The sequence below is a fragment of the Plectropomus leopardus genome, chromosome 21 (assembly GCF_026936395.1).
Source record: "Plectropomus leopardus strain MGB_pleo_1.0 chromosome 21, ASM2693639v1, whole genome shotgun sequence".
NCBI lineage: Eukaryota > Metazoa > Chordata > Actinopteri > Perciformes > Serranidae > Plectropomus > Plectropomus leopardus.
This window is the reverse complement of record NC_142196.1, coordinates 11701500-11945292: the sequence shown is the minus strand read 5'-3', so window position 1 is coordinate 11945292 and position 243793 is coordinate 11701500. Positions and strand designations below refer to the sequence as shown.

General features: G+C 40.7%; 3 protein-coding genes and 1 non-coding gene across 11 annotated transcripts in view; 1 reads left to right on the top strand and 3 right to left on the bottom strand.

Moving 5' to 3' along the window:
- Nucleotides 1-708: 708 nt before the first annotated feature.
- Nucleotides 709-164704, bottom strand: LOC121960984 (uncharacterized). Of its 3 annotated transcripts, none has more exons than XM_088072334.1 (30): nt 164087-164704; nt 158747-158896; nt 146349-146419; nt 140073-140196; nt 138351-138530; nt 137355-137645; nt 128756-128839; nt 116660-116779; nt 110202-110369; nt 107136-107315; nt 99181-99264; nt 98659-98826; nt 98408-98491; nt 97473-97640; nt 95312-95542; nt 94924-95154; nt 91302-91403; nt 90963-91039; nt 90484-90628; nt 89197-89434; nt 81722-81806; nt 78450-78561; nt 66458-66567; nt 65908-65982; nt 64803-64896; nt 64659-64699; nt 58179-58281; nt 54100-54379; nt 7350-7453; nt 709-1099 (listed from the first exon to the last, which is right to left on the bottom strand). In XM_088072334.1, exons 1-29 carry the CDS (start codon nt 164318-164320, stop codon nt 7389-7391), a joined length of 4095 nt encoding a protein of 1364 aa, XP_087928460.1. In that variant the 5' UTR covers nt 164321-164704; the 3' UTR covers nt 709-1099; nt 7350-7388. The 3 variants fall into 3 exon arrangements, with proteins under 3 accessions (XP_087928460.1, XP_087928462.1, XP_087928461.1); XM_088072336.1 differs by lacking the exon at nt 7350-7453 and adding an exon at nt 7522-7571 and having other exon boundaries at nt 164087-164703; XM_088072335.1 differs by lacking the exons at nt 709-1099; nt 7350-7453 and having other exon boundaries at nt 53063-54379; nt 164087-164702.
- On the bottom strand, nt 163960-164041 carry trnal-uag (transfer RNA leucine (anticodon UAG)). Its single transcript has one exon. It is a non-coding gene; the product is annotated as a tRNA-Leu (tRNA).
- A 75-nt stretch (nt 164705-164779) lies between the features above and the next one.
- Nucleotides 164780-173674, top strand: pex2 (peroxisomal biogenesis factor 2). Of its 3 annotated transcripts, none has more exons than XM_042510523.2 (2): nt 164780-164874; nt 172010-173674. In XM_042510523.2, exons 1-2 carry the CDS (start codon nt 164871-164873, stop codon nt 172984-172986), a joined length of 981 nt encoding a protein of 326 aa, XP_042366457.1. In that variant the 5' UTR covers nt 164780-164870; the 3' UTR covers nt 172987-173674. The 3 variants fall into 3 exon arrangements, with proteins under 3 accessions (XP_042366457.1, XP_042366458.1, XP_042366455.1); XM_042510524.2 differs by having other exon boundaries at nt 164799-164874; nt 172013-173674; XM_042510521.2 differs by lacking the exon at nt 164780-164874 and adding an exon at nt 166623-168721.
- Nucleotides 173675-194257: 20583 nt separating this feature from the next.
- zfhx4 (zinc finger homeobox 4) overlaps nt 194258-243793 on the bottom strand; it is a 95949-nt gene continuing 46413 nt past the window's right edge. For all 4 annotated transcript variants that reach the window (XM_088072327.1, XM_088072325.1, XM_042510918.2 and 1 more), the window contains exons 6-12: nt 232764-232998; nt 213183-213281; nt 206810-206943; nt 205376-205576; nt 204732-204852; nt 199141-204543; nt 194258-198629 (exon numbers count right to left, since the gene is read on the bottom strand). In XM_088072327.1, the coding sequence (XP_087928453.1) occupies nt 197059-198629; nt 199141-204543; nt 204732-204852; nt 205376-205576; nt 206810-206943; nt 213183-213281; nt 232764-232998 (7764 nt within the window). In that variant the 3' untranslated portion in view covers nt 194258-197058. The remainder of the gene's footprint in view (nt 198630-199140; nt 204544-204731; nt 204853-205375; nt 205577-206809; nt 206944-213182; nt 213282-232763; nt 232999-243793) is intronic.

Sequence of the window (243793 nt, the reverse complement as noted above, 5' to 3'; positions counted from 1 at the left end):
CAGCAGTTAGGCGCTGCACAGCCGGCCACTAGGCCTAAAGCTGCCGCTGCCCCTAGGTGGCTATGATAGGCAATGTCCAGGTAAAACAGTTCAGAGACTCTAGTAAGATGGCCAAGTGACCTATACTGTATATCAACGAGTCTCCATGGCAACGTTACCTTACCTTGTCATTGCTGGTGTTGACAGGGAGTTTGCCTGTCAACAGTTTTCATATCTTCAACAACATACTCTTCTTCCACTGGGGTTCAAGCAGCGTGGCAGGTCGATAGAAACTAAATTCCTGTTGTCTTGCCGGCGCTCTCGTCCTCCGTATTCCTTCTCCTCTCCACGCCTGCAACTCTCTCGGTTAGCTTAGCATTAGCGCGGCACCTGTCCAGGTGTTACTTCAAGTTACTGGTGCTATTTATCGACGTAGAGAGTTCTCTCGATTTCATTTTACTATTGTATTCTTGTCATTTTCTCTGACAAGCGGAAAATAATGAGAGTATGTCCATCTGGCAAGTGCGTAATCCGTATCTGCAGTCGTTTCAACCATCGAATTCCAGCAACAGGAAACACTCTTACTCGCGGGATTGTTTCCGGTGCTGGAACGTCTCGCGATCACGGATCTATTAGCTCGCGATGTTGAAAACAAAAAACAAAACAAAATTTAAAAAAAAAAAACACTTAATTTGGGGTTTAAATGCGTTGTAACGCGCGTTACTGAGATTGTAACGTGCATAATATTAAATACATTTTATTAGTAATGCGTTATATTACTGCGTTACAGCAAAAAGTAATGCATCACCTAAACGCGTTACTTTTGCAATGCGTACTCCCAACACTGTTCAGCAATCAGGGAGAAATCCATCACAGAAGCGGCAGAGATGGCAATTTCCCCAGTGACAGTTGCATCAGTAGTCCATAATAAGATAATGCAGTCACATGACATGCTGTGTCTTGAGAAATTGGTGACCTTCACTTTTTCTCAACTAAAAAAGCTTGCTTCTTTGCTCTTTGCATCTTGATCACTTCATCGCTCCCTCCATCCAACTCAACAGCTGGACGCAGGCCGTTCAAGAACATTGTCCATTGGTGTTTCTTAGAGGCATTTTGGTAACTGAAAGACATCAGAATGAGAAACAATGAAAAAAATGTTTCTTTATTAAAAGTTTCAATTTTCCCTACTAGACACTATTGTAAAAATATTGTCTAAAAAATATGAATACATTAAAATGCACTGGGTTACATTTAGGTGGACTTGCAATTTGCTTCAGTGGAGGTGGCAATTGGTTAACATTGGCATGCTAAGGGAAATTTGTGTAACTATCAGTGTGTGAATCAGGGCATTGCTGAGTAAATGGAGTTTAATCATGAAGCAGAAAATAAAGATCTAAATGCACCTGAGGAAGATCAGTAGAATTAGACAATAGCCACTTTTATCTCCAGTTCACAAGACTGTTGGGTCCCCATTTTGAATTTTATCATCAGAAACAAACCAAGTGTAAATAATTTGCCTTTCATAGCTGAGGCAAGGCCTTTCATTTCCAAAACAGCTCCGGATATAATTATTTTACCCCGAAATTAGAACTGAGCTCACTTTAAAAGGTACAAAGGAATTCACTGTTAGCGTGTAATTAATTTTATATTACTATTTACCTTTACGTCAGTTAATTATGATCTCTATAGAAGTGTGCGCTACACACACACACACACACTACCTTCGCTATGTACGGAGAGACAGTGGTGGCAAAAAGTGTGAATTTTACACACATGACTTCCTGTCCTAATCAAGGGCTTTCTCAACTCCTATCTGAAAGACACACATGACTGACTCCTTCAGCAGGATACCTACACACCGTGGATGTGTGTGATGAGACAGTGAGTGGATGTGTGTATGCGTGCTTGCAGAAGCTCACCAGCCCAGCAGTGGAGTGGTAAAGGATATTAGGCCGCAATTGCGAAAAGATTGCAAAATGTGACATCCTTAATAGAGAAAGATTACTGTGTGCAACATCACTTTGATTTGAGCTGCATACATTTTCCTCACACAGACGGGCGCTTCTGGACAGCTCTGCACTCTGAGCTCTCCAGAGTGGATGCTTTAGCCTTTGTGTTTGTGTGTGCAAATGCAAATGTGTGTTAACATGAATGCATATGTATTTGAAAGCAAGAGAGTGAGACACAAATGTCCTATTAAGTGATCATTTCTGCCAGGTGCATTTGTTATACCTGTCAGATTTTTTTTAAAGAGACTTTACTTAAACTACAATTTTTTCCCCACTGGTCAGAAAAGCAAATGTAAAAGTACTGAGTGTTTGTTAATTCACACTGACACAACATGTAAATGCATTTTAAAGCCCCATTTGCGTGTTGGTCAAACAGAATGGACTCCATGGAATGGATGACTTCAACCACAGTTGCTTCAGCAACACATATGTTGCACCCATACAGCATGAAATGACACATAAGAAGTGGTTTTGACAGGTAAATGGATTTCAACCTTGATGCTGCATGTTGAAAATATCTTACATGCTATATATCCAGTATCAGACAAGGTTAGATGTAAATATTTGGATAGAACTGATCATTTCAAAGGAGCAGTGTCTGAGATTTAGGGGGGTTAGTGGCATCTAGGGGTGAGGATTGCAGATTGCAACCAGCTGAAACTTTGCCTAGTTACAATTCCTTCAATGTTCATTATCCAGGAGGTTTTTACTGGGAGCTGAATTACCTGCAAAGATCTCTTTCTCTCCAAAGGAAAAAGACCAGGTGATGTAAAGGTTCGATATTGTGAAAATGTGTTTTTATTGTGTGTCTGTTATTAGTTTGGGGTCGTAAATCAAAGCTGCGAAAATGTTAAATCCCTTACTGCTGCTATTCCTCTTGGTTTGTCTGTTCTGGGCTACTGTGGCTACTTATTTTCAGGTGATTATACACTTAAGAAAACATACTCATCATCTCACGTTCTATTTCTGCCAATGTATCCCCATAAAATCTGACACTGGACCTTTTCACGATTTTCTTCATGATTCTTCTTGATTCTCCATTGATTTACATTGAATAAAACTATGATGGAATTATATTCTCGGTAAGGATCAGCCAAAGTTTTGCTGCAATTAAAAAAAAGTCCAATAGCTTTTGATTTCTTTTGATGCCTTAAAATAAACACTGCTATCAATCTAACAATGTACAATTTGTCAGGAGCCAACCTAGAGGCCAAATCATTTGGTTAATTAGACAACACTTCCAGGAAGGTTTACCTCTCATTTCCACCTCATTGAAATTACAATCTCTGTCACAACAGCCTTCAATATGGCTGGTGTCAAGTACGGTATCAAATCTGGAATTGTGCCAGGGGAGGAGATGTCAAAATAAAAGTCTCCCGCCTCAGGTCAAAATATTCTCAAATCCCTGCGGTGGACTATCAGTATCAATCAGAAATAAAGTTTGTTAGTGTAGAGCCAGGAATGTGAGCAGGACAAAAGCACCAGGGAGGTCCTTTATTTAGCTAATTCTCCTCTATTTGAGATGTACATATTTCTACAGTGCTTTGATAAGGCCTTGGGGACATGCATGTTTTAATTAGACCTGAGCAGCCTGAGCAGCCTGGATGAACAGTTCACAGAAAACTTTGAACATTTTTGCTGAAAGCCTTTCTCTCTTTGTGACAGGCAATGTGTAATTAGCGGCATATGTGCATTTGCATATATGCACCCTGTGACATGTTGCATCTTATTTGAATAAGTAGACATGTCTCAATGTGATATCCCTGAAGTGAATACATGAATATGAGCCGCTAATTATACCAATCTTGCAAATGATCTATTTAAATATTAATATCTTTTCACTTTGCATTGTTTGCTGGGAGCTTTTTTAGTCAGCGAGCTGTGCGTGTTTGTTTGTGTCAGTTCCACCTAGGCTGCCGTGGGTATTGTCCTCTGTGCGTAAAGAGTGTACGCGTGTCGTCTGCATGTTGTTTCATCTGTGCACGCATGTACTGTTTGGATGGTGTACATGGTCTCCAGCGGAGACAGACAAACTTGTGATTCTCATTGTTACACAAACAACAAAAGCCAATCGGTGAGGCCACTGTGTATGACAAGCTATGGAACAGGAAAAAGAATCAGTTTGTGATTCAAGCTCAAACCTCATAGAAGTATTCAGCATCCACCTGGCAAACAAGTTGCCATGTTTCTTGTGGAATGAGATCATTGTTGTAATTATGAGATGTTGTCTTGTTACCCGATCTTTTCTCATTATTTTACATTCCTTATTATTCCACACACCTCAAATCAAAATGTACATACCTGGCACGTTGTAATAATGAATCAAGCATTCCTCTTGAAGATGTTCAGCATATTATTAGGGATGCTGCTATTCAGAAATGTTGATCAGCATTGTCTGTTCAATACAACATAATCTGACTACAGTATCTCAGGAAACAATATATTCACCTTTAAAATTCCTCATGATTGTAACATTTTTTACTGCACACCACCAAACAACACAGCAAATAACTATGGATAAAAGGCAATACTGTACAAACACCTTTTTGTAGTGGTATGAGATGCACTGGTCGGTGTCATGCTGTAGTTTAAAGAGCAAGAAAGTCTGCATAGGGAGGGTGGGTCAAATAAACGTCGGACTTTAACTCCAGTGACCACTTTATGTGTCTTGTGTGAAACTAATACATGACGTAATGTTACTTTTTATTCGTAAAAAACATACATATTTCAGGCCAAACCATGATGTTTTTTTTCTAAATCTAACTACGTGCTTTTGTTGCCTAAACTTAAGGAAGTAAACCCCCCCAAAAAATGTTTATGTTTTACCGACATTTTAAGTTTATTCTGATAAGAGGCTATATGCATTTAACTGTTCTTCCTGTAAAAAAAAGGAAGTTTATCTTGGAAAGACACTATGCATGTAACAAGCATAAAGTGTGCGTGACGACGTACATGTCCAGCAAAATATCAGTGAAAGTGAAAGTGAGAGATGTATAAAATTTAACTAGTGAAACCAACCAATTGGCCAATTGGTTGGGGCAGCTGAGAGAGTGGGTGAAATTAGAAAGTTTGAGACTAATTTTTTTAAAATCTTTAAATAAATTCCTTGGTCAGATGCTGTGCATCACTGTTACTTTGAATGGTTCGGATGTAATGATGTTCGCCATTTGTGACACAACGCAGTTACCATTTAAATACACTATTATATTATACGCTACATAAAGAGTGTAACAATAAGACTACCTTGACACATTTACAATACATAACGATTTAATTACATTAAGCCATATTAACATATAAACAGTTTTATTATACCATACAGCATGCTTAGTATATTTTTCATGTTTTACACTGATATTATTTCCTATGTTTTAAGTCTTTTGGGTCAAGCCAGCCACATGACAAGAATGTATGGTTAAATCACATTTTTCTTTTTTTCCCAGAGAAGTTAAGGGTTAAGGTTTTTTCTCCCACAGATTGGCAATATGTAATTGCACTCATCTTTTGATTCTCTACAATGATGTTTGCTGCTAAGTGTGCTGGACAATGAAAAGCCTCTGGACAAAGCGAAGCTAGGCTGATGAACACTACTCAGCCTTAATTGCATGCTAGTTTTGATGTAAGGCAATCATGAGGTCATCTGTTTGAAGTGGATAGGTTTTGTTTGATCCAGCTTTGTGTGAGTGTGCACACGGGTGTTTGAATGTCTTATCATCAGCTACCTGGTGTGATTAAGTCAGGCATAAGGAAGCAAGGAAAGTAAAATGTGTTTTTGTGCATGCATGTGTAAGCAGACATAACTGTGTATGCCTACAAACACATAGTGAGGTTTAATAGAGGTCTGTCTAAGCTTGCGCTGTATGGCTGCAACAGTCAATCAATCAGCAGCACAAACTACAGGACACTACTGCCTTCAAACTCATTAAAATGAGCGTGGCATAACAGAGAAACATACCCTTCGCAAATTAAGTTGTGTGCCCTAATTGTTTTCGTGTTTGTGGGCCTTTCGACAACTTCAGAAGGCATTTGTTGTTGCTTGATGTATGCTTGCTGCGCCTCAGGCAATGTTTTTTATGACCATTATTATTCAAATGAGCTAGAAATGTGTTTTGAAAGTCCTAAATCATTGAGCATGAATGGCTACCCTTGGCGTTTATAAATGACTTTCCACACAAGCAAACCTCCATCTGCATGGCTTACTCCACTGAGCTCATTTGGGTATTTGAGTTCTGTCAACAGAATTTGTGTCAGTTGTCCATTGGCATGACAAGTTGCATTAGAAAGTTTGACAAGATTTTTCGCTACTGTTTTCGACTTTAGGAGTGATAAACAGCGTAGTATTAGTAAATAGAAATGTGGATTTAAAAAAAAAAAAAGAGCTCCGGTTGATGAACAGTAGGCAAAAAACTGAATGGAGTCCTTCTTTTCAGATAATATGTTGTGGCTTTATTGTTGTGCACTGGTTTCTACTATAAACACTATGGAAATACACTGATGAATTAAAGCCATTTAGTAAAGCTTGTCCCTAATCTGCCTGCGGAAATAACAAGGGCTGCAAGAAATGTTTTCATCATCAATTATTATCTTGATAATACAAAAACGGCCATTACAGTATGCCAAAGCCAGAAGTTACGCATTTAAGTAGCTTGTTTTGTTTAACCAATGGTCCAGAACCCAAAGATGATCAGTTTACTATTCTACAAGACCACAATAACAATTAATCTTCACATGCGAGAAGCTGCAACCAGTAAATTGTTGACATTTTTTCTTAATGGTCTAGTGTGTAGGATTTAGTGGCATCTTGGAGAAGCATGAAGGAGAACTATGGTAACGTAACGGTAATTATGTGATAATGCCAATGGTTTAATCTAGTGTTTGATTTGGCCATTGTGGGCTACTGTAGAAACAACATGGCCGACTCTGCGGACGAGGACCTGCTCCCTATGTAGATACAAAGAACTGGTGACAACAAAGCCTGTTGCGTTGCCTCACATCACCTGTGTTTTTGCCAAAAAGTTGCTCATGAACACACCGCAAAGACTACAGCCAACGACCAACCAGCACATATGTTCTGTGCCTGTGTGAAAGGAAATAACTCTCCATACCAGCAGATGGCAGTAGTTTGCAATTTTCATTCAAAAAGGGAAACCAGAAGACAATCTTGATGCTAGCTAGCCAGTTAGCACATTAACAGCACAATAAAATGTTGAAAGAACAAAGCACATTTACTGTTTGCCAATGAACAATAACACAAGCCATCAGTAACTGTTTCTGCAAAAGAGCTCAATGGCTAAAGAAAAATAATCTTACTTTATGTAATACATCTCAATCCCTCTTGACTTTAGTTCTTTGTTTACTCACCTCATATCTGTTTCTCTTATCGTGCACTGAGCTGAAGTGTCAGTCAGAGTGATTTAATACACTAACGGGCACTGTCATGTCTGATGCCAATTCAACATATGAATCTGTGGAAAAAAAAGCAAACAAGGTCCAACGGTGACACACAGCAAATACTAGGGTGACAGATGCTCACCAGAGGCCCAGCAGCACCGGCACTGATCATGGGCTTGTTGTTTCAGGGTCCTACGGTTAAGAAAACACAATGATTCTTAGTTTAAGGTGATAATGTACAAATGAAAACATAATAAATATAGCATTCCATTTCTGCCGGTATCTCCCTAAATCTTACATACTGGACCTTTAAAGAGTTTCATTTATTGTCAATTAACCATCAGTTAACTGACAAATCATTTCCAGCTAGTTATACCACTGTGTCACTGTGTACATTCAAGTGTGTGTTTACACTTTTATTTCATTATACATCATTACATTAGATGATCAAATCTATTGTAATTTCTTCTCATATTGTCCTATCATTTGTTTATGGTTATGTTTTGTCTAGTCTGATAAAACCTATACTGACCTCGCACTAATTTACATCCTGACTTTACCACTGTACAAATACAACCACTTCAGTTAGATTGTACATTAGACAGACTACAGCAACTTCTGCAAGATGATAACCCTCCTCCACCATACTGGCTGAAACAGAACTAGCTTCTATCTCTGCCGATAAGATCTGGTTTGTAGATATTTTTATATCTGCGTAACTGCCCCAAAATCAGCGTAAAACATTCTGCTTACACTAACACAGAAGCTACACACACACACAAATGTATGCGTACAAGCTCGCACTCCATGTCTCATCTGTCCAGACACAGTCACACACACACTCACACACACGCACACAGACCACATCTTGATTAGGTTTTCATAAAGTCTGGGACTATGCTGAGTCTGTAATTGACTTTGACAGCAGAAGCCTCCATGTCCTATGGCTATGTTAAACGAACAATTTACATCTTCATTTCAAATTCTACATGGATAAAAAGCTATTAATTACATTAGTCTGCGAAGAGTCATTCCAGCTGTGTAGAATATGTGTGTGTGTATCTCCGTCTGTGTGTATCTCATTGTTACACTAGGCTATACACTTTTGCTCATTTGTATATTAAGTCTTGCGGCCAAACAATGCCCAGTAAGTGCTTCTCTGGAGATGAGTTTATGAGTGTGGAAAGGACTTTTACTCACGTGTATTGCTTTGCAAAGCAAACACACCGGCCACTCCTATATAAGCATTTTATGGACAGGGGGACATTTATTAAATCTATTGACTTGGCACTGGTTGCAGAGGCGTTGACCCTTACACTTTTCTGCATTCATTGCTTGTAATGATGTTAGTTAGGAGAATATTTTACTGTGGCTTGTAAAACACGATGGCTGTATAAAGTCATTTCACCTGGTCTCAAGATTCCACTTTAGAGGCTGTTGCTTAAAGAAACAGCAGGAGTGAATAGATAGATAGATGGCCACATAGATAGAAAAGAGACAGAAAGACAGAGATCAGCCCAATCAAAGCGGAAAAAAAATAACCAAAAAGGGAGGGGTGGGGGGTATTTTTGCATGACGATCAAGCAACTTTTCTCTCTTAGAGTGCTTCCTGTCAGCTTCAAAGAGCGCTTTAAGAGGCCGGGAAAGTGGCTCTCTGAACAGCAGCGAGAACAGAAGCATCTCAGCCATCATATCCGAGCCATCTGCGTGATGGGGGGAACAACACAGACCCCTGTGTTTGCTTTGGAGATAGAACGATCAAAGAACAACACTAACCATGTAATGAAGGGACAGATGGACCTTATACGAAGTGGGGAAAGAGAGATACAGTGAAATAGAGAGAGAGAAAGAGAGAGAGAGGTGTAGACAAAATCAAACTGCAAATGCAACAATCTTTTTAGGAGAGAGAGAGGGAGAGAGAGGGAGAGAGAGAGGTGTGTGTAGGGGGGATATGATGTGGTGAAAAAGTGTGAGCCATCTCGTCGCATGCAGACTGCCTGCGCTGAATGAGAAAGCTAAAAGGTAATTTCACGGATAAAGAGGAGGCCTAATGCATAGAGGTAATGTAGCAGGGGATGGAACAAAGGCAAACTTTCATCTCTTTAAGCTTGGATGGAGAGAGAGTGAGAGAAAGCGAGAGAGAAAGCTTTGATGCTTTGAAAATGATAATAACAATCTCAAAGTCAGCCTCAGAAGAGAATGTGCCCCCCTCACTGTGCCCCGTCCCCTCCTCTTCTGCCCCCTACCACTTAATACAACCGCACAATGACTGTCTAGGACAAGGTGGGCTGTGGGTGTGTGCGTGAAAAGGGTGGGGGGGCAAATTGTGACACTTAGGGCCCCCCCAAATTACTCATGGAACAAACACAAAGATGATGAGAATAAAGAGAGTCATTATATCGGAGATTAGATGACTTTTGTGGACACACTAAGGATGAATTTATGCACTGTAAAGATGATATTTCACGTAGGTAGTATGTAAAGCTATATTGAAATATGAATGTCGATAAAAGATTCATGGATTGTGGCTTTCTCGCTGTCGCTGCTCTATATTAAAATGAAGAACTGTTTTAGTCACAAAGCTTTTTCTTCTTGTCCCCCCCCTTTTTTTAGCGCTGTTGTCTCTACAGAAAAAGCTCATTTTGTTTTCAGAGCTTCCTTAATGCACATCGCCACTGGAAAAGATGGGCATTACATCCCATCTGCCTTTAAAATGATATAGGTGCATGAAAAGCACTGCTATCACTGGAGTGGGAGCAGCTATTGTCTTTTTAGTTGAAGAAACAGAGTATAATGGTGCTTAGACATTTGAAACTGCATGTTCAAGTGCATATTTCATCATTGGTTAATTAAATAAAACAAAATAAAATGAAAAGTTGCAGGTGTATTTTTTTTACAACACATGAACAATAATTCAGAGGGATAAAAGCAATAGTTTGGTAGTGTAAGTGAAAGAATAGGAAGTAAACCTACATCTTTGGGGTATTTTCTGGAAGTTTTTTTTTTTTTGCAAACCAGTAATGACTTCTAAAATCCAGCTGTATATTCTGTTAAAGAGCTGTGCAGCAGTTTCAAAAGGAGGCCGTTTCTCAAAAGGTAGAATCTTAAAATCATCTGCATCATTATGGCCCAAATTTCCCAATTATGCAGCGAGGTATAGTCCATTTTGATCGCCTTTTATTGTCTTCAAATTGAACAGATGATGCATTTAACTGCGTCAAACCATCCTGAGTGCTTGAGCTCATGATCTTTGACCCTCCTGTGCTGGTGGGGGACAAACCATTAGCTGACTATGTCCAGACACTTTGTGTGTGTGTGTCCATCAAGTGGATCACCTCCCCCACTTTTCTTTCATGGAAAACACAATTTAACACCCAATTTTCAATTATTCAAACCATTGCTTCAAATACAATCTGACCCAAAAACGTTATCACACATCTCTAGAGTGTGGATCTTGGATGGGTTTAACTTGCTGCATGTACAATATTTTACTGAATCAGTGCATGATGTATGTATGTATATATATATATATATATATATATATATACATAGCATTAATCACACTTAAATTGTCCATATTATTTCTGCTTTGTTCCAAGGTGTGGCCTCCTCCTGTTGATGGAGAGAATTTGAGCTGTGATCACAGATTGAATTCCAGCATGAAATGTCCTTGTGTCTTACCTCATTGGTTATTCTGTCCTGGTTAGCGCCAATTGCACACAGAGAAAAGACCTTTTTTATCCTTCCTCTCTCATTTCGTTTTTCTCTCCTGACCCCTCAGAGTATCACCAGACCTCAAAATTGCATTGAATATATAAATGCTAATGCTAATAACTGCTAGCAGGAGCAGATAATGTCCTTGACTGGTACAAGAAAAGATCCTTTTCTCTTACATGACTCACTGCCTCTGAATAACATTAGAAGAGTTCACATCCCAAGCTCTTATTTCTCTCCTATTCTTTCTCATTCTCTTTTCTTTTTTCTTAATTTACTTGACTCCCCCCTCAACTCTAGCCTTCTTGTAGCTGGAAAAAAAATCCAGCTGAAGTGTAAAATATTAATTCATTTATCTGCGCGATAAGATCTTGCTGCCTCGCTCGAAATTCCAATGACATCCATTTGCCATTAAGTCAACGCAACACACAAGCAATGAGGCCTCTGGAGCTTGTCTGTCTTTGCACCCCCCACTCCATATCGTGGCTCCGTTTTTATGCCTCTGGAAGCTTTTCATGGTAGGAATTAAACTATAATACTTGTTTCAGTGGCATGCATGTTAATGGCTGCAGCAAAGCTGTCATTTAAGAGACATGAGGAAACAGCTGCAGCGAACAAAATGGCCTCTCGTGGAAACACCCAGGATGTCTTTGGGACTTTTTATTGTCTCTCTAAAGATGGAGATCATCCCGATACCGAAATCCCCGCAGTTCTGGAATGAATGTTCAACTTGTTATTGTGCATTCTGATTGGTCTATGTTTAAGAGTGTCCAGTGGGGTCCAAAAAGCCTCTTAGGCCTTCCCAGTAGGGCCTGTCAGTAACAATAGAGGAATTAAAGGACCCTGCACTGGCAAAAAGCCCCATGACATGAATAAGAAGCCAAATATTCCATTGTTTCATATAGGAACTTGGTTCTCTTTGAAGATGGATGTGAAGAGAGCTGCGCGGCAGAATTTGCCCTTGCCTCAGTTTCTTAAAAATGAATTATTTCTCGTCTGGCAGGCAGCTCTCCGGAGGTGAGAGGCTGCCTCTTAACATGAGCAGGTATCAGTCTTAAAACCGCTCAAAGTAATTGTAGCTTTGAAGTCACACACATCACAGATGGCACAGTCAATATTGCACCAACTTGTCTGGGTACTTTCCTCCCAAACTCCTGCTGTACTTCAACTCCTTTTCCTTTTTGACGAAAAAATACATTATTTGTCACCAACTTTTTATTAAAAGAGGCCAAGCATCAATCAACCCTGCAATCACTCATGCAATCACATTAACCATTCTCCTACGCCTTATTTGCATCATTTGGTATAGGAATGTTGAGACCCCCAAGTGAAATGTACTTCACAGCTAAATCTGTTTCTGCATATTCTTTTGACAGCATACTGCTCAAATCACGTCAGCAATATTCAGCAGGAGCAATACTCAGTGATAACTGCCATTAGATTTCTCAAAGTTTCTAACAAAGCAACTTTTCAAGGCTATTTTTCTCTTCATTCCACAGACTTTACTGAAGATATCCATTGAGTTTCTTTGTGAATAAAAGGAGTTAGAACATTTGAGGACCTAGCACTCTGCAGAGGTAAAACTTAAGCTCAAAGGTTTCACGATTAGCACTGTACTTTAATTTCAATAATAATTCATAATTACTGTAATTTCAAGAACTTCCGCTGTAGGGCATAAAATGAGACTGGTACTGAAAGTAATTACATCTATTTTTGGTACTCTTTTGTCTGTGTGCAACTAGCTTGTAAAAAAAAAAAAAACAACCTGGAAACGTCCTCTGAACATGATCAATGCTGGTCCTGACGATCTGATCACTTACCAGATCATCAAATAGCAATGCACAGGAAACCCTTTTATGTCTCGATGTGCATCACATCTTAAACACATTGTAACAAGCAACTGATGTTGTGACATGGTTGCAGTTAGATTTAAGGCTCATTTAAAGACCCATTATGTATGAAAAAAAATGTCAGTATCATATGTTGTAAACATCACTGGCCACATACTACTTCAAGCCAGCATAGAATATACAAACAATAGATGGCACTAGAGGGTAGAGTCTAAAGTTTCACACAACAAATTAGGCAACATATTGTTAAATGAGGCCCCCAGGAACACCACTCAAACCTTGCAGCATTTTTCCCAGTGGCCATGCACTGTATTGCAGAAAAAAAAAATCCCCCACAGCCCAAAAAGCATTTTTTTTCTCAATAGGCTACCATTATAAGAGAAACATCTTTAAAACTGTTGACAGGATACCTCCAATTAGGTCAATTATGATTTTTTTTTCTGTTCTGAATTTTTGAGCCAGGGTGGTTTGATATTTGTAAAACTTTCGTCAAGCTGAGAAAAGAGATGATAAAATCCATGAAGTCACTACAATGTAAAGTTTACGAGTCGAGAAGGAACTCACAAGTGGGGCCAGCAGGAGGAACACTACTGTGCTATTTAGTGGGCCACATACCGCAGAAGTAAACCAGGAAGCTAGAAAACGTTTTTGGTGTATGCACCATACGAGCACCTCCATTGGAATGACTAGGCATCGCCTTTGGTCCGTTATCTAGGTATTATCAAAATCTATGGTTGAAAAGGAGGCAGTGTTGTAGACGACAGTGGTCTGTGAGGTCATTAATACGTTGTGACATGTGGACGGAGAATTATTTTCACTATATTACTAATTCGCACCATTCCTTAATTTTTTCCTTCAGTTCTCACTTGAACTATGCAACACTGCCCCTGCATTTCCTCATGGTGCTGCTCTGTTTGATCAGTACGCTTTCAGAAAACATGCACATATTGTTGGAATAAACACTGAATGTAGACAGAAGGCTCCATCCGTGTCAGTATTTCTATCTAATGTTGAACTTAAATGAAACCTTAGGCAACAAATCTAGGCCTACTTGGTTTAGATAAAAGATGTGTTTTGGGTTAAAATGAGTAAGTTTGTTATGCAACAATAACTTAATGTTAAATGACGTCAGTTAAGAAATGTGACGTTAAAACAACACTGAGTTTTGGTTTCACACAGTTCATGAATTGCTGTCTCCTGGATGAAAGCCTTTTTTGTTTGACCCATTCAACCCCGACCCTCCCATCCTACATGCACTTTGTTGCGATTTATCCTAAGTCAGCTTCTCTCAGTGTCAAGTATGGATGCATTTACAATGGAAGTAGTTGAAAGCCCGTTGCATCTCATAAAGACAGTAATGGGTGCCTTTGACATCAAATCACAAACAAAAGAGCGCAACAAAGTGTCAGTATTTGACAACCTAGGGTTGAGAACAGGTTGGTAGTGACCTTATCCTCTTATAAAAAATAAATACAAACAGACAGAAAGCAATGCAAGGATAAGGAAGTTGTTAAAGTATTGTGTGACAGGAAGTAAGGATTTATAGGGAACATGGCCTTTACCACATACAGCCGTCATTACACAAACAACCACAACCGATTGTAAAATACCACAAAGAAAGCCAGATAAGCACCAAATAGTAAAATAGCCACGGGAAGCCACAAACACTTAATCACAACCAACCACAAAAAACTGCAAATGAGCACAACTTAGCTCAAAAACAACAAGGTTTTAGGGGTAGCGGTACCCGGCATCAATCCATCTGTGGCCATGTAATGAGAAGATGAAACAGATGAATCATGGAGACGCAGGAGTTCTTGGGTCTCCGCAGGTATAATGCTGTAAATCATTACCACCTTTCAGAGTCCCTGCTTGAAGAGGTATTGTTTTGAAATCCCTACGCTGCTATCTGATCTTCTCAGAGACAAAATTTATCAGCAGTACATACTAGAGACAGGGAGACTGTAAGGTAGGCATTGCCAACAAAGAGAGAGAAACGAGGTGAAAAAAAAGGCCAACAACACAAACAGAGGAGCATGGAGACGGAGAAGCAGACATCACAGGAAGACAGCGAGCAAAGTCTTTAGGCCAAGCTTGAGAGGTTGCACACGTTTCCTTGCCTTGATTAATAAAGTCTGGCTGGGGCTCAGGTCACTTCGCTGCTCATCTAGCACCGCTCCAGCCTCACACACTCACACACATTCGGTGCCGTCTGCCTTCCTGTGTTGACTGACATGGCCTAACCCTTTTTAATTGTCCTTGAGCAGGAGCTTTGCCAAAGGCTGAATCTGTTAAAAATAAAGAATCAGTAGTTACACATCTCTGTCTGCATGCAGTGCCAAAATTTTATACATTAAATATTCTTGCTTTCTGCATTTCTCTGTGGAAGTCTGCAGGTGGAAGTGTGTGTGTTCGTGCTTGTGTGTGTCTGCTAACCATGCGTCCAACCAATGATAATGCAATAATGAGGTCATATCAGTATTCATCTCAAAGGCCGGAACAGGGTGCAGTGTTGATCGAAATGATATTAGGCCATCCAAGATTAAGCATATTTACTCAAATACATACTCAGGTACTTTGAGCCTAACCCTTCATAATGGGTCCATTCGCCCACTGCGTAATGGGGCTCCTATTACAAACTGCATTTAAAACAATCAAATAAAACATGTAATTTTGATCAAAAAGTAAGAAACACTCACCAAAATGCATCATTAGGGCAGCCCTTGCCCACAGTTTAAGACATTAAGGGCGTTTAGCCGTAAGGAGTGGTGAGCATAATGGGCTGGGTGTGGGTTCATCGGGTTGTCTGCTAACATTTTTATTGCCTTTTTGCTCCATACTTTACCCATTAAAGAGTTGGAAATGTACAAAAATTGTGTGCCAATTTGTCAGTTATTTGCCCGCTAAATGTCGAAGCACTTTGCTGTCATTTGGGGTGATCAATGCTTAATGAATTAGTCTGTTTTTCACCTCCGTTAAAGGCAGACGTGCTTAGCACCTTCCCAATCCCTTTGAGACCCTGTCTGATGGAAGCCTTCCACCCCTAATTTATGAAAAGTGAGGAGCTAAGCAGTTCATGCGTCTAGAAGTGCTAGCTTTTTGGTAAATTGCTTTTTGTGAATTCACTTGAGTCCAAAACGGAACTCAACCTCAACTTTCATTAAACGGGGGATGAAAGAATGTCTTGAGAAGTGGTGGAAATAAAGGGGAAACAGAGACAGAGAGACCAGAAGATAAATGGCAAAAGCTCAAAGCAATGTTTACATGATGGGAATGAGTGTTCTAATGCAGTGATGATTGCAGAGTGTTTCCAGTGATTCCATTTAGCCTATTGAATTAGCAGTAGCTGGAGTCAGCACGCTGGCCCCAGCGCTCCAGAAACAGACACCCAGGCATCAAAATCCAATTAAATACATTTGTTAAATAATGTAATGATTGCCTAAGCATACTTTTCAGTCGGACTCCATTCATTTTAACCCATAAAAATGCCATTGTTTTCTGAGCTTTGGGAAAGGTTATGCAGATTGATAGAATTAATTGTCTGGCAGGCAAAGAATGTCATTAGAACACTTAGATGGCCATGATGGCCCATTTATATCCCCAGTCTGTTTGCGGCCAGGCATTTTAATTTGTAACTTGACATGATAATGTGGCTGGTCCCCAGCTCACAGACACAAATATTACTCACATTGATTAAAAGGGACCATTCCTTCCTCCTTCGCAATAGCTGGACACGCAGAATCCATACACTGTTAACTTTATCTGGTTAACATTTAGCTTGCCATGACGTTTATTGCTTCGATTTTAATATAGAACATAATATGAATCTGTAATATGCAGATTTAAAGTCATGCAGCCATGTACAAGAAGACATTAGCATTAATGATTCTAATAAAACTGGCTGTATTCACAAATATTTAATCTAGATTGGAACAACTGTGTGTAAAACATGACTATGGGCCACAATACGGACCAACAAATGTTGCACACAAACACAGACTTTTAAGCTAAGATACCTTTTGCTAATAATTTACTTAAAAAGCTCACAAAGAATTGCTCCTTTGCATACAATGTCAGACATAAGTGTACTGTCCTGCTGGAGGGCAGGTAACAGGAGGCAAAGACTACTCCAAAGACTCCCAACCCATTCATTCCTATGAAAGTTGCTCAGGGGCGCATGTGTCACGGAGCCTGAAGAGCATACACACTCGACACTTGCGACCGCTGAGTGCAGCCGAGTGGCTTATTTCTGCTAGCTGAGCCACTAACTTCTTGTTCAGTGCTCTGCTAACTTGAATACGGATAACATTTAATCTTGAGGCTCTTCTAGACTTTTGACATGTTAATAGACCAAATCCCAGTAGTAAAATAAGTCATATTGCATGTCCTTTGATGCTCAAAAAATGTACCCGTGTATTTACAGACATCTCTTGTACAAAGTATGTCTACAGGAACAAGTATTGTTGGGACCCATGGCATCATGTGTCGATGTAATTCCACTTTTGTCCACTAGAAAAATTGGCTTCAAAGCCTGGTGCTGTTAGTTCGAGGGGGCTCAACTGCAGTCCACAAAACTGTAGTGTGCTTTCACTGGCTTGACATATATCATAAATGTTAGGATGTTTAGAGAATGAGGTCATTTGTATTGACGATCATGTCCACACTGAGCAAGTAGGTAAAATTGTCGGGAAAATCACTTTTCTTCATTTTGTATAGACTACATCCAATATGAGTTTCAGCTTTCTGATGATCCCTGCACGTCCATCTAATCCTTTTATAAGTCAATGTGTCTATTTAGAATTCAGGCAGTATATGGATTTAAGGCCTCCTGCCCTCCATCTGAATTTTGCCCCAAAATAGTCACATGATTGCAAACTTGGATATGCCTTTTCTAATTTAACTTTAATTATATGCTACTGTTTAAAAAGGTAACCTTTTATAGAGTAAACTAATTGCTTATTATCCATTTAATAGAGTCAAAAGATTTATTTTTCTGCTCATTAGTTTTTAAAAAAATCATTCAATGCATATGTTTTATGGGGAACACTGTTTTGCATGGGGTCTCTTTGCAGAGGTCACCACCAATTATATTAACTGTAGTATTTAACCTGTAGAAATCCTAACATCAGCTTCGGGGAGACAAACAGTGCATCCGTGGATATAGTGATCAGACTGCAAACATCTCTTCAGAGGTCACTGACTTGGCTTGAGACTGAATTAGACACGGATGGAGAACTCTCCTGCATTATGAGTGGGGGGAAAAAGACTATGTTTCCATGGTAACATATTCCAGGGTGTGAGAGGATTGGATCATTAAACCTGACTGGAGATTTCAAGGTCAAAGGTCAGAGGCGCCACGGTCCGACGGGAGCAGCTTGTGAATCTATCATTATGCCACGCTCATAAACATACAGCACACAACACCCGTGTGGTGGAGTATATATATATATATATGAGCAGATGCTCATACACACTCTCACACACCTCTTGATTCCTGACAATTAAAGAAAAGATTGACATCACCATTTTTCTCCTCTTGAGGTTCTCTGCCTGGTGTCTCTCTGAACATGATTTCCTCTCCTCATTTCCAACTCTCACAAATCCACCTGTAATGAACACATTACAGTTAAGCACATTATGGAACATTTGCCCAGCCAATGGCTGCGCATCACTTTAAGTAATGGTCATAATGTGAAATGATGAGGACTTGGGTTGTAGTGGTCCATTTTTCTCTCTCTATAATGTAACTGCTCACCAATCTGACCATTCTTCAGGAGCCATTTGGTGTCCCTCCTACAAATTGTATGTTTAAATCCAATAATAAATGAAAATAGCCCATCCATTCATTTGCCACAAAGCGGAAGTATGCTGTTAATATTAATGTGCATCATAAAATAACACTAATATAGTCAGCGTGTCATATCCTGCAATATTTCTTGTGCCACACTTAAAGAATTTATTAAAACACTCATTAATTTATTGTTTTGTGGTGTGAATTCACATAGCTGCAACTCAAAGATATTTTCTGTCTTTACTTAGTAAAAGCACACAAAAACTTAGCTGACAGAAGTCAACATTTACAAATTGCATTCACCTATTTAAAGCAGTGGACCAGCTGGAAGAAGGCATCAGCAAAGCGCAGAATGAGAACACAAACAGACATGTTTGGTGCTTAACAACTATGAATACCTTCATCGACGCTCTATCTTTTCTCTCCCAAGTGTCACAATTGCCTAGCTGCTGTGACACGTTTTTTTTTTCTTCTCAATATTGTCTTTGAAACTGATAAAGCAGAATGATCAAAATGCTTGGAGACAAATGGAGAGCCTCTGGTTTGGAGTTTTGATTTGTGAGACTGGAAGGTGCTACAATAAAGAACAAATGATGACAGTTTCTACTGTAGTTCTCTATATCATTATCAACCCTTATCAACTTTTTTTTTTCAAAGCAGCCAGATGTGTTACATGTCCCCACTTTGTACTGGGAATCTTACACCAAAATGAAACAGCAGCTTGTGTCTTATAATATGATGCGTGTGTGAAGACAGTTCAAATTAGGACCTCAGCTTCACTAATAAACACTGAGTTTACAAAATATTAGGAATGGCATTTTCATAATGACTTCCATTCGGTTTTTCACAATCCATCTGTCAATTTGCAAATCCTTTTTTAACCTGTGTCTTTTTTCGTAATCTGAATCTCACCCTCAGGAGAGGCGCAGTTTAAAAAGGTGAAATCAATAAAGGATCGAAGCTTTCATGTGGAATCCCTTGATCAGCTCGGCGCTGGGAAAAAGCACACATTCCCAATATTTTGCGCACTTGGTTTCGACTGAATTTTGACAAGGCAGGGCAAAAAAAGCATGTTTTAAAGACTTGTCTTGAAAGTTGACTATCAATGACACAAAAATCAGTACATCTGATACATTATTAAATATGCTCAGGCCTAGATATACTGTATGTGATATTCATGTATCATAAACAACTATGTATCAACTACTTCTGGATTCTTTTTGACCTCTAAGCAAAAACAAAATGTGCAAAAAATATGTTATTTGGAGGTGCAAAACAGGATTTCAATGAGCACAAAATTATTTCATTGCTACTGTGGAGGCCAGATAAGGTCAAAAAACAAAGAGCATGCTCAGTAAATTTTGCTCTATTAACTGAAATTTGTTCACATGGTTATTAATACCTTTTTACTGGTTCATGATTTAGTAAAATCCTGTTATCTATCAAACTATTCTATCACTTCTTTCAGTTCAATACTCTCATCCTCATCATTGAGGGTCTCATTCACAGTTTCCTGCTTGTTTATTGTGGTGCTATCACATACTGACATGTGTGAAATAAATATATACAATTCATTGAAGCTTTGAGAACTGATCAATGTTGTAATGAATCATGCTGTGATTGTATTTGTTCCCATAACTAACAGGTACAATATTTTGGTTGTAATGTTTGGTCCCCAAGTGGGGAAGAGTGAGATATGTGAGACAAGGAAGTGTGAAATTGTGACTGTAACAGGATATGAGAACTTTTCGTGGTTTGAGTCAGATAATTTTGCTTCCACGTTCATTTCTTGAGCTCATTACATTAGATAATATTTAGGCTTGTATGACATGATGACAATTATTAATCTAGAGTAACTACTAGGGATTGCATTACATATAATTGTATACATATTTTAATATCATTTCATCTGTCTTTTGTAAAAACATAATTAATGTGCTAAAGTTTTTTTGGGGGGGACTATAGTTGGCAGAAGTATCTTGCAATGATTAGTCTGTTGGTTTGAAATGTTTGTGGCTGAAGCAAGAAAGCAGCTAATGTCTGCATTTAATTTTGGGGAAAAATATGTAAATTATTATGAATTAAGCTTTTTTTTTCTAACTTAATTAAAAAAATAGAATATCAATACTACTACAACTAATATATTATTAATGTTATTATTATTATTTTCAGGCTCATAAATGTGCACATTTGTAACAATGTGTGAACAGCCAAACCAAAAAAAAAAAAAAAAAAATCAAAACTCAACATTTTCTTTTTGCAGAGGTTGTTGATTTTATTTGCCTGTCTCAACAGTGGAATAAAAGGCTGCCACAAACACTTTGGCAGGAGACTGTGTTATCTCTAAGCAGCTGAGACAAGGACGCTCCAGGAGGTTTGTGTCAAAAATTAAAAAATGTGAAAATATAGAAAAAAATATTGTTTCTCATGTTATCAATCTTTACACCGGCTTTGGAGGGTGATGATGCCATTTATTCAAGTTGTACAAATGCAAATATATATATTTAAAATTACTATATATATATATTTCCTGAATATGCAGATTTATGTAAATACCAAGCTACAGTAAAGACTAATAAATGCAGATGAGTTGAAAGTGAATCCCAATGATCATATTTGATTGTATAATGTACCTCTACGACGCCCTGTTGTGATTAAGACATAAAAAGTCCTAACAAATGTAACTGAAAGAGAGACAGTCTAGGATTAACATTTCACTGTAAGTGCTGCTGTCACTGTTGTTAAGCAGTCTAACACGGTTTCACAAGGATCATTGATTCATTGTATTGTGCACCTATGTAGCCTTGTGGTCATGGAAAACCGTCCCAAAATTCTCAAGTGCTGAAATTCACATTCAAACTAATGCAAATATGGACATTGCAGCGTTCTACCTTTGCTTTGTATGAGAACTCCATGTTAAAAATGAAGCTAGTTGCGCAAAAAGTAATTCCAGCTTACTGTTCCTTCTTTACATTTCTGGAGGCACCTGCATATGTTGGCTGTGCTGAACCCTCAGACACAGAAGGGGTGTAGAATGAACCCCCATCACAGTCGAGGGTGACTGGATAACAAGTGTGAGGTAGTGAGGGAGAGGTGGAGAAAATAACCTCAATTTACACTCATTTTCACTTTTCTTTGGCAAATGTTGCAACATATTGGGTTTTGCTGCGGCAGAGCCTGCTTTCTGTCCAGCATGTGTGCATGTGTGTTTGTGCATGGCATGTGTGGACAATGGGCAGACTCTCCTGGTCTCCTAGTTGTCCTAACCCCCTGTGGCGAAGCTGAATAACACACCTCATCCTGAGCTTCTTTTCTCTCGCTCGCTCATTTTCACACTCCCCTTTTCTCCACTTCCAAAAGGCTGAGACAAAAGCAGGCCTGTGTTATTGCCATTTTGTTTGTGTGAATGTGCGTGTATGTGTGTGTGTATCTTCAGAGGTCCTGTCTTGCTCCTTCAGGAAATGGTGCATCAATGGGCATTATGTAGATGTCTGAATAGCTGCCACCCAGGGTCTGTCTGTAAATCTGGGTCTCCATAATTCTGTCCATGTCTGTCTGTCTCTCAGTCTGTCATAACAACTAAGGATTTAACAAACACACTGGCAAAGATCATAACTGAAATTTATATTGTTGTTGTTGTTGTTGCATGGTTTAAAGGAGCATTATGTGATTTCCAAAAGAAAACTTTCTTTCGTTCTGCGACCAATATGAGAATGCTGTTGGACTGTCCCGACCGCTATCAGAGTAATGATTATATAATAAAATGATTAATAGACTAGTTAAAGATTGATTTCATCATCAGGGGTAAACAAGCGAGTTCAGTGTCACTCAAAAGTCCTTTGTCCATCAACAGAGCTTCTAAAAAAACCTACATACCATACAACCGGTTCATTCTGATTTTCTGTCTTTGCTGTCTTTTCCCTGTGTTTTGGCCTTACTGTTTCTCCTGTTGTGTTTGTCTGTAAAGTAGAATGATGATGGTTCACATCTGACTCCATAACTGTCCAGCACTGCACTGAATACACTCAGGACTATTTTAAACATCAATGTTGGCCTCAGAGGACAGCCTATTTTCATTTCAAGGGTGTCAAATACGCAGCTTGGCTAGTGGCCATTGGTATCTGATTCCAATAGACAAGGTACCACTTCTAGCATCTGTATGAGATGCACAGCCTTTCAACTAACCTGAATGCTAACCCATCCACAGCAATGACATATTTAATGAGGTGCAAGAAATCTGAGAAGGGTGGCAGGGTTTAATGGTAGATGGGTCAAACAAACACAGGACTTTTGCCCTGGAGGCTGGTGTTTGTGTCCTGTTGGAAAAGTTACCTAATTAACATTACATGACATACGTGTCACATACATGAAATACGTGTCACATGACATACATTGCATCGTTTATTTCCCTAAATTATGTAACAAACATACATATTTCAATCAAAAGTATAATATCATTTCCAAACCTGTCCAAGTACCTCTGGTGCCTATACTTATGGCAGTTTCTTTTGTTTTTGTTTTTGAGGGGCAGCGGGGTAAAACATATGTTTTCTCTGAACACTGAAGTAAATTTTAAAAAGACACTATGGTATGCATGTAATAAGTGTACATTTGGACATGCAAGAGGGGTACCTCGACTGTTTCAGAGAGAGTTATCGCCTAAGTGGACATTATTATTGGTTATCAGTGGCAAATATATGGGTTAAAAGGGTCCTGCTACACCAACTAGTATGTTCAAAATGATGTTGTCAGTGTATTAAATGGCAGTGTTCATTGTCATGTGACAATGTGGGAAGTCAGCTGATGTTATGTCAGTATCAAGAGCAAAAGGCATGTAGGGAGGCTAGTCAGGTTGCTGGATGAGTGGGTCAAACACAGGACTTTCAACCAGGAGTCCAAGGTTAGTTCCCTGTGTAAAAAAACATTGAGCTACTTTAAGTATGTCATGTGACATATGTGAGTTATGTCAGGTGAAATAGACCACATAATGTACTTATTTTAAGTCAAACCATGATTGTTGTTCAACAACTTACCATGTAGTTTTTGTGCCTTAACTTTATGAAAGTGAACTTGAAACCTAACGACACTGCCTCTGATGCACATTTAATATCCGAACTAATCTCAAAATTCACCCTTAAGAAGTAATTAAAGGGACAAATTGTCCCCAAGTCAGAAATGCATATTTTCCCTCTTACTTGTAGTGCTTTTATCAGTTAGGGTTGTTTTGATGTGAGTTTTTGAGTGTTGGAGATGTCATAGAGATGTCTAACTTTTCCTGATGCCAACAGGCATTTAATGCACTGATAAAAGCATTCTAAGCATGCTATTGTATGTAGCAGGACCCTTCCAACCCACATCTATGACTATCTATAACCACAAAAACACCCACTTGATTTAATGATAATATTCAAAATGGGTATCTTGTTGAGAACACAGAGCCTTTATCGCAAGAGGAACTGTGTTGATTAATAGATTATTATAAACCTACTAAAAAAAGAAAAAAGGTCTACTTTGAATGCTCTTGCAAAAATAAGATTTTTTTTTTATCAAGCTATCCTTTGCCGGCACTTTAAAAAGGATGCCTGTGATCAAAGCCAACTTGTGATCTACACATCTGTACGCCTGTCTGTCTTCCTATTACCTCATATCTATATGCAGTCATGACATGTGATTACTTGCCAATAAAAGGCAAATCATCAGGAAATTTCTTTAATCTAAATTTGCCTCTGCGTGCTACTATTAATCCTTCACTTCCACCAATCTTACCAATCTTGACGCCTGTCTCCCAGTGCCATTTTATGTCCATTTCAATTTTTTACAGGACTGTGATGAACTACAATATGAAACCAGGTAGAATGCTCATTTTCGACTCATCAACAGGCTCAGCATGTGAGTGTGAGTTTCCCGCAGAGTAGTAGAAGGAAACGGATCACTGAGCCTCCCTAAGGTCCTGCAGAGTGATTAGGCTTTAGATAGGAGATCATCAATTCATACTGGGATCCATACCCACCGTAATGATGGGGGAGTGTGTGTGTACGCAAAGTACATGTGTGGGTGGAGCGCGTGGGCGATAGTCAATTAAAATGTGAGGCAGGCTAAAGAGAGTGCTGACCTTTCCAGCAGTTTTAGACACCCTGACCGTGAAAGGGTTATAAGGCAGTCTAAATGGAAGCGGACACACACAGTAATGCAGGCTTTCCATATACTGCATGCCCTATGGATTGAAATTAATTAAACTTCTAGGTGATATAGCACAGGCTGATTGGAATGTCCTTCTGACTGTTTACCTGCCCAGAGCTGAAACAACATGTACCATATCTAATGGCCTGAGGAGGAGGAGGGAGAGAGTGCAGCCGCACACACACACACACACACACACACACACACAAAGGCAATCTCCCACACACTATTGGGCAATTAAAGGCCTATTTCCTTAGCTGATATTGTAGATCTTGCTAATTCCAGAGCTTGCTAATTTTGTGTGAATGACAGAGTGGGTGGTGGAAAAAGCCTGCAAGTGTGTTTGTGTGTGCAGATGTTTGATGTAAGCGCCAGGAGGTCTAACCATTTGAAACTGTAATGACCAACTGTTATCCACCACTACATAAGTCCACATTTCGGAAAATACGGGTGATCATAGTGATGATTTTGTGTAAGAGTACTGCCAAGGGTATTTAATGATGTTAACAAGGCAAAGATTTAGTTACATGTTTGCAATAAAAAAATTTTTTTTTTAAATTTAAAAATCAAATCATACATATTAGGGTGAAACTTACATGATTCCTGTGATAAAAAGGGGCATTTCATCAACAATAAAATATGCTGTAGTTAGTTAAATTGTATCAAAAATATTGTTTTAAAGATGAGTAAATGGACCTTCAGTGGAAACAGTTTTGTTAAAGGAACAGTTCATCCCAAATTAAAAAATACATATTTTTCCTTTTACCTTTAGTGCTATTTATCTGTCTAAATTGTTTTGGTTTGAGTTGCAGTGCGCTGGAGATATCTGCCATAGAGATGTCTGCCTTTTCACCAATAAAATGGAACTAAATTGCACTTAGCTTGTGGTGCTCGAAGTGCTAAAAAAATACAACAGCAATGTTTTTTTTTCCAGAAATCACGACACGGTCACTCAAGATAATCCACAGACCTTGTTGCAAGCAGTTTCATGTAGGAACTATTTGCTCTCTACCAAACTACACCCAACAACCATATGACAACGCAGAGGGAAGAGTGCATCTGCTGCTGGCTCACCTGGCACCACTGAGCTGACGAACATACAGCTCAGTCAAATAGGACACCATTAATGTTTACATCTTGTGCTATCACAAGCATCTGGTCCATGAGTAAAACTGTCCCTTTTGCTGTTTTCAAGGTCAGAGCAAACTGTCAACCTCAACATGCTAATGTGTAAAATAAATAATTAAAATAACTTCAAACATCGTAGCAAACATACTGATGCACTATACTCTAATCCTGATCTGTTTCTGGAGGCCAAGCCCTTGCATTTCTAATTTTCTGCAGTGGGTCATGTGTTCAATACTAATGAGGAGGAAAAAATGAATCAAAGAAGACAAACATACCATCATAAACTGGACCATAAACAAATATTACCTACAGCTATGCAATGATTGCAGCCAATTCTCTGATTCACCAAACAAATCTGGGAACAGAAGCACCACAAAGCAAAGACATTATAGAATTTACTGAAGTATTGCCCAACAATTTTGATCATCAATTGATCTTAAAAGACATCTATCATGCAAAAATATCCATCATTTGATGTTTCCATTGATTCAAAAACTTTTCACTTTTCATGTCCGACATTTGTGTATATTGAATGCTGTGTTTTTTTTAATTATAATTGAAGACCGACAGGCTGATTTCACACACTTATACACAGTAATGAACCACAATTCGTGTATAACCCATGACATCAGGAGGGCCGTGATAACATGGTCATTGCGGAAACAGGATTTAAGAAGGAAGTGGTATAAATACCGAAAGTCTGTGTAGAGACACAGGGTGGGGTGGTGAATAGGTCAGACAACACAGGACTTTCCTTCAGGACACTGCTGTCTGGGACTATATGGAACCAAGACTTTGATTTCTTTTAAGGTATGTCGTCACCATGTTTCTTTTCCTAATCTATTGCCTTAACCTTATGTTTGTATCTTTACGTTTAGTTTATAACTTTATGTTAAGTACCTAACATCGCTTGTTAGATATCATAAAAACCACTGTATGTAAATTTTTAAGAAGCTATCGCAGAAATCATTGTATAAGGACACACTGACATTGAACATCATGAATTATTATCTAATAGTTGAACAGTATCTAAGGTTAGATTTTCTTTTAACAACCTGTGCTGCATGCCATGATGGCAATGGCGTGTCAGCTCTTCCTGATCTCTGGCACCACACCAACGTTCATTTCCCCAAATGACATTATCACAAGTCCGACAGCGGCCATCTTAAGTGTGCCAGCCATTCACAGCCATTCAAGAAAGTTGATTTGAAAGCACTCCCCGGTCTCTCTAATTCTGCCAGGGAACATTACATCGGGCATAGACAAAGACACAAGATAGCGACAAATAGAGGAACAGAGAGACGGGGGAGAGCGATAAAGGGAAGAATAGCAGCACACAGTGAGGGTGGATGTCCTGTACGGGAGACAATCAGTGCGCAGGTTGGCTGTCCTTTACGACTCTCAGGGCTCATAATAACCCGGCTAAACGTTTATATTAACACAGCATATCAGCCTTGCCATCAGAGCAGTCAATGATAGAGAAAAAAAAAGCACACATAATTATACCCAGGCCTCGAAATGAACTGTCGTTAGTTTCATACACATACAGAGGAGGGAGGGATGGGAAACGTGAGAGGAAGAGAGAGAGAAGTGAAATCTAATTTACCCCTTCAAATCACATTCATAGGCTGGGACTGTCAGGTACCTCCTGAGAGTAAAAGATGACACAGAGAGAGAGAGAGAGAGGGAGAGAGAGAGAGAGAGAGAGGGAGAGAGAGAGACTTAGGAGGCTGAAAAGGTCAAGGGACCTCAGCTTAGAGGAGATAGCCAAATATTATGTTAATATGGACTCCATTTTACATACAGAGCTAATCAGCATGGCCCAGAATTAAAGGGGCAGATAATTAATTCTAGAGTAAGGGGTTATCCTGCCCGCCTATTGTCTTGGCAGGAAAGAGGAGGGAAAAGAGACAGCGAGGACAGGGAAAGGGAGCGAAGTCCCTCAGCCTGTGTTGAACATGAAGTGATAAGGGACGAGCCTGGACATGGCGGGAAGCGACATAAGTGACAGAAAAGAAAAACGGAGGAGGGATTCAAAGTGCAAAAGTATGTTGGACGGAAGACACACACAAAGGCAAATCATAAAAAAAGGTCTCCGTGCAGAAATGATGCCTGCAAGGTTGATTTTTTTTTCTTTTTTACACCTTCTTCTCATCCACTCTTTCATTTTCAGTGAAAGTGAAAGAGTAGATGTGGCAAAATCAGTGGCAAAAGAAACATATGGTGTGATGATGTGATGAGGGATGGGCTGACTGGTTTGGGAAGGTTGGATGACCATCAATGCATCCAAAGGTGTGATAATGGTGTTTGATAAGTGCACTTGAAATATATCCTGTCAGCAGCACTGGGCAGTATGGGGTAAAGGTGTTGGACTTGGAGGTTATCTGTCTTTACAGATGATTTAAGTCAGTGAATCATATTGAGCCTTTAAATCTAATTTTCTGTTAAGAAAAGTGAAAATGAATGACAGAGAGACGGGATCATTTGATTTGTCTGCAATACAGTTTCACTTGATTACTTCTCGTTTCAGGATCGTGTTTCTTCTTTTACTTGATTTGTGCAAATTGTTCAAAGAAATGGGCACTACATTGGACAGATGACTTTATCTCATCATATTTGAAGACTTATGTCTCCTAAAATGGTGTCTATTTCCAAGAAAAATTCAAGTACATTTTTTAAGAAACATACTGCCACCTGGGATATTTATTTTATTTTGGGGTTTTTTATAAAGGTAATCACAAATGTGTCTCTGAAAGATGTTGATACTGAAAGGATCTGCCAAACAATCACTGGTTACATATTTTAATTTGTTTTTCTAAAATATCCACTCAACTAAAGCATGATTAACCTTGAACCGTTTTAAATCTAGAGCAACAGCAGTTTTGTTGTGCTACTTTCAGATGCCTTTCATAAGTATTTAAACCTTTGAACCCTGAGAAGATTGGTGTTTTTTTCTTCCAAAAACATGGGCAAAAGGCAATGAGCTACTTGACCTTACTTAAAAAATGTTCACAAATTGCAAGAAATTAGATTTAGAAAATGATTTTTTAAAAAAAGCTACAGAAAAACCACACTAAAACCTCCACCTAACTATCATAATTATATATTCAAATTAATAATACAGAATTATTATACATTTTAAAGCACCTTCTTCATGTTATTTCCTTTTTTTTTTTTTAATGTTTTTATTTATTTGTTTGTTTGTTTTTGAAAGAAAGCAGAATATTCAGACAATTCCTGCATAGTATGCCTTTAAGGATCATGCTTGGGCATCTGAAAGCTCCTTTTGTATGTTTAAGGATGGTTAAATATTGAAAAAGAAAAAAAAAACACTCAGACCTAAAGAATGGCACTGGATCCACTGATTTTTTTCAGTGTTTATCCCTTTGAAACCTGAGCTAATTTGCTTGATTTCTTTCAAAAACATGAGAAGAAGGCAATGAACAACAAAAGAAGAAATAGTCCCCCAAAAATTAGCAATAGAAATTAGCAATACCAAAATTACCGGCAATTTAGTAAAAAGACAAAACAAATCAACCACGAGCAGAAAAATAAAGTAAAAGAAAAACAAAAAAAAAGACCTTGAAAAATTTTTATAATACTGTAACATTATTTTGAATATGTAATGATGATAATTAGAAATATAGTGTACTATCCACTGGACATTTTCCCTAGATTTAAATGTTTTTTTCAAAATCTACTAATTTCTTGCCAAAGGTTTAAATAGTTCTCTAAATACTCTGAAAGGCCTCTGGAAGCAACAGAAGAAAATGGATGTCATTTTAAAGGGTTTTGCAAAACTAAAATGTTTCACTGGGCTAAACACATGTTGCAAACTACTGACAAAACTATCAAATCAAAACTACTATTTACTACTACTACTATTACTATCAAAATCATATGTTTTGTCCACCAAACCATCTACATCAGCCTCTGCTGTATGACTTCTCTGCAGTATAATAAAGCCACACTTCCTGGATTTAAAACAAAAATGCTGTCAGTGATCGTAGTCCAGGCAGCAATCAAATGGCCTCCAAACTGTATCAAAGAAAATTAGTAAGATATAAAGTGGATTTTGGAGATATGGTTTAAGACAGAAAGCGGGATACAATGACAAAAGTGCAAAGTGGTGTTGTCATCCAGGTGACACATGGCCTGTCTGGCCTTCAAATGGTCTCAAATCTTGACAAAAAGCCCCAAATCCTAAAAGCACTGTTGCAATAGGCAGTTTGAAATGATATTTTTATGATGTTTTTTATGCCTTATGCACTCCAACACAAGCAATATAAAAGTCTGTAAAATGAATCCATGCAAAGATGTAAAAATACATCTTTTTTTTTTACCACAGGGTTTTCCTTGCAGTGGCAAACTGTTACGTAGCTGAAGGCTCGGTCCCTCTTCATTTTCCTGCCTCAAGAAGCTAAACTGATTCCCTCTCTTCTGTCTCCATCTTTCCACGCTCATGTTTAAACCATAAGGGAGACAGCCTCATTACATTTGACTCTCTCACCTGCCACCGCAGAGGTAATATGACATGCAAACAGACCACACGTGCTCACACACACTACTACATACAATCAAAACACACACTTCTGCATGCATGCCGAATTGTCCGGCACGGCGTGACTTAATAATACAACTGCACACGCAGACATTAGACTACACCACACTAGTGTGTAATTACCTTAATATGCCATTGCACCTGCATATGCACGTGCAAGATATATGTGCACACACATGCAAACACACACATACTACTACACACCCAGCTTAGGTAGAGTATGCCCTGTTTACATGGACTAATGTCTGTTAGCAGGTACTTACTTTGAAGTATCATCCCACCATGCCTGTAGAGCAAGCCCAGATTATGTTGAGGCTGTCACTAAAGGGTATAAACATAGGCCTACACACACATACACACACACTCACTCATGCACAGTAAAAACCACACACTCACACGCGAACACAGCAAGAGCTTACATTGTATCAGTCTCTCTAAGCAGTCTAAACACATCGTCTAGCCGGCCTCAGAAGGTGTGCATCACTGCTCTGATTTACATACATGAAGTGCGGCAAATGCAGCCTGATGTTTTCACCTTTGCAAAAAAAGATTACACCAGCTGGCGCTTTGTAACATGAAACGTTCCAGCTAAAATGTAATTTTCACCCCCATTGTTGGGGGCTGAAACCAGGCAAACGACAAAAGATGGGATGTGACAGGAAAGATACGGCGGAGGGGGGAGAGAGAAATAAAAGGCTGGAAGGAGAGAGGGAAGGAAGGATGAAAGAGGGAAGATCCAAGTCTTTGATACACCAGAAACAGAATCTCGACAGGGGGAAAAAAAGCACACTAGTTGGTAAAATACGATTATGCAAACCTGACCTGAGCTAGATGCGAAAAAACAAAGAAGATTGCTGCCAAGTTTCATGTGAACCCCTCTCTCTTCTCATCCCCTCTGTGTTCCCTTTATTCAAACTTCAACGTCTAAGACTGTATTTAACACTGTTAATCAATTGACCTCCATTGTGGGCTAATCCCTAAGTGTGCCTAATTCATTGAGCTGAAAGTGTCATTCGACTTAGCTCTGTTCACTATCTTTTCAATGACACTTACCCAAATGGGACTAATATGGCCTCAATAGATTCACTTAATTTCCATCTGCTCAATTTGGCGGAGGACGAGTATTAATATGGGGCAAAATAGACTTGATTCAACCTTGTTTCTCTTGTCTTTGAACCTGTCAACTGGAGATTTGTGTCATAAAAATGCATATTACAGCACTTTGCAGTAGGGAAGTTGGAGACTGAAAAAAATTTGCATAAATGTAGGTGTCTTATTTAAATTTACTGAGGAGGTTTTCAGTTTGTAGGATCTTGGAGTGTAAGAAAAGTTAAGTCCGGCAGTCCTAAAGTACTTCAAACCAGAGAAAATATTTTCAAAAATATTGATTTCCTTTGCTCAGGTCTGGAGCGTTAGTGTCTTTATGAATTTCAGCCAGCGTATTTCATGGAAGCAGCGTTTCGCTGGTTGAATGTGAGCCTCGTTCAATGGTAATGCAATCATCCAAGTTTTACTACATTTTCTGTCTCTTCCAGCTGAAAGACCCAAGCGTACGGCTCAGACAGGAGCGCATGCATGCGAGACACACACATATACACACACACATGTATTCATACACTGCAGTAAAGCCTTCCTTTGTCTCACTATCAATCCTTCCTTTCCTGGACTGTCTTATTGAAACATGTTTCTTATCCTGTCAACCCCTGCTCCGGAGGGAGGGGAGGTGTTTGTGAAGGAGAGGTAGAAAGAGGGAGAAAGGAAGAGGAAAAGAGAAAGAGAAGAAAAGAAAAAGAGGTGAGGAAGAGGAAAACCTGCAGGCACGTGGGGTGGAAAAAGGAGAGAAAGAGGACAGAGACGACAGAGAGATAAAGGAGTAGAAAGAGTGATAGGCGGTCATGTAGCTGATATCTCTGTGTCATTAACATCAGTGCCAGCAAGAATACACCACCTATATGAATCCCGAGACATCATCTGATTTTATGGTTGCTCTGGAATCTAATGCATATAATACACATCTACCATGGCACCGAACACAATGCGATGCCTTTACTCGCTCTCACCCTTTCTGGGAATCACATTGACATAATTAAGTCTCAATAAGTGCAAATGACAGACAGACAGAGCAACATTTTGCCTGCCTTGGAATTATCATCATTAGTGTGTTATTAGGATGGCATGTTAGCAGTGTAAACAATACACTATAGTGTATAGTGTTGTTTGTCAGGGGAATATTATCTGCAATTTGCCTTCGTATTGCATATCTCTTCATCTCAACGAGGCACTGGAGGTTCATCGGTTGTGATGAATCAGGACTGGAGAAACATTTACTCGGAAACATAGCTTTGGTTGTTGGCAATAACAAAGTTCTGGCCCAAATGAACTCCAGCTATGTAATTGTAAGGGATTTTTTGTTGTTATTGAGAAGCGTTTTTGTACAATTATTCCCATTTCCACTGTCAGATATATAAGCCATTGGAAGGGGCAGACCGTGCGATGGTTATCATAACTCAGAAAATGCATTAAAAAATAACTACACTGCGGCTGTCAAAGACAATTGCGCTCACACGCACACATGAGCGAGCACTTAAGTGCACATACGCACAGATGCAAACAGGGAAAAAACGTGCGCACACATTTTAAGTGCACACACACGTGGAGGGAAGGTGTTCCCACAGATAGTGGAGTCGATGTTCTTAATCCGAAGCAGACCCCATCTGTCTCCCATTATAAAGACTCTGCCTTAGCCCCAAGAATGTCTACATTTCATAAATATTATCTGGGCCTGGCAAAGCCGGCCGGACAAAAGCCAGAGCGCAGAGCATTTCTCAGGGCTGCATCAGAGCATAATTAGCAATCATAACATCATCCCTACATGCCATACTGCCTTATTTTCTGGAAGCCACTTAATTGCCTTGAGGTACAAAAGAAGAAGAAAAAAGATGCTTCCTTAGACTAGAAAACATAATTAGATAGAAGTAATAACAGCTTGAAAGTGGGTCAAGTAATCCTCAATAAACAAAAAAAAAAGTTTAATGAAGTTACTGCGCTGGACATGAGGTCTTTTTCCTCTTGTTGATCTCTGTTGTTGCACAGATTGTACCGAAGGCAGCAAAAGCCCCTCAGGGAAATAAGGTCTTGGGTCAAATATGTTCCACTGTATATAAATGTTGACCTTAAAAACCAGAGACAATATTAGGAAACAAATAAACCGTTCACACTTTTTTTTCTTCCCCTCCACAGCTTGAGACATTCCATAATACCTGCAGGAGAAAGGAAACAGCAGATGACATACTGTATATGATGGGGAGCAGCCAAAAAAAAAAAAAAAAGATGTAAGCTCATTACTGAGACAAGTTTAAAAACCAGAGAGTGAGAAAGAAGAAAAGTAAAAGTTAAGCACTTTCTGAAACTTCGGCTTCCTTTCTATCTATCTTTCTTGAAGAGTTTACCCCCTCCCTGCCACCACCACCACTACCACCTGCAACCCCCCCCCCCACCTCCTCTCTCTCTTACTCATTCTCTCTCTTCACTCTCTTTGAGTTAAGGAGGGTAAGGTAATCGTAATGAAATGACCCCGCGAGGCACGATGGCAGCCCTCGCCTGATAAGTTATTCCTGACTGGCTTTTAAGCTGCTGTCAAGCAATTTCCCTTGAAACCTCGCTTTGTTTTTTAGGGATGGTGTGTGTGTAGTTGTGGTGGTGGTGTTGGTGGTGTGTGTGTCGTGGTGGTGGTGATGGTGGTGGTGGGGGGAGTTGCTTTGACACCCTTGCTTCTCTCCCATGAGGGGTACAGATGACAACCTCAAGGTATAGGTATGTGCGGTATGCGTGTGTGTACGTGCACACGCGAGGGTGTGTCTATGAGCGAGTGCAGCGGGAGACATCTCATAGATGACAATCCCGCTAATTGAAATGACAGATTATTCTAATGTGCAGAAAGTCATTAAAAACCCAGCCGCCGTTTTTCTTCCTTTTTTTTTTCCTGTTTCCCCTCGCTCAGAATATTTCTGCCTCTAAGTCTGAGCTGCAGAATCTGCACTTAAAGGAGATGTTAGCTTTCCTTCCTTCAAGCTCATGATTATTATCAGGATCACCTGCCACATAGTTAACATCCAGGAGATACTTTTCGAACTTTCGCTCAGATGAATACTGCTGCTAAGTGACAAAGTTCGTAGGGTCGGGCAGTGGATTTGAGGATTGTTGCTAAATACTCAGCTGATCCATGGTAACTTCTGTATGTACAGCAGGATTATTTCAGTTTACCATTGGATCTGAAAGCTAAAACACATACCCAGCACTCCCTGTGTTATCTCACTGCATGTAACACACATGCTGTATATTGCATTTTTATCAGTTGTCTACATGTGACAGCACTGAAGCAAGCCAGAGTCAAACTAAAACAAGCCATAAACCAGGACCAATCTGAGATTGGTGAAATCCAACATGCTTGCCAGAACCTTGGAAGTTGAGGTCAAGTGTCACATGTCTATTTTGGTTCCTAAAAATACTGAAAATTTGCTTCCCAAACTATCCTCAGCTGCTGCATAGACGCAGAACCCCACAGCTCTGCATATGCGGGACAATAAAAACGAAAAGTCTGCTAGAAGAAGCATGGTTGGCGGGGAAATCATGCAATGCATGGCTTAATCCCAACCCACAGTCGTCTTTCTTGGTTAGCGTTGATAAATTTTGCCCAGACGCTCTGCAGGGGACCCACTGTTCATTTCAGAGTCAAAGCCTTGTCAGTACACTGAGGTCTGACACAGTGCATGAGGTTTGAAGATCATGAACACAAGGCAGACAGAAATTTCTGCGCATCAGAATACTTCCTCTTTTCTGTCTGAGTCACAAATACCCAACTATTTTTCAATTTCCAATTCTCGCCATCTTTTTTTTTTTTTCCACTCAAGCAAGCACAGCTACATTGATATGGCGTCACGATATCCTAAAACATTCCGCTGGCTGATATGGAATTTCTCCCAGACTGCCTTGGAACAGATCCAGACAGCTAAAACACCAACCGGGGACACATTTTTCCATTTCTCTCCTCTGTCTCCTCTCCTCCTCTCCACCTACTCCTCCTCCATTGACATTCAGCGGAGGTAAATATTTAACAGCATGCTATTGAGTGCCGTGTGCAGTGTGGCGCAGGCCGGGGCTGCGGTAGAGATATGTATATAGACAAGACTGTTTTATTAAGAGTCGCTGCAGACATATTAAGGTAAAGTATGCCTGACACCTAGGGAGGAAATTGCCAGTATATGACACTATTCCTCAATACTGTGGCAGCTCGCCTCAGTGCAATTTTGCACAAGGCGAGTGACAGAGAATGACATGCCGAGAGGGAGGGAGAGAGAGAGATGAAATAGTGAGAAAGTGTGCAGGGTGGTTCGAGACTGAGGGGTGTGTCTCAGAGTGTGTGTGTGTAATGTAGGTGGCATGGTGGGGTGACATGCAGAGTTTGTAATTGCCTTACCCCATGTGAAGGATTGGCCTAGAGATAGTGCTGTTTACCTGTGGCCTGCTATGTTTGCTGTTTGTGAGTGTGATGGAGGGAGAGGGACTGCACTGAATGATTAAGTTGGAGGATTGGTGTGTATAAGTTGTAGGCAAACATACACAGGTATATAGACAGGAAGACAAGTACAGAAAAATGTCCACACATGGATAGACACAAAACCTGTGAGGATTTACCGCTGACGACATGTATTACTCACCAGAATTTTAGAAATATATAAGACTGTTTCAAGTGTTCCATAGCACAGCCCCAACCTAATTATAGATTTTAAACTTGCCAACAAAGACTCTTTTGAGTGTTCGAGCTATTTCAAATTTTACATTTTATCTATTCATTTATAATTATATTTCCATTTATTGCAATAATGTGTGTTAGTTTATTTTTGATGCTTTGGCATGCCTGACACAGACTCCCTTGGCAGAGCCTGAAACACGCATTTGATGAACTCATTTTAAGAAACATATAGAATTCATGCACAACTAATACATGAGTAGTCCGAGGAGGTTTGTATCTTTGAGAGAAGGCAACCTTGTTGTATGAAGGCTGAATGAGCGCCAAATGTTCATATGGACCACCTATTGGGAGAGATAAAAGTTGTGGATACGCATGATCATGCAAGGAACGTGTGACTGTAAAATAACTTCTGTTTCTGCCTGAACTGCCACAAGGCTCCATTTTTGTAAATGCAAGAGGTGTGGACTTGTGTCTCGAGGCAGCCTCGACTTAAAATCAACTTGACTGAATCAAAGAAGACTTCACAACAATGACTTGAAAATGCTGAAAATGTGCCATGAATCAATTCATTTCCCCTCATTGTTTTAATCATCTAATATTAACCTTTTAATTTTATTTACATGTAACAACATACAAAATCACTTTAAAGGAGAAGATTTTTTTTGGAATAAGTCATATAAATTTGGGAAGAGAAAGTTCGGTGTTTTTTCAGTATAAGATGAGATAAAAACAAGACGGGACAGAAAAATACAAAAATTATTCTACTTGCTAATAGTTTTACTGTTTTTGTGATTGTGAACCTTTTGTTAGAATGGCATTTTATTTGATGAAGAGCACATCATGACTGGTTAAGGACTCAAAACTCAAAGTTTAGGATTTAGGACTTGCCTGTCTTGACTTGGGACTTGACTGCAAAGAATTGGTCCCACATTATGGTCTAAATATTGTTTCAAACCTTCTCTATACTGCCACATATCTGTGATGGAACAGAAAAAATATTTTTTATCAGAGATATTTACTCTAAAAAACAGCCTTAAAAAAAAGTCAATATGAGAAAAATATCAGAGAATGTGAGATTTCAAACTCTTCCTCATGTCATTTAACAAAACAAATTTTCAGAACCATTACTGATGAAATATACTTAATGTTCTCAACAGTCCTGTCTAAACTAAACTAAACCTTAATTAAACTTAAAACAAGTTTCAGAGGTGGGACCAAGTCATCGTTTTGCAAGTCACAAATAAGTTTCAATATTTTGTGCTCAAGTCCAGAGTTAAGTCCCAAGTCAAGACCGACAACCTTAAGTCCTAATTTTTGAGTCCTGAGACAGTCATAATTTATTCAAGTCAAGCACTCAAGTCAAAGTTAAGTCACAAGTTATTTGTAAAGTCCAAGTGAAGCTGCAAGTCATTTTTGATTTTGCTAAGTTGAGTCTGAAGTCACACGACTCGAGTCCACACTCCTGCCATGTTCGGATGCTAAACTAAGCATTATACTTTACAAAATCTGATACGAACCATAACCGGAGCCTAAGCATGAATTCTCCCTTTGCACATGAGTGGACAGGCTGATTGTCATCCTAAAACATCATGCATTTATTTTAGCAGGTTACCACACATCAAAAATATTTCCAAGTAAACCCTTCAAAAAAATATCACTGTTAGTATAAACTTCAGAGTGACTCACTGATGAATCATTCTTTAATAGAGCATTTTTAAAATGGATTTTTTCCCACACAGGCCTAAAACAAAATGCTATTAAAATCTACACTTGCATGAACACAGAGATACACACATATAGTGTGTACTCACACACAAACATCCCACTAAAAAGACTAAAAAAGGCCAGTCTCAGCACACAGAAACAATAAGGCAGTTATGTGTTTCACATCTAGAGGGCACTGTTGCCTACAGTCTCAGCCACATTGAAACTCAGCACTGCATGTGCTGTCTGATGGCCTGCGCTTCCCCTTGAAAAGACACCAATTCACACAATTACATTCTAATTAAAAAGAACAACCTAATTAACCTAGGGAATGTATTCCATAATTCGGTAATATTAACACGATCATCCTTGTGCTTGTAAATGATTGGCGATAAAAGCAACAGCAGAAATTAATGCCACTTACTAATTAAAATGGGGAGATAAACATGGGCTTATGAAAATGGGGGAATTGGGAGAGACTTTATAGTTTTAAGTAGTTTTATTATTACCGTGTCAAATATGAATTTGAGTCATCATATTTTCTTTGAAGACTCAAAGCTGTGATTGGGATGAGTGGAGCATCACACAGCATGCTTTGCTCCCTGCCAACTCCCCAAAGAGACAGATACTCAAGTGCTGCACTATATCTTAAACATGCAGAACAAGAGCTGAGCTGAAAGTGATACACCAGATCAAATTGCAGTCATAAATTCTTCATAATTTAATAAAAAACACAGCACAGACTTTGTGTAACTAATACATTCGCACTGTCTTCTTTTAGTATTCTGAGACACACCGTTGTGCGGCGGAATGGCAGCACTTGACTGCTCCTGACTTGTGATTCGAAAATTGAACCAAAGGACAAAGAGGTGAAGCGACGATGAGGTGGAGAGACACAAGGAGAGAATGAAAGCACCGAATAGTAGCACACTTCTGTGGCTCATCATCACCACCTATTCCCGCCTGGCAATATATCTGTCAAAGCCCTCATCACCATCGCAAGGTAGAGTCTTCCACTGATAATGACCCATTTAAAGTAAATAGCTCTGATCATCAGCATAGTAACCATTATCATAGATATATAGCCAAGCATGTGACTACTGAGGTGTCACCAGCATACTGAATGTTTGTAATATGTGTGTGTATGGGAAGAGCGTGTGGACCCTTGAACATCCATTTAGGCAGCACTTAATAGCATATAGCTAAAGCCTCTGACTTAGTATTGCGAAACTGATACTGCATCTTTAAGGAAATAGTTGGTGCTGCTATAGATTTCTGTTATTAAAACAAGCAAACACAAACACATGATTGATCCAAACGCATTGAGTATTTAAATTAGCTTGTAGTTCATTGCCAAAAAGTTTGCCACAGGTGACTGAGACCATAACATATAATGAACAATACTATAGACAAAATTGCATATTAAAATACTTAATAGTTTTCACTCCAAAAAAAATTAAATAAATAAAAAATAAGGCAGAAATATTCAAAATCTTCCTGTGAAGTTCGAGTTTTAGGGGTTCCCTATCATGCAGCAGCAAATAAAATACATAATTTTGGAGTATGTTTTTGCATCGCTGCATATTTGAATGATGTTTCCCTTTTAAACCCCCCGAGTCGTGGACATTTCAGCAAATTTGAACTGATGAAGTTCTAATGTATATGTGCTTCTTTATACTAGTCTTTCATTTTAATATGTCATTAGTCTTGCCAATATCGGATTTAAGCAATAAAATTACACATATGTCCATATGTAGACATAAATGAATGCAAGTGTTGTGCATTAACATAATTTCATGCATATTGCATGCCTAAGTATTGCATCTTTTAGTGCTAGTCACATTCAATTGAGGGACAACATAAAATGGAGCATTTGTTTTGATAAATTATTCTGTTGCAACACCACCAGAGAGCTGTTTCAACTGTGTATTAGCCAAACGTAATGTCCAGGAATTAGCTGGAACATGATGTGTGGAGTGTGCATATTTCTCTGTCCTTCATTAGAAATGTAATAAATTATGCCAATGTAGCATTTCAATGATTACTTTTTAATAAAGCAGCATAATTAAAACCCCAAGCTTTAAGGATGTACTTTGTATTGATGCTTGCATGTGATGTACATCTCGCAGAATCGCACACAGTCACGCACACACACACACACACACACACGGACACACATTCGCTAACAGAGACAGTGCAGGCGATGTGTGGCACAGCCTGAGGCTATCTGTCTACCGCACTGACTCTTGACGCCCTCCTACTTCCGTCAGACCGCCAGTCACAATAAAGCCGTTTTTAAAATATGTCTCAGGACAAAAAATGTCAGGGACTTGTTTCATGTGGGCCCCCTACTGAGAAGACTTCTAGTTTGTTTTAATGACCCTGGGTCAGGGCGAGAATAAATGTCCTCTTGTCCACGGCCTGAAAAGTTACAAAAAGCCCTGCTCCATAAAGCCCATATGATAACAGCGGCTTTAGAAATATCTGCAATCAGAGGGGATGTCAGAACTGTCAGTGCTGCAGTTCTGACCGCATACAGCATACTCACTAATATGTGGTAAATAATAAATGGATGTTTATGTTTGGCTCTATCCAACACTCATGTACTATCATGACTCCAGAGTGTTTTAAAACCAGATTACTAACGTTCATCTGTCTTTAATTACAGTTACTGTATGTGAAATTGCAAGTACTACTTAAAGGGCTGCAGGCAGCTAAAAAAGCCTCTCCCGCTCTCTCTCTCTCACACACACACATAATATACTATACACCAGTGTATACACATGTAAAACTACATGAATCACACACCAACGTGAGCGATATCCTTTCTTTATACATCTTATGCTTCCTTCAGTCCTGCATGTCCACCAGGACCAAGTTTCTCATAAAACTCACATCATTTTATAGCTCCAAGATGCAAGTCCCACGTAACTTTATTATTAATGTAGAAAATTATCGGACTATAACTTTGCATTGCTGTGCATATTCTCTTCATTACGCTTGTTCCTTCAACCATTCAGTCTGTACAGTCTTTCTGAGGTTTGGATAATGAAGATTTACTGTATATTATGCAGATAGGGACCCACTTTCCTTCAAAACAGCCAATATAAACTTGCTTTAACTCATTCCGTGTCAGGGTGCACTCAGAAAATTAATGTAATAAAAACACACATACGTCCTTATAAAGGTTAATGAATATAAATATAAACAGTGGGACATCGGCATAATTTCATGTATATTGTGAACGGTGCTCAGGTAGTTTGTCTGGCCTGCGCCTGGCAGCAGCGAGCACTGGAGAGGAGGTAGTTAGGGCCTGGTGCTCTGCCAAGCCAAACTCCCGAAGCATGCAGAGGGCTAATGCTCTGCCTCTGATGTGTGGCACTGAAAAACCACAGGACCGCTCGCAGGGTCCACTAAAACTCCATCACTCACTCACACCCCGGCTGAGACGGCGAGATGGAGCGAGAGCAAGGCGTGCCGAGGGAGGAGGTGGGGGGAGAGAGAGAGAGAGAGATAGAGGTGAAGAGAGAGAAAGAGGAAGAAGGTGGTGGTGGTGGTGGGAGGGAAGGGGGGGCTACAGTCACAGTGTTACAACCGCATGATTGAGGAATGGCTGCATATGAGGAAAAAAATGGGAAAAGTATGGCGGAAAAATAGAGTGACTGTATAGTCAAGGTGTCTTAATGCATATTCCATTCATCTTTTCCCCTCTAAAACTTCTCATTCCTCAGTGGCGTGGGTAAATCAGATATCCTGTATCAGATGGAAACCAATGGGAGATTCTGGAGTAGATCAAAGGTGTGGCTGCGGTTTAGATAAGTCTACCCGCCATCCAGACACAGTTCATCTGTCTTAAATGGCTGCTCATTTCTCTTGTCAGATAGTGGGAAAGGCTATATATAGCTGTGATTAAGATGTCTGGAGCAACTCTCTTAGTCTTTAGTCAATAGGAGACTTCCAAGGCCTCTGCAGACATTGTAACACTGCCTAATAAGGGTATTTGTTTTAAATTAGTTTTTTTTTTCTTTTTTCAGAACTCTACACTCTTATAAGAGTGCATGTTTTTGACACAGTGATATGGCAGTGCTGTAACAACTTCATTATTTGGCACATGTTCACTTAGTTGATCTCATTAAAGTACAAATATTGGCAGGCTGAGGTACCCATAGTGATTTCACTGTTTGCTTTCTAACAAAAATGAAGCCAAGAAAAGTAAAACTTCTGACACTTTTGCATAGTGCTGCAAATCCGCTCAGATATGTTTTAATGTGTTCTCTGTTGAAAAAGTTGGTAAAGGGGTGCTTGCACTTACAGAAAACAAAAGTCATAAATGATCCTGAATAAATGTCGATGGTGACTACAATGTTTAAATACTGAAATTCATGTGCAGTTTCACGAAAAAAAAACTGTACATTCCTAAAATGATTATCAAGAAACTTTCTCTTCTGCTGTTCGGCACATTACAGACAGGCCACTAGCCTAGCACCTGCTAATGTGTCCCCACCTGCTTTCTCTGATAACTTAATGTGTGCTCCATCCAGCTCATCCAGACATTCAGGAGGTTTTTATGAGCCAGATTATCTGTGGAGGTCTCCTCCTCTCCAAAACAAATAGACGAGGTGATTTAAACCAGTAAAACACTGAATAAAGCAGTTTCACATTACAAATTGTTGTCTCTCCTATGCTGTTTGGCATGTCAAAGACGGGCTGCTAGCCCAGCATCTGCTAATGTATGCTCATTGATTTTTTTCTTATAACTTGAGATCCAGACATTCAGGAGATTTTACCGTGAACTGAATTATCTGCAAAGGTGTCTTCCTTTCAAAAAGAAACAGACCGGGTAATTTAAACTGGTGAAAAATACTGAATAAAGCAGCTTCATCTTTTTAAAAAATCAATTTTTCTAATGCTCTTGTCATGGAACAGCTGCTAACTATGGTGGTCAACACGAAAAAAGCAAATAGCCCTATCCATGGTTTGTCCATTCTGGGCCACTGTAGAACATGTTGGTACAACATGGCAATCTTTATGGTCAAGGACCTTCTACCTGTGTAAATAAAAACTGCTCAATTTAAGGAAATGAAAACACAATGATTCTTATTTAAAAATGCTAAAGACAACATACTTATGATATTAAATTCTATTGATACAAATATAATCCCACACACTGAACCTTTAATGGATCCGAGTACTTTATATCTTTGGTTTTAACATAGTGGAAACCAAAATCAGCTTAGACAGATTTAGGAGCATCCAAAAGACCCAAAAGATACCCGTTTTCAGTTGGCCTCGAGGGGCCTTGTGGATCAGAGGGCGCAAAACATAGTGGCCAAGGAACCTTGCTTTTCCCTGTTTGGCATTAGTTTGTGAAGTCCACAGAGTGTTCTTGCAATCTCTGAGGTCGCTTCACCAGTTTAAAAGGCCACAAATAGAACTCACACATACACACCACAGACATGGAGTCTCTTGCTACTGCTTCATGATGTCACTGGCAAACACTCAATGTGGGGAACACACGGCCAAACAGCGAAACAATTTGTTTAATCATAAAGTGCATTTACATAAGGCAACGGCTGCATAAATGAATGCATAATTGAACAGGTTAATGCATAATGTAGTGCTCCCCCGGGACAATAAATAAAGTGCCTTTTGAAAACGTGTGAGACAGAAAAAGATAGAGAGTGAGAGAGAGAGACAACACTACCCGCCAAGCATCAGACAAAACATGAAACACGTTCAGCGAGACAATGCCAAGGCCACCGAGGTAGAGAGAGGAAGAGAGAGAAAGAAAGGAATATGGCAGGAAATAAATAAATAAAATGGTGAAGTCTTGCTAAGAGGATTTCAGGACATGCTTCGTTTCTTTCCATAATCTGTCTATTAGCACCAAAGTATTTCTAGCTCTCATAACCATGGCAGGGACACTATTAGTGACAAGCTCACACACCAATACAACTTAACACTGCCTCCTGGGAATTCATCCTTCACTCTCTGTTTGTCCTCTCCGTTTCTTTCCCCCCTCGCATTTCCCATTTCTCTCTCTTTCCTTGGTTACCACTCCTTATAACCGTTTCCCCCCCTTTTTGCTCTTCCCTCCCCTCTCTTCCATCCTCTTTATACATCAACACTCTCTCCCTCATTCTCTAAGCCCAACGCGATTTACTTTGTTGAGACACAGTTGGCTTGTCAAGCAAGCGCAGATATTAATAAGTGTGCAATTTCTAATCAAGAACAGAGTAGGAGGCCATCAACTGATCAACACACATCCATGATTTTGCTCGGCTATGCTGTCATTATACTTCGCAGTATCTCCCTTGGTGAGGGAGAAAAAAAACATGACAGGATTTGTAAATGAAAATCAAGGTTTCTGTGAAGGTCAGAGGTTGAATTTGGCTGTTTCTCTACTTACTCTGATGGCTTTGATCAGTTAAAAGGTAAAGTATGCATACAGTCGATAGCCTTGTGCAGTCAAACTGGAGATGTAGGGTATTATTCTGTGTAAAATCTTACATCGGTCATAAGTGCTGGATCTAAATGTGGTGCATTGTTTAACCACTGCTGTGCTGAGCTTTTTCACCTTTTCATTTGCTCGCTGTTGTTTTGGAACTGTATGGAAAAGTACTCAGTGTACAGTCTACAGTGTAAGGAGGTCTCTAAAATACATTTTACACAAAGGCATCCACTTTAAAACTGTTACTGAAACTCATATCACATGGAAAAGTGTTAGATAGCAAAAGTAGCACATCACAACTACCACTTGCACAGTATATTAAGCTCATCTGTATGTCATTACTACAATTGTCTAGTCTGTGTTTTTTTTCCTCACTGAGATACATCTGATAAACAACTTTTGACATGTAAAATGAAATAAGAACAGACGTAGTTTACTGTGAAATGTTCCAGACTCATGCTAAGTCAGTAACGCTCAATGCTTTTGAGAATCCCAAAATCTGAAGAAAAGCTACTGGTCTGATAGATAACAGATAACTGTCTTTCTCTTACAAAATAAAAGTTTATTTCATAATCAACAAAACTAGCCCTTTCTTAATGTAATCATAGACTGTATAAAAATAGTGGATGTAGTCAACCTGATGTCACGTAATGGATTGTGGACCACAGTTTTAAAGTCTCAAGTTTGGCATTTTGGCCATTGCAATCTTGGATTTTTGGAGCCAGAAGTGAACCTAAGTTACCATATTTGGCCGAAGGGTGGATCTGACTGAGGGCCCGAGGAGGTGACATCTAGCAGACAGCGTGTCACTCAATGTGACCATGCCATTGAGTTTGCATAACCTTACACCTAAATGAAATAAACAAGGTCAGTTACATAAAAATTAACCCACTGAACAGTTGCTATGGATAGAAAAAAGAGCTTTAGAGGCCAAGATAGTTTTTTGTACCAAGCTGTAAATGTTTCTATTGTAAAGTTGGACATTTTAACATAAGATCTATGAGGATTAACTCACTTCTGGAGCCAGCCTCAAGTGGCCAGTCAAAGTACTGCAGTATTGGCTTTTCCGAGTTGGCTTCATTTTTCAGCCTTAAAGGTTGCTGCTTGAATGTAATACAGTACAGTGGTTTTGCTGCTGTGCCTGTATTTGGTCAGGGGTGAGACGTAGCTAATGTTAGCTGACTTTAAACAGAGGTGTCTATGTATTTGTCTGTGTAACATGCAAAGACTGCATGAATTAATGGAGATAGCCTCAAGTTTGGCAATTTGGCTGTCACCATATTTTAAGCCAGAAGTGACCATATTTGGACGGGAGGGTCGAGCTATGGAGGAGTGAGGGGTGGATCTGACTTATAACCAGAAATGGAGCCTCATAGACAGCCTTTCACTGAAAGTGCCCCCCTCTACGGCTCCTACATCCACATCCTTAACAACCCAATGAATTCAACAACTAGAAAACCCCCAAACAAAACCAACCAGCTGCCTTTATTAAAGCCGCTGTTATGTGCATCTCAGAGTATACCCAGATACCTGTCAATGTCTGTTTCTGTCGCAGTGGCCCACAACGCAAACATTGCACGTGTGTACGTGGCTGTCAGGTGAGATTGCAGCATTTATGCTGTGATGTGTCACACCTGATTACAGATACATGTTCCCTCCCTCTCTCCCCCGTGCGCCGCAAATATGTGTGATGCATGCACGAGTGTGAGCGTGTGACAGGCAGCCATCAGCGGAAGGTTTGGCGCTTGATGACAGCGCCGCGACCTCTGATGACGCCCTCCATTTTGTCACCGCCGACTCGCACAGATTACCCCCAGCGCCATCTTCTTACTCTGTATGCTAATGAAACTGAGAGAGGGGGTAATGAGAAAAGAGTGACAGATTAAAAAAAAAAGGGGAAAAAAGAGAAACGGATGGGAAAGGCACGGGAAACAGTGCATGAAAGAAAACGTGAGAAAAAGAGAGACATGAAACAAAGTGTTTGAATGTGAGTGACAGAGAGGAAAATAAGAGAAAGAGAACAAAAAACAAAGAGAGGGCACATCTGTGAACACACACAGTGTGAGAGAGATGAAAAGGGAGTACAGTAGGTAGAACGTGGAAGAGAAAGGGGGAGACTAATGAAGGTCATCAGCAGCCATATTGGGGCTCCCTTGGATAGAAATTTAGGGAGAGAGGTAGGGGAGGCTCCGGCGAGTATGATGAATATGATTAGGTGTGTAAGTGTGTGTGACAGTAATGAATTCAGGGCGTGGAATAGAAAAGGGATATAGGTCTGAGAGTGTTGAATTTCAAACAGGGACACCGACCGGTCGCCGCTGCGCCACTGATCGCTCTCAATGTGTGTGTGTTTTCCTTGTGTCCACGCAGAGGTATGTGTGGATGGCTTTGTGCCGAGGCAGCGAGTGAGAGATGCCGTCCGGCCTGCTGTAATTTATGTGAAAACTAACAGAGCTGTCCCGAGATGTCATTAGCTAAAAGGCAAATTTCATTATTTCGCTAATATGAAGCATGATGACTCTTTTTGATGTCTCCCTCCCCTTCTCTTCTTCCTCCCTGCTCCTTCCCTTTTTTTTCTCCACCGTATCCACGCCTCCCGCCTCTTTTTTGTCTATTTACCCCTCCTTCATCTCTCTCTCTCCCCCTCTCCTCCTCCTCCTCCTCTGTACCCCCCATTCAGTGGATCTCCTTATTCAGAGCAGCTTTCCCTTTCAAGGTTGAAGAAAATGGCCATGTGTCTGCGGATGTGTGTGTGGGGACAGTGAGAGTGATTTTCATTCGTGGTCCTCACTTGAATGAGGTGATGGTGACTCACCTTCAGCCCACAGCCGCACACACACACATACACACACACCTTGCACTCGTTCCTCCCTCCCCTCCTTTGATGTGTGTTTGAGTCGATGGCTAATCAGGTAGCATCAGGCCTAGTCCTCATTTCCCCTTCACACCGGCCCCATTAGGGAGCAGGCTTTCTGGAGCAGGCCGATAAGGACAATATGCTCTTCTTTGGCACTCTCTTTTCCATATATACCCTAAATCTTCCACTACTCTCATTCTTTCTTTCTTTCTCCTCTTTTCCCATCTTACCCTCTCTCTAAGTCTCCAGTGTCTCCCTCATTCCTCCATCTCTCATTCTCCCCCGTCACATGCGTCTCTCACCTTTCACTCTTCTTTCCAACTCACCACCTCTCCCTAAATGTCCCATTACTCCCTTCTTCCTCTCCTCTCTCTTCCTTTTCCCATCTTAACCTCTCCGCTCTCTAAATCACACATTGCACCTCCTTCCCTTCATTCCATTGTCAGCCTCTCTCTACATCCATCTCTCACTCTGCTTCATTCCCAAACTTATTCCCTAAATCCCCAGCAACGTTCTTTCAGCCTCTTCCCCTACTTCACTACTTTCTTTCCTCTTTCCCTATAGCCCTCAACCCTTTTCCTCTCCCTCAAATTGTCTCATAATCTCCTTTTCCCTCAAGGTTTCCCCCTGTACCATTTCCTCTTACTTCTTCCTCTACTACTTTAGAAAACACATCAACTAGTTTTTAAGAGATTGAACTGATGGTCAACCTATCCATTAAGAAATAAAAGCCAAAAAAATCTGTCAAATGTCTCTTGTTTGCGACCATACTCCACAAAGCATTATATAAACACAATATATGATGGAAGGTAGTACTTTTATCCTAAGAAAACTGACGATAAAAAGTTGCTAGTTGTGTATAATCCTTAAATAGGAATATGCTGTATTCATAACTTATTTTCAAAACTATTTATATGGAAATACATTTGTGATCCTGTCCATTTATGAGCTAAATGTACGATTTTAAGAGCTATTTCTCCAGGCAATGAGAGTGAATTGAGAGAGAGAGAGAGAGAGAGAGAGAGAGAAACAATTTTCAATTTCCCCTCACAGAACACAAGAACATCTAATAGAGCCCAAAATACTCAAATTATTAAAGTATATTAAGTGGATTTTGTCAAGGCCCAGCTTTGATTCTCTTGTTGTTGTCTAAACATTATTTGTACTTACATGACAGTCAACAAACTGCAAATCAAACTTTAAAATCAAATTCAAAGAAGTAGAGGAGCAGTCTGGTAGTTGGAGCAAGGTTTGTATCAGGTCTTCTTTATGTACATCTTATTTTATGTAAATTGATTTAAGTTTAAGTCGACCCTTGGCACTCTTGGAAGCTCAGCTCATCACACGAGAAGAAAAACGAAAGTGAGGAAAGTAAACAAAGGGTTAAAGTCGAGAGAGAGTGAGATCAAAATGAATTTACATAAGGTAAGCACTCACTCTTCGTCAGTTTGGTGTGCCTGGGCTTTACACAAATGTAAATGGGATACATGTATGTGTCTCATTTAGCTTTAACTCTGAATTGTGTGTACATGTTTGTCCATCTGTGTTAGTTTATCTCAGTACTTTGCATTGCATTTGTATGAAACTGTGCTCAGCAAACAAGCTTTGATAAACTTTTTAGTATCAGCCGGCAACTTTGTCGTCCAGTTTCTGCCCTGAACTTTTTGGACTGCCTTAAATGTCAGCTGGAGAATCTGGGTTCACGCTCCTTTATTGACATCATTGAATCTCTCCCTGCTCCTGAGTGCTATTTAGCCAACCCTGCAGTCTAACCCTCCTACAGGGAGAGCATCACACATTATTAGCTTCAGACTAGCTTATCGCACTGTTCATCTATCAGTTGAAGTGCTTCAGGGTATTGTAGTCCCTGCTTTGTATCTGTGAACTCTCTTCCAGGTTTACATTTGCTGTTCCTCCCTCTTTCCTTTCATGAATTTCCCTAAAATGAATCTCAACATGTTTCAAGTTTCATATGTATCTGATCTACAAAGCCAGGCCTGACAATATGACAAAAGATGCACTATATCTGCTCCATTCCTTTCCAAAAACAGCATGGACATTGCAACTATATAAAAAGTCATTAAATTGATAACTAGATAGAGAAAATTGCTATCCTGCCAATTAGGAAGACAAATCTGATCAGTCAGTCAACTAAAGAGCCAGACAACCTAACGCAGAAGCACTGTGTTCTCATTTTGCAGCCTATCAGAGTTGGACACCAGTACGCCATGTACCCACATCCCATTATACAACAAAAGCACTGACACTCCACAGTAACTCTCAAAAAACAACTAATACCTACTGAAAAACTTGTATTTCTTATAATGAGAAAGGTCTATTTCATTTTTCTTACAACTGAACAACAGGCATTGGAGTATACAAGTAGTATTGGTTATGGCCACTTAAAGTACTCTGGGGTATTTGAGTTTATAGCTGTTTGTGAGGTTGTGTGGTTTAATGAAATATACATAAGGATGACTCTGGCTATGCAAAGGGTTCAAATCCCAAAAGAGTCACACATGTTTCAAATGAAATCATTATATAACAATATAAACTACAATCTTTTATACTATGTTTGGGTTATTGTAGCTGTTTCAAATCTTGCACATGGAAGTTTTTATTCATCTGGATATTTATTCTATTTACAACTGCATCTTACTTGCTTAATATATACTGTCTGTTTGTATCTTTATGGGATATAGACTGAATCCCTGAAATGTCACGATAGAACTAATGCTGTCGTAGTTTTAGGCTGAAGTGGCTACATAGCTGTGTTCACAAATGAAAAATAGGATTTGGCACTGATTTACTGTCTAATAAGTGACAAAATTAAATTCAAAATGTAGATGATTGTGTGACAAGTGTGTGTGTGTGTGTGTGTGTAGGGGGACTGAGGGCTTCTACTGAGACAATTTTGTCAGTGTGAAAATGAATCTCTGCCTATAGCCTATACTCCCCTGCACCAACAGAATGTCAGCATTTTGCCACAGTGTAGCTGTATAATCTATAAAAAGTAACCACATAACAAAATCCAACCTTTTTAAAAGTGAAACATTGTATGAATAACTGTCTTTTTTTTTTAGTGACCTAACTTTTAGAGGTGACATGTTGCCAGCACTCCTGTCAGTTTTCTTTCTCTCTCACCATTTGCTGCTGTTCTGCCGTTTTCTGTTCATGGCGCGACACACCACCCCTCTCACTAAAAGACATTGTAACTGTGGCAGAATACTGGGCTGGTCCCAGCTTCAGCATTTTTCTCATGACAAAAGGGCTGTTCAAGGTTACGAGGGCCAATAAGAGACATATGTAAGTATTTAAAAATTAGTCACCAGTGAATTCATAACGTTTAAGTATTTTTCTTTGAAAACCATGTGTCTGCATCTATTTGTTGAATATGTTGCTGAACTTAACTCTTTCAAACTAAAATGTCAGATTTATTGATTTGCAATTTACAAAGCTGAATTTGAAAATATATATTTTGTCAATGTTCAAATATTTATATAAAAACAAATCAAGTTAAACATGAAAAATAAAATTTAAAAATTCATAAATAAAGACCACTGAAACATTTTAGTTATATATTATAATATAATTTTACATATAATAAAAAAAATGTGACCTTTCCCTGGAATTGTTATCATTATTATGCATTTTATATTTACATAACAGTTTATGACGACTAACTGATACAAAAAGGGTCATGTGCAGCACTCGAAAAAAAACCCCCAAAGATTATATATTGATTGATATTGATTTCGAAGAAAAAATATTGATTTAAAAATGATTTGGTTGCTTTCACTAAGCATCTAGATCAGAACAGCGTCCAGCAGCAGTCTGTTATTACTGTTATTAATTGATTATTCAATGAGGCCATGTCATAATGTAGATAAACTGTAAAAAGCAGCTTCATATACTTATAATGGTGGTCCTACACAGAGCAAAAGCAATCACTATCAAGAAAAACACAAATTTTAAGGATTAAATTGGAGCCGAGGAAATGAAAGATGTGATGTAATAAATTAACATAACACGTCTTCTGTAATTAACTTACAGTATCTTGGTGGGTTTAATATCATTACAAATCATCTCTGTGAACTGTCCTGGTACGGTCTATCTGCACTCATCTGGTACTCCAAGTCAGTGCAAGCAAACACTAAGAGTCATTTGCAAACTATTTGTTGCAGAGCTGCTTACGACATGGGCTGTGAACGCAAGCGTTTTTGCGTGATTATTAGCATGGGCAACCACACGGAGACCTACAGGGAAGCTCAGGCTCGAGCTGATAACAAACACACACACACACACACACACACACACACGCACACACGCACACACACACACACACAAACACACATCATAGGCACAAGCACCCCAATCATTTGTATCTTGAAATAGGGATCAAATAATGCCTCGTAAACACTGTAATGAGCGCCGTGATGATCAACAGCTACTCTGTCTCTCTTTCTCTGTCTCTCGTGGTTGAGGGCCCACACTGTTCACAAACAGCCCGACGCTAATTTGGGATAAAAAGAAAAATACTGACTTGCAATATTTTGCTGGTTTACCACAGATTTCCAAGGGACCACACATACAGCAGTGAAGTACCACCCACTCTCATTTGATGAAATTAGGTTAGGAAGGAGCCTGTTCTGTGCTTTCCGCCTTTGTGAGAGAAGAGCTCATGGTGTGGAAATTAAGAGCCTGTATGTGCTTGTGTGTGCGAAACGTGTGCATTTGTGTTTGTGTGTGTGAGAGGCTGACTAATCCCTCCGCAGAGCTGAAACGAGTTAAAAACACATCAAAGGGAAGCTTAACCTCTGTGAAACCTCACCGGGTTTTCAAGAACAACAAATGATCATTCTCCTCATTGTTTCCAGGGGGACTCTTTTCACCGCTGCGCCGCTGACTTTTCCCTCAGTCCTGGGAGTTTTCAAAAAAAAAAAAAAAAAAAAAAAGCCTGTGGTTTCATTTTTAATGACTGCGCCGTTTGAGTTTGCGCGTGTGTTTGTGAAAGAATATGAACGCGCGTGGATGTGTGAGTGGGTGCACGCATGTGTGTTTGCACATAAAAGGAGGGTATTTTTGAGTGTGACATGGCAAATGAGGAAAACCAAGCTAACAAGGACATGCAGTTCGACTCGGAATCATTAAAATGTACGACATCCTGACCGGCTATACAACAGCTATGTATGTACAGAACCAATGGCGTAAAAGAAGGGGGGTAAGATAGGTGGGGGAGTATGGGAGACAGAAGGGGGGAGAAAGTGCAAAAGAATATCAAGATGAGGAAGCCAATTGTGGTCTGAGACCTGCTTTCCCTAGAATTCTCATTATCACAGCATAATACTGCTCCTTCTGAACTTCAGATGTTTGCCGGCTTTTTTTCTTTGCTTTTGCTATGTGAATTTGAAACAGTGCTCTTGTTCAACCACTATAAACATATAAAAAGAGCCACGAGTCACCCATTGACGCTCATGGAAAGACAGGAGGTCAAGATGGTGATTGTGCTATCGCCGGCGCGCCAAAACCACATTTTGGATAATTCATTAAATGCTTTTGCAACGTGTCAACATCTCTGTGTGCCTCAGCAGTCATGTAAAACTGTAAAAAAAAAAAAAAAGGCCTAAAAGGTAGCATTGCTAGCCTGTTGTTAAATTGCTGGCATATTGACAGACAAAATAAAACAGGGAGGAACGAAGTTTGACCACTTACACATGTATCTGTTTTTATTTTTCCCCGTCTTCACAACGCGGGGGCTCAAACACAACAACGGAGAGAAATCAATAAATAGCTCTAAAGTATAAAACAAAATATAAAACAACGTCTACGATAATAAACATCTAATATACTCAATCACACACGAGCACACACTCACCCACAGGCACTTACAGAGAGACAGAAGCACGCAGACACATAATGCACTCGCACATAAAGACACACAGCCACAGCCACCGCAGTAGATGCAGGACACATGGCGCACAGCTGCAGCGTAATCAGAGACTGTGTTACAGCCATCCACATCTGAGGTATGTCTGTGGATACTGATGATGTGCTGTCCCTCGTTTATCCGCAGCACAACTCTCTTTTCTCCAGTGTAAGACACATTCATCAACACTAAGGAATTTGCAGTTAGTCACTTGCTCTGTTTATCTCATTTGCCTATCTAAGTTGAATTAATTTCTATTATAGTTCATCTGATCTGTCAGGATTTTTAAATAAGTGCAGACAAAAATATTTTAGTGCTTAGTGCTACAGTTTTCTTGCAAAACAAGATCATTATTTGGAGAAGTATTTGCTAATGTTTTAAGCTACAACTGCTCAGAGCATTGCAGCATTCTAAAGGATGCAATCAGTGGCTTTTTTATGTAAAGTGTTGTATTGTGAAACTGTAAAAAAAAAAAAAAAAAGACGTTTTCTTGGAATAAATCTCATCAAGGCACAGTAGTAGCGGCAGTTTGAGTTGATTTTTGTTGATTTGAGGGAATTCCATCATTCGCTGCTTCTGGAGCCGCCCTCAGGCTAAAAGCACCCTGGGATTTGACTTTGACCTGCAGGACATTAACCTCATACTGAGTGGACTCCCTGGTGAGGAGCCTGGGGTCAAAAAGTCATGACAGGTCAAAGTCTTCAGGGGGCTTCATTTGTTCAGATTCCGGTTTGTCCTCCCAGACCGAGCGTCTTCCAGAGAGGCATTTGGCCTAATCCTAACGCTTCACCCAAGGCCTGACTCACCTGCTCTGTCCAGCCGAGTTCGGCTCAGCTTGGGTTTGGTCCTGTCATCTGTGTCCCCTGTCGCTGCGTCCAGGCTCAGGGGATGAGGGAGGCGGAGGGATGAAGGTAGGGAGGTGGAGAGTGGAGGTGGGCGGGCACTGAGGGAGAGGGGGAGGTGGATGGAGGAGCACTGCTGGGAGGTGAGAGGAGGAGGGAGCAGTCGCTCCACTTGTCTACGCATGGACCTCTCCTCCTCCAGCTGCCTACGCAACCGCTTATTCTCCCTGCTGAGGGAGTTTAACTGGCGAGAGAAAGAAAGAGACAATGAGAGACACATATGCACAGAGGAAGACAAAGAGAATAACAATAGTTTTGAAAGAAAAACCTTCATGTGTAACCGTGAAACAGACGGAAGGTGCAGGAAAGATTTTTGCTGAAGTTTCAAGGAAGTTTAAACATCACACTCGTTAAGTTAAATCAACCAAATTACAAAACTTAATTTGAAGTTGCCAATAAATATCAACCATCAAAAGTCAACAGCTATCAAGTTGATGAAGTAGCTGACATCCCATTATGTGCTTAATTCATCTTTCACAGTTACTTTCATGCCTGTTGACACAGAAATGCGAGTGGAAAATTGCGAGGGGGGGTTTTTGGGGAGAGCATTGTGTTCACAGTTTGAAATGGTTGCAAGTAGGAGTCATGCGACGGTGTAAATTTCTACATGAAAACAACCAATTTGAGCGATCATTAGAGGTCGATTTGACACAAAATCATCCGTGACACAAAACAAATCGCACATCGTCAGAACATGATTGGGCTCCACGAAACACAATTACAGACTAGCTAAATTGAGGGTGTTTTATTTTTTGACAGGGACATTTGGGTAACGGCAGGGAGGAGTGTAAGTCAAAAAGTGGCTTTAAATGCAAAAAAAAAAAAAAAAAAAAAAAGCCTTTACGTTAGTGTACAGCGTGGTAATTATATGCAAAACGTGCCAGTCTAAAAATTGTAATAAGGCAGATAAAAGAGAATGAAATATTTGAAATCATGTATTTTTAGCTATGAGGAAGAGTAAAATAAGAAATTAAAGGATGGAGAGACAAAGAGACACGTCGGGTAATGACAGTTGCACTTATCCACATCTGTTTTTTTAGTGTATGTATGTCTCTGTGAACGCTGCGGTTCAAGAATGATGTCACATCGACATGTCTGGCCATGTGTGTGTGTGTGCATATGTGTATGTGTGTGTTAGGGGGGAGAGAAAAACACAAACGGAGATGAGACAGACACATTTCCGGATGGTTCTGCTAACATTACCCTTCCAGACACAGTGCACGCACGCACACACACACACACACACACACACACACACACACACACACACACACTCACTCAATAAATCTGAGCAAATGTATTACATCTCATGACTAGAAATAGCAAGGTCTTAGGCTTAACCCTCAAAGAGCCAATGACATGTCAATGTGTCAAAACTATCCTAAGACGCTTAAAGAGTATTTACTATCTTCAACAGGCAAACATCCTTCAACGTGTTCATTTTATGTTGTGCCAAAAGCAATAGAATTTCCAGATGAAAAACACTGAGGCTGACATTTGTAATTAACCGTATATTCAAGGGGACCTGTTTAATTTTCCTCGTCTTTGGTGGTTCTGGATGCTTCCCTAATTGCAAAGGAGGGAGGGGGGGGGGGGGGCGAAATAAAAAATCACAGCTCGTCTCCTCAACCTTCACATACTGTGGGTGAACTGGTGGGCATACGTTTGGATGAAAAGGAGGGAGGGAAGAGAGAGAAAGAGACAGACAGAAAGACATGGAGGGGTGTGTGTGTTTCATTGCTGGTGCATGTTTGCACTTTTTCATTTGTATAGCTGAGTTTCCATTCAAGTATTTTAATACAAATTATTAAAATTATTGAGCTGGAAAAGCTGCGTAGAGACGGAAAACTTTGAGTGCCTTTCTTTTCGTCGGCAAAAAAGTTTTAAAACTTGGTTAATTTTCACTGGGATTTTGACTCTCTTGACGTTCGATGATTTGCCCACTGAAAACATCACTGGTGGAGGAAATATTCAGATCCTTTACTGAAGTAAAAGTATTAATACAACAGTGTAAAAATACTTACATGACCTTTGCTCCACCATAAATAACCGTATTTCACAGTCTATGACCATGATAAATGTTTAAATTTTAGAAAACATGCCTTTCACACAACGATTTAAAGTTTACTGTCCTTCCCCTAAGCCAAATCAAAAAACAGAATTGTGCTTAAAATTTATTTGAAGTGCCTCCTGCCTTTTTGCACCACCGCCTTTCCCTCTCATCAATTAAAAACAGTCCCTAACTAAAAGTACAATCAGGAAAATGCATTTAGGAGTAAAAGCATAGAAAATTAAAATAAAAGCAGCAAATCATCATATTTAAGAAGTTGGAACCATAACATGTTTCCGTATGAAAAAATTATTAGCAAAATAACTGCGGATTAATGTTCTAGTCATATTTTTTGTATGCCTTGTGTGCTAAAACCTAATTTGTTAAGTAACTTGTCATTGCAGTTATCAAATTATTATAGTGGAGTAAAAAATACAACATTTCCCTCTGAAGTGAAGTAGAGTAAAAGTACAAAGTAACATGATATTTAAATATTCAAGTAAAGTACAAGTACTACAAATTTGTACTTGAGTACATTACTTGAATAAATGTACTTAGTTCTTTCTTAGTTCTGTCGCTCCCTGCAGCTTCTAGGTGTGCTGGAACTTTGCAAGCATGAAACAACCTGGACATTAGCTGACACTAAATCACAATAACAGCTTGAAAGAATCTCAGTTTTTTTTTTCCCTCTGATGTTCATCTTCAGCCCAGTTTGATGGAAAAATCACTTAATTCGCATCTAATTTCGTGTGACATTTCAAAAGTTTGCATGAAATCCGCCTGACAGTCGGATGGAAATCATGCGTGCGCGTGTTGGTGTTAATATGCGCCTGTGGGCGAGCGAGGAAACAACGGCACTAAACCGCTTTGTGACTATGAGTAAATGAGACTGATCCAAAGCAGAGACACAGACCTGATTTATAACCCAGCGCCTTTCACATAGATAAACTGAGACATTCCATTCAGCTTCTTTACTGATATCTGTACGTGTGTGCAAGTGTGTATGTGAGTGTGTCAGGTGGACAGTGAGGGGAATAGCCTTGTGTAAATGAACCGTCAACATCCTATCCTCTCCAGCTGTGCTTGGATGTTTGTGTGTGCGCAGGACATCCACGCTGGATCGATGTGTGTAATGATTCACACTAGAGATTAAGAGGTGCTATTACACACCTGACCTGTTAAACAACACCTCTCTCTTCCTCTCCGTCGGCCTCTTCCTCTGCTCCTCTGCCTCATGCATGCAAGCTAATGCCATTTGCTTTTTTACACTGAAACAACACTACATTAAAACTTCAACAAGTACCAGCTTTTGTCGTATCCCGTCAATCAGCGGGCCATTCGGCAGACTAACAAAAGTCGGGTGAGCCGTTCCCTAGGCCCTGGAGTTTTGGAGAACTGAGGGGGCTGAGGAGTACTTTTGATTTGTCTCTCCTTTGGTGATTTGTTGACTCTTGTGAAGTTCAACACAGTAAAAAAAATGTCAGCTTTTCCTCAGAATATTCCTCTGTGTTTTTTCCCCCCACATTGTTTTATCACAGCGGGCCATTTCCCTACGCTGTCATGGAGAGATCAGCGCAGCTGTATTGATATACATCCCTCTCTCAGTTTCATGAAAGGGAAATCATTTACCAGTGGAAAGAAACGTCACTGCTTTTTCCCGATACGATTTGTCCCCCCCCCCACTTCCCCACGCCGCTCACACACACCCCCACCCGCTGCAGACTTTTCACTTTTATCGTAGGAAAAGGAAATGGATGTCTGTGCGCGCTTGTGTGTAAGTGCGCGTGTGTGTTTGAAGTTGGACGCATGAAAGCTTCCTCTTCTGTGTGAGCTCAACAGCAGGTGGGCTTGTGTGTGGGTGTGTGTTTGTATCTGTCGGGTAAAAGGACTGTCAGGACCCAGTGTGTGTGTGTGTGCGTGTGTGCGTGCTTACTTGTTGATTTAGCATTCCGATGGCCTCCAGGTTGCTTCGCAGTCTGGTCTGCATGTCCTCGATTTTGCTAAGGTTTAGAGCCACATAACCCTGCTTTTCCATGCTGTAACACAAGAATACACACACATGAACATGTCTGAGAAATTAACTTTGACGTCTCTAAATCTTAGTACCTGAAGTAGTTTAAGAAAACAGAACAATAAAACCTTAACTTTCCAGCTGCTGCTTGAATCTGGCTCTGATTTCCCATAAAAAGCATATTAGGTACACTTCTGCTGTCTTGGTAAACTTTTAAACTCCTATTTTTGTGCAATGATATGCATTTGCAAGACAAAACAGTTTCAATCAAATGTCCTCGAAATCTAGGGCATAAAGAAGTTGGCGTACATCATCTTCATTATAACCATCTTCATTATAACTTATTACTAAACTCAAAGATGGGTGAGCAAATGAGTTCCAGGAATCATTAAATTATATATGAAAGCGCATATAAAACCGAATAGAAAAAAAAAACAAAAAAATACAAAAACAAAACGAACGCAACCGCAGCCAGGGAACATTAAGAGTACAAGAAGCCATTTAAGATTTTAACTGTTTATTAAAAACGTTTTGGGAAATGACAAACAAATGTTAGGGTCTGCTATCTTCAGACTCAGGGCTGACTAAGGAATGTCTATTAAATTAACGACGGTGGATAATGGTGCTCTGTACGGGCTGAAGAGCTTGCTGCCCCCGCTTTACGCTCTTTCTTTCATGCCCCAGTGAACCTGTCCAGTTAGCATTCGGAAAAACCTTCTAAATACTTTATTGAAGACTTCTTAGCCCATTAAAGTACCACTGTACCTCCCCAATGTTAATTTTCTTATAAAAGAGCAAGCTGGGATTTTTCTATCAGAGCGGTGGATGGGAAGACCGTTTTGCTTCAGTTGAGAAGATGCGCACACGCTCATCCAAACGCTAATAAATGGCATTATTGTTTCTGTGGAGTGGGTGAGCTGAGACACACACACACACACACACACACAAACTTTTGGCCCTATTAGCGTTAACTTAAAACATTTAACATCTGAGGAGACACTTGAGGGAGATGCTAATATGTGAACCGACATTTTTGTCTGAAAAGTTTATGAGATTCATTAGTGAAACAATTCAGCTCCCATGCATTTATTATCATCTATGTTGAACCTCATCCAAGAGACAATAGCAACAACATAAACAACAGGGATGTTAGCACCACTGCATAAAAACACTATCCACTATCGTGACTGGAAAACAGTGCAACTATGACTTACAGCACATTGCTAAAACACAAAATAAAACCATTTTCTAAATATGAAAAGAGGGAAAAACAAACACAGCTAAGCTGAAGCACTGATGTGCAACGTTTGTTTGTTTATGTATTTTTGTATATATTATCATAATATTTATTCAGCTTTAAGCCTTTCGAGGAAAGGATACAATCCAGTGACCCAGCTACAGTTTTAGTCTTGCAAGACCTTGTACTTAAAAATACAAACAAAAAATAATCAAATAAATAGAAACAACAAAAATAAATAAATAAATACATAAGAAAAAAAAATCCTGTCACTCCATCCTACAGGCGGCTGAGGGAGATTGTTGTTTGCATGGAACCGTAATAGCTGAGGCCTCTGTCTTCTCTGTCATCACATCATGACCTTACGTTACCTTTCCTTACGTTGCTTGTGTAATTCTGTATATATCGATCTAAAATAAAAACTATAATAATTCATGCATCATACATGCAGCTGAGAGCTATGTCATTACATTGCGTGCTCATGATGACATCATTGCATTACGATACGTGTGGCCCCAGTGGAAAGAATAATAAATGTACATATGAGCCTTTGCCCTCTGCTCATAAAAGTAAGCATAGGTCAAAATCTAAATTATGTCCATAGCTCAAATACCATAGGGAGTGTTTGTGTTATTATTTAGTATATTTTTTTACATTTAGTTTTTTGGTTCAATATTTTTTTGTGTTTATTTATAAATTTTGATTGGAAAAACCATGTCCCATATTTATATTTTAACACGATAATCGAATGTTATGGTTTATTTACACACATAACGTTTTAGTTTAGGTTATACAAATTTAAGGGACATAAAGCATTTGAAAGAACTCAAAGAACGACCTCACAATAAGTAAATATACCAATTTGGACTCTGGCTGACCATTCTATTGCAGAGTTCAAAAGGTTAAAATAACTGAACACCGCATTGTCAATATGTAATTTTTGTTTCATTATCAATATCTTTTCAAAATTAAGCTCAAATGGAGTTACAAGGTTTGTGAACAGCGAATGTCAAGACACATGTTTTGTCTCATTGATTCAAAGGTCGCATCTCAGCCAGTTAGTGCATTGCATTCAGTTTTTCAACAGTTTTCAGTTTATTAAGTTTATGGAAGCTTTCTGTGCTCATTTTTTTTAATACTCTCCATTTGTTAAATGTGTAAAACTCAAATACCAACAGCAATTATTTCTTTGAAAATAAATAAAATATTAGAGAGACAAGGTTTCTACCCCACAGCTGCAATATTTTGATATCGTATCTGTATGTTTTTGATGAATTTATCCAAACACGTATGAATAGAAAATGAACCATGATAATTCTTATTTTAAAAATTCCATACATACACCAGCCCACAGAACTGGATCTGAATCACTGCCTATTAACCAACTAACTAATCAAGCTTGGCCATTTTTTTTTAAAGAAACCTCATTTCCTGAAATTGACATTCATAAACTGAACATAATTGCAAGTGACCCTTCTGAATCTTTTAATTTCACACCATAATGATGATACAAAGAACATTAATAAGAAGAAATGCTGGAATTTCCTTTGATCTTTTTAAATTGTAAATGCCTGTTAAATTAAAAGATGAGTTCCCGTTGCTACAGCGAAGGGAAAAACAGGAGGCATAAACTTTAAATGCCAGCATAAAATCCAAAGCGCCACCATCTCCACAGATTCTTCACATGATTTAAGCTCTTTCCTCGATGCTAATGTGGTCTTCAGCACATCATGAAACATCACCGCCGCTGAGACAACTGTGTGAGATTTATGCTCCCAATGTGAGAAGGCAGCAATGCGCTTAGTGCTTTGGCATGACGCCTGTGTAAACATGTGTTCCTGTGTTTACACGCAAACATGGATGTGTGTAATTAGCGGCCTAACCCAATCAGTGTGTGTATAATTACAGTCATTAGTGTCAAAGCCAAGCTGCCATGCTCTCTAAACCAGGCAATAAACTACGTAGTCCAATCTCGCTCTCATCTCTCTTATTTACTGCTCTCATCTGAAAATTTTATGCAAGACTTGGCTGTCTTCTCCCGCAGTCTCCTCCTTATCTCCTCTCTCTGTTTCTCCGTCACGTTGCTTCTCTGTGTTTGTACAAATCCTCTGCTGTGATCACTGGGTGCTCTTAATTGGAAGCACATTGTTAATGGTGCGACTGATGAAGCCTGAGGCTTTATGAGCACCCCCCCTCCCGAATAGGTTGTGTCAGACAGTCACAGCAAACAGCATCGATTTCTGCTTCCACCACTTAGTGCATTTCAATGTGCACTGGTTTTTAATGTTTTCAGATATTATTTAGATCATCTGAGGTGAAATGTGAAAGACATTTGATGGCAAATCATTTAATTATCTTGATGCTGGAGTGTAACTGCTGTTGAGAAACACATTAAAATGTTTGCATTTTCTCTGATTTGCAATGCATTTGAATTTTAGATCAAATATTTTATTGTATATAGTAGTGCATTGCTTGGCAACACAAATACTGGTCTATGGCACAGCAGCCATTTTTACATTTTTACTTCCTTCTCATATTAAACGCTCCTAGAGGGAAGACAGGGAAAAGGAAAAGAAAGTAGCATCCTCCTACAAGCAACAGTAATGGTTTGTAAAACATACAAAGCTATGCATACAGTAGCACCTTGGAGAAGGTTTTTATAGGCATACTGAACAACGTGACCATGGCCTGTCAGCTTTTAAAAGGATTGTTGATTAAAACAAATACAGATAAGAAAATGCTTTCTGTGAAACAGAGTTTAGCTATTAGAGCTATGATTATTGTTCTCCTACATTTTTAGACCAACTGGTGTCTCTAAACAGCCATTCACGTGTTAGAAGATAGGTAGGGTTGAAGATGAATCCTCCAATAACGGTTTTGTATTAGAAAAAAAAGGATGATGCCATGACAACATTTCCATTTGCCGCTCTGTCAGCTCTGCTACACTATATGCATGCATATTTATGCTATTATGTCTATTGTTGTGCAGTGCTTTTTGTGGTTAGCGTTACATGCTGTGTGTCTACTTTGGAGGCACCATGGCAAGCAGCCGTGATTGCGTGAATCTTCTATCCCAAACTGGCATATTCTAACCATTGTACAGGTGTTGGATAATAAACTGGTCAGCTTTCATGCCACATCAGTTTCCAACAGGATATCAGGAACTGGCAGAGGCAAGAGATGGGGAGGAGTCGTGTGCTTTATGCTAAATAAGGACTGACGTGACAGAATGTGAGGTGCTGTCCTGTTCCTGCTTGTCCTGCGCCATAAGGAGAAAAAACACTTTGGATGACATATGCACCGCTCAGAGGCGTCTTTAGAGCAGAGTTGCTGCCCATTTTCAGGAGAGGCAACCATGTGGCCATCTTGTTGAGGTAAAGATATGAAAACAAAGTCAAACCATGACACATGCAAAAGATGGAGCCAACCAGAGTCTGGAGCACGTTCCAGGACACCACCACTGACGTCACCAATGACGACAATGAACTCACTTAGTCCGTGGTGGATTTAATATGAAAAAGAACAGTACCAAAAACAACATTTAAACCATTCAACAACCAGAAACCATGGCTTACCAGAACCATCCAGGATGCCAAAAACACACACACACACACTGCAGCCAATGTTGTATCTTGTATGATTACATGTGAAAAATGAATGATTGACTAATGGATTTCCATATTCAAAAACAATAAATAAAACTACCAAATATACATATATTTTAATAAAGTTTATCCTTGAAATTGGTGACATGCTCTTTTTTTATGCTTACAAAACCCCCACAAATCTAACCTTAACATGAAAAGGCCTCTGTATATTTATTGAGCTAAATTTCAAACTTCTCTTTTTCTCTTTTCCTGACCTTTCTGTTGGCTTTACTAGTACAAAATGTCATCAACACCGTGACGCTGTGACATTCCAGCTGCTTTGGAACAGGAGGCCATGTAATCATAATACATTTCTTTAATAAAGGCATATCTAATGACAAAACCCTCACGCCGTGTTGATTGCTGTCAGCGATAGTGGCAGTAGAGAGACACTGAAGATATCCCCTTTTCCACCAGTAATGAGATTCATACACTGAATGTATATGGCTGCCATGCAAATATCATGACACATCTGTTGCCTTATGGATGTATGATTTTCATACATATGGCATTTCGGGTAGGTGCGTGTGTGTGTATAGAGGGGGGCACAATAATGAAATGAAATAAATTAGGAATCCTCATAATAAAGAAACGAGGAAAGAGAGACAGAGAATGGATGGGGAGACACTATGGAAGAGGCTTTCATTCACTGTTTTTATCTCGTTCCATGTTATTATATTCGCTCAATCAAAACCCCTCTTATGCATACATCTATATGAACTGCCTTTCTCGCTCTGTCCCTCTCTCTCGCTCATTCGCAATTATGAGGGAAAGACAAAGAAAAGCGATTCATCTTTCTGTCGCGGCCCCTTAATGATATCATTAAAATGACTGACAGCTTTGAATAGCATTGGAAACCTACTCCAGTCAAAACAAATCTGATCCGTTTTGGAAACAGAGCCTGGTGGTTCGTTAGGGGAGGGGTGCAACATGAGCGTGTGTGTAAAACGGGGTGAGGTGGGGGGGAGTTGTTAATGAGGGAGACCTCAGGGGGGTCACGCGGAGGGTATGGGGAGTAGTGCTGCAGGCAGGTGCCCCCACAAACACCCTCTCCTCTCACATCCATCCTACATCCAATCCCATCTGTGCCACATTCATTTTAATTGCCTTAATGAACATAATAAATATATCTCCTCTCTATTGATGAATGCTATTTGACAGCCATGGGGGTGGCAGGCAGGAGAGGATGGGCCCTTGATTGGAGTGTAATCATTGTTAAAGGCCCAGCGTGAATAACGTATTCAGATTGAAGAAGAGGCACGCACATATACACGCAGGGGGAAACACAGGTGGCAAGGCCCACGGGGTGTTTCATTCACAACTTGGCACTCCTGCTGTTATTATCATCATCAGCTTTGTTCGGGCTAGATTGTGTGTGAAAGAGGGAAACATGGTGGGCAATGCTTTTTTTGTTGCGTGTGAATGCTAAACTCTGATCAGCTGCTGGATGCACACAAATATATATGTACACTCACACACACACACACACACACACACACACACACATAGATGACTCACGTTCTCTCGTCTTGCCGGATGCTCTGGTCTCGGATCCGGGCCTGCAAACAATTATAAAACGAAAAACAAACCTGTTTGTGATCAGCCCTCTTTTGTCTCTTCCCTACTTGTACTTCATTGCTTTTCCACTTTGCCCTTGTTCACCTTGAAGTGCTCCACATCTCTCTCCTTCTCATCCGCCACTTCTTTCAGTCTCTTAACCTCCGCCTTCAATGTGCCATTAGCGTCCTGGAGATGTCTGACGAAGCCAAGGAGATGCAGGGTTAAACAGAAGTATATACATAGAGAGAGGCAGACACAGAGGAAGACAGATACCTATTATCATCAAGAGACTCTTGTTAACATGGCAGGCAAAATATTCTGCCACCAATAGTGTCTGCATTTCTCTGCTTCCAGAACGGCCTTTAACTAGCAGCTGAGACACACAAACACACACACATATCATGATCCATTATAATGAAACGCTATATTTCTGCAGCCATTCATCACTTACCCCTTGTGGCTATTTATTTCAGTATTTTGTTATGCCACCAATTTTCAGTCTCCATAACTATAAAAACAATTTCTTATTCAGATGTTTATTGCACTACTATAGCACACATCAGAAGCATGAAATAGTCCTTTTAATGGAAGCGGAAGTATACTTGGGCAGGGTGTTATGTATAAGGAGGAAATATTCTATCGTTCTAACATTTTGTAGCCTTTGTGTTCCAGGTGTATAAAGACTACCGTTGCGACAGGTTACCATAACAAAAGTGTAAGAACAGAACACACAGTGGAAGTTAATAGAGAGTTAAAAGCAGACACAGACAGTTGCAGTGCTGCTGGGCGGGGCTGAGGGAGGTATGGCACCACAGGGGGGTGGGATGACAGAAGACAGCTAGACCGCTTTGATCTCTTGAAAGAGGAATATGTCACGCCCATGTCTGTGTGTGCATGTGTGTGTGTGTGTGTGTGTGTGTAAGTCATGATGATGCAAATATGCAGAATGGCTGTCAGGTGCAAGCATTTCAGAAAGTCCACCTAAATCACTCAGACACATACTATACATAAAAAACACAAAAACTCAATATAATTGCAAACTCATCTGGTGGGAAAAGTGGCCTAGTTTGCAGGTGCAGTGGTTAGCTGAGCTGTAGCATAAACTAGCATACTTATCACACACACAGATTACAACATACAAGCAAAAATTGCACTCATTTTAAAAAGCTAGCAAACCTGAAGATCTCACTATGAAATAAATACTCACTCTTTCTCTTCGGTGACAATGAGCAGCACCTTGTTTTGGGCCTTCATCTGGGCAGTGAGGCTCTCATTGGAGGCCCTGAGAGGAGAGGACAGACTTTTGAAATCTAATGATGAAATTCAAAACTGCACTCAGCACTCCTTCCAGGATTTTGCGGACTGTTACTGGGTTTGTTGCAGCCTGAAATGGATGATTTTACGGTAGTAGTTTTGTTGAATTTGCGTAAACCATTGTAATCACAATAAATATGCAATATCCTGGAGGGGCTGACAAGACAAGACTTTTATAAGGATATAAATACCCGACAGTTTAACACTGTCTTTTGCAGTACTAACAAGAGGACACTAAATGCAAAACACTTTAACAAAAAATGTAGTAGTACATTTATCCGGTGGTCAAAGGCTTTATAATATCAATTAAAATAACCAACAGGAACAAAATATTTTCCACAGACAAGTGTAATGAATAATACTACTACTGCTACTACTACTATCACTAGTATTACTTTTAATAATAATAGTAATAACAATAACACATCATAGTGTGGTCATACTTTTGTTCAGTGATCCAACGGTTAACATTGATCATGACCAGCTGGCTCTCATGGCGAAGGTTTGCATTGTCAGAACGTGTTCCCTCCAGCTCCGACCGAAGTGTGTCCACCTACAACACAGTCATACGTTATCCATCTCAACTCAAGCCATACAAAAAACTCTGCATAGTTTGTTTTTCATGTTTACCCTGCATTCGTTACTTCCCTTACTTTAAAAACCCTTCATCTTTTCTCTGATTGGATTTGTGATGGCCGTAAGTTTGAACGATAACATTCAGTTCATTGTTGTTTTGATGTACTTTAGTTAGGGAGTAATTTTAACAGCACTAGCTTTCCACATTTAGATGGGTTAAAGTTTCTCGCTCACTCTATGCACACACACTCACACCAAAGGTGTGAAATAAAGAAAGGTAAAAAAGGGGATAAGTGAGGTTTTAAAAGATGGAAAGTGGAGACAGGGTGAAAATAAATGTCAAAAACAGAGCATAATAGCAACACAAGAGAAAAATTAGGTAAATGGAGAATAATGGAGGATGAAAGAGATGACATTTGCAGACGCAGGTATAAATAGCAGGGTGAGGTATTAAACAGGTGCAAAGGAGGAAAGATGGAGGTTGGGGGGAGAGCAGGAGCCAACTGAAGACGAGATTTTACAGAGAAGATGGGTGAGGGGTGAAAACAGCAATGGGATGGCACCGGCCAAACTGCTGACTTTTTCATTCTGCTTATCAGTCAGGACCTTTCCAGGCCTAAACTCTAGGGACCCTGACACATTACCCTTATCGCCATGGAAACACCTTGATATACCATACCATCTTCCCACAAAGAGTTGGGCAAACATGAAAAAAAAAGTTTCCAATATGTGGGCCATGATTTAAGTATCCAAAAATGTCATATGATTAACCCAAAATGTCAAATATCAACTGCTGTGTGGGTTGAATCAGGCACTAGGTGTGTGAATGTGTGTGTATGTTGAATCCCATATGTCTGACAAAATATTTTTCTGTTGATGCTTATCTGGAAAACATCACCTGATCCAGCTGATGCAGAGCTAAATGAAAAAAAAATGTGATGGAGTAATAAAAAAGTGATTATGACATACAATAACCCTTTGTTTCATCATTAAATGGCCTCAGAGTAAAAGGGAAATAAAGAATATAAGCCAATGAGAGCAAAAAAGAAATTGAAGTATGTCAATATATAGGTCTGACTCTTATGGGCCACACCCAAATAAGGTTGCAGGACTACTGCTTGTGCACCCCGAGGCTGAAATGAAAATAAGATGCTTTTAGTTGCCAGAGGTGAAAATGTTTTAAGTTATTTACAACTTAATCTAAAAGAAGCCAGTCTTTCATGTCTGCACCACATCTACCGCGGGCTACAGAGTGGGCAGACAGGTCAGGAGTTCACCAGCTGACCAGTCAATTTTGTTACATTTTCAATGAGAGGAATCCACGCAACAACTCACAGCAAAATGTGCAATCTGATATAAAAATCTGCTGGAACATAACATATTGCATAGAGCACCTTTAAGATTTTATAATATGATGACGAATTATATTTTTAATTATTGTCACATTAAGGAAGGGCTGTATTTCAACAAATAAAGCAATGAAGAAAAAGTGGAGCAACAATGACATTACATCAATCAAATCATTCAATTTTGAAGAGTAAACCAAGTCAATTGTAATTGCATTCAACTGCAATAGAATAAATATTGTGGATCCCCTGGTGCTTGTGATTTCACCTGTTTTGTATCATGCATAGACACATCTTCATGTGAAGGAAGTTCTGTTGTGAACCAGAAACCCACATTAATGCTCTAATATTAATTATATACACAAAAATATCAAACCATACTATTCAAAAGCTCAAAACACAGCCATACTCACATTGAAAATGCACACGTGCACACACACACACACACACACACACACACACACACACACACACACACACACACACACACACACACACACACACACACACACACACACGGTGGCAGGATCTGTGCTCTGCTGTAATGACAGTAATTACCTGTGGTCTCACATTAACATCTCCCTCCTGACTGTCTGACTGGCTCGGCTGGTGGAGGGATGTAAATCGCAGCGCAAGTCTGATGTTGTGATTAGGACTAAATTACGCACCATCACTCTGTTTCCACCAGTGTCAAGGGAGGCAGTGAAAGGGTGTGTGAAAAAGAGGGTGTGTGTGTGTGTGTGAGAGAGAGACAGAGAGAGAGAGGGAGGGACCTTTAGAGAAAAAGGGACAAAAGAGGTGCAAATGCAAACGGGGGGAGGAGTAAAGTAGCATGCCTGCTTAACATTTAGATTGGTTTTGTTGCACAAATATTTTAGCAGATGATGGGGGCTAAAAGGGGCAACAAAATGCATTTGGGACACACTTATAACCAAGTTTGGCAATACTGCTGGTCCTTTCAGGTCTATGCTAGAGAATATGAGTTGACTACCACAGTTCTGGTGAAGGGTTTGGGATTTTTACAGCTGCTGCAACAGTATTTTTCATTTTGATAGTTTATGCTATGAAAATAAGGCAGAGTTGTCCAGTCCACGGCCTTTTCATTGACAATAGAAACAAGATGGACTTTGTGCAATTTTCTTCTGAACTTATACATCTGAATGAACTTTCATGACAAACCACAAAGCATACCTGCAGACAGAAAACAAAAAAAAGTGGGGCCTTAATGGATTTTCCATCTTTTCTATTCTCCATAGAGCGGTGGACTAGTATCACATTGCACATTAACTGTCCAGGACAAAAGTGCATTTTCACTAAAACAGACCAAGCTGTCCAAGGTCATGGGATAAACATAATTTAAAGTTAACTTTTCTCGGTAAAGAGAGTAAAACGAAGAAGGGTGGGTGGGGGGATCAGAAACAGACAGCCTGGTTGTTGCTTCCATCACCATCAAACCGCCAGAGCTGAATACGAGCCATTACTCTGTTCCACTCAGCTCATCAGAGCACATCCTCTCATCAAATTAATGAACACATTTATTGTTAAACACGTTTTTATAAAACATTCATTCATTCTGTCTAATTAAAAGACCCAACAGGCCTGACATCACTTAAATATGCATACTTATCACTCACAGGGTCTGAATTAAAGATCTACAGGCGTGTGTGTGTCTGTGTGTGTACACTGTATGTGTGCATGTGCGTGTACGACGGCGGGAGAGAATGAGGTTTCCTAAGCAGGTCTTCTCACTCTAGGCTTAATGGTGATAATCATGGCGTGACCCAACATTAAGACCATGTGTGCGTGTGTTTGTGTGTGTCCCACTCTCCCTAATGGTGACGATGATGACATGTTCTCCATTAGACTAGTCAGTGGGCCACAGCAGATCTAGCATATTAATGATGCTGATGATGGCTTCTTTAATTACCTTCGTCTGCTGCAGCATGGCCTCACTCCTCTCTCCGAGTCCTTTCATCACACACGCTCCTACGCATGCTGCTGGGTTGTTTATCAGTGGTTGCCATTACTGAAGTCCCCTATCTTGCATCGAGCCTGCATGAGCACAGCTACATTACCAGCCTTGGTAAAAGTTTCTTGACAACTTACGAGCTACAAGTTCCACCATCTAGTAGGTGTTGTTTAAAGGGGATCTATTGTGTTTCTCCTTATTTTCTGTCATATAGCATATATAATGTTGCAAGGTCGGATGTTCACATAAAGAGTGGCCAAAATTACAAATAATGACATAAACGTATGTAAAAGTTATCCCTCCTAGCAAAAGCCTCAGACTTCAGACAGTTCTGAATACTCTGTTTCTGTTTTCTGTTTCAGTACTTAACTACCAACAAAAGAATATATTTGGACAGATTTCTTTATATGGTCATCTGCTCCAGGCATGCCACTGCAGGTGTTACATTTTGTAGCCTACACTGCTGCATATGGCTACATGCTAATATCAGGGAAACATGTAGACAATGTTGTCAATTTTGGGTAACAGCCCTGCTAGAACATGTTGAACATGTTGTATTTATAACTTTTTGTTTGTGATTTTTTGCACAAGAAGGTGCCACTTAATACAGTCATTCCTTTGCTGCAAGTACACTGCTACATGTAGCTACAAGCTAAAATGTAGTGTCTCAGACAAAGGGTAAAACTGCTGTTCCAACACAGACAGTATGAGGAAAACTGTGTTTTTTGACCATTAAAGCATTTACACGTTCTATAGTATAGAGTGGAAAAAAAATCCAGATTTATAATCTTCTACTCTTAGCCTTTAATCAGACAGTTTCTAACCTACATAATAATATTGCCAATTTTAAACAGCATTTTCTTTGAGGAAATGTTATTGTAGTGATGCTTGTTTTGGATAATGTTAAACTTTTGAGAAGTTTGTTTCTTTTAGTTTCTGAAAGGGCTGATTTGTGGAAAAACAAATTCAAAATTATCACTGTAAGGTATAATAATAACAATAATATTTTTAAAAAAGTATTGTTTGGTGACTAAATTCAGTTATCATATTAACACTTGTCATTTGACAAAACCCAACCCTAGAAATTACTCAACTTCATGGTGTCAGTCCATAGCATCATTTGTTAGAGTTACTTAATACTTGAGATTGAAGTCGTGCAACGGGTTTACTGGAGAAAGGATGCAAATACTGTTGTGCAGCCGCCCAGACTGCTACAGTTTATTTGTTGGTAAGTTCTGACAATAGAAGGCTATAAATGTGTCCTGGATGTGAGGGATTCCCATTTGGCAGACCGTCCGATATTTAGCTGTCCAGGTGACCAGCCTGCAACAGTGCTGAGCTGACAGCAGCAACACAAAAGAACAATTTTAGGTTTTTATTGTTGCTGCATTGTTTAGTGATGAGCTGATGCAGCAAGAGTTTGGGAAAACACTGCCAGCCCTGTTGTTATTTTTTCAGCACCTTAATAAAATGTTGGAAAATAAAAATAATGTATAGTGGTGGGAGACATTCATTTATAATTAGTTATTTTTTCCAACATGATTGATTTTCAGCAATTCTGCACACACACAAAAAAAATGTGGCAAGACCAATCTCTTTTTAGAGCCCCTCAGTTCAGTTTTAAGTACAGTGAAGCAAACTGGGTTATCAGCAAGCTTCATACTATTCACTTGTATAAATTACATCATCTCTTAAAAGAAGAATTTCTATGAGATTAAAGTTTCAAAACAATGCTTATATTGTTATTTAACTATTGTCATTTTGAATGGTCAATGGCAAAAGCAATTAGACATTCCTACTGATGAATGGCTTACAAATGTTTGGTTTTAAAAATGGGCAGATATTCTATTAAACATGTGTTATCTGTTTCTTCCTCAATTGACTTTTCAAATTGATTCTACTGGCTGCTTTACTTTTTTGTTACTATCACATTGTGATAGCTCCACCTTGCATACACAATGTTGTGCATGCAAGGTGGGGCTGGTTGGCTCAAATCCACAACATGACTTTTTAGCATAAACTATGCCACAGAAGTACAACAGAGTGAAAATTGTGCCAAACAACTCCAGCTCCAGCTTCCAACTACAGTATGCTGCTGTGGTAAAATATTGAAATTAAAGGGAGACATACTTTCATAGGATTCCACTCTGAATTTTTTTGATCGTATCAATTTAAGCTACCCAGTCTGCATTCATTTGTTCTGAGACTGAGATTAAGTGTGAATAGGGTGATGTTACACAGTTCTTTTAGAACATGTGAAGAGGATTTTAACAGTGTAAAACATGCAGCTAAGGTGAGAACAGTTAGCCTTGAATAATTACAATAATAGCATTCTTACTTACTTTTATTAGAGGCTGTTAGATGAGTGGTAGCTGTGATTTGTAAAGACTCATTTCCATTAGTTCTTCAAGTTCCTTTGATCCAGGTCACAAATACACATGTATAAAAGTAAGGAATGTGAACTTTGACTGACTGATGAATTTGCCTTGGCGTCTGGCAAAAACTATGTAAATACACATTTTGAACACTTGGAGAACAAAAGGTTTCAGTAATCTAACATTTCTTTTAAATCTATTGCTATAAAACTACATTAAACATTACCTAAGAATTAGAGAGAAACATCCTTTGAATATCTTTGCACATATTCCACATTTTTCATGACTTCTCTTCTTTCTTTTGGTAAATTAATCATACCTTATATGTTTCTCCTGAGAACTTTTGCATACAAAAAACAGCCATGTGGCTGTCTCTGGTAAAGAAAGGCTGCTTGACAGCTACTGTAGGAAGAACACAGGAACTTATGGAGACAACACAAGAAAAATAGCAGCCTGTTTCTGCTCAACTGTCCGTCACATCTCTTCAGATGAATCACAGGGCTGTAGCTTAATGAGCTGTGTTTGAGGGTGATGGGACACAAGGACATGCATGCACACACACATTGAACAAATACGAAGGCCATTCCATGGTTAAACAGTCAGACAATTGGACCACTTCTGTATATTCATCAACCAAACAAATGAGCTTCATTTGTCTGTCCTCATTTCTCCATCATCAAACCTCTGTGTGTGTGTGTGTGTGTAAAGCTATGATCAAGTACAAGTCATTCTAAGCTAATTAGGCCACGCTTGAGGCTTCTATCAGGTATAATGAGTGAGATCAATGAACAGATAAGACTGTTCCAGAAACCAACTCTCTCTAGAATCTCCAAAAAGAAAATACTACACTTATGTTTGCATAGTTTAGCCACACAGCCAAATTTCAAATAAAAACACACACTTACAGGGGCTTTAACAAAAAATAATAAGATAAAAATAACGTTAGGTATTATGCAGCATCTTGCAGCTTTTTGTGATTCAGCAAATTGTCTTGCTCAAGGATACTTATTTTACTGCTGGAAAGATGGTCTTTCATAAAAGTGGCTTTTGTCAAAAGGTGCACATAGTTTTGAACTTAGTGCTACACAGAAATTGGGTTTTTTTTTAAAAATTAAAAAAAAGGAAAAGGGCTTTGGTAATTGCTTTTGTATAAGAGCTAGAAAACCAACAACTAGTACCAGAATGCCCTGCACCACACCAGACCAATGAACACTCTTGCTAGTGGGTGATACAATGCAAGCTTGTTTGTTTAAACACAGTAAATAAACAGCGTTCAGCTGGTAACAAACTATCTCTAATTGAAGTTAAACAGTGCACTAAAATATGTTTCTGTAAAAATTTCAGGCGAGAAATATGCAAAGCAGTAACAGAACCTTAGTTCATATCAGCACTGCTTAGGTTTGTGTTTGAGCTCACTATTTTTGTTATTCCTTGACAAGAAGAAGTATGGTGCCCACTTTCTGTTCATACATTCTCAAATTAAAGCCAAACAGTGCACAGAAACATTTTTCTGAAAACACCTGACCTGATAAATAGGCAATGCAGTGACAGAATCTTGGTTCATATATGATCAGCACTCCCTAGTTTTACAGTTCGATCTGAGTTTTATCTTTTATCTGAGTCTGAGAAAAAGAAAGCGGGGCGGGTCTCTCTCTTGACCCACTTGTATACTCTTTGTCCACAGTGGAGAGCACAAGAAAAAGCGAAAAGACAGTCTGTAGTGTCAGTAACCAAAAACCAGCTCAAATCTGCTGGATGACACAAAACCCACCATCCCTTGGATTTGAGCTTCAAGGTGAACAGGGAGACCTGAGTGCTAATAAGATGAAATAAAATTTACCACGGTTCATTTACTCAAACTACCCACATTGTTAATATACAAAGTTGATGGAAAATCGGCAAAGTATCCCTTTAAGTCTTATACTTCTGTGGAAAAGCTTGCACAGAATAATAGAGATAGTTTGCGCAGCTTGCAGAGAGCTGCAGAGATGCGCTGCACATCTCCTGAGAAATGTGACTACACGCCAGTGTACATGTCAACTAGGTCTTAAGCAGGGACCAGGCTCATCTCTCTAATCAGCAGGCAGGCACCCTACAGACTCAGAATGATTAAAAGCTACTGTCTAATTTTATTTCTATAGGATGACATCAATAGCTGTATAGTCTATGGGAATGAAAACATGCTCGTGAACTTTTTCTATCTGAAAACTTCTCTGCAAATTCTCATTAAAGCTGTTTAAAATCCTTTACTCCATGCTAAAAGAGGCTGAGGTAAACACACTAATGACTGTGATTGTGAGTGTGTGTGTGTGTGTGTGTGTGTGTGCATCCATGTGAGGGAGTGTGTGGCAGTGAGAGAGGAAAGAGGGAAAAAGGAGAGAGGGAGGATCATCAGATCAGTCACACAAACATGCCTCATGTTTACTACAACTTGTATTTGAACTGGACCCATGCAGAGGGACATGATCGAAGTGTGTGTGTGTGTGTGTGTGTGTGTGTGTGTGTGTGTGTGTGTGTGTGTGTGTGTGTGTGTGTGTGTGTGTGTGTGTGTGTGCGTGCGCGCACGCATGCGTGCATGCTTAGCAGCATACATTCCAACACAAAACTGTCTGGCAGATAACATGCAAATCCCTTTCTTTGTACCAGAAAATAAACACTAAACAGACCAGGCAAACACAAACAAGACTCTACATGTAACACACCACAAACACACCCACATATCTACACTGTGCATACAGTACAAAAACATACACGCAGAGAAAGACAGAGCTATCTGAGGTTCAGCTACTGTGCACCGAGGCAATTTGTAATATAGATTTCCTCTATAGGCCACTGTAGTGTACCATTTACCATTTCAAACCCTTTGATTTTTTTCACCAGCGAATAATTCATCTTCTGCTGGTCAATAACAGAGATTGGGACCTAATGAAGGAGTCATAGTCAGAATGGCCATCACACTGGTATTTAAACACTGTTTGGAGTCAAATTCATTGAAAAGCTCATCTGTTGTTGAAATGATGGAAGAAAGCAAGAATGCAAAGGGGAAATGTACGTAAGGGAACGTGGATGAGTGTAGAAGCCAGCCAGAGAATACAGATACACAAAGACAAACAGATAAGTCTATACGCTCACTCTCACACAGCTTACTACAGATGCAGGCATAAAATAAAATCTAATTTCAAATCTAATTTTAGTAAAAACTTTTAATGCTAGCAGTTCAACACTGACAGATCTAGTGTCCATGGGTTTAAACAACACACAATGAAACACTGCCAGAAAATCTTTTTTCTATTAATCTACTAATCTATTAATTAAAAATTGATACATGTGTTTTTGAGAATTGATACAGTATCACAAAACATAATCTCACAATACTAAAGAGTATTGATATTTTTTTTACACGCCTAATGGTAACATTTCTGAATTCATGTAGTTTGTCAGTCCATTAATGCCACCTGACAGGGGGGTACACAGTCTGATTTACTATCATGACATCTAGATGCTGTTGACTGCTGTTACAGCAGGTATCAGAAATAATTTCACATATCCATCAGAAAAACCAGACGGAGCCAGGCAGGCATTTTGCCCTATTAGTTAATGCGAAACTACTAATATGATATCCAGCACATATGAGAGTGGCATCACTAAACTATTTGAATCTCTACCAAGAAATTAAAAAAAAAACTCTTTTAGAACAAGAAAACTTGCCATTAACACTGAAAATGGAGCAATAATCACAACTGATTCAGAAGTTTTAGCCTAGTACTGGGTGATATCTCAATATTACCGTTTACTGACTTTCAGTGATATTTTATTGCAATGACATGATCACATAATGTTACAATTTAAAAAAAAAATACAATCCAATACGGTATCCAATGCAGTAATTAGTTTACTGTATTGGATGCATCTTATACAAGACATGCTTGCAATATTGTAATATAAATATCAATATCAGAAACAAATTATGTTCATAAATATTGTGATCAATTGCAACCATATCAAGGGTATAACAAAAGCTATTTCAGCCCAAGGAAACTGTTTCTTTTGTTTAGTGCTGCATGAATATGGCCAAAATAGTAATCGTGATTATTGTGATAAATATTGAGATCCTGAGATTGATTTTAGGGGTAAGATGTTATAATTGCACTTTTCGTGTTTAAATAAACAAAACACTGCTTTCACTTCCATGTTATGCTTAATTTCTGCTAATCCTACAAATCTTTGCATCAAGACTGGATCATAAGACTGGACCTTATTCACAATGCATCTCCTTGAAACAAATTATACCTAAAAGTCTTTTGGACAGACATCTTTGTCCAGATGGAACAGTATTGCATTGTCATTTAAGTCTGTCTGTGAGACCTGTGGCACACTGTACAGTTTTGATGAATTTCTGAGTCCGTATAGGAATGGGGAATTCATTGAGGTAACATTAGCAATGTGTATTCTTTTGGGCATTCCTGCATTCATTGTACTGCAGTCTGAGGTGTTTTTTCAGGTGGTTGAATTAGATAGTCTGATGCACTTAACATCGGAAATATTTCCAAACAACTGATGATGATCCATATAGATGGACTAGCTCTTAGCCTGCTGCTCCAGACATTTAATGTCTGTTTGGCTCATGTGTTCTCTTTACACTTCTACTGTGTAAGTACTACCGCAGCCGCAACATTCAGGAAAGTTTTTCACAGGCTGCTGCTGCATGGTGCGCGGCCTGATAGCTGCCATGGCTTTTTGTTTAGGAAGCGCTCGATTTGATATGCAGCAGAGTTTTCTATGAGTGGAGAACGCATTTTAAACATCAATATCACAGTCAATCTTGTTCATTTAATTGTGGGAAACCATAATCATGACCAAGATTAATATTTGATTCATTGTGCAGCCCCACCTCTACTCCAAAAGAAACATAACAGGATAATTCATACACTAGTAGTCATTGCAATATCTTTCTCATGCACGAGTAGGACTTGACAGACCTGTGACTAACTCGGACATGTCCTGCAATATGTTTGATCAGAGATTGTACAACAGAGAGGGCCAGTTGCACAGCTAAGGCAGAGATGAAAGGATTTTCAACAGCTGAGAAATAGATGAAGAATTCCTGGCGAGCTTTGGCTTGGCCACTGACTGACCAATCAACTGGCCTAAGTCTGCGTCTTACTGGCCCTGGGCAATCACTATTGTCAAACCCTGGTGCACTAATGTTAAGCGAAGAAAGGAGAGTCAGGCTATGCGGGCTGCATTATTCACAAGGACAGAGTGAAAAAAAAAGAGTAAGGTGAGAAGGAGCGAGTGAAAGAGAAAGAAATGGAGAGAGGAAGAAGACAGGGAAACTTGTATAAGAGAAAGAGAGAAACAGACACGGAACAACAAAATGCAGAGAGGACAAAAGAAACACAGACAAAGAAAGAAAGAAAATTAGTAACTTTAAGGAGAGTTTAGAGAAAATGCAAAAATCAAGATCTGAGAGAGCACCACTGTGCATGGAAGCCTAAGACAGAATTCAAAGTTTGTCGAATCTAAATGAACATCAGTTCCCCCGTCCTGGCTTTACCCTTAATTATCCATTCTGCCTTTGTACAGCGGCGGCTCAGCTCTGACAACCGCTCTCCCCTGAGACGCCTCCACCTCCTCCTCCACTCCCAGCCAGAACATTAGGGAATATCAGGGAATATTACACCCAGGAATTAACGCTCCAAATCACCTTGCCAGGTTTAGGTCCCGCATATACCCCTCCTTCTCTTGGACAAGATAATCCAGGCTCTAGCACCGGATATGTGCCACTAATCATCAAAAAGGTAAGGGAGGGGTGCAGAGAGAGAGAAGAGGAGGGAAGGAGAGGTGAGGAAGACCTTGGAGGACACTGGGGGAGAGGAGGAGAAACCCTAACATGTGTGCATTCATGTTTTTGGCTGAAATATTTCTTTAACCTGCTGTAAGTATAAAAAGAATCAGCTATAGTAATCAATAACTGGCAGAAGGATCAAAAGATTTCATTTAATGTATATTTAGTGGTAAAATTGGTATAGCTTCCTGTGAGTACAGACTGTATCGCAATGGTTCAGATGACAAACAACTCACCTGTGCTGTGCCGAGCCAGTTTTAACAAAGTCTCTGAATTATTTGCCAAGGCTATGTCACTCAGGTCTGGTGTGTATTTATTTACCTGGTCCTGTGCATCCCGTTTCTCTCGCTCTGCCTTGACTTTGTGATCGACAGCCTGCTGAAGATTCCTCTTGAGCTCCACCACCTCCGTCTCCAGCCTCACAGCCATTGACCTGCATACAAACAAAAAAAGACAAATTAATTTCTTATACTATAATTAATTTTTTTAAAATTGTTTAATCACCTCAATATCTTGGATGCATTTTTTTAAACACATTTAAATATTTTCACATTTTTTTACAATAAAAAAAATCCCCAAAACAAACACAATTATTTTATTCCAATATTAAGTTTCTTGAAAATCAAGATCTGTGGGAGTGTTTAACGTAGGCCCAGAAAGTGCAAGCATGTGTGTGTGTATGTGTGAGTGTGTGTGGCAGCCAAGCTAAGGGAATGTGAAGGGGATCAATATGAAGGGGTCTATTCCTGCCACGCAACTGTGCGTCTGTGTGTATGTGAGTCTGTTAGTGTCTGCAAGTGTGTGTGTACACGTGTGCGAGCGAGTTTGTGTGTGCCAGCTGCCCTGGCTACAGCGAGATCAATACAACAAATGATTACCATTTCCACAAACCTCCCTCCACAGCCTCGCTTCGGCCGCTCGGTGAGCCTCAACACCCCCACCAACCTTCTACACACACACACACACACACGCACGGACCAAAACAAACCACCCCGACTCTTGACCCACAGCTCTACAAGCGAATATAAAAATGAGAAATTACAAGTTTATGAATAGTAAAAATTCTTGGGCTTTGTAAAGCAAAAGTTTTGGAACAGCAAACTTAAGTTACAACATTATAGATTTTACAGTTAAAACAAGAATGACTATGCAGGGTGAGACCACAAAGTCAGCTCTGACCATTAGTTTTTATTGGCATTTGTGTTAAATTGACACATCCAAAAGATACCCCAAAAAATGAATGCCCAGTTCAATATCTACCCTTCTCTACACATAAATTGTTATTGTTTTCAGTTAATCATTTACTCTATTGGCTGTCAAAAACAATGACTTATCACAAATCACTAGATTATTCGTTTTTAAAGGCTGCAACCATCGTTTGTTTGTACTATCGATTAACCTGTCAATTGTTTCCTCCAGTAATCAGTTAGCCATTATTTTTATATGTCAGGAAACAATAAAAACCGTCAATCCACCACGGTTAGAAATTTGACATTTTTACTTATAAATAAACTACATGAAATTGTTTCTACTTCATTTTTTGTTGATCAGTAGATTAACAATTATTTCATTTCAATTTTAGATATTTTTGAGAATAGAATAGATTTTTTTTTTTTTACAATGTTGCAAAATAAGATACAGAACAAAAGAGATTCAGACTGAACTCTAAATTTCTAATACTTCTATTTTTTATGTTTCAGGGCTGTACATAAAACAAACGTTTCAGTCCATGTTGGACTTTCCACACTGAGTAAAGTCCAACATGCACTGAAACATTTGCGTCGGTCTTCAGTCTGAATCTTTTGTTCTGTGTGCGAGTCCTCTTTGCTGCGTTGGGATATATTTTTCTGCCCTTTGCACCAGAAAAGAAGACAAATATACAACTTTTTTTTTTTAAGGCGCAGCTCATCTCATTCTTCCCTTTTTTAACATCTTTATCAGAGAGTGGACAGCAGTGTTGTCAAAAACACTGACTTATAGATACATATCGATTTCAAAAATTTGAAAGAGTTTTAATATTAATTTTCTGCAGTATCGATACCCTGGTACCATCTGTGCTTTCTCACGCTCTCTTGATGTTGATGTTTAGTACAGTCATTCTGCTGTTCTCTGCTTCTAACCAAAGAAAGGAAAAGTTGTTGTTGTAATTTATAGTGTTGTTATACTTAACTTTTAATAATAATAAATTTCATGCCCCAGTGGTGCCCAAACTGGTGTTGAATATTGATGTTTTTTACAAAGTTAGAAATTCCAGTATTGTGACAACACTGACAGAAGGCTGACAAAAAATGAGGCATGTGAGAGAATTGACATTAAACTGGGAATATTGCAATTCATGGTCAAACCGATGCTTAAACGCCTGGGCCACAAGTACACCCCCAAAATGGTGAATTTTATGTTTTAATAAAAAGCTCAAAGTACAGTATCTATCTTAAAATAATAAAAGGAAGTCAATCTTAGCAGCTGTGAGGACATACCCAGCATAATCTTGCCTTTTCCTAATTACTTATTTTTTCAAACGATTCTTAAAGTTTCTAAAATCTAAATAAATCAAGGTTGACTATTTGTTTCAACACACAGATTAACTGATTTTATGTTTGAACGCTGAACTTAAAACTGATACTAATTGAGTAACTGAGTGGTAGTAAAAGCTGAAGCAGAAGCAGAACGGCCAAAACAAAAAGGAAAGAAAATGCCTGATAGATTGGTCCGTGGAGAGAACACATGATAGGATGAACAGAGTGGGAGAGAGAAAGGAGAGAAAGAGAGGAGGCATCCTGTGGAGAGAGGAGGGGATTTCCCACAGCACAGATGGAAGCCATTAGTATGGTGTTGTTGCTTAAAAACCTTTCATGTCTTTGCAGTTATTAGATAATACTGGGTTAACAGTAAACAGCATGATTCTGCAAATGGATATAATATGCAGACGCAGCGATTGTTTTACCAGTCACTACCTAAAATTGCTTTTAAATGTAATAAAATGTAATAATTCAGAGTGTAACCTATAAAGTCTCCGCGCCGAGGTTGAAATTGTCGGTTGACGATGAAAATGTTCCATGGCTCGACTTAACCGAGAAACTCCCTGAAACTGTTGCAGTGAGGTCATGTTGAAGCCAAAGCCACAACCCACAACTATGTGCACACAAACAGACGCACACAAACACACACTCCACTGGGTGATACATGCTTGCTGATGTCATCACCGCAGCTCTGGTGACACACAGGGGTCAACCAGGGGTCTTGCCTATGAACTCTGAACTCCATGACCTGACATCTGCTTACAAACCGTTACCCATCGATACACATTTTGATATTCCTGTTAAGATTCACTCATGAACATGAATACGAAAAGGACAGAAATTTTCAGTTTGGATGCCAAAATCTCTTTTGGTATCGCTTTTTTGCTTTTTCTCTTAAATAAGGTACGTATTTTGAGCTTAGGGCTGTTCTGTTTAACACATGTTCGGTTAAACAGCCTACTGTACGCCGCACGTAAAAAAAAAAAGCTAAATGTTTTTGATTACCGAGCTTACACAGGGGACGATGGGAAATGGGATAAGAGAGGAAGCTCCTTTCCCTCTCTCCCTTCTTACCTTATTTTCCCCTCTGCTAGCTTTCCCTCATTCAGGCACCCCTCCATCCGCCTCGCCTCCTCTGCACGGGCTGCCAACTCCTCCACTGAGCAGGAGAGAGAGAGAGGACAGAAACAGGAAGAAAAGTGTGAGATAAAGAGCAACAGTTCACTTCAGACTCTGCTGGTTAAGATTCATTAGAGAGTAGGTTTAATTCAAAAGGCCATATGACAGAAAAAAAGGACATTTTCATATTGAGATATTATATTGTGAGATGGCTCTTGAGACTGAGTTAATTTTATTTTTTAAAGTATTTAAAGAAAGAAATATGTAACACGATATTTACATAGTACTTCACATGCTCTAGTAGCTCAAGGTTAATAGAATGATTTACAAAACATGCCTACACACGGGGTGATTATTGATTCTCGTCAAGTTCAGCATGAGTGGGGGAAAATGTGAACTGCGAGCCACCTTCAAAGCCAAACCAACTCTGCCACAGAAGAGGCGCTGAATGCCTTTCAAAGGCAGAGAAGGCAGGAGTGAAAGTATTGCACTGCTCGCACTCAGACGAGGCAGCAGCCCTTTTGTTGGGGGACAAAAGGAACGCTCCCTGACTCCGTCAATAGATGGCACTCTTTACCTTGAGCAGGCCACTTGAGCTCACACTCCTGACCGCATCCCTTCAATCACTTTCCCTTTTCAGCCTTCTCCCTCCGTCTACATGCAATAAAACCCCATTGTCCTACACTTAGTAGTTTAGCACATTGAGCGGATGCATAATAAACCACTAGTCAGGTTCCTTGGTTAGGTTTGCTTTTGCAGCCCCTTTGCAGTTTGAATTTAAAATTTAGGATTTGCCCCCCACCCCCCCTCCTTTTTTTGTTCTGTGTGCTGTTTTGTGAGTCAATGTTTCTTCATAGCTCTTAAAACCTTTTCACTAAATTCAGTATTCATTGAATATAACATAAACTGTCAGCCATCGGTGGCCGAGGCCAGTGAATATTGAGAAGGTGTGTGCGCTGAATATGTAGAGGTGAGTATTTGTGTGTGTGTGTGTGTGTGTGTGTGTGTGTGTTGAATATTTACAGAATGGACCTTGACATTGTGGTTGTGCTATTTGAGTGTGTGAAATAGAAACAGAGAAATGTTTAGTGTATTGCTGTAATGCTTTTAGGGCCACGCACCCTCTGTGATGGTGGAACAGACTGAATATGGGCGGAAGCTAAAACCAATACCAGAAAGAAGGAAACAGAGAAAAGAAAATCTACATTTAATAAAACTATGATTAATTTATGGTTTTTGCAGCATCCAAACTGTTTAAACTAAAGCCCTCGGAAAATTGAAGCGGCAACTGGAATTGCTAAATATTTAACGATGCACAAACACTTTTTATTTGTGTGTGTGCGTGTGTGTGCACCCTACCTTGGCTATTTTACCGAGTCTCAAGGTGAAAGTTTGCTATGAATCTCAATAATCAATAAAAGCAGAGATGTGAAAACTTGAGATGGGGATCAAATTCGCATTCAAGGCATTAGTTTTGAGGTGACCTCAGTGACACCTCCCACCAGGGGAGGCCACAGAGAGAGCAATTAGCTGCACAAACTGACCGTTTACACAAACACTCCGATTTGCACCCAAACACACACACACACACAGGAAAATGTACACACACGGCTGAAACAACACACGCAAAATTAAGTGAAAGACAGAAAGCTTTTCCTATATCCTAAAATTTCTAGGAAAATAAAAGCAGACACACAAAAGTAAAAAGGAGCACACATACACTGGTTTACTTTAGACAAATAGATAAAAATGTGTTATATATTTAGCTTAGTTTGATGACTAAATACTGCCAACTTTTTCCACATTAAGCAATGATCCACAGAGGATTTCTCATTTTTTTAAAATAACTTAAAGATCGAATAGCAGTCCATATTCTGAGTCCTGGGTTCTTTTACAACTGGCTCCATGAGTTAAGTTATGACATTAGTCCACAATCGAAGATCTCAGGTGTCTCCCTTTCTTGACCCTTTTATTCTGGCTTCACAACTTAAAGTATGACATTAGTTTTTAATCTAACTCTCTCAATCTCTCCCCCTCAGTGCCTTCATACAAGCTTCAAAGCCCATCATACAGCATCAGTTTATAATCACAGATCTGCGATCAGATTACCCTGCTCTCACAGCTAACCTTTAACATGAGAGGGACGAAAACCCGGCTAACCCTGAATCAGTGGCTGGGGCTAGGCTGGGCCCTGCCTGGCCCTCATAAAAGCTTCATAAGGCTTCATAGGGGCTTCCTTTGGCTTTGTTGGGGGATTCGTAGCGGGCTAAGGTGCTCCCGAGAGACGTCCCAAAGCCTCCCAAGACTCTCTCTCTCTCCTTCTGAAGTTTCATGGGCTTGCAACACTGCTTTTGGGTATAAGCCAAAAGGTGTAGGTGCATAGCCGCACACTGTCATGCACACAAATACACCACAAGAAGAAGAAAAAAATTGTATGCACACAACGATGAACACTCACAAAGACAAAGAGTTACACACACACACACACACACACACAGAGAATCTAAAAACTCACACACACATACACCCCAACACACTCCCCTCTTGCTCTCTCCTCTCCGCTTTATTTACAATCCTCTGGCAGCGGTACAAGGGCCCGGGGCTATAACACACGGCACCTAATGCTCAAACTGCCAGGTAATCTCATGTCTGACATCCCCCTTTGATAGAAACTGATCAATAGACTCTTGTAAAGGAGTCATTTTCTCTGATGTTTCTACCAACCACTTCTCTCTATCGCTATCTCTCTCCCCTTCTCTCTCTCTCTTTTCCCCCTTCTCTTTTATTAGCCATACATTTATAATTCATATTTCAGCTGGGCTGAGTTTGCTCTGAGACAAAGGGGGGCTTCTTTGTGTAATAAAGAACAATGGTGGTGAAATGATGGGGAGAAATGCCAGTGTTTGCTGCTGGTTCCGGTGAACAACAGTTTTGGGGATCGATAGAGTGTGAAATGGGATTATAGCTAGTAATAGAGGTGAATTGGAGGAGAGAGGCCTGTGCACGTGTGCGTCCAGGGATCCAGATTGGATAGCAGCACACACACACATACGCACAAACTTGTGCACACACACACATGCACGCAATAATGATTTCATCATCTTTAGGCAGATGCACATCAGCAGCACAGAGGGGTGGTAATATCACATTTCTGTTTTTGTGGAAGTGTGGAAATATGGATATTGTGTTTTTGTTTATGCTGTTATTTCATTTGTTGTCACACAGCATCACATTTATTTCACATTACAGCCAGCCTTACAACACATCTTATTCAAGATGTAAGACGACACTATCAGCAGTATTTGAATATCTTAAACATCCATCCCCGTGTAAATTTCACAGGTAGGTGCTATAAAAAAAACAAACAACTGACCAGCCATTTAGAAGATGCACACAGTTCCCTATGAAACTGCTTAGTGACAAAATCTTAGCCACAAATCCTTTCTAATTGTCTGACTGAATGTAAGAATAGACAAATAAGTTCTTAATTTAGTTTAAATTAAACACAGGGGTGACGTACCAAATTTTGGACCCTGTGTATATGCAGTTTCCAGGGGCTCACCACCCGTCCTTCCTTGTTCCATGTCTCTGTCACGCGCCTTTTGATTTTTTTTTTTTTTTTTTTAAGTCTGTTTGCTTTCTATCCCTTTCCTTTCTTTTCTTTTTGGAACGCTGATTTTCCTTTCTTGGGGAAAGATGTGTGCGTTGGGCTTTGAGGAGTGAGAAGGGCCTCAGAGGGCTTCCATATTTTTTATTTTTTCTACAAAGTTCAACCAATTTATTCAGCCAGTTTTAATGCAGTTATGACATTTATTATCGACAAAAAAACTTTTTATTTCAGGTTTAAAAAAAAAAACCTCACACTGGGGCCCTGGATAAGCAGTCCCACTTTTCCCCTAACTAAGACACCCCTGTATCCATACACACTAAGTGCTCCATCAATATACCCTATATACTGTGCACACAGTGGCACTCTCTCAGAACCATGTGTAGTTTAGGGTTACACAATTAATCAAAAATATTCTGGAAATCACAATATGGTCAAGTGCAAGATCCAAATCACTGGAGCTTAATTTTTTTGATAAAGGGTGAAATGTGTCTGAACATACTGTTATAAATTAAGCATTTAGGCACAACAGAGATGCTCTGGCCTACAAACTATATCCCAGACAAAAGAAAGTACAACTGCAGTAAAAATCACATCATTTTTTTAAAAAATATTTTCAGTAAAAACGAAATGCAAAAATTACCATTTCCACGAAAAAACGTGAGTCATATCACAATCACAATATCTGTCAGAATAATTGCAATTTGATTGTTTTTGCATATCGTGCAGCCCCAGTGTAGATTGTTCAAGTGTTTTGTGATATACTCTCTGGACTCACTTTTTTGTAAGAAACAGAATATCTACTAAACTAAGAATCATACAGAAAATTCATGCCGTCAAAGAGTGACAGTAAATTTGACACATACAGTCACATGCCAAGTTAAAGGACTTTTTTTCCTCTCCTTTTTAATCACACTCTTCTTTCCCGTCTCTCCTGCCACAGTCTGATTGAATCCAGCTGCCTTCAGCTGCTTCAATCTCATCCATATGACACTTCTCTGGTTCCCAACTCATCCTCTTCTCCTCTGTTTCTTTCCTCCTTTGACATTCCCTCTATCTGGCCACAGAGACCTTTAAATATAATATCCATCACATCCCAACTCTGTATACGCCCAGTTAACTGTTGGATTCATCTAACATTTTACCCGTCTCACGGCACCAAACGTCATTCACCAAACAACTTCCAAGTAAAAATGCTTGTAAAAAAATGTCAATTCCATAATAATTTAACCATCAGCAGTAAAAATTATACTCTGTAATTTTACAAAGTGGCAAAAAAAGACAGATAACAGGCTGGAAATCCATTACAACAGAACATAAAGTAATGAAATACAGTAAATATGTGTTCTGAATGTTTTTTTTCCCTTAGTTTTTTACTGCATACCTTTTTCTGTTTGTCTATACTGATCAAACAATCTACATTCTTTCTTGTTAATTTTTTTTTTACAATCCACTCCATCCCTGACCAGATCTACTGTTATCAAGCAACAAAAAAGAATCATCTCCACTCAAGGCGATGTTTTCATAATACAGACAGAACCTCGGCAAGGGCTTCATGTTAATAAAAAAGCCTTTTGTTCACAACAGTAATTTCTCAAGCTGACTCCTCACCCAGTCTATTCAGGCTACTGCTATATCCAGGTAAACAATGCCCCCTTTGTTATAATAATGCATCTTTATTCTTCTTAAGTCATTACAATAGGCTCGACGTCGCTAGATTGTATTTGCTGAAGGTAAAAGCTGAATAATATGTGGTTTTGTGTGGCGCGTAGAGTTGAGGGAATGCGTTTTGATCACAGACAAAGGCCAAGCTACACAGCGTTGTCCTTCTGTCTCTATCTTGTTAATGAGCAGTGTTCACCGAGCAAGCCAGCCACTGTCTGCCACAGAGAAAGACCTCAGATTCATCTCTCTGCGGACAATAGGTGAATGTGTGTGTGTGTGTGTGTCTATGTGTATTTGTACCTCAGAGGGCGCAGTGTGTATGTGCTAATTAAAGCAGTGGGAGTTGGAAGAAATGGCTGTGTAGCGTGTGTGTATGTGAGGTGTTTGCCTGGCGTGACCATAGATGTGTACGTTAATTCTTAATGAGACATTTCTGTGCCCAGTGAGACCCAGCCATCACCATTCCTGCACTGACACACTACTACAAAGGCCACCATCGGGCACGAGCGCACACACACACACACATAAACCAGATCATTACCATACCGCTAAAGCAGTGTGCCACTGAATCAAACCACTATCTACTGTGTGTGTACGTGTGTGTGTGTGTGTGTGCATGTCTGTGTGCCTGAGTTAACATTGCATGCAGACAGCTAGCAACCGCATCACCACGTAGCTGTACCACTGCTGGCTAATTTCAGTGAAGTGATTGAGCTAACAGCAGTGTGACTGGTGTAAAACGGCAGTGCACAATATGGGTGCTTTTCGTTATGCTGACATGTCTCCTGGATTCCCTCATCTTGTCTCTAGCTCCTCCCAGCAGGAATGTGAGACAAAAATGTGAGTAAGAGACGCAAGGATGAACGCGCAGAGGCTGCCAAATGAAGTGGTGCGGCATTTATACGTCACACCACTTGATCAAAAACGTCTGCGCAGGATACACCTGTTTTCTCACTACGAACTCCTCCAGAAACATCCTCGCTCCTCATCTCCACGAAAACACTGAAAGGATTAAACAAGGCTTAAACACATTTTTACCAATTAATTTTTCAAAATTTCTTTTCCATTTCATTTTACCCAGTTCCCATGTTTTTTATTTATGTAGTTTAAAGTAAGTAGCCAATAAAGCAATCTTAAGGTATTGACTTCAGTTTGCTATGTCCTAAGATAGACACTGTAGTAAAAATGCAGTATGGAATGTCTGTTGAGCGGCCTTATATATGTCGTTTGAAAGCCACACACTTCACAAGGTTTTGCGAACTTTACTCGCTCATTACACATTCGTGATGCCAAGTAGCTGCATACACCAATGAGTCTCATGTGATGATAATGACGTTTTAATTGTCAAGCATGTTTTAAACATGTTTTTGTGTTTTTAAGAACATATTTTAACTTTTTTAAACCTGGATTGATATCTCTCTTTTTGAGCTGCATTCAAACTCCTTTCAGAATTATTTAAACCTCTGAAACCTGAGCAAATTCAACCGATTTCTTTCTAAAACATAGAACAAAAGGCAATGCGCAATTATGCAAGAAATGTCCTGCAAACTTTTTAAGGGCAGGGAAAAATGTCCAGAGGCTGTGCTTGATATAACTATCATAATTCTATACTTAAAATTATGTTATACAATTATTATAATTTTTGTAAGCACTTTTAGGCCATTTCCTTGTTTTTTTTAATATATTTACATTTCTTTTTCTTTTTTCTTTTTTTTGCTCATTTTCAGATAGTTTTCTTTTAACTTTTTATTTTTTTGCTATTTTTTTGGGCCATTTCTTCAAGTTTCTTTTTTTTTCCAAGAGAAGAGAAGATACTGAAAAGCACCCTGTATAGCTCCTCTTGCATGCTAATGGCTTCTGATGGACAATATTGCCAAACAAGAAAAGCTTTGATAAAGCCTTAATTATTTATTGAAAACACGCTAATGTAAACTATTTTCTTGTGCTCCACTTGTTCAACTATGCAGGCGTGAAAGCTGCACTACCCACTAGTCACGTGCTCAATTGAAAAAAATATAACATTTCAGCTGGTGAATAAAAACTGCACATTTACAGACAATGTATACGAGTATGTAGGTGACTTAAAAGTTATTTGTTGATGGATAAAAGGACAGATTAATGGATGAAATGAGTATCTGATGGATTGACTGATTGCTACCTGTCACTTGGTGCTGGCGTCGTAGCTCCCCCAGCTCTTGGCTCAACTGCATGACGTGACTGTTCAGACTCTGCCTCTCTCTAACGGCACTCATCATCTTCTCCTCCCCATTCTGCAACTCTTCCTGAAGTCTCTGCACCTCTCCTCTCTGTGCATCCACCTCGCCGCTTCTTCTCGCTGCCTCCTGTCTGGCCTCTTTCAGCTCCTCCTCTGACTGTCTGAGAAGCGCCACATGTACCTGCAGCATCAGTAAACAGTGAATAAGTGTTTATTATGCGCGCACACACACAGCATTTGTGGCCCTTTTGAGATCAAGTATCTTGCTAGATTGTGTCTAAAATGCACTTCACACTTGGCATAAAAGAGAGCCTAAAATGTGTATTGAGTGACAACTTATTATTTGATTTTGCTTCCCCACTTACATTTGCTTTTATCTAAGGGAAACCTTGACTAAAACTTAAAAGAAAATAGATAAAAACATATTTGCCTTGGTCATACAGCTAGACAAATACTGGTGGTGGACATTTGGTAGCTTGCTGCGGATGCAAACTCAAAATCTTGCCAAGCTGTTTGACATAGCCAAATCAAGAGTGTTAAGGAATTCCAGAGGCATACAGCAGTCGACTCTGCATATTGCAAACTTATTGCAAAGTCCTTCACGCCAGTTAAGGATGGATTTATGTTCACACCTCACATACTGTACAGTCTGTAGACACATGTGTCCCTGAGTTTATGCAGATATTAAGACTTGATCTTGGTAAACGTGACATGTCTATCACTTGTATGTGCCAGGGGACACACAAATTAATGTGTAAAATCAAATGTTCCCACTTGCACCTATGTGTAGGAAAATACACACACACACACACACACACACAAATGATGTGACTATGACTGCCAGCAATGTTGGCACTCTGCCAGGCTAGAGTCACCACTTTGAGTAATTTGAATATTTAGTGTCCCATTGAGCTCTTAATTGGAGTCAATTTCACCAGCCTTGGCACGTTTGGTACTTTAATTAATGGCAAGGCAATTTGTTTCTGCCAGGCAATCACAGGACAATCGCATGAGTGGTGGGTGTGTGTGGTTGCCGGTGGAGGTGGGTGGGTTGAGTACTTTGGGAACTTGAATTGAATCTCAAGCTCTTAGCCTGAGATGCGTGCTGGGCAACATTTTAGGATGGTGGTTGAGATGTCTTCAAATTTAAAAGAAGAGGGGAGGAGGGTCAACAAGTATGGCTGTCTCTAAATGAAAGGACAGATCAGAAGATACGCATTATCTTAATACCTTTTGGGTGTCCGCCAGCTCAACTTCTAAGCGTGTAACTTCCTTTTTCAGATGCATCACTTCCTGTTCCAGCCCGCTCCGATCACTCATGTGTGTGTGGTGGGATGCGAGGAGACTTTGCTTTAGACCCATCTTTTCCTTCGCCCTATGGGAAAGAAGAGAAAAGAATGATTGGCCCAGTGTAAGGAATGCATGGTACCAATGAACCCAGTGAAAGAAAAAAAAAGTCTGCAACAAGAAAGAAAATTAAACCAGATAACAGATAAGCTAAATGAAAAGGAATGATTTGACTAGATTATGTTAAATTATCCATGTGACACATAGTGTACCACTGTGTGCCATTTGGCAAGTAGACTGTTAAGAGAATGAAAGAGAGAGAGGAGGGGGCGGAGGCAGATGGGAAGGGCACGAGAGGAGAGACAAGGACAGGGACCGAGATCAGCAGAGGAGAATGAGAGTTTTATAGACTCAGTTATTACTGTCTCTCCAGCTCTGACTTCATCTGAAGAATAGCCTTTTCACACTCCGCAAGGCGCTCAACCTGCTCAGTGCAGCCCTGAAACACACACCCATACAGAAACATACAAAAAAAGAACGTGGGCGCTGGAATGTAGCTCCATTTTTTTTACCACACATATGAAACAAACTTTAAGTCTCACTCTGTATATACTGTCTGGTTTTTTTTATAACAGCAAGAATGTAAACAAATTTCTTATCTCATTTGTTATCTCTGAATGAATGGTTCACAGTGATAAGAAAACATACATGTTTGTAATGTGTAATCTTAACATGCAGAACAGAAAAATGTGTTACCCTACCTCTTGTAGCTGCTGTCTTTGTCTTAGCAGGCTGAGGTACTCCTCATCAGAATAAGAATGACTCTTTCGATATAGCTGTAAGTCACACTCCAACATTAGTTTCTATGAGCAAAGAGAGCAAGAGAGAAAGATGAAATATAGTTAATACCGCAGCAAATACTCACATCAGTATATGTATATATTACCTAATTGTAGCCACCAAAATGCAAACAACTGATCTGAAACTGGAAAAAAAAAAAATTAAAGGTCGCTGAAAAAAACAAAGACACAAAAGGGTGCATTTGTAACAATTTTGAAATTGCATTTCAACAGATTATATGCATTTTGGTTCACTGTGAAAATGACAATGACACTGATGTGCCACTACGGAGACACATCATTACGTATTACACTCATTTGTGAATTGATTTGTTGCATCACAGAGCACAGAGACACATTGGCCTTGATGTTCTGAGCACAGTTGACAAACTCCCACACACTGGCATAACATTAACAAGTGCGTCTAATGTAAGAAACAACAATAGGCCTTTTTATAAAAGAGGAACTTTTTAACAGTTCAAAAAACAAACAACCTTTTTATGGCTTGTGCACTGCTAGATGTAAGAAAGATCATAGTTCTTAGAACTATTTTTAGGAACATTTTTAGAGCGAGGACCATGAGTGACATAAGTGTGCAGTGACTGGTCAGACACATGAGCCAGCGCAGCTACACCATTTTTAATAACCTGTTACAGACAACACAAACTACAGCTTGTAACCATAGACTGTATAATTAATGGACGTAACTGCCATGATGTCACCCATTGGTTTGTGGACTGCCGATTGACGCCTCGACTTTGTCATTTCAGCCATCGCCATCTTGTTCTTTTTGGAGTCAGGAGGTCAGGAGTGACTATATTTGGATGAGAGGTTGGAGCTGTGGAGGAGCGAGGGGTGGATCTGACTCACAGACTGCGGTGACACCTCGCAGTAAGCTTGTCAATCAAGCGACCCCACCCTTAAATATGCATAACTAAAATGTAAATGTATGAGTAATAACAAAAATACATAAATTAAACAATAAAAAAAAAAATCAACCTCCGCACAGTTGTCACTGATGTTGAATTTAGCTAAAGACAACAGACAACTGTATATTATTTATAATATATATTTATGTACGAGGCTGTAAACATGTTTATCTCTGCTGTAAAGTCTGGCATTTTAACATGGGAATCGATGAGGATTTACTCTGTTTTGGTGCCAACCTCAAGTGGCCATTCAATGACCTGCAGTTTTGGCACATCCGCATTGGCTTTATTATTCTGCGTCAAAGGTTCCTGCTTGATAGTAGTAGAAAAAAAATCGATGAAGACAGAAAAATGGACCAATAGTAAAGCCAAGGCTTTATTGAGCAGGTGTGACAGGGGAAATAGAATGCAATTTTGAACTGTCAAAGCAAAACAGGCCTAGGCTAGCTTATGTCGTTCTTAATGGCAGTGGGAATACAAACAGTAAAAAAAACCTTGAAAGTATGTTGTTTTTGGGCAGCTCCTCAATGGGCAGTTCTTCTCAGGAACTCCCCATAACAGTTAGGTCTGAAAAACACCTAATACCTACTTTAGGATCTTAGCAAAGTTCTCTTACTTACGAAGGAATATCTCCTTGGAGGAAAAGACCTTGTAGCTCATTGTGTTTTTTAATGTATTACTAAATGTATCACTTCTCTAAATCTTAGTCTATTAACTGCCATCCTTTACAGGAAAATTATGGAAATAATTCAAAAGTAGACAAGGAGAGAAATTCCACTTGTCTAAGTGTTCATCTTTATGTTATAGTAAAAGATTCCCTGGTCAGAATACAAATGCACTAGAATAGAGATAGCGTCAAGATACTTTACTGTGTAAGTAATGCTTCTTTTTCCATTTGTGCTACAATATTAAATATTGTAACTGGTACACTGATTTTATATACATTTTTGTATTTGAAAAGTATTTCGCTTTTTCTTTCAATTGTGATTTTCTTGTAAACAGGGAATGAAGACATTAGTGATTTTAGGGTTAGCTGAGCCCAACAGTGACACGAGGTAGAGAATTAGCAGGACGTGAAGCTCCATAAGAACTCCTAACCTCTTGATAGGCGCCTCACAATCAAAGTCATTAGCCAGTGTAATAAAGGGCCTGAGATACAGCCATTCTTCAACAGCCTAACTCTTTTATAACCAACAGATTAAAGTTGATTGGATTAAAATGACATTCTGCCCGTCTGACCTTGGCGGCAGCAGTTAAGTTCATCCAAATTAAATTTCTCCGTAATAAAGATGATTCATTTGTTGCCTGACGTAGTAAATATAAAACAGAAAGAAAAAGGAGAAAAGATTAAGTGACACACATCAGTGCACACATGCACAAACACACACTTGTATGCTCACACATACACATGCATGCAATGACACAAGCACACAAAGGATAATGCATGCCCTCACACAAAACTGATGAAGCTAGCGAGCACCTCAGAGAGCACAAGGAGACACCCATTTGACTTAACACCAGTACATGTAATCCAGATCTTCTTGTTGAAGTTACATGAAAACTGCATCCTTAAAGAATACAAACAACCACTGTTCAGACTGAAACAATATTTTTTTTTTCATTTTAAGATGAAAGACTGCCCCCAGTGGCCACCAGTCTGGTCATGTCACCCGCCTACGTTTCCACTGATCATCTCCAGAACAGCCTCATTTATTGTTATATAGAAATATCACAAGGATGTTTTGTCTTGTATTTGCATGGGGCATATAATAAGACTATGGGCCCCTGGGCACAGACATGTAAAAGGCCACGCCACCTCTCCTACATAAGAGCAAGACACAGTCTTTGTGGTGGTTTTGCCTTAATTTTGTTGTTGTTTTGCATCTCTTTGTAATTGTTATGCATCTTTTTGTGGTTTTGGGCCTTTCAAGCCCCTTTTACACTGCCTCTTCAAGGCTGGAATTTCACACTGTTATTTCACTGCACCGTTCTGTGTATGAGGTACAACTGCGGAATAAGGGGACGGAGTTGTTTCGCAAAGAGGAAGAACAGAAGCCAAAAATGTCAGCAAATTGGGAAAATAATGAGATTTAGGAGTTTCTTAGACCCAGAGCAGAGTACGTCAACAGCCACCATATAAAAGAGACAGTAAATGATTGTTTTTACCATGTTAAGCCGTTGTTATTGTTTATTGTATGTGTCAGCCCAGTCATGCCTCTTTTGATTTCACGATGCCGGCACGCTGACTAAAATCCCAGACTGAAAGCAGCATGATGCTACTGTCATAGTGGCCCTTTAGTGCAATCTCTTTGTAAAGTAACTTTTTTGGTCATTTTGTGTCTCTTTGTGGTAGTTTCACCCCTTTTTGCAACTATTTTGTGTCTCTTTGCAGTTTTTTTTGCATCTCTTTGTGTTCTTTTTCTGTCTATTTCAGGTCATTTTGAGTTTCTTCCTAGTTGGTACATGTTATTTTGCGTGACATTTTGCAGGTGAAGGCCAGGGGGCCCCCTGACACTTTTGGCACCTGGACCTGTGCCTGATAGGCCCATTGATTTCCACTTGTATAATTATTATGTCTACCTATGCCACTGTAATGTGTACATGTTTGTCCTGACCTGCTGTTTGAGTGTGTCCACTTGCTCCTGCAGGGATCCCATCAGGCCTTTAAGATGCTCCGTTCGTTGTTGACTCTCCCTCAGTAGATTCTGATTGGTCTGGAGCTCATCCGCCAACTGGTCAAGAGCCTCCTGCGAGTTCTCCCATTGGCCAACCTTTTCCTGGTACCTCTGCTCCATCTCAGCGATTTCTTTCTTCACCGAATGAGTTGCTAACAGGGACTTTCTTAGCTGCCAATTAAACATAGTGATTAAAGCATTGCATAATTTAGACTGCGATCAAACTGTATGTAGAGAAAGTGTCGAGCTGATGAAATCTCTTCAGAGGCACAAAGCAAGCAAAATCCGACATTTGTAATATACTGTATTACTGGAAACTATGATGTACCTGCTGCTGAGAATACTGTAGTTCCTCTTCCAAAAGCTCTACCTGCCCTTGCACCCTGTGCACCTTCTCCATTGCTGCTGTGTACTTTTGTCTAAATATGGCTACGGTTTCTTTGTGCTCCTGGGCTTGTAAACTGGCATCTTTCAGCTCCTCCTTGGCTACTTTCAGCTGCTGATGAAGAAGTTCCATCTCAACCTCCTGCTTCTTGAGCTCCCCTTCAAAAGTCTTGACCTGAAAGCAAACAGTGAAATGAAAATGTTGATGAGAATAAACCCTTGCTCTTTATTTAAGTGGAACAGCTGTAGCCTGGAGGTTTGGTAGAGTGACCAAAACACTGTTAGATTTGAAAGTAGTGTAGGATTTTGACTCCCCTCGTGTATAGGTGCACTTCAGAACATTTACTGAATTGCTGCCAAGTGTGAAAGTGTAGAGAGCTGCTGATTTAATGTGTTGCAGGTAACTGACAAATAAAGCAGTAGGAAGTCTTAACGTATGCGCGACTAAAGAAGACCAAATAAACTTGGAGAAGTGCTGAAACTATTTCAACAAAAACCATCATCATAATACTCCACATTAGGATACTTGACATGATGCTTTAGTCATATGCTAGTTTGTGATAGTGAAATATACAGTGCTGCTCTACAGTAACCTCGCTCATAATGAAAGGGGAACCCAGGAAGTGAAACCAGGCTTAATCCCGGTGTTACACAAGGAATCCTACCGTAGCTCACCTTTCAAGGGGAGAGGTTGAGAAAGTTAAACCCGCTCTAACACTCATCTTGAGTTCATCCACGTTAATCCCGCTGTAATCTGGATCAGAACACGAGGGTTTACAACTAATGACAGCCAACTAGTTAGATTTCAGCGGTTCGCTGCGGCTCGGTTTAACCAGGGATTAGCTGGGCCCATCTAGGACTAACACTGGATGGAAGGCAGCGTGACTGGGTAGAAAACTTGCTCATGCAACGGAAAGAGACACAAACCAGAGGAGAGAAGAGGATGGAGGGGCACCATCAACTTTCATTCTCTTCTTCTGAGTCAAAAAACTGAACAACCTGTGTAGGGGTGTGTGTGTTTGTGTGTGTGTGTGTGTGGACTGTTTAAAACCATTGACTCAGCCCATGTACACTTTATTCAGGTGTGATGTTGACTGCTTTTCCCAAGGGTACACAAGGTAACAATTTTAAAGTCACACTGTGAAACACAAGAACAATAAAAAGTAAGTGTCATATACCAACTTTACCTATTATAGCTGCATGTGTGAACTTAGCCTGTCATATTTCTTTTAATATATCCGCTACCCTATAGTTCAAACACTAATGGTGAATTTAGCATTTCATTCTGTCGCTGGATGAAAGGCCCTGTAACAAGGCTTAATGGGAACACATGGCTTTCTTGTGACCATAATCAGGAGCTTGTGCTTTGTGGAAACAAACAGCAATCATTAAGTATGATAAAAAGAACATCATTTTGACCCTCATTTGGCCTGCCATTTGAGTATTCATGGCTGTCACATGACTACCCAAGATGACCCTCAGCTGATAATAACTTTCTTCTTCTTTTTTCATTTCATCTCATCTTTCTGTATTGATGTTTGTGTCCAATTGAATGTGAGAGGTTGACAAACAGAGGGGTCATCTTGTCTGGTTTAGTAATTCAGATGATGTCGACGGGGATGTATGTAAGTTGACTGCAAAATAAAGCTTGTCTGTTGTTGTTCTTGGCAAAAGACTGACGACTTGATTGTCCACTGTGATTTAAATCACTCTCACTCAGATGCATAAGTGCATCGGATTTTTCTTTTTATATTGTTCACTGGATTAACACCATAGATAGTTTTGCTGTAGGATCGAGGTTAGACTGACTGACAATTGAACACACAAAGACTATCCGTAGCTACATACTGCTGACTTAAACTGTCCTTGAGCTTCGTGACCTTCGACTCTCGACCCCTCAGCGTGCTCTGTATTTGGCTGAGCTCAGAGTTGTTCTGCTTCAATCATCTGTGAAGCAGGTCACTCCTCTGGCTCCAGTGTTGCGCATCAATCTTGTGAGTCTGTTTCACAGCTTCCAGGTCAGAGTTCAACTGATCTATAGATTCCCCTGTAGAGGAGATGGAGATGAGCGAAGGTGTAGAGGAGAAGAGAGAATTCTTCCTTACCTGTTGCTGACCGATACGCAGCTGATCATGTAGCTGCTGCTGTTCTTTCTCCTTCTGGTCTTCAAGGCGCTCGATATCTCTGACCTTTTCGCTTAACAGACAGGCCTCTTCCTGGTGTCCTTTCACTGTGTGTTTCAGGTGTCTAACCTCCCCCTCCAGAGCTGCCACCTGAGCACAGGAAAGTGAGGAAAGGGAATAACTTAATGTAGGCATACAAAGCACACACAGACAGACAGAAAAGAGAGCGAGGGGGCGGCAGTAGCCTAAAAGTGAGAAAATAGGGCTTGAGTCAGAGAGTTTCCTAGTTTAGTCTCAGGACCAGTTGGGAAAATGTGGGCAAGGCAGACATGAATGAGTAACGATTCCCCTTTCCTAAGCTCCGACTTTCGAGGAGCCTTTGAGCAAGGTGTTACGCCTCCCACTGCTCAAATGGAGCCGCTCAGTAGCCAACTGTAGAAGACTACTGCTGGTTTGGGCACTTCCCTTGAGTGGATGTGTGCAACTCTGTAGGTGTATAACAGGTCGTTGATGGAGGAAAAAAACACAGGGGTGCTCGCTCAACCTAGCCTCAGCATATGAAAGGAAAAAACAAAAAATAGTAAGGCTAGTTTAAAACCCTTGTAGTACTACCTAGAATTGGATATAAGCCCCAAGGCATATTTAAAATCCACAAAACTGAAACAAATTTGAGAAATCAAACCTTTTTCTCATATAACACAGTAGGAAGATGCAAAATTACTATTATTAAAAGGAACAGCTATAATCTTATACTCTGTTGGGCAAAACCTATCAAAATTGAAATATTAGAAAATGAAAATACACTCAATAATCAGAAAATAGATAAGAAAAACAGAGATGTCCTGATAAGGACATGAATAGATATAAATGATAGGAAAAGTGCAAATCAACATACAGACAAAAACAAGTCACCACACCTGCTCCTCTGTCCTTTGATGCTTCTCTTCAGCTGTTTTCATTTCAGCTCTTAACTGCAAAATCAACTGATCTCTGCTACGAACCTGAACACACAAATAACACTTAAAAAAAATCCAATAAATTGCATACATTGGCATTTTAACCTATTATTTTCCTTTTTTGGGGGGATTTTTGGTTATCAACATGTTGCTACATAGCTCTGACCTACACATATACACACAAACATATGAACACAGAGACATAGAGAGACCTCCAGGTGTGAGGTGTGAAGTTTCTCATGGCTCAGGGCCAAGTCAGCCTCCAGTCTCTCTTTGGTCTGGTTGACGTGGACAAACTCTCTGCTCCGGTCCTCCGTCTTGGATCTCAGCTCATCCCTCTCTTTGCACAGTTTCTCTAAAGCCTCCCCTCTTTGGTGCAACTTGGAAACACGCAATATAATTAAGCCACTTACTCACACAGTGGTACAATCACATTAGGACAATTAAAAAAAATTGAATTACATTTAAATAATACCAATAAATGCCACAGTAATAAAATAATAACTCCAGGATCACAAAACGCACTCAACATTATCTAATGAGCAATACATAATAAGCTTAATTAAATTGATTCCAAACTTGAATTCCATTATCAGATAAAAATGACAGTAACTGCTTTTATTTGAGAGAGGAATCAACAACCGAATGTTCTTTTTAACACAGTTAACATTAATATGAATCATGAGCATTAAAACTTCAATCAGTTTTGTGAATAATGAAATTGTTGTTTTTACCTCTGTCTGACATTTTGCATGCTGCTTCTTACTCTCTGTGAGCTCCTTCACCAGTGCGCAAATCTTAATCTCTCTTTTCTGGATCTGGAAAACAAAAACACATTTCTCACGGTTTAAGATTGTTGGACGATGCTTTTTTTTTTTTTATTGCAATACATGGATGCTCTTTTTGATTAAGCTTTGACAATGTAACATTATGTTAAGGATCATATCTCCTTGAATCATTGCCAACACAAACTATATCTCAGGAAGCCAGGGAACTTAGGTCACTGTTTACAAAACTTGAGATAAAATATTCCAGTCTTGTTTTCATATTTGTGTTTAAGGCAGCAGCGGTGGTGGGTGGATGACGGTTGTTTATGCTTCTCTTGAGTATACAGTATATTGCTTGAGTTTGTCTGTTTCCTTGGTGACCTTCCCTAATTACCCACTTCAGTCCTATGCCAAATGTGTGTGTGTGTGTGTGTGTGTGTGTGTGTGTGTGTGTGTGTGTGTGTGTGTGTGTGTGTGTGTGTCTGCACATGCTTATACGTGGGTGTGATGCCTCACAAGTTTGCTGGGGAAATGTTTTGGACTTTTTTTTTTAATCTTTTCTACTTGTGTTCACAGACTGTGTGTTTTCATGGGTTTCCTCTGTTTGAGGTCAGTCAAAATGGCAATGTAGCTGCCATTGTGTGCTGTCTATTTTGAGCCCAATAGGTTCCTAACGTATTTTGGGAATTATAGTATAAGCTCTTATGTTTGACAAAAAGTGTCTTCAGATGCTAAATCATTTAAGCTTTTAAAAGATGCAACCAGGTAATTTCCAAAAAAAGACTGTTGTAATCACAGACTGTATAAAATAATACACATAGCTACCGTGATGTAACCTGTTGGTTTACGGACGGCCACTCTGAAGCCTTGAGTTCGGCACTTTGTCCGTCGCCATCTTGTTTTTTTTTGGAAACAGAAACAATCATATTTTGACAAGAGGCTGGAGATGTGGAGGAGCATAATCAGGATCTGACTCACTAACCCCAGTGACCAGAAGTGAAAACTCAGCCTGCCACTCAAGTGGCCTCACCCTTGATGATGCATAACTTTGGGCCTTAATTAAATGTAAAAGGGTGAGTTATAAAAAAAACTCCCCCCTGTACATTTATTATGGATGTTGAAATTAGTTAGTTATTTATTCTGTTTTGGAGCCAGCCTCTAATGGCCAGTCAATGAACTGCAGTTTTTGGCACCTCTGCATTGGTTTCATTTTCCTGCCTCAGAAGTTGCCACTTGGATCTCACTCAAGCAGCCTCGCCCTCAAATATGCATAACTTTCGTAATTCACCCCCTTATAGTTGTCATGAATGTTAAAATTCATAGAGAACAAAACTACTGTTTGTACCAGGCTGTAAACAAACATATATATTACTGCTTTAAAGTTTTAGTATGGTGGTCAACGGAGATGTTATTGCTTCTAAAGCCAGGCTCAAGTGGCTATTCCAGGAACTGCAGTTTTCGGTACGTCCATCTTGTCTTACTCTACAACCTAAAAATAAATAAATATATTTGCAGTCTAATTTACACTAAACATTTACTTGTACTACTGGTATAAACATGTGATGCAGACGTAGTTTCTTTGGATTTATATAAACACACAGTCCTTCATGCCAAACTGAGTCAAATGCTCACTCTCTCTTTCTCCATCCCTCCCCACCTCCTGTCCGTCCTGCATGATCCAGGGATTGTTTTGACCAGAGTTGAGGGCTCGTTTGTAACTGTCTTGGGGGATTGATGGAGTTAACTTGGCTCTCTGACCTCTCACCTCTGGCTGTCAGCAGCCAGGCTCGCTAGACACACTAAACCTGAGCTACAGCAAGGGGAGGGAGGGGAAAAAAAACCCAAAAACTACTGTATACACACTGCTTGGCATGTAGCAGCTAAATCACAAATGAGCACCCCTGTAAACATGCACAGACTGATACAAAGAAGTAGTACTCTGGATATTTTACTATCAATGTACATCAGATAAAACAGAGCAAAAAAAGAATGACCAGAGCATTAATTTAATGTTATAATTACAAGTCCTTCCATTTACCCACAGCAAATACAACACTTACACTCTGCCAATTTTTACATCTCAGCTTGATTTGTCTTTGAGTATGTGTGTGTGTGTGTGTGTGTGTGTGTGTGTGTGTGTGTGTGTGTGTGTGTGTGTGCGTGAATTCCCAATGTGAGCATGTGATAGGCAAAATGGATGTTGATAAACACCGGAGGATGTCGTGTCAAAACAGACAACTTGTCAAAACGACACGCTAACTAGGTCAATCACAAAGTTTAAGGAGAAACTTTGGAGTGGAGCTTTGGTTTATGCATATTTCTACGTGGATGTCTATGCGTGTGTGTGATAAGCTTCTGAACGAATCTGCGGGAGGGGACCTCCAATATCGAAGGTATTTTTAAATCAATGAGCTCTTAAGTGTATCTCAGTCTCAATGTGTTCACACACTCGCACGCACACAACACTCAGCACAGATAGAATCCCTACTGACAGGCAATGACAAGATAAAGAGAGGGAGAAATAAGGGGGGAGAGGACGACAGGAGGGGGAGAAATAATATTTGAACAGTTGGGGGTGGTGGTGGGGGGGTGACGGGGGGGATGAAAGAGAGAAGTGGCAAGGCAAGAAAAGAAATGAGCAATAAGAGAGATCAAGAGAGAACGCGGGGAGAGAGAAAAATCAGTCAGCTATTCTGACGGTTATAAAGCATTGTGAGCAGGACCAATGTTTGTCCAAATCCAACCTTGAAGGCTTGAACAACCTTCCACAATACCGCTTACCTTCCACTGTTCCGCTCTTTCTGTCTCCATTCAGTCTTGTTTGCTTTTCCATCCCCCTCACCCACTCCTTGTCAATTTCAAATAATATGCAATTTCTTATATTCAATGCGCTTTTATAGACGACTTATGAGTGTATACTTTTTCAAATGAAGTCCCTCTTGGGAAGCTGGAGACACACTGTGCCGGAGTGTTAACAATACATGAAATGATTGGACATCACACATTGAACTTACATTTGCAGATCTTGTTTTTATGCAGCATCTATAAGCTCTGACGCAACAGCAAAATGGAGCAAAAATGCTCAATATTTCCAGTATCTTTGCTTTTGATAGTCTTCATGCAGTTATGAATCTAGCTCCCACTAGCGTATTTAGTGTCAAACATTTTATTATCATGTTTTTACTGAATGATTGTGATGGGTCAGAGAGAACCGTCAGGTATAGAGGTCTCAACCTAAACTATAGAAATGCCAAATTTTGGCATGAAAAAGCTGTTCAACCTCCCTAAACAAAACGGTTAAGGTTTAAAAATAACACAGTAAGAGCAGTAATGTTATTTCATCAAATATCATGGGATATTTAAGAAGCAAAAATAAAAACTGTAGTTATGTATTTGACAGCAAAAACAATTAAACTTTTAGCTTCTGAAATAATCAATGTTACGCTACTCCTCATGCGTAAATACACACTGTGTCAAGGGGGAGTTGGCTGCGAAGCATTAGTGGACAACAGCCCTGCTCTGCTCTCTGCTCTGCTCTGTCTACATTTTAGAGAATGTAATTAATATTTTCCTCATTTATGATGCATTATTTTACCAACCCACAACCCATCTGTGTGTCCGTATTTACATATGTAGGTGCGTTTACCTATCTGAATAATGCACCCTTTATGCAGCAGGAAAATACTTGACTTTGGATAAAGGTTTTCTTGGTCGGTTGTACATTTGGTTTGTGCCAACAATGTGCCTGACTGCACCTCATTTTAAGACCAACATGCACAGATGTGCACAAGTACACTTGCTACTTACACAACATGGCCGCTGGCTGTAAAAATGAAAACGTTATCATGTTTATGCTTTAAAATGTGCCTCAGTGATCCGAACAGAAGTGCACAGCCGAGACACATTACCGTTCACAGCTGTGAACTTCCACAGCAGGTAAAAGGCCCCCACGCACAGTTGATTCCAAATTCTCACGATACATGAGCGGTTGTGCCAGTACAGCTGGACATACAGTATATTGCTGTCCGCAGAATCCACCATATCTCTATCAGGCAACACTTTGTCCAACTTGTCATAATATGGATAAGTTGCACAGCGTTGACCCACTGTCACCAAAACAACCACAGAGTCCTGCCTTGATAACGTACTTTCCTGTCATGTCCTTGTCGAAGATGCATCGGGATGCTTTAACATTTACACTGCAAAATATTTGCAGTCAAATGTGGCCAAGACCACCTTGGTACACAGTGTGTCTTGGTTGTTGTTTACACTTGTATTAAGCGCTGCCCACATCCACAATGATTTAAAACCAAGTGTAAACAAGGTCAAATTTTGTAGCTACAGTATACTTGTGAACAGAAAACTACCAACTTGATCATAAGGTATCACCTCTTATCTCAACTTTCCTTCATCCCTACAACCTACAAACTCTCTCCCCTTTTTCACATTTCTCACACTAAATCCATCTGTCTGTCTAGCTCCTCCTATCCTTCCTCCTGCTGACATTTATGACCTGAACATTTAAAAGAGAAGCCTCCAGAGAACCATGCAAGTGACTTTTGGTTCAAGCAGATCATCTCTGAGACAAAGCCCCTTGTCATGTTAATGGCTTCTTTACCTTCAAGTTCCTCTGTGGGGGAGTTAAGAGCAGAGTAACACTTAAACCACATGTTAAAGACTACAGCAACATGTGGCCATTTGCATGATGATGATGTGTGTGAGTTAGTGAGATGGAGAGAACTATGAATAGAGATGGAGGGCAAGTAAAAAGGGATACAGATAAATAAAGGATAAGGGATTAAAAAAAGACATTAGAGAGGATTTTTGTGCTTAAAAATGCTAGTTTTACACAAAAAAGCACAAACATCTGCTTTTGTTTAGTGAATTTACCCATGTCATTTTTGTTGTTTTTCCTGTACAAACCATTTGATAGCTGAGTTCACCTGAACTGTAGATGTTCTGAATATTAAAATCAGTGTTTTGTGTTATTTCAATGGCACTATCAACAAATATATAAGATGATAACGCAAGAAAAAAAAGAAATATAGAAAAGTGTTCAGATTTTTATAACCCCCTAAGACTCAAGCCACACCAGTGCTTCTTCTCCTACTTCATAATCTACCTCCCAGCTGTTTCAGTGAATTATATCTAAAAAAAAGTGAGAGGACTAATCATTTTCTACAGAAAAGGCAAACTGCTCTCCTATTCTTTTGAGCAAAGACGCCTAAGTGAGAGGGGGAGAGTGTAAGAGGGAGAGTGAATCAGCAGAGTACATTTCAGATGAAGGAGAGTGTTGACAGTATTTGTTCAGCTGTGCTAATGTTAGGACATTTAGCGCTGTAGAGGAAAATACTTAACCAAAAGTTCTCTCAGTTTCACTTACAGTATATTCAAGTGGGAGCAGGCACTCTCTTTAACACACACCTACTGCTACCACTGTCCATACAATGATGGAATGAAGTGTGCATGAGTGAATGCAAAGCTGTGTGTGTGAGTGTGTCCACGTGTATGTGTGGGTGTGTGTGAGAAAGAGCTTGTAATAGATCAGAGAGAGAACAGTTTTGGTGCACAAAGCAGGGCCAGATGTGGAGCAGAAACCAGATCCCTGAACAGAGTGTAATGGTCCATCCGCTGACTTAACCAATCCAAACATGAAAGACACAACCTCACACACAAACACACACACACACAGAGTGAGAGAGAGAGAGAGAGAGAGAGAGAGAGAGAGAGAGAGAGAGAGAGAGAGAGAGAGAGAGAGAGAAAGTAATTGCATACACTGTACATCCACAATAAAATGAAAGAGTAACAATTTGACCAATCAGTGACAAAAGAATTAGTGTTAACTCCACCAGAGTGAATTACAGGAGGTAAAATGTTTGCTCTAAATATTTAAAGGGGTGAAATGTGAAATTCAGACCATATGAAGTGTCTGGACATGGTTTTCAAATTTAAGGTGGCTGAGCCAGCAGATAGCAGCTAATGACGTGAACTCCACCAACAGCACAAAACCATGGCAACAGTGATGGCAGAGCTTACAGTGTTATCTAGAGGGAAACTGGAGGGTGGGCACTACACTTTTGGGAAGACACCGCCCTGCTATGAGTGTTAACCAACATATGAACACAGTGCAAAGCAGTTGCTATAAGTTAGCCAGTGGAATACACACATGCACAAACATGCACATGCAGCTTACCACATCAAACCACATAAAAAGGATTCGCATTCGCTTTTGCTAAAGAGGTACTTGTAGAAAACCTACAACTACCAGCATGCACCGTGCTGCAATGGACCAATAAATGCTCCTGCTGGTAGATGACACAATGCTTACTTGTCTGTTTGAAGTGATGGCAAACGGCTGGTAACGAGCGATCTTTTATTAGAGTTAAACGGTATGCTAAAACATGTTTCTGAAAACATTTTAGGTGAAAAATGGCAGAATAGGAACAGAATATTGGTTTCTATTTGATCAGCGTTGCTTAGTTTTACCGTTTGATCTCAGTTTTTTTCAGTCTCTGTTTTTACCACGTAGGATTCAGTATGGCATCCACTTCCAGTTTACAAATTCACTGTTGCAGCCAAACAAGGCACTAAAATGCATTTGTAAATCATTTTAGGCAAGAAGTAGGCACTGCAGTAACATAATCTTGATTTATATCTGATCAGCACTACCTAGTTGTTATTGTTATCAGAGTTTGGCCTGAGTTTGAGAGAGGGGGAGAGAAAGAGAGGGGCAGGATCTTTCTCTTGACGCACATCTATACTCTTTGTGTCTGTGGTGGTGGAATAGGTGGTGGGCAAAACCAAAATGTAGAGGTACAGCCTATAGGTTGAGCAACAGTTTGACAGTCAGCAAAACTCATTGGGAGGTGAGCAGGGAGATCTAGGCGCTGGCTAGATGGAGGGAGGTTGAACATTAATTGAACTTTATTTCATTTACACACACTACCCACATTGTAATGACACAAAGCTGGCTGAGAATTGGCAAAGTATCCCTTTAATGCTCTGAATGTTGCATATAGAACCTTTAATGAAAATTTTATTTTATAAAAGCATGGAGAGTGTTGCAACAATAGGCTCAGTGGTAGACAACGAAATTCTGACCTTAACCTTAAAAATGCTCTGAAATGAGTCAGTGAAGAGGCTTGCCAGTGAAAAGAACTGAACCGTGAGTGTGTGTGTGTTGTTTTTTTTTTAAAAAAACAAATCCAAGCCCTTGCTCTTGAAATCCACCAGTGGCATAGAGAAAAATATCTTTCCAACCGGGTTATTTGAAGGTTAAATACAAACCACTAAGTAATTACATATGCTTTTGGTTTAACACAAAAAAGGCAGAGCATAAAAGAAATCTAAGTAATGTGAACATGTGATTTTTGAGTTTTACCGTAGCCCTACCTCGGAAAATATTCAATTTTCGCAGAACAATCCAAATTTATGTCAAGTCTGTCTTTGTCAAAAGTGTGTGTTTTTAATAAGGCTCTAAATATCAGAACATCCCATTACCCATTATCTAAAACCTTATTATCAGCACCATTGTAGAAATAGACAATGCCTGTCACAGTGAATATTACATTTGAAAATTGAATATTTAAATGAATCCCTCACCTGTGCGACCCTTCTTATCAGCCCCATTGTGGGAAAAGACAATGCATTACATTAAAGTGAATATTATATTTCATCTCCGTCCTGTAGAAATTGCATATTTTTCGTTTAACCATTTCTTCCTGACATTGTCCACTTACTGTGGAAAATCTTTCTTGACCTTGTGAGCAAACAAACTCACTGATAATGTATCAGTGTCAACAATACACCGGCAACAACAGCGAAGTCTCTGTTTCAGTGTCACAATAAAAGTTTGATGAGCAAAGTTTCAGGAATTTATATTGAAATATTTGAATGTAGACCTTGAAGAAGGAACCAGTTACCTTTTTTTCAGCAGTGTGACGCACATGTGTTAGGTCCTGCTGCAGACGCTCCATCTCTTTGTTGGCATGGCGCAACTGGTCCTGGGTCTGTTGCCTCTGCTGTCTCTCTGTGTCCAGGCTGGTTTCGGTCTGATCCAGGGTTTCACTGATGTTGCTCAACATGCGTTCACTTGTTTGTAACTGAGGGCAAGAGCAGAGATAGAAAGAAGGGGAGAGATATTAAGAATAAGTACAGTTTGACTGGTTTGAACCTCCTCCAAAGGCTGAGAGAGGAACAGTCGCAGGCAGGCGGGCAGCTGTAGTGAGAGCTGAGGAGGAGAGGCGCACAAGGAGAAGAATGGGTGAACCGCCGAACAAGATACAAGCAGGAGGAGATGAAAGTATAATTTAGGGACGTTTGCCTCCGCTCTGTCTCTATAGCAGTGAAAAGGAACATCATAAAGGCTTTGTGCCAAGCTGGGGAACCCTACAGTTACTGCTTTGACTCAGGACCAATAAAAGTGCTCGACTACACATCATAAAGTCGTAGGACACTAACTGTAGACTAGTGCTTTTTAAACCTTTGAACAAGGCTCACAGAGAGTTGTGGTCTTTTATCTATGCAATCCACCTAAGAAAAGAAAAATATGCTATTATTGACATGGGTCCTTGAAAAACACATTTCCTTTATGTTACTGCGCTATTATATGTACACAAAAGTAATACTACTATTGTCATTAACACTAGGGCTGGGTATCTGGTATCGACCGAAATAACCTAGTACAAAGTAGCACTGAAAAATCTCCAGTCAAACATTATCTGCTTTTAATCCTTTTTGTACTTTTTGATCTGGAAAAAAAACAACTATTTGCATGGCTTTGCTTGCAGCCTATCAACACCATCATTTTTCGATTCACCAACTAGCAGCCAAGCCATACAGTCTGTGATGAGGTGAAATCTAGCACAGTGTTTTTGATGGAGTTGGCAGTTCAGTGTGCCAAGGTGCAACCAAAACGTCTGAAAGTAGGAGAACACTACAGACCTTTGCATACGGTGACATTTTAACACAATTATATGCTTCCACTGTAATGATAGGTATCAAATCATGTCTCAAAAGATAATAGGTATCAAATGAAGTTACTTTATACTTACTACTGATCTTGGTACTGTTATTTTAATGTTTTGAATTATACCTAGCCCATAATGTACACATACCCTTGGAATGGCAGTTACAAAGGGGTGCTGGTGTAAACAATTTGAAAAAGTTGGTTTGTCACTAATAACGTTGCACAAGTGTAAAAAGTACTGTTAAATCTATTGTCACTGTCACAGAGTGTGAGCCCCTGTTTAGTTGTGTTCAGCAGCTTCTAAGTAGAGGTGGATGAAATACCTATAATCCATACTTGAGTAAAAGTGCAGATATCTTACCAGAAAATTAATTTGTTAGAAGTTAAAGTCACCTATTCGGATATTACTTAGGTAAAAATCTTAAAGTGCCTTGTATTTACTGTACTCAAATTTCATTATATCAAATGTACTACAGTATTAAAAGTAAAAGTTACTAAAAAAAGACAGGTAAAAAAGGTGTTACGTCTTTGTAACATACACCACCTTAAAAATTGAACATATGTTGCGCTTGAAGAAAAACAAGGTCTTTTTTAATAGCTTAATTGAATAAAAGAACAAAATCCAGTGTCTCCCTCCTTTCCATTTCCTCATTCATCCAACCCTCATCTCCTCCCTGCCTTCTCTATTTTGTAGTAAGAAACTAAGATTCACATGAGAAATGTAGTGGAGTAAAAATGAAAGTTGACAGAAATATAAAAACTCAAGTAAAGTACAGCTACTCCAAAAATGCTTACAGTAACAATGTGTAATTACTTTGTTGCATTTCACTACTGCTTCAAAGTCAATTGCTCACTGTGTAACTCCTTTGGTTGGCATATTAATTTGGACGCTTTTTCTATAAACACACATTACATTAGTAAAAGTAAAGGACAAACAGACACATTTCTATCAGATTCAACCCTGTGACTCAGAGCCCAAAAACAAAAGCAAACACAATCTTAAAATGATCGCATTCAAACTGCCACCATCTTCAGAACACACCAACTATGTCAGTCAGGTGACAGGGACATTTCATTAGTGTGAGAAAAGTAAGGGCATACAGTAAGCATCTAAAATAATCTTTCAAGTGTTCCCTAAGTCAAGTAACAAAAGCGCTTTTTTGTTGAATATACTTTGTTTAGTTGGCTCCTGGGCACCCGCACCATGAAAACACTGGAAGCAGATGAATGACTTGGCTTGGTCAAGGACACAGTAAATGGGTTAATTTAAGCCTAAAACACATCACTGCCACGCACCACACTGATATACCTAGAGGGCGGCGAGAGGAGGAGCAAAAAGAAAGAGAGAGAAAGAAATACAGTGGGAGTGAGACACAGAGTGGAAGAGAGAGAATTACAAGAAAGAGCAGGAAAAGGACAACGAGAGAAACCTAAAGGCCATTCCATTCATCATGCGTATGACTCTTTAATGTTCCCATACATTACCATTGGTTCTCATTGGGGCGAGGGCGAGACTGGACAAGGGAGATGAGAGAGAAAAGAAAGACAAGAACGAAAGAATGATCGAAGTAAAAATAATGAGCGGACTAAAGAAAGAAATAAAAACAACATTTAACCCCTCCTCCACTCTCGCTCCTTCTCTTGGCTAAGTGAAATTCACACGAACACGGTTCTTTATTGTACAACAAGCCAACCCTCTGCGGGGCTAAGATGGTGGCGATGAGTTATTAAATATGGAGAGAGGGCGAGAGGGGGAAGGCGGGGGAGGTGGGGAAGAAGGACGGATGATTAACTGTGAAGGAAGTAAAAGATGAGGAGAATTCCCTGATGTACCTGACTGGGTTTGATTTAGAGAACGTTGCCCAATTCTGTTCCTTATTTAAGAAGTGCTCCCCTCCTTTGTGTGTGTGTGTGAGGGTGTGTGTGTGTGTGTGTGTGTGTGTGTGTGTGTGTGTGTGTGTGTGTGTGTGTGTGTGAGCATGAGCGTGAGCGTGAGTGTGAGAAAGTGTGTGTTACCTACTTTGCTTTGCAGTGAAGTCTGGCTCTCTCTGAGCTGTGTGTTCACTTGGACCAGCTGTTGTGTGTGTTGCTCCTTCATAGCCAAGGTTCCCTTCAGAGAGTCCTGTGTGGCTTGCAAACCAACCACATCCTGGCCCAGGTGCCTCAAATGCTCCTCTCTCTCTTTCATCTAACACACACACAAACAACAAAACAGTCTGTACTGTACATATACATATACACTACTTCTACATCCTGTAGGTTTTACTTGCCTTGTGTTTACACAGTCACCAAAAATGCAAACAAAAGTAGTTTGTTTTTTTGGGGTTTTTTTTCCAATGGGCTTTTGGTAAGACGCTTGAAATAAGTTTTGATGTTAGCACAAGCTGAAGAGACCTTTACGTTTTGTTTTACAACATAAAATATGTCAGTAAATACTCCACTCATGTATGTTGAAGCTTTTATGGCAGTTTATAGTAAGTAGTTCAATGACTACAGACAGCAAACACGGCTTTACAGCTTCATTGTGTCGGCAACGTCAAGTCAATTGGATTTATGCTTCAAAAATCATAAAAGAAGTGTTTATTTGTGAAGATTATCTTGCTAAACAACAAAAACAACAAAATGTGTGAGAATCAAGAATTTTTGTTTGCCATAGAGCTTATTTTCTGCAATAATACCAAAATGCAACATTAAAATCTGTTGGCTTTTTGCCAAGGGAACCAGGCTGATGCTAAATTCTGTGTTGGCATACAAAGAAAAAACTGATCCCGGCAGCATTCTCTAAGCATAAACAAAGATGAATGGCATAACAGCTTCCCAAAAATGAAGTGAAGTGACCAAAATCTTAATCACCTTCCTGGTGGCTGGCTGCGGTATAGACAGTGTAGGTCATAAACCCCACCCCCTCCATTTTAGCGGATGGTACATGAGCCAAACTAAAAGTAAAAGTAAATCTCAACTAAAAGTACATGTCAATTAAATCTTTCCCAAAGAGGTCTGTAATTTTAGGTTGTTCTTATCATGCTGATGTGTTCATTTTTTAAATAGGTTTGAGCTTAATTGTTTATTTGATGCTATAAAAAGGGTTTGTTATGTCAGCGAGTATATGGGCATAAACTCAATACCGCTGTTCCACTTCAAGGTAAAAGGTACAAGGTAGATTTATTTGTCATTTTTTAAACAAAGTTTTAGAAAAAATGAAATTACATGTGTCCTTGTAGCTATCTGGTTCTATCTGACCTGTGCAAGACCTGTGCAGCTCCTGTATTCAACATATTCTGGCTTTATTTTTGTACAGTTAGAAGAAGCGGAGATGTGTTGTTCATCCTTTTATAGACCTTATTACTTTAGTTGATTACACCTCTAACCTTGTTCAGTGACGAATACAGTAGCCCCTACAGATTCCCTCACATTTTCTTTTTCAGCTTTTTCTAATATTCTTATACAAACTAGAAATCTTAGATTTGGATAAGTACAAGAGAATACTTCGTGCCAAACATCTTGTAACAGTCTTTTGTGTGTCCCTCGAGCATCAGCTCCAACTGATCACTGTGGGAAGTCTGTCCAACACTGTTGTTGGCAGATGTACTAAAGATAATTCCATGTGAAAACAACCATTTATCATGTTTTGTGTGAGGTCCATTAGACTCTGATATTTTGTTTGACAAATGTTCAAACTCTAGTCTAACCACTGTTACATGATATTTATAGCAGCATGTAAAACTAGATATTATTCTAATTATCAACCTCGAGGATAAAACTATAACTCATTACCTACAGCACCAGAAAACACACAGATGTTATTTATACCTGAAAACTCCAAGAAAATAACTGTGTTACTGTACATATAGTGTTTGAGTTTATCGGGGGAAAGGGAGAGATTATTTCCAAGGAAGCAGACAGTGGTTGAACTCCTCACCCCGTGCATGAATGTGTTTGTGTGTGGGCTTGTTGTTCAGAACCCCTTGCCAAATCACAGCCCCTATTCATTAGCACTGTGTTAAATGAGCCCTGTGTTAGATTAGTAAGGAGGCTCCGCAGACAGTCAACACACATACAAACACACACATTTACATACACATTGCACACACACAACTAGATGATTTCAGATTTGTTAGACGGGAAGACCACATGCAGATATAACCACACACAATACAGACACACACGCAGTGGGTACCGACAGTGCAGTATCCTTCTTAACTTCTGATCTCTCGTCACCTCCTCTAACAGCAGACTGTGGTTCTGGGCCTGTGTCTTGGCACTGGCGCAGCTCACCTCTACCTCCTTCAGTGAGCTCTCCAGACTATGCAGTATATATATCATCCAACCCATTGTAACGGCGAGCTAAAGGTGGCCTTTTATGCAGTTAACTCATCTACAGCCTGGCTAATGGATGGTAACAATTATAAGCAATGGGGCAGCCAGTACTGCGACACTGAATTAAAATTACTCTTTTATCTGGATATTCCACCAATTTTAATGCGACTATTGGGAAATAAAATAAGTTTTACAAAACTGAGACAAAAGGGTGTGAATTTCAGCGCTTCCGCCAAGTTCAACACATTACGTAAGTAGGCAAAAGTTCATGTTCTTTATGTTAACCCTTCTATAGTGCAAGAGGGATTTCAAATGAAAAACAGTTATGAAGCAAGAGAGCCCATTTTCTACAAATTTTAAATATTATCACCATCAATGTTTAACCAAGTTAAAGCACTGATGTCTCCTAAAATTCAGTTCATGTAACTGTTTTACTGTGCTGTATGACTACGATTCATGCTGATGTTTCATAGTACATCCAAATGTTACAGACAAATCCATTTATACATGTCAACATCAATTTACATCTTTACATTTTTAACATAACTCAAAGGTGTGCATTTAAAAAAATATGTCTAAGGCCTACTGCCAGTCCTGAGCTCAGCAAGATCAAATTTAGCCCTTATTTTTAATGACTAACTTATAGTAACAAAACATGATCTTCCCTGTATGCATTTTCTTTCCTTTCAATGACAAAATGAAGAGTATGTACTTTAGTCTGTAACATGAAAAACGTGAAGCTTTTTTTTTTTTAGGTTTATGTAGCATTATACTATGACTCTGCAAGCAGCATCATTTACAGTCTTTTGCTTAACTTGAAGCCGTGCAGGATAGGTCAGACGTTTACACAAGTAAAACCCAATCAGGCACCTATATCAAATGATTACTTTAAAAAAAAAAAAAAAAAAAGAAAACGTTCTTATTCTTAGGTTCTCAAATACAGACACATCGTCATGGCACTGGGCATCTCGTGGACACACAGGGAACTCTTTAGTGTCTCTCTGTGACGCACAGCTTAAACACATTAATACTAGCTCTTTATGTGAAATAGTTGCAGTAAGGTTTAGATAACTTGGTCTCTTTGGTGAAAGTCTGGTTTATCTGACCCATCCACCTCCCTTCTCTCTCACCCTATGTGAACTTTTTCACTCAAACTATATCAGTTCAGCACCATCAAATGTGGATGGTTTTACATTGGAGTTGAAAGCCTGGTGTGTTTCATAAAGAAACTGAAGGTTTCTTTTTCTTTCTTTTGGCGTTTATACCACAGGCTAAGGACCAGGCAAAGCGTTGGTATTTGACAACCTGGGGATGAGAACACGCTGGAAAAACCCTGTTTGTATCTTTATTGGATGTATCAGGTAAACCACACAATTGGTTACTTTAGTATATTATTCCCGCTTGTTACATTTGAGGACACAACATTCTTAACTTTGCCCTGGTACTTCATGAGATAGTATTTAGTAGAATAATACATGAAAACTGTTTGTATCCATTTGCAGCGTAAGATATCGAGCACCAAAGTTTTGACATCAAAGCTGTAAGAAAAACTGATGTATATGTATCTAAATTAAGTTGTCAAATCAGATATGTTAATTTAAGTTGGTGAGCAAGTGGCAAATGTAAAAGATATTAGAAATACTGATTATTCATTATTGCAGGATGATTTGGCTAAGAAAAGCATGTGAGCACATGAAGTTAATGATTTAATAGATGATGCAGAAGAGTGTGAATATTGCCACAATGTTATCAATGCGGTAACTGCAGGAAAAGAAAGTATAGCACTTTAACGTAACTTAAAATATGGACCTTTTATATTTCTGTACAGAGTTTGAGTCCTACAAAAAGTAGCTCATGGTAAACAGAGTTTGGCTATTACTTCAGGGTGAAAGTTAAATGTCCTTAGTTTTATAACCAGTGTTATATTAAGGGCTGTGACAGTCTCCAAATGATCTAGTCACTCTTATGTTGCTTCAAATAGATCAAATAGTGATAATCTGTTATCTGTCACTTTATAAAAGCCACATAAATCTTAGGGGAAAAAAACAACTCTGTTACATATGGTATACAAATAGGGTATCTAAAGAACCTTTGTTCTTATATTATTCATTCTAATTTCTCATCAACCTAGTATTCATACTATAATTCATACGATAATGTACTTTCCACAATCCCACCCACTGTATGGTCACTGCTATCTATCTATGAGGCAGCTAGTTAAAGATCACAATGTCTGTCAAAATCCCTCCTTTAGCCCAAGGTCTTTACGCCACTGACTTTCAGAACTCCATAATATTGTTACATAATTACTACATTACAGGGACTTTTCTCATCCCCAAATCTGCCACCATCAGAGATGATTAAAAGTTCCCATGTGGTCTGTGTGAAGTCTTAATTCTCCAGTGGGGGAGTATGGGACCTTGGTTGGAAGTCCTGGAGAAAGAATATCAGATTTTGATTTTATTTCAAATTAGTGCTTAAGCCCTAGACTTTCATATTAGTAGAGTCCCTATTGAGAGAGAAACCTCAATCTGATCAAGTCTCATTACTTTAGCAATTAAGGTTTCACCCCTGGGGTCCTCCCCTCAGCTCCTGCCCCCCCTGCCTCCTCCTCCTGTCTCCTCTCCTTTATTCTCTCCTCCTAGCCATCATATGTTTTTGCCACCGAAGCGGACAAGAGGAGAAAGGGAGAAATGGCTTGCGCAAATCCTTGATTGGCCAAAGTCTATCCTTCGTCTAGGATTACGAATAGAAATGGAACATTTGAGGACAAAAGAAGGAGGGGTGAGATGGGAAGAGACAGAAAGAAAAAAAAAGAGAGAGATTGAGTGAGAGAGAGAGATGTGAGTTGCAGAGTTATGGGCACAGAGAGAGAGGGTGGCTAATATAATTGAATTAAAAAGATGGAGCGGGGCCATTTCTAAGCAGGTGGGAGTGTGGAGTGAGAAAGAGCAGGCGAGATATTAACTTCTAATAAAAGAGAGATTAGAAAGTGGCTAGGAGGACTGCTCTGTCTTTACCTGTGGGAGTGACGGCCCCCACATAACCTTTCACTGCAATATGCACACTGATATTGGCCGCCATATTCTGAGCATACCACACACAGACAGACAAATACATATACACAAATGTGCGTGCACATTTGCACCCAGAAGAACCACACATACAGTATAGACACACATAGATATATGTGACATTTGAAGAGACACGCACACACAGTCATGAGTGCAGTGTGACAGCAATGCATTATCAGCTCTCATTCAACGATCCAACAGGCGGCAGCCATCAGATAATGAAGACGCAGCTCTTTGGGAAGCCGCTGCTATACAGACAATTAATTAACTAATTGGTCTAACGAGCTCGTTAAAGCCGTGCTTTTTTGGCAGCCGGTGTGAATACATTAACAAGGCTAATTCAATTAAACAGGTGCAGATTTCACAGCTGCTTCTCTCACAGGCGCACACACACGTACACACACACAAATCCTACAGGTGTTGTGTACATGTTCGCTCCATTTGACTCTGATGTCTTTCTCAGCGAAACCTTGGCATTCGATCAAAAGCATAATGATATGCAGATCAAGTGGTGTGTACTTTGTGTGTGCGCTCCTGTCAGTGCTTGTGCCTCAATGGGCCGCTGTGCCTTTGAATCAAAAGTACAGCTCAATAAGCTGTAGCAGCATTGGTAATCTGTATAATTGAAAAGGGTATAAAATAGGTGGGTGGAAAACTGATTGAAGCGCTATGATAGCATACTTAAATTAGCTAACAGAGTCCCAGGGGTCAAGCAATAGTGTTAGCCAAAGCCTCACGATGCAATACAATTTCTAATTTGCTCCAGAGCTTTTCAATATTATACATTCACATTATCTAATACATTCGTGCTGGCACTTGTGTGTATGACAAAAAAAATGCATGTGTGGAGTTTGTCCTCAAAACCCAGTGAAATGAAAAATACATTTTCCCACTTTTAATCCTGTGTTCCTGCGTTTAATTGTTTATCTCTTTTGATATGCAAAATATATGTAAAAAAATCACAGTAACATGGCATGACTTATTAATACACAAATTATACATTTTTGGAGTATCACTTAAAGAATTTGCAGAATAAAATAGTGTATTTAAAATTTATACAAACAAAAGTTTGTTTTTGTAATCTCACCTTTTGTCTCACTCCATTCATCTCCTCATTTAGTTGGTCAATTTTCGCTTCCTTCTCCTCCATCCTTCTCTCAAATAAGGCGCTGAGCTCGCCTCTTAAAGACACCATCTTGGCCTCAGCCTGGAAAAAGGTCAGGGGGTTCAAATTCATTCACTGTCATACAAAAAGCTGTGGCATGTGTACTATCCTCACTCAAAGATCCCAAATTGTGAAAAGGGACAAAAAAATAGTAATAAGCAACACTAATAAATCACAATAAAATGGAAAAAAAAATACTGCCCATTGGACTGCCTTTTTTTCTAACTCTGTACAAACAGAGCTGACATGCAGATCATGCCCATATACTGTATATGAGGATGGACAGTATGCACTGATTATACTCGTAGCACACAATAACGCACACAACATATTATATTTTGATGACACAGGACTTCTCTGAAGGTGTTAGGCTTGTTAGTCTAATGTGTGATCTCTGTATGTGTGTGTGTCTTTGTGTGTAAATATTTATGCATGGTGATTTGGGGGGTTTGGTTTGTTATGGCAGCGACCTCAGCACAAGCGCCCTCATAGGCTGACTAAAGCGCTGAGGTTGGTGGTTAGCTAAACTCCCATGGAGATGATACCACTGATTAATTTCCTCCATCTCCATCGCCTCCTCCCACCTCCCCCCAACCATAGGTCCTCCCTCTTTCCCTTCCCCCAGCAACTGCTGAATATTAAATCAGTCCCTTTTTTTTAATTTCAAGATAACCACGGTTCATTTTTCTCCAAGTGTCATATATCCATGACACGGTGTAGCAGCCTATATATTAGAGACGGCTGATGTGAGTTATTGTTATTGTTATCTTTTTTCCATTTACTGCCTGTGTGTCCTACTGTACACTATGCATGGCTAAATCATTACCTGCACGTGTGGTACAAATATCGAATAACAGCATTAGTAATTTGCAGGGAAATTTCCTATCATGACGGTTAGACATGATCATGTTGCGGCCTGAACAGCACCAAAAGTCTGTGTTTCACCGTAACATAAATATTGCCTGTGGTGGTGTGTTTGTTTCCTGCAAGTTTGTAATGAAGACCGTGTTTGAGTGTATATATATGTTTGTGTGTACAGAGAGAAGGAGAAGAGGAGTGACTCTATACTGCTGTAGTGTGTATAGAGATTTTGATTTTGCCACTACCACTTAGAGACTGATGTTAAAGAGGGAACTCAGACACACTGAAAAAAATACACAAGCAATCCTGGGAGCAATCCTGCAGTTTGTACAATATATATAGATACATATATATAGCTCTGTGTGTGTGTGTGTGTGTGTGTGTGTGTGTGTGTATTCTATGTGCAAATACACACTCAGGCCCTACCATGTGCACACATGCGGACACAAACACACACAGACAGACACACGCCGTGGGTGTCATCACTCAATGTCCCAGCTGCAAATGAAATCTCATTCTCTCTAACAATCTGAGTAGCCCACTCTGAAATATCTCTCTGCCTCTCTACCCCACCCCCTCTTACTTATTCTGGGTCTTCACTAAATCAAACCCAATTTTTCTTCACCAATCTGCACACCCTTTACTTCATCCTTATCCAAAACACATGCTCACCGTAAAAACATCACACGCACGACCTGCATGAGCTCGTTTGTGTTTTTGTCAGTGTGATCAAATATTTATTAGCCACTACATTTGCACATAAGTTAACACTTTGCTGTCCAATCGCTAGGCTTTGTTCTGCACCCAGACAATGTAACAACATCTACTCTCAGGTTGTTGTTTTTTTTTAAGCCTTTCTCCCTTGCGTTGTTGTGCCTTCCTATCATCATATTACGCCACATCACCTGCTTGCATAGCCTGGAACCTCGCCCAGGAAACTGGGGAAGTGGGAAGTGATTTGGAAAAATGAGGGCAATAAAAAAAAGCACAGGGATGAATGGAGAGATGTGATATAGGGTAATATGCTAACCCAATCAGCAGGGCTGCTGTTTGCCGACAGTATAATCAACATATCGGCCTAATGTCATTACAGCTATATGAGAAATAATATTGCGTGAAATGATATTGCGCGGCGTGTGCGTGCATTGCCTGTGTGGTGCACACATGAACGAGCTCACGCGTCCAGATGTATGTATCGACACTCTCCTTGCATAGACAGGCCTGCGCACTCACACACACATATGGTGACACAAACGTGCAAAATTCTGCATGTATATACACACTGCAAAAAATTATACTTTACACACTGTGTAGAGGCTTCCAGTTTTGCTTTCCTTCAGTGGTGAAATATTCAGATTCTTACTAAAGGTTATCACGACTACTTCAGTAGTAATACCACACTGTGAAACTCTGTTACAAGTATAAGTAATTTTACTTAAACTATTAAACTTACAAAAGAAATTAAGTTATTCAAAATAAATTGGAAAATGACATAGATGTTTTATAAAAAAATAGTTGCCAATTAATTTTCCATTAATTGCCCAACAGATAAATCTGATTGTTACAGCTGTATTTGTATAAACTGTTGGAAAGTTTAATTGATCAAAAACAAAAAAATATTTTATAAATTATTCTAGTGGGTTTTTGTTATATACAGTATGTAAAAAAAATCTTAATTTGCAAAGCAACTACGTAAAGCTCTTGGAAAAATAGAGTGAAGTAGAAATACAGAATTTCTCTCTGAAATTTAGTGGAGTAGAAGTCTAAAGCAGCATAAAAAGAATAGACTCAAGTAACTCGAATTTGTACTTAGTTGTATTCTACTACGGCTTTCCTTATGTTTCAAAAAAGACAGAAAGAAACGGCATTAAGATGAGAAGATTCCACTTGTTCAGAATGATTAATTTATTGATTACGCTATGATTGATATTGATTAGAGAATATTATTTCACCCCACTGGCAATTTATTTTATCTGTTTTAAGATAAGATTTTAAGAGGTAAAACTAGATTTATTTAAAAGGGTAGTTGGTTAGATCACTTCAAATCGATATTGTTTCACTTCACATGCACGCACACACACACATACATCTGCATATTCACACACACACACAAACACAGACTGCCCACTGGCTCTGACACAAGAGGATAATAGTTAGTGTGTGGCTTCCATATCCTGAATGCATGAGGCCGCTGATGGCCTCTATTGATGGACACTGGCGTGAAGCCATCACTCAAGTTATGGAGCTTTAATTGGAGACAGCATAAAACGATAAACCAAGAAACATGCATGGCTGAACAGCCCAATGTAAACCATTAATCATAGCGCAGGCAAAGACAAGTGGCCCCCACATACACACATGCACACACACAGACTTATGCACACATTCTAGAGGGTGCACGCAGCTGCAGAAGCACACACACACACAGCCCTTGCACCACACACCTTGCATTTGTGCGCATATTTGCGCACACGCATTCTGAGTGTGGCAGAGACAAGTGTCCCAGTCACATATTCTCATGATAGATGACCCATTTAACTTTGATTTCTGAGAGAAATGAGCTCGCCAGCGATACAGGGTTACCACACACACACAGACTTACTCATTCATTCATAATACACACACATAGATACTATACATGGACCACATATATGAACTCAGTGTACATTTAGTTTATATGTAAATAACAGCTTGCATTATTTTGTAGACACATGTATTCATGCCCTCTATTTTACTCTTTCACACATGCACGTGCGCACACTCTGCTGATACTTATTTGCATGTGAAGGGTTATAATATGGGGATGATTTGTGATATAAGCAATCAGAAGTGAAGTAATTCATCAGTGGTAGTGTCTAACACACATCGCTGCTGGTCATAAATACAAATCTACACACACGCACACATACACCTGCTTGTAAAATCGGCACAATCCCACAGAGGAGAGAATAAATCAGCACAAAGCTGGCGTGAAGGCAAAACTGTTAATAACATAAAATCACACAAATGTGCTCTCACACATTACATCTTCCACAAATACTTGGAAATTTTAAAAAAAGAAAGACAGAAACATGATATGTTTCAGGAATGTTTTGAATTACATGTAGCACAGAAGTATGGATTGAAATATTTAAGGGTATTTCTGTTTTTTTTTAAAAGTCTGACCTGCTGATACTAATTTCGTTTTCTTTCTTTCAGAGAACTATACATTTGATGTTTTTTTGTTTTTTTTGAGCTCCCAGTTCCCCCATCTCGAAGTCAATAAGTCTTGGTCAATTAGTTTTTGGTTAAAGGACTGAAATAAGTTCTGTGGGTAACACAAGTTTAAGAGACTTTCACATTTTGTTCTATTAAATCAAACGTCAGTAAATACCCCACTCGTGAACTTTAAAGCTTTTATGCATCTTAAACCAACAGTGGCTAATGCCCAAGATGGATTTACAATCTTGTTGTGGTAGGGATGCTAAGTCATGCCACTTAAGTGTAGTTTGTTTAAAGCCTATTGTGAGCTTTTCACTTCTGGCGACTGAAAAGTGGTGTTCTTTTGCAAAGCTTATCTTGCTGAACAAAACAGGTAAGTATCATAAACTTTTGTTTACCACAGAGCTTTTTTTCTGCAGTTACCCAAAATCCAATGGAAAAATCCCATAGGGTTCTTGATAAGGCAACAAGGCTAACTTCCACGTCAGCCTACAGAAAAATGTCATCCCTGAATCACTCTTTTTGGCTGCTGAAACCCTGCCTCAGGATTGTGGAACGTGATCAGATTATGTTATCATCAGGTATCAAGTATACCTCATGAAATATGAATATAAATATTTTAGCGTCATCCATTTACTTACATTAAATGGTTAGCATTAGCTCTTCCAAGTGAAACTTTTGAGCCTATTATTAACCACCCCAGCTGTCTTGACTAGTTTGCTAACCAGCAGACTTGGGTAGACCATATATTTGTTTTTATTGAGTGAAACCTCTAGGAAGCTAAGTGGTTTAGCATCTTCTATCCACTTACATGAAACTGCTAGCATTACCTTGATTAATACAAATTTAGGTCATATACACCAGTCTGCTAGTTAACTTAACACAGTAGCCTTCAAACCATATGCAGCATGCATGAATTCAAACTTTTGAGAATGGATTGCAGCTGCTCTGACAGTACTCAGATACTATCTGTGCTGCTGTTTGTGATGCGAACCATTGTGCAACACATGCATGTGAATTTGGGACTGACCAGCTAATCACAGGTGATGGCCAATCAAGCTGAAAGTCATATTATTTTGATCACTGGCTGATTGTTTGGTGCATCTCTACTATGTGGCCCTCTCCACATCTGCAAATCCTAGAAAACAAGTCATCGGTGCTGTCAGTGACTTTTTTGTGTTTTTTACGCACATAGCTGCTGATGTACTTACAAAGTGTTTTTACAATGTCTTTATGTTTGACTTTGTTTTATTAATTGACTACTCTGAATGTGAATAGTGACTTCATAATATGTAACTGTGCATTTCCATCTCATCTAGCACAAGAAAAAAAAAGAAAACGTATAAGACTTCCCATGTGACCTGCAAATGATCAAGAGACAAGAACATAATACCTGCACATTATGTTTATGATGACACGTTAGTGGAAAGCCATCAAAATGTTCCATAAAAGAAGGGAAATCCTCAAAAAGGCACAGAACCAGGTAAGGATAGGGAGTTTTTATTAGCAATTTGAGTAGACAGAGATGCCATTGATGTAGAAAGGAGAGGTTGGTGTGAAGAATTTTTTTTTTTGAAAAGATGAAATCTCACATTAAAAAGGGAAGATGAGAAGTGACTGCTGCTCTGACTGGAGTGAGTAGGTTATTTGCCCAATGGGAAGCAAGTGGAAGAGCTGAGAAAACTCAAGGTCTTCGTGTCAGTGGGTTAAACAACTCAGAAGACTGACATGGAACCAGGGCGAGAAAAACAGAAATTACAAGCATTTCTGTACAAGCTTTTCTGTCTGTAACGTTTCCCTATGTTTTTGTACAGACAAGTGGCTGCTGCCAAAAGAAAAGAAATCTCTGTTCCAGCTTCAGTCCCATGGGCAATTAATTTTTGCAAACTGATAATGTTGTAATCCAGTCCTTTTTCTTATTTGGTCCTTGATTGCAAATGTTAACACCCCAAAACCAACTGCACCCCACCGCAGCCACTGTCCGGTGACATATGAGACAGTGTTGATATTTAGACAGATGGATGGTGCATTAGAAGGATAAGAAAACCTTTCAAATACACACAAACAAGTACAACACGCGCACACACGCGTTCCATCCAGCGGTTGCAGCCCCTCAGCGCTCCTCTGTCCTCACATGCTTGGTTTCCCCATCTAATTGCTGCCATTCGTCAGTGTGTGTGTGTGTGTGTGTGTGTGTGTGTGTGTGTGTGTGTGTGTGTGTGTGTGTGTGTGTGTGCCAAGTGCTCCTGTACTTTGTGTTTTTGTGCTTCTTTCGTGATTCTGTCACTGTGCATTTACAAACAACTGTGGTGAAAAGAGAGAAAGTAACAAATAATCAGACAGACAGGTAAGAATGGGAAAGAAGAGAAAGACAGAAAGACGCAGAGAGAGAAACACGCACAGAGACATGCGCACGCACGCACGCACGCACGCACGCACGCACGCACGCACGCACGCACGCACGCACGCACGCACGCACGCACGCACGCACACACACACACACACACACACACACACACACACACACACACACACACACACACACACACACACACACACACACACACAGCTGTCACAGTGCCATAGGGCATACTAAACCTGTCAGCATTTAAACCTGCTGGCTTGTACTCTGGCTTGCCAAGTAGAATTAGTCTCACATAATATGCCAGCCCTTTATCGAAAGACAACAAACACTTACTTTAGTTAAACCATACAAATATTATATTTTAAACGTATACTTGAATGTTTTTTTTCCTATAAAAAATGTATAGATTCATACAGTAATCCACACTCTCCCCCCAGCCTGTATTTCCCTCTCAGTTTGCTTGGTTCTGGATGTTTCTGGGCACAGCTCGGCAGGTGAGGTCAGGACTTAAAACGTGGCGACCAGGTGCTAGACTGTAAGCGGTGAGCATCCAAGAGGAAGCTATGAAAATTGTGAAAGCTGTGCAAAAAAAAAACACAGATAACACAAAGCTTGTTCAAATAGGGGTGAATCTAGGGTTGGCGTTAACTCTCACACCCCTGACAGCTGAAGGAGAGTACGTGGATGAAGAAGGGATTCCTACAGTAGCTTGCAGCATATGTACAATCTATGTGGTCTCACACTCAACTCTTAAAATACCAATGCTCTGTCAGTGGCCCGTCAGGATCAGACACCAACAGACAGACGCCCCTTCAGCGTCAGTATGAGATGCTTTGGGCAACAACCATAGAATTAAGAGCGAAAGACAAGAGAGAAGGTCAAACCAACTCCGGACTCTCAATCAGGAGCCTGCTATATGTCTCGCGTGGAAAAACCAAAAGTCAATCAAGTCATTTAATAACAACATAGTATCCTAGTATGTGTAGCATACAATGCAATTGACATACATTACATGATGTTACATTATCAAAGTAACTTACATTAAGTAACAAACAGAGCTATTTTAAGCCAAAGCATGATTTTGTTTTCTAAACCTTACAGTGTGCTTTGTCACCTAAACCTAAGGAAGTAAGCATACAAACAAGTTTTTTTGACCTAAGTTTATTTTGAAAGAGACTATATGCATGTAACAAGCAGAAACTGTATATTTATTGTAAAAAAAACAACGAAAACTAAGCTTATCTCTAAATGAAAAAACGCATGTAATGAGCGTAAATTGGCATGCCGTCCCTGGAAATCCAAAACTGACACAAGAGGGGTACCTAGCGTGTCATATAATGATGGCGATGACCACTTACAAAGCGGTGATATTTGACAAGTTGGGTTGGTTGGTTAGTGAAAATGTGTTGGTACGAGCAATGTAGGGAGGAGGGGCCAAGTGTGTTTACTAACGTTAACCAGCAACTCCTGCATAGTATACAGTGCCTTTAAACACATTCACAAGGTCTTCTCAATAAAAGCAAGTGTTTTTGATATAACGTCTGAGGTGTTTTTAGCCACTCTTCCCACAGAGCAGATTCGGACAAATGGGAGTACAGAAAAACCTTTAAGAATCAGGATAAGTAAGCTGTAAGAAGTGTGTGTCAAAAAAACAAAAACAGAACATCCACAGCCTTGATCATTGGTGCAGAATCTTCCAAATAATTCTTCCGCATGGAGCAAATCAAAACTCTAAGTGCATAAAACAAGTTAATTGCAACTTAACTTGACTCCTATACATTTGATACTGACATGTAAACAAATGAGACTGATTGCGCTCTTTTGGGCAATCATGAAAATATGACTGTGTTGATGAATAAACCCGTTCAATGTGGCCGTTGTGTGTGTGTGTGTGTGTTATATGACAGTGTGCTTGTGTGTGTTTAATAAGGAGGTCCACATTATTACGTTTTTTTTTTCTACCACATGTACTTGTGTGTGTCTATGCGTGTGTGTATGTGTGTGTGTTCAACATGATAATTTGTCAGTTTATGTTGTGAGGGGGGCTAAACAGATAAGCAATCCACAGCTCAATCCTTCATCCTGCTCTGATTATAAATCAGCTGGAGCTCTCAGAAGCAATCAGCAAGAGCAATCTGCAGCCGGCACAGACACCTTATCAATCAGAGGGGGCCATCACACTGTCACACACACGCACGCGCACATAAACTAAAGAAATAAACACTCACATATTTGTACGGTCCTGTGTACACACACCCGTAGACACAAAGACAGGTATGCCACAATTGTAATTCTACATCCCCACCCTGCAGCCTCTTTCCTCCTTTTAAAACTTCCTTCTTCTTTGCTTTTTTTTTTTTTTTGTCTTGTGAAACGGGATCACAGTCGCAACAAGAGTTTCATCCAGCTAGCTGCCTGGCGGCCACGGAACTGTACAGAGCGAGACACATCACTCCTAATTACAGTCTGATATTAATAACAGAGAAAAATATTAATCTTGGAGGTAAACACTAAGCCGCTTAAAGGAAAATTGCAAATAAATCAGATTATCTTATAGGAATATCCTCCGAATGGGCCGAGGGGGTAATGAGAAACCTGGGCCCAACCTCTCTCTCTCTCTCTCTCTCTGTCATTTCCCACTCCCCATTCTCCTGCAGGATTGAAAAAGGTGTGACTGTGTGTACGTGTCTGGTTGTGTGTTTGTGAGCACATCTGTGTATTTATACAACTGCAGTGCGACCCCCACCCACCCACCTCCTCCATCACCACCACCACCTTCGCCAGCATCACCTCCCTCCTTCTCTGCTGCTGCTGTATTCATTTTTCACCTCCAATTTTATTTTTTCATCAGTCGGGGGGGCGCCGCCGAGCAGATTCAATTAGGTTCTGTGATTGGGCCGCTGGCATTCAGCAGGGTCATGGAAAGGTTAAAGAATTCAGTGGCACAAACATGATTATGGCTCTGTAGCATTTGATCAAAAGTAAGGTTTGTCACAGCAAAGTGGAGCCCCTCTGCTTCTTGAACTGGGACCACCAGTTCGGCCAGAGTGTGATGTGAAAGCTGTTCCACGTGTTGGCTTAGGTGATTCTTCCATTGAATGGTAATTACATGCTGAAGATGCTGGATATACAGCAGTCATGGAGAGATATACAAAGATATGCACACGTGCATGTGTGTGCACAAGTGTGGCACGCTGCTACACCAACAAGCGTGGAAACACACAAATATACATGCACAGAAACATTAATTCTATCTTGCTACCTCTCTCTCCCTCTCTCTCAGACACAGACACACACACACATATTCGGAGAGTAGCAGAGTAATAAAGCCCACCCTTGCAGTGAAATTAAAGCTAGTCAATGACACTACGTGCTGAGTACACACTAAATCATTTTTATACCCAGATGAAACAGCCAACATAATACCAGCTCTGCACATGTATCCAATATCACCTGGAGACTATGAAAAAAAAAACAACAACAAAAAAACCCCAACAACTAATCAAAAATCATATTGGATGTGTCAGATTCATGTCAGAACAAGAGATTGATACTAAATATAGGAAATATGGTACAATAACAGTGTGAGATCTTTTTATATTCAAAATGACCAAGCAGAGAGCACATTATGAGATATTGGATTGATAAACAGGCTGGGATGCTGTTGTTCGGTGAGTATAATAGAACAATAACGTTGCTCCTGGGTTAGCAAAGATTGCATTATGATTTTAATGTGTTTTACAGACACGAGCCCTTCACTGAGAGGAAATTATGTCAATAAATAAGCAGCCTCCCATTTTAAAACAAAGAGAATCCTAGTCAATGAAAAAAAAAAAAGTGTGCAAATACCGAATGGGGTTTGGTTACTCTCAAATATCTCAAACACGCTACACACACACTTTCCTTCAAACAAAACTGATTTATTTTTAACATATTATCATGGCTATAGGCTTGTTTTTTTATAGGTTAATCTCTGAAAGTTAAGCACTAAAAATAGAATACAACACATTTGTTGTATCAATGTTTATAGTACATAACATTTTAGGCAGTTGATATGTGAAATCTCTGATGGTAACTATCTCAGAGCTACACTACCTAGGCTATAATGTACCCATATCCATGCACACACACATATCTTTCCACTCACACCTGAATTCGCCCATGAGTGGATTCATTGCGACAGCGCGTGTCAATCATCTCATTTTGGGAGTGCCTGTCAATCATCCCCTTCCCTCAAATCACCAGCCATAAGGGAGCTTTCCCCATCTGCCACTATCTGCCACGTCAGGTGTGGAACATCGGCCAGACGCAACCAGTCAATAGAGCTGTTTGGTACTCCAGTCCCTCGCTGTGGCCTAATTGCCGGTGCAACACTCAAATATGTCCCACACTTCTCAATTCTTGCGACCCCCCACCCCCTCAACTAAGCAATCCCCATTCCATAGTCAAGATGGGTATTTACATGCCCCACACCGCAGAGAGCAAACAAGCTCATTTAAAAGTTCACATGCTAATGTGTGACATTTAATCCAAACTTTACACGGGGAAAAGGACACGCAACAATAGATTTTGATTCCTTTCTTGTCCGTGAATCTCATCATCTTTCGCCTTCCATATTTATGAGTTGAAAAGGCGGGACACCTTAGAGGGGAGTGAGGGGAAGGGACAGGGAGTTTACTATTTGAAAATTGGACTGGTTAGTGATATTTGCACACAGGAATTTGTTGATCTCCCTGATATTACGCTTATGTGAAGCCACTTTGCAGAAATGCACTAAAAACTAGCCAACTCCGCATGTTCGTGGCAATTGATGACGGTGATATTATCAAATTATTATCAGCTTTAAATGTCTGCAGGCTTCTCGTTTTCAGCTGTCGCTTCCACCAGCTGACATGACAACTGTCTGCAATATCAGCTGGAGCTAATTAATGTAGTAGGCCACACCACAAATTGAAACTCTTAGCAGTTGTCTGGTAAATGTAGCTACTCTGCGAGGCAGCGTCTGCATGCTCGGCCAAAGACAATTTCCTAGAGACACACCACTCTGTATCGTTTTGATATTTCAGAAGAGTGGAAAGAATGGAAAGTGGAAAAATGAAAAAGTCAGCCAAAGGGGTTGTGGTCGGGAGGGGTAGTTGGTGAGCATGTGTGTGTGTGTATGTCTCCGGCTGAATTTTTGGTTTCACCCGCTGACTGGCTGACACACAGACAGACAGCCACACTGCATATTATCTTCCCATGCAGATTTATGTTTAATATAGATTTTATTTGAAGGTGTTGAGTATGAAGGCTAATTTCTTTTTTTTTAATGTTCACTCTTGGGTCCCTCCCTTGATCACAAGCAGTAAATTTTTGCTGTTGTATATGTTCCATTTTGTAATTTATTTCCCCCTTAGATGTATTCCAAGCAAAAAGATAAGATCAAACTACACTGACCCCCCTAGGGAAACTGGGCCTTATGAGACCAGACGAGGCCAGATGATGAATTTTTATTGCATTTATAATTTTTTCGGGCAATGGAGTCAAGAGGGGAAACCAGTTAAAAGCAGGGACAGGAGTGACACATGAATTCAGTGAGTGTTTTTGTGTACCTCAGAGAGAAGCATCTCCTCCTTCTGGTGAGACTCTGACAGCTCCCTGCTCTGCCGCTCCACCTGCTTCCTGCTGACGGTCAACTACAGAGACAGAGTGTGTAACAGCTCAATAATAATAATGATATAAATAACAATAACAAAAACTGATGCTGAATTTGATAAACTGTATGTTTTTGTCACATTTGAGGAACAGACAATGTGGCAAAAGAACAAAAGGAGGTTAATGAGACAGCAACGGGTGAAACCAACAAAAAGAATAAAAGAGGTGAGTGATTTTTTTTTGGGTGTCAAGAAAAGGATTTGTGTTATACAAATAGTCAAGTTCTTTCTCTCTCTTTCTGTCCCTCTCTCTCCCTTTTACACACACACGCACCCACACAGATCGACCAGGACAGGCCAGGGATGAGCACACCCCATCTGATCTGTGGCCCGTTCATTCATTAGACCCATGCTCTCCCCTATTGATTTCAGCTTAAATAATGAGAAAGCTTATCCAAAAATCTTTAGCATTTGGGCTCCAACTTAAGGGAATCGATGGGGCCATTTCCCATTTTGAACAGCACATACGCGGGGGTTTTATGTACGGCAAACGGGACAAATCCAGATGCTGATAAATCAATAGGTCTTTTTGTCGATGGACAGGCATGCTTGCACACACACATGCATGCATACATGGACACACATGGCTGATAAATGGTATTTTTGAGGCAATTAAAGTGAGCTGTAAACATATGAAGGCCAATCAATTGGCCAGCGAGGTCTATTATCAAGGCTTTAACACTGATTTAGAAGGGGGCTTTAAGGAGCCAGCAGCTTTAAGTGTGCCACAGTCACTTATGCAGATCAGCAGCAGGCGGTGAGACCTGCACAGATCAGTGCTGCACTGTGCTAAGCTGCTCACACAACAAGATAGTATACATGTCACCACTACAGAGCCTTGAAACTGCTGCGTACAGGGGAAGGTGTGTGATGAAAATTTGCTTCTAAGGGACTTTTAAAGCCTATTTTTGTTTAGGTGCATATGTTCTATTATTTAACCCTTTGAAACATAGCAAATTGTTTTTTGGTTTTTTTTTTTTAAAACATTGGAAGAAGGCATGCCCCTTTTTAAAAAAAATTACAAGAAAATGAATTGAAAATATGAAAAAAAGGAGTAAACAGGGATACAAAACAGACAACATTTCATTATTTTTTTATGTAACATAAATGTTAACATAAAATTATTAGAATTAGAAATATTGTTTTCTGGACATTTTTGCATTTTTTATCTAATTGTAATTCTAATAATCCTCCACTCTTTTTTCAAATGAATTTTAGGTAATTTTCTTGTCCCCTTTTACTAATTTCTTGCAATTTGTGGGACACTTCTTGTCAATTTGGTCATTGACATTTTTTCTCCCATGTTTATGAAAGAAATCAAACTAATTTGCTTAAGTTTCAAAAGGTTAAATAGCTTGTGAAAGGTGTCTGAATGCATCACAAGAAAACTGATGTCGATCCAGGTATCAAAGGATTAAAAGTTGATGCTACACACATATTCTCCACACTGTTAGGTGTTCACAAGGCTTCACAAGGTTATATACAGTAAACACTGTTGTGCCACTTAACCAAGCTTGATGTAAAAAAAAAAAAAGCCAGCGTTGCACCACACAGTTATAAATGATATTTTTCCTGCTTATCAAATCTTTGCAAACAAACAACGTGGTCAGACATGGCACCAATATTAACTCCCTCTAAGCCATAGGCATTGTTGAAGAATTGTATCATTTATTCTCTCCATAATTCATTTCTTTTAAATTGCAGTTTGCATCTAGGTGAAATCAGGCGAGGGGAGGAAAGGAGGAGCTGTGTGCTGGACAATTCTATTTTGGAAGGGGGAGAGAAGCTTGTTAGGAGGGAAACGAATACATCAGCACTGTCCACCCTCCAGGCTTTCCCCCCCACTGCTTCCACTTTGCTAAAGGTGAGACACGTGTGTTAGCAAAGCTAACCTACAGACAACATTTCCCTGAGGTAATTGGTTCCGCATTAATATTCATTTGATTCTGTATTCAGCGGCTATGACAAGCTTTGATGCTCTGCGCCTGGCCGCCCCCCCCAGTCCAACACACAATGTTAACCCTGTAACTATGAGTTTAGATAAACATATCGAGGCACTTTTGTGATGCTTTCCTGAAATACTACAGTGTTATGAGGCTAACACCCCTCTGCGTTCTTAGTGTGTGCTACTTTTGTCTCTGGTTTCCCTCATTTTGACGTGTACAACACACCCTGTCCTTTCATACCACTTTCAGTGTGGTTGATGTTGTTTGTGTGTGTGTGTGTGTGTGTGTGTGTGTGTGTGTGTGTGTGTGCGTGTGTGTTGCTGAAGCATGACATTTCAATTGTGCGTCCAATCAAATTGGCAGAGAGGCAAGTAAGGAAGGTTGGGGAGTGATGAGGGGTGCGGGGGTGTTCTGAGGGTTGCCGACCAACCGTTACCATGGTGAACCACTTCTGACAAAACCACCAAGGTCACAACTGCTGACCTGTACTGTTATGGGATTTCTGAATTGCAAACTGTATACGCACATGTGCATTTCTTTTTCTTTGCTTCTCCTTTTTTTCCCCCATACTTTGCATCCCTTGTTTTGCTTTTCTGTCTTTTTCTGTTTTTCTTCCCCCCTCTGTGTCACCAAATTCTCTTCGTTTGGCCTTTCCCTCTTTCTTTCATTTTTAAGTTCGACTAATTGTACCATTATGAGGCCTGTGGTGTTGCTGAATGCATTATGTATGGCCTGCGCTGGCAGTGAGTCTGAATACGGCCTGTTTTGAGTCATTATAATTCCGTTTGCTAACACACAACCATTGTGCTAGTCTGGGGTTAGGGGAGATGGTATGATAAAATATTGAGGGCGAGCAAGGCAGCTGCAGATGCTAGCTGTCATGTGTGAGCGAATGAATGTTATGACAAGCATGTTTAAACATTCATGCGGGGAGGAGAGTTTAGGAGGGCTTTTCATTAACACCAATATGTCTTCGTCTCCCCGGCGCAGACACTGCTGGTGTTAGCATGACAACAACAGGGAGGAATTAACATCTTGAGAGGAAACTGTCACAGACACACACATGAAGAAAGGTGGAAACAAACGAGTGCACACACACAAACGTACGCATTTTTACATTGGCTGAGTACCACCTTCATCTAACCTGAAAAGTACTGAGTGAAATTGACACTCGGCTTTCAAACTAACAGACAGCAAGACGTTTCCTTGTTTACCAAAACAACTATCTGAAAGTGTAACATCGTGTTCTGAGCTGATCAAATAGCTCACAGTAGAACTGAGCTACGCATTCAAATAGGAAGAAACAGGAGTGCAATGGGTTCTCACATCAGCCACAACAATGACATAATAGAAATGATTTTTCAAAGGAAGAATAAGGATGTGGGAGGTTTCTAGGCCAAACTTACATCACCCAGCATGCTGTTAGGCTGTCAGGAGATTTGACCTGGTAGCAACAGTGCAATCTCCTGACAGTTTCTGGAGACTAGAGAGAAGAAAAGCTATTTGTGGCATTTGTTCAGAGCGGAGCAATGGCCAATCTGTTTACGTAACCTTGGCAAAGCTAGATGAAGAAACACTTTAACAGGCAGAACACAACACTGTCCATGTACAATTCACATTCTTTTAATCTTTGACTTAATTCCCTTTAACATATCTGAGGTGTCTGTAGCTTGTGATGAAAAGCACATGGCATGCATATTACAGCAGTGTAGCTGCAGAGCTCAACCTCATTATTCTGTTACTGTGGGGTGCTGTTATGGAAGAGGTATACACATTTTAGCTCACTAAAACTCCATCAGATGGAGTGCAAAATCAATACCTATGCTGATGATCTCATGAAGTCAAATCAAGGCGAAGGAGAAAAAAGGAGCATCAAGTATTCTCAACATAAGTGGCTTTGACTTGCAAAATGTGTTTGCATAACATGAGCTTTAGATAATGTCATAAATGGCTTTAAATGCTGCAAGGTGCATTAGAAATATGCACCGTCATCGCTTTTACCCACACCTTGATGCAAACATTTTGAATTAATCTAGTTTTCACTGGTCAAAGCAATTCCATTTTGATATTCAAATTCAGTGTGTATGTGTGCCAGTGCACGCTCGTGCTAAGACTGATCTAATCAGTCTTAAATCAGTTAATAAGCCAAGGACACAGAGGAGATGACTCAGCTGATGTGAGCATGAGCTAATATTAGCATCTCATCCCCCGTCCAGGACCTGTACAGCACAGAGTAGCATCCAGTGTTTGGTCTTCCTATTACACAAGTGCAGGCTTCGGACGTTAAGCCCCGCAGTTTAGCTCGCCACAGTGAATTCCATTAGCACATTAGCGAAGGTGCCATGACCTAATGCTAATGCTGGGTGCAGCTTTTAATACCTTATCCATTTTTTTTAAAACACCTTAAGTCAAATGAGGGTAGCTCTTAAACAATTTTTAAAAAGAAAGCCAAGGCAATGGCAAGGTTTCTCCCACCCCACTGCCTATGGGGCAGCACCCCCCACCAAAACAAAAGAAACAAAATATTTTATTTAAGTCACTTATTTAATTTATATGCACTTATTTCATTTAGTTTGGGAGTCTTTCCTACATTCTGCTGTCATTTATGCTATTCTCTCCTATCATTGTCTCCCTGAGAGGGTGCTTAATTCATCCACAGCATGGATGCATAAAGAAAACTTGAAGCCCAAAAAAGTTTGATGTCTAGACATAAAATTCTCTGGATCCTTCACACTGTGCGGCCTATAGAGTAAGCCTTTCACCACACCTCCCAACAGCTTGGTTGCCAGCTCGCTCACATGAATGACAAAATCACTCTGGATTCAGCTGTTCGTGAGTCTTAGAAGTTTTAGGACAACGTGATTGAAACAAGGACTATTTGTTTGTACTGGAAAGTCGATGTACCTAAAATATGAGTATTGAGTGATTTACAGACGTCTCTTTCACAATGTAAGTCTGGGAAAAAAAGTCTTTTTGAGCCGAATTCAAGCAGCACCCTCGTGAGCTGAAAAATTAAGCCAACATGGAAGTGCCAAAAACTGCAGTTCTTTGAATGGCTCCTTAAAGCTGGCTCCAAGTGAGTGAATCCCCAAAGATCCCTCCTTGTTAAAATGTCTAACTTTACAGCAGACATATACATGTCACAGCCTGGTACAAAAACAAAAAAAAAAAAGGTTTTGGTCTTTTTAGCTAATTTTCTCCTTTATGACAATCGTACTGAGGTGAATTTTTACATAACTCACCCATTCACACATCTTAATAAGGCTTAAAGTTCTGCATAATTAAGTGCAGGGCCTCTTTGAATGACAGATTGTCTGCTGATAGTGTCCTCGGCTTCTCAGTCAGATCCAACCCTCCACAACTCGACCCTCTAGTCTAAATATTGTCACTTCTGGATACAAAAAAGCCAATATGGCGACAGCCGAAATGACGAACTTGAGGCTTCAAACTGGGCATCCACAAACCAATAGGTTACGTCATCAAAGCCATGTCAATTATCGATACAGTCGAAGACCCAATGGCACCACGTGCTGTACCCGCATGGACTATGAAAAACTGGCTCTGAATCCCAGCTTTGTTTGTGATGTCTTGATCCACAGACAAGGAGCGGAGCACAGAAGAGAAGGGACAGATGGAGTGACCTATGGCCTATGCTTATAATGGTGACTAGCAAAAAAGAAAAACTGTTTTGTACATTAACCTTGACAGTTATTATTGAGCCTAATTTTATACTTTTACTTTTAAGCACTTATCATTTCAAATCATTTTGTGTTTTAAATGAAGCTCTCTCACTGTCAGCCAAACACACCAAACCAGAGCAGCAGATGAATATTACTCTGTCAAAACTAATTCTCATCTACAAACTCCACATAATAAACTGAATGCCTAAATGCTGAAAACACAGAGGCCAACAGATACACATGCGTACACGAATAGCCAACACATACAAACATACACTCTTATGTGCGCGCACAAAGAAACTTGAACGGCTATTAATTAGAAGCCAGAGCATGAAGTTGACTCGGGGTGGGCGGTTTGCGACACCACAAATCTGGGAGACTTCCTGTAAGACATAAATCTGTTGTGTTCTCTCCCTCTCTCTTGCATAGGCACAACAAAGACAGTCTTGTCTGGATGTCTCCCCTCCCTTCTCACCATTCATTAGAAGCACAAGAAGCTGTGGTCAGGTTCAAAGAAAATCTACATTCTCTCTCTTTCAGTCACTCATTCATTCCCTCTGTCCTTCTCCCTGGTTTTGCTCTCGCTTTTGCTCATTTTCTCCCTCTCCCTCTCTCGGTCCCTCTCCAAGTCTCTCTCCCTCTCCTCTCTAAACACTGTCTCCTCCACATGGCCCGGATAATGAGTGGCGAAGCTAAACGAGAGGAAACACGGCTCACTATTAGGATGGGAACGCTGACTGAAGGTTTTAAATAAACGGAGAGAACTTGAGGCCAAATTGTATTTCCAAGGACATAAACTAATGGAACAGGCAGACATTCTCTGAACAAATACACACTCTGTTTAAACTACCATAATAGTTGTAAAAATATACATGTCCATGTGGATCTAACTGAGACGCAGACTGGCAGAGGGCAGGCAGAAATGCATATAAATGCATACATCCTCACACATAGAAAACGCTGCTCATGTGAATTCAGTACCACTTATATCCTCGGTGTGAAAAGCCTATTAACTCGCATTCAAAAGCAGAACAATAAGGACATGAAAAAAACATAAATGCTTGTCTATGTCGTTGAAAACTAATTAGGCAAATGTGTTTTCTTAAGTGTCTCTGATATGCTTTCAGGCATAGAAATCCACACCCACATATAAACACACAGCGAAGCCCTCCCTGCTTCACTCTATGAGGTTAATTGGGTTATCTAGGCTGATTAGCATAACTAATTAGGATGCTTGTTAACGGATAAGAATTATTTATTCAATTAGCGCTCTGTGTGTATGTATGAAGCGGTGCATGTGTGTAGATCCCCTACATCACTGGCACAAGTTCAAATGAAAATGAAGCAAAGCTAAGTAGGCATGAAGTGAGACCTGTGTGTTCATTTCATCATTTATCTACACACAGATGCTCACCATCAGGTGCCAGACACCCGATCCTTTCAACCCCCCCCAGCAACACATACACACAGCGAGCATGCCATGCTGTAGCTCTTAAACCCCTAATCATCATCATTAGGCTTCTGTTTAGCATAATTAGCATTGTTAAGCAGATGAGCTGAGTCGAGTCAGGCTGTGCCAGTCACAGCAACTGACATATGTCACCCTCCCGGCACCTTCCCATGATGCTGAAGAGGCTACTTGTCCTCATCAGGTGGGTTTACGGCACATTTGCATGCTTTCACTGATTGCTGATGGATAACGTGGCAGCTGATATTCGCAGCGCATTCTGACACAATTTGCGCAAAAAAAAGTCCAAAGGGGTGATTTCTTTTTTCTTTTCTTTTTTTTTTTTTTTTGGAGGGCAAACAGCTTGTAAAGTGACACAGCTCTTGCAGTTATATCAGTTAATGGAACAATACCGAGCTCATTCCACCAATTTATTCATTCATGTTTGCAAATGCAGATGCTGCCTTTTGTTTGCGATGCTTAACATGCGCTTCAAGCCGACAGTAAACACGAAAAAAGCAAATCAACAACACTCCTCCAGTCTTCGGCTCACAAGTGAAAACTCACAAACACACTCCAGCACTCACAAATAACCAGAGAGGGGAAAATGAAAGAGAGAGAAAGAGAGAGGGAGCGCTACATTTACTGAAATTAAACATTTTCTCATCAGCCTGAGGGTGCAGCAGGCCCACTAATGTATTATTCATCCCCACTTCACAAAGGAACATTAATCAATTATGAAGATATGAGGATCTTAAAGTATAGAGGAGAGACGAAGAGCGGCCCGTTCGTATTAATATGCGGCCGCATCAGGCGCTTCACCCCCCACCCCCTTGCTCCTCAAATCAATATTTTGCAGATTAATTTGGAGCGGTTGTGGCGAGATGGCAGGATGGAAGGAAGGAGGGGATGTGGGGGTGGAGGAGAAGAGAGAGTATCTGAGGTCTGAATTAAGGTGAAGTGTTTTGTTGTGTTTTTCTTTTTTCTTTTTTTTTTTACAAGTCCGTGTAAGTGTGTGTACGTGCATGCGTGTACATGTGCTGTCATCTGTGCTGCTGTAAGTTAACATACTAAAGCCGCACAATTAAGAAAATAAAAGAATATGACTTAAAGTTGCACTCTAAGACAGGGCCTGGAGACAAAGAGGTAAAATTGGAAAAGTTCAAAAGAGGAAAGACTATTTTAACATGTAAATTAGATTTTTAATTGAATGATTCCAGTCATCTTTTAATTGTGGACGAAGGTGTGTAATTGTGTGATATTTTGACTTGAGCCCATGATGAGGAAAAAGCATCATTTCATACACGAGAATTTAAATGAGAGAACACAATGAAGAGAGCCAATTTTCTTTCTTGCACATTATCACCCATTGTGGAGTAGATAGTTAGATACAATAGATCTACTCAGTACATTTATATACTCACCTCAGAATTCAAAATAGCTGCCTTCTCAGCCCACTTTTCAATAGCTTGAGCATGGCCCTTTCTCTCCTCCTCCATCCCCCTCTTCCACTCCTCCTCCTTCTTCTTCCTCTCCTGCACTTCCTTCACCCGCTCCTCCTCTCTCCTCTGTAGCTCCTGCCTTCTCCTCTCCTCTGCTTTCTGATGCTCCTTTTCATATCTCAGTCTCTGTTCGACTTCTCTTTGCCTCCACTCCTCTTCTTTTCTCTTCAGCGCCTCCTGAAGTTCCCTCACTCTCACATCCAGTTTGGAGAGCTAAAGTCAGACATAAAAAAAGCAGCCACATCTCTGCACTCTGTAAAACAAATGAGGTACCAGGCACTTAATCTAAAAAACTAATCTGGAACATCAAGAGACCCACAGCGAGGCAGCATCCTGTAAGACAGCTAAGGAGGAGGTTAAAAAAAGATGCTTAAAGTGACAAGCAAGTGCATTTATGTTTACACTGTCAGCTGTTCTTAATGTGCAGTATCCACAGTGCATGAGGAAATACATGTGCGCAAATAGGAATCCCTACTCAGTAATGGAGATTAACTAAGTACATTTAAATATTGCACTTCAGCACAATTTTGTGGCACTTCAATTTTCATTTTATGTTGCTTTATTCTTATTTTCCAATAAATTTCAAAGGAAAATGTTGAACTTTTCACTTTACAAGATTTATTTTAGAGGTGTACTTGTTACTTTTAAGGCCAAGATCTTACCTAAAAAACATATACGTTTATATATACACGTTAATTTATTAAAATAGTGGAAATGTTACTGCAGAATGAGTGCTTTAACTTTTCATACTTTAAGTATATTTTGCTGATTATACTTTTGCACTTTTACTTAAATGTTATTTTAAATGCAGTACTTAAATACAACACTTGTAATGGGGTATTTTGATGTTCTTGTATAGGAATTTTTACTTTAGTAAAAGATCTGAATACTTCCACTGCAGAAAGTGTCTCTGCCCACCTGAGCGTGTGCGTCGGCCCCCTCTTGTTGCAGCAGCTCAACGTTAGCTCGCAGTTTGGTGATGCAGATGTCTTTCTCAGCAACCTCCTTCATGTTGTCTTTCTGGATGCGCTGCAGACATGAGAGCTCGCTCTGCAGGTGCACCAGCCTCTCGCTGCTTTCCAGCACCTGTGTTGCAGTCTGGGCCGTGAAGGAGTTTAAAACAATAAAAGATTCTTTCAAAGGAGGAAAGTTATTTTTCAGTGAGTTTGAATAATTATTTTTATGCTGTTTTTCAGAAATGCTGTTGATTATTTCTTTACCAATGTCATGCAATAGTTTTAAGCCATTTAAACATAAGTCGCATTTCATATACATTTTTGTAATGTCTATTTTTAAAATATAAATCTTTGTAATTATACAAGTTTTTCATGTACCATTTAAATAATTTATTACGATGTTTTTATGCAATCCCTCTCGACTAGAACAGCAGTTTATGTCTTAAATTCTGATAAGTTTTAGTTATTAATGAAGTCAGACTGTACAGAGGAAACACGGGGTCAAGCAGAGGATAATGGTATGGGTATTGTAAAGGAAACACTGCAACCATTTTAGTAACTCGTATATCATTACAGATGAAAACCCTCTACACTGACAAAATTCAAACGAATTACACGTATACATGCTTTGTTTACATTGTTAAGCATATACAGTTGGTTTAATTGGGCCTCATAGGTGTCACATTCTCTAAATGTATTCAAAAACTGGCTTATTGCTAACAAACAAATTCCATGGCAGTCATCTTTATTAAGGCTGTGTCTACATGAGTGTGTGCCAACAGATCTACCCGTGCATCTGCATTGCAGACGTACCAGCTAAACAGAAACACAAGCGGAATGAAAAGATATATCAACATTTGTTGAAAATATGATTAACAGAACAAGCTCCAGTAACACTGCTTGTTTCTCTTACGCTCTGTAATCACACAAACCACTAATTAGCTGCAGTGCAAATGAGTCAACTCACAAGCAGCATAAACAAACAGTAACCAGCCAACACACACATAAACAACCAACAAGCCGGGTTTACCACAAGCACAAATGTATGTGTGTGTATGTGTGTGTGTTTAAGTGTGTCTTAACCGTAAGCCACAGAAGACAGTAAAACAGCAGTGGGTATAATTTAGTGACACCCTGTAAGGAGGTGTGGGGAGGCCGTAAAAAACTCTCCCTTTTAATCCCGGCCGGCGACGCCATATTTGTTACCCAGGGCTCTGAGATATGCCGGTAATTCATCACACACGCTTCGGCTTCCTGTTAAACCTGGCTGCACATGGAGCGCTTCTAGCACAGCTGCCAAACCAATATCGTAAAAAAAAAAAGACTTCTCCACCTCTAAGACAGGCTTCTAAACAATAACGAGCGCGCAGCAAAAAAATCACCTTAACAAGTCATTTAATTGTGTAGGCAGCCTCAGAACTGTGTTGAAAAAAAATCTAAAATGATAAGATTTAATTTCTTTGTTTACATTGTAAATTTTTTAGAAACACTCTTAAATGAGGACATGTAGATGTATGTAACGCAGTGTATTCAATAATGTGACAAAAAGATGAAAGATCTTCAACAAACTAAATGATTTTACACAAAAGGTTTTAAAGACTTAACAGAATATCTTGATAACATTCCTGTTGTGTAGTTTATCTTTTGTTATGAGTTCAAATTTAGGATAAGTTGAGCTGATTACCTTTTGCTTTTCCAGCAAATTCTCTCTGAGCTCCCTCTCCAGATCAGAGATGACCATGTCCTTGGTTTGCAACTGGATTTTCAGGTCTGCCAACTCAGATGTGATCTGGACCAAGGAACCAGAACTAGAGGGAAAAGGAGCGAGAGGATGATGCATGACAAAGACTTTCTTGAAAAAACATAAAAATTAAACCACCTATGCACAAACTGAAGTATGTACTGTTGTGTTATGTTCTGCAAAGTTATACTATATAGGCTACTTAAACATGTTCACTAGGGGTAGGAATCACCAGGGGCCCTACAATACAATATCATCACGATACAAAATTATTGCAGTTTTAAACATGTTTCTATATGTTGAGTGTTGCAATAACATATATTGTGATATAATATTATTTATTACCTTTTCTCAGCTGCAAATTATGTCCCCGAAGAGAAATTTTGTCAACATGTGTTTTAAAGATAAAGTTTTCAGTCTGTTCCTCTCACTGCAATCATTTTTTTTGCAACAAAATGTATCTAGGGGAATGAAAATGCAAATAATTGTATTATTCTTGTAGTCTGCCAAAAGTTTATTTTGTATTTGCAATTTTTATTAATTTAATGCAATTATTATTAATATTGTTAATTAAAAAAACAACAACTTGGCAACCATGTATCAATATAATATTGCGATGCAAAATATTGTGATACAATGCTGTATCGATTTTTTTCCCCCACCCCTGATTTTCATTGGTATGATTTCCAGTATGTGTATTGAATATATTAAAAATTAGATCTGAATTACATCGGTGAAAGCCTAATCATCATCATGAGATCTATATATACTAAATGCTTATGGGCAAATATCGCAGCCTGTGGCGGTGTATATGATTGTTTTCAAGGCCAGTCTTGACACTGGTTAGGTGTTTTCAAAATGACATGTGAAACACCTAACAACAACCTTGATGGTTAATTAAGAGGCTTAATTAATTAAAAAAAACATGAAATAATAAACACATTTTTAAAAGCAATCTGCAATGTAAACAGCATGCTGTGTGTATACAGTAATATGTGAATCATGGAAAAAAAATCTAATTCAAAAGCAGCAAAGAGATGCTGAGCCTGGTGAAATTTGTGCTAGGTGACAGCAACTGGAGCTGATATGCTTGTGTGTGTGTGCGTGTGTGTGTGTGTGTGTGTGTGTGTGTGTGTGTGTGTGTGTGTGTGTGTGTGTGTGTGTGTGTTTCCCAGTGGTGAAAATATGTTAACTCTGCCCAGACACCTTTCTGAGTCACCAGTGACAGCTGTCACACACCCGAGATGGAAGGAGAGAGGGGAAAAAAAACACACAAAAAAAAACAGATCACACAGTACTGTGCACTACCCATACCAAACACACAGCACGTACAAACACACACACAGTTTCATATTTACCAGCCTCATGAGATGAGTTATTCTGATGAAACTTTGCGCAGATTAAAAATGTTAAACTCACATTTGATCAAGCGTGTCTACACGTTCGCGCCAAGCAGGGAAAGGAAAGGCAAGATTTGACAAAAGTGACATGTGAGTGGAGAGAGCGCTGAGAGTTAAATCTTTCACTTCAGGAAAAAAAAAAAAAACTTTTCAGTCAAATGGAGTAAAAGCCACAGAGGAGAGTGTGAACAAACTGACTTAAGATTATAGTCTGTTTCTGTCTCCAGAAGAGAATGGGAAAGTGTGTGTGCTACTGTGCTATCAATTCACTTGATTTTTTTTATTCCACTTTAACTACAGTGTTCCTTTGTTATGAATTATCACTTTGCTGAGCATTTCACTTAGAAAATCTGCTTAAAAGAGAATGTACAAAAACCGTGTGTACTCCTAAGCATGCACAGAAGTCTTTATATGTACATAAATGTGTAGACAAAGACAACCTTTCCCTAAAGATATGCACAAATATCAATCCACAACTTTTACAAAAGGACAAAATCTTTTTGCAGTTGCATTATAACGGGATTTTTCTTATTATTTTAGGACCTTTCAGATGGAAGGAAAAAGCTTGGGTCTGTTTATTAGCATTTTCAAAACTTATTTCCCTGTCAGTTTGGTGGAAAAATACTTCAATCACCCATAATTTAGGAGAGATTCCTTAGAAACGAATGGTCTGAAATGGGAACAAGTTGAAAATCGAAAGAGGGTTTTGAATGAAAAGTAACTGCAGCCAATTTCATCCCTATTTTCACCTGCACAGTGGGGTGGTGGGTTTGGAGTGCTGTTCGTGTGCATGTGCATATGTGTACGACAGAAAACACTTGCTAGCTGAGATAAGGAACATCATTCTGTCTTGGCTGAGTATTCTTTTTAAAAACACAAAAATGAGAACACGCCAAGCTAATATGTACTTAACAAAGATTAAAATACAGAAAAAAATAAGCGTCGTCTGTTTTACATAATGGTACATAAGGTACTACTTTCTGCACCATTAATGGATGAAACTGAATTTAATACAACAGGTATTTCTTGCTTCTTTTTGGGAAAATAAATCAGAAAACATGTAACACATCTGGACCTGCAACAAGTCAAAATGCAAATTTATTCATGCCATTCAATGTGAGTGTGCGCGTGCATGTGTAGGTGCATATTAGGTTATGATTATGCATGTAACAAATTAAGCTATATGATTTACTATACACTGTTATATATAATAAAGCAGTTGTGCTAAACAAATGACACAATGTCAAACCAACAGATGAACAGGGAATTCCTATTTAGAGCCCTAAGTGTTGTTATGATTACTGTGTGGACAGAGAGAGCAGGGCCACTGAATGTGACTGAAGAGTGTACATGCGTGTGTGTGTGTGTGTGTGTGTGTGTGTGTGTGTGTGTGTGTGTGTGATATTAAAGCAGGCTCTCGATATCTCAAGCTGTCACTCAGGCCTATTAGGCAAGGCTAACAAAATTAGTCATGAATATGCAGTAATAACATGCAAATTGCCACCCCTTCCCCCTGCCCCGTGTGTGTGTGTGTGTGTGTGTGTGTGTGTGTGTGTGTGTGTGTGTGTGTGTGTGTGTGTGTGTTTGCCCTCAGGGCTATAGACATTGGCTCTGTAAACCCAATTCTTTCTACATCATTACAGCAACAAGACATAATTCATAAGAATAATACAAACATGCATGTAGCTTGGCATACGTGCACAAGCACACACACCTGCATGCATGCATGCACACACACGGGACACAGATCCCCTCTGCTGCCCTCCTCACATGCCAGGGCTAATATACTGCAGGTTGCTGTTAACCATTTTTATGTAGAGAAAGGCGTTTTAAGATTTCTAGTGCCACATTTCATGCTTAAACACACAAACGCACACACACACTTGTGCACGTGCATACACAAACATGTAGATCGTCTGTTGCCTCCCGTGTCCCCAGGGTGATGTTTGACACAGCCTGGGTGCTGCCACAGCAATTAACCCCCCTGTTAATGAGAAGAGCTCTGTCAAGCAGCCAGATGGCACCGCCTGGCAAGTTGCCATGTGCACACACACACACGGCACATTCACAGATAGACATGCACAAATACATGTATGTGCACATGCACATGCACATGCACAGGAACGCACACACACACACAATTCTGTCTCCCCCTGCTGTACACCTAACTGTTGCTGCTTGTCAGCACCCTTCATCCCTCCCTTAGGCACCCGCCTCTCTCTTCGTTTCCCTCCTGCATTGTCTTCTATGGCTCTCCCTCCTTTTCCTCTTCCCTCCCTCCTTCTCCTTTTCCCTCCCTCCATCTCTGGCAGCTGCTTATCCATGTCGCAGCACTGCAGATGTCACAACTCACCAGCTGGGAGAACAGCAGGGGAGGAGAAGAGAGGAGAGCGTTAGAGAGGAGAGGAGGAGTCTGTCGCATCTTCGCGTTTGACAGAGAAGCAACCAACTAGATAAAGATTTATAGATGTATGCATGATTCATTCATTCATTCATTTAGATTTGCAACTTTTTATTGCAGATTGTAGTGTTTAAAATTGTTTCTAAAGTCAGTTGCAACATTATGATTTCACATGTAAGTCTATTTAAGAGAGTGTGATACATGTATGCTCCGTGTGTGTTAATGAGCATGGCACTTGGCCGGGGCATGGCCCACTGTGTATGCCTGTCTGCATGTCCACACAGCAGCCCACCAGCCCTGTGTATTGATCAGTTAGCTTGGCCTAATAGGAGAAGAGGAGCCTGACCTGGGAAAGTCAATAAGGAGAAAAAGAGACATATCCTCCTCCTGTCCTGAGAGAGAAGTGGGAGAGAGAGAAAGAGAGGAGAGATAGAGACGGAGAAAGAAAAAAATGTGCATCCACTACTGTCTTTGGAAAGAGGAAGAGTCAGGAGACTGTCAGATAAACAGCTGGACAATAGAATAACAAGCAAAGCCATGAGGAAAATAATAATGTAACAATAATGAATCTCCAGTCTCCCAAGCCTAAATATCTTATCACTTCTGTTAACAAAGAAAAGTTTGGAGTTGAATTAGAACAGTTACACTGAGGGAAACTGCCGGAGTGTGAAATAAGTTAAGTTCCTACCTTTCCCAAATGAGAATCAGGATATTCTGTCAAAGCTTTTTTTTTTTTTTACCTAACTAACTTTCAGCATTTGACTGCTTTTGGCAAAGGAAAACAGCACTCAAGTGTAAAAAGTCTGCAGGAGATTATACTGAGGGAAAATAATTAAAAAATTGGAGGGAGATGGAAAATAAAAAAACTGACACCCACTCACACATCAATACATCGATAGATCAATGTGTGTGAGAGTGTGTGTTCTGTGCACCATTTCAGCAGAAATATATAAATAAATCTGTAGATAAACAAAAAAACAGAGGAAATGGAAAAGTAGATAAAAGACTTAGGTTTCACCATGCGCACGCACACATTTACACATACACACTCACACACACCTGGCTGAGTGATGCTACCCTGGAGGGTGGCTTCAATCTGATGTGTTTAATGTTGACGCTGGTGGCAAGAAACACACACACTCACCCGCTGTTTCAACCTGCCTGTCATTTCATTTCATGAGGCCTGATTTACTCATTTCATTTATTTCATTTTTTTTATTATTATTATATGTGCAGCCATTTAAAACGCTCAAGGTGTGATGCAAATCCCCACATCTCTGACAGCGAGTGCACTGACTGAGGATCCATCACGCCCTTCAGTGCCTTTCGCAGGAATGGCAAAGAAACCCCGTACAGCCGCAAACTCAATTGTGCCACATTGTGCCAGACCACCGATTCCTGCTTAGCTTGGTGCTTTAATTGGCTGCACTGCCGGCTGTCAAACTACTGACCGGTTACTTCCGACCAAATTTGGATGTTTTCTTTGTTTTCATGACAGCTCTGGAAGAAAAAAAAACCAATATTGACTGTAATATCATCCCTATGTTTGGAAATCAACTGATTGCTCTCATGTAGTCACAAAACATTATGACATCAACTTCTAGGATGTACTACAGAAACGTCTTTCTTTATATGATTTCAGTGCAGGACATCTTTGTAATGTTGATATAAAGATTTAAGTGTATGGCTGTTACATTCGGTCGATTGATTTCAATGTTTTATTTGCAGGATGGTTTTGGATGTGCTCAGCTGCTTACTTTACAGCCAACGCTTAAAATATGAATGATCGACAGCAAGTAACTTCAGCTTCAGCGAGCAATGGGGATTATAGGAACTCAGGTCATTTTCATATCAAACCTCTCCCTGGCCTAGTGCGTCCAAGAGTCTAGCTTGCGATGGAAAAATCTGCAATAGGTACATATGTATGAGCATGAAGATTTAGATTCAGAAAATGCTCCTTTCATTAGTTTTGTCAAAAATGTGTGAAACTTAAAATAAAAATCTGTCTTTCCAGAAAAGGTCTAAAGTAGAAACAGAACAAGTCTTTAGGGGCCTTGGAGCACTGCATGGTGGGAAATATCATATAGGGATTTGCATATTGCCATGGGGACAGTGGTGTTCCAGCGACTCCCGGAGGAGCTCAACCTCCCTGAGGAAAGACAGAGTCCCTGAGGCCAACTCTGTTACCTCTTTCTACACTGGGGGACCTGTGTATGTGTGTGAGTGAGTGTGAGTGTGTGAGTGTGACTGTGTGTGTGTGTGTGTGGTCGATTCATGAAGTTATTATAAAGAAGTTATTAGATATTTAAGCCAAGAGTAAACTTTTTCTGAGAAAAACTGTTTTTTTGATGAGGAGGGAAGCTGAATGACTAATATCATTAAAAGTCAGCATTACAGCATGCCTATAACTATACATACCTGTGTGGGATGTTAGCCACAGGTCCAACAAGCTCATCCAGCAACAAAGTACTCAGATCAACCTCAGATACCTGGAAGAGATGTTATACAGAATATTTAGTCACATGGGACATGTGCAGCAGTGATTATTCATTTGTTATAGACTGGAAGAAATTGTGTACAACTTGTGGTATGTAGTAGAATACATTATACCAAGTAGTACAATCTGCCTTGTATAATAATAGCAAGGGAAAGGGTATATTATTCTTGCTTTTCTGAAATACAACTAAGTCTGACATATTCAAAGTTACATTTTACCCTTATACAACTTTAGGGACTGCTCAATAAAGAAAAGTAATGTTAAAAAAAGATTTTTCTCAAGTGATGTAAACTGCAGCCCCTTTTACACTGCTTCTTCAAGGCAGTTACATTGCGCTGTAATCCCACCTCGCCATTCTGTATAAAAGGTATGGTCGCGGAATGCGGTGACAGAGTTGTCTCGCCTTTGAGTTTGCAGCTGTGGTAGAAACAGCACCAAATCAGTGTCTGTTAAAAGTGACAGCCAGCAGGTCTGTGTGACAGTTTGCACTAGGCGCATGGCCCACTGCGGGAGATTAAAAAAGCAACTTGCAGTAGAAGTTACCAGCCAACTCAAAGATAAAGAACAGTGGCCAAAAATTTTCGCAAAATGAGGTTCGAGAGCTGCTTCCCCTTCGAGCCGAAGACGAGATCGACTGCCATATGACAGGGACAGTACAGGATTATTAATGCAATTGTTATTGTTTAGAAGGGAATGCTGACACATATATTAAATGTCAGTCTGTTCTCACAAACTGTTTCCACGTTTTCTTCTGAAAAGGAATGCACCCAAATTCTTACATAACCCACGTATTTTAAAAGGCTGCATAAGTGATCAGTGCATTGATGGGAGTACACAAGAAAGCAGTCTTGATCTGTCTTGTAAGGAGGCAGGTTGGGGTGATGGATGGGTCACAAAAATCTTGACTTTCCCTGGAGACGGCAATGCGCCACCGTTGTTTGTATATGTGTAAAAATGCAAAAGCTATGTACAGAAGGGACTTTGTTATGGCTTTTAAGCACAATCTCTGTGAAAAAAAGGGCTTCTGTTGAGGTGTGACAGTGCAAAGGATTAGAGGTGTGAAGTGCGTCACCCCTCAATTACTTCAAATTTGCATCTTGACGACCATGGCAACATGTCAATAGTGTCATGGGAAAAAGGACAAGACATTAAAAAAAAATGTGTCCAACTGTCCAAACTATTGATGCAAGAGAAAAAAGTCCCTGCTTTCTGCTTTGCTCATTTTCAAAAACAGGGCCAACTGCGCACAAATCACCAGAATCAAATCAAGAAGCTGACAAAATCAAATATAGAGGAAAGAATCAAAGATGAAATATGAAATATGATTACTCTAATGACTTAATCATTCAGCTGTTCTCTTTGGGGATTTAAAAAATGCATTTGATAGAGTAGTAGCACAGGAAGTTGCTTTCTCTGTCAGAAGGACATTGAGATGAAGAAAGTACAATTTCAAGATAAAAGTGTACACACACACACAAAAACACTCAGTCTTCTGTTCAGCTCCAGCCACAGTACAACTCCTTGGACTTAAATAACCTTGCCATTACCCTGCCTGCCTGTCTCTCTCTGTCCCTTTATACATTGGTTTGTGGAGGACGGGCGAAAAATATGGGTCAGAATTGTTGTTGTGAGGTCAATTCATACTGTATCTCTACAAAAAAAGAAGGACATAAAGAAATAAGTATAAATGAATAGAGCACAAAAGAGGAGCAGTTACGATGATCTCGTGTTTTTATTACAGGGGATTCTTAAATGTGACAATAATTAGACAGAGACAAAGAAAAAGAAGTATGGATGGGGAGTTGCACAGAAAAAAGTGGAAGATGCCCGTACAGAGATAGATAAGGAATCTGATTTACAGAAAGAGAGAGGGGGAAAAGAGAAAAAGGGAGACACTGGCAGCACTCTTGAAATATCTGCCACTCTATCGCCGTGGTGACAGGGGTCACTCTGGGAAAAGGAAATCAATGCTGACGGCAATGACTCACAGGTCAACACACAACCCTGTGTGTGAGCATATGCTTGTATGTTTGTGTGTGTGTACTTTAAGTATGAGCATGTGTGTGTGTTTCAATTATGCATATGCTTGTGTTAAGTACGGGTGTGTTATGTTTACGTGAATGCAGGGATAGTGAACCAAAATACACTCAAGAACACGCAAGGAATCCAAAAAGAGGAGCTGGTGCGGATGAAAAGACGAGACTCAATCCATTACTATATGTGAAGTTAATATTTGATGCATGATGCAGGCAGACTTATGTCTGCCGAGTCAACAACTTGTTTTTTCTTTTTAGGACACCACTTTAAATGCTGGAAACAACAAATGATAAACACAGACAGACTTGTTAAGTTCCTCTACTTGACTCTCAACTCAACTGTACAATATTTTTCAAAGAACATGTTGAAAGTAAGTTACTATGTATATGAAAACCTTGTAAATTGAACAGTATTGATGGAAAATAATTTTTGCGTGTTACAGCACAAAAAATAACAAATAACACTAGAATTACTGCCTTGCGGTTGTATGCCTCCTGGAACCAGTCAAGATGCAGTTACAGATTACATCCATGTCTGTCCAGACTCATATGTAGCCATGACAGTTGCCAGTGCTTCAAATATGGATGTTGCCACAATGAAACTACAAATTCTAAAACACAGATGCTTCACACACACTTTCTACCCGACAGCACATAAGATCTATTCAGCCGGCACAGTTCCAAGGTGGACAACCAATACTATTGTTACCAATTCAGTATCGGACCAAATGTCTTCCTCTCTGCTTCTGAGTTTTGTTGTTGAGTTATGGCCAAAAAAGTGTTTTTGCAAAACAGTATGATTTCACAGGGAAGGTAAACTTCATACTTTTAGATGTAAACTGACATCACTTCATCATCTTACTGTACACTTGTGTGACATTTTGTGATAATGAGTGTACAAATTCTTGAGTTATGGCCAAAAATATGCCTTTCATGCCTTTGACCACCAAAATCTAAACAGTTAGTTCATGAGTCCAAGAGGAAGTTTGCCCCAAATTTGAGGAAATTCATTTAAGGCCTTCTTGAGATATCGCCTCAACCAGGATGAGACGGACCCAGTCACAGTGACCTTGACCTTAAACCACCAAAATCTGATCAATTCATTGCTGAGTTAAGTAGACGTTTGTGCAAAATTTGAAGAAATTCCCTCAAGGTGTTCCTGAGATATCGTATTCACGAGAATGGGACGAAAGGATGGACAGAAAAGCTGAAAACATGATGCCTATGGTTTTTGGATTTTATAGTTTACAGTATATTTAGTAATATATATTATTTCCTAAAATAAAGTGGGCTTAGCTGTGTCTCTCACACACAACATTCATAAAAGGCACACCACCAGAAATACACACAAAATACACACGATTTTCTCCTCCAATCACAAAACATTCATATTCCAATGCAGCTGCAATGTGACAGTAAGAAGACCTGGCACACGTAGAGGTCAGCGGCTAATACAGGTAGGCTGTGTGTGTTTGGGAGCGTGAAATATGTTTGTGTGTGTGTGTGTCTGTGTGTGCATGCCTTATATACCCTTGGGTTAGCAGGAGTTACGACCTGCTTACATTATTAAGGTGAGTAGTAGGCTGTGTTGTGTATGCCTAAACAGCCAGTCCATTCATTACTGATGCAATCCCCTAAGTACATGAATAAGCACACAGCCTACTCTCTCTCTCTGCCTCTCTGAACTGTAAAGGAGACAAAATATTGGTGTGATGCAGAGCGCTTTAGATAAATCAGAAACAGGAGCAAATTAATAATAAGGAATAAAACAACATTAGCTGATTAAGTATGTATGGCAGAGTGGCGGCTGTAATTTACAGGCAGCTGGGTTGGTGTCCGGAATAAGGTCTCATTACGGATCGGTGGTGTGTGTGTGTGTGTGTGTGTGTGTGCGCGCGCGTGTGTCCATCCCGTTAGTAATCCGTCACCAGTGGTCTCAGCTTTATGAAAAGGCCTGCAATCTATGATAATGAGCCCCGTGAAGGTTATGACCACGGTAAACTAATTTGTTAGAGGGAGGGCTTACGTGTGTGTGTGTGTGTGTGTGTCTATGTGTAGTACAATGATACCATTAAAGTGTGGTGAGGAAATACACTATTCAAAGTAATGGTCAAAATTTGTGGAGCGAATGAGTGAGAGAAAAAAGAAGTACGAGAGTGAGAGAAACAGAAAGCATGTTACATGGATGTTGCATCACATTGCTTAGTTTTCTCACTCCGTTTTAAGACAAACAGAACAGGCATATGCAAATGCATTCTTATAGAAGGTGCTCTGTCTATAACAAGCAGTACTGATACTTCTGAAGCAATCATATCTCAGTCTCCTGCAGAGAAGGCGAGGATGTGAAATGTAGTCACTGTAACTGTGAGACAATGGAGAAATGACAGTAGTAGTGACAGACATACTGTAGAAGAGCTATAGAAGTGGAAGTACTTGTAGGGCTGGTGATATTAAAAGTAGGAATAGTAGCAGTACTTCTACTGTAAGAAAGAAACAAAGACAGCTTATGACAGCAAGTTATTCAAAGAATCGGTTAGCTTTCTCATCTCTATTGTAGCTGTTTCTCTTTCCTTTCCCCTCCGTATCTATCCAGACTCCAGCCTCGTCACATCCTCTTGTCTCCTCCTGTCTCATCCACTTGCCCCTCACCCACGCCTCCTCTTTTTTTCCCTCTCTCTCTTCCCCACCTCACTTTCGCTTTTCTTGTTTCTTGTCTATCTGAAAATAGCCATCCATTTACGCAATCATTCCATTTTTCCACTCTCCTCCATTCCTTTTGTCTGGAGCTAGGTCAACTGAAAGCAACAGAGGAGAAAAAACAAAAGCAAGAACGTGTGTGCGTGAGTCACCAGATAACAACAGAAAGCGAGGAATAGGGGGAAAAAAATAGGATAATGCAGCTCATGGTGATGGTGACTAGAAGGAACACGCCAGCGTCTCGTTCGACCATGTCAAGGCCTACATGTTTAGAGTGACTGTGTACTAAAAACGTGGACTTTAATTATGTCTAGAGTGAGCTTGATACAAGTGAAAAATGATGCAACCATGATGATAGCAAGAAGAAAAACATCTGCTGCTTCACATTCAGGGCTTTTTTGTGCCATATTGAAAGTATACTATTTGGCCAATCCGTGCAGCACAGGTCGTAATACAAAAAAAAAAAAATCCCTTTACTAAAAGTAAAGGGATTTTTTTTTTTTATGTGATCAAGTTTCAAATTCTACTAGCAGCTGCTTTGATTTGGAAAATTTCCCACTACAGCGTTAAATTACAGACTGATAAGGAAAATGTATATATAAACTTCACATATACTGATGTGGAGAACAAAAAAGAATCTTCAAATTTAGAAGAAATGACAATTCAAGTGTAAACATTTTAAATGTAGCGGCAAATAGGTCAAAACTTCAACAGAAATTAAAATTCAGATGTAAACAAAGAATTTTAATAAATAGTCTGGCCTTCTTGCCACAATACCCGACCCAGCTACATGAGTCAGTATCAAAACTGTGCATGTAGTAGTTCTCAAAATCAAAGTAAAATAAAATAATTACCATCCAGGTTAGGGAGTCACAGTGATCCCAGCGTATCAGATGGACTAGTTACAGTTCCATCCTGTGGCTGATATATTAACAAAGGTTTACAAGGGCAGAGCACTACATATGTAAGTTTGGCCTTATGGCTGACCTTACAATGCACTTAGTATCCTGTACAGGGAGTAATGCTGCAGCCACTCCTACAAGCCATTTATTCCAGCTAACGACCGTCAAGCACTCATAAATCAGCATTAGGAACCTCTTTCGCCCTCTCTCCCTCTCTCGTTTAGTTCCCCCTCTCTGCGGCTCCCTCTTTTCCTCGGATATTTTCTGTCTCTTTCTCGTACGCTTTCTTGTCTTCGCCCTTGTCCACTAATTTTTATAATTTACCATATTTAAACACTTACTTCTTCATCTGCTTGTACACACCCCTCTCGCCTTATTTTTCTTTATCTCACTCTATCTTTTCAAATAACTGCTTTCATCTTTTTCCATCTGCCCCTGTGTGTCTCACTCTCCCTCCTCTTGCTCCTCACCTTTTCCCACCCTTCCTGTTGTTTATGTATTGCTCCCTTTACCTCCGGCCATCCATCCTCTCTCGCCCTCTCTTTCTGAAAATTCCTCTCCCTGCAGATAGAGACGGCATCCCTGAAATGTGTAACCTGGTATTGGCACCTCTATTGATTTTAATTAAGCTAATTAGTTCATTATTTGAAAGATCAAACGGGGGCATGCATTACTGCATAGAGACTGGGGGTTGAGGGGGAGGGGGAAAGGGGAGTCTGGGAAGGGTGGGGGGCAGTGAAGTTAATATGGTAATGAAGACGATCAATTATCACTCACAGCAAAGTCATTAACAACAGCATTAGCATAGTCAACCATCGCAACCCCCTGACCTCTCCTGCTCTCCCTTTCTCACACTCACTCCTGCTCTCCTTCCAAGCTCCTGCTACACAAGCAAATGTATACGTGTGTATGTGAGTGTGAGAGAGAGAGAGAGAGAAGGGGGTGATAAAGGTCACACAGTTCAGAGATTGTTTTTAATGCAGACCTGAATTGAGTTTCTACCTTCTCTCCTCATTGACTTCCAGTCACAACCACACAGGGTCAGCCAGGTTTGAAGCAGCTGCCTCTGTGCATTATGTCCAAAGCATGAATAGCATACAGGCTAGTCAGACTAATTGTGTTTTTCATTATGTTATAGCCAATACAATATAGAAATAATGCTATCAGAATTAATCTCGCTGAGAAAGTGAGTATATTTGTGGCACTGCTGCAATGTGGAAACAGATTAAAGCTGATTTTAATGCATTTGCATGTGTGGTCATGAACTGTATGAATTCAAAAGGCTGTGGTCATTCTGAAAAGAGGTCCGTTTGTGTTAATTCCAGAAAAGTTTTCATCCAACAGCTACGCCATAACTTACAGACTCCTTCTTTTATGTACTGTTTTGTTGAAATGGGTCTTAAGAGTGCTACTACGGAGAGTGCTCCACATGACAGGAAAAATGATGTTCTCATTAGCATGGATTAAGTCATGAGACCAATTTTCTCATTTGGTTCCTGAGCATTTTAATAGCCCCATGTTCTGCAGTTTATGGGGAATGTCATAAATAGTCACTTTGTGAATCAGACACACAAAAAAATTGGAGACTCTCATCACAGCTGGAGACATTCCCGGCATTCAGTTAGCAAATTTGTAGTCGACACTTGTTATAACCCATTTGTTTCTTCTCAGATACAAATAAGACAAAATAAATTAGGTCTTCTTTGTTAACCCTGTCTCTTATAAACAAGGAAAGCTAACAAGCATAGAAAATTGGATACTTTCATTTTAAGCCGCAGTACAACAGAGTGCCACTCGTCTCCACTCTCAAAAAAATGTGTTTACTAACATGTGGGTGTTTTAATATGCCCGGTATGGTAATAATTTGAGAATTGTGTGGGAATGGGGAGATGGCAGGATGAGTGGATCAAAGAGAGGGCCAGTGATCCCAAATGATCCCTACTGATCTGTTCTGATCTACACTGATCCCCCTCAGGCCTTCACAGTCCCCCATACTGCCCTGCAGGCCAGAGGCTAAACTCTGGGAATTAAAATATCTACCAAAAAGACAAACACACACATAGGCTGCACATACACACAGACACAGACACAGACAGACACACACAGACAGACACACACACACACACACACACACACACACACACACACACACACACACACAAACAACTCATGCTAAATTGCCAACGAATATGGATGGTGGCAAAAAAGTACAATGATAAACTTAAACAGAGACGGACACAGCAATAACTGAAAAAGAAGAATAGGATTCACAACAAGGGCTTGCATGTGTCTAGTATGCTGGATGTAAAGCAATTAAAGTCTGACTTCATATATCTCTTCTCACATCCTTGTCAAACTAGTTCTGAACAAAAGAGTGCCACACACAACTACTGATCAATCAACCTTCAACCTTCTAACCCTGTGCAGTGTGCTCTTTGTGAGGCAAAAATACAGTATGACATGAACCGACATATTAAAAGAAAACCAGTGTTGAATGCCTTGCATGCCTTCTGAGAACAAAGAATTCAAAAACTGAGAAAATTCTTGATAATTAGAGTCATGGGGGTCCATGTTTAAAAACAGCAAAACTTTATCAAAACATCAATTTACATACTCCCACACAACTTCTGCAGTGTAATCCAAGTCTCGTTAATCTAGTTGTGTGTTCAGAACTGCCAAACATAGAAGAAGGGGGTGATACCCAAACAAACCGTATTTAAATCACATCCGCATGGACAGTCTCAGACACGCATGGCATGGCTGTTTATACAATAGTTTTCTTTTTATAGTTAGTTTTTAGCAAAAAACTTGTGTGGGAAGTCCAGAGCAAGCGAGTGGATAAATGAGACCTGCATTATACTGAAGGAGTTTTGTGAGAGTTTGTACACAGATGCTTTGATATAGCTGTGCTGCAGTCAAAAATGGAACCGTTTTCCTTCATTTCATCAAGATCGCATCCCTTTTTGGATTCTAGGTTCGCTGTGGATGCATGCAGGAAAATCAAAGTTTTCTTCCCAAAATCAAAGTAACACAGGGTGAGTAACTGATATTCAAATGGTCACTTGGGGGTTTAAGTATTCCTTTAAGTTTGCGCCTGGCTTTGTGTTTTCCTAATTATATGTCTCAAATAAAAGATGAGTGCTTTATTCATCAGCCAACTGTCACTGAAACCTTAAGTTGGCCACCATCTGGCCTACAAAAGTGTCCTCAAGCAACATACTGAATTCCTGCCAGCTGAAGAAGCTGTTCTGTAGCTGCCTTTGTGCCTTTGACCTGCCTGGAAGAGTGCAGGTGGAAAAAACACTTCTACAGAGATCAATAAAGTGCCAGTTTTTTTTTGCATTGTATGATTAGTAATCCTTAAACTGCCAAAATGACCATCCAACAAGAGTGAAAACCAGAAGACTGAAGGAAATGAGGAAGTTTCCCATAAGTTTCCAAAAAAAGTTCTCAGCACTCATAATGATGCTTTTTATTGTAACCGAATGAGACAAAGAAAGTTTTTCCGTACATTTTTTCACTGGCTGGAAAACTGGAAACTGATACTGGCAAGAGCACCACAAAGACTGGGAGTCGACATGCTGACACAAATACAGACTCTCTGAGTGAAACAATGCTGTTTAGGAGTCCAGCTACCATTGTAACAACCAACTGTACATCCACTGTACATCCTTCAAAATCCATCAGTTTGTAATAGTAGGGAAGTTGAATGGATTTTAAAATCATTCCTGTATACATTCCATATTTAACAGAACTTATGTGTATTGAAGGTATTGGCCAGTAACCACAGATTTAAATAGATGCTCACTATTACTCACAAAGTAATGTTTAATCCAGGTTAATATTGTATGCAGGGAACATGATGATGCTACATCCGTCTGCCGATGGATGACAAATAGACAACAGGCTAATTGCTGCAGTCTAGAACAGAGAACACAAGCCTTGGATTTCATGATATTATGACCACAAAACAAACTCTGTTTAGTGTCCATTACAGTTCAACCCTATTGTGCATCAACAAGACCATACACTACGATTCAATCAGACGTTAGCCAAGCTCCTATTACAGAGCTCATTGCATCGTTTACATGGTGGAACGGTCCATAAGTAGCTCTAAATGCTCTTCATTTGATTGGATTTCACATTATGGACATCAGAGCAGAAACACACTATTGTCCCCTGGCTATCCTAATAGACTGTTGAGTGAAGCAGTCCATTTGTTTGTATTTGTTTACCAATCTAGACTCTGAAAACATACAAAGTAGCATAAACAGACAGCGAGAGCATCGTTTAAGACGGGTGAAAATGGAGATTCAAAAGCTTAGAAGATGGATCGATACCACAGCAACAAACTATTGTGTTCCCACACACTACATCGCTTTGGCTGCAAAAGAATCTGCCGTTGTCACAAACAACAAAATTGTGCAACTAGATGATCTGAAGGGTATTTAGCAGCTAAGAGAATATCATTTAATCAGTTTTCAAAAACTGTTTTTCTCCTTTTCCTCTTTAGCTAAAAACATTGGTAAAATGCCTACAATGCAGTGTGAAAACCAGTAACGGTCTTGGTCATCCTCACTATTCTTTTGGAATCTATTGCACTACAGTCTGCAAGAAAGAGAAAAGAAACAAGGAACAAAAAACATGGGGATGCTGGTATTTTTTTGCTGATGCAATGTCATTGAAGAAAATTGAGTTTCAGAATGATGAAAGTTAAAAAAAAAAAAGACAGCTTTGAATGTGAGAAATGCAAAGCATTGAATTACCATGACCTTTGTGACCGGTGCAGAGAGCACACAAAGCTAGCCCTCTGACCTTCTCCATAATAGCAGATAAGTACTTTGATGTATAAAAGGCCATAATTACTTTTCTGTGTGCAAAATCCACTCAGACGAGCAAATGTTGATGGAAGCCTGGCCATAACTGAAATGAAACAATACCTTAAGGTCACTACATCAAGAGCTGGTGTCTTTATAGGCCTGCCTCGTGTTGATGCAATCTTTACAAAAAAAAACACTTTGGTGGAGCACTTTTGCACACAGCTTTGCACCTCCAACCCACTAGAATGAATGGTAAAGTATGTTTTCCTCCAGGAGATGATTGAGTCAAGCAGAGACAACTCTTCTGTTTGCAGCTCCAGAGAGTTCACAGTATCTTTAAAGATATACAATGCAGGATTTCATTAAAAAAAAATAAAAATAAAAATGTTCGTTTTTTTTTTTTTTTTAATATATATATATATATACAGAAGAAATACCTCTCAATCATCACTTATGACCCACCAGAAGTGAGTGGCCCTCTGCCTGTATTCTTCTGCTTGGGATGCTTGTGGTTGTGTGCCTCCCGCAGTGCTCAGGTGAGGTCTGGGCTTTGTAAAAATGTAGCGACCAGGTGCCAGACCGTGAACAGCAGGCATCCAAGAGACACAGCACCAAAAAACACAAATACCGCGAGGCAAAATGCCAAACAAGTCAAGCTTGGGTTGGATTTTACTTTTACTCTTGCTGGCAAGCATAATCCTGCAAAGTACACCAGGTATCACCAAATCATTTCTACCATTAAAAATAGAAATGTGATGCACGGCTCTCTGCTCGTTCTCATTGCTTTTCTATACTGCCTTTATGCTACATGCTGATATTGCTCTGTCTAAACAATGAAGGATTTTCATGGACTTAACTTTTAAGCATATTCAGTGTGATTTCTACTGATTGGATTCTGAAAAGTCGAAGAGGCCTTGGCCTCAAGAAGTGTACACAAAGGATCTTGAAGATAGATAGAATAAAGTAGAAAAGAAAGCCATGAGCTGTTATTCTTTCTCTTTTGTTTTCTCCCGAGCTTGATATTTGTATATAGATGGTATTTATGAGTAGACAATTCATTCTATTGACATATGCTTCTGCACTTATTGCAGAATATTAAATAACTGCCCCTGGTTAAACAGGAAGGTAATATGAAAGTAGGTACATTTATTTGTGTATATCCAAAGGGTACAAATTGTGTTTACAACTAAAATTCATGTTGCAAATCTTTGCAGAGTTTCATCTGGACAGCTGAGCCATAGTTTTCTTTTTTTTAATCTTTTTCTATTTCATGTTCCTGTTGTAAATAAACTGTATTTATTACACTTTTTGCCACTGTCCAGACCCTCCAATGTTACGATCGGAACAATTAATGCAAATTCAGTCAGTCCCCAAAATTCTGCGTGACCCCCCAATCAAATAAATAAATTATGTATATATACTTTGTTGTATCATTTTTGTTTTTTTTACTTCACTTAATCATTCTTTTACCTGTTTATTTATTTAGTTATTTTTTTAATTACATTTATAAAGATTTTATGTGGGACCGTTGGGGTTGAGTGGGTGGGGGACTAGAATGTTAAAAAAAATGTGTCTCTAAAGTTTATCACATCATTGTACTTGTTGAAATAAATAAATGCATTCATTAAAAAATTTTAAAAATGCCTATAATTTCACAATATGCATCACAATTGTCTTTAAGTATTAAAACCTTGACTGTATTACTTGCAGATGGTTTTCCTGACAACACAAATATTTATCAAGGAAATAAACCCTGTAAAGAAGGCTGTAAATGAGTTTAAAATACAGAAATGTGAAGGAAAAAAATGAAACTCCATCTGGGCCAGGTAAGGCACATTGCAATGAAGACAATTAAAAAACTTACGTCCAAAATATGATCAGAGGTGTGTGGCTTCATTTCCCATTTGTAAACATTGTGGTCAGCTTCCCTCTGAAAATCCTCAATGGTCTGAAGCAGCACCTGGTTCTGCTCTGCGAGGTCATTCACATAAGACCACAGGAAATCCACTTTCTTCTGCAAGAATAACAGCACAGCAGGATCAAACTGTGGTTAATTTGCTGTGTTTTAACAAGCTGACAGTACAACCAAGCAGGGGCTTTTTTCTATAATAAAAGTTGTTTTACTTATGGAGTCACCCAAATCAATGACAAACTAAAACTCCTGTTCAATAAAACAAGAAAGCAGTAAACACATCATTTGTGCCTCAAAAATTGTATAGAACTGGGATCACTCAGAAATAAAATCCTGCAGTTTTCCCTAATAATTAAATTGATATACAACTAATTTGTATTAGCTCTGTGTGCTTTAGAGAAGCAGCCACAGTTTTGAACATATGAACACAATATTGTAAAGTATAATATTTGTTTCCACTTCAACATCCTCTTGTTGTGACTAAATTGTGATATATTTACATGGGGTTTTATTTACACAAATAAAACATGGTTGAGGTAAGAGAAAGCTCTCTGACAAACATGTTTTTTTTTAATTACATTTTTAAAACACACTGCATGGGAAAGGACACAAATGCAAGTCTACGGTGTTGAAGTCAAGCACGAAACTAATCCACCCTAATATCCTGTCAATATAAAATTTCCCGCTCCTGCCCCATTACGCAGGGGCCAAAAATTGCCAGTAGACATAAAATCGCTTTTGTAAATTAGTTGCAATGTGACTGTCGTTCCTAGGAGACAGAGTTGCAAAGAGAGTATGTCATCTTCGCTGACCTATAAATGTAGTACTCCCTCTTGGCAAATCAGTGTTTTTGAAGTTGACAGATTACAGAAGTGAGATGAATAATTTCCCCAAGATTCAGCAAACGTCAAAGTGATGTAAGATATCACTTTGACACACAACTGAATGAACAGAAAAACAGGGACTACATGCTTCCCATGATGGCCTCGCAAGAGAAACGTGAGTGCTCCCCAGACAAACAGTTTGGTTTGGTGTCTTCAAGGTGTTACCAATGAGATCAGGAATCTGATCAGGGAGATGCATGGGGTGGGGGGGTCAGTAGTAGACCCACTGTACATATAGCATACACCCATAGTTCTGTTGTAGTGAATTTTAACTTGCTCTACTAATGTTTAGTAAAATAACATCCAATTTGAGAAATACTTAAATAGGTTTGTTGTTGGTATGACTGAATTTCTTCTCGGAGCCCTAATTCAGGCATTATCTTCATGAGGTATATCAAATTGGTTTTGAAATGTCAAATACTATTTTACTTTCCAAAACCTCTGTGAAACTAGCCCTGCCTGACAAGGCGGTCAGATACTCTTAGCTTTCATGCAGCAGCCCACCTAGGATTTACAATAGATGACATCTGAACTGTATTATTAGACAAGAATACTTCATGAGCAGGCAGGAGTACATAGTTGGACAGGGGTTAGTGCAGGCTCAAAAAAAATGTTATTCCCTGTTGCTGCTTTGTGCCTGGAAGAATGCATTTCTAAGTTCACATTTTATTGTTTACAAAAAATAGGTCACCTGAACATGCTCCACAACTGATCTCATATATCAAATCCTCACAGTTCTTCAGTACAGTCTTCCAGGTCAGCCTTTTATCTCTGTTGAAAAAAGAACTTCTTATGTACTTGTTCCTTAAAGGGATTGCACATGTAGCCAGATAGTCTACACATACAGTGATTGCAGCTCTGATAAAAGGGACTGCCACTGAATTTCAGAATTATTTTTGCCTTAGAGGAGCACCTGTACATCTGTGTTCATAAACGTCTGTCCCCTACAGCCAAAAAAGTCAACAAGCGGTTTACAGCGTCCCCTGACGCATAATATAACACTGATGTATAGCTTCGGGGAGAGTAAGTTTACAAAGATGGTAGAGGTGACAGTATCTAAGATAACATGCTAGGGTTGACATTGTATTTAAAAAGGTGTAGAACTGAAAATGCATCCAAAAAACTATGGCATGTTGACTCACTGTTTTCCAGCTTTTGGAACAGCTAATTGTGATGGCTGCACCTGCTGCACAGCTCATTTAAATGCTGCTAGCCCACCTGTACACCTTATTTTTCTTTACAGTTCACTCTTAATGGTTTGTTTTCTTATCTTTAATTAAGTTTGCCTCAAGTTGTTTTAATTTCTGTTTCTTTACCAGTCACAGTGCTGGAGTGCTGCTGCTCGTCGCTGCTGGTGGGGGGCCATCTTATCAGGCCAGAGCAAAAGATGGCCTGAAAGCAGAGCTCCTCAATACAGGAAGTGACCAGTCAGAATGTACCAAATCGCTGCCACATCATGGGGGTTAATGCTAGAATGGATCGTCCGGAGGAAGGTGGGCGGGATCTCCACTGCATGTCATTAAATGCTCACAGCTGAGACAACCAATCACAGCAGCGTGTAGTTTCTGGCAGAGGACTTCAAGCTTTCTCTAACTGCGAGATTCATATAGTAACTACATAGACTGCACTCGTGCTAATCAAATGTTTAAGGATTCAGCCTGAATTTCCATACCTCTTTTTAAATCAGATCAAATGCAGTTACAGCATCAACGTGTCACAAACATACATTTGTTTAATTTGTTCAGTTGAAGCTAGAAGAGAAATTATATTAAGGGTTGAATGTGCTGCATGTATGAGGAGTTACTCAGAGCACAATGATGATTTATCTGACATTAATAAGAATCGCATAAAATTTTTGAAAGGGGGTGCAGTCAGATAACCTAAAGTTAACCTGCAGCGCTGTAGCCCCCCCCCACACACACACACACACACACACACACAAACAATCCATTCTAGCATCAACCCATCATGAGTTGCATGCTGTTTAGCTGACACAGTTTATGGGTCCAGAACTTTTTTTTTAACACATTTTGTAAAGGGTCTGGTTTATTTTTGGATTAATAAAACCCTTATTTTGAAAAACCCCTGTTCTCCTGCCTGCAAGCTCAGTCCCTCACAGTAATCACTGTCCTAAAGCATGTGAAAAAAAATACTCATAGCATATCCATGATTCAGAGGTTGCCTGCCCGAGGCTCTCAACATGGGGTTGGCTGATAGCTAATAGTCCTAACAGCGCGAACTGTGCTAAATATGTCAGTAAAGCTAACAGTGTTAACAACGGAGGAACCAGAGCATGGGCACTTTGCTTCCATGATGACTCTGTCCAGGTATCAGTGTTAACTGCTGTGTGAGCACAGTGTAGATTAGCAATTAGCTAGCCAGTGAAACACACAGGGATTCACATACTCTAACATGTGCACTCAGCCAGACCATCTACTATAACAAACAACAGAGAAGCTCAAACAAAAAAAGGGGTGACTTTATTCTTACTTCAGACACCATTACTCCACTATATAGTTTTTGTTTTGCTGGTCTTTAAATAGTTTTTGCAGCTATATAAATGCTCTGAATATTGCACAGAGCTCCTTTAATTGGGAGGTTGTTCTAACATGTCAGGTAACATCATAAACCTACAATGGTTCATGGATGAATGGTATTCTGTGTTTTCAATGGACAAGCTTTATGATTAATTGTCCACATCAACCTTTAGGACTTGGGAGCTCCTGGGTTCTGAACACATAACCTTGTTAAGAAGGCCCGTGACTGGGGCCGGCTGACCGAAACCCATCTTCGAAACCTTGTTACACTTGCTTTGATGCACAGCCCAGCTCACACAGGCTACATTCTGTAGCTAAATGATGTCACATGACAATCCCGATGATTAGAAACCTCTCTTTTTTAAATATGAGTGTGGATCTGTGTTCCTGATCTCTGCCGCTCAGATGGAAACATAATGCAATTTGCCACCTGTTACAACTGCTGCGGCTTTATGAAAGCACCCCTGCGCTTCCTCCTGTCATTTGTCTGACAGGACAGAGGTCATCTTCTGATGCCCGAGTCACAGTGGACAGGATGCTCTTTGATTTGTATTGAATGGATGATGACCTAATGACAATAGATGTTGGCAGAAAACTACACATCCTGTAGAGACTTTGAGTTTGAATGGGGTTCTCAATAATGCCTTTTAAAAAACATAATTTATGCCGTTGACTGAACGCATGAGTAGGATCCACGGTCTCGAGCACTGTATTTTTACCTGAGGAGGCTGCAGAGTAGGGGGTCAGTATTTGATCGTTAGAATTTTGGCTCACTCCGCTGTGTCAATCACCTCAAGTTGGGCAATTTTTTTTCATATTAATATAATAATTAGGGCTGTCAAACAATTATTTTAATTGCGATTAATTGCAGAATTTCAATAGTTAATCGCCACTAACCACATGTCTTAATCACATGTTTTCAGTTCTGCATTTCGGAACAGTTTTGAAGTCCAAATTGACAAGGTAAAGCAATCTTATTAGATTGTCTTGATTATGAAACAAATGCCAGCAAAAAACTGCATGGGACTAGCATGAAGTGTGCATGTCTGTAAAGGGAGACTTGTGGGTTCCCCACATAACCCATTTTCATTCAGATTTCTTGAGGTCAGAGGTCCAGGGACCCTTGTGAAATGACCATGACGTTTTTTGTTTTTCCATCGCCAATATGTATCTTCACTTTGGAGCGTAATTCAGCCCACTTCCTGAAAAACTAGCATGACATGATTGGTACTACTGGATTCCTCAGGTCTTACAGGTTCATAATATACCAGTAGCATCCATCTGTAAAACTCTGTAAACCTGGTACAGCCTCTTAAAGACTGGAATGTTGTCCAGTGAATAACGTGTTTACAAAAAAAAAAAAGTTGTGTGCGGATCTTTATCCCATCATGATTAACGGATTAGCACTGACTATTTATCATTCACTGAATATTTATGAAAAATATTTTATGTGAAAGAAATGACCAATAGTCAACTACACAATGTAGTTGGAATATCAATATCAAGAATATTTGGAGAAATAATATACATACATTTCTCATATTACCCAAACATATCCTCACCACACTGGAAACACACACAATGCTACAAGACAACAGCAGTATTTGTTGAAGTGGGTTACAAATTGCCATTGTTAAGGGGAATCTTGCTGTTTATTAATTTGCTCAACACTTTTTTGTCATGTGATCTCCAGTAAATTTCTAAGCTCACTATATTGGCTAATGACAGGGTTATCTCTTCATAATGGCAGCGGTGGGATTCGAACCCACGCCTCCAGAGAGACTGGAGCCTAAATCCAGCGCCTTAGACCGCTCGGCCACGCTACCTCTGTGAAAGCTGTTGTGATGACATAATTTCGAGCAACTCCTCACCTGGAGTGATTCCTCTTGGTTGAGAGTAGTATCGAGCTCCAGACATCTCAGTCTCTGCTCATAAAGTCCTCTGAACTCGTCGAGAAGCTGTTTAATGTTGCTTGTCTCTGTCTCAGCAGCCCGGATGTCAACTTTCGGCTCCTCTGCTGAGGGAGAGGACCGGTTCAAAGTATCACTTCCCTGTCCCGACAGCCTCGAGCTTTTCGATTCTGCTGAGGTTGACTTTTGGCTCATGGCTGTCAATTACAGGTTTTTAGCATGGCTCGCATGAAGTACCCGCACTGTGTATGAGAAGAGGAGGAGGAGGAGGAGGAGGAAATGCTTGAAAAGGCTAGCTACCGTTAGCTAACACTCATAATCACAGCTTGTCACTCCAGCTGAATGCTCAGTTGAATGTTTGCTCAGCCTCGCGGTTTGCATTATCAGACAACTGTAGAGAAACCTCAAAAAACACAATGCATGGCATTTTGAGTGCACAAAAGACATTATCTGTGATACTTTGTGTAAATTACCGTAGCTTCACCGACAACTTGGTCGCTATGTGCCGTTACTACAACGCAGGACTTTGAATTGTTTCCAGACACACCGACGCTTCACCCTGCAGTTTGCCGCTGCGTTGGCGCTCTGTGATTTGATTGGCTCATTTATAGCAATTGTCTTCGTAGTCATGATGTTACGGTACATCATTGGTCAGTCTTCTTTTGGAGGCGGGGTATAGTTGCATAACCCGGAAATAGAGATTGTTTTCGTCTGGTCGGAGAGGACTGACTTGCCTTGAAAAGAAATGGGTAAATATGTCTTCGTGATGTTGTTTAGCGAACATTCAAGGATATATTATTTACTTTCATGCCTTTATATTTTCACAGAGAGCTCAGATGCATCACGACTGCTTCTTTTGAACGGTGCGAAGACTCGTGGTCTAATATTATCACCTCCGTGTTGCTGTCAGCTCTCAGTGCTGTGTGCAAAGCGATATTAAACTGCACGTTTGTGTTAAACACACATGGATTGTTGATTTCTACCGATATACACAGTGCATGCAGTTCAAACGACCAACTGGCGTTATTGTGAATTAGCATTCATCACACACATCTTCAGGTATATTTACCAACTGCAACTTTGGATGGTAACCTTGTGAGTGTGTGTTCCCTCAAGAGTATGTTATACCGCTCCGCACATAATTCCATTATTCCCCTAAATAATCAGTGCCACAGATCAAAACCTTCCACATTGAGATTCAAGGCAAAGTTGATCTTATTGATTTTCAAGAGACTACTCACTTCATTTCTCTCATCCCAATCATCACTGCTCTACTCTTATCTGTCTCTTGGTTATATCTCTCTTTTCCACTGGCTTTGACTGCGCTGCTCTTGCACACTCTGCCAAAAACCTAATCCCCACTGTGATTATCACATAATGCTTTTGCCTTATTATCAAAATGGAGCAGATTTGGGTTTTGTTGTTGTTAAAGACTGATGGGCATGGGCTTAAAAAATTAAAAGACAATGTCATTATGAGGAGAATGTGGAGCGGCTGATTGCATGAGATTGAGGTACAGGCGTGTGCCTCTGGAGCTAAACACTTAGTGTAATGAGTGTGTTTCTAAGGGAGTCGCTGAAGTTAAATTGGGCTGTGATCTCACACTGGGGTCATAAGGTCATTTTATACAGTTTCCAGATGAAGGCAAGTGATAAAGGCAGTGGGGTCATGTACTCACTTATTGGTAGATAATTCTGCTTTCCTGGGTTACACTCAAAAAAATAATTATGCCATAAACATTGACTTTAAGTAATTTAATTACATGTCAACTTTCCATGTATTTTTATTACATTATTTCAAGGTAAAATAATGCATTAAATCTAATAGTTTAATATCAAGTTAAGACAGCATGAATACATTTAGTAACTTAGATTAAATTAAATTAAATTAAATTAATGCAAACTTTAACATGAACTTTATGTTTAAGCTTACTTAATAAATATAAATTTAAGTTAATCCTAAACATAAACTTTAGTTCACTACGAGGTGACTATAGTAGGGCTGACACACAAACTTCCATAAACTGTAAGTTTATGTAACTGTAAGCCCCCCCACCCAAAGTCCAAATTTTCCCCAAATCAGCCTCGAACCTAATACCTTCTTGATGCAAGGTGACAGTGCTAACCCCTACACCATCAGTCTAACCTAAGAGTCATATGTGTTGATTTAATTATACATATAAAGCCAAGTTGACCTTAAATATAAACCTTATGTGTTTATTTGATTAATACATTTAAATTTAACTTGATCTTATACATAAACCTTATGTTTTAATTCAAGTCAAACAGAAAAGCAATCTGATGACATAGATATGACTCAAATTGTTTTACTTGAGTTTATACAAAGCATATTTATGTTGTCTTTAGTTATTATTATAAATTAACTTTTGATGTAATTTAATTTAGTTACATTTTACTTGAAAAAATATAGCTTCATTTATATTTCTGCTAAGAATATTTTTTAGTGTATTTTATAGTTTTTGATCAAACAAAACAAACACAAATAAACTTCTGTTTTCTAGTCATTGCTACATACACAGCACAGCCAATTATATTCTGACCAATAGTGTTGAGGGTTTTTAATTTCAACTGTGACTTTAATTTCAAAAGCTCCACAATTATCTAATACATCTATGTGTCATCATTATTTTCAGCTCTATATTTGGACACTTTTTTATTGCTGTCATTGCAGTGCCACCATATTTACCAGCTTACACAGACTGATTTGGCACACAGTTTGTCTACCAATTCCTGTTACAACTGTTACACATAGGCAATTTGAATGTTGTGTTCATTTTCAGGTTCATACATGTAATTTAGGCTTCTACTAGAACTTATCATTTTGATATGTTCGCAGTATATGTGTAGCACCTATTCCTGCTTTATATTAAGAAGACATGAAAATCTGACTTTTTACAATGTAGGACCTTTAAAAGATCCTCTTAACATTAATTGTGCTAAATTAATAGTGTTAAAATGTCTACATCATATTCATTTTTCTCTTCCAAACTGAGAAAAAAGTATAACATGTTGACATGTCATTAGTGGTACAATTTGCAGTGGCAGCAATCCAATTTCCCAAACTGATTCACAGATACATATCAGAGAGGGATTCTGAAAAGTAGCACAGTGGATTTGACTGTTGCTGCAAATTCGCAAACCTCTCATCCCACAGTTACCTTCACATCTTGTAGAGAGTAGGTTGACAAAAATTAACTTCACCTCAGTTTAAAATTTTCCACTCCCACACACATTTTAATTGTGAGACAGATTAAAAAAGCTGACAAAATGTTTTCATGCATAAAGCAGAAGGTGCTAATCAAATATTCCTCTGTATAACATATGTTATTTGCATGAGGTGAGGCCCCAGTGCTCTCTCAGTGACTCCTAAGAAAGACTTCAGCTCTCTCATTTATTAGCTGTTCTGCTTTTTTCTCCACGTTCATTGTGCTTCTCTGCCCTCTAAATGTTTCATTACTTTTTAAGTTGTTTTTTTGCAAACCCCTGTACTTATTACTCATACAGCCCTAGCATACTCAACCTTCCTACTCCTGAAATCAATTAATTCTCTTAAATAATTCACCTTCTGAGCAAACCAGATTAAGCAGAGCACATTTTTTGTGTGTCAGACGTGCTGTTCTAACTGATGTGTATTTTTTTTTATGTTCAGGCATTAGCTTGGCCCTCACCCCATTGCTCGGAGGAGTCTTGGGTGATTACAGAAAGAGGAGAGCCTTGATAAAGCATTAGTGTGTGACACACACACATACACACAGCCTGAAGACCCCTCTGTGCATTTGCACACATTCATATTTCATGAAACAGACTCATAACAATTAGTCTGGTTACCGCCTGGGTAATCTTAGCGTCCCCCGTAATGCCTGCGGTCTGCTGTATGACATCACTCTCTTAAAAGTTCTAAATCTGACATTCTCATCCGTTTTCATAGTGAGGACATTAGAAGGCCATGGCTAATAGGCCCGCACTCGTTCCTGGCGAAAGAAGGGCAATAAAGTGAGGGAGCGGGAGAGACGAGGGGAAAAAAACGAGACTGGAGTGCTCAGAGAAATAGGTTTTATTCACCAGAGCTTTTACACAAATTAATTTACATGAGCGAGAGAAGAAAATGTAAAGTTGTAATCCAGCATGCTTTGCCAATGCATAGCCTATTTCTCGCTACAATCATAGTAAGCCAAGTGAACGTTTATGCATTATTTCAGCAAATATATTATGCTAACAACCATAGCTAAGTGCTTAGGAATTTGAGCCCTGCGCCACGCCAGGAGCTAAATTGAGACTTTTGGACATACAGTTTTCAAACGGCAGGGAATGATAGCCTCATGAGCAGCTTCTTGTCCGCCACAGAAAAAGCAGAAATCCCCCAGAGGTTCTCCACCTTCCCAGCATCCCTCAGTCTTTAGTCCCCCTGCCCTAAACACCCTCATCTCCTCCCCAGACACCAAAGCCAAGGTCAAGAAGAAAGTGCAGCCTTCCTCTGTCTATAGGCTATTCCCTGGATGCCCGCACCTCAGTGTGGCTGAGCCGCATATGCTTCAGGAATGTTCCCTCCTCCTTTATTGTGACCGTCAGTCTCAAGGTCAGCTCCTAGGGAGAGGTTTGTGCTTATCTGTTTTCCCCTCCCTCATTTTTCTCCTTAGCTATCTTTGCCCCCAGTTTTTTTCCCCTTCACTGTATCAGTAGACAGTAGCTCAGAGCTCCCAGCTGGGGGTTTCATGACGTGTTGTCTGACGCGTCTGTCTTTTTTTTTTGTCCATCTCTTTGTCTATCCATCTTTCTGTTGCTGTCATTACAGACAGTTGTCTAGTTTTCAGATGACCCAGTGCAGCTGCGAGGCTTCAGTCTGATGCTCCGTATGCTTTTGTTGCCTCGTCTCTCCTTCCTCACGCTGGTCATGGCCCCCTTTGCCTTGAAGCAATGTTGCAGTGTGTTCCCTGTTAGATTGGATATTGTTGTTGTTGTTGTTGTTGTTGTTGTCTGTAAGCTATGGCAGTCAGCCTTGAGTCAGTGCGCTATCTTTGTCTGAACAAGATGCACAGGCTAAGGGAACAAGGGAAGGAGAAAAACCTCTCTTCTGACCTGAATGAAAATACACTTTAATATTCCCAGAAAGATGTTTTTAAAGTATTTTATACAGCTCTGGTAGAAAAGCCAGACCCCAGAACCCAGACCCTGGATTTTCTGTTGATTTTCAGCGATCTCCTCTAACCTGCCATCTGACCCTGCTGCTTGTCAGCTGCCGACTCTCCGAGCAAGGGCATTTTGTCTGCGGGTTGGTTGGTTGGTTGGCTGACCCACAGGAGAATTATCAAGTCAATATATCACATCAGGTGTGTGTGTTTGAGTGGATTCAACAGAGAAAGTCTGCTTGTATCTGTGTGTACTTTTATGTGCAAATGCTGTCTGTCCTCTAACGCACACCGTGCCAGTGCTCTGTAAACACTGGCATTGACTGTGACTTTTGACTATTACATAAGGAACATGGATTTCCAGCTGTCCACGGTAAAAGCCCTGTAAATTCAAATGCTTAATTTTTATAGGCAGCCCGGCATTGACTGAAGTGTCTGCTTGTTATATATTTGGCAAGTGCTGCAAGTCTGAAGGGGAGCTGTCAATAGCAATCCCAGCTATTGATATGGCAGTGGGCAGGAGATGTTACTTGGCCCCCGACTCCGGCATCCCTCTGATCCCTCTACATCATAATTACATTAATATTGACAGACCCTTGACAATAGTCACATTACTATTGATAGGTGGCTGTCAATACCGTGTTTCCCCAAATAAAACATATTCATTCATAACTTGTAAACTGCTCGATAAAAGGCTTTGAAAAGAATATTGGACCCGGCCGGGTTTGCTCTCCCGAGAGGGCTGCTGCTGTGACGGGGATTTCCACCACCTGGCTGTGTGTGTGCATGTCTGTGTAACCATGGACTGATAGATTAATTTAGCTCTGTATTAGAGCTCTGCATAGATCAAGTCTCCCCATGACATACACACACAGGCACATAATCTGCACATTTTCTCCCATCAAGGAAAAACTTTCAGATTAAGCTAAACAAATGGAGCCTGTTTATTGGTTACCATACACATTCAGACCTCTATTTTTTTTTTTAAACCCAAACTCTACTTCCGTCACAGGCGAGGTTCTAGTCACTAAACATGGCAGCATTTCAAATGCAGCTCAATGAATTTGTCACACCTGCTTACTTCAGCGGGAATTCACTCTTTTTTCATTCATTTGCTAATTCTAACTTAGTTGGACGGTGTATCCTGGCTCTATTGAAACATCATGAATACACAGATGGTCCTGTGCGCCACAATAAACCCGAGCATTGCCACCGCATATTAGAATGTTTTTTTTTACCTCCTCAAAAAAACGTCTAAAGTGACCATCATCTCTCTCTCTTTCTGTCAAAACTGCCATATTTACCCGGCTGAAATCTCTTTTAAAGCCTCGTGACAAATCCTGTTCAGCGAGACACAAAAGCCACTGTCAGAAAAAGGCCTCTCTGTCTCTCTCTCTCTTTGGGCCCCTTGCTCTGTCTCTCCGTGCGTTAGTTAGTCTCCTACTTCTTAAGCATTTCATTTGAGGAAAAGAGCAGATAAAACTGGGGGAACTGTGAGCAGTTTGGAAAACGTATGCAGCGCAAAATAGCCCAGACGTCACAATGGTGGGATCCCATATGGAGTCGACTCTAGGGGGAGGAAAATTGTTCCACATTTGGCAGATGTTTACGGTGTACCAGAGACTGTGCCGTTAGCCTAATCCCTAGTGATGTGATTTGTACACACACCCCTATCTCCAGAGGGAGCAGGCACCAAGAGCCCCTGGGCTTCGCCTCCTGTGTGTGTGTGTGTGTGTGTGTGTGTTGGATTGTGTGTGTTTATACACTGGAGAGAGCAGTCTAAGACCCCCTGCTCCTCCGCAATGCGTGGCTCAAAGGTTGCATTAAGGACGGGTTTTACATGTGAAAAGTGATTTCCGTTCCTATGTATAAAGAAAAAATAACCTTCCTAACAGGATGGGCCTCACCTCCAGGGCTTCATTCCTCCCAAAAACCCGGTTGTCCTTTTAATAGTTGTTCATGTTCATGACTTTAATAGATCAAGTATGGTATTGCCTGTATATCAATAAGATATTTTATAATGTCAAGTCATGAGAAATCCATGTATTGGATTAGTTTTTTTTTTTTATTACAAACAAGATATTGTTTTGGTAGTTTTGCCATCATTGGGGATAGGTATTCATTCTACTTTTTAATTTTTTTAAAACCAAAATTTAAAGTTGTCAATAAACAATAAAGTTAACAATAAAGTTGATTAATACAATATCGTAACATCTAGGAATGATGGCTCAAACTATAGTGCTGTTGGAATATATATACTGGTTGGTTATTCTTTGCACCATACTCTCGGGGCCCAGAGTGCAGAACACCCCGTGCAGTGAATTAGCCCTTTTCCACCAAAATTAGCACATGCACACAAGTTTTGCAAACATGGGTAAACCCGCTTAATACAGATGAGAGACTGCATTCGCAGTGCCTGGGAACACAGCTCCGACCAGATTGCCAGATCAATATCCAACCTGTGACTCAAACTGCTCAAACTACTGCTTAGGAAAAAAAAGGAACTCATGGTTCTGCATTTACAAACCAGCAAAAATGTACAAATTTAGAGATGGGACATAGAATGATAAAAAAGGAACACACACACAGCTGCCGCTGAACATAGATTCTAATCCTGTAGGAAACACTGGAAGCAGTCTGTTAAAAAATCTTCATCACATGTTTTATGAATTATAAAAATTGGAGACCACTCCTGAAAATATCATTAACATAAATCCTTGTTCTTTGTGATTTTGTAGCAGGTTTGGAAAGTGAGGACAACCAAAAAAGGACAGTTGGACATCCCCAAACTGATGTCGACCCACAGACCCCAGTATTGCGCATCAGCCAGCTGGATGCCCTCGAGCTAGACTCAGCCCTAGAGCAGCTGGTGTGGACCCAGTTCTCCCAGTGCTTCCAGAACTGCCGTCCAGGCCTACTCACCCCATTGGAGCCTGAACTGAGGGCTCTGCTCCATTTGCTCCTGTGGAGGTTCACACTTTATTCTAACAGTGCCACTGTGGGCCAGTCTTTACTGAGCCTGCGCTACCACAACATCCTTTCTTCATCTCCCCGTTACAGAGCTCTGTCTCGCAGGCAGAAGCTGGGTCTGGCCCTGCTCACTGCAGGTCCACGCTGGCTCCAGGAGCGCTCCCACAGCCTGCTGCTGTGGTTGGGTTCAGGAGGGCCTGTGTTTGAAAGAGACGGTGGTTTACTCCAGCAGGGCCTCCGCAACTGCCTGACCCTTGTTTCTAGTATCACACAGCTCGCCAGTCTCATCAACTTTCTTGTGTTCCTAAGAAAAGGTCGCCATCCTGTCCTGGCTGAAAGGATTGTGGGAGCTCGGGCGGCTTTCAGCAAGCCCAACGTGGTCCGGGATGTAACCTACCAGTACATGAACCGCGAGCTGCTGTGGCATGGCTTTGCAGAGTTCCTCATCTTCTTGTTACCGCTGATCAATACAAGGAAACTGAAGGCAACTATGCTTTCGATTGTTTTGGGTGGTGAAATTGCCGATGGGGAGAGAGCGACGGGAGGGCAAGGAGTGTGGAAGGAGTGCGGACTGTGCGGAGAGTGGCCGACCATGCCTCATACAGTGGGCTGCCAACATGTTTTCTGTTACTATTGTATCAAAAGCCACAGCATTGCAGACCCTTATCTCACCTGCCCAAAATGTGGCATAGAGGCAGGGCAGCCTGAGCCGGTCAAGATGGAGGTAGAGCTGATTGGCAGGTGATGATGTGAAGAAGCTGTCATGACTAAATTTATTTTGTAATTACAGGGACTCATTGAATCTAAATTGATCATATAAAATATCTTTATAGCTGCACAAATGGAACACACACATGCAGTGAAAAGACTCATGACTAACCACCTTGTATAATTATTTAAATGTGTTAAAAGTTTTATGCAATTTTATGAAAATGTACAGAATAATTAAACTTAATCATATAAAAATGATTTGTAAAGGCATAATTATATTAAAACACAAAAAAGGGTTTTTAACAGTCTCTGTTCTGTTTTCCTTTTTGAAAGATTCACTAAGTAGTCGTGTGAGTTTATGACTTGACTTCAGTCTTCATGATGCCTGTGTCTTTTCTGAGCACACACAGACCTGCTATGTTTAATATATGTGTGCATATATTGACAATGCACTGCCCCTTCCGTTTCTCCAGCTGGACTTTGGACAGAACTATTTGTCTTTGGTGCACTGGACAGACTACAGAGAACCACACAGCATATATTTGATGAGCGAACGTGTTGATTTATGCTCCAAATTGGCTGTGTGTTAGCACGTGTATGTGTGTGCATGTATGTGCGTGTGTGTGTTTGTTGAAATGGGAATATTTGTTCTGATGAAAAATGCAGAAAGTCAGCTGAATAAATAATGGGAGGAATTTCTGATGCCTCTCATCATGGCCAAATTAGCATTTGTTGTGTATTTTGTGCCTAAATTGTATTTCAACATCATTAAAATTGATAGAGTGCTACCTCTTGGGTGTTTATTTAGTTAAGTGGAGGAGAGAGAGATGAGGGAAAGTTATAACAATCAGCACACTTCTCTCTAGACAGGCCCGGTCGTTCTAACTCCCATTATCCGTTTTCACAGCACCCCAACATGCTCAAGATCAAGGGGGCAGCCGGGGGCTTGGATTGACTCTCACACACACACACACACTTGACAGCCAGCCTCTCTTTTCCCTTGGCCTTTCTCTCTTTTGCTGCCTTTCCATCTCTCTCCCTCTGTAATCTCCAGGGCCCTCGCCCCTATAAGACTGTAGTAAACTGTACCAAAACCCTGGCAGTCGTCTCCTTCCTCGCAGGCGAATTACTCTCTAATCCCTGTAATGAGTCCAAAGATGCTTATTTATGCTGGAGTTAACCTCCACCAGTGAGCCCAGCCCGGGGCCAAACGCACCCCAGCTGAGTGAAGCCTTTCCTGGGCTGACAAGAGAAGAGTGGGGTGGGGTTGGAGGGTGGAGGGGCTACCTCCCACCTCTTCTTCCCTCCCCCTTCCTCCCCTCTCCCGCTCTGATCACTAGGGCTTAATTGCTGATTGCCGAGACGATCAATCGGAACTGCAGGCGTGATAGAAAGCCTATTGCGGAGAGCTGGTCTCAGATCTACCGGCTCAGACAGATGTACACACATTTGCACTCAGATGAGGTTAGTGTTTCTGTTGAGTGGAGAGGATAGCATGAAATATTTGTCCTCATGAGGTGCATGAATGCCCTGAAGAATACTGGCAGGGCTGATCTTAATTATTTATGTTACTGACCGATGTGTTCTTCGCAGAGCATATGTGCTAGAGTATATGTCCTTGGTGGTAATGCAAGGCCAAAATTAATGAATTGTACAGTTTAAACCACATAGAAGTATTGAAATAGCCCCTCGTTTGATTAAAAGAAAACGCACACCTTGAGGTGGAGGTTAGAATCCCAGATGATGATTGGTTTGACATTATGTAAAGAACATCGGGCGTATCATGTGGATACTCGGAAGTCTTCTCACATCAAGGACATTTTGACTAATGAATCCTATAGCAATGCATATAGAGCCAGAGATGGGGAGAGCTGTTTGTCAATATTTTATGCCCTACATTATATGAATGTACGGCAAGTCCCAGAAGGCGAGATTAAGGAGATGTTTGAGATTAAGGATGCATATACCGTAATACCGCCGGGACGTGTCATTGTTCTAACATTCAGGCAGACTTACAATCCAAACCTTTTTAGCAGATATTACTCTACAACTCCAAGTGAAGTCCCCAATCCCCAGGAAAGAGAACAGATAAAGAAGAAACAGTGCATTAAAGTCTATTAATTGAGTTAGGCCATGGATTGAATTAGTTGGAAGTTGGAACAGGGCTCTGGACTTAAGGAAGGTAGCTAGGGTTCCGTTAAGCCTATCTGTCTTTGGATCTTTTCTAATTCACTGGCTCCGTGTGGAGAAGAAAAAGAGGAAGAAGCCCAGATTCCCAGCGGCTATGCAAAGCAATCTGCCCATTCACACGCAGCCATTTAGGGAGCAAATTGGCCCTGTGCCCCCTCTGACGAAGGTTTTAAGAGAAAGGGAATTAGGGCGTTGAATCCCTAACTAGATCTCCTTCTTTGATGAGCCTCTTTATCCGCCTGTCCCTCATCTCCATTTCTTTGATGTGAGGCGTTGATTTTCCTGATTAAATAGTTTTTAAAGTAAAAAGCTCTTCTCTTGGCTCTGTAATACTGGGTACTTTACTGTACCTATTGTAGGTTCGTTTGTGTGTGCATGCTTGCTGAATGGTCCATCTGTGGTATTCTTTAATTGGAACAGAGCCCTTGGCTTGCAGATAATAATAAGGATAGTACAATAGCTTTGATTCGTACATGCATATTTTTCTCAGAGAAAGAATGTTATCATTTAAGCTTATGCCCGGCTTTTACCTCTTCATTTGAAATGGCTAGGAGGACTCCGGAAGCCCTGTGCATCACTAATGAAATTAAAGAGTAAAAACACCTGTGCTTTTTCACTTCAACAAAATTCCATCTCTGATCCTTTTTGCTCATGCTGTAAGCTTTTACCTACTTTTCAACAGGTAAGGGAATTACACCTCTCTTGTAATGGGGGAGATATTTCCAACAACTGACATCACTTTCAAAGAGCGAATGACATTATTTTCATGCCAAGAAAAGATGAAACAAAAAAATGCACCATTTATTTGTTGACACGTCAGTGGATTTTTGACACCTGTATTTTTTTTTCTTGTGGCATGTCCAATATGTCAGTAGGTTTTACAAGTATCCCTCATATTTCATCTATTCAATAAAAGACATGCCAAACATAAAACACCAAAATTCCTCCAAGGTAGTGAAATCCTAGGTGTGCTCGAGTTCAGGGCTGCAGCCGCTGCAGGTACCTGTGTTATGAGAGTTCTTTCAACACCTGCCGGGCTTTGGATACCACCGGGCCCAATTATCTTAGTCTGCCTCCTCTTCTTAACCACCTCTTCAGTCTAACAGGTCAGGGGGACAATCAATCACTCCTAAAATAAGGAAGTAATTTCCTCAGCTTTTATCGTGGTGTTGAGGTTTTGTCTGGTTGCATTTCGCACCTTGAGAGAAGATGGAGCGGCTACGGTTTGGGAATATACACAATTTGGCCTTTCCTTCTTTGTTCTCAAGACCTTGGATGATTTGGAATCTATATAGGATCTATATGTTCACCTCAATATGCGTAGTTTGGAAGAGCAAACGCAAAGATCATGAAAATACAGTAAAAATCTTGTATCTTATGATGCACGTCAATGAAGGTCATGCTACTGTATAACTTAAAAAAAGTTTCAGTGTAGGCTGCATCCTCCTCCTCCACATCAGAAACAAAGATATCCCTAAAAGCATGCATGCAGATTGTTACAGAGGGGAGATTCATAAAGCCTAAATATTATATATCTTGTTATACTGCATATCTATCTATTTATTTATCCACCTTTATAAACCCTTTTTTCTGTAAATTCTGAAAGTAGTAATATTAATACAATATAATATAATGTGAAAACATCTTAGGCCACCTTAAACCTCAGACATATTTATTTCTCAGTTGTCTCTTTACTAAAACACAACCAAAACATACAGGAAATATGTATACAGTCTTAAAAATGAAAATAATTCAGAAAAATAAAAAATGAATTAAATGGGCTAAGATGCAAGTGTTTAGTGTGACATACTTTTACACTTCGTATGTCTTGACCTCTCTTGGGTAGACAATATGGGATTTACAATACTAATCTTCTGGTATACCAGAATATTATTTCAGAAAACTTCAAGATAGTCTGCCCAAGAGAGTTCAAGAGGTGCAACATGTAAAGGGAGGTCACACTTAATATTGACTTCAGTCCGAAGAAGCAAATTTGTGCTAAATCTTTTGGTGTTTTAATGCATTGCACATGTTCACTGTAGTTTTATTTTGTATCTTAATAAATAGACTGAGAAGTAAATATCCATAAATACTCATTGCAACTTTGCTAAAATGTGGCCAAAGACTTTTGCACAGCCCTGTAGTTAATCCACTTTTAAGGTATTCTACATTCTGCAATTTTCTGCAAATGCAGTTTTCTTTGCATATTATTTTCCCTTCTCTGTGTTGTAAAATGACTGGACTTGTGAAGTATTTGAGACTGCATCAAATGAAAACACCAGACACCAGCAGAGTATTTTATATTTCACATCCTCTTACACTATCACAAGGCTAAAGAGATGGAAGCAAACTTTACCTGACCTGCCCTCTGATTGGATGAGCAAGGACAGGAGTAGCGAGGGGATTGGACAAACGACCAGAGGGCATCATGGGGGATTATACACAGGTGTGTTGTGGTGCGCCTGGGGTTAGATCTGCCAAAGCCAAGCCTGTTTGTGTGTGTATGTGTGCATCCTGTGGTCTGTGCGTGTGTTTAGCCATCTCAGTCCTCTTCCTACTGATGTCTAGAACAGACTAAATGAGCAATAATCTGCACACATCCCTCCAGATGTCCCAGTGAATTTCCTGTGGCTTAAGGCGCCAGCTGAGCTCTTTGAAAGTTTCGATAACTTCTGCAAATGTGATTGAACCTCTGCTTGTTCAGGAATGTGGTGCAGGACACAATGTGCTTATTCCTATTTCCCCTCAAAGAGATGAAAAAGGAGGCATGCGCTTGGCTCCGGTACTAGTACACCTTTCCCTACAATGCAGTCTTATGCACTTTTTAAGAGGATTGTTAGAGAAAGATGTTTGATGTGAGGTGTACAAGCTGAGAATTTCTTTTTCTTACAAACTTTTAAAAGTTGCACAATTTTATAGTCTGTTCACTGCATAATTGAGTTTATTACATTCACATTCAGAAGAATACCAGAATGCTCATATTTGTTTTATGTGTCCACTTTTATGATGCAAAGATTAGATGTGAAATCACATGCAAAAAAAAATATTAATTCATTCATTGTTTTTCTGTCTCTTTTTAGCTCCTTTTACACTGCCTGCTCAGGGCAGGAATATCACACAGTTATGCTGCCACATAATTCTGTATATAAAGTATGATCATGGAATGGGAAGACTAGAGTTGTCTAACCTTTACTCCACCACGGCAGGTGGTAAAGGTGCTGAAATGGTGTCTACATAAACTGGACAGCCCGCAGGACGATTGTGATGGTTTGATGGCTTGTAATGTATACAACCCAGCGCTGGAGATTCAAAAAGCAGCCAGTAGTATTTAATGGCTTAACTCAAAGGAAAATAACAGCAGCCATAAATGTCTACAAATTGGGAAAACAATGAGATTCAGGGCTTCTTATCCTCTGAGCTGAGGACAAAAAAAGTCGTGGAACAGAGAAGATAGATGATTGTTATTGCCATGTAAATGCCATTGTTATTGTTAAGAAAGCAATGCTGACGCATATGTTTTATGTCACACTAGAGGCAGTCACTATCATGTTACATGTCACGCCCATCACACGTCTTTGATTCTGTGATGCTGGCATGCTGTCTTTAATCACACACTGGAGTGGAATGATGCCACCATTGATGGATTTGTGTAAAAATGCAAAGGAGGCATAAAGAAGGGACTTGGCAGCATAGTGCGATCTGTGAAAAGGGGCTTTTTCTTAGCTCTTCTTGTACTAACAATATTGTGTATGAATATTTAGTTTTATATTGTTGAAGCTCGGTCTATAAACTCATTTCCATAAATATGTACTGTTATTGTGAAGAAAAAGCCTCTGATCATTGTGCAATCAACCAGAAGTTGTCAGCAACAACAGAGGAAGATAGTAGAGTAGAACAGAGCTTTATTCCCCATCATCTGTCAATCAATGCTACTACAAGGCCCTCAATCTTCACAAGCAACCAAATACAAGCAGGAGCACATGTAAAGTGACATGAATATTTGATAACGTCTTGCCAATACGACTGCCATTACTTCAATTTATTGATAAAATCCAATATTTCAAGTCTTGGAGCCAAGTTGGGAGCAAAAATATGTAGGAATGTAAAACAGAAACACAATAATGGACGTGGATGGAAGGAATTTTCAATAAAGCAGCCTTACGTGGCCACAGAGAAAAGCATCAGGCCCGCATGTAAAGATAATATGGAGTTTCTGTCGGGGAAAGGTAACAAGAGGAATTTCTAAATTACATGTGTAGGCAACACACCGAACAATGAGAACAGCAGGCAGAAAAGCCTAACCCTGTTAAGTATGAGGCTGCAGGGTAATGACAATGTATTTGTGCATTTCAGCATCTTGGAATCTTCGGCTTGGCGGTGAAGGAAGAAATATAATTTTTGTGGGTTGCCATGGATACCTGTGTGTGAAGGTTTCTCTGTGAGTCTCGACTCCTCTAGGAGATCAGTGAACCGCATGTGTCAACCGGCATTAACCTGCTCAGTCCAACAGATGCATGGAGACACACATGCACAAGAAAGAATAATAAACACACACAAACATGCGCATTAACCTTCTCATCTCGACGCAGAGTACAGTGCAAACTGAGACGCAGCTTCTAAACACACAAACACACAGTTGTGAGTGGAGTTGCACATTGTTGGGGCTGATACACTCTTGAGTGAACACGGAGCTGTACCCTGAAGAAAAAACTTTGATTATGATGTTGTTCTGTTGTTCTACATGAGGTCTAAACCTCCACTGTGCTGCTGCTACTTTTTAAACAGACAAAAAGACTGATACTGTAAACTTTCTGTACGTGGTGTAATTTTATTTTCTCTTGTTTTTGTCTAGTTTATTCACATAATGTATTCCCTAATTTCTGGTTGAGGTTAAAATACAATCTGAGAGGTTTTTGGGACCTACTTTCACTCACTCTCAGACAATTCATGCGTGGTGCTTTAACTTACCATGTTAAGCAGTAAGCCAGGGTAAAACAATTGCTCCATCTGGGACCATGTCTTCTAAATGATGTAGATTCCTGTAGCACCAACCAAATTAATATATATGCATACTATAACTGACCGTGTTAGAACAGGGTTGAGAATAGTGAGGCATAATACACAAAATGTGACTGTTAGTCACCCTCATGTTATGCTATTTTCTTTACATAATTCCAACTAAATCTTTAAATTATAACCAATTTTGTGAATTATCAGTTTTTCAAGGTTAAAGCCTTTGTGGTTTGGCGAAAGTGCAATGGTCCCCTCTGGGAAGTAATTCCAGGTTGTTTGAAGGGGACTTCATTTTCAGGTTCATACTTCTATTATGGGTTTCAACAAGAATATGTTCACATGGTTGAATGTCCAAAAACACTTAATTTTTCTCATATTTACTCTCTGAACAGGGGCGTAGCGCCAGAGTGTGGGATCTGTGCATTAGCAGTCACTGTGGGGGCCCACCTGTCTTCTCTCGATCCATGTCTCTTTTACACACCTTTCGAAATGTTTATTTTTATTCATTTACTTTATTTTATTTTTTATTTTTACAAAATCTTTCTCCCTTTGCTTTCTTTCTGTCTTTTCTTTTTGGATCCCTGATTTCTCTCTCTTTGGGACAGACATGACACACACATATGTTGTACATTTACATTGGTGCTCTAGCAGCATAAGCAGTCACTAAACCGGCTATAGCTATAGTTAAGAGACAAATCTGAGTGTAGGGGCAGACTATACCATTTTGAGCCTCTAAAGGGTAAGAGGGGCCTCAGAGGGCCCCCGCTATTTTTATAAAATACAAAGTTCTGTCTTTCAACTTAATTATTCAGCCAATTCTAATTTTGTTATGTCACAAAATACTTTGAAAGAAATTGCAAACAAACCAAACTTGTCATTCCAGACTTTTCAAGAGCATCCCCCCGAATGGGGCCCTGGGAAATCAGTCCCACTTTTCCCCCATTCCAACTCCCTTGTCTCTGAATAGACCGGTATTCACCCTTTGTCTGAAACGGTCCGTTTTAGTGCGAGTAGCTTGAAATCTCTGTCCCCCAAAAGCCCAGTTTGCTCTTATTGATCAGCATTTACGGGTCTTCTGCATCTGTTCTTTCAGTGTCTCTGGACTGTCATTGCAGCCCAACAATAAACAATAAAAGCTTCTAAACAAAAATCTTATCAACCGGACATGCTCCGGGAAGAAAATTAACCAAAATGGAGGGATTAACAACATCGGCAACTAAATGTTTCCCTGACGTTAGCATATAAGGCAATGAACATTATTGCAGTAGCAGCACATTAATTTATCTCATCATTTGAAACTTTGGCCATATTTAATATGAACATCTCACATTGTAACATTATATATAGAAAATAAGAAAAAGTACAATAGGTCCCCTTGAATAACTTGGCAAATTGATATAAAGGAAAAAAAAATGTAAGCCTCATCTTTTCTGACATTCTAAGCAAGAATCAGCTCTCTGGCGTTTTCGTAGTCTCTGTTTTCATCCATTTCACAAACATGCCAGACTTCTCTCTGTAGGGCCCCTAACTGACACTCTGGGCTCATTGTCAAGTATTATGTTCTCAAGTGTTTGTGCTTGTCTTCTGCGCCAAGCTGCTGGAGTCCTCTCTGCCCCATCCACAAAGGCCTACACAACATTTCAGCAGTCATATCTCTACTTGTCTATCTAGGAGCCCAGCGTGTTTTCCCTCAAAGTCAAATTAAAAAGGTATGCCAGAAAAGAGAGCGTATCTGCAATTCAGAACACATTTTTCTATCAGACAGGAGATATATTGCGGACTAAGTATTGTCAGATGTTGGCAAATTCCACATATTTTTCATATCCGGCCCCCTGAAACTTGGGGCCGCTTCAAGACTCAAGGCACATCATCGACAAAGACTCTGTTTGACCTTAGGAGCGCGGGCAGAAATGAACCAAATATCCATTCTGTTTTCTACGAAAATATTTTCTCTGATATAAATGCAATATCACCGGCCATAAATCATTTAGGAATTCATTTGGAAATCATTTGAAAAACACATTTATTTGTGGGTTGTTCATCAATAAACGGGGCTCCTGTGGAAAGTTTTATTTATATATTCATGCATTCAATAGATTCAGTTATTCATGTATTCACTCATTCACAAGGCCTAGTCAGTGGCTATGCGTCAGGCCCCTGTGTGTGCGTTTATGTGCGTGCGTGTGTGTGTGTGTGTGTGTGTGACCTGCGGCGTAGTCCTGCTATGCTGCGGGCTAGTGCTGTTCCCCAGGGGGCTCTCATCTTTTACTGAGCCCTGACAGAAGATGGAGGCTGGGAGAGGGGTCCGCTGCATTAAAAAGCCTTTACCTAGCTCTGATTTATCACCCCTGCCTCGCACACACACACACACACACACACACACACACACACACACACACGATCACACCCGCACACAAGCCTGCCTGCCAACCCCACGCCATCACACCATTCCTCGTCGCAGCTCGACTCTACACTCTATCAAACGCACAGACATATAGATGCACGTGCGCACACACAGACTCAAATGGACACACATTCACACACCATCAAACACATACTCGTTCCATCATAAGATGGCTGCCTCGGAGAAAGAGTGAGGGAGCGAGGCGCCGCACTGCACCGCAGTGGTGATTTTGCATTTTAATGGTACCCCCTCCTCTCTTCCCTTCACCCCTCTCTCCCCTCAGTTGGTAATTCTGGTGTGTCGCAGGCAGGCAGGCGGCAAGCCACCGGCTACCTCACCACAGGAAGACAGAGCGACACAATTACAGGACAGCATTTCCTGGGTACGTCACCTGCAAACGGCTGCATTTGAATGTGACAGTCACTGAGGAGGTGAGAGAGGAGAGCAGGGAAAGATGGGTATTTGTGTGTGTGTGTGTGTGTGTGTGTGTGTGTGTGTGTGTGTGTGTGTGTGTGTGTGCACTGTGGGAGGAAGTAGATTGTCATTATGCCACAAAAAGCAGCAGTCCTAGAGGACAGCCCCTGCACACATATGTGAACCTTTAATTGCACATGAAAACACACACATACACACACACCACACATAAGGGAATGAAAAATGTGCTCCCAAAATTCAAATCAAACAGGCACACACCCTAAACCGAGACGTGGACAAAGGTGAACATTGGTTTTTAAAATGCATCACAGCAAATACAAAATACACAAACACACACACATACACATGCGCACGCACACACACACACACACACACACACACACACACACACACACACACACACACACACACACAGACCCACACACTCACACAATGCCGTCAACAGCACATGCAGGAAGAACACAGCACTTTGTCCTTGAGAGGGTCCAAGACTTGGTAATCATATTCATTCATTCATTCATACATATGGGTGGAATACATTTGCTCCATCTCCGCTCAAGTTATTGCATGAGTGCTGATAAAAAACTGGGGACAAAAAAAGAAAAAGACACAAGGAATGAATTTAATCTCTGAATAAAAACCCTTCATTTCCAACACACATTAGTACAAGTTGACTGTGCAAAAAGTTATATGTTTAGAATGACTAATTTTGGTCATTGTAGTCTTTTATTCATCCTTTATTTAGTCATAATACCTCAGGTGAAATCAAAGGTGTCTTTTACATAAGACTGAGTGCTTGCAGCATATTTGATATTGAAAGGGACGAGACACCTTTTTATTTCTCATCATTACTCAATAATTTTTCAGTGGGAAAAAATACAAAACTAATTAGTTTTTTGATGCTTGAGTGCTCATTCACACCTGCAAACTGTTATTTTCAGCTGTAGCTCAGATCCAAATGATTTTGTTTCAAAGCAAAACAAAATTATACTGAAATTGCTTTCATGAAATATAACTGGATTATGACAGTTTCTTCTGCCTTAAACATTTGTTTCATAATCACTTTTATAAAAGGCATTACCTCTATGTATATGATTATTGAAGACATTTATAATAAATCAATAATTTGATGTATTTTATGTGTGTATCTGTGCTGAAGGGTGTCATGTCTCTGTGGAGGGCAGTACATAAAACAGTTGGGAAGAGGACAGCTGGAAGAGTTGGAACGTAATGGTAAAAGTGAGGCCTCTTATTTTCTAGCAAGCCCTGTCTTGTAAATGCTTGTAAATGAGTGCAGAGGATGTCTTACATCTGTGTGCATGTATGTGTGAGAGCCAAGCAAGCATCTGATGCACTGTGGTGTGAAATTTAGACCTTTTGTGTGTGCAAGTTAGCCAATACCACCCTTAGATGCTGGAATAATAACGTAAGCAAGCGTCTCCCCTATCATTCAGAGTGTGTGTAGTACCACGTGTGTGTATTTGGAAATAGAGGAGGAGGAGGAGGAGAGATTGCTGGTAATGGAATAATTTCTCACCTCTTCTAATAGAGGTTGCTGGTGTTAAAGAAAAGATGATAATAACACTGTTCAGGCTGAAAATGGGAATAATTCCTTTGTTTAACTAGTTTACAGTTAGATGTTCATGATCTCTCTTTCTCTCTCTCTCTCCCTTGCTCTTTCTGTGTGTGTGTGTGTGTGTGTGTGTGTGTGTGTGTGTGTGTGTGTGTGTGTGTGTGCGCGCACCTGATTTGCCTGGCATATGAACTCATTTGTTTTTAAAAGCAGTAACATTTTGCAACTAATCTGTGTGTTCGTGTAAGTGTGTGTTTAGGAAATGGAGGGTGAGAGGAAGGCTGCTGCAGCTGTTGCCTCCAAACCCATAATTCATTGTTGGGAATGCTACAATCTAGATTACATCGCTTGCAGCTTAGAAGTGTATTTTCCCATAAACAGCAATCTACTGCTCATAAAAATTAATTCTGCTTCAGCATAAACACCCCCCATGTCCTCTCACCCCTGCATATGTATATATATATATATATATATATATATGTGTGTGTGTGTGTGTGTGTGTGGGTGGGTGGGTGTGTATACATGTATTTGTCCGTATGGCATAAACAATCCCCTACTCCTGTCAGGAACACAGAGTGATCCATCAGTTTCTCCACAGAAAACCAATTTCACTGGAGATGTTCAGTTTTTCACAGACACACACCACCTATCCTAGCAGAGAGAGGGAAAGAGAGAGAGAGAGGGAAAGGAGAGAAACACACACACATGCACAGAACAGAGGAAGATAAAGAAAGAGGCAAAAGAATGGCGAGGAAATTGAACAGAGAAGAGAAGGAAACATGAAACAAAATTGAAAGGGAAGGATGGGGGGAATAAGAGAAAATAAGAAAGACCCATCTTGCTGTGTTTAATAGAACACACCGTTATTTGCTGTCTCATCAGTTCAATCCAGCAAAAAAAAAGCAAAAAAATTCTCATCTGTTGCCCAATACTCATATGCACTAAGAGTTGAGGAACAGTGACTTTCGAACAGGCTTTATGTGACTGCTCAAAAATAAATAAATAAATAAAATAAATACAGTTTCAGTCTTGACACAGTGGTGTTTGTAATGGAAAAAAAGGAATGAAGATGAGAAAAGACAAAAAAAATCTTGCTTTTGACCGTTAAAGCTTGAATTATGAGCGAGGAGCAAGGCATGCTGTGGCGGCCCAGTTTTGCCATGAAGAAGCGGGCACATGACAACATAATTACAGAGTCATCTCGTGATTAAACAAACAATGCATGTCGTCTCCTCCTAAGGTCCCTGTTCCGAGCATCTTTTGTTTTCAGGCATGTGTTTGCTGAATAGCGGCATTGCATGTGCTCATGGGCAGGAATCAGAGGCGAATCCATGCATATATGTGTGAACTTATGTGGGCGCACACAGACAAGAGCCAGACGGAAATATTGTATGCAGACAAACAGACAACGGGCAGCCCGCTAATGTATCTTTGCAGTAATGGGCTTAAGTTAAAACAAGATGAGAAAGGCCTTCATTTTAGAGGAGCTGCATTGCTACTAATGACTAGAGGGCCTCCAACTGCCATCTCAGCCTATTATAACTTCGAGATGGCTCTTCTGTGTTTTTAAAGATGAATGCAAATTAAAAAGCATTAGGCTACATTCATTTGCGGTCTTTGGCATATAGGCCACTTTTGGTCCGAGGGCCACTTAAGGATGCCTTATTTCTTCAAATGACCTTGAAATCAAAGAAAGAGCAAGTTTTAATGATTTAGAGGGCTCTTAAAGACTCGAAAGGAAAAGCAATACAGGGCCTCATTAAAATTTTCATTTAAACATTAAAAAAGCTTTTTGTTACAAATGTTCCTGCCAGGATGCTGAGTTGATACACAAAGAGGATCGTAAGAATGTGCCAGCGTCTGAGCCAAATTGATGTCAATGCCATCTCCTCATCCCTTCATCAGTGATTCTATAAATTACAAGGCATGCTTATTTGGCTGCTTTATAATTTTCTTTGCAGGACTTGGGCTTGTGTGTGTGATAAACGACGAGCTGTGGAGCATTGTGATTTGGTGCAGGGGCCTGTGAATGACCTGGGGAATGCAGCGTGTCACTTTATATTTAGCTTCTATTTCCTCACCGCCTGCTCTTCCGCTGCACATGGTATGATTTCAGTTTGCAAGTGTATGTGTGTGTACGCGAACAAAGACTGAGACATATCCCATCACCCCCTAAAATTCCTTCATTCCCTCCTCCATTGCTCCCTTATTTCCCCAACGACTCAGCGCGCCTTGTAAAAACCTTAGCCCTGGCTGCTCAGCGCCCTTTAAAATGTAAAGCAATATTATGAAGCCTGACACTTTGATCTCTGTTACTATGGTATTGTTTCAGGGGTCCAGTGAATGTAAAGAAAGCTGAGGCTGTTTCAGAGTAAAATGTGTGTGTGCCAAGATATTCACTTTGCACGTAGTTTTCACACTGACGGAAAATATGTGACAAACTAATGACAGAACTGTAATATTGTATGTTTGTTAGCTTGTATCACCAGCACCACATGTCAAGCGCAGCTGAGGTGGTTAAGCAACTTTAACCCTTTAACACCTGGACTGACAGCAGTTTTCTTGGGCAGCATTCAGACACCTTTCATGAGCATTTAAACCTCTGAAAATCAGGAAAACTGGTTTGATTTCCTTTGTAAACAAAATGAGCAACTAGATTATTTTTAGCACTTTCTTAAGGGGCTTTTTTTGTTGTTTTTTTCTTTTTTAATTAACTTATTTCATGTCATTTTCTTGTAACTAATTGCAAGTTTTTGTGCCATTTCTTGTTAAGTTGCTTGCTGTCCTCTCCATGTTTTGAAAGAAAGCAAAACCTGACGCTCAGGTTAAAAAGGGTGCAAAAAGAAGTTGATAAGCAGAAGTACAGCTAAAAAGTGACATTAATTAACAACAAAAATGCATAATTTTACTGGAACACAGTTAAAAACAGAACTTGGGAATTTCAACAAAACTTCTTCAAACTGAAGCAAAAGAACATCACACAAACAAAAGCTGCAGCCTCACAGCAAGCTGCCAACACCTTTTCTGTCACAGCACCTCATTTTACCCTCTCACCTCACTGGAACCTACCACCTGCCCAGGTAAGTGCAGGGGGAGCTAAACAAAGCAATCATCCAAATCACACAAAATAATTAATATACCAGTAATATGAAATTTCTAAGTTACAGCTGACATCATATTTTATCTATGGGCACTCATACAACACCAATGAGCACACCAAATATAATCAAATGTCATATAGTGCAAATATATATCTTACCTATCCTCCTACCTAATAACAGGACCCGGCCCCATGCTGCAAAGAGGATAATTGAGCAAACCTGTTTGCAATGTGCTTGATTGAGCTGCACTCAAGACAGGGAAAAAAAAGAAACAAAGAATAAGGTGAACTCCTTCCTACATAATCCACACATAAAATAAGTAAACAAAAGGCCATTTATACACCTTGTTTGATAATATATATATATATATATATATAGATAAAGCTGAAACATTAGACTGAAATCAATAATTAAGAAGACACAAAACACTGTTAATGTTAAAAACAGGGCCTACTGAAAAGGCAGAGAGACAACCTTTTCATACAGGTGTTGAAACATTATAAATGCCAAACAAACAAAAAAAAAGGGAAACGTATTTTTCAGTTTCTGGCATGTGGATCCAGAACCTCAGTAACTTCACCTCTCGTGTGTTTAGTTATTTACAGCCCTGACAACAAAAAGCCTTGAACTGTTCTGCAAACTACACAGCACCCTTTGTGTCACAGGCAAAACAGGAAATCAGGCTTTTGTCCGCTCGAGATGGCATCAAAAAACACCTTGTTTCATCTGTCTTAAGCAATCCCATCTTGACGCCTTCACACGTCCCCATGTGGGGCTGTGCCGCTCCTCAGAACAGATTGGGAAACAGCACAAACGATCTGCCGGGGAAGTCCCAGCGGGCTGCCATAACATGCTCGTTTGCCGACGTACCTCTGTTGCACAGAGCCCATGTTTGATTTCTCTCAGGTCGCCCCTCCTTTTTCTCTCTCTCCTGCTCTCACTCTCACTTCACTTCTATCACTTGCTCATTTTGCTGTCTGTATCACCTACTTTCTTTCTTTCTCTCTGTCCCTGACACTCCGTCTCCGTCAGCCTGTTGGCCTGTCTGTCTGCGTCTCTTTTTCTTTTTCTCTCGGGCCTTCCTCCCTTTTCTCCCTCACACCTCCTCCTCCTCCTCTTTCACTTTAAAATACGTGTTAGTTGGCTGTGTGTCTTGTAGAAATGCCAGCGGTGATTGTATCCTTCATCCACAATGCAATGATAAGGCTGGTGTACTCCTGCCCCCTCCATTTTCCTCACCTTCTTTCTTTCCTTTTGTACCTCAGAAATTAGGCATTGCAGCAGCAAATACTAAAGGCAAGGCAAAGGAAAGATATATAGAAAAAAAGATTAGATTGCCTTTTTCATGTTAGTTTGTGTGTGGCCTTTGTTGACGCCTGGGCAAACCCAGAGGAAATGCTGTTAATGTTTATTTCGCATCTTAAAGGATGCATCACGACAAGAACGGCACTTTTTGTCACCTATTGCGGTGTCCTCTTCTCCACTGATGCAGTGCTGCCAACTGCGCAAACAATATTTATCTCCTCATTTACTAAAAAAGCAAACTGAATTTCCTCCTGGGGTAAAAAGAAGCAAAGTTTTGCAGAATCAGTTGTTGGATGAGTTAAAAAGTTGCATTACACCTGTTAGGAGAAAAAAAACAACAGGTTCCGCTTTGGTACATACCCCCAAATACAGCCAGCAATAAATAATGAGATTTCATGTAGAGTATTTGTGCACGAGGGACAATGGTTTCCTGATTTCTCAGGTGTAATGCTTTGGTGGATGAATCGCAGGTGTAGGAGATATTGTGTGGTGGATGGAACACAGGTGCCGGAGTTATTTCCGGTCTGTGCCGTTAATCACCAACCTGAAGCTGAAATATGGCTTGCATTTTAGCGGTTTTAAAATAGAGTTCCCTTGACGGCGTATACTTAGGCGGAGAAATAATAATAATAAGGGCAAGATAAAGTCAAGAGACTGTGAGAATGTTTCACATGAATATGTGCTGCAAAATGTCTTCTATTTTATCAGCCAATGTGGGCTCAAAGTCTGTAAGATAATAGAAACTAAAAAGGATCTGATGCTGTCTGCCTGATAGCAATAATTTGACAGTTTCAATTCCGATGCAGCAATCAGGACTTTGATGTAAGGCGCTGATTAATAACTTCAGCAATCCCTGTTAAAGGATATTTTATGTGCAAATGCAGCCTTCTAAGTAAGAAGAACAAATGAGCGAGGACAAGCAAAGTCCTTTTTTTTTTCCCACAAAGGAGGTTAACTTTCTTTTCTTTGTTTTTTTAGGGCCAAAAACACTGAGACATGGAACATTTGTGTATTTGCACTATTAATGTGAATTCCATGGATGAACTGACACATTAACATAAACAGAGACACAAGACTACAGGTGTGTTTGTCGCTCTGATTCGATTCATTGCTGTTATCGCCCCTCAAAGAGTCAGAAAGTGACAAAGGTTTACATCAGAAACAGACTGTCTAAATATCTGATTATAAGCTGTTTATCCTCATTAAATGATGACAACATAGTAACGCCAATACGCAAGTGGCCTCAGATGTGATGTTGGTCAATATCTATTGACAGACAAATCATTGTTGTTGTTCTTTCGTTTCGTCATTGTCCAGGCCCAATGCATGAGGGGCTAAACTGGGAGTGAATGTGATTGGATTTTCAGTCTCCGTCATTAAATTCCCATGCGGGGAATACTAATTCCAGTATTTAGTGCGGTGATGCTAGGGCTTGCTTTCATCTTAAACTGATTCCAGTCTAATTAGATTGGGCATGTGGGGGGTGGTGGATGTATCCGTCTGGACTAATCCCTGCCTCTCTGTCCCAAACATTGTATTATCCAGAGAAAATCCATTGGCTGCAGGCTATTCAAAGGCAGATCTGCCTGAACTGCAGCCTCTGTACTGTATCATCTGGAAAGCTGTGGCTAGAAGGGTGCACTGTGCAGCGAGGGTGGAACCTAATGGTCATGAGTGATGTATGGGTTGCAGAAAACGCCATTTAGAATTTACAGTAAACCTTTTATCGTGTATTCAGGGCAAGACCGCTCACTGCTGCGGCCTCTTTAGCAAAGCTGTGTCTGAACTACCATGAACTACTCTTCTCTTCAGAGGACCTTTTTATTCTAGGACAGTGCAGTTTGGTAGCAAGATTGGGTGGCCCCTGAAATATGGTCACATCAAAATGGTTCTTTATTTAAAGTTCCATTTTTTGCTTGACCTATAAACAGCAATTTCAGTAGATTTGAGTCCGAATCGGCAAACAATACACTTGTGTCTACCCTTGTGTACACATGCGCATTTATTGTGCATAGATCACCCTGTCATCCTGCTTGTGAATTACTGGCAGACCACAGTGAAAACACAGAGTAAAGAGGTCCTTCTTCTAGGCGCTGAGAATGAAAGGCCTTCAGCCATTGTTCTCCACAAAGGTCAAACGCAATTCAATCCCATAATATGGCGAGGGGGGGAGCCCTACCTCGGCAACCGCCTGCGCTTTAAGGGTGAGCAACAGGAAAGGGCCATTCAGCAGAACAGTTGCACCCTGTGAGCCGAGCACATTCGTCAAGGGCGAGGGGTGAAGTCAGAAGGGGGGAGGAAAAAGCTGTTTTTTGAGGCTTTTACATGTCGCGGCTGTTTCACTGCACACTGAAGTGTGTTAAGCGAAACAATAAAGGCCACAACCGATTCTGCCGGAGTGAAAAGATCCTCATCTTCCCCTTCATTTTTGCTGCCCTTGTGAAATTTCATTAGGTGGATTTAACGACTTGTGAATGTCGGCTTTCTCCGTGACCCTGACACTGGTGGCGGACACGTCTCGCTGGCAGGGTGTGATGTATTGTGTTGAGGTTTTTCCTGAGGTGCAATTTTTAATGTGACAGCATCTGTTGACCTCAGATCTGAAAAGTCAACCCCCCTGTCTCACACTGATGTGCATTCCACTTCTTAATAGGATTTTAAAAGCAGTATATAGTCAGCTGTAAAAACAAAAATCTAGGTTAAAATGTTAAGTAGTTTTGCCCATACTGGATCTGCAATCTTAGGCAATAACAGATTTTCTTCGCTTTCTGTTGTGGATGCACGTCTGTTTATCCATGGTCGTGATTTATTATCGTGGACATTTCCTTTTTAATAGGAATGGTCCAGAGCTGCACCTGATCAGATCCAGATTAGCAGACACTTCCAAATATAATCCCCTGCATCTGCTTAGAGTCAGATTACCACAAATAGCATAATGACAGGAAATACCCATTATATGATTTGGAATTTTAGTCTGTCGGTGACTTGAATGACAATTTTTAGAGGAATGTTGATACAATACATATTTTGTTCACAGTATAATTGAAAGTTTTTGGGAAAAGATGTGCCTTAAATGAAAGTGTAACATGGAAATTTGTACATTTAGAGTAGAAATAGTCATTTTTTTTTAGACTTTTACATTATGTATCCCTTTCAATCATCATTTATGACCCAGTAGAAGTGTGTGACAGTGTATTTGTCTGCAGACTCTGCCTGTATTTTCTTATTTTTTGTGTTTGGGATGTTTATGGGCATGTGCCCACAAAGAGCTCAGGTGAGGTCAAAACATTATAAAAATGTAGCAACCACATGCCAGACCATAAGTGACCAAGAGACAAAAAAAAAAAAAAAAAAACACCAAACAAGAGTATAATGGGGTTTTGCATTTACTTTCACATTTGCTAGCATTTGCGTGTACCATCAGTAACTGATGATCCTTTGCAGTATACCTTTAAGTTATGATTATGAAGTAAATGTTGATTGCACAGTGCAATGGCTGTAGAATAATGACATTATCTACATTCAGACTGGTTCCTTAAAGGACATGCTTTCACTATGCAATTCCAACATGTTCTCATCCCAACAGATGCTCAGTCAGTGACCGCCTGTATCTACTTATGAAGTTCTAGGTATCCTTCTGTGTCAGCTATTTACGCTCCGAGATGCCGTTACTATGATGTCAACAAAAGCACATGGTGGGATGACAGGGCACCATCCTCATGTTACACAACAGTACATGGCAACCAGTACCAACTGTCATGATGTCTATCTGTTCTCAAATGACGCCGCCCATGTGCGCTACATGTGGACACGCCCGGTCCACTGGTTCTGTCCGAGCACATTCTGAGCTGACCCCGTCCAGACGCATTTTGTTTGGACGCTGAAGGTGACTTTTAGCGTCACGGTCATACGCCAAAAGCACTGAGAGAGCATACATATTTGGTGAGATTGGGGTGAGAACGAGCTGTCTGCCACTGGGTATGATCTGCCCTTTTTTTTTACCGGGATGGCCCAAGTGGGGCACTGACTTAAGCATGGGTGGCATACTCGAGTACAGGCACTGCTGCAGGCACACGCTTCAGAATCACTTTTATTTACCACTTATGTCCCCAGTACCCACAACTACTTTAAGTACTAACACTGCAGTGCCTTACATTCCTGTTTATATCTAAGTTTAAAAGATAAATAGACCTACCAGTCACAACACAGCAGAGTGACACCACACAAATGTAAAACACAGCTCTGCTCCAGATCAAAACAGATCTTCCTCTTCTGTGGCTTTTTGGCAGGCTAGACATTATTCTGATCCATTCCTGCCTGTCAAGTTTAAGACTGAACTGCACCTATAAATGAAAATTCAGTTTACACATCAAACAGTTCAAACTGACTGGGCATATAGCCAATAATAAGCCAATAATAACAGGGTGGCACCTGGGGTGGCTAATCAGATTTCAGGAATCAGATTTCTAGGCCACCCCCTAGACACGCCCCTGGATCTCCTGGAAAAATATAGGCTTGATTTATGGCCCAAAGGAAATATGTCAACCATTGCACAACCAACACAGGAAGAGGATAGCACTTTGTTCTCCCTGGTAGCTATCAGTAGGAATCAGCAGTAACCAGAGACTATCAATTTAAGTTCTTTAAAGTTGTTTTAAGCGATTTGTTGACTTGCCATTAAGCAAAACACTCAAAATGAATTCAGTGTTTATGTCTAAGGCTGTTATTGTGAAAAGTATGAACGGAAGAAGGGAAGCTGTAACCCAGTGCCATCAACGACGTCGAAGGCTATATAAAGTTTGCCCTCTTGGTTCAGATTATGGAGCCTCTGTGTTATTATTTTACTACCTTCAATAAATAGGGGTGCAACTCATAACCCTCAGCTATGTTAATATCCCCTGTAGCAAAATATGGCATATGGTGGAACAACTAAAGTAACTGTGGAAAACAAAATGCAGTGTTCCCTGTGTTGCTGCGAGGCTCTGAGGAAAATGGAAAGCGTTATGGATGTCTTTGTGACAGAGGTGCCAACAATAAAACAAAATGGAAACACTGGGAGGAGACTGTTACAAAAAATACTTTAAAAATAAAAATGGCATTTTACCAACTGTCATTTACAGTAATAGACATAAACTTATATTCTAAATTACTGACATATTGCTAATCAATTTCCAGTCAATTATATGGATGAAACAGAAGCTAATGAAACTTCATAATAACATAAATAGCTGATTAGAACATGAAATAGTAAAAACTATATAAAGAATGTTGGATGAGCCCAAACTGGTTTGCAGATACAGTTTTTAATGTATCACAACAATGAGCAACAAACATACTTGATGAACTATTTCCAGAAGTTGTTCAAATACCATCTACAATAAACGTCATTTCAACTATGACAACAGGTCTGTGACAAAATAAAAAAAAGGTTTCAAAACCATGTTATTACCGTGATACGGTACAGTTGAGACCTCAAACAGTACAGTAACAAAAACTAATGCGACTACTCTCTATATATAAAACATCAATAACATTTTTGGTTTAGTTTATTTAAAGTTTTAGCCATAGGGGCTTCTTCTTATTAAAACCTCAGGGTGCATTTCCTATGTAACCCAGATGTTGAAGAGTACATATTGTGTAGGATATGATTGCGCCATGAAAATCCCTTTGACATCCAGAAGAACAATTCCAATTTCAACCTTTTGAAGGCTGTCCCCATAAACATGACACAATCCATCCATTTTTTTTTAAAAAGTTCTTTTTTTTTTTCTTTTTGGCTGCTGTGCAGTTGCAATATCTATGTACAGTTATATTGTTGGACCATCCTTTTTGTTGGTTTGTTAGCTTTTACCAGTCCTTGGTGTGGAAAGCGTCCTGTCTGATGCTAGCATCTTAGCACATGATGCTAGCTGACAGTTCAGTCTTATAATGCTGAGCCACAGAGTGGGGAAAGGCAAAAAGCCAGAGTTGTGAAAGCCTTTGGAATCAGGACAGTCGCTCATGTTTGTACAATGGCAGAATTGCACCTTGGGAGGCCAGGATGTCTCTTATGAAACACAATCGAAAAGTGTCTTCAGGATTAAAGTAAATGTTAAAATACTAAAAATCCAAACAATGACAATTAAAAAGCTCACGCAGAAAATGAAAAACTGACAGTTTGCTTTAAAAGTTTTGAAAAAAAAACCAAACAAACAAAAAAAACCCACCTTTACAATAATAAAACAGAAGAGGAAATGTTACTTGATTTCATTGTTTGAAACAATAACTAAGCATGATTTGATTTAACCTGTCAAACAGTTGCATTACATGCTACTTGCTCATCTCAGAATAGGAAATACCAAAAGCAATACATTTTTGCATTTCTTCATATTAATAAATTTGTACCATGCACAGCCAACTACGAATATGTACAACAGCTTAGCTTTCTTTGTTCACAAGCCTTTTTCTTTCATACAAATAGCCTTCTGTTACTTTGGAATGAATCACATTGGTTTCAATTACCAAACTAGAAAGTGATTCGTAAAAAATTGAACACCCTTTGACAGCTTTCACATTCTTAGTTCCACAGCAAAATAACAAAATAATATAAAATTAAAAAAAAAAAAAAGCAAAGCAAAGCAATTAATGGATCAGTATTTTGTCTGGTAGAAAGTTGAGAGAATTTATGGCAAGCAAAATAACATTACACAGTAGCAGCAAAACTTTGTAAGGTAATACTTTGCAATGTTGAAATCACTAAATGTGGAGAAATTAAAAAGTTGACTTTAACTGTAGATCATCAGAAGTGCCCAGAGAATAATTGGGAGGACGTCAACCTATGCACTAAATGGCAGCGCCTAGGTGTAACACTGTTTTAAGTCCTACAAGTACATGAAAATGTTTTTAATATACAACAAAAATGCTGTTGTCCCCCTTTTAAAGCAGCATAATTGCAAACGTAAATGATCATACCATTTTTTAACATTGTGACCAACTTGTACCTTAACAGTTTCAAGTATACAGTACTGCTTTCATGGATGCACCAATTGTTAAATAGGTCTCTAGATTGTTAGGCATCACTCCTGTAACAAATATGGACCAATATGCTGCTGCAATAGACACAAATAATAATTAAAACACAAACATACATACAAACAGAAAAATTCTATTAAATTAACAAATGGCCTACTCAAATAATAAAAAGACAAATAAAAACAAAATAAGTGCACTATAGTCCAGACACAAGCAGGTACCGTAACAGTACAGCAATTCACAAATGAAAAATGTTATATTCACATAATCCGAGAGAGTCTATCAAAACTAGAGTTATTACCTCTTCAGAAAAGGGTGTGAGCAGAGGTAAAAGTGAGAAGGTAAGAGTTGGCACAGATTAGTATATACTACAAGAAAAAAGGGGTTGGGAAATAGATACAGCTTGTTGTAATACAAACTGGCAAACACAGGGGCATCATACACATTTACTTCACCATTCTAAATTCCCTCAGTGGCAAAACCATACTGTCTTTGTAGGGCAAAACTAAAAGGATATGCACATTGTCCACTTTAACAGTAATATTGTCTCTTGGTACTCTATACACATCAAGGAAATGCGTCCGATAAAGCTTGACATGTTTTGGTTATAAGCCAAGTGTACCCAGGCTTGTTGCTGCTTTAACAAATGAGAAATGTTATGTTCTGACCTGAGAATTTAAAGCTACTGAATTACACCTATCTAAACTAAGAGAGATTCTCTTTGAGGGTTCTGGATCGTCATCCCATACAGTACATGCTAGCATTTGGAAAACAATCCAGCTGAGGTGCAATTTGCTATCGTGAGAGTTTTTGGCTTGAAACAAGCCCCCCCAAGGGAGCCTGTGGGATTTTTTCCTACTCCATGTTTTTGTATACAATATAAGCTCAGTCAAGCATCTGCAACAGTTCTGTCCATAACAAAAATCAATCAATATCTTGCCAGCATATCAATATGGGAAAAACAATCCTGAGTCAATCATTTGGTACTGTAATTTTTTGGGTTAAGAGAAACTTTGGAACTGCAGTTTAAAAAGTCTTATTTTTTTCTTTAAGCAAGGGATCCTTTTGTCACTCCTACACACTGAACATATCCATTCTGATACTACTGAAGCTCGCGTCTAGGCCAGAGGCCGACTTAGCCTTGACTTCCAACGCGTTATCTAAGTCATCCAGCTTCTGGCTTAGCTCATTGTCAGACTCATCTGAACAACTCTCGGTGGGTAGTGAGGTTGGAACCCCTGAGGTGCTGCAGGAAGTTGAGGTAACCGTTGAAGGTGAGGAGAGGGGGGGAGGAGGAGAGGCAGACGGGGAGGAGGAAGCAGCTTTCCGGGCTGTGGTGGCCTGGAAAAGGACATTTGGCCAGGACTTCATGGACAAGTGAGAGAGATGAGGAAAGGTGTTATTAGAAGAAGCTGCAGACTGCGAGGTAGATGTGGTGTTAGGAGTAGGGGAGCAGACAGAGTGAGGTAATAATCTAGTATGCTCTTTGGCATTTCTCATTGCTTGTTTGATTGTTTTCTCTTTGTGCAAGCTCGACTGAAGGTGTTGGCCAAGTGCTTCATTCCCGTTAACAACCACATTGCAGGCAACACAAGTGTAGTTGCTCACTGCCTTTCGAAGCACTGTCTCTTGCGGGTCAGTAAAAGGATGTCCGAAGTAACAGAAGGACTTCTGATGACGCACCACAGAATCTTCGTCAGCAAAAATCATCTGGCACTTCCTGCATATAAACTCATGCTTGACGGACGGTACAATAAAAGCGTCTGGAAAATCCATGGTACTTTTGGTATCTGTTTTCGGTTCTTCTTTTGTGCTTTCTTTTGAAGAGCCTTTGTTGGTGTTATCCTTAGCATCTATAGCTTCTTTTGGTTTGAAAGAGTTGTTGGTGGTGCTCTGTATGCTCTGGGGTGTCTTCATGGGGGTTGTTTTCTGCTGCTGCTTCTGTTGTTGTTTCTGCTGTTGCTCGAGTTGTTTCTGCTGCTGCTGCTGCTGCTGTTGTTGCTTCTGCAGTGAATCCTGGAGGGACTGCTGGTACTGCTGCAGGAGGGCAGTCGGAGAGAGACCAGCGGCCATGGCAGCTTGTGGGACTGCTGCTGGGCCATACGGAAACAGGCTCTCCATTCCACACAATGGTGGGAAGTAGCCCCCTGCTTGGACCCCTCTAGGAAGCTGGGGAGAGAAGCAGTTGGGAAATCCAGGTAGAAAGTAGGGCAGGAACTGCCCCCCCAAGAAAGAGCTTGGATCACTTGCGGCAAGAGCATTCTGAAGTGCCTGAAGTTGTGTGGCGTCTAGTTGAGTCTCACTTCCTGGTTTCCCTGGAGCTGGACATGGTTTCTCCCTTTTCTTGGCCATGCTGGGGGTCTCAGGGCGTGAGCCGCTCTCGTTCTCTCTGTCCTTCACCTTCATCTGAGGTGGCTTGTCTCCTGGCTTCTTGCTGCTGTCTCTCTCTGAATCTTTACCTTGCTGCTCTGTATGATTTACTGCTGCCAAAGGTGTGGAGGGAACAGGAGGAGGAAGAGGAGGTTGAGGAGGAGGAGGAGGAGTCTGCAGAAGAGTCTTGGTTGGGGTAGTGCTGAGAGACATGGCAGGAGAGGGGGTGGCTGGTGTAGGGAACCCAAGCATGCCAGCACCGGGAGACGCTAAAGCTGAAATACAGTGGTATATAAATATGGAAATATTCAATATTTAGATATTCAACCCCAAATCACTATGGAAATTTGTTTGTATGACAAGATAAAGATGCTTAATTTTTCACTGGCTGAGTCTTTCTTGATAAGATTTTGTTATGGATCAAAACTGTCACATGCGCTTTATGATAATTTCAATCTGCCAATATATTATAATATAAATATACCAAACCTACAATAAGGGGAAAAACAAACAACACAAACAAAAAAGCCATGATATAGATACATTTGTTGTAAAAAATCTATGAATTATCAATTAGCACTTCAACTCTGATGATGACATTGTGCATGCACTAACTCCCACCATTTTTGATTTTAAAATAGTTTTAAAAAATAAGACTTTTTGACAAACACCACTGTGATACAGAATAAACAGTAGTATAGTAGAATAAAATAGTGCATGATCAAGCTCAGTTCATAAAGCTTCTAGTCTATTTAACTTTGTTCACTGTTTGTCATACTAACTCACCAGGTGTGTTGGGTGGGAAAACAGGAAGTGATGATGGCCCATTGACCCCAGGAAGTAGCACTGGCGGAAGGCCAGATAACCCTGGGTAGCCTGAGGGTAGGCTGAGGCCATGAAGTGCATTGTTGTTGTCCACTGCAGTCTGTTGCTGCTGGCCAGGCAGGCTGAGTCCCTCACCAGCTTTCTTCATGCGGTCCAGCTCTTGCTGGGCCATCAGTTGACGGACAGTGGTTGGTGCTAGGTAGTCCTTTTCTCTATCTACCTGGTTTCCCAGGGTTTCTTGCACTTTGGTGATGTGCTGTTTGGAGAAGATGTGGTCTCGGATGGACATCCGGGCAGTGTACTTTACACCACACAAAGTACACTCAGGCCTGGGCCCCTCTGGTGAGCCTTGACTTATCATGAATGGCTTTCCAATGTTAATCTTGAATTTCTTTTCTTTAGCACGGGCATTCTGGAACCACACCTGAACAACACGCTTAGGGAGTCCAATCTCATTGCCAAGCATCTCACACTCTTGCATTGTAGGAGTGCGGTAGTCACTAAAACACGCTTTGAGGACTTTGAGTTGCAGGTTACTCATCTGGGTCCTGAATCTTTTGTGGCCTGGCCTGTCCCCAGCATTGCTGCCTTTCCCGGACTTGCTGAAGGGGTTTCCTGCCCCAAAGGGACTTGGGGAACTGGGATCAGCGAGGCTTGATGATTCACTCCTGTCATTGAAGTCATCCATTTCATCATCTCTGGAGCTAAAGTAAGATTCACAGTCCTTTCCAGAGAAGCTGAGGGCAGGGCTCACCATGCTGAATTGGAACCTTTCATTGCCACCATCAGAATTTGATGCCAGGCCACTCTTGTTGTCATTTAACTTGTCGCCTCCATTGGCTGTGAGGCTCTCTACCTCATTGTTATTACCCTCATCTCCAGTTGTGGCATCGCTAATGGCCGTATTAATAGATGACGTCTCATCAAAGTCCACCTTACCGAAATCATAAGACGAGGCTTCTGCTGAATTAACATTAGGCCCTTCAATTTCATCACAGTTTTCAGCTTTTAAGGATGAAGGGCTAACGAAGTTTTTTAATTGTGCCTCAGATGGTTTGACTGGGGTTGAGGATGCAGCAGGCAGCTCATACTCATTTGGCTCAGTCTTGGTAGGCAGCTGTGGGTAATCAAAGAAATTATACTTATTTGGGCTTTCACCTCTTTCATTGTCTTGATTCATCATTGGGCTTGGTGGCAAGCTAAAGCCTGCCTGCTTAGCATCATGCCAGTGTCTGGATCGTATATGGCTATCTAGAGCAGATTTAGCCTTGAACAGTGCTCTGCAAAAGGGACATTTCTTGTGGGACTGGGAGGGCCCTATAGCCCTGAACTGCCCTTTTCTCTCTCTTGCACGAGTGTTTTGGAACCAAACTTGCACAACTCTCTTTTTCAAGCCAACCTCTCGTGCAATGTGGTCCAACATCTTCCTTGTAGGGTTAGAGTCAAGTAGATATTTATCATAGAGAATCTCCAGTTGTTCTGGTGTGATAGTGGTTCTCAAACGTTTATCTCGGTGTTGCTCTTCACTACTGTTTCCACCATCTTTATCATTAGCACTTTCGTCCTTATCATCAAGTTTTCTCTTCATTGCCCCAGAGCCTGCAGCAGAGGCCAAACCAGAGCTACCCTGAGAAGGGATTTGGGAGAGGCCTCCAGATAACAGCTGGCTAGCCATAAGAGGGTTGTTTGGGTCAAATATCATATAGGGCATGTCAATGGGTCTTTCGAGGAACTGAGAGTGAAGGAATTGGTTTTGGGCAGCCAGGAAATGCATGTGCTGGTGCTCCTGCCATAGCTCCACAGTGGGGAATGCAATCTTACACTGGTCACACTGGTACTGAAGCATCTGGTGGGGGAGGCTGTTTGTGAGTGAGGAAAGGGCCAGGGAGAGGGGACTGGAGGGCACTGCAGCTGCCTGTGGCTGGGAATGGGGCCTTGACATTGGTGGCTGGGGTGCTTTGTGAGGAGGGGGCTGAGGGGTGCAAGCCTTTGATGGTCTGGGTTCAGGTAGTGACTTGATCACAGGTGAGGGTGCAGTCTCAGTTTGTTTAGGTTCAGTTTCATGAGCATTGTCTGGTTTGGGGGAAGTTTTCCCCATGCTGGCACGAGGAGAGGCCATCACAGGGGAGCTTGAGCCAGAGCTGCTGGCAGTTCCTTGGGACAGTTTGAGAGGCTCTGAAGGTACTTGGGTAGTCTTTGCTGGACCTTGCTCAACAGTATCTATGTATTCCTCACAGGTGTTGTCCTCGGTAATCTCCTCATCTTCATCCTTATAACACATCTTTTTCTGGTGAGTGATAAGGTCAAAAATCCGTGGGAACACTATGTTGCACTTTTTGCACTGGTACTGCATGTTACTGGTTCTGATGTATCGCTCATTGGTCAGCTCTTTTTTCTCATTATCTTTGGAATCTGCCTGGTTTTCATAGCTCTTGCGAGCTTTCTGGCGGGCATTTTGGAACCATACCACAATGACCCGGGTTGGTAAGTTGAGTACTGTGGAAAGTTGCTCAATCTCATCATCCTTTGGATAGGCATTAGTGTCAAAGAAATCTTGAAGTACCCTCAACTGGTAATCAGTGAATCTGGTCCGGGAGGACCTCTTGTTAAAGGATGAGTCAGTTCTGTAGTATTCGTGTGCACTGAGTTGGGGCTCCATTCGAATATCCTCCAATGTAGTAATGGGAGGAATATTAAAATTATAGGGAGAGTCCTTACTCCGTTGTCTCTCTTTGAAGAGAGTGTTACGGAACCAGTGCTTTATGACTTTTTGGGGCAAGCCAGACTTCTCTGACATCTCCTGAATTTGTTCTTCATTGGGAGAATTGTTGATGTCAAAGTTGGCACGGAGGATCTTAAGCTGGTCATCTGTGATACGGGTGCGTGGTCGCTTAAACTGGGACTGGCGGAGGAAGTTTGGATCAAGACCTAATTGTTGCTGGCAGAGCTGTGTAAGGTCTGTGGAAAGAGAGTCCATAGTGGGCAGCTGGAGGGCAAGTTGAGGGGGCAGGCCTGGGTGCTGGACGGACTGCATCATTAGAGGTGGAAAAAGGGGCAAATCCAAGGGAACAGGGAGCTGCACTTGGGGAGGTGCAGCAGGGGCAGTAGGTGGTGGAGGTGGAGGTGGTGGCTGAGGTGGTGGTGCCTGGTGAGTAGGTTGGTGTGGGGTCTGATGGGGTACAGGAACTGGTGAAGGGACTGGGGTTTGGGGCTTGGCCATTGATGTAGAAGGAGGCTGAGGAGCTGTAACTGGGGCTTGGGTAGGAGGGGGCGGAGGAGGAGGTGGTGGTGGCGGTGGAGGTGGTGGAGTCTCAGGGGAAGCAGGGTTTATTGGATAGAGTTTGTCATAGGCCTCTCTGTACTGCTGGGCAAACTTTTCCAGCTCCACATATGGGAAAAAATGACTGTGCACATGTTCCTGGTGGCTTTTGAGAATAAGCATATTGGAGAAGAGTTTTCCGCACATCCCACACTCAAGCTTATCAGTGTTCATTTCCACTTGTTCCACTCCATCTTTGTTTTTCTTTTGATTTTTTTGTCTGTTTTCATTGTACTGGATGACTAGTTCAAATCCAAAATTCTCTAGCAGTGCTTTGGCTGCATTGCCCCTTGCTCCTGACACAATACGTGGAGGAGGAATCAATGGCTCTGGGAACTTTGATTTTCTAGGGTCTTTGTTGTCTTTTCCTCCATCACTTAATGCATCACCTGCATTTTCAATCTTTGCTCTGTTTTCCTGTTTTTCTAGTTGGTCCTCTGCCTCTCTTGACATCTGAATTTCTGAAACTGACACAGTGCTGGGCTCCATTTTGGATTTGTGGTTCTGCAGTTGCTGGTTTTTCTGTTGCTGAATTTGCGACTGTGTCTGTGAAGCTTGCTGCTGTTGCTGCTGCTGCTGTTGCTGCTGAGCCTGTTGCTGGGCCTGAGCCTGCTGCAGCTGGTGTTGCTGTTGCATCTGCTGCTTCAGGTCCTCTAGGAATGATCCAGTGAGGCCAGGCATTCCAAAAGCTGCTGCTGAGTGTAGCGCAAGTTCTGGGCTGAGGTTGAACTCTGCTCCTGGGATGTAAAAGGGAAAGAGGAACTGTGGCTGTTGAAATTGCAGCAGTGCTTCTGGGGTCATTGGAAAATGGGGAAAGAAAGCTGGATTGAGGAACTGAGGCTGGAAGAAGGCAGCCTGTTGCTGGAGTTCATGTTGAAGCTGCAGTTGCAGTTGGGCTGAGGACTGCACTGACTGGTGGCTGCTTGCTTGTGCTGAAACATGGTCAGTAGTTGCTGTTTCTTTTGTGTTGTTGCTGCTATTAGCTTCTTTGGGTTCCACAGTGTTTTCTTTGTTAGCAGAGGGAGTTCCACTTCTAGCACTGTCTGAGTTGCTGTTGTTCCCTTGTGTGCTTGGCGCTGGGCTCTTTGCAGGCACTGGACCACTAGTACTACTGCCGCTCATTTCGGTTTTGGCTGTTCTGGCTTTGGTCTGGTGGAGCACTGACCTCATATGAATTTCAAGTGTTGAGCTTTGGCTGTAGGCAACATTGCAAATATTGCATTTGAATGGTTTGTTGTCAATGCTGTTGCTTGTCTCTTGTGGAACTGGACTTGATGCCTCTTGAAGAACTTTCTTCAACTTATGCAGGTGGGAAACTGAATTATAGTGGACTAGTAAGATGTTCTTCTGGGTGAAGGACTCCTTACATACTGTGCACTTGTAAGGCCGAGATGGGTCCAAAAATTTCTCCATTGTGAAGTTGGGCCCTTTTCGAAATGGTAAGGTCCGTTTTGGTTCTGCTCCCATGTCATCTAGCAGAGAGCTACTGTCACTTCCCGTAGGACTGGGCTTCTCTTCCTGGTCCAAGTCATCATCTTTGTCCAAGTCATTGTCAAAGGCCTGGGCTTCCTCCAAGGCCCTGGCCTCACTCTCAGTAATATCTCCATTTAGTGGGAGATTTCCAATGAGTTGCTGCACCTCAGCTTCACTAAGTTCAGGATGTCCATTTTCCAAGTGCTTCCTGAGGGCCAGGAATGTCCTGAAGCTACGCTGGCAAAGGCTGCACATAGTCGCTGCTCTGATGGCATGGTACTGGGAATGTATCTGAAGCTTCTGCATTGTCTTAAAGGCCAGGCTGCAATGGTTGCAACGATATTTGTAGACATGACGATCAGATACAGAGAGCTGCTGTTGTTGCTGCTGAAGCCTTTGGAGCTCACTGAGATGGTCCTGTAGGGTGTCAGGGGACTTGCTATCGTGTCCTAACCCGCTGGCTCTCTTCCAGCCTGGTGCCTCTGAGGCTTCCTTTGGGGGCTTGAGTTCCTCACCCTGCAGGTCCAATTCATTCTTGTCTTGACAGGCCAGCTCATCCTTTGAGATGTGTCCTACATGTGGAAAATTTGAAATAAAATACGCTGCATCATTTACTCATTATTTTTCTGATTAATGACAAATAATAAAACAAACCTAATAATTAAATGTGTATATTCATATATTAAATTCAAACTTTTTTATCACTTGGGCAACAAATTATGATTGGAGGAAAACAAATAAAGTACTGAATTCTGCTCACCTTGAGACTTTCCTGACCCATCAGTAAGAGAGGTAGAGGAATCCATTAAAGCCAGACCTTTGTCTTGTCCAGTTTGGGGGTGCATTATATTATTTGGTGTTGCTGTGTCAGGACCAACAACCTATCAAAACCAAAGAAATGTCTTCATTATTATATACACTTGTAAGTAATGATATAATATGTTGTGGAAGTGTTTGAAATGGCTTATTTAAAACAAATCTTATTCCAAAGATAGAATTTGCTCTTCTCAGTGGACTACAATTACCAAGGTTATGGCAATATTGTTTAATAGAAAAAAACAAATGCATGCAAAATGTTTTATAGGAATCTTGCGGTTTCAGCCCTTGCTCTGAACTACACAGGAGACCAGATGGAGGGCTGGATAGTCCTGACAAAAATATTTTTCATTTTTCATCACATGTAAACTTTTTAAGATGAGTGATAAAAAAGCACCTATATTTTTTTTTTGTAGATGTCTAAAACACATAAGAAATGGTTGATTTTAAGTGACATTTTTAAGCTTGAAAAGTTTCCATTTTAAAAGATTTTGCAAATTTGCACAAACACATTTTTGCTGACACACACCCACACACATGCACACACACACTCTCACACAAATCTTTGTAATCATTATTTCTACATACAGTCATAATCAGCTTTTCCACACAGTCAGGAGCCACACTATGAAGGTGGGTGAGATGCAGCTGCAGGTGAATCTTGTTGCTCAGGACATCCTGGCACAGTGGGCAGCGAATCACTGGCTGCATGGAATGCTGGGACATCACATGGAGCTGCATACGGTTGGCATCTTTACTGCTGTAGTTGCAGTATGGGCATTGCTGAACCTAAAAAAAAAAAAATTAAAAAAAAATACAAGATGGTTTGATAAGAATCTCATTGGCAGTGAAGAAAAAGAACATCCTGTGCAGTGTTAAAATTAAACCAAGAGCAGGCATTACTTTTTTGCACAAGATGTACTTCTTACCGAGTATCATTCTTGCTCAACAGAACCATTAATGTAGCTGGCTTTCCACTGCCTGCCTCATGAAAGAAGTCAGACATAACTTAAAAAACAAACAAGGATCATGCAAGAACCATTTCTCTGGCACTGTTAGAGCTGAAAATAACTGCACATCTGCAAAATTAAATTAAATTTTTACAGGGATTTCCTGTTCCTCACTGCCCACTCACCTCATCCCACCACATTCACTTCTTCCCACCAACCCCCATGCCCACCTTAACACAGAAAATGTAGATGTTTCATGTAATTCACTTAAGTCTCTCAACTCGTGCAATTTTATTAGCAGAAAACACGATTGGCCAGAATTTCTAATCAGTATTACAGATGACAAAGGTGTGTACTCTCCCAAGCTACGCCTTGCCCTCATTACAGGGAGTACTCTGAACATAGCTGCCTCCCCACCACCTGTCTTAATAGAATCCATTTCTGAAATGACTAAGTCCTCCCTCCTTGCAGGGCCCAGAACCAGACGAGCTAATACTTCATAATCTAATTTAAAAACACATATAATTTAAAGAGATGCAAAAAGGGGGAAAGGAGCAGGGAGGGAGGCCTAAGGCTAGTGCAGGTATTCCACTTAAGAACACAAAGACTGGCCTACTGTGCTTGATGCTAAAAAGCTCTGTCAGGGAGGGAATGGTGGGCTGTGTTTAACCCTTTGATAGAAAGCTGGCGCCAGCAATTGCTAAATGCTTAGCTTAGCATTTCTCCTTCTTGCCGTTCATAAGTATCTTCCCATTAGCTCATCCCACAGTGACAGTGAAGGTTAGATTTCATTAGTGCTTATAAAGGAGAACCTGCCTCATTAACTATGAGCTTTCTGTATCTAACCTGTAACAATTTATTTGGAACATGAATCACCATATACTGTACATACTCTCCGTAGATACAAAGCTCCATAACCTACTGATGTATTTTCTTTGGAAGGGTGAAAACAGCTAGAGGTCCTTGGTCAGTTGTCTTTGAGTTGCAAGGAACTACATCAGTGACATTTTCAAGATTATTGCCATTGTAGCACAACAGGAACGTTTTATTTTGATAATCTGCAAGCCGTTACCTGCTCATTGGCAGAGGTCTTCCCCTCAGCAGACTTTGGCCTTTTGGGCGGACTTTCGATTTGTCGATCTGGCAGGAGGGAATGTTTTACCATAGTGTTCGGTCCGGTAACCTCTTTGGATGTGGCGTTCACTCCTGGCAGTCGGTGGAGGGAGAAAGAGAGGGAAAAAAGAGACAGAGTCAGAATGTGAAATATTAAAAATTACAGCAACAATTTAAAAATACAACAAAGCTGTAAATTCCAGAATGATTGATGGTTAAACAGTAGATTATTATTGTTGTGTTTTTATATGGAGCTTTTTGGTATAAGTGTTGGAGTAGAATGACATATTTAAGTTGAACAAGTTGAAAGAGAATAAGTAACAGGGCCATGTCAAATTGATATATAGCATCCCATAGATCACACATACATAGTGTATGAGAAATGGGAAAATTGTCTAGAACATAAAATGCACAATTGAACACAATTGAGTGAATAAATTGAAATGTCTGACATTTTGTGGCTGTGTTAGATCACAAAGTGGTCAAATGCCTACTAATAAACATATAATGGATGAATAAGACAAACATGTCCACCCAATGAATATTCACTGGGACATAGGTGATGATTTAAAAAATGATTTGACACCGAAAACCTAAGCATGGATACAAGCATGGACTGCATTATTCACATTCATACACACTGACGTGTTTCTGCCCTGAGGACACGTGAAATGGAGAAAACTCGGGCAGGCTCATTATCACAGCACGACATACATTAAATGTTATGGTAATATTATACACTTCATTAGTTCATATACATTCCCCCAGCTGCCTCAACAACTTCTCTGTCTGTACAAGATGCTAAATTTTCGGGGCTTGGTCACGGCTGGTGGTACAGTAGCAGCGCTGCCTGTGTGTGTGTGTGTTTGTGCGTGCGCGTGTAAGCGTGTGTGACGTTAACAGCAGGGCTCAATGTGGAGAGATCAGCCTCTGGTTGTATTTAGTAAATGCTGCAGCCACTGATAAATCTTTCATTAGCCTCATCCTGAGATACAAGCCATGCAGGCCCTGCTATACTCTGCCACTGCAATTTACCCACTCGGCACAACACAAAGACACAGCAACAGCAACTCTCCCTCCCTCCTTCCCTCCCCCCCCTTACTCTCTTCCTCCCTCTCTCCCTAAGCCATCACCACCACCACCAGCCCCCCTTCTCTTGCCTCCCCTCCCTCGTCTGGTCACTCAAGGCAATATGTGAGCCTCACTCTTGCGAATCAACGCTTCACGCTAGATGCACAAATGGAAAAAAAGGGAAATCAAAGCACTGATACATGGAGAGGGGGTTGAAAAAAAAAACATTTTGTATTTCATATTATTCTGTGGCTCGTGTTTGTATTGGGCGCATATCAATTCCTCCGGCCCGTTCATGCATTTTAATTCTGTTGCATTAAGTAGGCGTTCCACTTATTTTATTTGTAATCCCCTATATCTGGAGCCTGAAATATTGGCCTGTCAAGGAAAGTGACAAGAGGGAGAGGGAGGGAGGAAGAAAGGAAGAAAGAGACAGAGAGAGAGAGAGAGAGAGAGGGGAGAGAAAAAAAAATCACAAGGGCACAATGTGAATTTCCAAGAACATCCGAGAATTGCTCTGCAGCTCAGAATAGCGAGGTAATCTCGTCTTCCACTGCTTGTGATGGCCCCTGCAGGGCTTGTGTGCGTGTCTATGTGCATGTATGTGTGCGTATTATGTGCTTCATGACAGGCCTCTGACACTCCATTGGCCAGGATGGGTCCAGCCTGGAAGCACCTGTCATATCACCTGACCTTTCCCAAAGCCTCCGCCCCGCCTCCCATATTTATTATGACCATTTCTAATTTCAACTTTCAATTTTTGCCTCCGTCTTCCAGTCAATTTGCAACTAAATTACATCCCCTGCAAAAGGAGATGAGGCGATTGTCAGACAAGGGGCCGCAAACACATTTACAATGCGGCGGGGGGAAAGAGCCCACAGATCACCATTGATTACTGTCATATTGAATGTAAATGTATGTTTGTGTATAGTGTGTATGTGTGCGTGTTCGTGCAACATGAAGATCTGTCCTTCTGGTTTAGATTTGTCTTCGACCTCGCGCTTTCATCAACACTTATGACACTCACGTGGAGAAAAAAAAACAGTTGGTTAACCTTGAATGTTGAGAGAGCAGTTCTCTCTATGGCCACTTAGGCGCTTTAAATGCCAAGCCCCGTGAGTGAATAATAAAGTTGTTTTGAGGCATAGAATTGCATTCAAAATTGTAGAGTGTCCTCCAAGGATATAATCACCTGCAACACAAATAAAAACAACGAAAAGCCCATTCCAAAGACTATCTACAAATTTATGAGAGAACATTTTAATATCGCTCTGTCTTTAGTTTTTAACCAGCTTTATATTCTTGCCTTCAATAGTGTTAAAATAATTAGAATGAAATAATGTGAGAGAGCAGGATTGAGGACAAGACAGGAGCCTCTCCTCTCATTTTCCTTTGTCTCTGTGCCCCACACTTAATGACTGTGTCCTTTTCCCTCCTCCCTGTTCTTTCCCCTCCTTTCCCACCTTCCCTCTATCCCTTCATCTTTAGGTGGGCTCCACCAGCTGCAGCCCAGTGAAGCGGAGGGGCAGAATAAACCTGACACCGTCCTCCCCCCCTCCACCAATGACAAATGTCTGCATGCAGCAGGACCTTGCTTGATTAGATAAATCAAAAGGTGATTTATGACACTCAACCCCCTTTGCATTGCAGGGGGAGAGAGCGGCACACTCACCACCCATCTTTATTTGCAACTGTCAATGGTGTTTAGGGAGCTGCGTACACACACGCTTATATACACGCAAGTGGGCGCTCAAATGGAGAGAAGTACAGAGCAACGGAGGGAGAGGCCGAGAAATGTAGAGAACGAGAATAAAATGATAGAGAGGGACAGAGAAGCCCATAGCTCTAAATACCTCAGGATATTTCTGTCCCAAATTGTTCCTCAAAAGGCAAGAGGACCGGCAATACCATCACAGCTAATGCTTTTCCCGCGGATCTATTTTAGAATCTGCCCTTTTGTGTCGGAAAGGGTGAGACATTTTGTGCAAACCGAACCAAGCAAATGAGATTTTCACACAAACAAGCATATCATTGAATCCTTATATCTCCCCAACTATGACTTTATATGAAATCAACTACATCTTGAAGCGGGGCTTTCAAAACAATCAAACCGTACCTAGTGCAATCTTTTTTTCTCTCTTTTACAAGCTGCAAAACAATTAGATTCCATTCCTGACATTTCATTTCATGAAAATAAAAAAAGGCCCCACAAACATAGAGCGGAGAGTGGGGAGGTGGGGGGTGGGAGGCTGTCAATTAAGAAGGAGCAGGCTGGGTGGCGGCAGCTTGGATTTAGTATTCAATTTAGCTGTCCTGAGCCCTGGCAGACTGGCTAAGGTTACGGAGTAGTAAATCTAGGAGGGAGAGCTGGCCAAAACAGGCCAGGGAGGGCTGGCCAGCATGATTTACTGGCCTACTGCTCCGAGGTTACGCATTAGGCTGACCCCCGGTCACCTGATAACATTACAGCAACACACTCTGAACCCCAAACTCCCACTGAAGCACTCAGCAGGCCCAGATCTAGCCGGAGGGATGTAGGGAGAGGGAGGGAGAGACTGGGAAGGAGTGAGATGTAGAGAGGCAGAGACATAGTCAGATGGAGAGAGGCTGTTAAACAGCTGCTGTCTTGTAGTTTGTGTTTTTTAATGACTCGCCCTCCTTTCTCTTCCATCTCCAGCGTGTGTTGTAATGAGAGATAAATATGAGCATGGCCTTGTCACATTTGACAAATCGTCTGAGACGTTCAACAAGCTGTCACTGCACAAAAAACACATACATGCTCAAAAGAATTGCTGCAGGCTTGTAATTAAACATGCTAATATCTTTAATATATTTTAATCTTAGAGAGACGGAAAACAAACACAGCTCCCCATCTCCAGTTGGGCAAATTTGCAAGATGCATGCAAATACAAAAAAGCAAAATATTCTGAATGTGAAAAAGCTAATATGGAATATTTAACATCAGATCTTGTTCGCACGTGTTTCTCGTCCTTATCTGCACAATTCAAAATCATACACGAAAATTAATACATAACATCTGACTGTAGGAACAATGAGTAATTTCTTTGCTAATTTGAAGCAGGTAGAGAGATCTGTAATTTCCTTGGGCTGCCTGACAGGCTCATTTCCATGCCAGGGCCTTTGTTTAGTTGGTTATTTATAAGAAGTGGGCCCCTGAGCCATGGTGGCGACATGCGCCATCTACACACACAGCACAAAGCTATCTGGAAGTAATCCACATCGGGGACATTTGCATGGAAAATGTAACATGGATTATAATTAATCTAAAGTGACATGGGATTATAAAAGACAATGTAAATGAAGCAAGGGAAAAAAAGCTCTTTCTGTCTTTCCTTGCCCCTCCCCCCTGTGTCTCTGTCTCTCTCTTCCCCTCTCTCTGTCTATCTGCCCCTCTTTGTTTAAAGGATCTTGGTCTTGGAGATGAAGTGCGCAAACACACTGCTCACTTGGTCACACTGTAATCCCTTCCCTGGAGATCTCCATATGGACACACACACACACACACACACACACACACACACACACACACACACACACACACACACACACACACACACACACACACACACACTCTCATGCACAGTTCTAAACATTTCAAGCTTGCCAGAGATTTGGGGCTGAGGATGGAGATGCTAAATCTTACTACTTTAAGCTGGAAAAAGAGAAAAACAAGGCCCTGTCTCTGATGATAACCCTAGCATAACAACACACTGACACACCAGGCTCCCTTTTGCATTTTCTGGCATTTGACTTTCTGAAACCTCCTTTAATCCAATTGCAAAATAAAACACCAAAAACCCCACTAGCAATATTACATCTGGCTTCCTAGCCAAACTTGCAGCCGACCCCAAGGCGATTCCTAGAACAAATTATTCACAAAAAAAAGCATACAGCTCTGCTTTATTAAACAGACTCCTGACATCTGATAAACTACACTCGGGGACACGCACATACGTAAGCACGCTTTAAAGTAGGAGGGACCTGGACACTTTTTTGCATGTGTGCGGTGGTGTTAAATGACGCTGGCGGTAATATGCGGCGGTAAATGCATGGATGGTGGTTCCCCGCCAGTCCGTCAGACAGACCTGTCAGAGAGATAGAGCTGAAAGATAGATGACTAGCTAAACTAATAGGGCCCAGCCTCACTCAGCTCTCCTTCTGCCTCATTGAGCCTCACATTATGGAGCTAGGTATGGCATGCTAGGAAGAGGAGGTGGGGAGGGAGTTTGAGATGGATAGAGGGCGGGAGCTAGAAGGTGTGTGTGAGTTGGGGAGGGGGTGTAAGAGAGAAGAGACATTAGTAGAGGGAGAAAGAATGAGAGAGAGAACCCCATGCAATGACAGAGAAAAAAAGGAAAGAGAGACCCCATGCAATATTCATCCCCAGCCATGGATTTCCATCTCATACATAAAAAGACCATATGAATTCTTATTTGGGTAAATCAAATCTAACAAAGCCAGGGCTATCCCGACCACAGCCTCGCAGCAGAGGCATTATGTGCTCCTACCTCACCCCAAAATAACAAAAACATCAAGCCGTCTTGTACAGATTGTAGCCCCTCCCTGCTTACAGCATAGCCATTCTTACAAATGAATAAGCAGCTCTTTCTATCTTGTGCTCTTTTTTCTATCTGAGGTAATGCCTGCTGATGGGGTCACAGATTGGACAACAATTAAGGGATGGATTGAGCCAGGGGAAAAAAAATAGGAGAGAAAGAAAAATGAAGGGAGTGTGCAGGAAAAAAAAAACTAATTTAAGGGTTGCAAGGATGCGGCGCAATATTAGAAAAACATATACACAGGCCCCCCCATCTAATCCTGCGCTTATGAAAAATTAATATGTCATCGGAGAGGGCACAAGAACGAGAAAAGATTAATGCAAGGCGCTTATAAATTACAAGCACGCAAACTGATTTGATTAAAAAATAATCTGGGGCCTGGACATAGCCTGGTAATATCCACAACACTCAACTTATCCCTCTCTCTTTCTCTCCGTTTTTTTTTCTCTCTCTTTCTTCCCCACTCTCTCCCTGTCTCTCTCTTTCTCTTTTTCTCTTTCTGTCAGATGGAAACGATTAAAGCAGGTCACATGGAGGCTAGTCAGCAGCATTCACATGTTACACACACATGTTAGAACCTTATCTGAAGGCGAGAGAGGGAGAGATGAACGATAACTTAGAAAAGAAGGGAAGCTTACGGTGCGTGTGTGTGTGTGTGTGTGTGTGTATGTGTGTACTTACGGTCAGTTCTCCTGCTGTCAGTCAAGTCTCGGTCAGTGAGGTTGAGTCCCGGCCTGGAGGAAGAGCGAGGAGGTCTCTCACCATCCTCAGCACTCTCTTCTGAAAATGCACATAAAAAAATGACTACATTACCCATGATGCTTCCTAAAAAAAGTATTCCCTTGAAGGGGCACAAGCCCTGAGAAGAGAAAGCTTTCCACTGTTTATCAGATATTAGATATTGCTAGATCATATTAGTCATTTAAAAAATATTCGTACTTGTACATGTTCAGTTAATCCTCATAAAACCTCCTTTTTCTACACAGAGGTCAGGTTTACTCTAATGTACAGTTTATCTCGCTAGCAAATAATGCTTCTAGTGACTTAAACACATGTTCTGTTGAAATAGCCCAGCAGTGCCACTTCTAATGGGTGAAACATAATACATACTGCCTGAAAGCAGGGAAGCTGTGTGACAACAAAATATGTCCTACACAGACACTATTTCAGTTATTTTGATACCCCTTGACTGAAAAAAAAAGTATTAAAATGTATTTTCTTTAAAAAGCCATAATGATATTTACTTGTCATAATATTTTCTAATCAATATATTATATATATACAATATTTCAAATAAATGTTACATTTTTTTAAAATTGTTTTTTCCTCAATATATTTTGATTATTATTTCAGGTTAAAGAAATGTTCATATTTCAGCACAGACGAAAATATTAATTTAAATTTTATTTTAATTTCAATTGTAAAAAAATTAAAATTGCTTGAAAAAACTACTTTATTAATACCACTTCAAAAAAATAGAGACCAATATTAAGTGTATCGTATAGCCCACATTTAACCAATATATTTAGTAAAAGTAAAAAAAAAAAAACTAATGCAAAAAGTGTGTACTCTACCTTACTATATATAGACACTGTGTCTATGCATTTTTGTAACCTCTGTAAAAAATGTGCGTGCGTGCACACACACACACACACACAAACCAACACACACACACGTGCAGTCCTGTACTATTAGCAGATTAGCCTGCCCATCTCTGAGAGTTCAGCCCCTTGTTTGATAATTCTGTGTATCTGCAGTGTTCTGCCAGTGGATTAAAGTGTGTGTGTGAGTGTGTGCGTGCTCCGTGTGTGTGCGTGTGTACGTTCGAGTGTGTATATGTGTCGCCAGCGCAAGCTAACACTAATCCTAGCCGAGCCCCAGCGCTCCCTTTCATCCAGCCATCATTTGTCTCCGGCTGGGCTGATGTCACTTTGTAATGAATTTTGAGCAGTCTGAGAGAGGCCAGATAACCAGGCACACACACACACACACACACACACACACACACACACACACACACACACACAAAACATATACACGCATATAGTAGGGTCCCTGCACCATCTCAGGGTAGCACACACAAATGCAAAATCAAACAGAAACACTTGCACACGGGTGTCAAATCATACACACACGGTATCATATTCACACACACACGGAGCAAAACCGTTAAAAATTTCATGTCTTCTAAACGGGGGGAGGGGGGGTCTCTTTCACCACAAACCCCTCACTCTGCCAGAGAATGAAACTGGTGTATGCGTCTGTGTGCAAGTGTGTTTGTGTGAGTGTGCGTAAAAGAGCTGCGCTCATCAATCCTGCACTGCCTTAATAACCATATTTTATAACACACACACACGCACGCACACACACACACAGAGTCATATTCATAGAAATCAGGCAAAGGGTGCACTGAGGTCAGCTTACATTTGCATACAATCACTTTGGCCATTGTATGATGAGCACAAGGGGTCTGCAGAACCCCCCTCGGAAACATGATATGATTAACCCCTTCACATACAGCGGGGTGCACGAACACAACCAAAGACACACACACACATGCAAAGACACAGACAGACACACAGACTAAGTGCTGGCGCCGTTGCTTTAAGCGCTAACACATTAAGTGGACATTATATACAGCATGAAATTTTCATGGCAGATGCTGGCATGTGATTGAGGAGGAAAATTGTGCTTGTGTGCGTTCGTATTCATGAATGCTGTTGTATTTTTGCATTTGCACATGTGTGTGAGCGCTGTTTGCACATGTGTATGCACAGACTATTTCAAGGTGTATGTGTGCGTCCTTGCACATGTGTGTGTTTGTGTGTGAATGGGAGAGAGAGAGACTGCACTCTGCTCCTGATGTTTTATTAATACGTTGGTGACAACGGGGATGAAATATCTCCTGTCAGCCAAGAGAGCCCGGGCTGCAGAAATTGCAATTTTCACTGCTGGTGCTGCAGCGTCCATCTTTGTATTTTAATTCACCCCACCTTCGTATAGAGGGGAAGGGGAAGGATAGCATGTGTGTGCGCGTTTGTGTGTAAATGTTGTGTGTAGTGGGTTCGAAAGTCTTTCATCACTGCTTTATCTTTTCTCTATACTTGACTTTTGTTCGATGCCAAGGAAAAGCAAACAGCACAAATCGAACAGCATGTTTCACAGAAGAGTGAGACAAGAAGGGGAGGGAGAGGGGTCAAAACAGAAATACAGAGAGAGAAAAATAAGCTCTCGAAGATCTCACATACTGCAAGGTCAGGACAATGTCTAAAAAGAAAGAATAAAAAAAATCTCAAAAAGCAGAAGGGAAAAAACATCTTTTCATCTCTTTTGTTATTGTCTGCCTTCATTCCCTCACTGCATTGTATGTACTGTATGTAAAAATTAGATCTACTATTGCTTTGATCGAAAGCAGGCTGTTTTGATGTAACAGGTTCAGTGTACATTTTTTATTATATATTATTGCTATAATAATGTACTGTAGCTTTTGATTTATATCATTAATAGATTTATTTTAAGATTATCTCATGTGATTTAAACAAAAATGTAGGTTAGAAACAACACCAATTTAGTGATCATTATCATGCACATCTCTGATGACATATTCAGGAAATAATCAGGGTAAGCTGATGTAAATAAAATAAACAAAACTTCATTACTTCAACCTTAATTTGTTTGATATTGCTTGATATGATGTTTGCAAGAAATGATTTTATATTAGCCTGTTAAAGCAAAATAAACTCCCCCAACAAAAAAGGAGGATACTGATCAGCTAGCGCTTGATCATGACATTACTAAACCAGCATTTTAACTAACCTCTAGGGGGCAGTCTACCTGTAGCTAGATAGGACACAAGAAACGAGAGACAATGAACAGAGAGAGGGAACGAGAGGGAGGAATGAGGGTGAAGAGTGGGTGAAGAAAGAGAAAAAGAGAGAGGAAAGGAGGGGGTGATCATCTGGGCCTCATCAGTGTTTTTTTTCACTCCTTTCCCCTTTTAGTCGGTTAGATCTGTGGTGTGTGTGCGTTTGTGTGTGTGTGCGTGCGCGCATACGGGGAATGTGTTTCCACACTGAGGACATTCCCAGACGAGCTCTCTCAATACATCAGCACAGCGTCTGCCCTCTGACTGACCCTGACAGTTACACACCGCACGAGTGTGTACGGGAGTGCCCGCGCCATTGCGCGTGCTCGAGTGTGTTTGTGTGGATGTGCGCCATTGATCAAGTGAGTGAGACAGTGACTGCATGTGTTTGCATGTGAGTTGTCATGTGCAAGTGTGTGTGTGTGTGTGAGAGAGAGAAAAACAAGAGACAGAGGAGAGGGTTCTGCGGCAGGGACTCTCTTAACCATCAACTTAATCGCTACCAGAGGACGCACAGAGCAAAAACTTTCGCAGTCACCTTCCACTGCCTTGTTTGTGCGCGCGCGCGCGCACAAACACACACACACACACACACACACACACACACACACACACACACACACACACACACACACACACACACACACAGGGAGTGGGTCAGGCTGTGGAGGGTGTGTGATTTTGGCAGCCTGGTGGGACTCTCTTTGATGTGGGTCGGTCGGAACATTAAAGCCGGCCGGTGAGCTCGAGCTAACCACAGACCCTGGGTCCGATTACCCTGCAACCAACACCGGCCTATATTTAACCGTTAGAGAGGAAGAATAATTAAGTGAGTCTTGATCAGGGATGCAGCCAAATCAGCCTGCTTTTAGATTTAACTATTAATTGGAAGCCAGTGTAACCAATTAGGCCCCTGGATGAATAACTCTCTTGTTTGTCCAATAAAAAAACTCCTGAAATCCCCAACATATTTGCGATCTAAAAAGGAAACGTGTTCTGAATTATTTCACTACAAATTTGAGTACAAAACATCACAGTCAAGAATAAAATGGAAAAACAAGTTTCCGACAGTAGGAGAAAGACATATAGAAAGAGATGTTTGGAAAGAAAAAAATGGAGGAATAGACATATGGGAGATGGAGGCAATGGAGGATGTATTGAAAGTGTCAGTGCAGTGTGTTTGTGTGTGTGTGAGTGTGTGTGTGTGTGTGTGTGCCCTCTAGCTGTATAATGACCTGCTCTGAGACCACTCGCTCCCCTTCCCGTCTCCCCCTAAGGGCCCATAACCGCCATGCCGGGTCATTATGTGCCCGGTGGAGGACTCAGTCGTACAGCGTGCAACTGTAGAGCAATGCAACGCGGAGAAACTGGACACGCAGGCTCCAAAATGGCTGAATTCATTAGCTGGGGCCGAGCTGCCTCTAATTTGCTTCCTTCGGGCTAGGATGGTGCTCATTAAAGGGGTAAAGGAGTTAAAAAAAACATTTTTTTTACATTATTGTTTGTCTTAAATCATAGACACCATGAAAGCGGAGCATCAAGTGAAACGGTAATTGCTGCCAAAGAAAATATCATGAGAAATATACGAGAATAATTAGACTGAGACACTATTGCAGCTGTTAGGACTCTATATGCTACAATATTATGAGTGCTCTTGTGCTCTATATGTAAAATAATAATAAAGACTAGATATGTGTCTGGTGTATCTGTGGTAGTAATGCAGCCTTAATGTTTTGCGTAACACCCATGACTGCCATGTCTCCCCCACTTAGCCATGATGTTGACGCTGATTTCTTCTTACAACTCTGGTCATGTCCCCTGTGAGACCACGTGTGCATGTGCATGCGTGTGTGTGTGTGTGTGTGTGTGTGTGCACGCGCCAGCAATAGGGGCCCTGTGATGTCACATTCCTGCGCCGCGCGTGGCTCTAGTTTGGCCTCTAGGTTTTAAAGGGGAAAGCTTTGAAACATTACACCATCCCACACAGTCACAGCCATGCGCACACACACACACACACAGTCAAGGGCCAGTGGTAATACTGCCAGGGTAATAACCTTACAGACTTACTGATCTCCCTCCCTCCCGTTCTCTCACCCTCAAATCTTTATTTACCCTACTCTCCCTCCTCATCCCCCCTGCTCTCTCCCCTCGTTCTCCCTGTACCTTTCCCCCCCGAATTTCAGCGCGTTTAACAAGCATTTAGATCTTAACCAGATGTTGTTAATGTAGCATGTCTAAAATACTAAACATCAACCCAGCGGAGAGGGGCTACAGCTCCTGCACAGGGCCTGGGAATAACTGACACACACACACACACACACACACACCTGCACTCGCTCACACACACCTACACACGAAAAACCCCTCACACATATACTCCCACATGGCGCTCAATGTATTTCACGCACAGAGCTCTACAGCCCACATGCTAACATGTAAACACACACACACACACCAGCACAAGCAAACACACGTGTTTCCATCCACACTCTGAGATCCACCCACACCCACCCACTTATTGCTTAAAACACATGAGAACTTATTACACTAGCAACAAAAAAAATCTATTGTTTCAGGTTGACTCTGAAAGGCAGACAATAGGATTGTCACATTTAATACGCTCCCGGTGTGAATGTCAATAAGTTGAACTGACAGAATAAGCTGAAAAAATGACTTTTGTGTAAAAAACGCTTGTATCAGCAGCTCCAAATTTGCTTTGTTGTTGTCAATTACGACTTCCTGAGACACTTCATTGTATTTTCTTTCGCTCAAATTGCCCGCTCCGCTGTCTTGCAGGCGACTAACAAAACACCTATTACTCTTTTGAAAAAAAAAAAAAAGAAAAAAAAAATCATATGAATAAACATAGCCAAGATTAAAGGCTTGCATGTCTTGCTTGCTGCGCAGACAGAAACTGTTGTTTCGTGTTAAGAGGGGTTTCATTTTCTGTGCTGTGAGCACTGGGGGGGGGATGATGTTAATGATTCTTTAATAGCAAATACAAAAGGTTTTCACAGGACAAAAATATGGCTTCAAAAGGTTCAGTGGTGGAAAAAAAAAAATTGCTGCAACACCTGGCCTTATACAATAGACTAGCACACCTACTGTACACCTCCACACGTGTGCGCACACACAGACACACACACACACACACACAGACACACACACACACACACACCTGCATCTTACACAACAGCCATATTGCATTTCGGCTGTTTGAATCACCTTAGGCTGAGTAGGTGAATTGAGGAGGCGGCACGGCAAGCTTACTGAGGGATTTAGGAATAATTTGAAAAGAAGATTCCTCTCCTCTGTTTCATCCCCCCCCTTCTCTATTTTCTGTTTTTCCTGGTCTTTTATGATTCCTCAGTCCAATATTTATCTAGCCCCTGATTATAAACATCTGGCCGATGGGGCAGTCTGCACAGCGGCAGCCACAAAACACACACACACACACACACTCGCAGAGTCACACACATAGTGGAAATATCACACACGCTCTCCAACGTGACCCTGTCAGGTCCAGACCGGAGGACAGAGGGAGAGAGAAACAGAGAGAGAGAGGGAGTCGGACCAGACAGAGACAGAGAGAAAGAACTAGGAGCTGAGGGTTAATGGCCTTCCCATCTCTGTGATAAGAATTCATTCTGTTCTATTACCAGCACTTATCTACAGAGGCTGCTGTCTTTCCCCTCTCTCCCCCAAACACACACACACACACACACACACACATACACACACACACACACACACACACACACACACACACACACGCACACACAGCAAGGGTCCGAGATCGATAGATGAACCTAATGAAGAAAGCAGCTGTTTCTCGGCATACCTGCTCAACTCTATCAGCCCAACAAGATCTCCCTGCCGCATTCATCTGTCTGTCTATCCATCCATTTATCCATCCACCTATCTATCCATCTGTCCATCTCTTTTTATAACTTTTCACACAGCTATCCATCCATATACCTCCAGTGCCTCCATTCATCCCTCTATCTGTCCATCCATCACTACACTGGTAAACAAAGATACCAGCAGGATAGATATAGTTTCCAATTGACCAGACCGATACTTGTCATGTATTCAAGGTTTATTTATTTTCCGAGAACTAATACGAGGAGGGAATCAGGGAATCTAATAAAATGGCTGCCATGGTTTAAGAGAATGGCCGTATATGTGTATGTGTGTGTGTGTGTGCGTGTGTGTGTGTGTGTGTGTGTGTGTGTTTGTGTCTCTGCTTAAAATAGGCCTGTGACGGGCAGTGGCCAAATGGATAATGCTTAAACAGATCTTTATCCTATTGGGCTACTGTCCCGTTTTTAGCTGCATAAAAACCATCTGCTTTCAGAGCCACCAAAAACAAGACTGTAATCCTGGATGGAAATCAAAGAAAAGATTTTAGTAGATAGAAAGGACAGATAAAAAATACAGTTATGGGATCATGAAAAGTTGTATCCATGTAGTTTTTATCAACTCATTTCTTAAAAAAAAAAAAAAAAGCAGATATTCAGGCAAAACAGAAATGTGAATCCTCATTTTCAAGAATTTACTTCATTGCATGTGTTTTGTATGCATGCTGCTATTCAATTTCCGTGCTTTTCTATGACTACATTCCTCATATATACAGGCTACGGTTGAGTTCAGACCACCACACAGCTGCCATTAGCACATAACAATTTAATGTACTGACAATAAGTCCATGTGGCACATCTTTTTGCCATACAGGAGTGTGCAAAACAAAAAATGTGCGCATTGTCAGGGCCTTATTATGTGTTGAGCTTAGGGGAGGATGGCAGGACTCTTCAACATAAGAAGAATAGAGTCACGGAAGAAAAAGAAAAATATCTTCAAGCCCAAATATTCATTAGGTTGCTCAGAATCATCTCCAAAAGGACCACATGGAACCTGTAATACATGGGCACATATGTTCACATGCAACACACACACACACACACAAACACACATGAATACACAGACCTGGGGCGACTGCCCCGGAGATGGTATTCGCAGACGGTTACAAATAAGGAGTGTTGGCTTTCCTCTGACTTTCTCAAAAACATGCAAAAAATGTCCATTTCATTACTGGCTAAACAATGTCATATGGGCCCCCACTGGCCCTAATAGAAGCAGACAAAGACAGAGCAGCACACATATGCTTCGAATAAATCAGATTACTGAGGGAGAGTGGGGGAGAGAAAGAGTGAGAGAAAGAGGGAAAGAAAGAGAGACACCGCCAGACACTTAGAGGATTGACAATATTCCCTTTTCTTGCTACCTCCACCCCTCCCTTTCCTTCACTTTCTTAACTCCCCCAACCCCCCCAAGCGGGATCTGTTTTAGATTTGAGCCAGTGCTAGAGCCATATCTCTACCTTATCTCTGCTAGCCGTCAGAAAACAGAAAGCTCCATGTTTCCATGCATTAGACTCCCGGCCCCTGACACGCCACTTGAAAATCTCACAGCCCCTCAAAATGGTTGAGCAGGAAAATAAAACAGCAAAGATATCATTTAAATCAAATGAAATGCAGGTTACTGGGTTGCATTGATATATTTTTTTTTCTTTTTTGAAGTGCGCTCTGATACAGTGTCATATCAAAGAAAATGTCAGCCGTGAAAATTATGGAAATACATTTTGGCATTGTGACAACAAATGTCACCCAATATCCCCCAAAATGAGATCACACTTTGACAACCACAAAGCGTCATTAACTGTATTCGAAAAGCCATCAGAATTTGAGGGGCTGTGACATTTTCTACCCTCCCTGACCAGCTCTGGGTGTCGAACCCCTATGAAGATATCCCGTCGTGTTTTTGACTCCAATTATGCCAAAGCACTTCTCTGATGACTGTAAAGGGAAGTATTGATTCTCCTTAAAGTTGCAACAAAAAAAGGGGAAAAAAAGCGTAGACAGGGTGGGGAATATGTTAACAATTTGAAGACAAAGGAAAATCAATATTCAAATGACTCCTTATATTGATTTATAATTAAGTCTTAATTGCGGCTAAGGCTTGGACTTTCAAACTGCCGAGTGACGTTAGCTGGGAAAAAAGATAGGGGAACATTATTGATACACTTTAACAGTGGTGGTCACCCAGACATTGATTCAGCCGTTTTGCGGTGCCTTTGACATGCTCTGAGGATCTAAATGTATGTGCATTTAAGGAGACACACATACACACACTGAGAAAAGATGCACATACCTGCATGCACAAACAAATACACACACCTTAGCGAACTAACACAGCATAATTAACCTTCATCCGGGAAAAGTCAGGGCTGCCTTATCTGCAAACTTGAGTGTGCATATGTGTGTGTGCTGTAATTACACCATCAGGTGTGGAACTGATTGACTTCAGATGGGGTTTGTGGAGGTATTATTCTGGCCAAAATAAGTGAGTGAAAGGAATGTGTGCGTGTGTGTGTGTGTGTGTGTGTGTGTGTGTGTGTGTGTGTGTGTGTGTGTGTGTGAAATGTGTTTAACGTGCTGATTTTTATACCCCGTCGCATTTCTTTGTGATATGAGTGTGCATGCTGGTCTCTTCATGTGCTTCAGCTCAAAGTGCGAGTGTGTGTTCATGTTCAAATCTGTGTGTGTATTTGTCCCCACGGGCCTAATCAGGTATCAGATACCTTTTGTTTTGGGAGCTCATTGATGGATGAAATCTTTATCTGTGCTATTGATCAGGAGGGCGCGGGTCCTAAACTGTCTGTCTAGCTGCCTGCCTGCTCCAGCTCTAACAAGATTGCCAGGGCCGAGTATATCAGTTAACATTTAATCAATGGCAGCTTAAGACACTGGGGCTAAGGGAAAGAAGCCCACCGCTTCAGCCCCCTGCCCCAAACCATTACCCAGGATTGAATGGGAACTATACGTGTGTGTGTGTGTGTGGGGGTTCCAGATGATTACAAGGGATTGGGTCTGGTTGATCACATGTCTTCAGGGGACAGAGGTGTGAGTATGTGTGCGTCAGTGTTTACAGGCATGCGAGTGCTGACTTGTCGATACATGTTAATACGTCAAAAACGCCAGAGGGGGTGGTATGCTGCCCGCACTGCTCTCAAGAAAATAGGAAAACTGAATGAAGTGACTGATGTGTTGGGGGAAAAAATTGCCATTCAAATCAAGTGAAGGCTTCAAATTGAACATGCCTGTGTGGAAAATACACTCACACACACACTGCAGTGGGAAGATATGACATATCAGGCAATGCGTGATTTCTTTTTTTCTGCCTTGCTTGCAAAAAGCCCCCTGATGGTAAAATGCAAAAAAAGGAGAGTCAGCGAAAAAAGAAATATGATCAGTTAGACTTTTTTTATTTTACCATCAGCTCATCTTACTGTAAATGAAACCCCATCAGATCTAAGAGACAGATCCTTCATCTCTCATCTTAATTTTTTTTCTTTCATTTTTTTATTCACGCTATCGCTGGATCTCATCATCATCAAATCTCATTTTGAGAGAATTAAAGATGTACTTACAGTATTTGCCTATGCACTGTGTGTGTGTGTGTGTGTGTGAGGTTCAGCGTGTTGGTGTGTATGTGCGCGTTTGTCAGGGGGTTGCTATGATGGGGGAAGCCCCTCTCACGTCCCTGCCTTTCGTCCAAAGCCTGGGAGATTCCCACCACCAAAAATCAATGTGTGTGAGAGCATATGTGCGCCTGTGTGTGTGTCAAGGTTTTGTAAGACAAATCTCTCCAGCGTGCGCCGCTTTAGTGCTATTGAACCAGGCTTCGATCACTCGGCCACTGTGAATAATGCAAGGGAGGCTACTGCTCACTTACAGCGCAGGATGCTTGCATGCCTGTGTGTGTGTGTGTGTGTGTGTGTGTGTGTGGGTGTGTGTGACAGGATGGTCCTTTTTCCCTCTTGCAAATGCAACGGGGCAGTTCTTCGACGTTCCTCCACTTGGCCCTCTTAATCTCGTGTCAGATACAGGAACTCCCACATTGATACTGTCTCTCTGAGTGTGCGCGCCATATGTGTGTGTGTGCACGCATGAGTGTGTATGCTGGAGGCTCCTACAGTAGACGGGAAGAGCTTAACTCAAGCAGACAGCTCAGGCCTGCACTTTGACACACCCTGACTCATTACATACAGCCGGCACACAGTGGAATATTGTCATTAAAAAAGACAATTAGATATGAAGTCAAGGGAGCATCGCTTACACACACATGGACACACACGCCTGCAAACACACAGCGCAGGAAATATAGGTGAACTTCATATCCCCAGGTATATGAAGCGGAGATATTAATAATCAGGATGTTACAGAGTAATTAAAATGATTCCAAATGATGTGTGTGTGTGTGTGTGTCTGTGTGCTTCTGTTAATTAAGCTGAATGATTTGATATGACACAAACCGTAATGCTTTAATGGTGTCCCTATACTTGATGTGGCTGGAGGGGACGACCGTTGATGGGGCTATAGGGAGAGACAGGGCGACACGAAAACAGATACAGCTGCTCATCGGCCCTGCCTAAGAGGAGCATCTCTTTTTTCGACATAATTATCTGTGTCATCACTTATGAGGCAATTAAACAAACATCAGTTCCTATTTCCTCTCCCTCCGTCTCTCCTCTCCTCTTATTCCGCTTCCTCATCTTCTCCTCTCCTGCCATCTGCGCTCCCCATCACCTCTCCTCTGCTCATTTTATTTAATCTACTCCTCTCCTCTCTTCTCCTCTCCTCTCCTCTTCTCTTCTCTCCTCTTCTCTCCTCTCCTCTCCTCTCCTCCCCCCTCTGCTCCTCTTCCTCCTCTCCTGTGTGACTCCAGACAAGGTTTCAATTTCAGCATGCTGATTGTCTCATTGCCGACTCTATGCATGTCTAACACTTACTGGCACTCTGGGGACCGGCAATACACACCATAGAATGCCTATTACACTCCCACACGTTTCTGGTGAGCGTGTGTTTGTACGTACGTGTGTGTGTGTGTGTGTGTGTGTGTGTGTGTGTGTGTGTGTGTGTGTGTGTGTGTGTGTGTGTGCAAGAGGTGATGAGGGTGTAAAATGCCTATTACGCTGAGAGTCTGGTCTCTCTTACACTGGAGAGAATTCTCTGGCGCCTAAAGAGCAGAAAATTGCAACGCTCCTCTTCCTCACTCCCCATTAACCTGCTTTTGAAACAAAGGCCTGACCAAGGTGTGTGTGCGTGTGTGTGTGTGTGTATACCCTTGCCCATTAACTCCACGTGCCATCATGGGTAAAGCACCTTGTGGGCCCAGCCAAGCAGAAACACCAGTGTCTTTTCTGCATATACCTCCCGTCCTGTTTTCTATTATATTTAACTGCCTCACACAGGCTACTTTTTTGCATGCTGCACTTTTACATAACAATGCCTTCTCTTCACCACATTTGTGTTTCTCTATCAGTCACCCAAATTTAGTCAAATGTATATTTTTATGCCCCTAAATGAACTTGCCACTCATTTTTTCCTTCCGCCCTTCATAAAAAACAGCACAAGCAAGATGGCATCTTACGAAGAGCTCGGAGATGACTAAAGCAGCGGGCATATTTGTCTAATTTGCACAAAGACATCCACATCAAAGCACAAATCAAGACCCAGGCTCATTCAATGGATTTTTATCAGTCTATCCATTTCTTTTTTTTTTCTCTCTACCCAGCATCCTTTTTCCTCTCTCTGTCACATTCCTCTTTCTCTCTCTATTTTCAGAGTGTTATTAGGACATGATAAAAGCGAATGGGATGTCATGACACGAGACCCCCTGTTAGCATTAGGAGGTGGGAGAGAAAACGAACGAGAGAACGGGGTGGGGGTGGGGGGGAGATGAAAGAGATTTGTCTGGAAATTATTGCTCACAAGGCATTGATTCTCTGCTTTAATCTCACACAGTGTGCTCAAAATTTCCTATTAGGGAGATGAAGAAAAGGAGAGAGAGAAGGAGATGGGTCTTATTCACATAGGTGGGGAGGTGAAACTTGGCATGTCTCTTGGTGTTTCTTTGGGCAGATGTTACATACCATTTTCCTTATTCTGGAAAGAGAAGTCCAGAATCTTTATTCTTTGTTACTTGTGCTGTCTTGCTTCAAGGCCATTAGTCTGCTGTAAGTAAACAGTGGAGAGGAAAAGCTATTGCTACTCAACCGCTGGAGGGTCATATAGATGCGCGCGCGCACACACACACACACACACACACACACACACACACACACACACACACGACAAGCCACTGACAGCTGCTATAGCTGCAAAGCTTCCTCCGGTTAGCGACGATTAGCCTTTGCTATAGGTAATCAATAGCTGCTATCAATTCCATACCTCCCACTGATGGATGAGGTAAAGGAAACAGAGAGGAAAGTGGGGAAGAAGGGAGCAATAGAGGGAGAGAATTTGTTACTGCTGCTGCAAGGAATGACAGAAACTCTACCTGACAATACCACCTCTGAAAGTTCCTGCTCTCTTCTTTGTGTGAGTGTGTGTGCATACAGGCTGCCTTAAATGTCCATCTGTGAATTGTATCATCGCGCTCTGAGATTAGTGGCTGCTTGGACCCAGTGAGCGTATTGCCTGGTTACCGCGGCTCCGGCTCCACACAACCCTCCTCCCATCACCGGATTGTTTGTCTTAATGCTGTGTGACATGGCCCATTGTTTTGTCCATCTGTGGTTAAGAGTCAATGGACAGAGGGTGTATGAGGGGATCGGGGAGAGAAAAGAATGGAGGTGAGGGAGATGAAAATAAAGAAGAGCGGGGGCTGGGGGGGGGAGATGAAGGCAGGGAAAAGGGAAAGAAACAAGATGGGGACAAGAGCTGAAAGAATATTGAAAGGTCAGAAAGAGAGTGAGGGTGAGGGAAAACATGCAATAACTCTGATTTCAATATGGTTCTCAGACTTCCTTTTCCAGGACCTTCCACAGACTTTCAGCTCCATATGGAGCGGAGCCTTAAGCTCTTTGTGATATCACCGACGTGAAAGACGTCCTGGCCCTGTGACGCCAGTCCCCTCTTCAAAGGGTTAAGTCATATTTATTATGCGTCCTCATAGCCCCACGGCTTTGTATTGTAAATAAGACTAATGTGGCATTGGTCAGGTATGCTAATTCAGATAATCAGCGCAATTTCTGCAAATTATAACTGTCAGTGTGGTGGGCACAGAACCTTGGCGGAAAACATGAGGGAACAATTTAGTCGGGTAATACCCCTCCACCAAAGAGCTGCTCAACTCAAAGAAAAACAATCGGCCTGAGCCCATACCGCCCCGACACACCATTTCAAAAATAGTTTATGGTGAACGAGGCTCATTTTTTTCTGAGGCACAAGTCAGCCTGCTGCCCTTTTTTTTCCCCTATGTGCACACACAGACCACAAAGTAATTATAATTCGCTTGGATGGAATTATTCAAAAAATGACCACATCTTTTACTCCCTTAGCCATAGAGAATATGGTTTGGGGAAATTTGGGGTAAATTGCTACTTGCCGAAAATATAATAATATACATATATGAATGTGCCTTATTTTGATTTGACAAATGATTTAAAATGCAGTGTATTGTCTCCAGCTAATTGTACAGCAATAAAAAACTACATACTTCACAAAAAATCCCCTTGGGTAACATCACATCACTCTCATCAGAATAGTTCTCCGCGGGAACTGCATTTTACTCATGTTGGGCACATAGAATAACATTCCAAGTTTTTATTATGCGAGGAATGGATCCCGCCTGACTGGAATCTGTGGACTTTACCTTTTATGTAAGTAACTTCCTGTTTCACAGTAAATGAGAAGGAAAAGGTCACAACTAATTTATTAACAGTTGGCAATCAGCTGTTTGTAAGAAAATCAATATGCAATATAATTGGCTGCCTTAACCTATTAAACTTCTAATCTAAACACAGATATCTCATGGGTGAATATACCAGAGGGGAGGCATATGCAGCATTAAACTATTACTAAAAAACGAAAAAATTGTGATTTGATGATCCAGCTGCTCTCACCTACTGCACTCTGACTTGAAAAAGAAAATGGCCACCACTGCGCTAGTGGTTAGCTAGATATGGGTGTGTGTTGCATCCTTTCTCTCACTGCTCCGGCCATCCGTGAATGTTTATGTAATGGCCACAAATTACTGAGACAAACCCTGGAAATAGACTTCTGTCTGAGGAGGGACCTCCTTTAAAAAAAAAAAAAGACAACCGCTGGAATGGCGAAACCACCCCCACTACCCAGAGGAAAAAAAGTCTAAGATGAAGGAGTGAAAGTGAGGGAGGAGGGAAAACCTAATACCTCAAAAGATGCCTTAGTGTCATCACATCGAAATGCTCTTTGGGAAACAGCAAAGCCCTTTCCCACATCGAACTGAATAATCATTTTTTTTGGTGCTTTGACTCGGTTCAGACAGTTTGGGTTGGGTAAATTTGGAAATAGGGAATGTCGGGCGCACTTGGAAACAAGCAAGATGGCACATTTGCTCTCTGCTCATGTTCCATCACTTCCTGCTGGACGCACAAGCACATATCGGGATAATAAGTGTCCATTAGGCTCCATTTTTAGCCTACAGCTGCTATCTAAATGGTTAGCACGGCTACACTAATTTGACTAGGACCAAAAATGACCCAGAGCCTTATCACTCAGAGAAAACAAAAGGCTCTGGATACACACACACATGCACGCACTCGCATAGACACACATACACCCACACGATAAAAGTGTTGTCGGTCTCTCTAAGTCAGAAGAGGTCTTTTGTTTAAAAGGGGGACTCAGACAAAGAGGGTCCTCTCCCTCCCTCTTTAATGCATGTTGGGTTGGGTGGGGGGGGGGCATAGAGGGATGGAGATGTGTGGGTGGTGGTGGTGGAGCGATGGATGACAGGCCAGGCTCTCAGAAATAATTACCTCCATAAGATCCCATCTCCCTTTCCTTTTTGTGAGGGACAGAGGGACCGAAAGGGGAAAAAAATGACAGAAAGTAAAGTATGCAGAAAAGGCCCTGTTGTTTCTGCTTGGTCTGGCTTATGAGGAGCTTTACACATGATGGAGCACAGGGCTAATGGGTGAGGATACACATAGAAAAACACACTCGTGCACACATACACACACATCCTCACAGCGTTCTTTATGGCTAAACAAATGGTCAAATGGGAGAGGCGGCAGCAGAGAAAGAAGTCAGAGGGAGAAAAATCCCTGTAACAACTAAACTTCAGAGACTGTCAATGTCTCCAAAATCCAGCTAAAGAAATTGCTCAAATTATAAAATCAACGATGGAATACCCGTGACTCGCAACCCGTCATATCTTTCTTTTTTCAGCTCGAATTTTACTAAACAGCTCTATTCAGGGCGTAACTTCATTATAGAGAACGGCACAAAAACATGAAATTCTCTAACAACTTTTGGACGACCCTCAAAGCAAAGCGGCCTCCAAGTCCTCCATGTTGAGAGGCAATTCATTTATGCTTCCCTTTCTGATGCAAACTGGCATTTTTTGTCATAAACTCAATTTGCTTTAACACTTCTAATTGTACACATGATGAACGGTTCATCTCAGAAATGTGGGCAACAGTGGGCTTTTTTGTCTCTGACGGAAAAAAAAAAAACAAAAGTTGTTGCTGTACAGTCAGTGGGAGTTAGTGCCAATGATATGAGCACGCACACACACACACACACACACACACACACACACACACACAAACACACTTCAGTCTCACTTCACAACGGTGTTTACCTAGTGTAAAGGATGAGACGACTGGGCCCAGGTTCGGGGAATTACAGACTCAAAAGGATAACAAAGAGTGAAAGGTTCTCAAATAAACATGCACTAGCAAACACATGTATTGACATGCACACAATGCAGTCCAGCAGAAGTGTTCCTTGTACACTCCTATCTTTGTTCAAAACACCTATACCCTTGCAGTGCGTCTCTGCAGCACTGTATCCTTAATTAGGCCATAAAATCAGCATCAAAATTGTTTAATGAAAGCCATTCACATGTACATAAAGTCCAGAGCATTAGAACTCTTATTCCCAAATGGGCCTATAATTATCTGGCTCAGTGCCAGGTCCCAGGCTTTAAGAGAAAGATACCGGTCAGCACTTAAATTAATCTTTTTCATACCAGTCTCTAATGAACAGAAAGTGCTCGAGTCAGGAGTTGTAGCCCCAGAAAACTAACAGCACGCATACACATGCACGTACACACAAATAGAGGGTCCTTAAACTGAACACTGGCTGGAAATGTTGCCTACTATAGAGCCTTTTCCGTCGGTGAAAACATTCCCATCATCTATCACTATAGCAGCTCAAAGCAGCTATAACATACATTTTTTTCTTCCCATATAACATAACCAACTGTGGCATGTAATGTTTGCAAAAAGCACAAAAAAATGTACAAAAAAAACCCCAAGCATATGTGACAGAACTAAAGAACAAGAACACAACCTTGTTTCATTACATTAACTTTCATTGTTTGATCTCTGGTTAAAACACTCTAACCCCCCTCTGCCAACACCTGCCAAATGTGTATGGTCTACAAGGAAATGCCTTTGAAACATTTACCACGTACCTTGTGAAAGAATACTGTTGTTCACTAAAAATTATATAGAGTGGGCAAAAGGAGGGCATCCAAAAAAGTGGCTTAGCATTCTGGACCCTGCCAGCGTCCGCTTAAGCTTTGCACTAGCTTCCTCATGGAAATTCACCATGTGGCATCAAAGCCAAGGTATAAAACGAGGGCCCGAGCAACAAATATGGTGTGTTTTAAGAGTGGAACATTTGAAATAGGTGCAGCAGGCGAATATTGCTTTTGACAGGTTTAAAACCTGGTTGCGCTCACTGGTTTTGAGATGTACAAAGAGAAAAAAAAAAGAAGCCGGGCTTGTGTTCTGGATGAAAAAATGGACAGGAGCAGGGGAGAGAGGGAGATGGAATAAGCAGGACAAAAAAGGAGAGAGAGAGAAATACAAAAAGAGAGCAGGAGAAAGAGAGGGTGTGTGTGTGTGTTAAAATGTACGGTAATGATTTATCTAAGCATGCTTTTCTGCTGCACCCCAAATCTCACCGAAACTTTGATCCATGTGTAATTAAAACCAAACGCACGCCGGCTACAGGCTCCATTTCAGGATTGGAAGCTCTTCTTCTGCTAGTGTGTGTGTGTGTGTGTGTGTGTGTGTGTGTGGGTTGGGATTCACATATGTTTCTAAGCGCTGGGCCTCCATCTGTTTTGGGAGTACATGTACAGTATAAACAGGACACTTTGGGGAGCACAGACACACACACACACACACACACACACACACACACACACACACACACACACACACACACACAGATGGATGTATGGACTAATGCTATTCTGGAATGCTATTCAAAACGTGTTAGCCCCCCCTGCTCCATCCCACCCGCTCCTTCAGGTCAAGCAAAGCAAAAACAAGTTAAGCGCTCATTTTCTCCCGGCAGCATTAACATAGGGATGACTAAATAATGGACCCTGACTCTTGGTCTTCTGGTTTAAATTACAGCGCAGCCCCCTCCCCTTACACCCTGCAACCCCTCACCAACCATCCAACCCCCACTCAAAGAAAAACGATTAATCTTTTTTTTTTTTTTTTGTCTCTCTGAATGTTTTACAGTTCTGTTACACTTATTAGCTGCTGGCAGGACGGCGAGTCTTAAATGAAAGCCAAATTGCTTTGGTCATGAGAAAGGAAATGAAAGCTCACTCCAGGGAGAGACTGTGTAGCCGTAGCATACGTGCGTGCGTGTGTGTGTGTGAGTAATGTATGTGTGTGTGACTAACGTATGTGTGTACAGGCCTTTTTTTCACTATGAGATACTCCCAAGGTGAAATTTCATAAGCTGACTGCTTGCCTGCCTGGGATGTCCCTGTGCACGGGACCGTGTGTGTGTGTGTGTGTGTGTGTGTGTGTGTGTGTGTGTGTGTGTGTGTGGGTGTTTGTGTGTGTGTGTGTGTGTGTGTGTGTGTGTGTGTGTGTGTTGCACATATAAGCGCGGCAGCCTAATAGGAACAGTATGCTCATTTTGGAGAGATTAGGAGGAATGGACGGGTCTGTATCGAGAGACGTGATCTGGATATGAAGGCCAAAGGAAGGAGGGAGGGAGGTTTGACAGAATAAAGAGGGAGTGGTGCAAGAAAAGAGAGAAAAAAAGAGATGGGAGGAGTGTAAAGAGAAAGATGGATCTGACTTCAAACGAAGAAAACTGACCATCACAAGCAGAATCAGCATTTAACGAAAATTTGAAAAACAGGCAAACAGGATATTTTTAAAAAGTACAGCACCAGAAAAAAAACGAAAGATGACAGAAAAGGAAATAACGCATGAAACATGAACATCACTCTAACATGGCCTTAGAAATAACGAAAAGTCACGACAGTTTAAGCAAACACACAAAGCGGCTTAAAGAGGCACAGACCTTGGCTGGAGGGGCACTCCTTGACGTGGAACAGTTCGTGGAAGCTCAGTCCCTCCTCGTCCCCACCCAGGCCTTGCTGGTGCAGCTGAAGTTTCCTCAGTCCTTCGTTCTGCTGGTGGCGAGCTGAGCGGGCGTGCTGCACCAGGTTGAGACGGGCCTTGGTGGAGTAGTCGCACAGCGTGCAGTAGTAGATGCACGACTCCGGGCTGTACGCACTGTCCTGCTTCTGCAAATGCTGCGGGAGAGAACAGAGGAGAGCGCAGATGTTAGATGGTGTTTTACGGCGTCCTCTAGTTGATTCAAGGAGTTATTGTTTTTGCAGCATTTTTATTCCAGCAGTGTTTTTAATAATTGTGAGATTACAAAGTTATTTGGGTGAATTAAATGCAACAAGTGGAGCTTGTCTGCAAAATCATGTTCTCAGTTTTTAGTACTTTATGGCTATAAAAGCCTTCCCTTCTACCCTGCTTCCAGTTTGGTTCCAAAATTCCAACGCCCAGAAGTCCCACTTGCCTGACTTCAAACAAGCACAGGGTCAATGGGTAGAAAAAAAATCATCAGTTGGCCAATTATTTTCTACAGGAAATGTTCCTAACTCTTTGCACTGTGTGATTTGATTCTTTGATATTATATATAATGTATCGCTACTAATTTCACAGGCTGTTTTCATGCACTGTTTGTAACCCCTAACCCCAACCCCCCTTATCATGAGCCAGTAATTCCTGTATAACCCACAGATTTTTGGAAGGCTGCAAAAACGTGACCATTGCACTGACAGGAGAAAAGAGGGAAGTAATCCGCGCAAGGTTGGACTGGTTGATTGATCACAAAACAGAGGACTTTCCCTCAGGAGGCTGATGTTTGGAACTGTGTCAAATCAAGTCAACTTTGAGTCATTTCAAGGTACGTCATCTCTATTTTTCTGCATCTAAACCTAACCCTGGTAACTGCACGTTAAAGACATAACGTCATTCACGGGGCGCTAATTCATTAGCTACAGTGTCACAGTAGTGCTAGTAGTGTAGTGGAGGGTAGTGCTCAAAAAACTTACATTTGAGAGCAATGATTAAATACTATCAACAAAGCAAATCTTGTTTAAAGTGGAAATTTTTTTTTTTTTGCTTTTACTTATTTTTATGAAGTAAAGGCTGATTGCACATTGTAAGGGGGACTCAGACAAAGAGGTCGATGTAAATTCTTTGCAGATTCTATGCCCAGTAGCGGATATGGCGGATGATGGAACATCCAACATAATACATTGAGTAAGTCCAGAGCTTGTTTAACCCCTACTGCCCACTGCTAAAGGGTGCCTTGATGTGTGAGCGTCTCTGTCCAATCGTCGGTATTTGATGAGTTGGGAGCAAGCAATAATTGCAATGCAATGTGTCCTGTGTTGTAGGTAGTTGCTACACTAACAGAAAAAGAATGTGGTTGCTTTTGCTACAGCAACGCAATAATAATACGACTTGAAAACACAAACTGTTTCCACTTTAATTTTCACAAATGGAGAATATTATCAACACAGTAACTGTCGGAGTTTTGAGTAATTGTGTTTATATTCAGACATGACACGTCCCAAATGAACTGGACATGTTTTAGGTGACATAAAGATTAACAACACAAAAAGTCAGATAAGGGGTTGAGTTCAGAGCACTGTTTTTGTCTTTAACATGCACATTGTCCAGCTCTCCTCATTGTTGGCAGCTGCAGGGGTTTCTCATTCAACGTGTGCTGTCAGTTGCAAGCCCTTAATTTCCAGTTGCCTCTTTAATGGCATTGCAGCCATGCAAAGCTACCCCCTACCTCGACGTGTGCGCGCGCACCAACACATACACACGCACACACTCACAGCCCCCATCCCACCTTGCCCTACTCCCATACACCCAGTCAAGCCAAGCATATCAAGTGTGCCTCTGTTGTTGCTGCCGGGCTAATGAACAATGCACAAAAACAAAAGACCAGGCCAAGCTTTTATTATCTGATCCTCTGCAGAGGGAGGGGAGGGAGTGATAGAGAGAAAGACCCAGAGTGGAAAAGAGAGCATGCAAAGAGACAGAGACACAGAGGTGGCTCACGTAGGTTAGTTTATGCTTTGTTAAGATTTATTCAGACAGCCATGTGAGAAACAGGTGCAGGGTTCTATGCATGAATTAATACACATAATGGCGGGTGTGTGTATGCGTGCTAACCCTACTCTGTCTCTCATGGCTCCTATAGGAAGATGTTTCATTCTTGAGGCGCAGGAAGAGTTAGCAAGGTAATATTTCCTTCTGAGCATTGTTGCATCACGTTATATGGAGCAAGAAGAGAGAGATTGGAAAAATGTGTGTGTGGGGCGGAGGGGTGGTGGGGGCACAGTTAGCTGCAGGTGTGTGAGTTCTAACCCCCCCTCTCTCTTCCCTCTTCCTCCTTTGACAAACAGGGATTAGCAACATAGCTACAGCCGCTAACACATCTTTTCTCTCTGTCTCTCCCTTTTGTAGGAAATCTTACGAGGTTTTTCTCACGAGACGGTGGGACGTCCCCTCGCAGTCAGAGGCCCTTTCAGAAGTCTTAAGTTTTAATTAAGTCGGAGTTGTCAGAAGAAAGCTCCCCTAGTCCAGAGCTCAGGGCCATTAATTACAGCTATCTTTGTTTCTCTGTGAAAGGAGGCCTCCCTCGCTCCTTCTCTCTCTCTCTTTCTTTGCTTCTTTTCTTTCTTCCCCTCCCTCCCTCACAGGAGAACTGGGCTGCTGAGCCTTACCGTGGAAACCACACACACACATACACACACACGCACACGCACACGCACACTCACAGAAACAAACATACACACAAGAAGTTCGTGCCTTTTCACTGAAATAATCATTTTTCTGTGTTTTTCTAATTCTTTCCAGCAATATTTTTTTGAATTGTCACCGATCATGGCTCCATGTTAGAAAAGTTGATGCCCTAAGTTTAAGAGTTCAAGTATTAAGATTAATCATCTTGTTCTGGCCCCTCCACATCCATACCGTCAAGCGCTATACTCACAAAAGCCCCTATACTTTCATACATCCCTACTGTCATCCATCATTACCACTGCAGAATAACAACAAGCACACTTTTCACTGCTGCATCGCGATTCAGTCATGTCTGGACTCCACTTCAATACACTTTTATTTTGTGACCACTTTACTAGGAATTGGGTGAGGGCATGATAGTTAAAGTCTTATCAGGAGATAGAGAGAGGAGGTTTCCAGTGGTTTTAACTGTGTGGCCATTAAGGTAATCAAGGTGGTTCCATTAAAATGTTCATATAAATCAGTCGCGACCTAAAATGCATCACATCCTTCCATGTCCAGACGTATATCCTATATGTTTTTAGGATCTGAGGCGTAGGCTGAGAGTAGCTGGATGATATACTTGGGGTTGAACTGAGCTGCCAGATAGGTTTAGGCCTAATATTAATTCTCTCCCCATCAGCACATTCCAGAGGGTTTGTTTAAGACCCAAACTAGAGGGCTGTCTGTCGCTCTCTGGCACTCTACAGGCCTGAAATGCAGGCGGTCTGGTGATCACAGGCCAGAACATCCATGATTTATGAACTTTTAAAGGAGCACTTTGACTCCTGCCAGGCGTGGGCTGTGTAATGCATATTCAAACACACAAACACACTGTTCCTGCTCCTGGGTTTGCGCCTGTGTGTGTGTCTGCTTGAAATGTGTATGTAATTTATGCCGCAGCTGATTTGTGTATGCGCTGTACATACATTTGTGTCATATGAGTGTCTGTGTGTGTGTGTGTGTGTGTGTGTGTGTGTGTGTGCGCGCAGAGGGGCAAAAAGGCCCATCCCTGTCAATATGGCACCTCTCCAGAGTGCCTGGTGGTTAATTGTTGTGGATTAGTGTTTGGCAAACAACCAAATAAGCTAACTCTCCCTGTGGGCCAATCAAAAGCAGCTAAACAGCACTCCCTGGGTGGACCTAAACATGGCGCAGACATCTCTGGAAGGTGGAAGACATACACCCCCATACACACACAATGCAAATTACGACACTCGGGACTTCCTGTTTACCTGTCAAAAACACAACATTGTCAGCCCTGTCGATGACACACATAAACACACAGACACACACACACACACACTGGGACTTGTATGAGGGGAAGGGAGGAGAGTCAATTTGACAGGTAAGGGAAGCTCCCTTGTGTAGTGGTTTGCTGCTGCTGTGTGTCTGTGTATGTGTGTGTGTGTGTGTGTGTGTGTGTGTGTGTGTGTGTGTGTGTGGGTGGGTGAGGATGACAGAGGACTGCATTCATTATGCAGAATGAGATGTTTACAAAACACCTTTCTCACACACATAAACACAAGCGCACACACCTCCCCTCCGCTCGCTCCCTGGGTTTGGGCGGGAGGGGAAAGCAGCACTGCTGTCTCATATTCATTTGTTCTATCTGTGGTGACAAAGCTGCCTCATTAACTGAATTCTTAATAAGCCAAGGCAAAAGACATCTTCTCACAACTTCTTTTATCTCTCTGTGCGTGTACGTGAAAGAGTGTGTGTGTGTGTGTGTGTGTGTGTGGGTGAGGGTGTAATTTTAATGCTCCATGTTCTTTTCTTCTCCCTGAATCTGTTTGGTTTTTATGCATCAGTAATTTCGACTCTACATTTTTTGATTTTTACCTCACAAGTGTGTTTTTGTGTCTGTCTGTAAATCCCCACATTTGTCTTTGTCTTTGCTTGTGATTGTGCACTGATAATACGGCAAAAATATTTCGAAAGCAGCGCAAAGCAGTGGGGTTGTGTTTTCCTCCATAAACCAAATGACAAATTAGGGTATTCAGTACAAACATGACTCTTTCCTGTCATTAAGTGTAGAACCAGGCAGCTAATGAACACGTACTGAAAATAAGAACCCTCCGCTACCGCAGCTATGTCTTAATAACCAGTGTGTGTGTGTGTGTGTGTGTGTCAGAGCATGTGTGTATGGGTTTTATACGTAAAGAATAAGCACATACATCCTGTTTTCCTATTTGTGTCCGCTGAGAGTATGAGCATGCATGCAAATGCGCGCCCCAAACATTGTGAAAATAAAAACCTCTTTATCTCCTTTTATCAGTGTTTTTTTTAGGGGAAGCAGGGAGCTTGTTGTTGGGTATACCTTCTTTTTGGAACGTCACCAGCTTCCGGTGCTATCCCCTGGGCCCCCGGGGGCCATCGGAGACAAAAACAGCCCCACTTGGCCCAGCAAACAACAAAAGCGTGTTTTGTTCCTTGAAAGTATTTTAAACACATACCAGCGCTGCCTGGAAGGCTGCCAAGTGTAGAATTCCATCAGTGCTACCACCTCCCTAACACATGTTACTGCTAACCGCCGCTCAGCCCCCAAGACATAGATGTAACGCAAGATCACTGCCAATGAATTCGCTGGCAGACTGCACTGCTGGAAAGAGATGCTGGGGGCCCAGGTATGTGCCACCTCGCTTCCACAGATAAAGAGAGCAGCAAATATAGTGTATAGAGAGACAGATTCGGTGCTGCACACGCACAAAAACAAATATGCAAATTGAAGCCACATACAAAAAGTGCTGAGTGCACACTGCATATGCACATGTATACAGACATAATGCACATCCCCTGCTCCTCTCTCTCTCTCCTACAGGGCCGCTGTGTGTGATCTAAAGATACTGGAGAAACAAAACAATCCCGGAAAAAAATCCCCCCCAACCCATCCGACCTTCCTTTCTCTCCTGATGGCCGTCTCTCCTTTCTTCACAACCAAGGCTCCCACTTTCATAAATGCAAAGAAAAATATTTCCTAAAGCTAAATTGCCTCTCCTGTTTCTGTCGGCTCTGCCTGCTGGCAGTCACATGTGATCGGAGCGCTGGGGCCTGTCCATGAGGTGCAGGGCCTGTAGGCGAGCTTAGCTTAGGTCACCCAATAATAATAAGCATCCGTCGCATAATGGTCGGCAAGCCAAATAAATGAATTATCACAGAAGAGCAGCAGAAAGCTAGTCTTCCGTATTAGAATTTTTTCTCCACTTCTGTGCTGTTGCTGTATCTCCTATTTTTTCACTCCATTTCTTCTTCCTCCTTTATTCTTTACTATTTGTCAGCAGAAAAAAAATGAGGAAGCAGTAGTCATAGGGCTTTGTGAGAGCTTGGAAAATAATGTATCTCTAAAGTCCAGTTAGTTGCCTTCCATTTTTCTGACTCCCACACATGGACACACACACACACACACACACACACACACACACACACACACACACACACACACACACACACACACACTTGTAGCAGTGACGTAAGTGTGTCTGACGTATGGGGGCAAAGGTCAATCTGAAGTTCACAGCTTCCTGACCTCTGGCCTCTCTGTTGGAAAAATCCCTTCTGACTCTATCTCTGACTCTCTCTTTTGCCAAGACACATACACACATGCAGACCAAAGCCAAGAAAAGAAAAAGTAATACTGCTGATTTACAACATGGTCCATTTCTTCAGGTCTTAGTCAATACATGTGTAGAAAAAAAACTATTTTTTGAGTCTCTGAGCACAGTCGCTACATGTTTTATTTTTATCACACTGACCCAGCAGTTGAATAGCAGACTCCAGGAGACAGTGACACCAAGACAAATCTTACTTATTCACCAGTGCATGCATGTGTGTTAGGTGTCTTGAAAGCCAGCTCACCTTCACCCACCCCATGAAAATGGATCAGTATTTACATTAGCATTAGATTTAGACTGCATGGCTCAGCCACTTACTCCCTATTAGCCATCCTGACCTTAGCCCATTAGGGTCTAAAAGCCCCCGCTTGTCTCCATCGCAGCCAGGTGAGACTGACCAGACCTCCCCATTTCCCTAAACCATATTGGAGCTGAGATTATCTTTTCCATCGACTCACAATGGCACAGGGATCATAAAATGCTGAGATCAAGATCATTGAAATGCTAACATGCTTGTGGGATTATCTTTTTTTCCAGTGCTGTACAAGGGGAGGGATATTGCTCAAATGCTAACACGCTTTTGGGTAGGGTTCATCATTTTCCATTTTTCCCAACATGCAATGATGCTTTTGGGAAATCAAGGCAAGGCCTAATTGACAGGATCTATGAAAGACAGGGAGAAAAACAAAAATAAAGGGGTTGAAAATCTGGGGCTTGAGCTTATTGGCTGGTATCATCAAAGAGGTTTGTACTACACTGATGTTGTTATATTTAACTAAAACTGAAAGGGAAGAGAAGGGAAAATAATTTTGGTGCCTAGAGGAGCAGCGATTTTTGCCAAGTTTGTTTTTCTTCGCTCCGTTTGTAATGGAGACTCGCTGAAAAACGTCTGTTAGAGTGACTTAGACAAAAGGAACGACAGAAACATACAGTGAGAGAAACTAACCGATAGATTGAGAGGCGAAGAGAGTGAGAATCTATAACAGTGAGAACAAAAGGACCAAGAGATGGAGAGAGAGGGAGAGAATGATAGGGAAGAATCTAGACGAGCGTAGTTGGGTTCAAATCACTAATTACACATTCCTGAGCCTGTGAAGGGGAGTATTGTTTTCCAGTTAGCCCCTACCCTGTCGCATGGTTTCACTTAGCACAAAACAAAAGGTACAGGGAACAAAACACAAGCCTAATACCAGACCCTGCTAATGACAGAGAAATGGGAGAAATTATCCCCGGGGTGGATCCTCGTGAGAAAATGGCTAGTGATTACTGGACAAAGGGAGTTCATTTTGGAACTGTCACAAAATGGCAGACTGTCTGTTTCTTTCTTATAAGGGCTGTATTTATCAAATGAGTCTGCTATCACACTACTTTTTTGATAAAAACATCACACACGACCTGCTTGACCTATACCTAACTTTACATAATGCAAAACACTATTTATACTGTTACGGAAGAGTGAGATGTAATGTTTCAACACATTTCATAGAACAAAAGGCGAAGTTCAGGTGTTTATTCCTTGGAAACAATGTTGTGTGTACAAGCTGTTTATAAGTGTGTGTGCACGTTGGAGTGGAACTTCTGCCAAGGAGAGCACAATGAAAGCAGCTCTTCAGCAGCGCCGTTTTGCATATTGCCAGGGAAAATCAAATGCCTTGCAGTTGACCTACAAGATGGCACACTTGATCCCTCCCTATTTTCTTTACAGAGGATTGCAGCCTCCTTCTTTTTCTCTGCTTTGCCTCTCTGTATCAAAACTCAAACATTTAAATAATGACTGCGTCTCACGCAGGTAACAATTTCTGAAACGTCACATAAAGTCAGCCAGCCAAACATTTGACAACCCAGGGATGATCTGTCTACCGCCATAACTCCATAATGATGAGCTCTGTGTTGTTCCGGCAACACAGAGGACCCTACCATTTTCTGCATGAGCCGGGGGGGTGGGGGTGAGTAAGCTGATAGCGGTGGCAGCACTGGGCAGAGTCGCCTGGCTGGTAGTGTTTGCCCAGGCCCTGGCCGTCTAAAGGAAGGATATTGTTTTCCCCTGAAAAAGCCTCAGCCGCAGTCCGCATACCAGCGTCCACTCAACATACCAATGGGCTCTTTGAAGATTACTCAAATGTTTGCCTTTGTTCCCCCACCACACTCCCCATCCGCCCCTACCCCTAGTCCTAACCTACACTCCAGCCAGAATGAGGAAAAAAGGAGAAAGGACAGAGCGAGAAAAAAACCCCAAAAAAAACTCATATCTTCAGAAAACAGTGGGAAAGCAATACCACCCTCAGCAGATTCAAAATGGCCTCTGTAGGGGATGCACAACCACTGAATGGAATAAAAATGCTCTGGCCACCAGCATAGTAAATCTAAACATAACCAATAGAAAAAGGCGGCATATTAATGGCAGACATTATGGATGAATGTTAAATGCAAGTCCTCCATCTGTCTGCCGACAACATGCTTTTAAAGAAGGTCCACTCCTGATCAGGCGCAACTAAGTCCACAATTAGAGTCGCATTTGATCATTCCAATGGGTTAATTTAACTAAATGTACCGAAAACTCAGGACCACCGCCCTCCTCCACCCCCTCCAACCAACCCACATTAATCCCGAACAAGTAAGTGGGCTTTCTATCAGGTCTATTTCAAAGCATTAGGGATTACCTCGCAGAAACTAAGCTGCTTGAACTCACAGGAGGTCAGCGGTATTGTGCTGCTGCAAGGATGGAAGACCAGTGGTGGAGACAGATAGACAGCAGGACAGGTCAGTTCCTCTTTCTCCAGCTCTACCGACAACATCCCTCAATCCTCCACCCTCCCTCTCTCTCTCTCTCTCTCTTTTCATCCTCGCCTCTCTCTCTTTCACCGTATAATCGAATATCTCCCACTACTTATCTATTCACTGAGCACCTAATGGTTAAAATCAATTACAGCTGGAATGCTGAAATGCCGAATACTGGGCCACATGCTGATAATGACAGAGAGAGTGTGAGGAGGCGAGAGAAAGCGACAGAGAGAGAGAGAGAGACTTGGGACCGTTCCAAGGGAGGCACAATTACCTCCGATCGATTGATTATTGATTTAGAAGGGTGTTGAGGAGTATTTCAGTTCAACTTTGTCCATATCAATATCCTGATAGCTTCATGAGCGGGGGAAAGCGTGATTGTTCTATCTACATACCATTCTGGAGCTGATGTAAGACTATTTTAAGAGAAGAGCACCGACTTGTCCCTAATTGACACATGAAGTATAAAGAGAATCTTCAGACAACTTTCATACAAATTAGGCATTTTTAACGTCAGGTGATTTCAAAAGTAACACTAATGAACTTACACCAAAATATTTATCTGATCTAGCTGCCATGTGATGTGTCTGAAGCAGCTCTGATCGAATCAAGGAATCAAACGTGAAGGTGATGTGCCCCGAGAGATCATATTTGAGATCATGCGTCCGCTTTGATTATTCCTTTTATTTTTTTTTAAACACCCTTGTTATCTTTGTCCCAACAGGATGATCAAGACCCAAGAGAAAAGATGGAAAAGGGAGGAGCTGAGAAGGAGGAAGACAAGTGTGTGGAAGGAGGAGGAGGGAATTTGGGTGGGGATATAGTGAGGGTGGGAGGGTTCAGATGAGCTGGGGTGACAAAAAAGACAAACTCCTGCTAGCTCCTTTGTTCCTGCATCCCAGCGATGTTCCCTTCCTTCTGGTGGTCTGGAAGACTCTGAGCCCCCCCTCCCCTCTACACACACTCCATAACCCCCCTCTCTTCCTTCTCTGCTATCGTTCCCATACCTGTCAGCCCCGATCTGCTTCACAGTCCCCTGCACATGGACAAACGGCTTGGCCCCGGCCCGGCCCAAATGACCCACAGCTCAGAGAGGAGTGGGGATGATTATGAAGAGGATCACATCTGGCTATTAATATGAGAAAACCAGCCCTGTCTTTGTCTAACATACGCAGAAACACACCTTGCTAAAGGCAGAAAAAAAAGGCTTCCACCATCACAGTCTGCAGGCCTTAACTAATTCACCGGAGGGTCGAGAAGTGGAGTGGAGAGGAGAGGGAAGCTGGATGGGGTAATTAAACATTACGTATGAGTGTCAATCAGGAGCTGGACCAAAGCTGGAAACTGCACACACACACACACACACACACACACACACACACACAGACACACACACACACACACACACACACACACACACACACACACACACACACACACACACACACACACACACACACACACTAATGCCTTGCCGACCATCTGGTTAAGGCATTGGAGGGAGAATGGGCGAAACTCTTATTAATATCTATGAGGATTATTAGGAAGAAGGGGGAGGGTGGGGAAGTCCATCCATTCAAACCTTTCTGTCAAACACACAAAGCAACAGTGTACACACACACACACACACACACACACACACACACAAACACACGCACGTGCACACACCTGCTTTTATGCTTTAATTAGCCGCCACCCTCCATCCCCCACTTCACCACCCCCGGACCTCTGAAAGATTTCCATTGTAATCTCCACGCAGGTGAAAGAGGAGACGATTTGAATAATCTACTAACCGGCGTCTCTTTGCCTCGCAGAGAGCGGGAGAGAGTGAGAAAGA

What these genes read in the sequence shown, in the direction of transcription:
- LOC121960984 (XM_088072334.1), bottom strand. Translation starts at nt 164,320, where the DNA reads ATGAGCCAAAAGTCAACCTCAGCAGAATCGAAAAGCTCGAGGCTGTCG. An exon ending in ACGCCAGCACCAAGTGACAG is followed by an intron (nt 81,807 to 89,196) that starts GTAGCAATCAGT and finishes TCTCCTGCTCAG; the next exon opens with TGGAGGAGTTGGCAGCCCGT. An exon ending in ATCCGGCAAGACGAGAGAAC is followed by an intron (nt 58,282 to 64,658) that starts GTGAGTCATCTA and finishes CTTGTGTTACAG; the next exon opens with CATGGAAAAGCAGGGTTATG.
- pex2 (XM_042510521.2), top strand. Translation starts at nt 168,673, where the DNA reads ATGCTTCAGGAATGTTCCCTCCTCCTTTATTGTGACCGTCAGTCTCAA. An exon ending in TTGTGACCGTCAGTCTCAAG is followed by an intron (nt 168,722 to 172,009) that starts GTCAGCTCCTAG and finishes GTGATTTTGTAG; the next exon opens with CAGGTTTGGAAAGTGAGGAC.